General features: G+C 40.6%; 3 protein-coding genes, 2 non-coding genes and 1 pseudogene across 5 annotated transcripts; 4 read left to right on the top strand and 2 right to left on the bottom strand.

The window, feature by feature from the left end:
- The first annotated feature begins 2,644 nt into the window (after nucleotides 1-2,644).
- On the top strand, nucleotides 2,645-39,065 carry Sec23b (SEC23 homolog B, COPII component). The gene is made up of 20 exons (XM_090351938.1): nucleotides 2,645-3,185; nucleotides 5,413-5,647; nucleotides 7,521-7,578; nucleotides 9,799-9,885; nucleotides 10,952-11,188; nucleotides 11,963-12,048; nucleotides 14,078-14,222; nucleotides 14,568-14,726; nucleotides 15,247-15,362; nucleotides 17,851-17,974; nucleotides 20,379-20,459; nucleotides 25,010-25,099; nucleotides 25,891-25,997; nucleotides 28,351-28,504; nucleotides 30,194-30,271; nucleotides 33,570-33,731; nucleotides 34,949-35,035; nucleotides 37,078-37,233; nucleotides 37,646-37,711; nucleotides 38,854-39,065. The coding sequence occupies exons 2-20, from the start codon at nucleotides 5,427-5,429 to the stop codon at nucleotides 38,941-38,943; spliced, it is 2,304 nt and encodes a 767-aa protein (XP_090208064.1). The 5' UTR covers nucleotides 2,645-3,185; nucleotides 5,413-5,426; the 3' UTR covers nucleotides 38,944-39,065.
- Nucleotides 39,066-45,342: 6,277 nt separating this feature from the next.
- Nucleotides 45,343-47,026, top strand: Smim26 (small integral membrane protein 26). The gene is made up of 2 exons (XM_090351937.1): nucleotides 45,343-45,530; nucleotides 46,820-47,026. The coding sequence occupies exons 1-2, from the start codon at nucleotides 45,419-45,421 to the stop codon at nucleotides 46,975-46,977; spliced, it is 270 nt and encodes an 89-aa protein (XP_090208063.1). The 5' UTR covers nucleotides 45,343-45,418; the 3' UTR covers nucleotides 46,978-47,026.
- Nucleotides 47,027-49,802: 2,776 nt separating this feature from the next.
- Dtd1 (D-aminoacyl-tRNA deacylase 1) lies at nucleotides 49,803-215,565 on the top strand. The gene is made up of 6 exons (XM_090351936.1): nucleotides 49,803-49,937; nucleotides 56,879-56,969; nucleotides 59,045-59,280; nucleotides 73,921-74,027; nucleotides 202,457-202,623; nucleotides 211,076-215,565. Exons 1-5 carry the CDS (start codon nucleotides 49,895-49,897, stop codon nucleotides 202,607-202,609), a joined length of 630 nt encoding a protein of 209 aa, XP_090208062.1. The 5' UTR covers nucleotides 49,803-49,894; the 3' UTR covers nucleotides 202,610-202,623; nucleotides 211,076-215,565.
- On the top strand, nucleotides 59,745-59,849 carry LOC150050148 (small nucleolar RNA U13). Its single transcript, XR_016538756.1, has one exon. It is a non-coding gene; the product is annotated as a small nucleolar RNA U13 (small nucleolar RNA).
- LOC150050147 (small nucleolar RNA SNORA71) lies at nucleotides 90,804-90,937 on the bottom strand. The gene has a single exon (XR_016538791.1). It is a non-coding gene; the product is annotated as a small nucleolar RNA SNORA71 (small nucleolar RNA).
- LOC150050146 (zinc finger CCHC domain-containing protein 9 pseudogene) lies at nucleotides 106,566-107,245 on the bottom strand (annotated as a pseudogene).
- Nucleotides 215,566-245,980: the final 30,415 nt, after the last annotated feature.

Here is a 245,980-nt window from a genome sequence, read left to right as displayed (position 1 = left end):
CCTGAGGTCTGTTTCTAAAACATCTAAATTGCCCCAACATGATAAGGAAGCTCTTTGGAAATTTCAGAAACCAACAACAAAAGTCAAATACTTTAATCTGATTGTTTTAGCTATTTAAAAACTAACAAAAGCGGGCCAGGAGTTTGGCCTAGTGGTTGAGTGCTTGCCTAGCATGCACAAAGACCTGGGTTCGATTCCTAGATACCACATTTATAAAAAAGCTGGAAGTGGTGCTGTGGCTCCAATGGTAGAGTGCTGTCCTTGGGAAAGCCCAAGGACAGTGCTTAGGCCCTGAGTTCAAGCCCCAGGACTGGCCAAAAAGAAAAAATAACAAAGTATAAGATTTATATAAGCCTGAAGAAAATAAAATTGGCATGCATAGTTTCATAATCTCAACTATAGCAATGAGTGTCAAAACTTGCCAACTAGTACACATACATATAACTTATTGTACATCAACTATACTACAGTATAAAATACCCAGATCCTGAGAAATCTGAGAATCTGTGAACAAAGCTATCCCAAGCAGAAAAGTCTATGAGACTTATCTTTAGTAAACCAGTAAAAAATTATAAGTAGAAGTGTGGCTCAAGTGGAAGAGTGTCAGCTTTGAGGGGTGGGGAGAACCCAGTCAAGAGCAAAATAGGTCAGCTGGGCACCAGTGGTTCATGCCTGTAATTCCAGCTAATCAGGAGGCTGAGATCCTAGGATCTTGGATTGAAGCCAGCCCAGCCAGGAAAGTCTGTGAGACTCCAATTAATCACACACACACACACACACACACACACACACACACACACACACACACACACACACACACACACACACTGGCAGAAGTGGTGCTGTAGCTCAAGTGGCAGACCACAAGCCTTAAGCAAAAACAGTTTAGGGACAGTGTCCAGACCCAGAGTTCTAAGCCCCAGTACTAGTACTAACGAAATAAAACAAGCAGAGACATTTTAGTTTCCATTTGCTCAGAGGTTTAATTTGTTCAGGAAACAACTGCATTCCATTAACAGGAACTGGCTTAAAGAATAATCTTTGTGGCTAGGAATATGGTTAAGTGGTAGAGTGCTTACCTAGCATGCATGAAAACCCTGGGTTTGGTTCCTCAGTACTACATACAAAGAAAAAGCTGGAAGTGGAGCTGTGGCTCAAGTGGTAGGTGCTAGCCTTGACCAAACTACAGGACTTGCAGAAAGAAAGGAAGATCTTTCTTAAGCTTTGGTTAACTCAAAGGAGAACAAAGAACAAAATGGCTTCTACTTTTCCCTTTTCACAGGTTGTCTTATGCCAAGAATGATTATAGAGCTAATATGACTTTGGGACCGGGAGTTTGGCCTAGTTGTAGAGTGCTTGCCTAGCATGCACCAAGACCCGGGTTGGATTCCTCAGTACCACATACATAGGAAAAAAAAAGTTGGAAGTGGTGCTGAGGATCAAGTGGTAGAGCTCTAGCCTTGAGAAAGTCCAAGGACAGTGTTCAGACGCTTAGCTCAAGTCCAAGACTGGCAAAAAAAAAAATGTACGACTTCATGTAAATCTACCTTGTTTTTATCTCTTGGGGAAGTATTTTCTGTGACTGTTATTGTAAAAAAAAATAGTTTCTTTGGTTTTAAAATTGAATGTCAATCCTTTCTCTGTGACTCTCTTTCTTTCTTTTTGCCAGTCTGGAGGTTTGAACTCAGGGCTTGGGCACTGTCCTTGGACATTTTTGCTCAAGGTTAGTGCTCTGCCACTTGAGTAACAACATCATTTACAGCTTTTTCTGTGTATGTGGTACCGAGGAATTGAACCAGGGGCTTCGTGCATGCTAGGCAAATACTCTACCATTAAGCCATGCTCCCAGGCCCGAATGTCAACATTTTTATGAGTTTAAAAATGTGCAAATGCACATTTATATCTGAAGACATTATTTGACAATATGGATTTTTTAAAAAGAATTTTCTGTTGGTGTAAATCAGTGGTAGAAAGCCTTACCTAGATTGTGTAAAATCCCCAAGTTTTATTTCCAGCACCCTAACCACTCCACCAAAACAAAACAAAAAGCCACAAGCAATGCACACACACCTTACTGATTCAACTTAAATTTTCCTATGGAGTTCAGCCATCCTCCACTAAAGACTTCCAGAATAATCTTCCTGTGCCCCAATTTTCCCCTTCAGATAATGATCTCTTCAGAAAGAAATACATATCTCGAATCTTCAAACTTACTGTCTAAATGCATTTTCTGCTCTTCTGGAGTTACTTTTCTATTTCTGCTACTGCTTTTGTTTGCTCGTTTGTGTAAGGAGGCGTCAAGGAAAGCCTTCTGCAACGATATGAAACGTGATGTGAAACGTGAGGATTTTTGCCACTCCTAAATCTGTGGCTACAGATAATGTTCCCTGAAAAGATAAACTTCGTTAGTCTCTTAAAATGCAACAATTCCCAATTACTGTTTCCTTGATGGAGTATGACAGGGATGATCTCACAGAAACTATCTGAGTTGCCGTGCAGAAGGTGTGACAGCAAATCAGCAGGCGGAAAGCTAGTGCGCAAGCGTCACTCAGTCTCTGTCCCGCCCCTTCCCGTACGCAGACGCCTTCTTCCGGCAGCTTCAAGTTACTCCCTCCCTCGTCCCGCCTTCTTCCGGGATTACACGTCACCATTCTCGCTTCCTATGACTGAGGTACTGAGCGATACTTTCGCACCATAGTGTAGCCGGAGTCATATTGAATGAGGGCGGGCTTCTGAGGATTGCGAACTGGAGTTTAGGGAATGGTGTTACGGGAGCCTTCTTTTGGCGACACGGCTCCACTGAGTATCTCACTTCCGTTCCTTCTCTAGTGGAGCACTCTGAATGGCTCGTTCACGTCGCCGCAGAGTGACGTCATGGTGCGCTGACCAATCGGCTGAGCGCTGAGCTGGACTAGGGCAGACTTTGGGCCTCGTCGTAAGTGGGCGCGGACGGCTTTCTCGTGGTGAGAGTGGTCAGCCAGGAGAGTGCCTCGGGCCAGTGAATGGGAGGAAAAAAAGGACAGCTAAGAACCGGGACGTACAGGCCGGCCAGGTGGGCCTCTTTGGGGACGAAGGCTTTTCGTGGTTAGCAGGAAAACTACCGGGAATTGAAGACCCAGATCCTTGCTGGAAAGTGATTTCGATTTGCAAGCTCCCTGCTGGCAGAGGACTCCACACTCCAGCTGGTAGGACCCGACCTCCATTTGATAATTGAACGTTTTGCTTTGTGACTGACAGAGCTGGAACCAGAACCCAGGTTTTTAGACTGCTGTTAAGGATTAAGCTTTACTTCCTCTGGTCCACAGGTGGTCACTGTGTCATGGACAGAGATGAGTATGAAATGAGTTTTGTTGTTGTTTGCATGTTCCCACCGTATCTTTCCATATCATGGATTCATTCATTCAGCTTACTTCTTAAGGTCCCCTTATCCTTTGTAAATGTGGCGTAAGCCGCTCTGGGAAAACGTACATAAAACTTTGTAGGATTCTTAGACCCTTCGAAATCTTCTGTGGATTGTGTGCTCAAGGTTACCAACCGATGATTTAGACCAAAGGAACGGACAGGGACGTCAGGTTTTAATATGTAGAGACCCTTGGGCTACTTAATACTTTATCAGTGTTTTCAGATGGAGCAAGGGTTTAAGGATGCTTGCCGATAATTCTATTAGAACTTGTTTTTAGTCACACTTTTGTCCCCCAGGAAGCAGCAGAAGTGCTTCAGCTTTCTACTTTTGCCAGAAATAGCAAGTAGATGTTTTAGAGTTTTTGTTGTAGCAAACATTTGGACTTTTTGTAGTCTGGGTTCTGCGTAGAACAATTCATTTGCTTTTCTTGGCAATTGCCTTAAATCTGAATTACTTGCAATGTGGTGCTTCTCAAAATAACATGGAGACAATTGTTATTCAGAAATGCATGAAGTGGCATTAGAGACCATGTTATAGATTGTTTAGATTGTTGTTTGCTTTTTTTTTTTTTTTTTTTTTTTTGCCAGGCTTGGGCTTCAGCTCAGAGCCTGAGCACTGTCCTTGGGTTCTAATCCTACTAATTGAGCCACAGCACCGCTTTCAGCTTTTTCTATGTATGTGCTACCGAGGAATCTAACCTGGATCTTTGTGAATACTAGGCAAGCACTCTATCACTAGGCCAAACTTCTGGCCCCTATTTGCTTTTTTTTGAGATAGAGTCTTAAGCTATAGGTCAGGCTGAATTGGAAGTCACTGTATAGTTCAGGCTGGACTTGAGATCTTATTTAATCAGTGTGATATTTAGGCAAAATTGAATCTCTATTAAATAAACATGTTTGCACATACTTTTCATCTTTTGGGGACTTTTATTAGATTTTGAACTATTCTGCCTGGATAGCTTTAGCTTCAGGTACTGTCTCTTGAGCTTTTATAAGATCAGCTAATGTTTTATCATATTCTTTTAATTTTTGCCATCCATAAGTGCTGGAATATAGTGCTGTGGTATTTTGTGGGTCTGTTAGAAAAGCTTTCAAGCAACTGTCAGTTACTTCCTGCCAATTTGACACCTTCAGATTATGAACACAGTGAAAACCCAGCATAAGGCTATAGGCTGCAGTCTGGATCTATCTGCTTTTTCAGTAACAATTTTTGAACTATCCATTTACCTTAAAGCCTTTGGATACTTTAAAATAGTTATCTCCCACTTCGAGTCTTTTTTGTTCAAGGCTAGTGCTCTGATACTGAGCCACAGCACCCCTTCTGGTTTTTCCAGAGTAGTTTATTGGCAATAAGAGTTTCAAGGACTTTCCTGCTTGGGTTGGCTTTGAACTCCAATCCTCATATCTCAGTCTCCTGAGTAGCTCAGATTACAGGTATGAACCATTAACACCTGGCCAGTTTTGGGATTTTCAAAGGGTCTTTCCAATATTTTCAAACTCATGTATTAGATAAAATTTAGTCTGTATCTGTTTCCCCAGGGAAATCTGGATGGCTCTCACCAGAGGTATCTCCCCTCTCCCCTCTCTCTTTTTGTCTAGAGACATTTTATTGCATGTATTGTATAGGAACAGGAACATATCATACAATATTGTACACCATGTCTAGAAGCTATTCTCCAACTATCCCCTATTCCCACATTCTATAATAATGCATACATTGGCAGGTTTTCCACCTTTCTTCTATTTTTTTTTTGGTATTCTTGCTACCATTTTCTTTAATTACTGTGCTAACACCCATTTCCTACCCAAGTGAGACTGTTGGGGATCTGTTGGGCACCAGTGGCTTGCACCTGTAATCCTAGCTCCTCAGGAGGCTGAGTTCTGAGGACTGTAACAAAGGTAACTGAGTTAATCAAATTTGGAGGGTCATAGGTAAGATAGTTAACTTTTATGTATCCACAGGGTTTTGTTTTTTGAGAATTTCTTATATAAATAAAGCTTTATCTTTAGTTCTTTTTTAGATCATGGCAACTTATCTGGAGTTCATTCAGCAGAACGAAGAACGAGATGGCGTGCGTTTCAGCTGGAATGTGTGGCCTTCCAGCCGTCTTGAGGCTACAAGAATGGTTGTTCCCCTGGCTTGTCTCCTAACACCATTAAAAGAACGTGCAGACCTGCCTCCAGTGCAGTATGAACCTGTGCTTTGCAGCAGGCCAACTTGCAAGGCTATTCTCAACCCACTTTGGTATGAATTCTTTTAAAAACTGGTCAAAGACAAAAACAAAATTAATCACATATTTTTGTGATTTTTTTTTTTTGTGAAAGTCATTTAATTTGGGAATGTTGTTAAATTTAAGATAAGAAGTAGAAGCTGAGGTTCTTTGATAATGAATGTTCATAGAAATCTCCATGTCATAGCTGGGTATAGGTGGCTTCAACTTGTCATTCTAGCCTCTTAGGAGGCTGAGATTTGGAGGATTGAAATTTGAAGCCAGAGTAGTTTGTGCCTGTTACCCTGTGTACAGTGGGAAGCTTTACGTCGGTAGATAGAAGACCAGATGCTTTCCTCAGACGAATTTGAGACCCTATTTCAGAAATAACTAGTGCAAAAAAGGGATAGAGGTAGACTCAGTGGGAGAGCCCAGCTTAGAGTGAAGCTTTGAGTTGAAACCCCAGTACTGCAAAAAAAGGAGTCTCCTTGGCTTGATATGCCACATGAAATTCGAATCTTGGGATCTTATGGGGAAGGTAGAAAGGAGGATTTGGAATCCCCCTCAATTTTTTGTGCCATGTCTGGGGTTTGAACTTAGTGCCTAGTTGTTATCCCTGAGCTTTTGTGCTCAAGGCTAGCATTCTACCACCCAAGCCACAACACCACTCCTGGCTCTTTGGTGGTTAATTGGAGATAAAAGTGTTATGGTCTTTCCTGCCTGGTCTGGCTTCAGTCTGATCCTCAGCTCTCAGCCTCTTGAGTAGCCAGGATTATAGGCCTGGCCTGGCCTGGCCTGGCCTGGAAGAATTTTTTAAACAAGTATAAAGTGTTAGAAAATTTTTATACAAGGAAACATAACTTTATTTTCTTTGCTTTTACTTTTTATACCTATATTAAAAATGCTGCTGTTCTAGTTTTAAATTGATAACCACTAGTTACAAAGTTTTCCTTAAACCAGGGTTTAAACTCAGGGCCTCACACATGTTCATCGACTAACATTCAACTACTTGAGTCATGCCTACATTTTGCTGGTTGTTTTCGAAATAGGGTCTCACAAATAATTCTGCAAAGGCTGGCTTTGAACTATGATCCTGTGGACCTCCTGGTTGCTTATTTATTTTGTAAATGTAGAAAGGAGAAAAAAGTGACAGAAGCATTATATTGAAGCAAATCTCGGAAGTCTATCTACCCAGACACTTATCTTCAAGTACCAACTTTTTTTTTTTTTTTTTTTTTTGCCAGTTGTGGGGACTGAACTTAGGGCCTGAGCACTGTCCATGGGCTTTTCCTCTAGGCTAGCCTCTTGTTCCAACTTTTTAAAAACTAGGCCAAGTAAGGTAATAGTCTTAAGTGGTTTTCCCATATGTGAAATGTCTTTTTATTATTGAAATTTAGTATTTTTATATAGCTGAACCAGTAAGAAATAGTTCAGAAAGAAATTACCTTTAGTTTGTGAGAATCAGATCTTTAAAAATCTAGGAAACTAGGGGCCGGGAGTTTGGCCTAGTGGTAGAGTGCTTGCCTAGCATGCACAAAGACCCAGATTTGATTCCTCAGTACCACATACATAGAAAAGGCTGGAAGTGGTGAGAAAGCCCAAGGACAGTACACAGGCCTTGAGTTAAAGCTCCAGGATCGGCAAAACAACAACAATAATAATAATACAAAAGTCTAGGAAACTGGAGAAAGCGAAAACTGATTTACTGATTCCTCATTGCAACTGTTTGAGGGAAATTTTTGATGTATTTAATGGCCAGAGCTCTACCTGCAGAGCAGTTTTGTAAAACTATATTTGTGCCCACACTTACCAACATGCCTATGTAAGGTTTTGAACTTGAAATTTACAGTTGAATGTTTTCTGCCTGAAAAAGTGGCACCTCATTGAAATGTTTATCTTTTTTTATAGTCAGGTTGATTATCGAGCAAAGCTTTGGGCTTGTAATTTCTGTTTCCAAAGAAATCAGGTAGGTGAATTATTTCTAAAGATGTTTTATATGTTTTATTTTAGTTGTCCTAATCTGAAAAAATTGTTATTTTGAATTTATATCTATACTGGCAATCATCAGTTTGTGAACACAGGATTGAATGTTGGATATTTGTGAGTCTTCTTTTGAATGGCTTCATTATGTGAATCTTTATCATTTTCTCTAGGAGGAACATAGATTTCTCTGTAAGTTTTCTGTAGAAGTGAATTTATTATTGTAAGAAAGTAGATCTAGGGGCTGGAGTTTGGCCTAATGGTAGAGTGCTTGCCTAGCATGCATGCAGAAAATAGATCTGTTGTTCATATTTAACTTGATTTCGGTATATTTTAACTGAATGGTAAATTAACAAGATATTCTAACTAGGTTGTGAAATTGCTGAATTTTCATTTTTATCTCTTTAGGATCCAAGTATCAGTGTTGAGCTGTTTTTGATATAAAATATTAGAACTATCAAAGTAAAAGCTCACAAATGACAAAAAAGATCTTTTTACATCTTTCCCTCACTCTTCCCTCCTCACTTTTCTCTTCCTTGCTCTTTTTTTCTTTCTTTCTTTTTTTGTGTATGGGGGGGAGGGTTTTAGGGCTCGAACTCAGCCTCGGCACTGTCCTTGAGTTCTTCAGCTCAAGACTTTCACCCTATCCTTGAGCCAAGCCCCACTTCCCATTTTCTAAAGGTTAATTGGAAATAAGAGTCTCAGGTCCTTTTGTCCTTTTGTGCTAGGGGTTGGCTTTGAACCTGGTTCCTCAGATCTCAGCTTCCTGAGTAGCTAGGATTACAGGCATGAGCTACCACCGTGCCTGGATCTTTTCTTTCTTTATCCCTCGCCCCTCTCTTTTTTGTCCCTCCTGGGGTTTGAACTCAGGTCCTGGGCACTGTCCTGAGCTTATTTTGCTCTACCCCTTGAGCTACATTGGCACTTTCCTGTTTGTATGGTAGTAAGGAATTAACCCAGGGCTTCCTGCATGCCAGGCAAGCACTCTACCAGTAGGCCACATTCCCAGCCCTCTTTTTGTTTTTTTTTTCTAAAGACTTAACTTTGAACTCAGGACCTTCTGTTTACTAGGTACATACTTTCCTTCCAAGTAATCACCTCTGTGAAAAACTTTTCTTTAGGAGCTGGGACTTTGGTCTAGTAGTAGAGTACTTGCCTAGCATGCACAAAGCCCTGTGTTTGATTCTTCAGTATTACATACACAGAAAAAGCTGGAAATGGTGCTGTGGCTCAAGTGGTAGAGTTCTAGCCTTGAGAAAGCCCAATGACAGTGCCTTGGCCCTGAATTCAAGTTCCAGGACTGGCAAAAAAAAAAAAGCAAAACTTTTCTTTAAAATTTATTATGTGATACAAATGTTCTAAGACTTGATTTTGGTGTTTTTGCATAATAAATTTACCAAAATTCATTGACTTGTATATTAAAAATGAATTTTTATGATGCATAAACTTTATCTGAAGAAAATTGTAGAGAACATAGCACAATCATCCTAATAGCTATTAAGCTGTTAATAACACACATTCACATATTTGATCATAATTATGATGTATTTCATCTTCACATCTAGCATATAGTAAACCCAGTGATGAAAAGAAAAGTAATATAGGTTCAGAAACTATGAATGTTTTCTATTCAGTAATATCTCCTTGAGGTGCTAGGGTGCAGCTGAATGGTCAAATGTAAGTTTAGCAAGTGTGAAGCTCTGGGCTCAACCATAGGAAAAAAAAGATTTACCTGTATGAAGATTCAGAGTGTATATAAATCTTTTTTTTGCCAGTCCTGTGGCTTTACCTCAGGGCCTGGGAACTACTGTCCTTGGGCTTTCTCAAGGCTACTGCTCTACCATTGGAGCCACAGCATCACTTCTGGTTTTCTGCTGGTTAATTAGAGCTAAGAGTATTGCAGACATTAGTGCTGGGGGACTGGTTTTGAACTGGGAATCTCAGATCTCAGCTTCTAGAGTAGCTAGGATTACAGAAAGGTGTAAGCCACCAGCTCTGTTTCCTCCCGCCTCCAGACAAGTTCTCAACATGTAGTCCAGGCTGGCCTCAAACTTGTGATCTTCCTGTCTTAGCCTCCCTAGTCTTAAAATGGCAAGTTTTTACCTTCTACACCCAGCTTATCATTACTGTTTTTTATAAATGGAAAGTATTGTGTGTAATACCAGTGTCTTTTAGCCCTAATGAAATACTGTATTCTTCAATTCAGTTTCCTCCAGCTTATGCAGGCATATCTGAGGTGAATCAGCCTGCTGAACTGATGCCCCAGTTTTCCACAATTGAATACATTCTGCAGGTAACTTCTTTATCTTGCATTTTTAATGAAATGAACAGTGTTCATTATTGATTTTTCTCTATAGAGACTTTGAGGTCTGATTCTGTTCCTAAGAGTCTGGGAATTTAGAGTTGTGAAGGCAACAGATCCTAGAGGTGTATGTATGGTATCTTTTTACTTTTTTTTTTTTTCTGTTGCCCATTTGTATTGTGTTCTTAACTCCACTACAAGAGCTCTTTGAAACATGTATCATGTTACTTCTTTGGTCTGAAACCTTTCTAATGAAGATCATTTCCCCTTTCACTCAAAGCAAAAGACAGTCTTCAAAGCTGTACTGACCACTCTGCCTTAATTCAGCCCTATTGGTCTTGGTGACTCCTCCAGTATGCCAGGAACATGTCTGCCTGAGGGTGTTTGCCCTTAGGCTTTGGATTCCACTTTAATACTTGATCCTGCTCTCTGCCTATACTCAGGGTTGTTGCAGTCCTTCTAATCTTTACAGCTCAGAAAGTTTGCTTATTGGGGCAGGCAGGAATCTGAGTTCTTTCTGTTTATTGATATATCCTGAAATCTGGAACAATATTTGGCACTTTGTGTACATTCAAAATAGTTGAATATGTTGTTGGATTTGAAGGGTTGGCTTTGAAGAGTTTTCACATTCTGATTGTTTTAATAGAATATGAGTAATTTGCTGGGCGAGGTGGCTCATGCCTGTAATCCTAGCTACTTAGGAGGCTGAGAGCTGAGGATCAAGGTTCAAAACCAACCCGGGCATAAAAGGACCTGAGACTCTTATGTCCAGTTAACCTCTAGCAAACAGGAAAGGAGGCTTGGTGTAAGGATAGGGTGGTAGCCTTAAACTGAAGGGATTAGGAACAGCGCTCAGGCCAAGTTCAAGCCCTATGACCCCCCCCCACACACAAAAAAAGAATATGAGTCACTTAAGGACGCAAGTGGAAGTTTATATAGATCTCATCTACTAGGAGTAAACATTGATGGAGACTTACTATTTTCATACCTCACCTGCTTTGAAAATCATATACTGATCATTATGCTTTTTTATCTTTTTTTTTTTTTTTTTTTTAAGCGAGGTGCTCAGTCCCCACTGATCTTTCTCTATGTGGTTGACACATGCCTGGAGGAAGATGACCTTCAAGCACTCAAAGAGTCTCTGCAAATGTCCCTGAGTCTCCTTCCTCCAAATGCTTTGGTGGGTCTCATCACTTTTGGGAGAATGGTGCAGGTTCACGAACTAAGCTGTGAAGGAATCTCCAAAAGTTATGTCTTCCGAGGGACCAAGGATTTAACTGCAAAGCAAATCCAGGTTTGTATCTATTGTATAGAAGCAAGAGCAAAGACATTTCTTAAAAATTTCTAAGCCAGCCATGAGTTTGGCCTAATGCTTGACTAGCATGCACGAAAACCCTGGTACCATATTCGTAGAAAAAGCTGGAAGAGGTGCTTTGGCTCAAGTGGTAGAACTCTAACTTTGAGAAAGCCCAAGGACAGCACTTGGGCACTGAGTTCAAGTTCCAGGACTGGCCAAAAAAAAAAAAAAATTCCAAGCCAGGTGCTAGTAGCTCACGCCTGTAATCCTAGCTACCCAGGAGACGGAGATCTAAGGATCACCATTCAAAGCCAGCCCAGGCAGGAGAGTCTGTGAAACGCTTATCTTCAATAAACTACTCAGAAAAAAAGTCACAAGTAGTGTTGTGGCTCAAGCGGTGAAGTACTAGACGAGCACAAAGAGGCTCAGAAACAGTGCTGAGGCCCTGAGTTCAAGCCCCAACACTGCCCCCCCCCTTTGAAAAAAAATCTAGTTATTCAATTTTAGTGTTAGGGGAAATGAATCGTTTTTTTTGTTTTGTGTTGTTCTGGTTTTTTTGTTTGTTTGTTTGTTTGTTTTTTGCCATTCCTGGGCCTGAGCACTGTCCTTGAACTTTCTCAAGGCTGGCGCTCTACCACTTGAGCCGCAGCACTACTTCAGGCTTTTTCCTATATACATGGTACCAGGGTCTTCTTGCATGCCAGGCAAGCACTCTACCACTAGGCCGAACTCCTGACTGGGAAATGAATCTTTCTGGATTTTTTTTTTTAGGATATGCTGGGCCTCACCAAACCAGCCATGCCCATGCAGCAAGCAAGACCTGTTCAACCTCAGGAACACCCTTTTGTTTTCAGCAGGTAGGTGAGAGCCCGACAAATAGTATTGTTTGTGCTATAGTGGGTGGTAGCTCAGCCCTTGGGAGTAAAAGAAGAACAATATTAGTTTCTATTATTACAGGTTTCTTACTATTAAAATAAATAAACGTCCAATCAGTAATATTTTTTTTATTTTATTTATTGATTGGAGATAGTCTTTATGTATCATCAAATTGACAGTCCTGTAATTCTAGCCTCCTGAGTGCTAGGATTACAAGAATGTAGTTCCTCAGCTCATACGTTCATCTGAAAGGTTTGAATAGTATTGTACTGTCATTTCTTTCTTCTTGATTATACACATGGCTTCTTTTTTTTAAAAAAAAATGTTTTAATTTTATCTTATTGTCGGGGTGATGTACAGAGGAGTTACAGTTACATTCATCAGGTAGTGGGTACATTACTTTTTATTTATTTATTTTGCAAGGCCCTGGGCCTTGCACTCAGGGCCTGAGCACTGTCCTTGGGCTTTTTCAAGATTAGAGCTCTACCACTTGAGCCACAGTGCCACTTTTGGCTTTTTCTATGTATGCGGTACCAATGAATCGAATCTAGGTCTTTGTGCATGCTAGGCAAGCACTTTACCACTAGGCCAAACTCCTAGCCCCTACTTCTTAAACATTGTTATTCCTTCCCATGTTTTTCTACTTCTCCTACCCCTACCCCCTCCCATACACATGGTTTCTTGATCCTTAAGTAAAACTGGAAAAAACCAAGTAGACCTCTTTGGAGTACCCTCAAATAGACCGCTGAGCATATACTCACTACATTCAACACATTGAATGCCTAGGGCTGCACCATTCTAGGGTTATAGCCAAAAGTCTCAGTAAAATGCAACCTCTGATAGTATACTGAGTTTAGTCTCTTACTCTGGTAAGAAACCAGATATTTCTTTATTATTGCCAAGGATCGAGTCATGAAACTGAATTTTAAGTCCATATAAATGGACTTAAGTGAACTGGGTTCACATTAGGCATGACCTTAGGATCATGTTCCTTAAATTAAGCTAATGTCTACTTTCCTCCCTTCCTTCTTTCTACCTTCCTTCTCCCTCCCCTCCCTCCTGTCCTTTCTCTTTCTTGTTTTCTTTCTTTTTTTTGTGCTGATTCTAGGGCTTGTACTCAGGGTCTGGGCACTAGTGCTTTACCACTTGAGCCACAGCCTCACTTCCAACCTTTTTTGGTGCTTAATTGGAGATAAAAGTCTCACAGTTTCAATGTTCAAGAAATAATGTACCCATTCTAATGAATGTAACTGTAACCCCTCTGTACATCACCCCAACAATAAATAGAATTATAGACATGAGCCACTGGTGCCTGCTGAGTTTGTTCTTTATTGTAGGTTGGTCATAAGGCTTGAACTCTGGGCCTGGGTATTGTCCCTGAGCTCTTCAGCTCAAGGCTACTGCCCTACTCTTGAGCCACAGCGCCACTTATCGTTTTTCTAGTGGTTAATTGGAGATAAGAATCTTATCTTCTTTAGTGCTCAGGCTGGCTTTGAACTGTGATCCTCAGATCTCAGCCTTCTGAGTAGCTAGGATTACAGGCATGAGCCACTGTGCCCACTTTTCATGCTACTTTTAAAAGTCACTAAATATTAAGTTTTAAAATAAATTCTGCAATAAAAGTATTTTGAATTCCGGGGGCCGGGAGTTTGGCCTAGTGGTTAAAGTGCTTGCCTAGCATGCATGAAGACCCGGGTTCGATTCCTCGGTACCATATACATAGAAAAAAGCCAGAAGTGGTGCTGAGGCTCAAGTGGTAGAGCTCTAGCCTTGAGAAAGTCCAAGGACAGTGCTCAGGCCCTGAGCTCAAGCCCAGGACTGGCAAAAAAAAAAAAAAAAAAAGTATTTTGAATTCCTTGGTGTTTATACTTAGAGGTAATTTAGAAAAAAAATGTTGCGGGGTTTTTCTATTTTAATTATCCGAAGGGAAGTTGGCTATATAACATACAGGTTTGAAGACTACAGTACTTTATTATACCATGATTGATACATCTATGTAAAATTGTGCAGATTTTTGCAGCCTGTTCACAAGATTGACATGAACCTCACAGACCTTCTTGGGGAGCTGCAGAGGGACCCATGGCCAGTTACTCAAGGGAAGAGGCCTTTGCGATCCACTGGTGTTGCCTTATCCATTGCTGTTGGCTTGTTGGAGGTAAGTTTCAATTTACAGGGACCTCTCAGATTTTATAGATTTGCTCTTAGAAATTTTATTTCTTACCTCTGTTTAGAAATCTTTTGTGGCCTATATCAGTTGACTTGTGTATCAGGAAAATTAAAGCAGTGAAAGTACTCACAGACACTTTCCACTTTTTCTCACAGGGAGAGAATGAGTGCTGTGTTTTTGCATCATTTGTATTCTGCAATATCATAAGTAGTAAGCAGATAAAGAGGTGCTGGAAATACAGGAGAGTTCATTTTTTGGAGTATATTTATCCTGAAATGGAAAGTCCCCTTAGAGATGAGTTTTGTTCTTCTGAAATGCTATTTATTGTCTCAGGGCACGTTTCCAAACACAGGAGCCAGAATAATGTTATTTACTGGAGGGCCCCCAACCCAAGGACCTGGCATGGTGGTTGGAGATGAATTAAAGGTTCCTATTCGTTCCTGGCATGACATTGAGAAAGACAATGCACGGTTTATGAAAAAGGCAACCAAGGTAAGTATTCCTTCTGACTTCTAGCCATCTAGTGCCAGTTTTAGAAATCTCTGGATTAAGTAAAAGCTACTTTATTGAGGCCTTATGGTCCTGGAAACCACGATGCTCTTGTAACAATAATCTTGTATCATACTATTAAATTATTGCCCCTGTTCTCTTAGAATAGATGGCAATACAGGGCTTAAAGTTGATAGCTAAATTCTTCATTTATTAGGATATTTTAAAGAATAGGATCTTCATATTTGGTTGCATCCTTTGGTATATTAAAGCATAGTTTTGGCGCAGCTGGAAATGTGGCTTAGTGGTAGAGTACATAAACACGTGGGTTTTATTCCTTAGTACCACATAAACAGATAAAGCCAGAAGTGGCACAATGAATCAAGTGATAGAGTGCTAACTTTGCGTGAAAGAAACTCAAGCACAGTGTTCAGACCCTGAGTTCAAACCCCAAGATTGGGGGAAAGAATATACTTTGGGAATAAAGTTATTGTTTCCTAAAATTAGTTCTTCTTTTTTGCAGCACTATGAGATGCTTGCTAATCGGACAGCTGCAAATGGTCACTGCATTGATATTTATGCCTGTGCCCTTGATCAAACTGGACTTTTGGAGATGAAGTGTTGTCCAAATCTTACTGGGTATGTTGACAGTGAACCCTTGGGAAATGTGTTTTTTCTTTTCTTTTCTTTCTTTCCTTTTTTTTTTGCCTGTCCTGGGGCTTGAATTCAAGGTGTGAGTGCTGTCCTTCGGCTTTCTCAAGGCTAGTGCTCTGTCACTTGAGCACAGCACCACTTCTGGCTTTTTCTGTGTATGTGGTACCGAGGAATTGAACCCAAGGTTTCATGCATGCTAGCCAAGCAGTCTGCCACTAGGTCACGCTCTCAACCCCAAATATGAGTTATTTTAAAGAAAGAAATAAGTAATGGATCCCTAAAAGTTGATAGGCCAATTTAGGAGCTTTCATTGAGTATGTGGGAGGGAATGTGTGTCCACTTAGAGGAAAAAGCAGTGGATAGGTAGAAAGTTTCAAGGGTTCACACAAACAAGTTATATCTATGTAACTGTTTCCTTCTTAGAAACTTGTATGTAGGCCATGAAAGAAAATAGCAAACATGGAATATTTTGCTTCTAGTAGACCATAGTACTTCTTTGAGATAAGGGAGGAAAGTAGAGGCTGATTGAGCAATTAGAAAAAACTTGGCTAGGTGGACTGACCATACTTTGTGATTAATACTAATTGTCATGTTAGCCTACAGCATGTACTGATTCAGAATCTAACTTAGTATTGACCCACAAGTCCAAATGTAAAGCTGTGGTTCTCAGCATGCTCAGAGCCTAGAGCAAGAGCTTTACAAGCTCTGGGGAACTTGTCCCAGACTGGAATCAGAAGCTTTGGTATGCAGCTATGTAGGAGAGTCAGATACACATGAAAGAATAAGAGATATGAATTTCAAATTCTAATCTATTAAATGCCAAGCTGCCTATTAGAGTCACCTAGAGAACTTTAAAAAACTACTGTTTTGGGTTTTGTCTCCTCAGAAATTCGGATTTAATTAGCAGACATTTGGTCCATGCATCTGCTTTTTGTTGCTGTTATTTATGTTTTCTTTTCTTTTCTTTTTTTTTTTTTTTTTTTTTTTTTGCCAGTCCTGGGCTTGGGCTCAGGGCCTGGGCACTGTCCTTGGGTTTTTCTTTTCTTTTTTTTTTTTTTGCCAGTCCTGGGGTTGAGCTCAGGGCCTGAGCACTGTCCTTGGACTTTCTCAAGGCTAGAGCTTTACCACTTGAGCCTCAGCACCACTTCCAGCTTTTTTGTATGTATGTGGTACCGAGGAATCGAACCCGGGTCTTCATGCATGCTAGGCAAGCACTTTAACCACTAGGCCAAACTCCAGGCCCTATCCTTGGGTTTTTCTTAAGGCTAGAGCCGCAGCACCACTTCCAGCTTTTTTCTAGGTATGTGTACTGAGGAATTGAACCTTAGTCTTAGTGCATGCTAAGCGAGCACACTACCACTAGGCCAAACTCCCAGCAGCTTGTTTTCTTTTTGAGACAGGGTTTCTGCATTTACCACAGAATGACTTCAAACTTGGTGTGTTCTCTTGCCTCAGCCCCTTGAATGCTGGATTACAGATGTGTGTCCCATGCCTAGAGTAGGCATCACAAGTTGTGGGTTTTTTTTTTTTTTTTTTTTGGTGGTTCATGGGGCTTGAACTAGGCTTGGGTGCTGTCCCTAAGCTCTTCAGCTCAAGGCTACCACCCTACCCTTGAGCCAAGCCTTACTTCCCGTTTTCTAGAGGCTAATTGGATAATTGGAGATAAGAGTCTGGGGGGGGGGGTCTTTTTTGTGCCGGGGCTGGCTTTGAACTTTGATCCTCAGATCTCAGCCTCCTGAGTAGCTAGGATTACAGGCATGAGCCACCATGCCCAGCTGGCATCAGATGTTTTTAAAGTTCCTCCAGTGATTCTAACAGGAAGCAGAATATCATTCAGCATTAGCTATACCTGTGAGATCATTGGAAGTGCAGCCTTTTAACCTACTGAATCAAAACCTACATTTGGGCAAAATCCCAGTGACTTACATACATGGAACAGTTTCAGAAACATAAGCATAGAGCCCTGAACTGGGCATGAGATTCTACTTATGAATAGCTAGCTGGTACTTCTTGTCCTCATGAGGGGTAGGGTAGTGCCTGATTTTCTGGAAGCTGTGCAGGGGAGCAACCAATGTGTTTGATGGAATTAGATTCATTCTTCTCCCTCCCCCCCCCAGCACTGGCTCTGGTGTGAAGTTATGTTCATGAAATATACTAAATAAGAGCCACTCCTGCCAGGGCCGCATAGGAGTTCCTTTTTTTGCATGTGAATATGTATAATCCTATATCCTCTATAGCTCTGTGTAACTACTATAGTCACTCTGAAGCGCTTATTGGGTACTCTATTTAATATTTTGGAAATAGTTTCTTTTCTATTTATAAACTAAACATGATGTTTTCCATTTACGTTATTCAGTAGTGCCTTTTTTGGTATATTTTCAGAGTTGTTTGTTTCTTATTTGTAAATACTGAGGGAGCATCTGAATGGGCTTGCAGTCATCCTAACATCTTTTTTTTTTTTCTTCTCACATAGAGGCCACATGGTGATGGGAGATTCTTTCAACACTTCTCTCTTCAAGCAGACATTCCAAAGAATTTTTACTAAAGATTTTAATGGAGATTTCCGAATGGCATTTGGTGCTACTTTGGAAGTAAAGGTGTGATAGACTTAAAACATTAATGAAATTAATGTTGTTTTGCTGCTTTCCTTTCATTTCGGACTTTCTCATAGTCTTAGCTTGCTACACACAGGCACCTACCTAAAGGCCAGTTTTTTTAAAGGCTCCCAACATTCACCTTGTCCCTTTGCTTCTCAAGGATAACTTGTATAGTGATTAACATTCTAAACAAAGAGTTGGTGGTTCCCCTGCAGGCCCTGCTCTGCTTTGCTTTAGGACAGAGGTTGGGAGACCATGATGGGGAATTTGTTTGATGCACTATTGTAGCTTCACAGGAAGCCACGTACAGTCCGGCATCTACCCTTAATGTGCTCCCCACACTGCACCAGATCATTAGTTTTTATGTTTACTGCCTGTCTAAAGACTAACCAGAATACCCTGAAGTAGACAGCATTGTGCAGAAACTCAGCCCCTAATAGTGGACTCTTAAGTCGTTGAGAAAACATTGGGGGGAAAAAAAGAGCATTAGAAATGATAATTGGAGAATTGGAGATTAGACCAACAGGTAAACAACATTCTTAAAAGTTGTTTTATTTATTTTTTTATGAGTCCTAGGGCTCAAATTTAAGGTCTGGGCACTGTCCTTGGACACTTTCCTCAAGGCTAGCACTCTGCCACTTGAGCCACAACACCACTTCTGGCTTTTTTCTGAGTGTGTGGTACTGAGGAATTGAACATAAGGGCTTCATGCTTTCTAGGTGAGCACTCTACCACTAGGATTCACTGTTGGCGCCATTTTTTTTTTTTTAAGGTGAAGAAAAATGGACTTTCTTAGCCAGGCACAAGGACTCACACCTGTAATCCTAGCTACTCAGGAGGCGGAAATCTGAGGATCTTGGTTCAAAGCCAGCTCGGGCACTAAAGACCATGAGACGCTTATCTCCAATTACTAGAAAATGAGAAATGGGGCAGTGGCTCAAGGGGTAAGGCAGTAGCCTTGAGCTGAAGCGCTCAGGTACAGCGCCAAGGCCCAGAGTTCAAGCCCCATGACTCACCAAAAAAAAAAAAAAAAAAGAAAAGAAAAAGAAAAATGGACTTTATTGAAGTGAATTTAGATTTTAAAAAAATCTGTTGGGAAAGTGGTGCTGTGGCTCAAAGTGGTAGAGCACTAGTATTGAGTGAAAGCACTCAGGGACAGTGACCAGCCCCTGAGTTCAAGCCCCACAATTAATCAAGAAAAAAAATCTGTTAGTCTTGTCATTATGTTGGGGTTCATAAATTAAGGGTTTGGGGGGCTAGTAGTTTGGCCTAATGGTAGAGGGCTCGATTTCTCAGTACCACATACATAGAAGAAGGTGGAAGTGGTGCTATGGCTCAAGTGGTAGAACTCTAACCTTGAGAAAGCCCAAGGACTTTGCTCAGGCCCTAAGTTTAAGCCAGGACTGGCAAATTAATTAACTAATTAATTAATGAAGGGTTTTTGTTGTTGTTGTTGTTGTTTCTTCTTGTTTTTGGTGCTGGTCTGGGCCTTGAAATGAGGGTCTAGGCACTGTCCCTGACCTTTGGTGCTCAAGGCTACACTCTACTATTTGAGCCACAATTGTACTTTCAGCTTTTTTGTTGGTTAATTGGAGATGAGACTCTCACAGACGTTCCTGCCCTGACTGGCTACAAGCCAGGATCTTTAGATTTTAACCTCCTAAGTAGCTAGGATTACAGGCATGAACTGTACCCGGCACCAGTTCAAAAGTTCCATGTTTGAAAAGTGAACAGATTTGGAAGTGCCACTTTAACATGAAGGACAGATTTCAATATAATTTTAATATATAAGGCAGAGGTTAGTAGTTAGATACTGTAATCACTATGGGATTTTTCTCTTGGTAGAATAACATTAACATTTTCCTTGAAGTTTTTATTGTGACTGTCTTGAGAGCAGGGTAGATCTCTGTTTTTTTTTTCTTTTTTTTTGCCAATTCTGAACTCTAGGCCTAGATGCTGTTCCTGTGCTTCTTTTGCTCAAGGATAGTGCTCTACTATTTGAACCATGGAGCCAATACTGGCCTTTTTTTCCAGTCTTGGGGCTTGAACTTAGGGCCGGGGCACTATCCTTGGGCTTTTCTCAAGGCTAGCACTCTACTACTTAAGCCACAGCACTACTTCCAGTTTTTTTCCATGTCTGTGGTAACAAGGAATGGAACGCAGGGCTTTGTGCATGCTAAGCAAGAACTCTACCACTATGTCATACTCAGGGCCCCACATGTAGCTTTTTTTTGCGAGTAGTTTGCTGGAGATAAGAGTGTCATGGAGTATCCTTCTGGGCTGGCTTCGAACAACAGTCCTTAGATCCCAGCCTCCTAAGTAGCTAGGATTACAGGCATGAGCTACTGGTGACCAGCTAATCTTAATGATTTTTAACTTTATGCTCTTGTCCAATTTGTTTTAGACTTCCCGGGAACTGAAGATTGCAGGAGCCATCGGTCCATGTGTATCTCTTAATGTGAAAGGACCATGTGTATCAGAAAATGTAAGGAAAATTCTGTCACCTTCACTGTTCTATTGTTAGCTCATTACAGGGGCTTGAACTCAGGGCCTGAGTACACTGTCCTGGGGCTTTCTCAAGGCTTGAGCTCTACCATTTGAGCCATAGCACTACTTCTGGCTTTTTTCTATTTATGTGGTACTGAGGAATTGAACCCAGGACTCTGTGATGCTAGGCAAGCACTCTACTCTACCATTAGGCTAAACTCCCAGCCGGAGTCATTGATCTTACAATGTATCAGCTGTCATGTGTAGCCAGAAAGAGGGGACAGGATAGCCCTCACTAATAACCACAACTCTGAGGTATAGCCTCATCTATCCTTCTGTCTATATATGTGTCTGAAGGATCAGAAAGATAGAAACTGTGTGTCAGAGACTGTTGAAATCTTTCTCAGAGAAAGAGATAACATGGAAAAGCTATATCCTAAGTTTTCTTTAGTCTATAACCAGTGCATGATTTGCTACACCTCTGAGCCACAAACATTCAACAAAATGTTTTAGAATAAATCTTTTGTGTTTGGGACCCTTAGAGGTGACACCTTTGTCTCACTCTTACCTGATAATGAACCTAATACAACAGGAACCACCCAGAGTTGGTTGAGCAACTCTGCATTCTCTGGTGTCACATGGTGAGTTTATGTGAACAAAGTTCAGTCATCACTTGGGATGGTGGGCTTTGCTGGTGGCCCACATCTTCCAACTGTGTTATATCTGCGAAGGGGCCCACAGTTTTGTCTGATGAGTTCTCCCAAATGGTCCAATGATGGTTACATAATCTTGTCTTTCCCTCATTGTCTTCCTTATTAGGTAAATGAATTAGAGACAGTTTAGATAGATACTGGGCACAAGACTACCATTTGCTAGCTATATGGCCTGGGCAAAGAACTTAATAGCTCTATGTTTTAATACTATTTACCTGGCAAGTGAGGAGGCAAAGTACCTACTTTCCAACATTACTAGGAAAATTAAACAAGGTAGGTAAAAGCTAAAGCAGTTTTAACAGAGCCTGGCACACTGGAGAGGCCTGCAGGAGCTGTTGTCTTTCATGTCTTCATTTTTGTGATCACAGCTGTGCAGTGCAAGTGGATTCAGAGTGGCATAGATGACTCTCCTAACACATATGCACATTACTTTGTAAGCACAGATGTGCTTACGATGTGTTGCAGTGTGTAGTAGCCAGCACCTCTATGAAGACAGGGTGTATGTTTTAAAAGGAATAATTTTAGTTGGGGATGGGTCTTTTTTTTTTTTTTCATATAAAAAGGTGAATTTATTGGGGAAGTAGATGGTGAACTGATCAGCCAGGGGAAATAGATGGCGATGACCGGCCAGGGACACAGTGCAGACTCGGGAGCTGACACTGTGACCCCGAGCAGTGCTCATGCTGGGTTTTTAAGGGCAAAACCCATGCGGTCGAACCTGGCCACACAGGTGGCCAATGGGATAGTTACATACACAGAGGGACCATTACCAGCTCCAGACACACACAGGTAGCCAATAGGGGTACAGCCCAGTGTTTGAATTTACTCATCACCTTAGTTGGAGGGCAAATTGGGAAGATCTCCACACAAAGCAGGCCCACCCCCACCCAAGCGGATATCCCTCCTCATGGGGGGTGAGGAGGTCAAGGTGGCTGGGCTGTTTTTGACTTTCCACAATGGGGCTGGGGGGACTCTTAGGCATTCCAGATGGTGCCAGTCCCTCCTCCCCTTACCACTCCCCACTTTTCTTTTAGCCTAGTCAAATCCTTGACTAGTTTACCTTAGTACAAACAGGGTTATACCGGGTGTATAGGATCATCAGTTTCATAACTCTGATCCTTTTTTTACTAAAGACATCATTTCATTAATTACTCATGGGCCAATCAACAGTAATATTAAAATAATCACCAGTGGGCCAATAATGGCTGAGATTAGAGAAGTTGCCCAGGGGGACCAGTAGTACAATCTCTCATACTATCCTTGGGACCCCTCTCTCTCCCTTTCTCTCTCATCTAGTCACCTCTTTACAACTGCCAGGCTATCTTTTATTACTCCAATGTCCTTCACCCAAAAGCAACATTCTCCTCCAGGGCGACACTCAAACCTCTAGGAACAATATATCTAGTCCTCTTCAGCTCCCGAGTCTGCACTGTGTCCCTGGCCGCTCAGTTCACCATCTACTTCCCCAATACATTCACCTTTTTATATGAGACTGTCTCTGTGTGGTGGACTCTGGTGGGACGTGGAATCCCCACTTGGAGGGATGTGGAATCCCCTCCTCTTGACCCCATAACATTTTTGGTGCATTGGCCGGGAAAAGTCCTTAACCACAGGGAGACGCGTGGGTTCGAGTCCCACCGGTGGATGTGGAATCCCATCGGTGGCGTCAGACCCAAGAGAGTCTGTGATTATCCTCAAGGAATTCTTAACCATCTTTTTGGGGGGAAGTCGCCTGGGTAAAAGTAAAGGCCTCCGGAGGTAAGTAGAAGTCGGTTGACTGCTCTGTATTTCTGTATGTATATCTGGAAAGTACACTGTGGCCTAAGACAGATAGGAAAAAGCTGAATGCAGCAAGCTCTCTAAGGCCGGGGTGGTCAAGGGACGCCTTGACCCCCTTGTGGAGGTTCCTATCAGGAGGGATGTGGAATCCCCTCCCTGGAATTAGGTCCCAAGTGGGAGGGATGTGGAATCCTCTGAGTCTTGCCAGAAATGAAAAACTCTTGCCCCCTTGATAGCAGTTTTTGCAGGTAGGATGGCCTTAGCCAGCCGGCTGCCAGAGAAAGGAAGTCTCCACGGGGAGGCACCCCTGAGAGTTTTCAGGGCCCCAGGTGTCTTCCTCACTTTGACTGCTGCCAGGCATGCCATCAAAATTTGGGGGTACTTAAAGTCTGCTTCTGTCTTGTTTTGTGAGGTGTTTTGTGTTGTCTGGTTTTGTTTTCAAAATTGGTACCAATCCTAAATTTGGATCCTTGTGATTTTTGTGTGTGTATGTCTTTGTTATTTATTTGAACATTTCTGGGCCTGGTATGGCCGCTCCTGCGTGTCTACAGTTGTAACAAGCCCTGGAAAAATAAATTCCAGCTAAGTTGCCTTGTAAAAAGTTTTGTTTTGAACCTGGTTCTCACCTGCAAGAGTAAAATTGGCAAAGCTCTCTTGAATTTTGTGTGCTTTTAAGATCATTGTCTCAAAGGATTCACATTTAAGTGAACCTTGTATTTTGTCTCTGCATGCCACTCAACATATCAGAAAAAAAAGGTTTCGGGGCCGGGAGTTTGGCCTAGTGGTTAAAGTGCTTGCCTAGCATGCATGGAGACCCGGGTTCGATTCCTCGGTACCACATACATAGAAAAAAGCCAGAAGTGGTGCTGAGGCTCAAGTGGTAGAGCTCTAGCCTTGAGAAAGTCCAAGGACAGTGCTCAGGCCCTGAGCTCAAGCCCAGGACTGGCAAAAAACAAAAAAACAACAAAAAAACAAACAAACAAACAAAAAAAGGTTTCATGCTGCAACATTCTCCTCCATTCTCATTGAGAATTTATGTGTAGCTTGTGCATGAAAATGTTGAATTAGAAATTAGTATTTTGGACTGGGAATGTGGCTTATTGGTAAAGTGCTTGCTGAGCATTAATGAAACCCTGGGTTCAATTCCACAACCACATACACAGAAAACGCTGGAAGTGGTGCTGTGGCTCAAGTGGTAGAATGCTAGCCTGAGCAAAAGAAGCTTAGGGACAGTGCCCAGGCCCTGAGTTCAGGTCCAGGACTGGCAAAAAAGAAATGAGTATTTTAAGCGAGGTATAGATTAGTGCCCTTAGTCCCAGCTACCTGGGAATTTCAGGTGGGAGGATTACTTAAGCCCAAGTTTACGATCAGCATGAGCAACAGCAGGATCCTGCCTCTGCCTCCTGAGTACTAGGATTAGAGATGTATGCTGTTGAACCAGGCTCTGTTATACTATTTCTTTTTCTAATAATAATCATGAAAGAAGTTCATAAAACTTCCAAACTAAGTAGGTATATCTTTCCCTACCTCACTTGATTTCCTTCTGACTTGATTGTTGAATTCAGTGTTATATGTCATTTCATGTAATTTATGTTGTAATGGAAATAGTTCATAGTACCAGTATGACAAATTTAATATTCTTTTTAGTATCAGTATGACAAATTTAATTTTTTTTTGCCAGTCCTGGGCTTGAACTCAGGGCCTGAGCATTGTCTATAGGCTTTCTTGAGGCTGTAGCTCTACCACTTGAGCCACAGTACCACTTCCACCTTTTTCTATGTATGTGGTACCCAGGAATTGAATTCAGGTCTTCGTGCATTCTAGGCAAGCATTCTACCACTAAGCCACACACCCCGTCCTGACAAATTTAATTTTAAAATACTGGAACAGTTAAACTTTCTGATGCCCGCTTTCTCAGTAAAAAATATTTTCAATTTTTACATAGAGATAAATTCTAAATGACCTGCCCTGCTCAATCAGTACTTTTCATAGAGAACTAACAACAGGGTTTGAGTTTTGGTTGCCTGTATGTTTACATTACTCTTCCCACCCCTAGGAACTTGGTGTTGGTGGCACAAGTCAGTGGAAAATCTGTAGCCTAGACCCCACATCTACCCTTGGCATCTACTTTGAAGTCGTCAATCAGGTATGCTAGATTTCTTCATGTGGCTTCATATTTTAGTGTCCTGTTTGATTTATTACAGACCAGTGTTCTCTGGCGAATTTCTCCACAACTTGCTACTACTTTGGTGTTGGATTAAGCATGATGCTGGTATGGTCTTCATTTCTTCTAGAAGTTTGTTGGCATTAGATTGAAATTTACTTCTGTCCATTTATTATTGTGCTGAAAAGGTCATTAAAAAGTGTTACAACTTTTACCATTCTTTATAATATTGAATTTTTTGAATGTGTCAAGTCTTTCCCTAAAACTTTATTAAGAAAAATTCCAAATTATAAAATATTTGAATAATTTTTTAGTGAATACCTATAAACCTACAAAAACTAACATTTTACTATAGCTACTTCATCCTGTGTTTATTGGTCAACCTTATTTTTGATGCATTTCAGATCAACTTGGAATCATCAGTTTATTTCATCCCTAAACATTCTAGAACTCATCAATAACTGGAATTCAGGTTCTTCCTTACTGGTGAAGGACACTGGACACAAAGCCTCATGTTTGCTAAATATGTGCTCTATCATTGAGGCTATACTTCACATCCCAGAAGCTTATTAGTAAATCTGCTTCTTTCTTTTCTTCCCTCTCTCTTTCAGGTAGAAGTTACATATAGTGGAGTATGAACCTCTTTAATGTGTGATTTTAAATGCTTCAAACATTTTTTCCCTATAATCTTTTAGAAAAGCCTAGTACACTCTGTGACTATGTTTGGGTTGTCCCTGTGACAGTAACCATGTATGTGATCTCACTCCCTGCAGCACAATGCCCCAATTCCTCAGGGAGGCAGAGGAGCCATCCAGTTTGTCACTCAATATCAACATTCCAGCACCCAAAAACGCATTCGAGTGACCACCATTGCCCGCAAGTAAGTAGCTCATTTACTTCATCTTTTTTTTTTTTTTTTTTTTTGCTAGTCCTAGGAACTGAGCTCAGGGCCTGAGCATTTTCTTTGGGCTTTCCTCAAGGCTCCACCACTTGAGACACAGTATCATTTGTGGCTTTTCTATGTAGGTGGTGACAGAGGAATCGAACCCCGGTCTTCATGTATGCTAGGCAAGCACTTTACCACTAGGCCAAACCCCCTGCCCTCATTTACTTCATTTTGAAGTCCTGAAAGTTTATCTATGAAAAAATGTCTGACTATCTTTGAGTTGGTCTTTCTGATTTTGTTGGGTAGTTTTCACCAGTCCAGCTTGGTTCTTTAAGCATTTGTCTAAGAGGAATACCTTTTAGCAGGATACAACTCAATAAATATTGTCGTTTTTGCCAGTCCTGTGAGTTGAACTCAAGGCCTGGGCACTGTCCTTGAGCTTTCTCAAGTTTAGTGCTCTACCACTTGAACCACAGCACCACTTCCTGCTTTTTCTGTATATGTGATTATGATACCAAGGGATCAATCCCAGGGCTTCGTGCATGCTAGGTGAGCACTCTACCACTAGTCTATGCTCCTGCCCACCCCCCTCTTTTTGGTGGGTCATGGGGCTTGAACTAAGCCTGGGCATTGTCCCTGAGCTCTTCAGCTCAAGGCTACCACCCTACCACTGGGCCTGGGCCTTGTCCCTGAGCTCTTTAGCTCAAGGGTGCCCCTTGAGCCAAGCCCTACTTCCCTTTTCTAGAGGTTAATTGGAGATAAGAGTCTCAGGTCCTTTTGTGCCTGGGCTGACTTTGAACCTTGATCATCAGATCTCAGCCTCCTGAGTAGCTAGGATTACAGGCATGAGCCACCTTGCCCAGCTAACTCTAGGGTCTTTTGCATGAGATTGCTTGCCCTCTACCGTGGACTATAGCTCTAGTCCCATTTTAGCTACATTCTAGAAATTAAATTGTTTGGATACTACACAATTACTTTCTTAAGATTATTTGTACTCTTTCTCAGTACCGTAAGAAGGGTACTGCCTCTCCTCATTAACAATCTACATTATTATTCTTTACATGTCAATATAGGTCAGTATCTCACTCCCATTTGTCTTTCTCATTTTATCAGTGAATTGAGTACTTCATGTTTATGCCATACAGATTTTTTTCCTGTGACAGCCTCAGCACAGTTTTGCAAAGCTTATTTATTGTTCCTTATTTGTTGATTTATAGAGATTTTTTAATGTTGATGAAGATAATAATGGTCATGTTTATGTGTATATTTATTCTTGGTCTATCTGTTGTCTTTTACTTTTTGCTTTGTTCATGATATCTGTTAGATGTGCTCATGCTTTCTTCCATAGAGGTAATATTGGGAACTCACTTTGTGAATCTGAAACATTTACTTTTTTTTTTTAGGGTTGACATAGAAGGAAGAGTGTTATATTCAGGCTTGTCTCTTGGGTTTCTACTTTTGTATTTTGTGGATGTGGAGAAATTCTCTTTTATCATTTTTCTTTTGAGTTGATAGCCTTCAAATGTCACCATGAATAATTAAAAATGTATGCCAGCTTGGAGTGGTGGCTCACACCTGTAATCCTAGCTACTTAGGAGGCTGAGATCTGAGGATTTTGGTTCAAAGCCAGCGTGGGTACAAAGTCTATGAAACTCTTATCTCCAATGAGATAAGAAATGGGAAAAGGGAAGTGGTGCTGTGGCTCAAGGAGTAGGGCAGTAGCCTTCAGCTGAAGAGCTTAGGGCCAATGCCCAGGCCCAGAGTTCAAGTCCCACAACCGACAAAAAAAAAAGTATGCCTGGGGGCTGGGAGTTTGGCCTAGTGGTAGAGTGCTTGCCTAGCATGCACAAAGACCCGGGTTCGATTCCTTGGTACCACATACATAGCAAAAAGCCAGAAGTGGTGCTGTGGCTCAAGTGGTAGAGCCCTAGCCTTGAGAAAAATCCAGGGACAGTGCTCAGGTCCTGAGCCCAAGCCCAGGACTGGCAAAAAAAAAAAAAAAAAGTATGCGGGGCCAGGAGTTTGGCCTAGTGGTAAAGTGCTTGCCTAGCATGCATGAAGGCCTGGGTTGAATTCCTTGGTACCACATACGTAGAAAAAAGCCAGAAGTGGTGCTGAGTCTCAAGTGGTAGAGCTCTAGCCTTGAGAAAGCCCAAGGACAGTGCTCAGGCCCTGAGCTCAAGCCCAGGTCTGGCAAAAAAAACCCCAACTAATCAAACAAACAAACAAAAAACAGTACAAATATAAATTGTCCTCACAAAGAAATATGATTTATGTTTATCAAAGTGGAGATCTGGCCTTGTAGTTACTTCTGAACATATGCCCAAATTAACTCTGGAATTGTCAGTTGGGCAGACGCACAGAGCCAGCTCAGGCACATTGAAGCTGCATTTGATCAAGAGGCTGCCGCAGTCTTGATGGCACGGCTTGGAGTATTCCGGGCAGAGTCAGAGGAAGGGCCTGATGTGCTCCGGTGGTTGGACCGACAACTCATCAGATTAGTAAGTTGAAAATAATAGCATTGAGGGGCAAGGAGTTTGGCCTAAGTGGTAGAGTGCTTGCCTAGCATGCACGAAGACCTGGGTTCTATTCCTCGGTACCATATACACAGAAAAAGCCGGGAATGTACTGTGGGTCAAATGGTAGAGCTCTAGCCTAGAGAAAACCCAAGGACCATGCTTGGGTCCTGTGCTCAAGCCTAGGATTAGCCAAAACAAAAGGAAGAAAAAAAAAGATAGCATTGGATTCAGTCTTGGTCTCTGCTGTTCTTCTGAGAAAAGAAAATCTTAATAAACCTATTTACCTTATACCAAATATTGGACATTCTGAAAGTATACAAATATTATGTCCATTTGTTCAACAGCTGACAGCATAGATAGAAAGAAGTAAAATATATAGAATATTTGGTACAAATCTGTATGTGTTAACAGTTTAGTTGCATTAGTGGTTTCATGAATGCTAAGGTCCTATATTTTCTCTCAGCATCTAGGAGGTAAATTTTACAACTTGGGATCTATGCATAGTGAAAGATACCTCTGTATCAGGCCAATCCAAGCGGAGAGAGGAAGCAGAAAGCATTACAAAATGTCTTAACTTCAGGGAGAGGTTAGACTTACATGTGTGATTCTGAAGCAGAGTTGTAGCATAGGCTTGTAAGTTCATATTTAACATCATCACAGAAGGGAGATTGCTGGGAGAAAAGGCTATTATTAAAGATGAAAGACTTGCAAGCTCAAGAAAGCTGAGACAAGGTTGGTGGCAGTAGAGATGAAGGAAGAGGAAGCTTTGTAATTAGCAAGTATGATGACAGAACTGATAAAAATGTAGAAAAAGAGTATTAAATCTGAAATGGAAAAATTAGTGTTAACGTTTTTCCCCTTTTATTGCTGGTATTGGGACTTGATTTCAGGGCCTGATGATTGTCCCTTAGCTTTTTCATTCAAGGCTAGTGCTCTACCACTGGGACACAGTTCCATTTTTGACTTTTTGCTGATTAATTGGAGATAAGAATCTTAGACTTTCCTGCCCAAGCTTGCTTAGAATCAACATCCTTAGATATCAGTCTTTTGAATAGCTAAGATTATAGACCTGAGCCATTGCTACCTAGCTTTGGTGTTGACTCCTATTTCAAGTATGGGTAACTCTAAGACTCATGATGGAGGCACAAAATGGGTGAAAAGCACCTTAAGAGTGGATGAAAGTAATTATTTTTCCTGTATTATTATTATTATTAATAATATTATTTTTTAGCTTCCTAAGTCTGCTTTTAAAAAAAATAAATAAATACTGGAGAGGCCGGGAGTTTGGCCAAGTGGTAGAGTGCTTGCCTAGCATGCACAAATACCCGGGTTCGATTCCTCGGTACCACATACATAGAAAAAAGCCGGAAATGGTGCTGAGGCTCAAGTGGTAGAGCTCTAGCCTTGAGAAAGTCCAAGGACAGTGCTCAGGCTCTGAGCCCAAGCCCAAGACTGGCCAAAAAAAAATACTGGAGATTGATATTATACCACAAAGCTACGCTCCTAGTCTTGTGTTTTAACAAGAACTCCTGGTAATTTGTCTGCCTTTGCTGTCTGAGAATGTTAGTTTAAAACTCATAGGAAGAACCAGTAAGATCATAAGAGCTCTTAATCCAGGTGACACTAACTTAGATTTTTCTGTTTTTGTTTTTTCTTTATATTTTCTAACAGTGTCAGAAGTTTGGGCAATATAATAAAGATGACCCTACATCTTTTAGGTTATCGGATTCCTTTTCTTTATACCCTCAGGTAAGGAATATGTGCTTTAAAAAATAAATATAGAAGAATAAATTGTGATAGAAATAAACTTCTCTGTTCTTGGTATAAAGTGGGGACTTTTTATGTTGTGAGATACAGACTGTAGTTGATAAAGGTTACTTTGTGTGCATGTTTGTGTGTCTGTGTGTGTGAGTGCGTGCGTGTGTGTGCGTGTGTCATGGGGCTTGAACTTGGCCTGGGTACTGTCCCTGAGCTCTTCAGGTCAAGACTACTGCCCTACCCTTGAGCCAAGCCCCACTTGCTATTTTCTAGAGGTTAATTGGAGATAAGAATCTCAGGTCCTTTTGTGCCCAGGCTGACTTTGAATCTGGGTAATTTTACTCTATTTGAACCTGCATCCTCATCTGCAAATGAGGAATTGTGGGTGGCTAAGAGTACTTCATGAGCTGAGATCCATCAAGTATTAAATATTTAGCACTGTGCCAGGCACTTGTATACCTTTGCAAATGTGAGCCCATTGAACTCTGGGGCCTGGGCACTGTCCTTGAGCCCTTGAACTCAAGGCTAGCATTCTACCACTTTAAGCCCCAGCACCACTTCTGGTTTTCTGGTGGTTAATTGGAGGTAAGAGTCTCAGACTTTTGTGCCTGCATTGGCTTTGAACTGCAATCCTCAAATCTCAGTCGTCTGCTGCTGCTGCTTCTTCCTTCTTCTTCTTCTCCTTCTTCCTTCTTCTCCTTCTTCCTTCTTCTTCTTCTCCTTCTTCTTCTTCTTCTTCTTCTTCTTCTTCTTCTTCTTCTTCTTCTTCTTCCTTCTTTTTCTTCTTCCTTCTTCTTCTTCCTTCTTCTTCTTCCTTTTCTTCTTCTTCCTTCTTCTTCTTCTTCCTTCTTCTTTTTTTTTTTTTTTTTGGCTGTCCTGGGCTTGAGCTCAGGGCCTGAGCACTGTCCTTGGGCTTTCTCAAGGCTAGAGCTCTACCACTTGAGCCTCAGCACCACTTCTGGCTTTTTTCTATTTATGTGGTACCAAGGAATTGAACCTGGGTCTTCGTGCATGCTAGGCAAGCCCTCTACCACTAGGCCAAACTCCCGGCCCCTCAGTCTTCTGAATAGTTAAGGTTATAGGTGTGAGACACTGGTGCCTGATCATAAAATTCTTTTTTTTTTTTTTTTTTTTTGGGGGGGGGGGGTCATGGGGGTTGAAGTGGCCTCGGTGCTGTCCCTGAGCTCTTTAGCTCAAGGCTACCACCCTACTCTTGAGCCAACCCCACTTCTTGTTCTCTAGTGATTAATTGGAAATAAGAGTCTCAAGTCCTTTTGTGCAGGGCTGGCTTTGAACCTTGATCCTCAAATTTACAGGTGTGAGCCAGCAGTCCTGGTTAGCCATGAAATTATTGAGAGCTATTTTAGAGGTTATGGCGGGTAGCACATTTACTTGTATACCTTTGACTAAAGACCAGTCCTTCACTACTGGGGAAAGTTGTCTTCTTCCACCAACTACGCAGCTTCAGGTGGGACACATGGAGCAGTGAGTGAGGAAGAAGACATCTGCCTAGCCAGCCAGATCAGCCAAATCAACCCTGGTGATTAATGGGGTGATAGATGTTGCATCCAGATTTCTCTCACATCCAAAATTTTTTATTCAAAAGACAATGTGCAAAGCAGACTGACTTGGAACTGCTCCAGTAGTGCCCGTATATCACTCACTCATTGAGTCCCTCCAGAGTTTCCATTCCTAGAAGCCCCCAGGATTTGCCCGTCCTAAGGAACACAGTTTGGAAACCACCAGATGAGGTGGTTTCTAGGATTTTTTTCTGACAAAGCATTTAATCTCGGGAGAGATGAAGAGCCTAGTCTTGGTAGCTATATGTCCTGGACCAGAGTCTACAACTCAAATTTAGGGTGACCTTGGACAAGTTGCTTACCTCTCTACTTCAGCTTCCTCATCTAGAAACTGAAAAAGAACCTACCAGGGCTGGGAATGTGGCTTAGTGGTAGAGTGCTTGCCGAGCATGCATGAAGCCCTGTGTTCGATTCCTCAGCACCACATCAACAGTGGTAGAGTGGTAGGTAGCCTTGAACACAGAGAGGCTAATGGATAGTGCCCAGGCCCTCAGTTCAAGCCTCACTACCAAGAAAAAAAGAAAAAGAACTTACCACATAGGCTTCTTGGATGAATTATGTAATTCTTGTCATACACTTTGTGTACTGTCCATAGAATATCAGCCTTGATTATTATTTAGGAATCTATGGCAGTATTTTGAGCCTTGGTTTGCTTATAGTTTTCAGGACATCTCAAGTCTCACTCTTTAGAGTGAGCTAAAAGTCTCTTATAGTCCTTAGGGTAACAAACATACCTTTCTAGTGTAAACTATTGTTCCATTCCTTGTTCTTACCTCACGCCAGCCTGCCAGCCCTGTGTCCTGAGCTTTTATGTTTTCTTGTGTCCAAGTACTCTTCTGCCTCAGTCCTCTGGCCTTTCAGGTGTGTCGGACATTATAACTTTGGAAGTCTCTTGTTGGTTTCCCTTCCCTACCCCAGTAGTACATTTTTTTATACTGTGGCTTATAACTCAAAGTTCTAAGTGTACCTTTTTTCGCTGTGGATTAATTTATTTGATAATATATGTTCTCATTCTATATCCTAGTCCATGATTCTGGAAATACATCATGTTTCTTTTCCTTTTTCCTTTCATATGGGAGCTTTAACATACCTATAAGCTAAATTTAAAAAGGATTTCCCTCCCCCCCCCTTTTTTTTTTGACAGTCCAGGGGCCTGAACTCACAGTCTGAGCACTGTCCCTAAGCTTCTTTGCTCAAAGCTAGCACTCTACCCTCTGAGCCACACATGGTGCCACTTAAGGCTTTTTGTGTTTATGTGGTACTGAGCAATTGAACGCAGGGCTTTATGCATACTAGGTAAGCACTTTACCACTAAGCCACATTCCTAGCCTGAAGGTCTTTTGTTGTTGTTGCTTTTAAGTTCTATAAACATTTTAAAGTGGTAAAAAACACAACACAGAATCTACTTTCTTCTTGTATTTATAGTATTAAGCACATTTATGCTGTTGTACAGCAGATCTCTGGAATTTCTCATCTTACAGTTCTAAAATTCTACATTTACTAAATAACAATTCTCCATTTCCATCTCCATTGTTCCTGGGCCAGCTTTTACTATCTATTTCTGTGAGGCAAGAGGCTTTTTTTTTTCTGGCTGTGCTCTATACTATTTTAAGGCCCTTAGGAAGGAAAGGGGATTTATTTTCTGCTATCCAGGGATACAGCTATATGCATGTCTTTTTTTGTGTTTTCTTTTTCTTTTGTGAATGTAGTTCATGTTCCATCTTAGAAGGTCTCCATTTCTTCAAGTCTTTAACAACAGTCCTGATGAGTCTTCCTATTATCGACACCACTTTGCCCGTCAGGACCTGACACAGTCTCTCATTATGATCCAGCCCATTCTTTACTCCTATTCCTTCCATGGACCCCCAGAGGTAAGACTGTGTGCATGCTTTTTTGTTTGTGTATGTTAGTCCTAGTTTTGAACTTAAGGGCCTAAGTTTTTTTGTGTGTGTGTGTGTGTTATTTTCCCCTCAAAGCTAGTGATCTACCATTTGAACCACAGCTCCACCTCTGGTTTCTTGGTGTCTGTTTGGAAATGAGAGTCTCGTGGACTTTCCTGTGTGGTTGGCTTCCAACTGCCACCCTCAGGTCATAGCTGCCTTAGTAGCTACATTACAGGCATGAGCCAGCAGCACCTGACAATATGTGCACGTGCATGCTTTGTTTTCTTTTCTTTGTGTCATGGGGCCTGAACTCTGGTCCTGGGTGCTGTCCCTGAGCTCCTCAGCTCAAGGCTACCACCCTGCCCACTTGAGCCACAGCCCCACTTCCCATTTTCTAGTGATTAATTTAGTGTCCAGGCTGGCTTTGAACTGTGATCCTCAGATCTCAGCTTCCTGAGTAGCTAGGATTACAGGTGTGAGCCACCATGCCGGCTAAAATTATGCTTTTTAGAAGCATGTAAAAATAAAGGACTCAGCATGGGTGACTCACTCCTTTATTCCTAGCTACTAAGGAGTCAAAAAGTTTGAAGCCAGCCTGGGCAGATCAGTGAAAACCAGAATCAGGGCTCTGGTTCAAGTGGTATAGCACAAGCCTGGAGTGCAAAAACCAAGTGAGAACATGAGGCCCTGCGTTTAAGCACCAGAACTGACACAAGAATAAACAAACAAAGAAGTGAATAAATAAAAAGTAAACAGCTATATAGAAATAATACAAGATATATGATTCAAAATATTAATACTTGTACTAGGGTTTGAAACTTTCTTAAATGAGTACAAGTTACTTTTATTATTCAAATAAAAGTCATTGGAAAATTGTGTTAAATGCAGTTGTGTTAAATGCACTAGTGAAACAGATTTGAGAGAAAGATAGCCTAGATTCAATGCATTTCTAGCACAAACAGAATGTTCCAAATTACTTCTGGTTCCTAGATCGCAAGTTAGTGAGTGATTATTTCGAGCATGTATCTCCTGCAGTCGTGGACATTTAGAACCACTGAGCTAGGGAGCAACAAGTGGGAATATGTGATAGTGGAGCCCTAAGCTATAAACATTTATGAACACCGCTGGGTGTGGTGTTGGGTGTGAGAGTGGAGTGGTTGCCATGGGGGGGAGAGAGGAAAGACCAACACATGTCTTCCTTTTAGCCCGTGCTCCTGGACAGCAGCAGCATTCTGGCTGACAGAATTTTGCTGATGGACACTTTCTTCCAAATTGTCATCTATCTTGGTGAGGTAAGATGGTATTACTAGTTTTTTTCCTAATTGCTGTTTTGGTTTTCTTGTTATTTAATAATTAGGTTTTTGGGGTTTTATTTATTTATTGTAATGTATCGAGGGGTTACAGTTACATTAGCCAGATAGCAGGTGCATTACTTCTCACACGTTGATACCCCTTCTCATGTTTTTGTCCCCATTTCCCTCCTCCCATCCCATCCCAATCATCTTGTTATCCCCCCTTCCCTTTCCTATTTCAAATAATCAAATAAAGGTATATACAATATACCTGGTAACAAAGTTAGATACAGTAACAATATGAGATTAACCAAAGGTTTTTTATTTGTTTGTTTGTTTTGGTGTTTTGTTTGTTTGGGTTTTTAAACTGTATGTATGTTTGTTTGTTGTCTTATTTTTTGGTACTAGGGATCGAACCCAAGACATTGCACTTACTAGGCAAGCACTTTGCCGCTGAGTTACATTACAGCCCAGTTGTTTGTTTTATATCTGTCCTGGAGTTTGAATGCAGGATCTGGGTACTGCCCCTGAGTTATTTCGCACAAGCCTAGGTGCTCTACTTCTTAAGCCACAGCTCAATATTGGCTTTTTGATGATAAATTGAAGAGTCAAGGATGTTCCTGCCTGGGCTAGCTTGGAATTGTGATCCTCAGATCTCAGCCTTCTGAGTAGCTCACAGGTGTGAGCCATAAGTACCTGGAAATCTAGGTGGGTTTTTGTTGTTGTTGTTGTTTTGCCAGTCCTAGGACTTGAACTCAGGTCTTGGGCACCGTCCCTGAACTTTTTTGCTCAAGGCTACCACTCTACCACTTGAGCCACAGGGCCACTTCTGGCTTTTTCTGTTTATGTGGTACTGAGGAATTGAGCCCAGACCTTCATGCATACTAGGAAAGCACTCTATGACTGCCACCATACCAGCCTAATTTAGGGTTTTGTTTTTTTTTTTTCCTCTGCCAGTCCTGGGGCTTGAACTGGGCCTGGGCATTGTCCTTGGCCACTTTTTACTCAAGGCTAGCTCTCTGCCACTTGATCCACAAATACTACTTCTGGCTTTTTCTGTGTATGTGGTACAGAGGAATCAAACCCAGGGCTTTGTGCATGCTAGGCTAGCACTCTACTTCTAGGCCAACCTCCCTGCCCAGGGAAAAATTTTAAACTGTTACTTTATGGTTATTATTATAGTGTTGTACAGAGATGAGGGAGATTTTTCCTTTGGTTGGTGTGGCACTTGACCTCAGGACTAAGTGCTATCTGAGTTCTTTCTGCTCAAGGCTAGCACTTTCCTACTTTTAGTCACAGCTCTACTTCCAATTTTCTGGTGATTAACTGGAGGTAAGAATCTCACAGATGTTTCTGCCCTGGCTAACTTTGAACTAGGATCTTCAGATCTTAGCTTCCTGAATAGCTAGCATTATACCAGTGCCTGATGAAAAGATTTTTTAATTGAGCATCATATTCATCTTTTACAATTCTAAGTTCTTTTATCTTTAGTATAGAGTTTAGCATCCTAGAGTATGAAACATTAAAAGTGATTTCAAAAATACCATTTTTGAAAAGAGAAATTATATTTCAGAATTTCCTTGATAATTTAGAAATTTAAAAAATAATTTCACAGATATTTTTATAAATTGAAACCTTTTTCAGCATATTGACATATTGGTGGGAGCAGGGGGATGGAGAGGCATGAGTGTGGGTGTGCTTGTCCTGGAGCTTGAACTCAGGCCCTGGGCACTGTCCCTGAGCTTCTTTGCTCAAACCTAGTCTTCTACCACTTAAGCCACAATTCCATTTCTGGCTTTTGGTGGTTAATTGGAGATGAAGTCTCATGAATTTTCCTGTCTGAGACAGCTTTGAACTCCTCAGTAGCTAGGATTACAGGTGGGAGCTGCTGGTACCTAGCTGAAATTTCTTTTCTTTTTGGCACAAGAGTTTCTCACTGTAAATCAGTTTTAAGTGGTGGTGGGTTGATGATAGAAGAATGTTAGAAGCATCAATGAAGGGCCTTCAGTATTTCAACAGCAGTTGCATTTGTTTTGGTGTAGACCATAGCCCAGTGGCGGAAAGCTGGATATCAGGACATGCCTGAGTATGAAAACTTCAAGCACCTACTGCAGGCACCACTAGATGATGCTCAAGAAATTCTACAGGCACGCTTCCCAATGCCACGTTACATCAATACAGAGCATGGTGGCAGTCAGGTGGGTGGCTGAGTTCCAGCTGAACGTTGTTTGAAGATCTATCTTTATGGCTATAAATCCAAAGTGGGTACTATTCATTTTATATGGTGGCAGAGATTGATACATAGGTAATCTTCCAAGTATGACATATTTTTTTTATCTTGCCATTCTGAGAATTGAATGTGGGTTTTGCTAGGCAACTTTTCTACAGTATTGAGTTACGTCACCAGCTGACTTCGTTGTACATAAAGATGCTGACATGAAGGTATGGAATTAACAGTGGTTCAGCCAGTGGGTTTAAACTAAAGAAGTAGGTTCCCGTATAATAAAATGATTTCTCATTTAACTAAAGGAATGATATAAAAGTTTGTCTTTCTTTTTTCTAGTATAGCAATACCACTTTTGACCTTAAACTTTCATTTGTTTTCTAAAGGCTCGATTCCTTTTGTCCAAAGTGAACCCATCTCAGACACACAATAATCTGTACGCTTGGGGACAGGTAAGAAATGGACAGATATAAATGTGACTCTTTTGTTCTAAAGACAGGTTAACTTGGATATTCTACTAGGATAGCGAAAACTTTGAATACATAGTTGCAGTGGGAGTTGGGATGCTGCCTGTATAGATTCCCTTTTATAGCATATAGTATAACCTGCCAGGGTCAAATCAGAGACGAACACTGCACTGTGGCCTCCTTCATACCCATGGCCACATGACCTTGGGTCTCTCTCTCCTACTTCCTTCTGATCAAGACCACAGGGCCACTTCTGCTCATTGCTGCTTTGGCCTCCTGGTCATTTTTTTTTGGCTAATTATTCCCATCATTCATTTCTCTCTGAGATAACTTTAAAAAATTCTCTTTTCCGATTGTGTTTTTAAAAGTTAAGCTTGTTTTATTTACATGCATTGTGTACTTACTTGATTTTCTATGAAAGGAAAGATGTTGGGTGCCAGTAGCTCATGCTTATAATCCTAGCTACTTAGGAGGCAGGGATTGGGAGATCATAGTTCAGAGCCAGCCTGGTCATGAAAAATCTATGACACTTCTGTTTCTAGTTTATTCAGACAAAAGCTGATACTTTAAGCAAAAAAGCTAAGGGACAGCACTCAGACCCTGCAATCAAACACCATTATAAGTACTCCTGGGCCCAGGAGTTTGGCCTAGTGGTAGAGTGCTTGCCTAGCATGCACAAAGACCCAGGTTTGATTCTTTGGAAAAAGCCAGAAGTGGTGCTATGGCTCAATTGGGAGAGCTCTAGCCTTGAGAAAGCCCTAGGACAATGCTCAGGCCCTGAGTTCAAGACTCAGGACTGGCAATAAATACATACATACACACATACATACATACTCCAAAAAAAAAAATACAAAGTCATATTTCCATTTTTTTTTTTCTGGCCATGGTACTTGAACTCAGGACCCAGGCACTGTCCCTGAGCTCTTTTGCTGAAGGCTAGTGAGCTACAGTGCCACTTCCACTTTTCTGGTGGTTAGAGATTTAAAAAAAAATTGAAGAACAAAAAGCATATAAATTCTTTTTTATTTTTATATATCTTGGTCAGTGTTTCTCCTTTCAACAGAAGCTCATAAATTCTGACTGGCTTTTAAGGTCTCTGCCAGTAAGACATTATTGTTCAATTTCAGGAAACTGGAGCACCTATCCTAACAGATGATGTCAGCCTGCAGGTATTCATGGATCATTTGAAGAAGCTGGCTGTCTCCAGTGCCTCTTAAACTGAGGATGTGATCAGGATATTAGAGAAAACACAGTTGTGAGCAAATTGTGCTCCAAATTGTTTATAAAGGCTTAATTGCATTCCTTTTACTTTTCTGACAGATTTTAATAAATAATCAAAGGAAGTTTTGTTTATAAGTCTGAAGATAATAATTTATTTGTAGTGACTGTCCACGTCCCATTTCCTGTCCATGAAATTGTAATGTCATAGATCTTTTGGTACTTTGTAGTTGTTTACTTGCTTTTTGTAGCTTAACTTCAGAGTCTGTAAAATCATAAATAATGGAAATACTGACGATCATGCAGGAAATAAATCCTTAAGGAAAGAAAGCATTGGCTAAAATAATGTGAAAACAGATTTTATCTCCTCATGTCTCTGTGTGTGTTATGACTCTCTCAAGAGGTATTTCCTGAGGGCTTTAGCTCTCTGAAACACAGCAGTCAGGCAAGCATTGGAGCAGAAGGTCTTGTGGTTCTGTTTGTCCCTACTACGGATATACATAGCCATTCCTGAGAAAAGAAGCAAGTGGATAAACATGCAAGCTAGTGCCTATCACCCAGGCCTGAGGCCAGCCTTTCGCAACCACCAAGCCTTAGCCTGCTTCAGATCCAACAGGGTATCTCTGCCTCAGTATCTCAAATTCAAACTGCTAACTCTGTTAAAAACACAGCAATAACCACAGCCCATATTCTGCATTTAAATCAATAGTGTTTAGGAAATAAAATATGAACCTTTTTCTTAATTCTTGTTTTATGTTTTAATGTTAAGGGATCAAGGAAAAGTATAAAATATATGATACTGTTCTCAAGGAGCATGGTTTGGGGGCGCTGTGCTGTCTCACGTGCAACTTGTCTTGCCCAGGTAGACATCAAGAATGGCTGATGGCCCAGTGCCATTTGCTCATGTCTGTAATCCCATCCTGGGGCTTGAACTTGGGGCCTGGGAACTGTCCCTGAATTTCTTTTGCTCAAGGCTAGCACTCTACCATTTGAACCACAGTGCCACTTCCAGGCTTTTCTGTTTATGAACCCAGGGCTTTATGCATGCTAGGCAAGCATTCTTCCACTAAGTTACATTCCCAGCCCATGTGAGACTCTTATCACGAATAAATTACTAAAAATACGAGTATGGAGCGGTAGCTCCAGTTGTAGACTGCTAGCTTTGAGCAGAAAAGATCAGGGACAGTACCTAGACCCTACATTCTAACCCTGGAACTGGCACATAAAAAAAGGCTGATGTGGGTAAGTGGCTCCACCAGAGTGGTGACACACTTATTCTGGGCATCAAGTGAAATACTTTTTTCAGGTACTATTTTTTTCAATTAATGTAATGTACACACATATATGTATATGTATGCATACTACATGTACATACAAAATATATGTGCATATATGTATTATGTGTTTGTTTCAAAGCAAATAAACATTGTATCCTGAAGAGTTTATTACAAATAACCTCTTTTTCCCAAATCCCTAAATCTACACCTGCTCTTCAGAGATTAACTGTTCAATCTTACATGTTTTTGTTGATTAAATTTTAACCAATATCTTTCTATTTCTGTTTTCAATTGATGAAGATTTTAAGACATTCCTTCCACACTCCAGTTTTGATCAGCTATGCCTTTATTTTTATATTAAGTCTAATAAAATGTATATTCTGGCCTATAATAATAATTCTATTTTTTTGTTTCTAAGTTTATTGTGAAAACTAATAAAGAACGTATATACCGATTGACGATGTAAATATTGTTCATGTGTACAGGTGTTACTCTGTGTGTGTGTGTGTGTGTGTGTGTGTGTGTGTGTGTGTGTGTGTGTGTATGTGTAAGTTTTTATGTTGTTTGAAAGAAAACATTCCAAAAGAAAATATTCCAAGAGACAAGATCAGAATCACTTTTCCTATGTGTCATTATTTCACAAATTGACTTTGTTCCTGTTTGGAATATGACTTCCTAGTTTTGTGGGTTCTCCCCCAGATTTTCTTAGTTTTTGGATAATGTTTGAAAGACATGTTTTGTTCTTTATTTACTAGGAAATTCCAGCTTTTTTATTCTGAATGAAGTCCATTCCTTTCTCTAGAGGTCACTGACGTCCTCTTCTGATGCAGGTCAATTTTTGCTTACTACGCAACTGTCATGCAGGACTTGGTTTCGTGTGGGATTGTTATTCCATTCTGCCTTTTTTCCAGTGCAGCATTTTACTATCTCAAATGATTTTTTTTTTCTTTTTCTTTTGCCAGTCCTGGGACTTGGAACTCAGGGCCTAGGCCTCTTTGTACTCAAGGTTAGCAGTCTACCACTTGAGCCACAGTGCCCCCTCTGGCTTCTCTATGTATGTGGTATTGGGGAATCGAACTCAGGACTTCATGCATGCAAGATAAATACTCTACCATTGAGCCACCTTTCCAGCCTTCAAATGACAACTTAAAATAAGAACATGGAAAATAATTCACTGGACTTAGGCATGGCTGCAAGTCTATTTTATGTTTCTGTTTCACAACTTACTGGGTGTAAAACTCTAGGCCCACAACCACTTCCTGTCAAAACTTGGGCGCTGCTATTTTATTTACCCAACAATAACTATTCTATATTACCTTTTCTATTTATGGAATACTCATCTATGTGTTGAGAATATGGCCAATAAAACAAAAATTTGTAACTTTCTGTTCTATTTAGGTAAGACAAATGGTTTAAAAATTAGAAATAAAATAAATTAGAAGTAATTGTCAGGTGCCAGTGGCTTATACCTGTAATCCTAATTACAGGAGGCTGAGATCCGAGGATCTCTGTTCAAAGCCAGCTTGGGCATAAAAGTCTGTGAGACTTGTCCAGTTAACCACCAGAAATCCAGAAGTGGCACTGTGGCTCAAATGGTAGAGCACTAGCTTTATGCTGAAGAGCTCAGGGACAGCACCCAGCCCAGAGTTCAAGCCCTGTGACTGACAACAACAAAAATTAGAAGTAAGTTATATATTAGAAGCCAATGGATGCTGAGCACCTGTGGCTCATATTTATAATCCTAGTTCCTTAGGTCGCTGAGTTACGAGGATCACAATTTGGGGCAGGAAAGTTTGTGAGACTCATCTCTAATCAACCAAAAAAAAAAAGCTGAAGTGGCACTGTGGCTCAAGTGATAGGGACAATGCCCAATCCCAGAGTTCTAGCCCCAGGACCTGTAAAAGAAAAAAAGATAAAACAACCCAAAACCGATGAGTATGATGTAGAGAAATGATGCAGAACTTCAAGTAACTGGATGTTGTACTGTCTGGATTGAATCTGATTTTTTTTTTTTTCCAGTCCTGGGCTTAAGATCAGGGCCTGAGCACTGTCCTTAGATTTTTCTCAAGGCTAGAGCTCTACCACTTGAGCCTCAGCACCACTTCTGGCTTTTTTTCTAAGTATGTGGTACCAAGGAATTGAACCCTGGTCTTCCTGCATGCTAGGCAAGCACTCTACCACTAGGCCAAACTCCCGGCCCCACAATATCAAGTTTTTTTGTTTCAAAAGCCCATCTTACTAATCTTTGTTTTGTAGTTCTTCCCCTTCCCTGTTTCTGTGGATTATTTTCAGGGCTTTGCACATGCCAAGTAAGTAGTCCACTATGCCCTAATCCTGGTTCTTACTTTTTGTATCCTAAGAAAAAAATGGCTTATGGCCATAACAGAAAGGTAATTCAAAACAACATTGAGAGACTACCTTATACCTGCTAGAATGGATGTTATCAAAAAACCTAATAACAGATGCTGGTGGGTTTGTGGCCAGAAAAGAACACTACTACACTGTTGGTGGGAGTATAAATTTGTTTATCCTCTCTAGAAAGCAATATGGAAGTTTCTCAAGACTAAATATAGAGTTCCCCTGTGACCCAGCAATCCCACTTCTAGGCCATTTACCCAAATGACCACAAACAATAACCAGTGCAACCATGTTTGTTGCAGCATTGCAACAACAGCCAAGATAGGGAACCAACCCAGATGTCCCTCAGTAGATGAATGGCTCAAAAGACGTATATGCACAATGGGTTTTAGGCTTCTACCAGAAAGAATGGCATTGCTCCATTCATAAGGAAATAGTCCTGGAAAAATTATATTAAGTGAAGCAAACCAGACCTAAAGAAACAGGTTGTATGGTTTCCCTCATTTATAATAACTAGACTATGTCTATGATATTCTTAGCATGGGATCACAATAACCCAATTGCTAAGTGCATAGGATCATATATTATGAAATATATCAAAATGAACTCAAAGAATTGGAAATAAGAGGTTCTTATGTTCTATATGCAGTTATCCCCCCCCCCGCTGTTTTGTCTATACCCTTTGTATTGTATATAAGCTTATCTGATCTACAGAAGGGAAAGGGAGTCACAGACACATCAGGACAAAGAATGAATTAATGCAACAATAACTCAGTAGCCACTATGTTGGAAATGAACTTTACAAGCTGGGAAGGGGAGTGGGGAGTGGTAAGAGGGAGAAAATGAGGGAGGGTACTCATTACCTTAGTTGTGCAACTGTAACACCCCTATATCACCTTTACAATATCTGTCTATCTATCTATCTATCTATCTATCTATCTATCTATCTATCTATCTATCTATTTTTTTTTTTTTTTTTACCAATCCTGGGGCTCGAGCTCAGGGACTGAGCATGGTCCTTGGGCTTTCTCAAGGCTAGAGCTCTACTACTTGAGTCACAAGACTACTTCCGGCTTATATGCATGTGGTACCAAGGAATTGAACCTGGGTCTTCGCACATACTAGGTAAACACTCTACCACTAGGCCACATTCCAGGCCTTCCTTTACAATAAATTTTTAAAAAGAAAAGAAAAAGTGAAAAAGTTGCTTATTCCAAGGTGACAAAGATTATTCCTAGGTGACAAAAGGTTATTTGGGTTTTTACTTTAGCCCTTATATTTTGTTCTAGGTTTCTAATTTAGCTTTTACATTTACTCAATGATGCCATTAGAGTTAATTTTTGTAGATGTAGCATTCTCTAGGGCAGAAGATTAATGTAAGAGGAGCACTGAAGGATATCAGATAAAAATGTATTTGGAGCCACAAAGGAGCAGAGGGGGAGACTGGTATCAAATGCTTTGGAAATCTAGTTTAAGTGTGACTGAAAAGTGATGTCATTCCCCGCCTACCTTGGGCCTAGTACATCAGCCTTGCTCTCCACTGTTCACCTACTAGAATGTGAGTAGATGATGCCTTGAAGAAACATATGAATAAGAGCAGATGTCAGAATCAAAGCAGACTTTTGTTTTGATTTTGAGACTAAGTATGTTTGTATGATGAATGAAATTCATGAGTGGAAATGAGTGGGGTCAGTGCTATTAGGGTGTAGTTGATGACTAAGGCCTCAAGGAAGCCACAAAGAATGGGACCCAGAGCACAGAGGCAGAACTCATTTTGTTTTGTTTTGTTTTTCCAAGTCCTCCTGGTGCTTGAACTCAGGGTTTGAGCACTGTCTTTGGGCTTTTTCAAGGCTAGCGCTCTACCACTTGAGCCACAGCACCATTTCCGGCTTTTTTTTTGCCCCTATGTATGTGGTACTGAGCAATCGAATCCAGGTCCTTGTGCATGCTAGGCAAGCACTCTACCACTAGCTCAAACTGCAAGATCGTGGAATTAGTTTTGACCTGGAGGCACACAAAGTTCACCTATAGGAACAGGCGAAAGAAGGAAGAGAGAATCAGTATTCGTGCAAATCTGAGAGCAGAAAAAAGAATGAAATTAAGCCTTTCTTTCATCTTCTGACCTATGGCAAGACAAATATTACTAGTATGCAATTGGGAAAGTTTCTGTCCAAAGAAATTGCCTTATGTCCCTCTTCCCACATAAAGAAGTATGGCTTTGCATTGTGCTGAAGATAGTTAATTTTGTGTGTGTGTGTGTGTGTGTGTGTGTGTGTGTGTGTGTGTGTAAGAGAGAGAGATAGGGCTTGAAGTCGGCCTGTCCCTGAGCTCTTCAGCTCAAGGCTAATGCCCTACCCTGGAGCCAAGCCCCACTTCCTGTTTTGTAGAGGTTAAGTGGAGATAAAAGTCTCAGGTCTTTTTGTGCCCAGGCTGGCTTTGAACCTTGATCCTCAGATCTCAGCCTCCTGAGTAGCTAGGATTACAGACAGGCGTGAGCCACCTCACCAGGCCTAGTTAATTTTTTTAAATCCATGATAATTTTCTAGGGTAGTATAGTACAGATCTTTGTACCTTCCAAATACAAATACTTTACATAGTACATTTCATTTTTTTTTTTTTTTTAACAATCTTATTACAGGGCTAAGTATTAGTGTTTGTATTACAGCTGCTCACCCCAGGATCCATATCCTGGAGCTCAAGGTGACTACAAGTCCCAAGATGCATTGCGGGTGAAAGCAGGAAGTGACCGAAGACCCGACTTCCCATTGGGGATACCGGCTAAGACCTCTACAGGAAGACCCGCCTTTGTTTTGGGCCTTCTTGGACTGAGAAGCACAACATGGCCGCACAATCAGCCACGGTGTGGTACAGGCGGATGTCCTTTCTCTACGCGTTGGGCACTTGGTCGCTGTTGGGCTCTTTGTTTATTTTGAATGGTAAAACGTCAACAGGTGAGCGTTTCCGTTACACCGCCTTCTCTAGGTACAGGTCTTGAGAGTCTAAATGTCACTTCCCCGTGCTTAAGCCCCAAGTTTACTCTGTAAAACGAGCTGAAGTGGTTATGTAAGAGACCTTTGCGCTAAGAGATCCGCAAAGAACTAGATGCCAGGAACTCTGACATGTCGAATGGCACCTACCGAAGGCGGCTCTCCTTACTGTCATTTGGAAGAATCTGTGAAGTCCAAGGTGGGGTTTCCTTAACCAAGTGCTGCTCACCACTCTTAGCCCTCATCCTCCCTGAGGAACTAACCATCTCAGGACTAAAGAGTGCTAAAAACAAGGGCTGGGAGTTGGCCTAGTGGTAGAGTGCTTGCCTAGCATACACGAAGACCTGGATTCGATTGCTTGGTACCACATATATAGAAAAAGCTGGACTTGGTGCTGTGGCTCAAGTGGTAGAGCACTAGCCAAAAGAAAGCCTAAGGACAGTGTTCAGACCTTGAGTTCAAGCCCCAGGACTGAGAAAAAAAAATAATTAAAAGAGTGCTAAAAACAGCCAAGGGATATTAAAGTCTAATCAGCTACTGGCCATGAGAGAAAATTTCTTAGTCTTTAATTATGTGCTGAAGTCCAAGAAACCAGAAGTTGATTAGTGTAGTTACTAGGTGCTGAGTGAGGAGCCGGGGCAATGAGAAGTGTCTGCTAAATTATAGAAAAAAAAATTTTTTTTTCTCCAGTGGATGGTACTAGGTGCACAATTGTAAACATAGTAAAAAAAAAACCACTGACTTGTACCATTTAAAGGGAAATTAATTGGAAGTTAATATCTCGAGCTTTGTGTGAAATCTCGATTACACTTGCTCATGAAAAGTATAACTAGTCTGAAAATTAACATTTCCCGATATATGATCGTTAGCAGTCATGTTTTTCTTTTTCTTCGTGTGTGTGTGTGTGTGTGTGTGTGTGTGTGTGTGTGTGTGTGTGTGTGTGTGTGTGTTTGCAGTCCTGGGGCTTGAGCTCAGGGCCTGAGCACTGTCCTTGGACTTTCTCAAGGTTAGGGCTCTACCACTTGAGCTACAGCACCACTTCCGCCTTTTTCCATGTATGTGGTACCAAGGAATCGAACCTGGGTCTTCATGTATGCTAGGCAAGCACTTTACCACTAAGCCAAACTCCCAGCCTTTTTCTTTTGTGAAGAATTAACATGGTGGGAGGCATCTGTTGACTTAGTTCTTTTCCCAGACTTCAATTATTGCTTTTACTGTTAATCATTCAGGGTTTTTGTTTGTTTGTTTTTTAGGTGATGAAGTAGAGCAAAAGGATGATTCAATTGAAAAGCCCGAGCCCCGAAAAGGGTTTTATGTGGAAACGATCGTCACATATAAAGAAAATTTTGTCCCAATTACTGACAAGATCCTCAACTACTTAAAATCATGGACTGGTGGACCTCGTCAATAATTATGATTGAATTTTGATAACAAAGCTTTCAGTTCATTTCAGTTTGACAGATGACTTGATTTCTGTTTTTTGTTTGTAAAAAGTGTGTATTTAATTTAACTTTGCTATAAAGTATAATCTGTGAAGAATGCAGAGACTATTTCCTTGAAGGAAACTTTCCATAGTATTTCAGTAGGTATTTCTTTATATTTTACATGAGTAAAAGGTCAAGGTGAAGTACCACATTGAGCTTCTGTAGGCTCCTTTTCCTGAAATTAGCTCCTATAACTTTGCTTTTTTTTTTTTTTTCATGTTGGATATTAGAGCCTTACAGGGAGATTGAAATTAAATTTAGCAAAATTTCTCTGTTCATTTTGGGGCCTACAATAGCCTTTTTGGTACTATTGGATAGTGAGTCTCTCTCCCTCTCTCTCTCTCTCACCAGTCCTGGGGCTTGAACTCAGGGCCTAAGCACTGTTCTTTGGTTTTCTCAAAGCTAAAGGTTTATCACTTAAGCCACAGCACCACTTCTGGCTTTTTCTATGTATGTGGTACCAAGGAATTGATCCCAAGTCTTTGTGCATGCTAGGCAATCACTCTACCACTAAGCCAAATTCCGGGCTTGATAGTGGGTTTCTTATAAGTTAGAATAAAATTCTTGACTAGTTCCTTCACATCTCCAAGTATAGATTAAAAAGGCCAAATGTGGCTAGTGCTGGTGCTGTTTTAGAATACTAGGGACATAAAGTCAGCATGATGCTATCAGTGTCACCTGTTCCATTTAGCTGCAAGCAGCAGACTGTCACAGTTTAAATCACAGTGGTTTTTATTAAAATATGTATAATTCAGAATTAAAGCAGAGTGTAAGTGGAGGTCTTCAGAGAGTCTGACACTAGGAACTGGAATGGAGCCAGTCATTGAACTGTCTTGTTTCTTTTTTGCTACATACCAGCTGCCTTTTCTTCCCTAGACTTAGCCCTGAAAGGTACTAATTTCTAGCTATATTGCATTCAGAATGTGTTTAGCGTCTACCCTTGTGAGGGCCTCAGTTCAGCTTTTTATCAGATCCCTGCTTTGTGGTACTGATACTTCCTAATTTTTTTTTTTTTTAAAGTTAGTTGTGGGGCTTGAACTTTGGGCCTGGGCACTGTCCTTGAGCTCTTCAGCTCAAAGATAATGCTCTTCCACTTTGAGATACAGTGCCACTTCTGGTTTTTTAGTGGTTAATTGGAGATAAGAATTTCACAGACTTTGGTATTTGGGCTGGTTTTGAACCATGATTCTCAGATCTCAGCCTCATGAGTAGCGAGGATTACAGGTGTGAGCCACTACTGCCTGGCTCTCCTAAATTGTTAAGACAGTGCCATTTCTCAGTTTGTGTTTGCTTCTTATTCATTGTTACTTGAGACCCTATGAGGAAAAAATACCATGTGTCCTTCCAGGGTAGTACTGGGATTTATGTGCATCTTTTACAACTGGTGATGTTAGCTTTGGTCATTTCATAAAGGTAATTTTGAGTTCAGTATTTAAAATTCATGTGCACTGGTTTGTAGACTTTTGAGTGAATGACAGCTTCTTGCTTCTATTTTGGTGCTTTTCTACACCTATTATAGACCTTCAGGTGAAGACACTGGACTCTCTCTCTTTTCCTCTTTCCCCCTCCCTCTCTCTCTGTGTTCTCCCTTTTTCATTAGGATCTTACACTGTTCAGAGCCTGTGAGCTTCAACCATCTTTTAACTCAATTGTGAAATACCTGAGCCTTTATTTCCATTTCTTTGTGCTAAAAGTTAATTTTTAAAATCAATGATAAGTTGCTAGTGTAGTAAAGTATAGCTCTTTGTAACTTCTAAATACTTCACATAGTGTGGTTAATTTTATTTATTTATTTTTGCCCATCCTGGGGCTTGAACTCCAGGCATGGGCACTGTCCTCCCGCTTTCTCAAGGCTAGTACTCTATCACTTAAGCCATAGCACCACTTCCAATTTTTTCTGTGTATGTGGTACCGGGGAATCAAACCCAGGGCTTTGTGTATGCTAGGCAGGGGCTCTACCACTTGGTTACACTCCTGGCACTCATTTTAACAGTGTTATGACAGGGCTGAGCATTAGTGTTTTTTTGTTTTTTTGTTTTTTTTTTGTTTGTTTTGCCAGTCCTGGGTTTGGGCTCAGGGCGTGAGCACTGTCCTTGGGCTTTCTCAAGGCTAGAGCTCTACCACTTGAGCCTCAGGACCACTTCCAGCTTTTTGCTATGTATGTGGGGTATCGAGGAATTGAACCTGGGTCTTCGTGTATGCTAGGCAAGCACTCTACCACTAGGCCAAACTCCTGGCCCCCAAGCATTCGTTTTTGTATTACAGGAGGAATTAGAATTCTAGACTCATACACCTGTTTGCTCTCATGACAATTGTGAGACAAATGAATAGTACACATGGTTAAATAATTTAGCAGGAGATCTTTTTGCACTTGGTATGACTAGCTGCAGGGACAGGAAGCAAACTGAAAAACGTAGGGGAATCTGGGGACAGAGAAGAGGAAAAGGAGAAATACAGAAAGAGAACCCTGGAGAAAATTGGGATTCAGTGATGTGCGGGAGAGTAAAAATAAAAACCAGTGCAGAGATTAAGGTTGGTAAGGACAGACTCGTGTGAACAGGCTGTGGGGTAATTGGTGTGGAGTTTTTCATACTCCCAGGTTTGAACAGAGCTCTGTGGACAGGTCTGCGAGATGCGCAGGGTCCGGGTGGGCGTGGCGGATGTGAGCTGGACCAATCCAGTGGGTAGGCGTGACGGACATGGGCGGGACTTAGGGACCAGCTGGAACAGGTCGCTCGGTGCACTTCCGGGTGTGACCCGCAGAGGGCGCCGTTGACGGAGTCGCCTGTGAGTCAGGTAGCGGGACGTAGCGCGGCGCCGCCCCATTCGCTCCAAGCCGCCGCCATGAAAGCCGTGGTGCAGCGCGTCACCCGGGCCAGCGTCACAGGTCAGTCGGGCGGGGCCAGCCCCGGGAGGCGCCACCCCTGGCCCCCAGTGACCCGCGGTCCGGTCAGGGTCTTCCTCGGCGCCGACCTCGGGGTCCCCGCAGCCGGGCCGCACCGGGGCGGGAGCGTGTCCGCACGTGGCTGGACTCCCCGCTTTGAGCCGGGCATCAGTGCACCTTGTTTCCATCACCATCCTCATCGCACCATCATCATTTTATTTCGGTTATTTTTACCTGATTGTCCTGCGTGCAGGCCCCTGTTGTCCTCCGACGAACTGTTGCACTCACCACACGTCTGGAGCACTTCCGGTGTAGGGAATCCTCTCCTTTCCCTCCTCCACCCCCCTTCCCACTGCTTGATGGCCTCTGCCCCTTGCTGCAGATCCCAGTGTCTACGGAGCTCGACGCCTGGCAAACTGGGTAAAATATGTGAGTGGCTGCATCTCAGCTGAGCTAACAGTTTGTGTACAAGCACGTTAATCCTCCATGAGAGGCATAGGGTTCTCCAAGCCAGCCTTGCAGCCTTGGGTCACAACCAGTGAACTCAAGATGGCGTTATTTCTCTTACACAAATTTCTGTGAACTCCAGCCACCCAACCATCTCCTGAACATTCTAGTTCAGTTAGTTGGAACATCAAGGGCTCAGATGACTGATGTAGGTTATGTAGTCACTCTAAATATTCAGGCCATGGTACTTTGAAGTAAAAGGAATTAAACCAGATGATGTGTGTGTAGAGGTAAGTATGCATTGAGGCTTGAATTCAGAGCCTAGTTGCTGTTCCTCAGCTTCTTCTCTTAAGGCTGGCACTCTACCACTTGAGCCCCAGGGTCACTTTTGGCTTTTTGTAGATTACTTGGAGAAAAAAAGTCTTTTCTGCACAGGATGGCTTCACCTAGGATCCTCAGATCTCAGCTTCCTGAATAGGATTACAGGTGTGAGCCATCAGCTTCCAACACTTTAGTCTTTTTATTGGCAGAATTACCTTGCTTCAAGCTGGGCCATTGTAGGTAGTCCCAACTACTGGAAGGCTGAAGAAAGAGGATCCATTGAGTCTAAGGAGTTAGAAGTCAGCTGGGTCTCCATAATGAAACACACACACACATTGTTTTATTTCAAGATTTTCCAGTTTTTCGTTTCCCTCAAGCCAGTCTACACCAAATAAGTGTTTTTGACTCCATAAAGTATTAACCTTAAAACAAGACAAAACCCCTTAAAGAAACAATCAAAACCATCTATTTTGATAGGAGATTTTACTTTTTACTGCTCTGGTAACTTTGGTTTTGGAAATGGTCCTGAAATAATAACGACTAGGATAGCACTTTTATAGCATTTCAGTAAATTGGGAAGATTGCTAGGAAGGAGATGTTTTTGCTCTTTTATGTGGTCATCACAAACGGATTTAAATACTGACTTTTAGTCCCATAAAGTCTATTGCTGGTCTGGTATATTGAAAATAGGCCTTTTGTGAGATTTGCTGAATAGAGTTTGAACTATTTTTAGCTTAATGTTTAAATTTTATGCTGTCTAGTTAAACCAAACTCAGAGTGCTGAACTAGAGGTGTGGCTGAACTGGTAAAGTGCTTGTATAACAAGTTGAGAAGACTCTGAGTTCAAATCTCAGTACCTCAAAAAAAAGAAGATATGAATTGTGGGAATGTATTAGTTGTTTGGAAATTTGGGGTTGGGGAATTGTGTAATTCTCAGTATGGGAGTTGAAGTATAGTAGGATAGGATTTTCTGGTTCCTTAAAAAGTAGCTGACTTCACTGAAATGTGGTTGCATTCCGATGACATTTTACAGGGTTTTAAAGTGCCACTTTGTGTGTGTGTATCTTCAGAGCCCGTGTGCTATCCCTGAGTTTTTTGTCTACCATTTGAGCCTCAGGTCCACTTCTTAGTTTTTAGTGGTTAATTTGAGATGAGCATCTCAGACTTTCCTGCCAGGCTGGCAGAACTCAGATCTCAGCCTCCTGACTAGTTAGGACTATAGGCATGAGCCACTAGTGCCCTGCTACCACTGTTATAGTTAAGACAGAACTGAGCATCATAAGTCACACATCTTATGTGGCAGAGTCTCTTGGGATTTATCAGACACATTGCTATGTTAATCTCATTGTTTTTGTTTTGAACTGCTGGGAATTGAACCTGGGACTTCATACATGCTAGGTAAGCACTCAGATAAATCTACACAAATCCTGGCTTAAACCTTTATTAGGAAACATTTCAGGCATATCCATCTGCTTATATGGATGGAATAATACAATAACTTTCATGACTATCACTAAATTTCAGCAACTAAAATCTGGTATATGTATGTATGTATGTATGTATGTATGTATGAATTCTTGAATAGGTCTCAATGCCTGTACCATTCATTCATGGAAAAAATTCAACTGAACACTCCAACTCTGTTCTAGCCCTGTGATCTTTTCAAGTAATGAGGCTCATGTTTCTCCCCTAGGGAAACTTGGTTAATAAAGATCCCTTTGAAAATAAAATAAAATAAACCCTGTGGCTCAGCGTATAGCATCTGTGTAACATGCACAAGGCTACCACCCTACCCCTTGAGCCACAGCGCCACCTCCTATTTTTTTTTTGCCAGTCCTGGGCTTGAACTCAGGGCCTGAGCCCTGTCCTTGGACTTTTTCAAGGCCAGAGCTCTACCACTTGAGCCTCAGCATCACTTTTGGCTTTTTTCTATGTATGTGGTACCGAGGAATTGAACCTGAGTCTTTGTGCATGCTAGGCAAAGCACTCTACCACTAGGCCAAATTCCTGGCCCCAGTGTTTTTTTTTTTTAAGTTTTTAGGATGACCAAATGTAGCAATGCTACTCACTAGACACTATATTGAAAACTATACAACTTGTGGAATGAGATGGGAGAGGCAAACTGGGAGAGAGCAAGGGAAAGAGTGACTGAAAAGAAAAATGCTCTTTACTTGACTTATATAACTGTAACCTCTTTGTGCATCCTTTTTTTTTTTTGTCAGTCCTGGAGCTTGAACTCAGGGCCTGAGCATTGCCCTTGGGCTCTCCTCAAGGCTAGTGCTCTACCACTTAAGTTATAGTACCATTTTTGGCTTGTCTGTGTTTGTGGTACTGAGGAATTGAACCCAGGTCTTTATGCATACTAGGCAAGCCCTCTACCACTAGCCCAACTCCTGACCCTGTACATCACCTTTATATTATAACAATAAAACATTAAAAAAAGTTATTTAGAAAAAGTTTATTACATGAAATTTCTTAGGCATTGTTAAAAGACAAGATATAAATATTAAAAAATTAGTAGCCAAAAACAAACATGAGGTAAAATCTATAAATAAGTACAGAAGAGAAATTACTGGAATATTGAAATTCTTATCTTTGGGTATTCTTGTTTTCTTTCCATTTTCTTATGTTTTACAAGTTTTCTATAATGTATATACATTATTCTTTCCTTATTTCTTCTTTCTTTCTTTCTTTCTTTCTTTCTTTCTTTCTTTCTTTCTTTCTTTCTTTCTCCCTTCCTTCCTGCCTTCTTTTCTTTCTTTCTTTCTTTCTTTCTTTCTTTCTTTCTTTCTTTCTTTCTTTCTTTCTTTCTTTCTTTTTTTGCCTGTCATGGGACTTGAACTCTGGGCTTGGGCACTGTCCCTGAGCACTTCAGCTTAAGGCTATTCCTTGAGCCACAGGGATATTTCCAGTTTTCTGGTGAGTAATTGGAAGAGTCTCATGGACTTTTTAGTGCTGGGGTGGCTTTGAACCACAATCTTCAGATCTCAGCCTCCTGAGTACCTAGGATTACAATACATTATTTTAATGGAGCATATATATTGTTTGTTGTTGTTGTTTTTGCCAGTCAAGGGATTTGAACTCAGGGCTTTAGCACTGCCCTTGGACTTTTTCTCAAGGCTTGAGCTCTACCTTTTGAGCCACAACACCATTTCCAACTTTTTTCTATGTATGTTGTATCAAGGAATCAAACCCTAGTCTTCGTGCATGGTAGGCAAGCACTGTTACCACTAGGCCACACTCCTGGCCCTGTATATTGTTTTTTCAAAATAATCTGGGAAAAATTTAGAAAGTGTTGAGATTTTAAGAAAATTCTCATGTATTTAAAGAAGAATTTATTTAAAGCCAGAGGACTTTTTCTAAAGCAATGCACATGAGCAAACCAAGCCCAGGATAAGCCCCACTTATTTTGAGGAAAGATCACTTCCATTTCAGCTTTTCAGTCACTGACCAATAGGTTAGTAGGTCTCACATAGTCTTTAATAAGAAAAGCAGCACTGAAGAAAATCTTTATAAATTTTAGCATAACAATAACAGGAATTGAATTTCGCTGTTTATTTTTCCAGGAATAGATGGATTCTGGAGTCCCTCCTCCTCCTCTTCTTCCGCCTCCTCCTCCTCCTCTTCCTCCTCCTCCTCCTCCTCCTCCTCCTCCTCCTCCTTCTTCTTCTTCTTCTTCTTCTTCTTTTCTTTTGATGGTGCTGGGGTTTGAACTCAGAGACTTGTGTTTGTTTGCTTTGTTGGTATTCTACCACTGGAGACATGCTTTTTTTTCTGATTATTTTGGAGATGGAGTCTTGAGGATATTTTTGCCCAGACTGGCTTCAAACTACTGTTCTCCATATCTCAGCCTCCTAAATAGACAAGATTGCAGGCATGAGTCAGTAGCATCAAGCCTGGGGCTTTTTTTCCCCCTTAGCTTGTAATGTATTGCATGGTACAGTCTGTATTTCAACATGGTATAGTCCATGTTGCCTTGTATTTATAGATATTCAGCAGAAGCAAACAATAGGAAAATGTAAAAAAGACTTTTCTATTCTTGATTGGAACCTTAGCTTAGTACACAACAAAACAATAAGATAATAATAATCTAGTGAGATTGGGCAAAAAATTGGCAAAAAGAAAGTTATTAATATTGCCATTTGAGATATGAATTTAGTTTCGCCACATAATGCTAATTGTTGGCCTAAATTCTGTGGCAACAAAGTATTGTCTAAAAATAATTGGACATACTTTTTTTTTTTGTGGGTCATGGGACTTGAACTCGATCTGGGCACTGTCCCTGAGTGGTTCAGCTCAAGGCTACTGCCCTATCCCTGGGCCTGGGTACTGTTTCTGAAATCTTCAGCTCAAGGCTACTGCCCTACCCTTGAGCCAAGCCCCACTTCCTGTTTTCTAGAGGTTAATTGGAGATAAAAAGTCTCAAGTCCTTTTGTGCCCGGGCTGGCTTTGAACCTTGATCTTCAGATCTCAGCTTCCTGAGTAGCTAGGATTACAGGTGGGAGCCACTGCACTTGGCAGGACATACATTTTATTACAAATACATACATAAATGTGGGAAGTTTGTACTCAAGAGATTTTTTTTAATGAGATGCATAATTCAAACAGGTTTGGAGGCTGCCATCTGAGGATCAGCCTTCTAAGCCTGACCCTCAGGAAAGTCTGAGACTCTTAATTCTTATCTCCAACTAACTACTAGCATGAAAAGAAAAAAAAAGGTTTGGAGAGATTGGCTTAGACTGTTACCTCAGTACTACACTGAAAATAATTGCTGTTTGCTGAGGGGAAGCTTAGTACATAATTAAAATTTCTCTCTCTTTTTCATTCATTCATTCATTTATTTATTTATTTTTGTGCTGGTCCTGGGGCATGAACTCAGGCCTGAGCCGTGTCCATGAGTTTTGGCTTTTTTTTTTTTTTTTTTGGTTCGTCATGGGCTTGAACTCTGGGCCTGGGTCCTGTCCCTGAGCTCTTCAGCTCAAGGCTACTGTTGGGGTCCTTCTCGGATGTCTAGGAGCCGGGTAAGATGGCGACCGAGCCCACGAATAATCCCAGGAACACAGAGTCCGGAGACCAGACTCTCGGTGCAGATCTAGCTTCATTTTAGAAAACGCGCTCCCTAAATACAGATCCAGCGGTGGCAGCCATGTCAGCAAATAGGGACCTCCCTGAATGCGACCATCAGCCAATGGTGTCCTGAGACATGCCCCAGGAGTATCCAGGGCTCCTGCTCCAGGCGGGAGGGGCCAGGCGCCCTCTGGCTTTGGACTGCTTGGGGCACTACTGAGTGTGTACATGTTGAAGCACAGGTGGCAAGCAGCAGGGGTTTCTACACCATTAGCTAGGAGTCCCCACAGGCTCCGGCCCTACCCCTTGAGCCACAGCCCCGCGTCTTGCTTTCTAGTGATTAGTTGGAGATAAAATTCTCATGTTCGTTAGTTCTTTAGTGCTCAGGCTGGCCTTGAATGGTGATCCTCAGAGCTCAGCCTCCCGAGTAGCTAGGATTACAGATGAGAGCCATTGCTCCTGGCTGCATTTTGCTTTTTTACTCAAAGCTATTGCCCTATCACTTAAGCCATAGTGGCAGTTCTGGCTTTTGGAGATTTAGAGTCTCCTAGACTTATCTGCTCAGGATGGCTTCAGATCTCAGCCTCCTGAGTAGCTGGGATGATAATAGTGAACCACCAGTGCCTGGATTATGGTTTTTATGTATATTTGTCTTCCCTGTAGTAAGGAAAAACGTATTCGTTTTTGATGATGTGAACATTGCTCATGTGAAACTATGTTTGCTGATCTCCAAGAAAAGTAGTAATCTCCTTCCTGACAATTAGACTAGTACAGCTGAATTCTCTGCGGGAGGAAAATATTGTTCTGGTTTTACTGATTGCCAAACTTGACCTGGGGAAGTTTTAGGTATTTTAGCCAAGGTTATACAGATGAAAAGTATGGTTTTACAGTCTTGCATAATACTTTTCATTTTACATCACCCATTCATTCTAGATAAAGAGGTGATGGGACTCATCTTATTGCCTTTCATTTTTAGCTTCTTATCACCTTTATTCAAATAAGTTGTAAGAAATATGTATGATGTTGAAAACAATTCTAAGGAGACTGAAAAGCACTTTATTCCCTCTGGTTGCTTCTGAATTTTTTCTCCCTCTTTGGTTCCTTTCTAGTTGGAGGGGAGCAGATAAGTGCCATTGGACGGGGCATCTGTGTGTTACTGGGTATTTCACTGGAAGACACTCAAAAGGAACTGGAACACATGTAAGACATGGGTTTCTAAACTCTAGATCTTTGGATGGGATATGTGCACCCAGGTTCTGGGCGTGGGGCTAAAAGATTTAATGTTTCCTTACTAGGTTTTGGTCTTGCTTTGATCCATTCCTCCCTTCTATGCTCCTATTCCTCTCTTTTGGGATGGGAATGTTTATACCATTGTATGGTAGAAGATATACAATTTTCTTTTTTATTTTACAGGGACATACAGGTAAACATTCACTTTGCGTTTCAGAGTAGAAATTTGAACTTTTGACATTGGGGCTCTGGGGCCCTTTGAGCTAAAAGATGGACAGGACCCTTTGTGGGGGTCCTGGGTTGAATGTTGTGATTTAAGTAAATGTGTTTATGTGTTAAGCTTGCAAGGGATGGATTTGTGATGGTTAATTGTGGTTGTCTTTCCAGGGAGGTAGAAACCTGTCTGGACTGTGAGTGGTATCATCCTATAGGCAGGGGAGTCATATGAAATAAAAGGGAAAAGAGAAAGCCTGTTAACATAGTCTCTGTCTCCCTCCTTTCTTCCTCTTCCCTCTTCTTCCTCTGTCTTTCTCCTTCCTCCTTTTTACCTTCCCTCCTTCCCCCTCTTTCCCTTTTTGTACTCCTTCCTGGTTCCATGATGCAAGCTAGTGTGCCACACCCATTCTTCTACTGTGAATTGAAACCATGAGCAAAAATTCACGATTCTTCTCCTCCCCTCCACCCCGCCCCCAAGATAGGGACTCAGAGTTGGTACTAGATGCTTTTGCTCATTGGCTAGCTCTTAACCAACTGAACCATACCTCCATGCCCAAAAGCTCAAAGGTATTTTGTTTTGTTTTTTGGTGCCAGTCTTGGGGCTTGAACTCAGGGCCTGGGTACTATCCTTGAGTTTCTTTTGCTCAAAGCTAGCATTCAACCATTTGAGCCACAACTCCAATTCTGGAAGTCTAGTCCAAGATCAGGACTGGAACTCAGTATCTGATGATTGGCAGGTAAGACACCTGCCACCAGAACCACACCTCCAAACCCCTAATTCTTTCAGTTGGTTTACTCAGGTATTTGGACACAGTACCGATAAAACCATGGCTGTAAATATTAGACAACCTGTACTCGATGTAGCATTTAAGAGATGTGATTTGGGCCACCAGCATAGCCTAGGAGTGCTCGCCCAGCATGCATGAAGCTCTAGGTTTGATTCCTCGGTACCATATGCACAGAAAAAGCTGGAAGTGGTATTGTGGTTCAAGTGGCAGAACTCTAGCTTTGAGCAAACATTGTTGAAAGACAGTGTCCAGGCCCTGAGTTCAAGCCTCAGGACTGGCCAAAAAAAAAAAAAAGACAAACCTTGGTCTCAGAAGAATAGTAATGAGCAGTAACTGCCACAGAAGACACCACATAAAGAGTCAGAAGATGGAAATCTGTTTGCCAGCAGCATTACAGAATGGCTCTCAGGTGGTGGAATTTCAGTTTTCTTTTCTTTTTTGTCAGTTATGGGACTTCAACTCTGGGCTTGGGCATTGTCTCTGAGCTCTTCAGCTCAAGGCTACCACTCTACCCCTTGAGCCACAGCACCACTTCCAGTTTTCTGGTAGTTAATTGGCGATAAGAGTCTCACAGACTTTAGTTGCCAGGGCTGGCTTTGAACTGTGATCCTCATGTCTCAGCCTCCTGACTAGCAAGGATTATAGGTGTGAGACATTGCACCCAGCTCAGGATTTCCAGCCTTCTTGCTGATAATTTCATGGTTCTTAAATTTAACCTGTAACTACTACCTGGTTCATTTCCTTCACAGAGTGACAGTCCTTTATCATAGGGGAACTCCCTATGGGCTTGGGGAGCATGTGATGATATAATTATCTGGTGTCATTTCCCAGAACTTTCTACATATTTTATAGTACCTTTGAGTGTTCTTTCAGAATATTTTCCTAATTGTTCACATTGAATAGCCTAAAATAATGCTTTATATAGGCGATGGACCTTCATAATATCCTTACTTGCCAGGATGCCAGAGACATTTGAGAGTATAGAATATGTTGGAGGCTTTGTGATCTTTCAGGTCCATTTCACTGTTCTTTTCCCTATAGGGTCCGAAAGATTTTAAATCTGCGTGTGTTTGAGGATGAGAGTGGGAAGCACTGGTCCAAGAGTGTGATGGACAAAGAGTATGAGGTGCTGTGTGTCAGCCAGTTTACACTCCAGTGTGTCCTCAAGGGGAACAAGCCTGACTTCCACCTGGCGATGCCCACAGAGCAGGCAGAGAGTTTCTATAATAACTTCCTGGAGCAGCTCCGCAAGACCTACAGGCCAGAGCTCATCAAAGGTAGGCAAGAGGGCTGGGGTGCAGCTCAGTGCCAGAGCACTTACCTAGAATCTGTGGTGCTCTGATTTTGTTCTCTACCACTACCAAAAAAAAAAAAAAAAAAAAAAAAAAGAATGATATACAGAAGAGCAAGAATAGCCCCAGAATCTTCCAGATAAAGGGTGAAGAGAATCTACAAGTCTAGTATTTCTTTTCATGGAAAGTCATTGTTGATGCTTTGAAAGTTGTCATTGTACCTCTAATAGCCTCAGCCTTCTGTTCTTTTTTTGAAAATATTTACAAGTCCAGAAATGTGTCTCCTCTTGTGTATTGCTTTTTAGTGCCGGCCTTGGGACTTGAACTCAGGGTCTGGGTACCGACCTTGAGGCTTCCCTCCCCCACCCCCTAAGATTAGCACTTTACCCCTTGAGCCACAGCTTTACTTTCAGCTTTCTGGTGGTTAATTGGAGATAGGCGTCTAATAGATCCTTTCCTGGTTCATAAGCATGATGAGTGGGTTCTCATGCGCTTGCATGGCACCTGCCTCCCTCTAAACCTTGTTACAACTTGAGCACATTGCCCATCTGATGGGGGCAGGGAGAAGTCTTGTGAACTTTCATGCCTAGGCTGGCCTTGAACCAGTATCCTTAGATCTCAGCCTACTGAGCAGCTAGGATTACAGGTTTGAGCCACTGGTACCCAGCTGTGTTTCTTTAGTTGCTTAGTCAGCTTTGTTCAATAGAAAAACTGCTAGTGAGTAAAAAATGTCATTTTTTTTCTATTTACTTACTTTTTGTGGTGACAGTGATTAAGACCAAACAGGTACTATACCAAAGCAATACTTTCAGCCTTGTCATTTTCTAGTATTCATGTTAAACAGTAAAAAAAAGGTCTGGGAATGAAAGTTAGTGATGAAGCCCATGACATTACTGAATTTGGTCTTGAGCACCAAGAAAGAAAAAATAAAGGAAACAAGTGAAACTAATTATTATTTTTTTGTCAGTCCTGGGCCTTGAACTCAGGACCTGGGCACTGTCCTTGGGCTTTTTCAAATCTAGAGCTCTACCACTTGAGCTATAGCACCATTTCTCGCTTTTTGCTATGTATTGAACCCGGGTCTTCATGCATGCTAGGTAAGCACTCTACCACTAGGACAAACTCCTGGCTCCCAAACTAATTTTTTTTTTTTTTTTTTTTTTTGCCAGTCCTGGGCTTGGGCTCAGGGCCTGAGCACTGTCCTTAGACTTTCTCAAGGCTAGAGCTCTATCACTTGAGCCTCAGCACCACTTCCAGCTTTTTTCTATGATGTGGTACCAAGGAATGGAACCCGGGTCTTCATGCATGCTAGGCAAGCACCCTACCAGTAGGCCAAACTCCTGGCCCACCAAACTAATTTTTAAAAAAGTATTTTTCATTGTGAGGTGATATACAGCAGGGTTACCTTTACATATATTGGGTGATATTTACATTTCTTTCCTTTGCTTAATATCAGCTGTTCTGTCCTCTCTCATTCCCTCCCTCCCTCCCATCACCTTTCTTGAGTTGCTTAGTTCACTTTTATCAATGTCCAGTGCAGCTAATGGGCCCCTCTGCTGTAGTTTTTCAACTGCTTTCCACTGGTTATGGCCCTCCTTCCACCTTACCTCAGTTGTTAATGTGTATACACCATATTGGGTAAAGAATACAGAGTCATCCAAAAACAATAAGACAAATTAAGAAGAGGTTCTTTGTTTCCTTATCTTTGGAGTTCTTTTCAGTATATATATTATTTTATATACAAGAGGTTCTTGGGTATTATAATTTGGTGTTTTTCTCCCAAGACTTTTGGTCTCACTGTGTATGGGTATCTCGAATCCTGTTTACTTTGTCATTCATATCTCATTGCCCTTTAAATCTAACATCCATACATCAGGGAGAACATGCTGTTTCTCTGATCTTGGCTTACCTCACTTAACTTGATTTCCCTGCAAATGCCATTATTTAATCTTTCTAATGATTGTGTAAAATTCCATTGTATATAGGCACCACATTTTTGGGATCCATTCATCTGTCGTTGGTCATCTAGGTTGTTTCCATATCTTGGTTATTGTGTACAGGGCAGTGATAAACATGGAAGTGTAGGTATCCTTGTATCCTGGTTCATGTTGTGCATGATAGATGTCTAGGAGTGGTATGGCTTTGTCGTAGGGTATGCCTATGTTTACTTTTTTTTTTTTGGCCAGTCCTGGGCTTGAGCTCAGGGTCTGAGCACTGTCCTTGGACTTTCTGAAGGCTAGAACTCTACCACTTGAGCCTCAGCCCCACTTCCAGCTTTTTTTTTTTTCTATGTATGTGGTACCAAGGAATTGAACCCGGGTCTTTGTGCATGCTAGGCAAGCACTTTAACCACTAGGCCAAACTCCCAGCCCTATGTTTACTTTTTGTTTTGTTTTGTTTTTTGGGTCATAGGGCTTGAACTCTTGGGTGCTGTCCCTGAGCTCTTCAGTTCAAGGCTACCATCCTACCCCTGGGCCTGGGTGTTGTCCCTGAGCTTTTCAGCTCAAGGTACCACCCTACCCCTTGAGCACAGGATCACTTCTGGTTTTCTGGTGGTTAATTGGAGTTTAGTCTCATGGATCTTAGTGTCCAGGCTGGCTTTGAACTGCAATCTTCAGATCTCAGCCTCCTGAGTAGCTAGGATGACAGATGTGAGCCACCAGCGCTGCCAGCTTAAACTAATTTTTTAAAGTTAGTATTTTAAGTTAGTATTTTAAAATTGTATATTAACTGGGCATTGGTGGCTCACACCTGTAATCCCAGCTACTTAGAGGCTGAGGTTTGAGGATCATGGTTCAAAGTCAGCCTGGGTAGGAAAGTCTGTGAGACTCCTTGTCTCCAATTCACTACCAGAAAACTGGAAGTAGAGCTGTAACTCAAAGAGGTAGAGTGCGAGCCTTGAGTGAAAGAGTTCAGGGACAGAAGCTAGGCTCTGAGTTTAAGTCCAAAACTCCCCTAACATATTCTTTGCTGAACATTACAGTTTTCACTTAGGGATCGGTATGAAAGTTATGAGATAGTTTACATTCTTCTTTTTTAAGTAGGCTTTTGTAATATTTGCAAAATTCAGAGATACTTTGTATACCTTTATTGATACATCCTAATCACCCACAGTTCATAGGTTTACATCATATCTCTCTTAGAGAGGTCTATGCGCATTATAGCATCACGCAATGCTTTTACTCCCCTAAAGATCCTTTGTGCTCTGCCTGTTCATTACTCCCCCCCAAACTGTACATCCTTTGACTATCTCCATAGTTTCCTCTTTTCAGAGTGTCAGACAGTTGGAATTCTACAGAATATAGCCATTTCATGCCAGCCTCTTTCTCAGTTATATGTGTTTAAAGTTTCTCTTTTCATCCTTGCTCATATTTTTTTTGGCACTATTCAAATAATAATCCATTGTGTAGTTTACTGCTGCAACATGTCTTGATTGCTTCCAAGTTTAGGCAATTATGAATAAAGCTGTTATAAATATCCACATGAAGGGATTTTTTTGTATATATAAGTTTTTAGCTTCTTTGGGTTAAATCCAGTGAGTAAGCTGCTAGATCAAATAGTAAAAAGATATTTAGTTAAAAAGGTGTGTATATATATATATATATATATATATATATATTTTTTTTTTTTTTGGTCAGTCATAGGACTTGAACTCTGGCCTGGGTATTGTCCCTGAGCTTTTCAATTCAAGGCTACCGCTCTACTCTTTGAGCACCACTTACCATTTTCTAGTGCTTAATTGGAGATAAGAGTCTCACAGACTCTGATCATATTTCTGAAAAGTTGACATGAGTTATGCAAAGAGTTCTAATCATAATTAATTTCAAAGTCTTTTGGGAATTCAAAAGGACTACAGTTAGATCAACAGCACATAATCACTGTCACTGTCTCTCTTGACCTTAATTCTTTTACAGCTTTCAGTGGAATGAAGTACATAAAACACATCTTAGACATTTTCTGTCTTTTAGTTAATTTTAGGAATTTGGTTTCCACCTCCAAGATGGAAAGACTTCTGTGAACCCAAGGGATGTTGGAATGTAAACAAACTGCTAACTATATTTTCTTTGTTTTATAATTTTCAGAGCCACTTCAGTAGCTGTAAACTGAAGGTAGTTTAATTAGATTTAGTATTTCTTTTCACTCCCTTCTCCCATAACTGAAATTTTATTTAAAATAGGTATTTTAATCATTTTTCTCTTATTTATTGCTAAAGAGTAAATAGACAGTTACTGTCCCTTTTATTCTTTCTGCATTTCTTTCATGCCCCAGCTAGTACCCATTCAATAACAGATACAGCCACAGTTCTCCCTTCATACAGCACTGAACAGAGCATCTGTGGATGGGATTATGGACATTAATGTCTTCTTCTCCAGTTCCCATTATTTCATGGCTTGCTTGAGGGAATGAGTCCAACATTTTTTACTTGCTTTTTCCTGGCCTGAGATCAGGCCAGTTATGGTTTGTTCCTCACACACATTTATTATTATTATCAGTGAGAGTAGTTTGCTAAAATACATCAGGCAGATAAGCCCTTTCCTATTCTTGTTTTCTGCTCTACCTCCCCCAACACTGGGTTTTGTATGTACTAGGCAAATGCTTCATCCCAGCCTCATTACAAAAGCCATAACATCCTGCCTTGTTGGCCTTTTGTGCTATCCCATATTCATCCTCTCCATTGGGGGCTCTCCTTCTTTCTGTGCTGTGCCCAATGATGTCAGTGGGGGCATTTTTGCATTTCCTATAGATCTAGTAAAAGAAGAGTAGAATATTCTATGCCTACTTTGTCTTTCTTTCTTTCTTTTTTGGTCCTGGGGCTTGAACTCAGGGCCTGGGTATTGTCCTTGGACACTTTTTTCTTTCCTTTCTTTTTGGATTGGTTGTGGGGCCTGCACATTGTCTCTGAGCTCTTCAGTTTTAGGCTATGGCCCTCCCCCTTGAGCCATAGAGCCACTTCCAGTTTTCTAGTGGTTAATTGGTGATAAGAACCTCATGGACTTTAGTGCCAGGGCTGGCTTTGAACCTTGATCCTCAGATCTCAGCCTCCTGAGTAGCTAGGATTACAAGTGTGAGCCACCGTGCCTGGCTTTCCTTGGACACTTTTTTGCCAAGGTTAGTGCTCAGCCACTTGAACCGCAGCACCGCTTCCATCTTTTTTCTGTGTATGTGATACCAAGGAATCAAATCCAGGGCTTCATGCATGCTAGGCAAGCACTCCCGATCCCTAGTTAGTCCTTTATCTCAGAGTAATAATGTTAATCCAGTGTTTTAGATCTCTCTTTTTTTTTCCAAGTCCCATGACCAACAAAAACAAAAATGGTGACATCAAGAACAAAGGGTGAACCAATAAAACAGTGATACAAGACACTATGTTGGAAATGAACTTTACAACTTGGTGTTGGGGGTGTCTCTACTGTGGACTTACACTTATGCCATCTTAGCTAGAGCTGAGCTTCCCTTTTCCCTGTGTGGCAAACTATGTCCATGTTCATTTTTATTACTATCTTTTCCTGATTTCCTTAATTGATGATCTGTTGTGAAGAAAAACCTGATCATACCAGGTTTCCATTTCCCTACCTAAAATAAATGTTTGTGACTGTAGCATTGTGGAGACTTACAGCATTGTAGTTATGGTGAAGGCTCTTCCACATAGTACGTACTGTTATTTTTGTGTAATGAATGGCTCAGCCAAGGGACCTTTCCAGGCCAACAAATCATGGACTGAAAGTTCTGAAATCATGAATCCAAATAAGCATTTTCTGCTTATAAGTTGATTATCTTGGGTATTTTGTTACAGTAACAGAAAGCTGACTAACATACTTCCTTTCTGGGCTCCTTCTTCCTCCTATCAATGTTTTTCTTCATCTCTTCTCATTTATTGAGCTTTTTCTATACTTTTATTTGTGAATTAAAGTTTAGGCCAGAGTCTGTGCAGTTCAATTTGAAAAAATAGGATAATATTTTTGTAAAAAAGTTGCAGGTATTGATGAAAGAAATTTCATTATTGTTGCATTCCAAGTATATACAATAACTTGGGATGAAGTCATTCAGTAGGAAGAATAAAAAAATTCAAAGCCTAATTGATTGAGGACCTAGAAATTCAGAAATATGGACAAATTAGTTAGGGTTCTCCTTATGTTTTTCAAACCAAGGCTTTGTTGACCAGATGAATACTGTAATTAATAGAGCCTCTTAGTCATTCTTTTTTTTTTTTTGTCATGGGGCTTGAACTCTGGGCCTAGGCATTGTCCCTGAGCTCCTCAGCTCAAGGCTACCACCCTATCCTTTGAGCCACAGCCCCACTTCCAGTTTTCTAGTGGTTAATTGGAGATAAGATTCTCAGGACTTTAGTGCTGGGCTGGCTTTGAACTTTGATCCTCAGATCTTAGCCTCCTGGCTACCTAGAATTACAGGTGTGAGCCAATGCACCCAGTTTCTTAATCATTCTTTATCTGATTAAATCCTTCTGATTCATCTTCTGGTTCTGAAAGAAGAATCCTTATTGAATTGATTGCTTTTTTCTTTTTTTTTCTTTTGGCAATCCTGGGGACTGAACTCAGGGCCTGAGCACTGTCCTTGGGCTCACAGCATCACTTCTGACTTTTCTATATATGTGAGGAATTGCTAGGCAAGCACTCTACCACTAGGCCAAACTCCTGGCTCTACCTTATTGATTCTTTATCTAGTCTAGAGTTTCTCCCATTATTTGAGTTATAAGTCAAATAATTTTTCCTTTCTAATATTTTCTCTAAAATTACTTTTATTGATATTTGCTATTGTGATAAAATATCATAAAGTCAATTACAGTAGCCATTTTAAAATATAAATCAAGTGACATTTAGTATAATCATGATGTTTTACAACCAGCAGCACTATCTAGTTTCAAAACATTTTATTACCCCAAAAGGAAATTCTATACTCATTACAGTTATTCTTATTTTCTCCTGACCCTATTCTCTGGGTAACCATTAATCTTACTTTTACCTATTTTTGACATGCCATGTAAGTGGAATCATGTGATATGGCTTTTTATGACTGGCTTCTTTCCCTTAGCAGAAGTTCTTTAAGATTCCTGCTGGTGATAGCATTATTCCTTTTTATGAACATTCCATACCATGAGTGTATCACATTTTATTAATTCAGTGGATGTACATTTGGATTAATAGCCTTTTTGGCTATTGTAACTTAGTGTTTCTATGAACATTTTGTTTTTTTTTTTGCCAGTCCTGGGCTTGAGCTCAGGGCCTGAGCACTGTCCTTGGACTTTCTCAAGGCTAGAGCTCTACCACTTGAGCCTCAGCACCACTTCCTGCTTTTTTCTATTTATGTGGTACCCAGAAATCCAACCCAGGTCTTTGGGTATGCTAGGCAAACACTCGACCACTAGGCCAAACTCCCGGCCCAACATTTTTGTTTTGGAACTGGATCAGCTTCTCAAGAAGCGAGGATGACAGTGATGCATGCCTCCACATCCAGCTCTTGGTTGAAAAGGGGTCTTGTGAACTTTTCTGCCTAAGCTGGCCTTGAACTTTGGTCCTCCTGATTTCAGCCTCCTATGTTTTTGTGATTACAGTTGTGAGCGATCAGTGCCTGGCTGTATCTCTCTTTATTTAATGTTAAAATTAACTTGTGATATATTTTGCATCTCTTTTTTCTTTTGGTGGTACTAGGGGTTTAAACTTAGGGCCTGGTACCTTCTAAGCAGGAGCAGTATCATTTGAGCCATGCCTCCACTCTGGCATTTTTTCTGGATAGAGTTTCACAGTGTTGCTCTTCTCCTGGATTGTTTCCTACTCATACAAACATGCTTCTCTTATGTAGAAGTCTCTATGAGTCCCACCTTTCCTTCTAGGTCCTTCCTTGTAAATCATCCTCCCCATTTCACTGTACTCCAGATAGTGCATTCACTGTCTAAGTACCTTTTCCCCCCAACAACCTTTGCCCCATGTCTTCAGAAGTGTCCTTCACCAGAGCTCCACTGAGAAGAGTCTATCTGGTCCTCAGCTCATTGTCTCATCAATGGGATGTGACTTTTGTTGCTGCCTTCCTCCTCCTTGAATTTCCACATGGCTTTCATTCTGCTGCTTGCCTCTACCACACTGGCAGCTTCTTTTCAGTTTCCATCATATTCACTAGTTCTTTTTCTTTCCTCATCTTAGGAATGGAACCCAGAGTCTCATACATGCTGGGCAGGTGCTACCACTGAGCTAGACTCCGAGCCTTACTCTTGACTTATTCTTTTCTTTTTTTCCCCCTCTTTATCCTCCCCTAAACAACCCCAAGGTTTCATTTGTGTGTGTGTGTGTGTGTGTGTGTGTGTTTAAATTGTACATTCTGCAAATGAATGAAAGCATGCAGTATTTGCCTTTTTGACATTGGCTTATCGCTCTTGACATGATGCTCCAGCTCCATCCACTGTCCTACAAATGACATGATTTCATTCTTCATGGCTGTATTGCTCTGCTGCTTGAGAGGAGAGGAAATGTGTTCAGGGTCCTTCAGTTAATGATTACAGGGAATAGAGGACTACACAAAGTTCAGGAAGTGAGCTTCCCTTGCTCACTGACTAAGCTGCTCACTTTATTTATTTGGTCAGTCATGGGATTTGAACTCTGGACCTGGGTGTTATCCTTGAACACTTTAGCCCAAGGCTGCCACCCTACCCCTTGGGCCACAGTGCCACTTCTGGTTTTCTGGTGATTAATTGGGGATAAGAGTCTCACAACTTTTTAGTGGCTGGGCTGGCTTTCAACTGTAGATCCTCACATCTTAGCCTTCTGAGTAACTAGGATTATGGGCCTGAGCCATGTCTCCTGGCTTAAGCTTTATTTTTAAACAAGAATGGAGGTTGTTTTTTTTCTCAGTATGAATTTCCTAATCATGAGCCACCCCGGTTAAACCTTTTTTGGCCACTGTGAATGCCTGTAGGACATTTTTCAAATGGTCATGTAGAAACTTTGCATCTGTTTTCAAATGAGAAATTGGCCTGTGCTTTTTATTTTTACTATTTATGTTCAACTTCACTATTAGGATAACATTGGCCTTGCAGAATAAGTTAGAAAGCCTTTAATCTTTTCCTATGGTCTGGACCAATTCAAGTGACAGGAATTATTTAACAGAACTTGTTATTCAAACCCCGTGGGCTGAGCTTTCTTAGTTTCTGAGCACCTCTCAAATCTTTTGAGCAACTATCCTTGCCCATTGTCTCCTTCCCATTTGGACTTTCAAATATATTGGAGATAATTTTATAGACTTGATTTTTTTTTTTTTTTACTATTTAGGTCTATGAAGTGATAGCCTCTTCTGTCTCTTGTTTTCTCACTCTCTCTCTCCCTTTCCCCCTCTCCTTCTCTTCTTCTCTCTCCCTCTCTCTTGTTCTCTCTCTCTGTTTCATATGGAGGTTAATTATGTTACTCAACTAGTCTAAAATTCCTACTCAGTCCTACCTCAACCTCCTGAGCAGCTGGAACTATAGGTACAATCACCATAACCAGCTCATTGCAGTGTAGTTGTATTTTTCTTACTAGTTTTTTCTTCTTCTTTCTTCTTTTCCAAGACTGGGACTTGAACTTGGTACTGAATGCTTTTGCTCATTGGCTGGCACTCTCCCACCTGAGCTACATATCTAATTCCCCATTATTTTCATAGTTTTTACTTTTTTTTATGGGGCTTGGGGTTTGAACTCTGCCTAGGTGCTGTCCCTGAGCTTTCAGCTCAAGGCTACCATCCACCTCTGGGCTTGGGCATTGTTCCTGAGCTCTTCAGCTCAAGGCTACCAACCTACCCTTGAGCTAAGCCCTGCTTCCTATTTTCTAGAGGTTAATTGGAAATAAGAGTCTCAGGTCCTTTTGTGCTTGGGCTGGCTTTGAACCTTGATCCTCAGATCTCAGCCTCCTGAGTAGCTAGGATTACACTGCACACGGCTCATAGTTTTTACTTTTTTTTTTTTTGCCAGTCTTGGGCTTGAGCTCAGGGCCTGAGCATTGTCCTTGGACTTTCTCAAGGCTAGAGCTCTACCACTTGAGCCTCAGCACCACTTCCAGCTTTTTTCTATGTATGTGGTACCGAGGAATCGAACCCAGGTCTTCATGCATGCTAGGCAAGCACTTTAACCACTAGGCCAAACTCCCAGGCCTAGTTTCTACTTTTTAAAGTAAGTTAGTTCTGTAGTTTATTTATTCCCCTTGCTCCTTATTTCATTTTGTATTTTAGTCTTGTTCTATTTTCTAATAAGTGGTACAAAACATCAGAGATTTAATATGGTTCCTTGTCCCCTGGGTTCATTTTCAAATCCTGCTAGCTTCTACTTTGACATACATGCAGAAGTAGAGACAGGATGCCATCTCTACAGGCACTGCAGCATAGGTTTAACATCCTCTTCCTGGGACTCCTGCTTTCAGGCTGTGCTCACTACAACAGCCTCAGGGAGCAATCTTTGTAGATGGAAAGCTATTCAGTTTTTTTCATATATTTTTTATTGTATATTCATCAGATAGAAGGTGCATTACTTTACATACATTGATACCCTTTCTCATGTCTTGGTCCCCATTTCCCTCCCTCCATCCCTGCCCCTCATCTTGTTTCCCCCCCTTCCCTATCCTATTTCAAATAACCAAATAAACATATACAATTTATCAGATAACAAGGTAAAATACTGTAACAATATGAGATAATCAAGGGACAGCAAAAGAGATGAGAGATAACATAGTACATTAAGGACAACAATCACTCATTATATGGCTTTTGTTTCTATATCCTGGAGGTCCTTTCATTTAGCATCATACTATATGGCCTTAAGTATCTAGGTTTTGTTCTATTGTAAATCTCTGCTAGGAGAGCCCAAGGTTTTTACTGATTCTACTGATTATGACAAATGAGGGAAACCATTGAGCCTATGTTCCTTTTGAGTCTGGCTTAGTTCACTTAATATGATTTTTTTCTAAGTCTTTCCATTGCCTTGCAAATGGGGCAATGTCGTTCTTTCTGACAGCCGCATAGAATTCCATTGTGTATAAATACCACATCTTGTTGATCCACTCATCAACTGAGGGACATCTGGGTTGGTTCAATATCTTTGCTATGGTAAATAGTGCTGCAATGAACATCGTTGTGCTAGTGGATTTAGTATGTCCTTGTTTCTGGACGGTTGGGTAAATGCCAAGTAGTGGAATTGCTGGGTCAACAGGAGGGATCACTGCTACACTGTTGGTGGGAGTGCAAACTCGTTCAACCACTATGGAAAGCAGTATGGCAGTTCCTCAAAAGACTATTCAGTTTTTTTTTTTAAATTTTTTAACTGGCTTTGAACTCAGTGTCTCACACTTGCTAGACAGATGTGTATTACCATGAGCCACATCTTCAGCCTATAAGTCAAGGATCACTCTGGGGCTTGAACTTAGGACCTGAGAGCTATCCCTTTGCCAAGGCCCATTGACATTCTACTACTTTAGCTACAGTTTCACTTCTAGCTTCTGACTTAATCCAGGAAGCAAGAAGCCAAGCTTAGTAAGGAATTTAGCCTCCCACCTGAGGTAAAGTTTGGACTTAGGGGTTTATAATCCAAATGATTGTTTTCCACAAAGCCCCCTACTTTTAGCATTTGGTTTGGGACTGGGGTGGCTCCCTTAATGACAAGTGACTTTCTTTCCTGTGATTTCACACTTTTAGTCTTGATCACTGGGATCTGTTTCCTCTCCTTGCGTGTGTGTGTGTGTGTGTGTGTGTGTGTGTGTGTGTGTGTGTGTGTGTGTTTTTCCCAATTTTAAGGCTTGAACTCAGGACCTGAGCACTGTCCTTTGACACTTTTGCTCAAGGCTAGTGCTCTGCCATTTGAGCCACAGTGCCACTTCTGGCCTTTTCTGTGTATGTGGTACCCAGGAATCGAACCCAGGACTTCATGCATGCTAGGCAGCACTCTACCACTAGGCCAAACTCCCACCCATCTAGGAAGCAGATGACTGCTTCCTAAAGGTGATGTGTTTATTAATAGTTCAACCTCCTGTGGACCCAAGCGGAATGCTGGAGAAGGGGAGCCTAGAGTGTGGGAGAATACTCAAGATTACAGAGCTTGTGCCTCAAGATTCCTTTGTGGCCCTGAATGTAGAGTGGAAATGGACCATGGTCCTTGTGCTCACCTAGGCCTGGCCCTTGCACTTTGAGAAACAGCTGTCAGTGTCTACAGGGCCTATAACTTCCTCATGGGTTGACAGACAGGAAGCATCTTTGTTGGAAGCTTCTGGTGTCTTCTGAAAGCTCAGGAGTGCTTGCCTCTGCGTTCCAGGTCCTTTGCAACCAGACATCTGTTACTGCGTTGGAATCTTTGTTCCGGTCATGTCCTTGGTGAAGGGAATTACACTGAGGAGCACTGCTGCCTCTATGGAAGCAGCTCTGTTCTTGTGGATGGAGCTGCCTCTGATGCAAGGCTTCCTGGGCCACTCCCTATAGATTCTATGTACAAATTCATGAGTGTGATAATGTCCAAGTCTTATGGGAGCAGAGGAAATTCCTGTAGCTCAGCAGTAATCCTCACCTTGTCAGAGTCTTAATTTTGACATCCGTTTTCACTCATTTGATTTTTTTCCCATTTTCCCAGCCTATATACCACATATTGAGATTTCCAGTAGTGACCCCTCCCCTTCTTTGTTCAGGCTCTGGACAGATGATGGACATATGAGTAGAACAGAAATGCAGCCTGGATGTAAGAATGCCCCCTTAGTAGCGGAAAATCGCTTTAGGGAATGTGCTTAGGTGGGCTTTCCTTGAGCCCTAGCAGGGATCTGAAGAGCGGAGAACATGAACTTGCTTCCAGCTACACAATACATTCCTTATGCCTTTAATTCTCCCTACTTTTCTTCAATAGCTGGCTTTTTCTGGCATGTTTTTCTGTGTCATCCTCCCATTTGCCCATGTACTATGATGACCAGAAGTAGGCATCTTAGTGACTAAGACTTCAGCACATACCCACAAGCCAAATCACCTGAATGTAACTATCCCAGGATAGCTGTCCCGTTGTTGTCCTGGAACAAGCTGTGCCATGGGCCTTCTTGGAATGTGATGAAAGTCAGTTCAGACTTGTCCAGAGGGGCATGGACAGCAGCCCTTTTCAGGTACAGGGTGAATCCTGCAGCAGGCATGGGAGCTTGTCATCGAGCTGGCAGGGAGCCTTGGACAGCTGCTACTGGAGACTGGTTCATGGCTGTTGGCCCCCAGCTGGGAGATTTTTGCTTGAAACATGTGGTATAAACATGTTTGACATGAGCTTATCCTGTAGCTCTGAAACTTACATTTAAGAACAATTTGATTATATCACCGTATGAGCCCAGATGTAGTTTTGTAGATATATTTTATCTTTTATTTCAAAAAGTGTATTTATTTTTCATGGCCAGTATAATTTTTCTTGGGGAACTTCATCCTTTGATCTGGACTGGAAAAAAATGTTACCATTTTAAGACCTCTTAAAACACGTCTTGGGATTTATTGTGTGTACAAATGGAAATTCAGATAATAGCTCTGTTCTTAGCTGAAGAAAAACAGGAAAAGAAAATAAATTTCTTGTTACTTGGAATGATAAACACCGTGAAGCATGTGCTGTATATCCTGGCAACAGAAATTCAAGGTCGGAAATAATTTCTTTCCTCCTGAGTCTGCCTTCAGCCTCCCGAGGACTGCGGTGGCTGAAATTTGCTACTAATTGTAGTCATAATTTTAGCATGCAATTAAACACATGATTTCCTTCCCAGCTGATGTCTTTTTAGTGAGTGTGACATGGGTAAAACAAAAGCTCTGTTGATTTGAATGGCCACTTTAATCTGATAGGAGATCATGGAGAGTCACCATTATTGTTTGGGTATGTTCAGCTCCCCCGTGGGAGCTAGATTAATCTTGATTATAAAATAGGTGATCAGCATGGGTACTCCTAGCGTAAGGTAGTGCTGCTTACTATCTGTGGATGGAAGAAAACCACTGGTTGACATGTCCATTTTGCTAAAGCTGTTTGAGATTAGGGATCACGAGAGGGAATAAACTAGGTAGGGAGGGATGGATCAGGTGGAAATTGTGGGGTTGTGGTAGGAGCAGAGGCTCATGGAAGTCAGGTTCAGGGGTTTGTTATGTGAGGGGCTCGAGTGCATGAGGTCAGCCAAATTTCTTTTTTTTTTTTTTCATTGGCATGCTGGGATTTTATTTTATTTTTTTCATATATTTTTATTGTAATTAATAGAAGGGTTACATGATATTTGCCAGCTAGATGGTGCATTAATTCCCATACATCGGTACCCTTTCACATGTCTCGGTCCCCATTTCCCTCCCCCCCCATCAGCCAAATTTCTTAGGCCCCAGCACAGAACCTCTCCATGGATGGAGGATAAGGTACTAAAATGGCTTCCCAGAGCAGCATGCCAGTTTTACTTATATACCACACATTTGACATCTGGTCTACCCTTTGTCCCACCTCTGGTGTTTACAGGGCTTTCTTTCTTCCCAGGTGCTGTGAGGGCTTTAGCATTCTCCTCATTCTCCTTTTAAGGTCAACCATCTTGTCTTCCCCAGGCTTTTGTTTCTACTGATGCACATGTACTTTTTAAAAAGGGTAAACTCCATGGTTGCCAGCTTTTTGAATTGTTCTTTCAGATGGCAAGTTTGGTGCCTATATGCAAGTGCACATCCAGAATGATGGTCCTGTGACTATAGAACTGGAATCCCCAGCTCCCAGTGCTGCTACTTCTGACCCAAAGCAGGTAAGCCTCAAGTCAGGAGTCTGGGCCAGTGTCCTGGGTATCAACAACACGTCTTGGCTTCAGGTAAGGACTGAGTAGTCTTCAGTCTGATATGGAGGACACACATTATTCACTGTAACATCATATTTATTTTAATACCTTTCTTCTCAAGAATGAATGTTTGTGCTGTAACTCCTGCATATATAGCAAGCTGGGATCACAAGGAGAAAATGTCCTTTGCTTGGGTTCCTATTCCTAGGCTGTAGCATCCTGATGCCACTAGGTGGCAGTAGAGTAGCAGCCCTGGCTGATTCTCTCATTCATAACCATTTATTTACCTGGAATGTTTCGTCCTAAATGTGGGTTGATGAGCCACCCAAGGTTCTTTGTAAATCCTCATTGTTCTAAAAGCAATGTCTGACCTGGATTTACTGCCAACTCTTATAAGCTTTCAAAAAAAAAGGCAATTAAAACAGAGAAAGGAGGTGTGTGATAGTCTTTGCAACATATGTAGTCTTATTGTACTTAACATCCTTTATAAAGCTTAAGTTAATGGGCACACTTGGTAGAAACACATGAGCCTGGCAAGCAGAGGAGTAGGAACTGCAGAGATGTTCCTGGTCCTGTCTCCCTGCTTCCTCTCTTGCAGGATGTAGCCACATGGGGGACACATGAGAAAGATGGCTGTAACTGGTACTAAACCATGTTTTTGTTGTTCATGGGGCTTGAAATCAAGGCCTAGGTTTGGTTCCTGAGCTTTTTTTTACTCAAGGCCAGCACTCTACCACTTTGAATCCCACTTCCAGTTTCCTGGTTGTTAATTGGAGATAAAAGTCTCATAAACTAAAAAAACAACAACAAAAAAGTGTTTTGTTTTGTTTTTTTTTTTTTTTTTTTGCCTGTGTTGGCTTTGAACTACATAGCTATGCCATGTTTTTCTTTGTTTTTACCAGTCTTGGGTCTTGAACTCAGGGTCTGAGCACTCTCCTTGGGCTTTCTCAGGGTTAGTGCTCTACCACTTAAGCCACAGCACCCCTTCTGGCTTTTTCTATATATGTGGTAACAAGGAATCAAATCCAGGTCTTCATGCATGCTAGGTAAGCAGTCTTTTTTTTTCATTTTTTTATTATCGAGGTAATGTATAAAGGGCTTGCAGTTATATTTGCCAGATAGTAGGTGCATTACTTCTCACACATTGATACCCCTTCTCATGTTTTTGTCCCCATCTCCCTCCCCCATCCCCTCCCAATCATCTTGTTTCCCCCCCTTCCCTTTTCTATTTCAAATAATAGGCATATATAATATACTAGGTAACAAAGTCAGATACATAACAATATGAGATTAACCAAAGGGCAATAAAAGAGAAGAGAAATAACATAGTACATTAAGAATAACAATCAGGGGCCGGGAGTTTGGCCTAGTGGTAGCGTGCTTGCCTAGCATGCACGAAGACCCGGGTTCGATTCCTTGGTACCCCACATACAAAACAAAAAAAAAGCTGGAAGTGGTGCTGAGGCTCAAGTGGTAGAATGCTAGCCTTGAGAAGGTCCAAGGACAGTGCTCAAGCCCTGAGCCCAAGCCCAGGACTGGCAAAAAAAGAAAAAAAATAACAATCATTCAAAATAAAGCTCTTGTTTCCATATCCTAGAGATCCTTTCATTTAGTCTCATCCTATATGACCTTATGCATCTAAGTTTTAGACAAGCACTCTTACCATCAGGGCAAACTCCCAGTCCCTATTTGTTTTTGTTGGTCAAGGGGTTTGAACTCTGAGCCTGGGCATTGTCCCTGAGCTCTTCAGCTCAAAGCTACCGCCCTATCCCTTGAGCAACAGCTCCCCTCTGGTTTTCTAGTGATTAATTGGAGGTAAGAATCTCGTGTTCTTTAGTGCCCTGGCTGGCTTTGAAACTCTAGGAACATGTTTGTAGTGCTAGTCTTCAAACGTGTCTTGGAATTACTGATAACAAAAATATGTGAAAAGTCAACATGAAAATATAGGCTTTTCTTAACTTTAATGTCGTATAAACCAAAGCACATTGATTAAGACACTGATATTAATATTAATATCATTAACTACATTATAAATTTTAATTTCATTAGTTTGTGTATGTGTGTGTGTATGTGTAAGTAATGCTAGGGTTTGAACACAAGGCCGTTTGCTTGCTAGGCAGGTGCTCTACCAGTTAAGTTATGTACTCAGCAAGCCTTGTTTCATTCTAAGTATTTTTCTGGAAATGGTAGAGTAATACATTATACCTTTGGAATCCTTAACCATCTTTTAATGATTACCTTCTTGTTTAGGTTAAAGATACAAAGATGTTATCTCAGATGAGTAAATTTAGAGATAACATAATATAACATAACGTCTGTGCTTTAGTTTTAATATCATCCTGTATCCTGGACATTGCTAAGAGTAGTCTTTAGGTATTGATGAAGAATATGTGATTTGACTGTATTTACTTCGCTATGTGTATATTAAAATTTCATGTTGGGGCTGGGCACTGGTAGTTCATGCCTATAATTGTAACTTTATGAAGCTGAGACCTGGAAGATTGCGATTTGAGCCAACCTTGGAAGAAAGTCTGAGACTCCACATCCAGTTATCCAGAAAAAAATCCAGGCTGGAGGCATGGTTCAAGGGGTAGAGTACTGGCTGTAAGCAAGCAAGGTGAGCAAACATGAGTTTAAAACACAGCACCAGCTCGAACTCCTCCCCCTCCACCATAATGAAACATATCCAAGAAAGGAAAAAAACAACAAAAAAAAACTACAACCCCTGAATCAAATCCCAAATGATATTTCTTAAGAGTTGTTTTACTAGTTAGGTTATTTAAAAAATCTGTTTATTTTTAATTTTTTTTTTTTTTTTGCCAATTGTGGGGCTTGAACTCAGGGCCTAAGCATTGTCCCTGGACTTTTCTCAAGGCTAGAGCTCTACCCTTGAGCTACAGCACCACTTCCAGCTTTTTTCTATGTATGTGGTGCTGAGGAATCGAACCCAGGTCTTCGTGCATGCTAAGCAAGCACTCTACCACTAGGCCAAATTCCCGGCCCTACATCTGTTTATTTTTGAATCTTAAAGGAACTTTCTGTTAAATGCATGAATTTTTAAATTTCAGTTTTCCTGATCCTAGAAATTCATGCACATCTCTGATCTCTGGTTCTCCAGTAGGTGGCAGTGAACAGGCACAGAAGGGATCTTGGTGACTAGTTCAGGCTCTGCCTATGGTCTCTTTCTACTTTTCCCTTTCATTAGAGGGACTCCTTTTTAGAGCTGGCAGCTGCTTGGCTTGCTTTTGTGGGGATAAGAGGACAGCCAAATTTATTTTGCTGATAAATAAACATGTATTTTTTTCAAACTAGCTTTTAATTCTAAGTGTTTTATTTCCCTGTTATATTCAAACAGCTACTATTACATTACAGAATGATGGTTATTTTGGCAACTTTCTATATTATATAAAAATGGTTCCTTTGGCTATTTGTCCTAGAATATAGGCTTTTTTTTTCTTTTTTGCTAGTTCTGGGGCTTGAACTCAGGGTCTGGGCACTGTTCCTGAGCTACTTTTTGCTCAAGGCTAGCAGTCTACCACATGAACCACAGCACCACTTCTGGCTCTGTTAATGTGGTACTGAGGAGTTGAACTCAGGGCTTCATGCACATTAGGCAAGCACTCTACCACTAAGCCACATTCCTAGCCCATAGAATAGAGGCTTTCAAATCTATCAATAATGAACAGAGTGTGTGTGTGTGTGTGTGTATGTGTGTGTGTATGTGTGTATGTATGTGTGCACATTTTCTGGTGTGTAAGGCATGTTGAATATAGTTGGGAGAGAAAAACTTGTTGCCCCTCAGTTGCTGCTCCAGGGATGGATTTAGGGCAACATGAACCTGAAAGGTCAATGGCAGGGAACGAACATGGTCTATAAGAAGACTCCGGTTGGGTGGGGTGGGGGGGGGGCGAGGCTGGGAGTGTGGTTTATTGGTGGAGTGCTTGCATGCAGCCCTGTGTTCAATTCCTTGGTACCACATACACAGAAAAAGCCGAAAGTGGTGGAGTGCTAGCCTTGAGAAAGCCCAAGGACAGTGCCCAGGCCCTCAGTTCAAGCCCTAGGACTGGCAAAAACAAAACAAAACAACAAAAGACGATTTTGGGACTGTCACAGATTATCCACACTCATCTCTTCCTTTCTTCACACCTTCCCCAGCATGTAGATAGTACTTAGCAATATCTGAGTGACTAGACCTCTGTAGCTCTTCTGGCTGTCCTGGGATTCCTTGTTCTTTTTCTCAACACTGTACCTGCCCTTGCCTCCTCTTCAGTCCAAGAATAGGTGGACACAAATCTTTTTTTTTCTTTTAAATTGTGTTCTATTGTCTGGTAATGTAAAGAGGGGTTTCAGTTACATTCGTCATGTAGTGGGTACATTACTACTTCTTTAATAAAGAATTTATTAACATTAATTTTTATATCATATTTCAGGTGACGTGTTTAACGAACAAGTATTCAAGAAGGGAATCTCTATATACAATCACTGGCACTTAGATTTTAGAACATAATTAAAATTAGGCTGAGGATTTATATGTCATAGATACATATGGTACATTACTTCTTGAACACTGATACCCCATCCGATGTTTTTCTCCCAGTTTCCCTGCCCTCCCAATCATCTTATTTTTCCCCTTCCCTTCCCTATTTCAAATAAACAAATAAATGTATATACAATATACAAGGTACCAAAGTCAGATATAGTGACAACATGAGATAAATCATAAGGAGAGAAACCAAATCAAACAAGAAAAAGAGAGAGAGAGAGAGAGAGAGAGAGAGAGAGAGAGAGAGAGAGAGAGAGAGAGAGAGAGAGAGAGAGAGAATGAGAATGGGGGGGAGGGAGAGGAGAGAGAGAGAAGAGAACAAATAACCTCATACAGTAGGTTGAGATCAACAAACATAAAAATCAAGCTATTGTTTCCATGTCCTGGAGTTCATTTTGCTTATCCTTATCCTATATGGCCATATCCATGTAGCTTTTGATCTATTGTGGTCCTTTTCTAGGAGAATCCTGGATGCGTACTGCTTACTGCAAATGAGGAAACCATGGAGCCTATGTTCCTTTGTGTCTAGCTTACTTCAGATAATATGATTTTTTTTCCTCCCAAGTCTTTCCATTTCCTTATGAATGAGGCAATGCCATTCTTTCTGATGGCAGATAGAATTCCACTGGGACACAAATCTTTCTTGCTATTTTTTCAGCAATTCTTCCCAACATTTTCTCCTTGGAGGAGAAGAATCTCTACCTGTCCCAATTCCAAGAAAGACCTCACCAGCCACTGTCACATTGCCCAGATATCTACTTTATACACCTAGCATTCCCATAGTGTATGCTCCTGGGTCTTGTTCACTACGATGCCCCACAAGTATGCCTGGGTGTATCACTTGATTAGGATTGGGGCTTTGATGTGCTATGGCCATAGTCTGGGCTCTCTGTGACTTTTCTCGGTTTTAAGATGGCCAGTGACATTGCTTCTGCTGAATTTAGTTGGGTACGCCTCTAAGGTGACTGGAGGCTTCAACTAATACTTAACATGAAGAGAAGAGGAGGTTAGGGAAGGGAGAGGAAGTAAGGAGGAAGAGAGAGGAAAGACAGGGGTAAGGAGGAGGAGAGGAGAAGGGATTCTCAGTTGTTACTTTCAAACCCAGGGAGCTTTTTATTTTAAAGAGTCTTAGGTTGGCCAGGAGTTTGGCCTAGTGGTAGAGTGCTTGCCTAGCATGCACAAAGGCCTGGGTTCGATTCCTCGGTACCACATACATACAAAAAAGCCAGAGTGGTGCTGAGGCACAAGTGGTAGAGCTCTAGCTTTGAGAAAGCCCAAGGACAATGCTCAGGTCCTGAGCGCAAGCCCAGGACTGGCCAAAAAAAAAAAAAAGAGTCTTAGGTCTTTACTAATGGGCAGTAAGACTGTTGTTGGTGAAGCCTGGGCTGGTAAAGACAATCAGTAGGTTGGCTGTCATAATCAAATCTGCTGCTTTCTGGATCTGGCCACTGTAGCCTCTGTGTGTTTCTAATGGTTACATCAGTAACATAGGGTCACATATTTAGGCTATAGTATGTTATGACAGTAAGAAGAAGCTGGAAGAGCAATCTGTTCTTGCTCTGAAGGACTACTTCCAAAGGGAATAGGAAGTGGAAGTACTAGCAGAGCCACTGGGCTAGAGCACATGGAAGTGCACAGTTCTGGAAGACACAGCCTGATGGTTGCCTAGTGCATGTTCTGTGGCAAGCCAGGTTTAACAGTGGCTAGATTGTCTGTAGATTCAGGCAGACTAAGGGAAATGTGCAAGGCAGAGCATGGCATGGAGAAATGAGCTCCATTCAGCTTTACTCATTTATAGTTCTGGTAACAGGTGCAGCCCTTCAGTAATACATGCTGTGGAATCCAGGTGACAAAGGATGGACTAGGACACAGGTGGTCCTGTCACATGGTCTAGATGGGCTATTCATTGCTGCAGCTTCAGTTTGAGGGACAGAGCTAATGAGAAGCATTCTGACCAGAAGGGAGGATTCTGTTGATGCTAGCAGTTTGCATTTTCTCCTAGAAGGTTTATTTACATAGATTTTTCTTTTTAAATGCCTGAGCCCTGGATTCTAGTTTCCCAGTTTTGAGTTCATGTGGCTCAAATGAGGCTACAGTAGTTGACTTGCTGAGGAGTACATTTGTAAGTCTGGCTGCCAAATGGTACAAGGTCCTGTCACTTACTCCATTTTGTCACATCAGTTTATTGAACAAATGTTGACTTAGTCTTTTGTTGTTTATCTTGGAGTGGCTCTAAAGCCTGAAGTAGGAACCTTTCCCATTGTAGACTTTTTAGCATGCTGATGCTTAGCCTTTGTCATGGTGTATGCTGGTGATACTGACTTCAGGGACCTAACCTGCTTCACAGATTTCTTACCAGGAAAGATGGGTACCTGGCCAGACCTCTTCCCACATAGTACTCATGCCTGGTTTCCATTCCTTTCACTATGAGTGCTTTCTTGTGAGTGATGAAATCAGTGCACCCCTCTGGGGAGTGGGTTGGGTTTAGAGGGTGGGCTGGTACTTGACCTTCTTAGACCTGTTCACTGCCATGGACTGTCAGTCTGTACTTTGTCTACTCCATGCAGGTTGACTTCTTTGTAGTTGGGGACCTGCTTGTCTTGCTTTTATTTTAGCCTTTTAACTCATTTCCATTTCAATGGAAGTCTTGCCTGGGCTTGTAACTGTGTCTCTCTGCTTAAGGACCCATTTACTAATAGATCTGCCTTCATAAACCCACCATACATGCTGCTAACAAAATGACAGAAACCCAAGTTTATTCTCTTGTTGGAATTGAGATAGAAAATTTAAAACTATGATCTGCTCTTTTTCTACCTTTGCCACACAAAAACAACCACTTCTAATTATACCAAAGCAAAGCTCAGGATACTAATTATTAGTGCATTTAAAATTTAAGAGCTTTATTTGTTTGTTCTTGTGTTTGTGTTTTGGGCATATTTTTAGTTATTTTAATCTTTAATTTAATTTGTGGTTGTGTTAAAACGAACAACCAACCCCATACTTTACTGACTTGATCTGTCAAAGAGTAACAGTATCCCTTTTATTCTTAAGGGAGGGAGGAAAAGTTTGTCTTGCATGGATTTGTACATTGAACGTAGCAATGACTTCATTATATGAATTCAAGGTTTTAATTAGAAGTTCTTAGCTTCTAGGTAATTTATTAGGATCTTCATACTCGTAAGTAATTATAGGAAATTATTCTACCATCTTTCAGTGTTTTGTTGAAAACCTGTTTAAACATCCCCATTAGTAATGGGAGAGAAAAAAATACACTAAAAATGATAGATTTTTTTCCAAATTATACAATAATGATATGCTCAGTAGATAATATACTTATATACGCAGAGGTGTTTGCAAAATAGTATGGTTTGGGGCAGTTTATGTCTTTTTAAATCTAGTTAGTTTCTCAGAGAATGTGGAATGGGTGAGTAGAGTGTAAATTGGGTCAGGATTAGATGGACTGTTAGGGATTCACAAACTATCCTGAGCCACCTGTGTGTGTGTGCGTGTGTGTGTGTGTGTGCATGCATGTGTATATATATGTACTTCTTTTGATGGGACAGAGAGGATCAGAGCTTTGCACAGTCGCCAAAGGCTGAAGCAGCTGCTGGGTGGCTGAGGACTGCCATGTGTGAGGACTACAAATTCCTTCTCCATTGGGGTCAGTGAGCTCTAGCAGTGTTCCTCAGCATCTGACCTCCCAGGATACCCAGAAGTATGCAGCAGAGCTCTCAGCATGTGTGGATGTGGAGTGCAGCAGAGCAGCCTTAGGTTTCAAACCAGGTTTCTGTGTTCTCTGTAAGCACACTGACATTTCAGAACTGCTGGACTGGAGGAAATCTATTGTTGCCATTTTCATCTGCTCCAGGCATTGGTTTCTCTGGACCACCCTGCCACAGTGTATCTAAAAATACTTTGCAACCGGTATGCTGCAGCTGCCAGGAAGCAGGATGGCTGGGCTTGATTATTGAGGTCACACATGAGGCTGTTCTTCAATGCCCTGTCTCCTCAACCCTTCCTCCATACATGTCATGATGAAAGTGTCCCCAGAGCCCAGTGCCTTCTCCACACAATTACAGATGTGTCAGGGTAAAGCTGCCAGAGGAACACAGCTCAATATATTAATGACTGATGGCTGGCTGCTCTGCCAGTGACACTGAGACATGTGTAGGTGGAGTCATTTGTTTCTTAAAAGTGATGAGCAGCATGAGGACAGATCACCAGTGCCCGGCAGGAGGCAGTGGCATAGCCTCTCAAGACATTTAGTCATAAAGTAATTTATAGCGCTTTTGATTTTTGGGAACTGGACATAGAATGCCTCACCTGGACTAGAATAAAAAATGTAGGATGGTCAGTATCTTAGCTCCTGAATGGAAATTGCAATTTAATGGTATGCATGACTGTCAAGGCTTCTCTGAGCAATTGGCTAATCATTTATACTTAAACCCACATTGGACATTGTTAAGGGTTTATGTTGTGCAGTATATTATTACCTATAAAATTCTTAGTGAAAGCTTTTCTGCAGTGAATCATAGACTAGTTTCCTGAAGATTATTTTCTGTGTCTTGAGTAAAAGAAACATCATAGTTTATTTTTCCCTCATGTTCTTTTACTGAAAGAAGAGGTTTGGGCTCATGACCTCATATTTGTTAGGCAGCCACTCCATTTTTTAAGCTACTTTTTGGTTTATTTATTTTGAGATAGAGTCATGTTCTTTTTCCCCTGGGCCAACCTTGGATTATAGTCCTCCTACTTATGCCTTCCACATGGCTGGACTTACAGGCATGAGAGCCACCATACACAGCTGGTTTGTTGTGATGGGGTCTCACAGATTTTTTGGCTAACTTGGCTTTGAGCCATAATCCTAATTTTTTTTTTTTTGCAGTCCTAGGGTCTGAACTCAGAGTCTGAGTGCTGTCCTTGGACTTTCTCAAGGATAGAGCTCAACCACTTGAGTCACAGTCCCATTTCCAGCTTTTTCTATGTATGTGGTACTGAGGAATCAAACCCGGGTCTTCGTGCATGCTAGATAAGCACCCTATCACTAGGCCAAACTCCTGGCTCAGTCCTCGTAATCTTTTCACTTGAGAAGCTGGGATTGTAGGTATTTACTGTCATACCTGCCCTTCTCATTTGCATTTCTGTTAATCCACCTGAAATGAATGCCTGCCCCATTTCTACCTGTGGACATCTTCCCCGTCTTTCAAGGTCCAATTTAGGTGCTGCTTTATTCATGATGAGTTCAGTCCTACTGAGGTGAGGCCTTCTTGTTTTTGAGTTCTCACTAAATGGATGTGTGGCATAGGTTCCCTTGTGCTACTACACTTGAATAAAACCCCATATTCATTCATCTGTTAGTTTGCTTGCTTATTCATATATGTATCTATCCAACCACATAGCCAACAAATTGTCTTCTTATCCATCTGTCTACTCATTCAATCCATATAGGACCAGCACTGAGCCAGTCCTACCCTTATGGAGTTCTACGCTAGTGGGGAGACATATAGAAAACAGTGTAATGTGAAACTATGGCAATATTAAATAAAAGAGTCAAATGTACAGACTGCTGCTGGGTGGAGGCTACCTCCAGTCAAGCACCAGGAAAGACACTGAGCTGATAGGGAGGGAACCAGCCACGTGTTAACCAGAAGATGAATATGGGCCAGCAAGTGCAGACTCTAGGCCAGTGTAGCTGGAACTTGAAAGGTTGCAGGGAAGGGCAAGAAATAAGACGGCATCTATGATGTCGGCATGATAGGCTGAGGCCTCCTGGGCCAGAAAGGGCAAGTTTGGAATCTGTTGTCAGTTGGATGCAAAGTTAGTAGAATAACAAGAGATTTGATGGGCATCTGTGGAGATGACTGAGACTGGACAGGATGTGTGGCCCCATACAGGGTGGCTGCAGAGCACTGAGGAGGAGCTCCTGTAGCAAGTGAGTGAGCAAGTAGAGACTCTAGGTATGCTTTAGAGGCACTTAACCACTCTGGTGTTCTGCCTCCCACAGCAGAGCTTTTGTATAAAGGATTCACTTTTCATTTCTTTCATACTGTGGCTTGAGCATCAGGGCAGACTGTGAAGTCTAACCTCCCATGGTTCACTACAAGCAAGATCCATACTTGCCTCCAGAGCCACTGTGGAAAAAGGATTCTGTGGTTTGTGTGTCTGTGAGAAGATCAGGCATTTGATCTCATTGCTGTTGAGGGGTGTTATTTTCACCTAAGGTATGAGTGATCTTGTTTGATGGGCTTTACAAAAATTTTATGGGAGAAACCAATTTCTTTCTTTTTTAAATTTTTTATTGTAATTAATAGAAGGGTTACATTATATTCACCAGATAGAAGGTGCATTACTTCACAAACATAGATACTCTTTCTCATGTTTTGGTCCCCATTTCCCTCCCCACCCCTGCCCCTCATCTTGTTTTCCCCCCTTCCTTATCCTATTTCAAATAACCAAATAAACATATATGCAGTATATCAGATAACAAGGTAAGATACTGTAACAATATGAGATAACCAAGGGACAGCAAAAGAGATGAGAAATAACAGTACATTAAGGACAATAATCACACATTATATGGCTTTTGTTTCTATGCCAGTTCTATGCACTGTCCTTAGACACTTTTTGCTCAAGGCTAGCGCTCTGCCACTTGAGCCTCAGTGCCACTTCTGGCTTTTTCTGTGGATGTGGTACTGAGGAATCGAACCCAGGGTTTTGTGCATGCTAGGGGAGCATACTACCAGAAGGCTATGCCCCGGTCCCCAAGAAATCAATTTCTAGGGAAGCAGAGCTTCATATCAACACGAGGCTAGATGCTTCATGATTGCCCATTTTTCTCCAAAAATCTTCCTGCAAAAATCTTTAATTATAAAATCATACAAAACCCAAGAAATAATATTTTATTGTATTTGATTTATGTATACCATTTTAGTTAATATTGTCAGGGAAATTTCTAAACCCAAGCTTTAGGAGCTTGTCAGAGATAAAAAGACTTATTTTTGGAAAGATAGGTTTCCTGGTGCTCAAGGCAGTTGGAAATTGTGGGAAATGATTGTCAGAAGGAGGCAGGAGTGGAAGTGCAGGAGGAGGAAGCATCCTGCTGCCCAGTCTGGAATGTTGCCTGCTGGGAGCAGGCCGAAAGACTCACAGTGGCCACTTTCTACCAACTTTCTTCATCATCTTAGTTATATTTTTGTCAATATAAAACACCAAAGCATAACACTTCTATAAAGATTGTTCATATGAAACATACTCCTTTGACTACTTTCTATAAAATGTGAAGTAGGTTTCTTTCTATTTTTGATCATGAAAGTGAAGCCTGCAAGCCTTATTTTCTGTGTAATGGAAAGATCTAAATTTGAGGTCTTGTTTCTATTTTCTACTCTTCCTCAGGAATAGGATGCCTACATCATATCCCTGGGTGGTGGTTCCCTTCAGGGATGGCATCGATGTTTAACTGCAGAGGGCAGGCAAAGGCTATTCTTAATCATTATTAGCTCACACACTAGGGAAAAAGTATGATTTCTGTACACTTCAAAATCCAGACCAGATCTGGTCTTATGCTCTATGGATCCTCTGTCCTTTTTGTTTGTCTCTTTTTTGTTGTTTTCCAGTTTTCCATTACTATTTTTTCCATTATCATTATTTTAGAAAAGCATATGTTATCTGGAAGGTATCAATTTAGAAACACTTTTTTATTATTAGACTTTTATAGTATTCCTATGCATAAAAGGGTTTTTTTTTTTTTGTTTTTTGTTTTTTTTTTTTTTTTTTTGCCAGTCCTGGGCTTGAGCTCAAGGGCCTGAGCCCTGTTCTTGGACTTTCTCAAGGCTAGAGCTCTACCACTTGAGCCACAGCACCATTTCTGGCTTTTTCTATGTATGTGGTGCTGAGGAATTGAACCCGGATCTTCATGCATGCTAGGCAAGCACTCTTACCACTAGGCCAAACTAATAAAAGTATTTTTATACAAGAAATTCTTATCAGGGCCAGGAGTTTGGCCTAGTGGCAGAATGCTTGCCTAACATACATAAAGACCCCGGGTTCGATTCCTTGTACCACATACATAGAAGAAGCTGGAAGTGGTGCTGTGGCTCAAGTGGTAGAGCTCTAGTCTTAAGAAAACTCAAGGACGGTGCTTAGGCCCTGAGCCCAAGCCTACAACTGGAAAAAAATAGGAAAAAAAGAAAGAAAAAAATTCTTTTCTTCTATTTTTCTCATGAGGCCATAAGCTAGCATTTTGTATCATTTTTTTGTTATAATACCATACATAAAATGAGTATTTTGAAAAAAATTACAAGCCAGGTGCCGGTGGCTCATAACTGTAATCCTAGCTATACAGGAGGCTAAGATCTGAAAATTGTGGTTCCAAGTCAACCTGGGCAGGGAAGTCTGTGAGACATTTATCTCCACTAAATTACCAAAAATGCCTGAAATAGAGTTTAGGCTCTAGTGGTTAGAGCCTTAAGTAAAAGAATCTCAGGGACAGTAACCAGCTCCAGGACCAGCATCAAAAAAAATTTACAAAAAAAAAAAAATTTACAAGTTTAAGATGTAGGCAGCCACTGGTGAATGTTTATCTTCTTTCCAGACTTAATAAAATATGTTTATTGCATTTATATATAGCCATGGAAAATTCATAGCATCTCTGGCTGTATGTTATATATTGTGGCAAAAATATATAATCATTTTTTTTTATCAGTCCTGGGTGTTGAACTCAGGGCCTGAGCACTGTCCTTGGCTTTTCTCAAGGCTAGCACTCTACCACTTGAGCCACAGCACCACTTCTGACTTTTTTCTATGTATGTGGTATGGAGGAATTGAACCTGGGCCTTCGTGCATGCAAGGCAAGCACTTTACCACTAGGCCAAACTCCTAGCCCTTGTTCTATTTTTTATACTAAGTAATGTCACACTACAATGATGACATATCATGAATTTCCTTATTGATTAGTGATATCGAGCACTCTCATGTTATTGACCATTTGTAAGTATTGTTTGAAGAAATGTCTATTTGCATTTTTTCATTTTTGAGTAGAGCTATATATTTTTTTCCTTTTTTTTATTGTAATTAGTAAAAGGGTTACATGATATTTGCCAGATAGAAGGTGCATTAATTCACATACATTGATACCCTTTCACATGTCTTGGTACCCATTTCCCTCCCCCCCACACCCCCCACCCATCTTGGTTTTCCCCCCTTCCCTATCAAATTTCAAATATCCAAATACAAATAAATTCAATATATCAGATAACAAAGTGAGATACTATAACAATATAAGATAACCAAGGGACAGCAAAGGAGATGAGAGACAATATAGTACATTAAGGACAACAATCATTCATTATATGGCTTTTGTTTCAATATCCTGGAGGTCCTTTCAATTAGCTTCACATTATATGGCCTTATGTATCAAGATTTTAGAGCTATATATATATATATATATATTTTTTTTTTTTTTGCCAGTCCTGGGCTTGAGCTCAGGGCCTGAGCACTGTCCTTGGACTTTCTCAAGGCTAGAGCTCTACCACTTGAGCCTCAGCACCACTTCCGGCTTTTTCCTATGTATGTGGTACTGAGGAATCGAACCCGGGTCTTCATGCATGCTAGGCAAGCACTTTAACCACTAGGCCAAACTCCCGGCCCGAGCTATATATTTTTATTTGTTGAATTGTAAGAGTTCTTTATATATTTTGTATGTTAGCTCCTTAAATGATCTAGTTTTCTCATTCTGTGGGTTGACTTTCACTTTGTTAATTGTGTCCTTTGATCTACTTTAAAAAATAAGAGACAAGATCTTACTACCTTTTTGAAGCTGGCCCTTAGCCAGAGCAGTCTTCCTCTTGATTCAGTCCCCTGAGTAGCTTGGGTATAGACATATACCACTATTCCAGACTCAAAACTTTTGGTGAAGTTCAATTTGTCTACTTTTTTCTTTTGTTGTCTGCCCTTTTGATGTCATATCTAAGAAGTCATTGCCTGATCCAAAGTCACGGATGTTTTCTTCTAAGAGTTTTATAGCTTTAGCTTTTACTTTTAGATCTTTGATCCATTTCCAGTTAATCTTCATATATTATGTAAGCTGTGTGATACATTTCAACTTGAAGACAGATTGGAATAATGTTACTGAGAACTTTTATTTGATGGAAGTAAGTTACTGACTAGACACCATGTTTCCTTGATTTAGGTACAATATTTCCTAAAAACAAGAAGTTTGTCTCTTGAACCTGAAACATTACTATTAACATTTTATTAATATATACTCCTTATATCCCATGCCATTTACCAGTCATCTTGGTAAGGTCCTCTAGAGTGCAAAGATCTAGTACAGAATCATACCTGACATATAATGGTCTTGTGCCTTTAGTGTCCTTCCTTTAGTTCCTTAGCCTTTCCTTGACTTTCATGACTGTTACTCTTTGGAAGAGACACGACTTACCCCCTGGGCCTAGGCGTTGTCTCTGAGCTCTTCAGCTCAAGGCCCTACCCCTTGAGCCACAGGGCTACTTCCAGTTTTCTAGTGGTTAATTGGGGATAAGAGTCTCATGTTCTTTAGTGCCTGGGTTGGTTTTGGACCACAATCCTCAGATCTCAGCCTCTTGAGTAGGTAGGATTACAGGCATGAGCCACCGCACCCGGCTTAGAAGAGAAGAGACATTATTTTGAATGCTGTCTTTCAGTTTGTCAGAGGTGTGTGCGCGCGTGTGTATGTGTGTGTGTGTGTGTGTGTGTGTGTGTGTGTATGCGCGCTAATGTGCTAACCTGGGCAGTACCATATCACAAACTGTTGTGAAACATGCCTCCTTTCTTTCCTTTTTTTTTCTCTTTTGGTTGTGGGGCTTAAACTCTGGGCTTGGGTACTATCCTTGCTCTTCAGCTCAAGGCTAGTGCTCCACCACTTGAGCCACAGTGCTGCTTCCTGCTTTCTGGTGGTTAATTGGAGATAAGGGTCTCATGGACTTTTGTTCTCTGATTGGCTTTGAACTGTAATCCTCAGATCTCAGCCTCCTAAGGAGGCTGAGCTGGGATCCACGGCACCCATACTTCCTTTCTTACCCAGCAGTTCCATGTATTTTGTCGTGCATAACTAGTACATATATTTTTAACTGCAAGACTGAATCCTGTTATGTGAATAACACTGTATTTTGTGTATTTGTTCTCTTTTCGATGCATTTATGGATGACAATTTTTTGCAAGTCTGTAAGAGTTATTGAGGGGAGAAGAGAAGGCAGAAAGAGAATGACAGCTACAAATTCTTGTTATTAAAACGTCATTCTAGGCCCAGGCAAACAAACATAGGGCTGGCCCTTCCCATGTTATGTTCTGTGATGACATTGTTGTCAAAACTCTGAGCAGGCTGGAATCTCCACAATTGGACTTCACTTCTTCACATAGTGAAGTGCTGCTCCATGGTGTACTGAGCAGGTGGCAGGAAGCAGCCCCATTGATGTTTCAGTTGGTGATTCTGGTCTGCCTTCTCTGCACGTGTGCTATCAATGGCCAAGAGAGTCATGCTCAGGAAGGTCAGCACAATGGGTATCAAGCCTTCCTTGAAGGGTCCTTCAACAATCTCAGCATCTTATGAGGGAGACCTCCCAGACCTACAGTCCAGGTATTGGGCTGTAAAGAGTAGTACACCTGGGGCTGGGAGTGTGGCTTCCATAAAGCCCTGGGTACCACATAAACAGAAAAAGCTAAAATTGGTGCTGTAACTCAAGTGGTACAGTACTAGCCTTGAGGAAAAGAAGCTCAGAGATAGTGCCCAGGCCCTGGATTCAAGCCTCAGGACTGGCAGTAAAAAAAAAAAGAGTAGTATACCCCATGGAGCCTTGATGCATACGTATTCATTTCCATACTGCTCAGTAGAATGTACTCTGTAGCCTTGTGATGACAGATCTACTACATTTGGTAGTGTTATGCACTAAATATTGGGCACATGTGCAACATGTCATAGGCACTTCCTCAGAAAGCACAGCACAGAGACCAGGAAGCAGAATGACAGTGACCAGTGCTAAAGCTGGGGCTGAGGACACAAGAAGGGGCAGGATGGGAGGGAGAGAAGCTTCCAATGGATGCCTGGGGTTAAGGTGTACTCTGTTGGGAGCATACACAAAGTCCTTGAGGCAACATACTGCTTCCATATCACTTCCATGATCCCTAGCACCAGGAACCAGCAGGCACAGAAGCTGGTGAGAAGGAAGATCTGTAGGAAAGCTCTAGCATTTGGGCAGGGCAAGAATGGACTTTCCCAATGCAGGGAAATGCCTTTGGCAGTTTTTCTCCCTACACTGTCTCTGATTAGGGCATGGATAACCCACAATCACTTGCAAATGCAGGGAGGGGGGCAATTAGTTTGTTTTGCTTTTTATACTAATGTACACTTCCTTTCATGGATCTGAATTTCCTAAGCCACAAAAAGTCACTCCTCTGTGGTATTTGCTACTATTTTTAAAAATCAATGTTTCAATATACTGAAAATACAGAGAAGAATATTAGAAACACCTAGCTAAAGCAAACGTTAATATTGGTTGTAGTTGGTACTGTTGTCATCTCATTCAATAATGGACTAACGGGAGTTTTACTGGAACTTGTTCAAAGCTAGTGTCTCATGCAGAGAGAATTATTGTTAATAATGAAATTGCCTCAAAAGTATGTAGTGTTATTTTTTTTCCAAGAGAGCAATATTTTTGGAAAATAGTCAAATTTATTTTTTTAAAAAAGAAGAAAAGTAGGCCTACCTCCCAGATATGACTGTGAATAAAATACCAGGCAGGCAGAGCCAACTTTTCTTTTACATTTCTTTCATGTCTTTCTTAATAGAATTTAATAAAAGAAGACAGGAGGAGGACTCATTAAAGGTTAAGAATAATAGGCCTGAAAGAATTGCTGGGGACCTGTATAGAACCATTTCTCATTTTGGATCTCTTCCTTGGCTCCAGAGTTGGGTGAGATGAGAAGTTCGTTCAGGAGTTCATTCCCAGACTATTTTAGTACCAGGCTAGATTTGTGATAAATCAGCTCAATAATCATGCATGACATTAGGCAAATCGAGGGAAGGAGAAGGAATCAGGTCAGAGCTCAGTTTACTTTGCCAAGCCATGGGAAATGGAATTCTTTAAAGATAAGTAACTAAATTAATTCAGAACGTGAAGAGGAATGATAATGATAGGTGGCACCAGGAGTTTTTAGAAATTGTTTTCATCTGAGGAAATGGAAATGCAGGAGGACCCTGTCTCCTAGATTACCTATCTACAGGGACAGATCTGTAGATGACTCAGGATTGCAGAACCATTGGACTGCCTGCAGCTATGCCATAAGCAAAGACACAGGATCAGTTGCATCTTCCCACCAGTTCTGAGAAGGTGTTGCATTTAGACACTAGTGCCCACACATGGTAGAGATGTGGTCTCAGTAACTAGATGTGAAGTCTCCATCTTCTACCTTAGTGGATGTTTGTGGTTTGTTTATGAACACCCAGTAGTATATATTTGGGTATGATGTGGCATTTATATATATGAAGTTAGTATATATATAAATTGGATATATAATATACATATATAACCCAGTGTGGCCTCAAACTCATGATTCTTGTGTCTCAAGAGTGCTATAGTACAATGTGACATTTCAAATACATATATTCAATGTGCAATGATCAGATCAGAATAATGAGTATATACCCATCTCTTCAAGCATTCATTTATTTCTTTATGTTGGGAACATTGGGCATCCTTTCTACTAGCTGTTTGTAATTTACAATTAATTGTTATTAATTATAGCTATAGAATATTAGAAGCTCTTATTCATGTCCAATTTCCTGCTAACTCCTTCCTCCCCACTTACTTCCTAGTTACTGGTAAATATTATCCATTCTGTTTATCTCTGCCTTAAACACCTAAATGAGAACATACAGTATTTTTCTTTCTATCCCTGTTCTCTTCCAATTCTACCCACGTTGCTACAAATGATAGGCTTTCTTTCTTTGTTTTTGCTAAATGATACTTCATCATGTATAGGAACCACATTTTCCTAATCTACAGTATTTATCTGTTGCTGGATGCTTAGGTTGATTATAATCTTGTTGATTGTAAATAAACACGGGACTGCAGACATCTTGTTCCAATATACGGATTTTTTTGGGGGGGGAGCAATACTAGGTTTTGTTTTTAATGCTAAATGACATCTCTGGGAGGATTTTTCTTGGTAGTCCTGTTGATAGTGGACTACAAAGAAACTACACAAATGTATTGATGTTTCTACTACCTTGAGATCCTGTTTGCTCTGAAGTGGTGTTTGCCTGGAATGTGGATTTTGTTTTATGTACGCTACCTGGTTAGGTATAAGGACAGACTTGTGGCTTTCAGCAGTGGCTGAATTTAAGGCTTTGATAGATTATTTTCCCATAATATTTGAAGCACTACATATTTAAGGACACAAAGTAACATATCAGTGTTTTAGCATGTAGCAGAGTGGACATAGTTCAGTTACCAGTTTAGGATTCCGAATGTGGAAGTATTATTTCTGAAGGTATTTTTCTTCATTCAGTCTAGGGATACAGACAGTTTTAAGTAGTTGAAGTGTTACCATACAGAGTCTTACATGCCTCAGTGTTACTGGACAGACCAGGGCAGACATGAAGCTCCCTGCATAGGGACAAGGAGCAGGGTAGCCATACCAGATCTTTGCCATGAACTGCATGTGGCTTTGATTTGGCATTTGTTCTTCAAGAGGCTTAAAGTGTGTGTTGTTCAAAAAATAGTGTCATTTTGAACTGAAAAATAAAAGGATATTTCCTTTCTACAGATTGTATGCCCAGCCTTGCCTATGGTCCGCATCTGGAACATGTGATTTACCTTATCTGCCTTTTTTTTTTTTTTTTTTTTTGCCAATCCTGGGGCTTAAACTCAGGGTTTGGGCAGGGCTTTCTCAAGCTACACTACCACTTGAGCCACAGTACCACTTCTGTCTTTTTCTGTGAATGTGGTAGTAAGGAATTAAACCTAGGGCTTTGTGCAGGCAAGCACTCTACCACTAGGCCATACTCTTGGCCCTCATCTGCCTCTTTTTTTTTTTTTTTTTTTTTTTTTTTTTTTTTTTTTTTTGCCAGTCCTGGGCTTGAGCTCAAGGCCTGAGCACTGTCCTTGGACTTTCTCAAGGCTAGAGCTCTACCACTTGAGCCTCAGCACCACTTCCGGCTTTTTTCTATATGTGGTACCGAGGAATCGAACCCGGGTCTTCATGCATGCTAGGCAAGCACTTTAACCACTAGGCCAAACTCCCGGCCCCCTCTTTTTTTTTTTTTGAAAGAGAATTAATTGTTATTATGAAGATGTATGAACACATTCATTTTTGGGAAATGTCACCCCTTTCTTTACCCTCTCACAGTTTTCACTCCTGTCTCCTGCCTTTTTTTTTTTTTTTTTTTTTTTGGTGCTAGTCCTAGGCTTGAGCTCAGGACCTGAGCACTGTCCTTGGACTTTCTCAAGGCTAGAGCTCTACCAGTTGAGCCTCAGCACCACTTCCGGCTTTTTTCTATGTATGTGATACTGAGGAATCAAACCTGGGTCTTTGTGCATGCTAGGTAAGCACTCTACCCATAGGCCAAACTCCCGGCCCTCCTGCCTCTTTTTTAAAGGCTCATGAAGTCCCTTGAGGAATTAAAAATAGGGAAAAAGGAATAATCCAAAACTGTGAATGTCTGGGAACTCTGATTTGGCCACTGGCTGATACACATGGCCATTCTAGTTTAAAGCATATGCTCTAAGCTGTGTGAGGATGGATCCTCGTAAAGAAAAGACTTGTTAAATTATACAGACTCTGATCCCTAAAACCTACCAGGTAATATATGCTCAATGATTGTTCAATGAACAAATGATAAAACTAATAGCTATTACTGATTGAGCTGATCCTGGCCACATTGTACCACACTGTGTCCTTATGCATCAGGGCAGAGAACCAGACAAGTTTTAGATCCTTTGGGTCTATAGTTCCAGAACCCTTTAGATCTATAGTATTTTGGAGGTCTCCTGTTTTGCTCATTTGCCTTCATTTACTCTCTGCTGACATTGTTTTTCCTTAAGCTTTTTTTTAAAAAAATATATTTTTTCATATATTTTTTATTGTAACTAATAGAAGGGTTACATGATATTTGCCAGATAGATGGTGCATTAATTCCCATACATTGATACCCTTTCATATGTCTTGGTCTTGTAATTAATAGAAGGGTTACATTATATTCGCCAGATAGAAGGTGCATTACTTAACAGACATTGCTACCCCTTCTCATGTTTTTGTCCCCATTTCTCTCCCCCTCTTCCCTCCCCTCATCTTTCTTCCCCTTCCCTATCCTATCAAATAAACAAACATATATACAATATATCAGAAAACAAGGTAAGATACTGTAACAATATGAGATAACCAAGGTTCCTTTACCTTTTATTCTTTTTTTTTTTTGCCAGTCCTAGGCTAGAGCTCAGGGCTTGAGCACTATCCTTGAGCTTTCTCAAGGCTAGAGCTCTACCACTTAAGCCACAGCACCACTTCTGCCTTTTCTATGTATGTGGTACTGAGGATCGAACCCAGGTCTTCGTGCATGCCAGGCAAGCACTCTACCACTAGGTCAAACTCCTGGCCCCTTAAGCCTTTATTCTTGAAAGGAAACAAACAACTGAGGATGTTTTAAAATCTCCACTTGGGGCTTGTAGGAGCTTTGCAGGCATTAGTTCTATACCTTGATGGAAATCAGATGTCAGAAGAGGAGGACATATATGGCAATAAGCCATATGGGCCTGGTTGCATTTTAGACTCATGCCTGTAATGCTAGCTATTCAGGAGGTTGAGATCTGAGGATCACAGTTCAAAGCCAGTCCAGACATGAAAGTTAGTGAGATCTTCTTTCTAAAAACTGGAATTGGTGCTGTGACTCAAATGGTAGAGCACTAACCTTGAGATGAAGAGCTCAGGTATAGCACCCAGACCCAGAGTTCAAGTCCCACAATCGACAACAACAACAACACAATAAGGCTTAGTGGGAGGAAGTTAGTTCATTGAAGGGGATGTTCTCCTTAAGAGAAGATTGGTTTCCAGCCACTTCCTGTCTCTATCTTTGCTTCTGGCTGCTGTGAGGTGAACAGCATCTTCTGCTACCTGCTCCCCACTGTGATGTTCTGTCCCATCATAGGTCAGAAAAACAACCAGGCAGCCATGGCTCAAACATCTGAAACTGAGCCAAAATGGTCTTTACACCTCCACTTCTGGCTTCCTTTGGTTAAGTGGAAATAAGCATCTCTTACATTTGTCTACCCAGCTGGCTTCGAACCTTAATCCTTATACTTCTGGCTCCTAAGGATTATAGGCATGTGCCACTAGTACCTGGCCTCTGTTTTTAGTTTTAGGCTGGGCATGGTACCTGGAGCAGGCCTGTAACTTGGCAGGCTGAGGCAGGAGCAGCAAGAATTTGAGGCTCACTAGTAGGGCACCATCTGTAAACAAAGAAGGTTGAGTAATATAAGGCACTGATTTCATACTTAGCCAACACAAAAAAGAAAGAGAAAAAAGGCTTGAGATAGATGCTTTTTAAAGGTACTAAGAACACCAGTTCATTATTTAAAAACAACGGAATACAATAAATATATATTCAAAATTAGAGTAGTCATATTGTTATATGAAATAGCATCTTTCTAAAGAAAACATGTAGTGTGAGTCTATTTATGCACACAGTCCTCCTTTGCTGCCTTCCACTTTGTGGATCCTCTGCCTCTAATACATTCTGACAAAGAGTGAATTTATTTTTTTATTAATTTTTTAAAAGAATTTATTGACATTATTTTACATAATATTTCAAATGACATGTTTAATAAACAAGTTTTCAAGAAGGGAATCCTATTTACTTTTTATTAATTTTTTGAGGCAGGCTTCACTGTGAGGTTCAGGCTGGACTCATCCTTCTACCTCTTTCTCTAGTGCTGGGATTATGGAAATGCATTACTATGTTTACCTGGAATAAAGTTTTTCTTATTTTATGTCTTTTTTTTTTTTTGGCCATTTCTGGGGCTTGAACTCAGGGCCTGAGCACTATCCTTGGGCTTTATCAAGGCTAGTGGTCTGCCATTTGAGCCACAGCACCATTTCTGTTTTTTTCTGAATATGTGGTACCGAGGAATTGAACTCTACCACTAAGCTAAATTCCCAGTCTTTATGTCTCTTTTTGCAGTGTTTTTGTTGCTGCTGCTGTTCAGGTATTTGGGGTGTGAATTCAGGGCCTTGGATCTTTGGTGAAACATCTAAGAATAGATGTTTCAGAATAGTGCTCAGCTGGAAGTAGTGGCTCATGCCTGTAATCCTAGCTACTCAGGAGACTGAGATCTGAGGATCGAGGTTCAAAGACAGCCAGTGCCCTAAAGACCATGAGACTCTTATCTCTACTTAATCACTAGAAAAGGGGAAGTGGGGCTGTAGTTCAAGGGGTAGTATGGTAGCCTTGAGCTGAATTGCTCAGGTACAGTGCCCAGGACCCAGAATTCAAGCCCATGACCCACCGAAAAAAAAAAAAGAAGTAAAGAGCTCATATAAAGAGACCTTAGTAAGTATAAAGTTCCATTTGGCTGGAGGCCTAAGGCCTCATTTCTGTAGAACACTCTCAACTTGAGTTTGTAGATCTGCCTCAGGGATGAGGATTTCTATCTGAACTTCCATCAGTATGAAACACTAGAAATGGAAACACAAAAGAAAAAAGCTTTTTATATGGCAAAACTGTATTGGGATGCTTGAGTCTAAAAATAATAGAGTAAATTGTGGGTTTTGCTTGATGGAATTTAGAAACGAGTGGTAGAGCAGGTCACATCTGCCTGGGGACCAAATTGGCATTGGGGGTTAAAGGAGAGCAATGTTTGGGAGCCTGTGTTGGCTGACTTGCTTAAGAAATAAAGTTTTCCAATTTCCCATGCTCCTGGATTGGAAGAATCAACATCGTGAAAATGGCAATCTTGCCAAGGGCTATCTACAAATTCAACGCAGTACCCATCAATATCCCAATGTCATTCTTTAAAGAAATAGAAGAGGCAATCCAGAATTTCATATGGAATAATAAAAGACCCCGTATAGCAAAACACTTCTTAGCAAAAAGAACAGTGCAGGAGGAATTTCAATACCAAACTTTAGACTCTATTACAGAGCTATAATTATCAAAACAGCTTGGTACTGGCACAAAAACAGGCCTGAAGGCCAATGGAATAGCATTGAGGACCCAGATATTAAACCACAGATCTATGGCCACCTAATCTTTGACAAGGGAGCCAAAAAAATAGAGTGGAAGAAAGACAGCCTCTTCAAAGAGTGGTGCTGGCAGAACTGGTTAATCACCTGCAGAAAACTAAAGTTGGATCCTTTTTTGTCACCCTGCACTAGAATTAACTCCAAATGAATCAAAGACCTTGAGGTAAAAGCTGACCCTGAAAACTTTACAAGAAGGAATAGGAAATACACTAGGCCTCCTTGGCACAGGTCGAAACTTTCTTAATAAGGACCAAGAATCACAACAAATCAGAGTAAGTCTGGATAAGTGGGACTGCATTAAACTGCAGAGCTTTTGTATGGCAAAGGACATAGCTAGTAAATTAATTAAGAAGCCTACAGAATGGGAGAAGATCTTCTCCAACCATACAACAGACAAAGGCCTCATATCTAAAATATATCAACATCTCAAAAAATGGAATCACTCCAGAACTAATCTCCAAAGTAACAACCATCCCATTAAAAGATAGGCCAAAGACTTAAAGAGAGTTTTCTCTGAAGAAGAAACAAAAATGGCCTATAGACACATGAAGAAATGCTCAACATCTCTGGTCATAAAAGAAATGCAAATCAAAACAACTCTAAGATTCCACCTCACTCCAGTTAGAATGGCCAGGATCAAGAAAACTAATAACAGATGCTGGAGGGGATGTAGCCAGGAGGGATCACTACTACACTGTTGGTGGGAGTGCAAACTCATTCAACCACTATGGAAAGCAGTATGGCAGTTCCTCAAAAGACTAAACATAGAGCTCCCCTATGACCCAGCAATTCCACTATTAGGCATTTACCCAATTGTCCAGAAACAAGGACATACTAAATCCACTAGCACAACGATGTTCATTGCAGCACTCTTTACCATAGCAAAGATATTGAACCAACCCAGATGTCCCTCAGTTGATGAGTGGTTCAACAAGATGTGGTATTTGTACACAATGGAATTCTATGCAGCTGTCAGAAAGAATGACATCATCCCATTTGTTAGGGAATGGAAAAACTTAGGAAAAAATCATATTAAGTGAAGTAAGCCAGACTCAAAGGAACATAGGCTCAATGGTTTCCCTCATTTATCATAATCAGTAGAAACCTTGGGCAGAGATTTGCAATAGAGCAAAATCTTGATACATAAGGCCATATACTATGACACTAAATGAAAGGACCTCCAGGAGATAGAAACAAAAGGCATATAATGAGTGATTGTTGTCCTTAATGTATTATGTTATCTCTCATCTCTTTGGCTGTCCCTTGGTTATCTCATATTGTTACAGTATCTCATTTTGTTATCTGATATATTGGATATATTTGTATTTGGTTATTTGAAATTGGATAGGGAAGGGGGGAAAACAAGATGAGGGGTGGGGGTGGGGGGGAGGGAAATGAGGACCAAGACATGAGAAAGGGTATCAATGTATGTGAATTAATGCACCTTCTATCTGGCAAATATAATGTAACCCTTCTATTAATTACAATAAAAAATATATGAAAAAAAAAAGAAATAGCGTTTTCCCGGAATGTCTAAGGATTCCTGAAGCTTCAGGAAAGGATAGATAGTGTAGTTGATGTCTTTAGCAAGCCGCCTGTGGCTGAATACCATCTCACTTTAATAAATTAAAGAACAAGTGCATAAATTAGCTTTCTTTGTACTTAAATACTAAAGTATACTAATATATAAAAGTCATAGTTGTTTGGCTTTTGAGTGTGAAATTAGATTGCTTCCTCTATTAAAATACTTTGTGAAATCTAAGTAATTTTATTTATTAGTAACTTATAATTAATGTAAGAAGTACATAAGCTGAACAAATAGCATGCTTTTAAAAATTAGATACTAATTCATAAACTTCTAATTAGCTTTTTCTCATTGAATAATAATTCTGGTATCCTTCCCCCAAATTTCTCTTTTTTGTTGTTTTTAGAAAAGGAAAACATTAGGAAGCTAATGTATAACTTTAAAAATCAACCTTAAGTTTGAAAAATGAAGTTGTTTTATATGAAGGAAGGTGATGTAAATAGCAGACAATAGTTATTTAAAATCATATTTGAGAATGTTTTCTTTTTTATTTATATTAACCTGTCAGCTTATGAGTATAATGCATCTTGATCTTTGTCATCTCCTTCATAATTCTTTCCCATTTCTCCCAAACCCACCCATCCCTTATGTTCCATTTTTGTATATATACCTTGAATATTACGATTGCATTGGTCTCCCCTTCCTTTCTTCATTTGTCTTTCCCTTCCTCTTTTTTTTTTTTTTTTTTGCCAGTCCTGGAGACTGCATTCAGGGCCTGTGCACTGTCCTTGGGCTTTCCTCAAGGCTACCACTTGAGCCACAGCACTACTTCTGGCTTTTTTATGTATGTGATACCAAGGAATTGGTCTTCATACATGACAGGCAAGCACTCTATCACCAGGCCAAACTTCCAGCCCCTTCCCCTTTCTCTTAACCTCCCTTTTCACCCTGCCAATATATGAGAACTGTTTCTAAGTTTCATATCTATGCACTTGACATGCATACTTACCACAAGAGGGAAAAGCTTGGTTATCACCTTCAATGACTAGTTCATGGTCATATGTCATGACTAGAGCTGGGCTTTTACAGAAGGAATCTTTCAGGCTGAACTGCCTAAGATATTTTTTGAACTTTTTTTTTCTTTATGCCAGTCCTGGGGCTTGAATGCAGGGCCTGAGCACTGTCCTTGGACTTTCTCAAGGCTAGAGGTCTATCACTGCAGCCACAGCACCATTTCTGGCTTTTTTCTATGTATGTGGTACCAAGGAATCGAACCCAGATCTTCATGCATGCTAGGCAAGCACTCTACCACTAGGCCAAACTCCCAGCTTCTTTTGGAACTTTTGTAATATTTAGTGTGATCTTTTCCATCCTTAACATTGCTCAGGCCGGTAAATGGCATTCCTTCTGAAAGGTCAGTCATTCTAGAAAGTGTTCATGTTTGTGAAATTTAGTCTTAGGCACTTTGTAGAGGTGCTGTGTAGTTTCAGAGGGGGATGTGTCTGTAGGTTACCTCTTTACCCAAAGACTGGGTGGGGTAACCAGAGTCCACTAAGCTTTGCTGGCAGCTCCAGCCCAGAGCCTTGGGAGTCATTCTCACCTTTTAAAACTGTGTTAGACAGGTTTGGGGGTGGGGGGCGGGGAAGACTGGTTAAATTAATGAGAGGCTTGGGGGCTGGGAATATGGCTTAGTGGTAGAGTGCTTGCCTAGCATGCATGAAGTCCTGGATTTGATTCCTTAGTACCACATAAACAGAAAAAAAACAGTGGCACTATGGCTCAAGTGGTAGTGCTAGCTGTGAGCCTAGGCCCCAAGTTCAAGCCCTAGGATTGGCAAACAAAAATAATAACAACAAGAGAGGCTTGAATTTTATATATGTAAAACTAGAAGTTTCTTACAGTGTTTAAAAGAACCTTCTGTTTGAGCATTATTCAATGTTAGTGGTGTTATGCTGGAGAGATAACATTATTTTTGTAAAAAGTAATCTTGAGTTAGAAAATGAATATTTGTGGATTATACTTCTATATTTAATTTTAATATGCAATTTAAAATATCAAGTTATTTTGAGGAGCACTTTTGGTTGTTAGGATGTTTAGCTATGTTATAATATTCTATTTCACTTTAACTTCAATAACTATAAAACAAGGGCATGGAATTTTCAAGTCTCTAATACAGTCTAGGAAATGAGAATCCAGTGGGAATGTTTCCAATTCAGCACCCTGGTTTTCATACTGGATCGTGAACTCTTTTCAATTAATCGAGACAAATAGCTTTAATTTCTATGGGATTTATGTGAGTAATTATAATAGACTAATGAGTTAATCCATTAACAACCCACTCTAACTATTGATGCCCTAGACCAATTTGCTGTCCCAGCCTGAATTAGTTTCCTTGCTTCTTTTAGTTAGAATAGTAATGTCTGTTTATGACAAGGCTAAGTATGTTTTAATGATGGCAGTTTTTCAGAAATACCCATTTTTAGAACTTTATGTTACAGAAAACGTCAAATGCACAGGAGAGAGAAAAATATAACAAATATAATGTACTAGTCACCCTGTGCTGGTAATTACCAGCCATCATGAAAATTCACATTTGTAGGAAGTCCTTGTGGGTGGCAGGTCTATAAGCACCCATGATCCAGTTGGAGAGAAGTGTGGGCGGGACACACGGCAGGGGGACCATGTTTTAGTCTCTCGAATGAATTATTCTCTATTTGACAGGCACTTAGCTCATTTCAGTTTTTTTCCTGACATAAATAGGCAATGTGGCAGTAAACATCCTTGTACATAAATATATCATCATTTCTATTTTTTTCTTAGAAATAAGGGAAGAAGCATCTAAAAATGAAGGAATCTTTAATCTTTTTTTTTTTCTTTTTGGTAGTGCCAGGGTTTGAACTTAGGCCTTGTGCTTGCTCAGATTATTTGCTCATGGCTTGTAATCTGCCACTTGAACCTCACTTCCAGTCAGTCTTCTGCTGGTTATTTTGGAGATGGAGTCTCACAGATAGTTTTGTCTTAACTGGCTTTGGATTGTGATTGTGCAGATCCCAGCCCTCTGAGTAGCTAGGATTACAGGAACCTGCCTTCATGCCTCCATTTTAAAACTTTTATGAAAAGTTGGACTTATTTGTGAAGTATGTTCCTGAGTTCTCTGAATTGTTTCATTCATCCCTATGTCTAGCCCTCCACTATTAGCACACTATCTTGGTTACTGTTCCATGTAGTAAGCTATATAGTAACCATAGTAACATATATCAGCTATATATTAATAATAGTGTTACTATTAGTACAACTATTGTGCAGTAGGTAACTATATAGTAATTGTAATACTATATTCATATTAAGTCTAGTAATTCCTCCATCTTCTCCATTATAGGTTTGTTTAAGCCTTTTTAGGGTCTCTATATGCCGAGATTTTAAGAATTGCATTAAACCTGTGTACTAAATTTTCAAAGATTGGCTTTTACATTGAGTCTTGTAAGTTTAAATATACTATGTTTACTTTTATGAAGTTTTTGAAGTAAGGTACTGATATTTAGATTCTGCAAAGAATAAATATAAATCTAAAGCAGAAAAAAGTAGAAAAGCCATGGGACACTGGAAAAAGCATTAACAAGTAATTCCTTGAGAAAATACAATTAGATGTTAAGATTTGAGAAGACGTGCCATCTTAAATGAAGATTCAACTGCACACAGGTGGCTCATGCCTGTAATTCTGGCTATCCAGGAGCCTGGGATCTCAGAATTGGGATCAAAGCCAGCCTGAGAAGGAAAGTCTGTGTGACTTTTATCTTCAGTTCATCAACAAAAAATTGGCAGTGGAACTGTGGCGCAAGTGGTAGAGGGCCATCCTTGAAAGCTACGGGACAGAGACCAGGCCCTGAGTTCAAGCCCTAGTACCAGCACAAGGGGGAAAAAAGATTCAGAACATGTAGATTATAAGATCTCATTGTCTTGTTTGTTCAGATTGGAAAAATGAAAGATTGGTATCTTTATCAAGATTACTGAAGATACTACAAGGTAATGGGTACTTTGATATGTAATTGACAGTTTGGTATAAGAAGCTGGTAATCTGGGAGAAGATCTTCACTAACCATACAACAGACAAAGGCCTCACATCTATGATATATCTATAGCCAAAAAAATTGAATCTCTCTAAAACAAATCTTCAAAGAAACAACCATCCCATTAAAAGATGGGCCAAAGACTTAAAGAGAGACTTCTCTGAAGAAGAAATAAGAATGGCCTATAGATGCATGAAGAAATGCTCCACATCTCTGGCCGTAAAAGAAATGCATTTCAAAACAGCGCTGAGGGCCCGGGAGTTTGGCCTAGCGGTTAAAGTGCTCGCCTAGCATGCACAAAGACCCGGGTTCGATTCCTCGGTATCCCACATACACAACCAAGCCGGAAGTGGCAGAGACGAGACACAACCAAGCCGGAAGTGGCAGAGACGAGACTGCAACAAGCGACAGAGAGCGAAAGCAAGCAAGCGGAGCCCAACCGAGTGGTGGCCGGAGCGAGCGGGGCCGGAGCGAGCAGGGCCGGAGCGAGCGGGGCCAGAAAGAGAAGGGGGCCAAAAAAAAACAAACAAACAAAAAAAAACAAAACAGCGCTGAGATTTCACCTTACTCCAGTTAGAATGGCCATGATCAAGATATCTAATAACAACAGATGCTGGCAGGGATGTGGCCAGGAGGTATCACTACTACACTGTTGGTAGAAGTGTAAACTCATTCAACCACTATGGAAAGCAGTATGTTGGTTCCTCAAAAGACTAAACATAGATCTCCCCTATGACCCAGCAATTCCACTACTTGGCATTTACCCAAATGTCCAGAAACAAGGACGTACTAAAGCACAGTGATGTTCATTGCAGCACTATTTACCATAGCAAAGATATAGAACCAACCCAGATGTCCCTTAGTAGATGATTGTATCACAAAGATGTGGTATTTATACAGAATGGAATTCTATGCTGCCATCAGAAAGAAGGACATCACTCCATTTGTAAGGAAATGGAAAGACTTAGAAAAAATCATATTAAGTAAAGTAAGCCAGACTCAAAGGAACTTAGGCTCAATGGTTTCCCTCATTTGTAATAATTCGTACAAACCTAGGATTCCCCTAGCATAAGATTATAATAGCTCAAACTCTAGATACATAAGGTCATAGGATGAGGCCAAATTAATGGACTGCCAGGACATGGAAACAAGAGCTTAATTATGAGTGACTGTTGTTCTTAATGTATTATGCCTTTTCTCTTCTCTTGTGTTGCCCTTTGATTAATCTTATATTGTTATAGTATCTGACTTTGTTACCTGTTATATTATATATATATTTATTTGTTTATTTGAAATAGGGGAAAAAAGATGAGGGGAGGGGATAAGAGAGGGAAATGGGGAAAAGAAGCTGGTAAAGCCTTCTTGGAAAACAGTCAGCAGTGTTGACCAATATTGGAATCGAATATATCTTAACTGAGTAATTTAATGTGTACACACTTCCCAGGAGTACTAACATATGTGCACATGAGATTAATACAAGGATGTTGTATTGTACATCCTAGTACCAATCTCAAATCTGAGGTACTAATCAGTAGAGGGAAGATTGAACATATAAGTCTCATCCATAGTGTGGAATGTTGTCTGTCAGCTAAGAAGAATGTATTCTGACACTTCAAAGTAGATAAGAAAAAAAGAAGTCATCCTTGCCCCCACCCCCTTGGTTCCACTTGCATTTAAATAGATATACAAAAAAAACCCATCTGGTCCATTCTGACTTTGTCATATTGGTGAATGGATACAGCTGCTTCAGATAACTCAATTGTGGCTCAGGGAGGTGAAATTACTGGTAAATTAACTTTCTTTTTCTGGCTCCAATCTCACATTCGTTTTTATTGCTGTCATTGTGTATGGTGAGTGAGGTTCCAACTGCCTGGGGAAGGATCTCCTGCTCTGGCAGGTGGTCTAGTCTCTCAGTTCCCTGTCCCTTTGGTTCCTTACTTGGGTCAGAAGGGCATCATTATCCTCTTTGAGGAGTGGTATCTCCTCTGAAAAGATTTCAGTAGGCCTGATACTCTGAAGTTTTCATGATACAATTTGGATTCAGTTTTGGAGGAAAGTTCATAAAGTGTCCATAGAATAGATAACTAACTACATTAATCTGTAGTCTTGACCGAGTGAAAGACTTTTTTTTTTTTTTTTTGCCAGTCCTGAGGCTTGAACTGAGGGCTTGAGCAGTGTCCTTGGGCTTTTTCCTCAAGACTAGCACTCTGTCACTTGAGCCACAGCATCAGTTCTGGCTTTTCTATGTATGTGGGACTGAGGAATCAAACCTGGGTCTTTGTGTATGCTAGGCAAGCATTCTAGCCAGACTCCTGGTCCCAAAAGACATTTTTTTGTGTGTGTGCTGGTAACCATGACTTGAACTCAGGGCCTTATGCTGTCACCAAACTTTCTTATGACTGGTGCTCTACTACTTGAGGCATTCTTTCAGTCTGGCTTTTTTTCAGCCCCAACTGGCTTTGAACTGAAATCCTTCTGATCTCAGCCTTACATATGAGCCATTGGTACATGGATGTATAGTTTATCTAATTTAATGAATCAAATTGTTTTTCACAAAGCTTTAGTAGAGTTACTTCTGTGAGCAAAGCTCATTATCTGTATATGTTCTTTTCACTTTTTCCACTTTATTGTGAGTTACTATTTAACTTGTAAAAGAAATAACCACACAGTCACCTTCACCTCTTAGTGTGACAAGTTTTTTTTTTTTTTTTGTTGTTGTTGTTGTTTTTTTGGTTAGTTGCAGAGCTTGATCTCAGGGTCTGGGTGCTGTCCCAGAGCTCTTTTTGCTCAATGCTAGTACTCTACCACATGGAGCCGCAACATGACTTCCTGTTTTCTGGTGGTTAATTGGAGCTAAGAGTCTTGTGGGCTTTCCTGCTGGGGCTGGCTTTCAACCAGGATCCTCAGATCTCAGGCTCCTGAGTAGCTAGGACCTTCAAGTCTGTATGGCTATGGCCAGGGTGGTTGATTTGGCCAGGCTTTTAGTGCTATTTGTATATATCAGGTTAAGCATGTATTATTTCATTCTCATGATTCTGCAATCTCTGGAAGGACTTTTAGCAAGGCATATTTGGTTTGTATTTTTTTTTTGCCAGTCCTGGGCACTATCCTTGGGCATTCTCAAGGCTAGAATATTTGGGTATTTTTGCTTTACGTTTCTACGGTTTAGGGACATCCAAAATTTCTTCATAATCTGCACTTAACCCCTTTGCCCAGCGACCAACCGTGACCATTTGATCTGGATTCTTACCCTCAGGGCAATCTTTCTTAAAATGTTCCACAGAGCCACAGAGTTTGCACCCACTACATCCCTGGGGATGTAGTCCAGTGCCCATATCTTGATTTTCAAGGGCAGCTGGGCAATCTGCAACTCCATGGCCAGGTTTCCTACAGTGGAAGCATAACATTGCATTTTTCTTTGCTGCTTGTCTTTTTATTCTTCTTTCTTCCCACTGATTGTCTTTCTTTAAAGCAACTGCAATTTCTTCTCTTACTTCCTGTTTGTTGAGATTCTCTCTCCATTGTGAACCATCTGGGAGTTCTGTCTTAAGTATTCATGAATCCATTCACATCTTCATTTAAGTACTCCTTTTTCTTTTTATTCTTTTTCTGCTTGCCCTGGAGTGCATCATTTTTAAGGGACAACCTCCTGGCTTCAGGTTGTTCATGTTTTGGAAGGTTTTGGCTCCTTCCTTCTTAAGGATCCCTTTTTCATGTCCTCCCATGATGTTGCAGAGAAAGGCCTCTTGTTACTGGTGGTTCTAACTCTTGCCTACCTGGTCATGATGTCTTCAGAGGTTCCTCAGGGATCGCATGTGAAGCCTCCAGAGCAGCTGAGTCCACGGAGCAGAGCAGCCCAGCCCTCCCTTCGGAGGGAGGCGGGCTGTCTATGAGTCATATGCATTGTTTATAGTCCAGTATTTAGTTTATAAGTATATTGTATAATTTCTGAGTAAGTGAATGTATGCTACTAGGGTCACGACCCACCTCTTTTACCAGTAGTATTTAGTATTACTAAGTTTAGAGCTGCCAGTCCTATGAGGGGCAGGGTCAGAGGGTCTTGGCAGTGGTGTCCACTGTGCACTCCTGTTACTTGGGTATTACAGTAGGTTACTCCTCTGGTATTCCCGTGGAGGGACCTGTGTGTTTGTTAGTCAGCTTCCTGTCACTCTGAAAAGAATCCCTGAGATAAATAACTTACAAGAAATTGTATTTGGGCTTGTGGTTTCAGTTCATTGCTTGGTTCTGTTGTTTGGGCCTGTGGTGGCACAGTGTGTTATAATTGAGCACATGCCAGAGGTTTTGCTCATGTATGGTAGCTAAGCCCTACCTTGTAAGTATTCTTCCACCTCCCAGTAGTGCTATGGGCCAGGGACTACGCCTTGAATAGGGAACGTTTTTTTTTTTTTTTTTGCAAATGGTGATTTAGATATTCACAGAACATCATTCACAAACCTCACCAAATTATTAGTACAGACGGCTACCAACAGTCTACAAGAAGCATACAAGTCTATCTTATCGTGTACCAAGTGATTCCATAGGCCTTATACCTTGAACTTTTTAAGCTAAAATATTTTTTATGCATTGAATTTTTTAAGGCTCATTTGTCCTTCATTAAGCTTTCCTCATTGTTAGCATTTTTTTTTTCTTTGTGGGTTGTGGGGCTTGAATTTGGCCTGGGTGCTGTCCCTGACCTTTTCAGCTCAAGGTTACTGCCCTACCCCTGAGCCTGGGGGTTGCCCCTGAGCTCTTCAGCTCAAGGCTACCACCCTACCCTTGAGCCAAGCCCTATTTGCCATTTTCTAGAGGTTAGATGGAGACAAGCGTGTCAGGTCCTTTTGTGCCTGGGCTGGCTTTGAACCTTGATCCTCAGATCTCAGCCTCCTGAGTAGCTAGGATTACAGGTGTGAGCCACCGTACCGGCTAAGGAATAATTTATTAGTGTATATTCTTTGTAATATCTGAACTTCACTTTTAACTGGACATCCTATATTGTGTTAAACCTGGCCACCGTAATTATTTGAAATTCTGTGAGAAAGTTTTATCTCTTCCCTGGACATGGAATTGTAATTTTGGTTTTATCATTTTTCCTGGTGTAGTTTTCTTCCTACTTTTTGCCGTCCTTTAGCAGTTAGATGTACTTTAGTGATAGCACTTTGTCTGCTTAGGTTTCTTTTAAAAGAACATGGGAAATAGTTTTGTTTGATTCAAATTTATGTATGTTTTAATCAAAGGATTTTTTTCGTTGCATGAGCCAAAAAGCACATTAGTTTCAGCCCCTATAAATGAAAGGCAGAGTTGAAGGAAACAGATTTGTGCTGAATTTCCCAGTACAGATGATGGGAGGGGCAAGGAAGAAAGACACTGATGTTTCTTTAAGCAGCCCTGGGAGGCTAAAGCAACAGCCAGCAAATGGATTCCTTCAAACTGTCAGTGTGAGGCACTTGTGACTGCATAAGATCCCCAACTTCTAGCAGGCATGAGAGAATTCTAAGTGGATGTGGAAACGGAGGGCTGAGGTGATGCCAAAGGGATCTGTGTAGTTTGCTTTAAAAAGAAAAGCAGACCTTTTGTTTCCTGGGAGAATACCTAGCCCCTCAGATGGTGTTGCTTTTCATTAAAGCAGCAATTTTGCAGTCACCATTACCTTGGGTGTTTTGTTCTCAGCAGCTGCTACCCATCAAATCAGGGCCTGCTTTTCATCACCAGCAGGTGTTCCAAGAAGCAGACGGGATCAAAGATGGCTCAGTTCCTCCTGGAGAAGAGACTGCTGCTGTCACAGGGTCCTCACTCACCCCTCTGGAGCTGAAAGCTCACTGATAGGGTCAAGCTGAAAGGAACTGTTGCTGCTCTGCTATTTTCTTACCAGTTCATTTGTGACAGATGTGGCACTTGAAGGTGAGATCCTGCCCGGCACATAGTAGGCATTTTATTAGCTTGTTGACCCAGTCAGAGCATTGTTTCTTTGCCCTGCCACATTCAGGTAATCTTTAGCGATTGTGATATGGATTATATTAGCTCTACCTAAACTGAAAACTGTCTTTTGTGTTAATAAGTCCAATTACTTGTCATTTCCTTCTGAGCTATGGGACCTAACTCCTGCCAGATTTCACAGAGGCCTTCAGTATCTCCCCAGGGGGTCTGGTGCCCTCAAATCCCAGCATCTCTCTTTTCTCTCAGGGACTCTGCCTCAGGCTCTCTTTTTACTGACACATCTTCAGCACCTGGCACATTACTTGATCTGCAGAAGGACCTCATCAGGTACACAGAAGCAGAGAATGGTTTGTATATCCCAGGCAGGAAATGCTTATAGGTTCAATGGTACTCAGGGAAACTCATTAAAATATCTGCACATACGTTTAGTTAATAAATTTAGTCTGAGGGTGCTAATTCCCTTTTTACAAGAAAGCAAGAAGCATTGCTTTTGGCATAACTTCCTGAAGGTGTTATGTCTGTGTCTCAAACACAGACATACTCTTGAACAGAACAACATATGTTTGTCCATGTGTTTATATTTTTTAGATACCAGATGTATATAGTACCAGCTTTTATTATCTATTTTTGAATTATGTTTTAAAGCTTAACATATTCTGGGACATTGATGTAGGAATGAGGCCTGAATGCTACCTGATTATAGGACATGGTTTTGCAAGCTGTTTTGAATTTTGAATGTTCTTGAAATTCTTTTTATGGGATGCCTGTATGTCAACCATACAGATTGTAAACACTAGACCATTTCCTGACAGTTCTAGAAATCAGCAAGAAGTTATGATTTCTGTGAAGCTTTTGGAGGGAGAGTTTGAGCCAGAAGAGTGGCAGCCATACTCTAGCATTTATTCCCACCAATGAGGGGTGGAGGAGCTGAGTTATAAGTCAATGGGCATCAATTTGTCCTCTGCCATTTTGTCAGCTGACCCACACATTGACAAGTCTAGCAGAGGGCTTGGGATAGCCACTGTCACCAGAGGTTAGGGGATAGAAACTGAGCTGTCCAGGCTGCCTCTGGGCTATGCATCAGGAGCCATGGGGAATTTTCTGAATGAGGTGAGCTGAGCTCCTTTCATCCAGGCTAGAGTCTCATTACTCTTCTTTCATGAGGAAAGTCAAACACCTTTAGTTGGCCTTTTCCAAATGATTCTGTTTCTTGGCTTCTTACAGCTAAAATGCAAGGTCATTGGAAGGTTATTGTTTCAGCTTTAATGCTATTGAATTGAACATTTCTACAGCTGTGGCCTCTGTGTTTTCAGGTATTTGTTTTCCTTTGCTCTGTGAGGTGAATTTCACACTGTGTGTCTGGGAAGGGGACTCCCCAAAGCATTTGTTTTCAAGCTTCATTAACAGGGGATCTTCTATAGATGTAATCATATTTGGACACCAGTATAACAACTTGAGTTGCTGTTTGACATGGAGACTCCAGGTGTCAGAGAGCTCAGAGCCATTTATTTACAGGAGTGCAAGGGAAAGGGGTTCTCCAAGGCCACCTCCAAAGAGCCCTGGGTCATAGTGTGGAAATCACAGCTCTGGAAGGAGTCAGACATTTGTGAGCAGGATCATTATGCTGCTTTCTTTTTCAGGATCTTACCACCTCCCTTACACTAGCACCTATCTCTGACATGTCCCTCTGGACCTGTATTAAACTGGAGACTAGATATCTCTGCCTGAAAACCCATCATTTTTAGCCCTTTCTCTGCTGAGTTTCTTTTTCCATAATGTTCCAGATAGCCATTGGCTCAGACTCCTGGGATTTGTCCCTCTTCTTGGCCTCCTGTTTGTTCATATCTTGACAAAGTGAAAACAACTTTACTGGTAAGCATTGATAGAGCACTTGCTCTGTGGACCCTTTTTTTTCTTTTGTGCTTTGCTCATCTCTAACTGATATGTTAGGTGCCTCCACAGGTCAGGTGAATATGACCCATATTTTTAATCTTTTTGTGTAATCACTGAACTTGAGGCTCTTTTATGTCAGATAGGATTTATTCTAATTACTCCTGGTGAGTCTTATTTCCCTTGTGTATCATGGCTTGTTTGATATGCCTTGACTACTTTAATCACAATAGGCTCCTCTGTAATCTTTGCTGCTCCTCTTTCAGGGTGAAGATTACACAGGCTGTGTGTTGAGTGCTGTTTCCCACTGCTTCTCTGTGGAATCAGCTCATATACGCCCATGTTCTTATTCCAGGCCTGTACTTTCACTTTGTCACTTACTTGGCTGCAAATTTGTGTACTTGCTTTCTGCTCTTCTCATGCTAAGAATGGATGCATCTTCACTTCAGGATGTGAGTGCCAGCCAGAGCTGGCTGTGTGTACTGCTGATGTGTAGAGCCATTTGTTACTATGTGTGAAATTTAAGTTATTTCCATTTGACTTTTCAAGTGCTCATTCTTCATCTGCAATTAATTATGAACTCTTTAAGACAGGAACCAGAACTTAAATATCCTGACAACACCCATCACAGTGCACAGAGCAGGCAGTTAAAAAGTACTTGTTTTCCACTAGAGTTCTAAAAAAAGTCTTTATGGGATAAAGGGGCTTTGTGTCTCTGACATGAGAATAGGATCATGGTATGGCTAATTCTTCTTGCAATCTTATTGTTCAAATCCTGGGTTTGTGAAAACCTCGATCTGAACTAACCCAGGAGAACAAAAGAGCCCATGTAATGAAACCTGAGGCTTCTGTACATAAAATCAGCACCACCACCACCATCATCATCAGTATTGCCTATTAATAGAAAACCCTGAGTCTGGAGTGTTGGTAGCATTCATAATAAATTATAGCACATCATTTATTTTAGTGCTTGTCACATAGTTTAATTCTGCAGATTCTCCAGTGTGCTAGTCATGTAGTTGTGGTGACCACCTTATGGAAATGGGAGTTGAGAGATGCCTTATATTCCTTCCTCAGCACTCCTTAAGACAGTCTATACTGCATAAAGGCCCTTGAACCTGAAAGTATATGGGCTTCTTTTGACCAGTAGAACAAAGAAGGGGAACAAGAGAGGCTGCTACTTTTAACATTTTCAGTCTTAGTCAAGGTTCCCCTCTCAGTCTCTAGTATTTATTTACTTTTCTGAGACCTTGGTCTCATTACAGTTTCAATTTTGTTCTCCACCTTAACAACTCATTTAATTGAAAACATTTCAATTGAAAAACATTTGAAACATTACAGTTGTAAAGGATCTGGGGTCATATAGAGGTTTTAATTGATCCCTATATTGGACAAATAGAGCTCTTCAGCAAAGGATCTCATTTTCATTTTTTTTCTCAAGGCTTTTATTCTGTCTCCATCAGTGCAGAACAGCTTAATGTTTTTGGCCAGTTGTACTCTGAGTTATGCTACTTTTAAAACATTGACTTCATAACCTAGAGGCTGAAGCCAGAACAAGCTGGATAACTTATTCCTGTGCTATTTATTGCATAAGGCATTAGAAACAACACCAACATGGTCATCTGTTTCGCTTTTCATAGACTCTGTCATCACTTTAATTGGTTGTTGTTAGAACAGATGTTTTAAAAGGAATATTTTGGCATGACCATATTTGTGTAATTTCTGATGACTTGTAGGGCATTAGATGTACTTTTTTCTCTTTCTTTCTTTCTTTCTTTCTTTCTTTCTTTCTTTCTTTCTTTCTTTCTTTCTTTCTTTTTTTTTGGTAAAAGGAGTTGTGGAACAGAGCAGTCTTTTGAACCTCATAGACTGTGGAGGAAGATGTTTGAAGGCAGCGGTCATGAACTTGGGAAGCTTGAGTCAGCCTGCAGAAGTCTTTCCATTTACAGCCAGTAGAACCTTCAACAGCAATCACATATCTAGTCACCTTGAAAGATGTTTCTAAGGAGGCAGAAGCCAAGTTTCTGTTGTTTAAAAGTAAGCAAAATTAGATACAAAAATTTCCCACTTATTGAGAAAGAGCTTATGAGCCATTTAAGGATTTTGCCATGTCAGTACCTTTGTAAAGTGGTGAGCTATTAGTGTGACCTTGTTCTATGCCATAAGTAAGTGATGCTGTGAGTTTAAATGTCTAGTTAAGGCTCTCCGAACTTGGGTATTTATAGTAAAGCTTATGAATACTAACATAAAAAAGATTTGTTGCTGGGCACTGGTGGCTCACACCTGTAATCCTGCTTATTCAAGGGCTGAGATTTGAGGATTGTGATTTGAAACAAGCCCTGGCAGGAAAGTCTTTGAGATTCTTATCTCCAGTTAACCACCAAAAAGCCGGAAGTAGAACTGTGGATCAAGTGATAAAGCAGTAGCCTTGAGAAAAAAGGGGGCTTAATGTTTAAAAGAATCAAAATACACTTCTCAAATTACTATTTTACAGTGTTTGCAAAATAACATGACAACTCAGCATTTTTTATTTTATTTATTTTTACTTTTTTGCCAGTCCTGGCTTGAAGTCAGGGCCTGAGTACTGTCCTCGGGCTTTCTCAAAGTTAGATCTCTACCACTTGAGCCACAGAACCACTTCCAGCTTTTTTCTATGTATGGAAATCTTTGTTGCCAGAACTCATACTAAATTTTAGTTTACCTAGGTATATATTGCCCGTCGTTCATGTAGCTTATAGTACCGAGAAATCAAACCTGGGTCTTCATGCATGCTAGGCAAGCACTCTGCCACTAGGCCAAACTCCCGGCCTTTTTAACTGTATTTTTTTTGTCTTTTCTTTTTTGGTACTAGGGATTGAACTCAGGACATTGCACTTGCTAGGCAAGCGCTTTGCCACTGAGCTACATCCCAGCCCACAACTCAGCATTTTGAAGAAATTTAGGTTCAGAAAAAGCCACCAAGTTTGAAGGGATTATTTTAAGTGGTCTTTATTCTTCTATACTACTTAATTTTTTAAATTAGTATACATTAGTTATATAAGAGAAGACTTCAGCTGGGCATGGTGGCTCACACCTATAATCCTAGCTACTCAGGAGGCTGAGATCTGAGGATCAGTGTTCAAAGCCAACCTGGGCACAAAGTACCTGAGACTCTTACCTCCAATTAACCTCTAGAAAACAGGAAGTGGGGCTTGGCTCAAGGGTAGGGTGGTATCCTTGAGCTGAAGAGCTCAGGGACAGTGCCCAGGATGAGTTCAAGCCCCATGATCTACGAAATAAAGACTTCATTGTGACATTTTCCACTTATGTATACAGTATTCCAATTAGTCTAGACTTCCTAGGTTTACAAGGGTCTTGCAGCTGAGAGTTTGGCCTACTAATAGAGTGCTTGCCTAGCATGCATGAAGACCTGGATTTGATTCCCTGGTACCACATACATAGAAAAACTGGGAGTGGTTCTGTGGCTCAAGAGGTAGAGTGCTAGCCTCGAGGTTTAGCCCAAGGACAGTGTTCAGGCCTTGAGTTCCAACTCCAGGACTGGCAAAAAAAAAAGTATCTAGCTATCTAGCTGGGTTTTGCCTCATTCTTTCCATCACATGTTCTGAGAATAAGGAGCACTCTGTCACTGTTTATCAAGTTAATGAATTGCTCATGGAGTAAACTGACCAGATGTCACTTGTACCAAGGGAGTATCTTATTGATGGCATGCCATCTGGTTTGTATGGTCTTATTGCTATCTATGCATGTTAACTGATAGCTTGGCTGTATGCTTTGTCTGGATGTTCAGTCCTAAGCTAAAATTCCAAGGTTTTCTTAGATGTCGTAAGCCAGTTGAGATCAGTTATCAATTTCAAAAAAGTTTTTTTCTAGTTTGTATTCACCTAACGCCAAAATGTTTAAGCTTTTCTGGTGTGGGAAATACAGCAAATCAAAGTACATAGCAGACTATTTCTATGAATCATCTTTTATAACTCCTCTGATTTTTTTTTTTTTTTGTGGGCTATGGGGCGTGAACTCGGCCTAGGCACTGTCCCTGAGCTCTTCAGCTCAAGGCTACCCACCCTACTCTTGAGCCAAGCCCCACTTCTCATTTTCTAAAGGTTAATTGGAGATAAGAGTATCAGGTCCTTTTGTGCCAGGACTGGCTTTGAACCTTGATCCTCAGATCTCTGCCTCCTGAGTAGCTAGGATTATAGGCATGAGCCACTGCGCCCAGCACTCCTCTGATTTTTACCTTTCATTGAGGGAATGGATGGGAGGGATGTAGTTATTACCAGATTCCTGCTCTTATATAACAATCAGAAGAGACTAGAGTGATGGCATTTTTTTTGACATTTATGATTCTTGATCGTTTTAGAATTGTGTTTGACTAAAAGTTTCTTTGGAGTATTATCACACATCATTTTCAAATAACTTTTTTTTTTTTTTTGCCAGTCTTGCGGCTTGAACTCAGGGTTTGGGCACTGTCCCTGAAGTTCTTTTGCTGAAGGCTAGCCCTCTACCACTTGATCCACAGCACCACTTATGCCTTTTTCTGTCTATATGGTATTGAGGAATCAAGCCTAGAGCTTCATGCATGCTAGGCAAGCACTCTACCACTAAGCCACATTTCCAGCCCCAAGCTTTAATTCTTCAAAGGCGGTTCTTATCTAAAATGATTCTAAAACTTGACTCTTAACAGAATATAGTATTTCTAATTCTGCAAGGGAAACAAACATTGAAGTCTTTCTGCTACTAACTGCTGGGGTAATTTGGTGGCTCGGTTGGACTAGAGTATTTTACAGCCAAGCATCTCACTAAACAATGACAGTATTATCTGATTAGTTTTACTTCATTTAAAAATGCTTGTATCCCAAGTGAAATAAAACCCTATATTAAGATAGTTTTCCATTTAGAATTCACAATTTAAAAAAATTATTTGTGTTTGGCTTGTTCTAATACAAGTCATTTCAAAGTCACCTTTTCAAAAATATGGGCAATAAAAAAGAGAAAATGCCTAACTACCACATTGTATTTCTCAGGTTCATATTTTTCCTAGTAATTGCATTATACAATCTCTACATTACTATGTAGATATATATCAGAGAAACTGATAATTTTTTTTTTACCTACTTGATATGCTGATGTAAGTATACACAGGAACTGTTGTTGCAATTGAAAGACCAACCAATAATAATTTTATTGACTTGGAAGCCTGGCTGCCTTGATTTCCAGTTGCTTGCAGTGTTTAAAGTAACTGACAACCAAGATCATTACCAAAGTTTATGTTTAAAAAAAAAAAAGAAAGGGAAGAATGAGGAATGGAAAAATGCTATTTAAATTACATACAGCTTGTAGCAGTTCCATAGGGAGTGTGGTTCACTTGGGTCACTGAAAATATGGTCATTATATTGAAAGTTAAAAATAATTTTACTTGGAGAGGACTTTAAGAACAAATCCCCCAAAGCCCAAATGAACTTAAAAGTACATAAAAGGGATTTCTGGTCAGCAGGCACAATTTCAAGTGTTCCTTTGTAGAAGGTTGTTCATTCTGTGGGTTTGCCTGCACTTTGAGGCTACATGTGATCCTTTCACCCCAAATTGAGTGAGTGGTTCTGTTGACAAGGTTGATACTGTCTTCTCTGAAGAAGATGATAACCCTCCTCTGTTACCACCATTAGTGTTTACCACTTGCTCTTGAAGCCCTGTAGGGGTCTCAGAGGAGCCCTTGACTCTGGTAACTGAAATCTGCCTGCCTGTGCTCCCTAGGGTACTATGGGCAGGGCCGCCTGAGTGCCTGTCAAAGACCTCTGACTGTAGACATGTTGCTGAAGCCCCTGACCTTCAGCTCCTGAGAAGTGTGTTCTGTGGGGGCACATGGGTCTTTAAGTCAGATCACCTGTGTTGATACCTAGCAGATTACTTCCAAACCTAAATGCTCCACACCACAGTCAACTTAAATTTTTTTTTATTTTAAAGTTGATATACAGAGGGGCTACAATTATTTAAGTTATGTAACCAGTACATATCTTTTTTTTTTTTTTTTTTTTTTTTTTTTTTTTTTTTTTTTGCCAGTCCTGGGCTTGAGCTCAGGGCTTGAGCACTGTCCTTGGACTTTCTCAAGGCTAGAGCTCTACCACTTGAGCCTCAGCACCACTTCCGGCTTTTTTCTATGTATGTGGTACCGAGGAATCGAACCCGGGTCTTCATGCATGCTAGGCAAGCACTTTAACCACTAGGCCAAACTCCCGGCCCCACCAGTACATATCTTTTTGAACAGTGTCACCTGTTCCCTCATTTTCCCCCAGTTTTTTTCCTCTAGACTCCTCTCTCCTACAAGTCGTATAGTTCGTTTTCAACATGGGTATCAGTGGCTGCATTAATTCACCTTTTATCCCACCATTATTTCTCCTTCTCTTTCTTCTTTTGTTGGTCATGGAGCTTGAACTCTGGGCCTGGGTGTTGTCCTTGAGCCCTTTAGCTCAAGGCTACCACTCTACCCCCTGAGCACAACACCACTTCTGGTTTTCTGGTGGTTAATTGGAGATAAGAGTCTCATGGACTCTCATACCCGGTCTGGTTTTGAATCGATCCTCAGGTCTCAGTCTTCTGAGTAGCCACTATGCCAAGCTCTCCCACCATTTGTATACTTTGCCTTCTCCTCCCCAGATCAGATAAACTTATATATAAGACAGAAGATATAGGGGCTGGGAGTTTGGCCTAGTGGTAGAGTGCATGCCTTGCATGCACGAAGACCCTGGTTTGATTCCTTGGTACCACATACATAGAAAATCTTGAAGTGGTGCTGTGGCTCAAGTGGTAGAGCCCAAGGACAGTGCTCAAGCCCCAGGACTGGCAAAAAAAAAAAAACCCAAAAGACAGAAGATATAGAAATCAAAAGCAGTGAAAAAAGAAAAAACAAAAAACCCCCCCACAAATAGTACAATGAAAAACCTCATTTCCATTTTTTGGAATTCATTTTGATAAAGCATCATTTTGTATGGTCATATGCACATAGCTATTGAGCCCTTGTGATTCTCTCCTAAGGAAAAATCTTCCTTTGGTCTCAATAGTCAACTTTTTTTTTTTTTTTTGCAAGTCCTGGGGACTGAACTCAGGGCTTATGCATCGTCCTTGGGTTTTCCTCAAAGCTAATGCTCTGCCACTTGAGCCACAATGTCATTTCCAGCTTTTCTATGTATCAAACCTGGGTCTTCGTGTACACTAGGCAAGCACTCTACTACTAGGCCAAACTCCCAACCCCCATAGTCAACATTTTTAACCCTGTTAATGTGGGTCAAGAACTTTCACCATTTTGCCTGATAGTTCTATCCAGGATTCTCAGGAAGTTATCATCAAGAAGCTTTTGGCAGGTGACCTCAGTTTCTTGGCCTGTGGACATTTTTCTGCCATATCTCTTTTGGTATATAGGTCAGCCTTATTCATGTCAACCAATTGAGGTTGATTGGTCACCAGGAAAATCACTGGAGACCACTTGAAGGCTAGTTGCTATATACTTCCAAATGTGCCTCCCAGCTGGTAAAATTTATCCTGTCATCCTATGATAAGCTCAGTGATGAACAGAATGCTCATTGAGTATGACCATTATGTAGTGAGTTGTATTTTGGAGGGATTGTAGAAGTGACTGCCTGGTCATAATAGGGAAAGGCTTGGTTTCTGATGTGTGCATGGTGGAGGCATTTTATCCTGACTATTATCTTTAAATCAGTTGTAATACTTAATTTAGTTTTTATGAAGAAGAAAATGAGGTCACTCATTTTCTCAAATGCCAAAATCCTTCAGTGTTTTTTCATACACCTACATATTGCTTCTATACCCTTCCATATCTATTTATATTTACAAAATAGGATCACACTGTACTGTTTTATAACCTTATTTTTTCATGTATAGTATCATGGACATTTTGCATATCTTAAAATAATTTTTTCTCAAAGGTGAACATATTTGGGATTGAATTGAAGGCCTCATGTTCCCTAGGTAGGCACTCTACCACTTGAACTATAGCATTTTTACACTGATTTAGGTAAAGTCTCTCCTCCTCCTCCTCCTCCTCTTCTTCCTCCTCTTCTTCCTCCTCCTCCTCCTCTTCTTCCTCCTCCTGCTCCTCCTTCTCCTCCTCCTCCTCCTCCTCCTCCTCCTCCTCCTCCTCCTCCTCCTCCTCCTCCTCTTTCCTTTTGGTCAGACATTGGGATTCACACTTAGTACTTCATGCTTTTTTTATTGGCTAATGCTCCTCCAACTCGTGAGATAAAGTCATCTGAGCTAGCCTGGGCTTTTGATCTTCCTACTTCTGCTTCCCAGCATTGCTGGGACACTTCATTGTGCTTAGCCATGGTGCTTGCTCCAGCTGGGATAACTGGTGTGTATCACTGTGCAAAACCTTTGGTTGAGATGGTACCTCCGGTTTTCTTGCCTGGACTGGCATTGATCCCCCAAGATATCTGCTTTCCAGATAGCTAGGATTGCAGGTTTAAACCCACTAGTTTCTCTTATTAGGAACAGTGCTATGGTGAACCACACAGTGCTCTAAATGTTACTATGTTGCCCAGGCATGAATTTCAGATTTGTAATTGCTTAGGCAACATGTAACAGACATGTTTGGGGCTTTGATGCTGGGTCAGAAGCTGGCCTCTGTGGTCTTTGAATCATTCACCCCCTTTTTTTTTTGGGCCAGTCTAGGGGCTTGAACTCAGGGCCTGGGCACTGTCCTTGGACACTTTTTTATTAATGTTAGTGCTCTGCCACTTGAGCCACAAGGCCACTTCAGGCTTTTTCTGTGTATGTGGTACCGAGGAATTGAACCCAGGGCTTCATCCATGCTAGGTGAGCACTCTACCACTAGACCATGCTGTCAACCCCTCACTCACCTATTTTAAATTAATTAATTGATTTATTTTATCAGTCATGTAGCTTGAATTCTGGGCCTGAGTCCTGTTGCTGAGCTCTTCAGCTCAAGGCTAGCACTGTACCACTTGGGCCACAGCACCACTTCCAGTTTTCTGGTGGTTAATTGAAGATAAGATCTTACATGGATGCCTGGGCTGGCTTTTAACTGTGATCCTCAGATCTCAGCCTCCTGAGTAGGATTAGAGTCGCAGGCTTCATTCATCTTTAATAGATAAGAGTTTACAGGTAAGTGACCCTTCCCTACCTGAGAGTCTACATCTTACTGAATCTTTGCCAGTGTGTGATAAAAATTATAGCATGATAAAGCAATTTTAGTTTTTGGAGTACAGTTCATTAAAAGAAATGTAAACTAATTACTAACTGCCCCCAAGAAACTGGGTGGTGGTGGTTTATAGGGGTGGGTTGTAGGATATCCTGACCCAGTTACAGCTGCCAGGCAATTCAAACTGAAACCGAAGTAGCATCCCCTACAAGAAGCTATGTTCTCCACCCGATGCTGTAGCCAAGAAATTGGAAAATTGACTGTTTTATGTTTCAAACCTCATTTCTCCCAGCCTACCCGAAATCTGAAATATGAAGGTTCTGCTGAGTAGCAAAACAGGAAAGAGCCAAGAACAAGGGCACAGGATTGCTCATCCTCAGCATGATGGATTTATCTTCAGTGCTGAAGGCAGACATCCTGCCTGCCTCTGTGACATCTGCTGCTGTTAGGATTGTGCACGATCCTGGGTTGCTTCTGTGGCTGGTTAACTCAGGGTGAGCCGCTGCTAGACCGTTGGATCCTAGCCCAAGGTCTCGTGCTCCCATTCACTGGCCAACTTCTTGTTAGCCCTCTCAGTAATTCCTTGCCAGGCCCCAAAAGATCAAAATAGGACAGGAGAATAGAGCTAACATTTAACCAACTCCCAACTCTACCCACAAGCATTGGTACTAACCATGCTTTCTCCCACCAGACCCCCAGAAAAGGAAAGGAAAAGAAACAAACACTTTATATGTATCATTTTCTTAAAACTTTCTCTTATGTTTGAACTTTATGAGCAAGAAAATGTTTTCTTATTTGGAGCTTTTTTGCCTTAAGTCCTTTATAACTCATGTGGTTTGAACTTTCAGTATGTTGTTTCCAAAAGCCCAGAGAAAACACACAAACACTAAGCTTTTTCCATTGAGTAAATGATAGCATCATTTTCTGATTTTCTCTCTCTCTGTGTGTGTGTGTGTGTGTGTGTGTGTGTGTGTGTGTGTGTACACATATGTGGACTGGAGCCCTGCTGCTGAAGGACCCATGCTATCTTTTTTTTTTTTTTGGTGTCTGTTCTGGGACATAGACTCAGGGCCTGCATATTATCCTTGAGCTTCTTTTGCTCTAGGCTACCACTCTACCACTTGAGACACAGCTCAAGAGACAGCCACACTGTCACTTATGTGAATCTCAGCTATTTAGGGACTGTTTCAATGAAAAGACACTCCTACTTTCCTTTGCTGGCATTTTTCTTAGAGCAGGTGTGGGTTATATTTGTTGTTGTTTGTTTATTTTGTTTATTATTATTTTTTTGATGCTGGTACTGTTACTTGAAATCAGGATCTTGCCCTCTTGCTTGGCATTTTTGCTCAAGGCATGAGTTCTACCACTTGAGATATAGCTCTACTTATGATTTATTTATTTTTACTAGTTAGTGGAAGATAAAAGTCTTCTGGACTGTCTTTGAATCTGAATCCTCAGAGCTTAACCTCTTGAGTAGGTAGAGTTTCAGGTTTATTTTCAGGTAGGTTTTCGTGTTTGTTTGCTTGTTTTAAAATTATTTAAGAGTACTATATACAGAATATTGGGGGAATGTGGTAGAAACTGTCTAGTATGCTCCAAATGCCTGTGTCATGGAGAGCCCTATGTTCTGATAGTACATACACTAAAAATCTTCCCCCAGTGAATGCTTTTCATCAGGCTCCTGCTCCATGTCTTGGGCTTGTAAACATTGTTTAATGAATATTCTTCATTTCCCAGAGTGTTCAGAATTTTTCACAACTACTGCTTTGTTTAAGTTTCCCTCATCTCGAAGGTAAAGTGCTCTCATTTTGTGGAGAAGGACAGAGGACACAGAGGCAGAGTCAGGTGAATCCTAGATCCCGAATCCTCATTTGTTTTCTGTTTTCTAGAATATAATACAAGGCAGAAGTCAGGTGCATCTAATCTACCTATATCTTCTGCAATAATTTGAAAAACACAATTGCTTAGCAGTTGTGATTCTCTTAAATGTAATTTGAGAAACACAGTTGTTTCTTTAAAAAATTTTTACCTTTTTTTTGTGGCCAGGAAGGATCACTACTACACTGTTGGTGGGAGTGCAAAACTCGTTCAACCACTATGGAAAGCAGTATGACAGTTCCTCAAAAGACTAAACATAGAGCTCCCCTATGACCCAGCAATTCCACTACTTGGCATTTACCCAATCATCCAGAAACAAGGACAAAGATGTTCATTGCAGCACTATTCACCATAGCAAAGATGTGGAACCAACCCAGATGTTCCTCAGTTGATGAGTGGATCAACAAGATGTGGTATTTATACACAATGGAATTCTATGCTGCTGTCAGAAAGAACAACACCACTCCATTTGTAAGGAAATGGAAAGACTTAGAAAAAATCATATTAAGTGAACTAAGGCAGACTCAAAGGAACACAGGCTCAATGGTTTCCTTCATTTGTCATAATCAGTAGAAACATCGAGCTCTCCTGGCAGAGATTTACAATAGAGCAAACCTAGATACATAAGGCCATACAGTATGACACTAACTGAAAGGACTTCTAAGATATAAAAACAAAAGCCATATAATGAGTGATTGCTGTACTTAATATACTATGTTATCTCTCATCTCTTTTGCTGTCCCTTGGTTATCTCATATTGTTACAGTATTTTACCTTGTTATCTGATATAGTGTATGTATGCTTATTCGGTTAATTTGGTTACTTGAAATCAGATAGGGAAGAGGGGAAAACAAGATGGGGGGTGGGGGTGAGGGGGAAATGGGGACCAAGACATGAGAAAGGGTATCAATGTTTGTGAAATAATGCACCTTCTATCTGGTGAATATAATGTAACCCTTCTATTAATTACAATAAAAAATATATGGAAGAATTTTTTTTACCTTTTTTATTATAAAGGTGATATAAAGAGGAGTTATAGTTACATAAGTCAGGTAATGAATACATTTCTCATTTTCTCCTAGTTTTTTCCCTCTGACCGCCTTACCCCCAAGTTGTACAGTTCATTTCCAGCATAGTATGTAGTAAGTATCACTGCAGAATTAGTTCATCCTTTGTTTCACCATTTCTCTACTTCTTCCACTCTCCAAAGCAGATAAACTTACATACAAGATAAAGGGCACAGAAATTAAAAAAAAAAAAAACAGTAACAAAAGGGGGGAAAAACAGAAGAAAAAATAACTGGGAACAGTATGATAAAAAAACAAAAACAAAACCCTAAACAACTTGTTTTCAGGGCCAGGAGTTTGGCCTACTGGTAGAGTGCTTGCCTAGCATTCACAAAGACCCAGGTTCGATTCCTCAGTACCACATACATAGAAAGAACCAGAAATGGTGCTGTGGCTTAAGTGGTAGAGCTCTATCCTTGTGAAAGTCCCAGGACTGGCATAGCACACACACACACACACACACACACACACCACCACCACCACCATCAACAACAACTTGTTTTCATTGCTTGGAGTTCATTTCAATAAGCATCATTTTATATGATTGTGATCCTCTCCTAAGAATATCCTCCTTTGGTCTCAATATGTGAATGTCTAGACTGCTATTTAATTAATCAAGTTCACATATTAGTTTTTTGTCTTTTACTATCTTTTGGGTTTACTTGTAGACTTATAGGCACATTGTAATTACTGTAAATGAGGGAAACTATGTAGCCTGTTTCTTTGGGTCTGGCTTATTTAGTACAATTTTTTCCTTATGAATGCGGCAATGTCATTCTTTTTGATGGAAGCATAGAATTCCATTGTGTGTGTGTGTGTGTGTGTGTGTGTGTGTGTGTGTGCCTGTATGTGACATTTTCTTGATTTATTCATCCAATGAGGGTCATCTGGGTTGATTCCATATTTTATCTGTGGTAAACAGTGATACAGCGAACATGTTTGTGTGCTAGTGGCTTTAGTGTGGCCTGGTTTATGGTCATTTGGATAAATGCCCAGGAGTGGAATTTCTACATCATCGGGAAACTCTGTGTGTGTGTGTGTGTTTTGTGGGTCATGCGGCTTGGCCTGGGCGTTGTTCCTGAGCTCTTCAGCTCAAGGCTACTGCCTTACCTTTGAGCCAAGCCCCATTTCACGTTTTCTAGCATTAATTGGAGATAAGAGTGTCAGGTCCCTTTGTGCCTGGGCTGGCTTTGAACCTTGATCCTCAGATCTCAGCCTCCTGAGTAGCTAGGATTACAGGCATGAGCCACTGTACCTGGCTAAGCTCTGTGTTTTTTTGAGTAGCTTCAATCTGCTTTCCAGAGTGATTGAATCACAGTTGCTGCTGCTCCTGCTGCTTCCTCTCTTCCTCTTCCTCCTCCCCCTCTTCCTCCTTCTTGTTCTTCTGCCAATCCAAGGCCTTGAACTCAGGGCCTGAGCATTGTCATTGGAGCTCTACCACTTGAGCCACGGCACCACTTCTGGCTTTTTACTTTTATTTTTTATTGTATTTTTTTTGTCGGGATAATGTAGAGAGGCGTTACAGTTACATTCGTCAGATGGTAGGTACATTATTTCTCAAAACATGATATCCCTTCTCATGTTTTTATCTACCTTTTTCTCCCACCACCCGCTCCCAGTCATCTTATTTTCCCCCTTCCCTTCCCTATTTCAAATAAACAAATGTGTATACAGTATACAGATGCAGATACAGTAACCTCATGAGGTTAACCACAAGTGGAAAAAAGAAAAAAAAAAGAGAGAAAGGAATAATTTTATATAGTACATTAAGAACAGCAATCACAAGCATAAACCTCTTGTTTTTATTAACCTGGAGTTCATTTCATTTAGTCTCATCCTATATGACCTTATGCACACAGCTTTTTGAGCTATTTTGGTCCTCTGTTAGGAGAATCCTAAATGTGTACTAATCATTACAAATGAGGGAAACCATGGACCCTATGCTCCTTTGGGTCTGGCTTACTTCACTTAATAGGATTTTTTCCAAGTCTTTCTATTTCCTTACAAATGGGGTGATGCCCTTTCTGATGGCAGCATAGAATTCCATTGTGTATAAGTACCACATCTTCTTGATCCATTAATCTACTGAGGGGCATCTGGGTTGGTTCCACATCTTAGCTATGGTAAATAATGCTGCAATGAACATTGTTATGCTAGTGGCTTTAGTATGCCCTTGCTTCTGAGCATTTGGGTAAATGCCAAAGAGTGGGATTGCTGCTGGGTCATAGGGGAACTCTATGTTTAGTCTTTTGAGGAACCAACATACTGCTTTCCATAGTGGTTGAATGAGTTTACACACCCACCAACAGTGTAGTAGTGATCCCTCCTGGCCACATCCCCACCAGCATCTGTTACTAGATTTCTTGATCATGGCCATTCTAACTGATAAGAGGTGGTATCTCAAAGTTGTTTTGATTTGTATTTCTTGTATGGCCAGTGATGTGGAGCATTTCTTCATGTGTCTATAGGCCATTTTTATTTCTTCTTCAGAGAAGAGTCTCTAAGTCTTTATCCCACCTTTTAATGGAATGGTTGATTCTTTGAGGGTTTGTTTTAGAGAGATTCAATTTTTTGCTTCTGGCTTTTTTTTTTTTTTTTTTTTTTTTTTGCCAGTCCTGGGTTTGAGCTCAGGGCCTGAGCACTGTCCTTGGACTTTCTCAAGGCTAGAGCTCTACCACTTGAGCCTCAGCACCACTTCCGGCTTTTTTTTTTTATGTATGTGGTACTGAGGAATTGAACCCAGGTCTTTGCGCATGCTAGGCAAGCACTTTAACCACTAGGCCAAACTCCCGGCCCCTGCTTCTGGCTTTTTTATATGTATATGGTACCAAGGAATTGAACCCAGGTCTTCATGCATGCTAGGCAAACCCTCTACCACTAGGCCAAACTCACGGCCCCCACAGTTGCTTCTTGTAAGACAAAAATTACTTCTCAATGACTGTAAGAGTAGCTCATATCTATAATCCTGGATACTTGGTTCTCTTGTCTTTCATGGAATAAATTAAACATGGAGTTTTCCCTGAAATACTTCAGTTCTGGCCATACAGTGGTCTTATGAGTCAAAATCATAAAAGATAATCTTGAAAAGAATTTGCCTCAGGTGACAGCAAACAAGAAGGAATGGCACTGTGAGGCATCAGAGGGGTTGTTAAGGACTGTGTTTGGTTGAATAGTACCTACAGAAGGCCTAGGGCTACCTCTTTATCATCAGGTCCTAGTCTCTTAGATGGAGGGAAGTAGTGCTAATTTTACTGGTCTTCTAAGTGTAGGATTGGTCGGTAACACCTTCACTGATTAAGCAGTTTTTCAGTCTGGTAATTGCCCTTTCTTTAGACATATATCCATGCAGAGCCACTGCCTACTTTTCCCCACAGCCCACTAGTGATGTGTATCTACTATGTGAAGATATTTGCCACACATTTGGAAACACATTACAAGAACTTGTATTTTTCAAAATTCTGTTATAACTGATTTGTGCTAGAAGAGGTCTGAAAACTATACGATAAATATGCTTTTAGAATTTAGCGGATGTTATCCAAGCTGTCCAGTGAACTGTTCACCCTTGAAAAAGATAACATTTATTTGGCTCTTGATCATTATCTTCCTTCTCTCTGGTCCTGTTTAGCCTTTGTCTTACTCTTTCTTCTTCCATACCACCAATTTTCTTTCTTTTTTCTCCTGTACCACACTTTTAAGATAGAGAATTGATTTGTGTTAGAATAAGTAATTTAAGAAATGAGTCTTTTCCTTTCTACTTTGTACTTTGGCTTTCTTTAAGAATTCTCTTTCTGGAGCCAACAGTGGCTCATGCCTGTAATCCCAGCTACTCGGGAGGCTGAGATCTGAGGATCAAGATTCAAAGCCAGCTCTGGCACAAAAGAACCAATTAATCTCTAGAAAACCGAAGTGGAGCTTGGCTCAGGGGTAGAGCAGTAGCCTTGAGCTGAAGAGCTCAATGACAGTGCCCAGGCCCTAAGTCCAAGCCCCAGGACTGGCAAACAAACAAAGTACTCTGTGATGTTAAAGTCAACATTTCCTTATTATTCAGTTAAACCATTAATGAGCTACATCCTTATCCAGAGCTATGAGTGTGCTCTGGTTTGGTTTTCCCAAGTCAGTTGTAATAGCATTTCTTGATTTAAATTTTCTTTGATTGCATCTGAAAAAGCTTGTTGGCCTGACAACTGTTGCTATGGAAATACTTGTGGTTAGTACTGTTGAGCATCACCATTATCAAAAGCACCAAATACCTGTTTATTCAGGAGTGGACCATGGTTTGGTTTGGAATCACAGTAAAGTGTCTTACCCTCACCTGTTCTTTCCCATCTATCTTGTTGAATCTGGGTGGTAGAGAGAGGTCTACATACCCTTCTGGTGATTTAAATATTTCCAATGCCTTTCATTCATTTTCTAAGCAGCTTTGGAACTTGAAAGACTCCTTTTTTGAAGAATGGCTATTAACATATAGATGATTTCAAATAATGAGTCTTTCTGGTATTATTTGATGTAACACCAACCTATTGTCATGAAAGACAATAATAGATAATCTGCTTCTGAACTTCCTGAGTTAACTTGACTGTGTACAGTACTCAGCTTCTTTCTGTAGGTAGAATGTTTGAGGTGGGTGAGGGTTGGCCATTCCTCTTACCATCTCTCTGCTAGATGGAATGGAAGCTAGCAGCATCTAACCAAATTCTGCTCTACATGATTTATTAATAAGATGAGTATTAACAAGCATATGCTGGTTCTTACACCCTTTTTTGTTAGCTTGTTGAATCTCCTGTGCCCAAGGCAGATGTCACTCTATCTTCTAGAGGTAGGAACCCCACAGGGTCTATGTTAATGTCCTCAGCAGTCCTTGATTCAGGATTGGTATATTTTGTGCCACTCAGGACTACAATTTTGGACACCTTCCCTAGTATATACAGGCCATAAACTTAGATAGATTTGTATTTCTTTTCTCGCAGAGGTGAGGAATGCCGTACATATATCCCATCCACATTTTATGAATGTCATTAATCCCTCTGTTCATAAATAAAGTTTTTCTACACCATAAGATTTTCCTAGTTGGTTCTTTAATCTCCTAAATTACCCAAAACAGGCTTTAGTTTTGAATGTGCATAAAGAGTAATAGGGCTTGGATTCATTTTTATCCATTCTTTTTCTCTGAAGTCAGCAAATTAAGAGAATTGAAGTTTTAAGAATTGAAGATTTTCCACTCTGTCTCCCAGTCATTCTTTTTAGGTTTGAAGGGTGGTTAGGAATTATTTATCTGCAGTAACCAATAGTAAAGTCCTAAGTACTAAGCCATATGGAGACTTGGAATCTCAGCTGTAGGATCAGATACCAGCTAGACATACTGAGTTGTGTGTTGATTTGGACATTTTATAAAAATCAGTCAGATTCATTTACAATCTTGTTTGCTGACAAAATGTGCTATAATATAAAATCAGATAAAACCCTTCAGAGGCATTTTTTTAATGGTAAGATGTCATGTACACAAGCAATTGTTAATCGGCTTGCATGGCACATATCGTTCATGTTTGTCTAATTGAAAATTTTATGGGGTATATAAAAAGTATTTCTTAGAGGAAAGTATTTACCAAGGAAGTTTTGTAGTATAGAAATGAAGAATCATTACCTAGAAAAGGCTAAGGATAGGAATTAAAAACTATACACACAAGAAAAGAGTAAGGGACTGGAGTATAACTCAGTTCCTAGCACTGGAAGGAAAATAAAACTTCTTCAGCGAGAGTAGAGTAAACATCTTCCTCCCTCCCTCCCTCCCTCCCTCCCTCCCTCCCTCCCTCCCTCCCTCCCTCCCTCCCTCCCTCCCTCCCCTCTCCCCCCTCCCCCCTCCCCCCTCTCTCTCTTTCTCTCTCTTTCTCTCTCTCTCTCTCTCTCTCTCTCTTCTTTCTTTCTTTCTTTCTTTCTTTCTTTCTTTCTTTCTTTCTTTCTTTCTTTCTTTCTTTCTTTCTTTCTTCCAGTACTGGGGCTTGAACTCGGGGCCTGGGCACTGTCCTTGGTCACGTTTTGCTCAAGGCTAGTACTCTGCCACTTGAGCCATGGTCCCACTTCCGCCTTTTTCTGTGTATGTTTGTTCCGGAGGAATCAAACCCAGGGCTTTGTGCATGCTACCTGAGCACGCTACCACAAATCTACACACTCCCAGACCTGGAGTAAACATTTTAAATGTTGAACTGAAAAATCAACCAATTGAGAATTCTAAATCCAGTGTATTTCCCTTAAAGTAAAGAACCAAAGACTTTCTCAAATAGAGGGAACTCATAGCCAGTGAACTTATCCTTCAAGAAATATTAAAAACAGTCTTTGCTGGGCGCCATGGCTCACACCTGTAATCCTAGCTACTCAGGAGGCTTTGAACCTGAGGATCAAGATTCAAAGCCAACCCAGGCACAAAATAACCTGAAACTCTTATGTGCAGTTAACCTATAGAAAATGTGAAATGGGGCTTAGCTCAAGGGTAGCCTTGAGCTGAAGAGCTCAGGGACAATGCCCAGGGGTAGGGAGGTAGCCTTGAGCTGAAGAGCTCAGGGACAGCACTCAGGCTGAGTTCAAGTCCCATGACCCACAAAAATATAAATATATATATATATATACAAACATAAATATATATATGTATATTTATTTCTACCAAATGCTAGATCTGGGGCTTGAACTCAAGGTCTGGGCACTGTCCTGGAGCTTCATTTTTTTCATATATTTTTTATTACAATTAATAGAAGGGTTACATTATATTCACCAGATAGAAGGTGCATTATTTCACAAACATTGATACCCTTTCTCATGTCTTGGTCCCCATTTTCCTCTCCCCACCCCTGCTCCTCATCTTGTTTCCCCCCCCTTCCCTATCTTATTTCAAATAACTGAATAAGCATATATACAATATATCAGATAACAAGGTGAAATATTGTAACAATATGAGATAACCAAGGGACAGCAAAAAAGATGAGAGAACATAGTACATTAAGGACAACAATCACTCATTAAATGGCTTTTGTTTCTATATCCTGGAGGTCCTTTCATTTAGCATCATACTATATGGCCTTATGTATCTAGGTTTGCTCTATTGTAAATCCCTGCTAGTACAGCCCAAGGTTTCTACTGATTATGACAAATGAGGGAAACCATTGAGCCTATGTTCCTTTGAGTCTGGCTTAGTTCACTTAATATGATTTTTTCTAAGTCTTTCCATTTCCTTACAAATGGGGCGATGTCGTTCTTTCTGACAACAGCATAGAATTCCATTGTGTACAAATACCTCATCTTGTTGATCCACTCATCAACTGAGGAACATCTGGGTTGGTTCCATATCTTTGCTATGGTAAATAGTGCTGCAATGAACATTGTTGTGCTAGTGGATTTAGTATGTCCTTGTTTCTGGACGATTGGGTAAATGCCAAGGAGTGGCATTACTGGGTCATAGGGGAGCTCTATGTTTAGTCTTTTGAGGCACTGCCATACTGCTTTCCATAGTGGTTGGATGAGTTTGCACTCCCACCAACAGTGTAGTAGTGATCCCTCCTGACCACATTCCCGCCATCATCTGTTGTTATTAGATTTCTTGATCCTGGCCATTCTAACTGGAGTGAGGTGGAATCTTAGAGTTGTTTTGATTCACATTTCTTTTATGGCCAGAGATGTCGAGCATTTCTTCATGCGTCTATAGGCCATTCTTATTTCTTCTTCAGAGAAGACTCTCTGTTAAGTCTTTGGCCCATCTTTTAATGGGATGGTTGTTTCTTTGGAGATTAGTTTTGGAGTGATTCAATTTTTTTAGCTGTTGATATATTTTAGATATGAGGCCTTTGTCTGTTGTATGGTTAGTGAAGCTCTTCTGCCACTCTGTAGGCTTTCTAGTTAGTTTGCTAGGTATGTCATTTGGTATACAGAATGAGCTTCATTTTTTTTTTTTTTTTGCTCAAGGCTGGAAGCTTTACCACTTAAGTCACAGTCCACCTCCAGCCTTTTCTGAGTAGTTTGTTGGAGATAAGAATCTCACAGTCTTTTCCTTCTTGTGCTGGCTTTGAACTATGATCCTTATATCTCAGCCTCCTGATTAGCTAGGATTATAGACATATGCTACTAGTGCCTGGCTTTTAGACTGTTTTTGCACTAGCCTCTTCTAGCTTAAATTCCTATTTTTATCTCTCCTTGGCCTACAGGCAGCAGCTATTTTGTTTAGTGTCTGCTTGCCAGCTTTGTGGGACTTTCTCCCTGGTGAAATCAGGCTATAGCTATATGTAGCAGTCTCTTTTGTTCTTGTTCCTCCTCCCCCTTCCCCTTTCCCCTCCTCCTCCTCCCCCTCCCCCCTTCTCCCCTTTCTCTTCCTCTACCTCCTTCTCTTCCTCTTCTTTTCTGTCCTCCTTCTGTGCCTGTCTTGGGGCTTGAACTCAGGGCTAGGGCACGTCCTCAAGTTTTCTCATAGCTAGTATTGTACCTCTTGAGCCACAGCACCGCTTTCAGCCTTTTCTGTGTATATGGTACCAAGAAATTGAACCCAGGGCTTTATGCATGCTAGGGAAGCATTCTACTACTAAGCCACACTGCTGGGCCATCCAGCAGTTTCTTGCAGGCAGAGAAAATAGTCCTTTTTAGGTGTATTTGTTGGCAGAGTACAAGAGGAAGATGTTGACATTCAGTTTATCTCTGCCTTGCTATACCTTCTCTATGGTCATTGTTTTTATGGACCGAGGCAACTAACTCAGATGAGTACTGCAGGATATGCACCAGATGGTTTGAATCACCTTTCTTTAGGGTACTGACATATCTGTTAAGTCCTTTATGTTCCCATTGTGGTTTTCATAGATCTATGCCTCATACGACCATCCCTTTATTAGCCTAGCCTTCCATCTGATTGACCATGTGCCAAACTATGGCTCTTACTCATAGGTTTGTATACACTCAAACTTTAGAATTCAAATTCTTTCATCATTATAGTTGCTGGACTTAAGATAGGATTATATTTAACTTCAGCATCACAAGAGAACATCCTATCACATGTCATTAGGCTGGGATAAGATAAAAATTCAAAGTATAGTCTACTGAATATTTGTCAGTTTGTGAGTAGTATTAGAGGAGGGAGGTGAGAGACAGGGCCAGGGCACATTTGCGTTCAAGTCCAAACTGTCCTAGAAACATCAGTTTAGAATTGGAGTATCCCTGCTTCCCCAGCCCCCACCCCCCCTGAAAAAAAATAGGCTGCAGGAAGATCTTTTAATAAAGAAACAATTACTTCCAGCTATAGACAAGGGTAGACTCAGGGAAATGCAAAAGAAGAGGAAGAGCTCTGTAGTACATTTTGTTTATATGGTATAACTGCAGGTTTAGAATGATGGGGCACATGGTATTTGACAGTAAGGATGAAGACTAACTTTAGAATTTTAGAAATTTGGGAAATCTCCAGAGGTTGATTAGCTTACTACCTCCTTAAGCTTTAAGCAAGATATCACATCAGAAGGTGTTTAATCATTGCTATCTTTACTATTTGCCAGAAAGAGCCATCTAAGGCTGAGGTCTGGTTTTTATTTTTATTTATTTATTTTTGCCAGTCGTGGGCTTGAGCTCAGGGCCTGAGCACTGTCCTTGGGCTTTCTCAAGGCTAGAGCTCTATCACTTGAGCCTCAGCACCATTTCCGGCTTTTTTTATGTACATGGTACCAAGGAATCTAACCCGGGTCTGCGGGCATGCTGGGCAAGCACTCTTCCACTAGACCAAACTCATGGCCCTGGGGTCCGGTTTTAAGGAGAGAAAAACAGATAATTATCTTGCTGAATTAGTAAAACCCATGCACTGTATTTGAAGGTGAAGTTCTATCAGTACAGGGACATACTTCCCTGGTTCTCAAAAAGAGGCTTAATCACTCAGTAAATATTTTTCCCCTTACTAGATATTGTTGATTTCTGCTTGCTGTATGTGAAACTGTTTCTTTTGGGTACAGAAATGAGCAAATTTGATACAGACACTCTCTTATGAGACCCTCTCCTTAGCTAGGCATAGTGGAAGGAAAGAACATTGCAGAGAGAAAGAACAGCCAAGGCCCTGAGTGAAGACAGGGCCAGGTAGCTCTAGGACATTCACATATAATATCAGGAGTGTCTTTAGACATAATTATACTTTGGGGGCATGAACAATTACCCTTCGGATATATTGAAGGTCCCCTACCTGGAAAAACCAACTTTCTACATCAGAGAGCTGAGTGTACTTTTCATTGTCTGCTTCCATCTTATTTTCTAATATTTGGTCTTAGCTGTGAAGTGTTCACAGAAAGGTTTCTGTTTCAGGAAGATGGTGCTCAATCTAGCAGGAAATGCTGGCCTTTATTGGTCATTGAGTAGAAGTGGGGAATGAGGAGTGTGTGGGGATGAGCAGGAGGGAGAAGTATAATACCTAGTAGGTAGAGCCAGCAGGGTCGAGGGGAGGATGGCTGAATGAGAAATAAAAAATTCAGAGCCCTCTAAAAACATTACAGACCATAATGGGAATTGAAATTAGAAACATTATATGCATTTTTAATATTTCTGCTAGGAAAAGACTGTAGCCATGTTAATGTTTAATGTATGGTCTCTAATAGAAGGCTAAGCAGCTCTCGGTGGCCCCATTTCCCAGCCTTCTTCCAGAAGCAGTTGGGTTCTATTTTAAGCCTCTTTTGGAGAAATAGACCTTACCAGGAATGAGAGCCCTGAGGTCAGACACACGTTCTCTGTGAGTCAGTATATGAGTGGAAAAATGATATGCCAGCAGTTAGCGTGTAGCTCAGGGATGGAGGGAATAGTGTGAAGCTCTGTGCCCACTCTCTGTTATTTGGGTCCTATCCCCTTTTTGTGTCAATTTTGTGAGATTTCTTGGGATTATACAGTTTGGTATTTGTAGATTCTTTTACCGGGATTCTCCAGGTTTTCCTTGAACCAGTGGTATCTGTTTGGAACAGAAAACGAGAGAACAATATACATGAGTTTTTTCCCCTTTCTCTTAATTTTTAGTATCATTTGAATAGTGGTGCAACCGAGATGATAGTGTGATTCTAGGTTGTAAATTTTCCTTTGTCACTGAACAGACTTATTTGGACCAACAGTGGCATATGGAGAGGGTTAAGGAAGGTGAGGGGAGTCTTTTTTCAATAGTGTATACATATATATATATTTTTTTTTTTTTTGCCAATTCTGGGCCTTGAACTTGGCTTAGGTGCTGTCCCTGAGCTTTCTCAGGCCAGTAGTGCTCTCCCACTTGAGCCACAGTACCGCTTTCAGCTTTTTCTGTTTATGTGGTACCAAGGAGTTTGAACCCTGGGCTTTGTGCATGCTAGGCAAGTACATTACTGCTAGGCCCACTCTGGGCCCTAGTATTCTTAAGAATTGCCAATACTTGTTGACAACAATACAAATCAGAATGACTTTGAGTCAACTTTGTTACTGTTTTTAAATTATCTAGACCACTGATGTCTGATATAATTTTCTGCATGGTGAAAGTATTCTCTGTGTTGTCTAGTGCATCATTCCATAGCTTCTTGTGACTAATGAGTACTTTAAATGCAGTTAGTGAGACTGTTTTGAATTTAGCCACTTGGGGAGGGTAGCTACCATGTCGCACAGGACAGGGCTGGACATTGCTTCCCCCTCCTTGCTGCCTGTCTCTAGGATGAAATACTCTCCTCCCTATCCTGAATCGCCACTGTTTAGTGACTTTGATGCCAGGTAAGGCCAGGCTTTCCGTTGTCACTTAGCTTTTAGTATCAATGTCATGAGTAGAAATAGAAGAGAGAAGAGATATGTCCATATCAAGAATTAACTTCTTGTTTTCAACTTAAGACAATGATAAATGTATTTTATACATACTTTTTATCACAAGTGTATTCTGTACCAAAGATGTATGTATGAGTCATGCCCCAAACTATTCTTTCCCCATAGTCTAGTTTTCGGTCAGTATAATACTGACCAGTACAAGGTTTTCTGATATTATTAACATGATATCTAAGGTTTGTTTTGTTTTTCTTTTTTCTTCTTTACTTTCCCTCCCTCCCTCCCTCCCTCCCTCCCTCCCTCCCTCCCTCCCTCCTTCGCTCCCTCCTGTCCTTCATCCTTCTTTTCCTCCTTCCCTTCTTCCCTCTCTCCCAAAAAGGATTTGCTATTCTACTTCCTAAGTTCTGGGATTACAGTGTGTACTACCATGTCTATGAAGACAGGGAGCTTGATATTTGCAAATTTGATGCTTTATAAATGGTATAGGTTATGAAATAGGGTTTTTTTTTTGGCTCCTGAGAGATAAGTCTACGATATAAATGAAATTATCAGCTACAAACTGTATCTTTGCTTTTTTGGGGTATTTTCCAGTGGTAAACTAGGAAGAAAAAGAGGTCATCTCATCCTGATTTTCCCCAAAGCTAACTTGTTTCACCAAGGCTGGAACAGTCTCTCATTGGTGGATCATGTAGGAAAAGGTCACATGTTCTACCATCTTATAATCCAGTTGTCTCTGAGGTCATTGACTCAAAGGGAAAAGGGACTTACAGAGGTGAAGTCACCTAGTTGGAGTAAGGAGGAGCCACACTGGATGCTGGAAGGATGTTGTGGCTCCTAACCTGGACCCATTGCTACTGGCACCAATAGCCTAGAACATACATTTACTTTGATGAACTCACCGGTTTAGTCTTTCTGCCAAGCTGCATATGAGTTAATCACATTCTTTCTTCTTAAAATATGTCCTTGAAGGCTTCAATTTGATATAATGTCAAGTAAACTTTGAATACTTTCTGGAAACATGACATGGATATTAAGGTACCATTTCTGGCTTTAATCAGTATCCAAATAATTAAGACATGTGTTTCATAATTGGTAAATTTGGTAACAAAGTTATTGTTTGCTTAGTTTTTTTTTTAACCTTTTATTATTCTTCATTATGATGGTTTGTGGCAGACAGGAAAGGAGGCACTTTGGTTTTCGTGATTCACTTATGTCAATGAAGAGATATTGATTGTTGAATAACTTAGTATTTTCCACTAGTTCTGTTGTAATAAAAATTATGCATGCTGCATGAATCATGCTTGTTGGACATTTATTTAGTTTCTTCCTTTATCCTTAACTAAAAAGCATACCTTTAACTTCTGTGAGTCTAGGTCTGAGGTAGCACTAGCAACTGTGTGCAGCATCAGGCTCTAAAATCTTAGCCAAGAAATGGTGTTGTGTTAGAAGCTAGGGTAGGTCAAGTTTGCACTGCCCAGCTACGTGGCCCACAGCTACATGGAGCTAGGGGAATTTAACTTGGTGAACACTGAATAAAATTAAAATTTCCTTAGTTATTGTAGCCACATTTCTAGTGGCTACTGTATTGGGCAGTGCAGGGAAAAGGCATCTGTACCACATCAAGTGTTCTGTAGACAGTGTTGTGCTAGATGTTTCTGGAATGAGCTTTATCCATTCAGAAAATATTGCTGAGCTCTCTTGTCAGATCTTTTCTGATCACAAAGATAACAGGAACCAAAAAGGCCAGAGATGGTGGTTTTGGAGTCACCATCCAGGGGAGGAAGAGGTGTGAGAATCTAACCAGAAATTCCCACGTAGAAATGTTAGAACGTATATGCACTCTACTCTCTGGGTATACTACAGGGACAGATAAGATACTGTCGTCTTCCTTGGAAGAGAAGGAAGTAGTAAGGAGGGTGATTTTCAAAGGGAGAGACTGATTAGTACAACGAAATCCAGCCTAACACATGCCTTGCAGTTAGTCCCTAACCCCTCTGAGCCTCCCTTTTTCCCCACTTTAACAGTGAGGCTCTTTGTACCACTTCTGTACAGAGTAGTGGTGAAGGTTCAGGGAAAAACATTCTAAAACATACACTGCTCAGCACCCAGCATAAAATAGTCTATTATTACTCTAACATTTATGTCCATAAAATGTCCTAAAACAGCAGCTTCAGGTGGAGTTGGGAGGAAGGAGAGAAGCCTTTACTAAGAACAAGAGCATCCAGGTCAATGTGCAGCTGGCCTTACCCTCCCCTGGATGAGAAATGAGGGTGCTTCTTAGAGAAGACTCCTCTCAGGAAAATCCTTATTGTAAATGGCAGGCATTACACACTTATTTTTCTTGCTGTCATGCTATCTCGGGTGGAGGCTCCATTTTCCTCTGTGGAAAGGGCACATCTCTGCTCATGAATCTTCTTAAACAATACTTAGGAAGGATAAGGATATGACCAGAGGCTAGAGAGTTGGCATTCCCCTTCATTTTGTTTCATTTCTGTCAGGAAAAGGTGTCTTTCTTCATCGTGCTAGATTTTATCTCCTGTATCCTCTTAGCAGAGCTGGGATACTGTCCAGGAGGACACCAGGGCCTTTGGGAATGTGAGTTTTTGACATCTCCTCTCTTTGGAGAAAAGCTGCGCAATGCAGAAAGAGTAGTGAAGAGTGACTACCATGAGGTTCTTATTTAAAAACCCTCTTTACAATGGAAAATGGCCAAGTCCAAGGGAGCTTTCTCCAAAGTCACAAGTATGGTAGGCAAAGTAAAACTTTGATCTGGGTCTCTGACTGGAGTCAAGGCCTTCATTCACCTAGGTGTTTATACAGGGCCTTTCATTTTACCTAGGTGTTTCTACAGGGCCAGGTATAAGGAGGTCAGCAGGATCAATAGAGAAAGCCATAGGAGTGGAATATGGGGTTCTAGTTCGGGAAGCTGACAGATGTTGTAGGTTTGGTCTGGGGATTTTACACAGTGACAGGACAGCTTGCTGAGGGTAGAGGGGCTCCTGACAAGGAGGACTCATGAAGAGGGAAAATATGTTCTTTAACAAATGGTTTAATGACTTCCTAGTAAATGAGATGTAGCCAATACCCTACAAGGGGAAGTTAATGTCTTTAAAACACACTAAAAATGTTCTCAAAATAGGTTAGTTTCTACTAAGTCATTATGACCTTTACTAGGTAGGTCTTGATGGCACTCTTGAGTTTTTTAGGCACTTGAAATGATAGAATTTCAGCTTTAGACTTTTACCTCCTCATGTAATCTATGGGCAGATTGGTACCTATAAGAAGATGGATTGACATCTGCCAAGACCTTGGTTCTGCTGCCCTGTGCAAGCTGAATGCCTTGGAGGAGTCCTGCTATAGAGAGAACAGCATAGGGAATAGACACCAACCATTCAGGGCCTTTAAGAATTAGTACTGGACTTTGAATAGTGCTTAGAATGTGTAGCTTTTGAAAATATCCTAGTGAATGAATGTTCCACATGCTTACTTTGGTAATCCTTCAGATTGCTGACTTGTGTATCAGATAAAAAAGCATATGTAAACTGACCATCCTGAATAGGAATAGAACTTGTTTTTGGTTGGTTTAAAGTATCTTTGAGACTCACTCATTTTGCATAGTGCTATTGTCATAGCTCTGGAGGTGGACATGACATTGAATGAGTCATGATGAAGTTCAAGATCTTCCTGAAGGGATGATTAAGAATCTGAGCACTGATGTTCCAGTGGGAAGGAAGAGCTGCCTGAAGGTAGGTTTGTCACAGTGTTTGTAAGGAAGTCCAGATTAATGACAAAGGAACCTGATGATTCTGTCTGTCCTAGAGACAGACTTTCAAAAAGCTTAAAAGAATACAGTGGGAAAGTAATGAAAACTAAATGCCACATAAGGATAGAAGCATGATTGGGATTCTGAGTGGAACATTTTGCTCTTGTAGCATTGTGAATTCTAAGCTTATTCGCTGTTCTTGTTTTTGTTTGACCTCATGTATTTGTGAGTGCATGACTCTCTGAATGAAGTCTGCTTCTTCTCTGCTTGTCTGAGTTGGTGGGGCTATGACTGATAAAGCCTGAAGCCAAGATGCTATGGGAAGAGGGAATTAGCTTACTGAATATGATTCTTTTCAGGTTTCTTCCCTTAGATTTATAATAGAGAGGGCAAGTAAGGAATAAGCTGCTAGTAGCTGTGGTTTGATACTAAAGTTTTAGCAGTTTTTGGCACAGAGTTGGGAATATGGAAATCATTACCAACCAAAGAGTTTGGAACCCTTTCCTTATATTGTGGTAAAACTAAGTCAATTGTGTTTGTAGAAGAAGGTGCTGCCAGCCATATGTGTGTTCATGGTGCTAGATTGTTCTTCCCTCACTGAGGTTTATTTTGGGGGCATCGTTGCTCTTTGGTCTTTGTAAAGAGCTCTTTCGTGAATAGTATCATTGCGGCTGGAAGGCAACAATAAAATTTTAAAATAAAATCTTTCTGCTTTAGGTTTTCCTTTTGGGATAAAATTATTTTCTTTTGGATGGGAAATGTAGCTCAATAACAGCACACACACACACACACACACACACACACACACACACATTTATCTATCTATCCTTCTAGTTTCTAATCAGGTATCCTGTTCATTGGGTAGACTGCTTCTGAATTTGGGCAACTCAGAGTTTTATGGTTGACTTTAGAAGAGATAAAGGAGTACTGGACCTTTTCTATAGGTAGAGAACCCACTACTCAAAAAAAGAGAAGGATTTGATAATGACACAGGAAGTTCTTCCACATAGCTAGATTAATTAATATCTAATCTCTTAAAAATAACACAGAAAATGACTTTTTACATCTGTTCTCTGAGGCAGATCAAGTGGAGTTCATTTCCAGGCAGAAAAACATTTTGTATGAATTATACCCAAGGAAGCGGTGCAACTTAACATACTATAATTAGCCCTATCCTGGTATTTAAGCCTCTGAAAGGAAGTGCTTTGGCTGTAATTGAGTTCTTTTTAATGCCTTTAGTAGTGCATTTACATATTTTAATTGAATGTTTCAGAATTCCGTAGGTGAAGCATTTCTGTTGGCATCATATCCATCAGTTGTGGCCTGTGGAGAGCAGCAGAGCGAGGAGACTGAATGGCATTATGAACCTGGCCATGAAAGTAGTACAGAACAGAGTGACCTAGCTTGGTGTTTTTGTGCAGCTCGTAGTGTTTCACCTGCGTGTTCATCACCTTTAAGCAGTAAATGTCCTTATGAGAGAGATGCAGAGTTCAGCCAATGCTTACTCTCACTTCAAGTTTTTTTTAAACAATTTGCTAGCTGTTTTTTTTTTTTTAATACCTTATCTAAGTAGTGCTACATGAAAATAACTCTGGAGTGCTTTGGGATGGGTAATTTCTCAAGTACTCTGTATCTGGTCCTCGCCTGTACATCTAGTCTTCCTAGATGTTTCAAGCTGCGGTGATGGTGAAGTAGAGCTATTGAATCTAATGGATGCCATCTTGGCCATGTGGTATATGATAGGATATTGTTGCCATCTTGTCTTCATTGAAGAAAGCAAGAAATGATAGATATGCCTGAATTCCTAGAGGCAGTTGCTGGGACTTGGACAATAGGTTACTGGTTATGAACTCTCAAGCTCTCTGGGACCCTGTACCCTGACCTGAGCCTATTTGGACCTGGACCAGCTCAGGCATATTATGTCATGCTTTGTGACCTGTGTCCTGGCTCTTCTTCAGTCACCATGGCATCCCACTTCACTTTTCCATTGGAACTGATCTGGTTTGTTGGTATTGTTTTTGTATTCTTTCTTTCCTCTCCTGCTTTCATGGCTCAGTTTTCTGACAGTGATAAGTGTATTCTCAGGGCTGCAGGTCTTTGTGACAAGAGTCTGCCTGCATTTGCCAGTTTTCTAACAGAGACTTTCAATTTGACCTCTCAAAATGTGGTTTCTCTCTTTTCATGCTATATAACAGCGAATGTCTTGGAAATGTACTCTTTTTTAAAAAAATTGTAATTAATAGAAGGATTACAGTTATATTCGCCAGGTAGAAGGTACATTACTTCACAAACATTGATACCCCTTCTCATGTTTTTGTCCCCATTTCCCTCTTCCCACTCCCTCCCTTCATCTTGTTTTCTTTGCTTCCCTTTCCTATTTTAAATAAACAAATAATCGTATATATAATATACTAGATAACAAGGTAAGATACTGTAACAATATGAGAATAACCAAGGTATAACAAAAGAGATGAGAAATAACATAGTACACTAAGAACAACAATCACACATTATTTGGCTCTTGTTTCCATATCCTGGAGGTCCTTTAATTTAGCCTCATCCTAAATGGCCTTGTGTATCTAGGTTTTGAGCGGGAAATATACTAATTCTTTTGACCATGGGGAACTGTCCAGTAGTACCAGAACTCAAAAGGGAGGAAGGCTTGCCTATCAAAAAGACTAAATGCTTCTCAGGGTGAACTGGTCTCTGTGGAGGATGAGCCTCCAAGGTGGTTTTTTTTTATCTTTGAAAAATTATTTTTGCCATAGAAAATCATATGGTACATGATCACACACACACACACACACACACACACACACACACACACAGAATACTGCCTTCTTCCTTCTCAAGTCACCTGAGAAACAGAGTAGAGGTAAGGGGCCTCAAAGAAGGAGTAAGGTGTATTGTTTTCTGAGTGGAGCCTCAGTCCTTTTGTCTCTATCTGCTGGTCCCCAAGAAGTCGATGTCCAGGCCTGGATGGGACAGAACTTCTATAGCCCTTGCATCTGTCCCATTGGGCTGCAGGCCTCCCAGGACAGAAACTTTCCTTATGAATGAGTCTAAATGTGGATCTCAGTGCAAGAGTTACTGTACAGATCCAGCTGGTATACCTGATATTGACTGTGGGTAGGTATTAGGATATATGACCACTGCACCTGGTCAAGAGTTAGAAGAGAATCCTGCCAGCTCCCTACCTCTTGAGGTATACCTGATCCCGATTGAGATGTACTATGGACACAAAGTACATACTATATTTTAAAGACTTCATATAGAAAAGGTAAAAATAGTTCATATTCATTTTTATAAAATATTAGATCTTACTCAAATTTTACCTTTTTACTTCCTTAATATACCTACTGGAGAATATAAAACTATATGTAGAGCTCTCTTGTTATGGCATGTACCATATTCTTCTAAGACAGTGTTTGTCTAAGATGTAGATAAGGAACATTTTTGGATATTTATAATACTTTTAGAAGGCCATACAAAATTACCTATTTAAAAACTAGCCTGCTATATTTGGTCAGGCCTTTAATTAACTAACTGCTAATGTAACAGCTGAAAATGCTGTTCAGTGAGGCTGATAATGTTATCTGGTAGTCTGCAACTTCATTTATAGGTTTGTGTTAGTGTGATGTGCAATGCATTATGATGGCTAAGTTTTAAAAAGAATTGCTCAAGAGCAAGAATTCATTTTAAACACAGATGCATTTGTTTTAAACACAATGAGTGTCTTCTTAAAGTGGGAAATTCATTATTGTTTATGTAGTTTTTATAGAACTTACGCAATGGGAGTTGTACTTAACTTTTAGCTTATTATTTCTTTGCAGCTGAATGATTTGATGTTGTAGGTTATTAAGCACATCAGCATGTATACTGAATGTTATAGCAAAGATGTTCAGTTCCATCTGTTTATACTATATCTGCTATATTTATTTTATTGTCTGGATAATGTATAGAAGGGTTACAGTTACACTTGTCAGGTAGTGGGTACATTACTTCTTTAACATTGATACACCCTCCCATGTTTTTCTCCCAATTTCATTTCCCCCACCCTCTCTCAATCTTGTTTTTCCACTTCCCTTCCCTATTTCAAATAAACAAATATATGTATATACAATATACCAGGTACCAAAGTCAGATACAGTAACAACATGAGATAAACCTTAAGGAGGAAAAATAAGAGAAAAGAAATAACTTTACATAGTACTTTAAGAGCAACATTCACAAAGATAAACCTCTTGTTTCCATATCCTGGAGTTCATTTTGCTTGGCTTCATACTCTGTGGCCATACACACATAGCTTTTGAGCTATTGTGGTCTTCTGCTAGGAGAATCCTAGATGTATACTAATTATTACAATGAGAGAAACCATGTAGTTTGGCTTTGGCTTATTTCATTTAATATGATTTTTTCTAAGTCTCTCCATTTCCTTATGAATGGGGCGATATTCTTTCTGATGGCAGCATAAAATTCCATTGTGTATAAATACCACATTTTTTTCCCCTGTCGATCATGAAGCTTGAACTCTAGGCCTGGGCTCTTCAGTTCAAGGCAATGGCTCCACCACTTAACCCACTGCATCGCTTCCAGTTTTCTGATGGTTAACTGGAAATAAGAGCCCCACAGAATCTGGGCTGGATTTGGACCACAATCCTCATATATCAGCCTCCCGAATAGCTAGGATTATAGGCATGAGCCACCAGTACCTGGCAAAATTTTATTTTCTTTTTGGTGCTGGTCCTGGGACTTGAACTCAGGGCCTGGGTGCTGCTCTGGGCCTTCTTTTTTGCTCAAGGTTAGTGTAATACCATCTGAGCCACAGTACCACATCCGGTTTTATCTGTGTATATGGTACCAAGGAATTGAACCCAAGGCTTTGTGTATGCTAGACAAGCACTCTAGCACTAGGCCACACTCCTGACTCATATCACATCTTAATTCATTCATCTACTGAGGGGCATTTGGGTTGGATCCATATTTAACTATGGTAAATAATGCTGTAATGAACATGGTTGTGCTAGTACCTTTAGTAGATAAGAGGCCCTTGTCTGTTGTATGCCTAGTGAAGATCTTTCCCACTCTGTGGCTTTTCTATTTAACTTACTAGCTATATCCTTTGCCATACAGAAGCTCTGCAGTTTAATGCAGTCCCATTTGTCCACACTTTCTGTACATCTGTTTACTTTTCATGTCCGTGAATCTTTCATTAAATGCCACAATTAGTTTGACGTATTAACTAGCATATTCAAGTGTTGAAGAAGGCTTTGTCCACCAGAGTGGGAGAATGTACAATACACTTCTTCCAAATTGTACTTTCTATAGCCTTAATTTAAGTAGACTCCACATATGAAAGCAGAGAGCTGAGAAGTTCATGGGCCTTGAAGTTCACATTCAGTTCTTAGAGGTACTTGTCAATGACAACTATGAATGCTAATCACATACTTGCTTGCTTTCATTGAGTTTCCTGGCAGGTCATAATCTTTTGTAGTGCAGTGTATGGCTTTTAGTGATAGTAGCTTCTTTTTTGTGTCAAATATTGCATTTATCCCACAAATGAAAATGGCCATTTGGGAATTATTTGTTATAGTCATTGTCTCATCACAAGACAGAGAATGCTAGGGCCAGAGAATGCTAAATTCCTGTAGATTCCTTCAACTAAAAAATATAAATAAAAGAGGACATGGGCAGGGTGGCTCCCATCTGTAATCCTAGCTACTCAGGAGGCTGAGATCTGAGGATCAAGGTTCAAAACCAACCCCGGGCACAAAAGGACCTGAGACTCTTTATCTTCAGTTAACCTCTAGAAAATGGGAAGTGGGGCTTGGCTCAAGGGTGGGGTGGTAGCCTTGAGCTGAAAAGCTCAGGGACAACACCCAGGCCAAGGGGTAGGATAGTAGCTTTGAGCTGAAGAGCTTAATGACAGTGTCCAGGCCGAGTTCAGGCCCCATGACCCTCCCCATCCCCACACAAAATAGGGTAGCCTTTATGCTAAAAGCTCTGGAGAAACTAGGAATCTATGGAACATTCCTCAGTATAATGAAGGTTGTGTATGACAAACTTATAGCTAGCATTATACTAAATGACAAAAAGCTAAAGCGATTTCTTCTAAAATCAGGAATGAGACAGGTCTGCCCACTCTCTCCACTCCTCTTAAACATATTATTATGATTTCTAGCCAGAGCAATAAGGCAAGAAACAAGCATAAAGGGAATCCAAATAGGGAAGGGAGAAGTGAAACTTTCCCTCTTTGCAGAATGCATGATTCTTTACTTAAGAAACCATACAGACTTCACTCCCAAATTACTTGAGCTGATTCAAAACAAAGTAGCAGGGTATAAAATTAATTCACAAAAATCAATGGCTTTCCTGTATGCCAACAACTAGAAGAGTGAGGCAGAAATCAGGAAAGCAACTCCTGTTGCAGTAGCCTCAAAGAAAATAAAATGATTAGGAATTAACTAAGGATGTAAAGGACCTTTATGATGGAAACTTTAAAAACCTGAAATCTTTAATAAAGGAACCAAAAAAAATAACACGGAAGAAAGACAGTCTCTTTAACAAATGGTGCTGGCAGAATTGGTTAAGCACTGACAAAAAACTAAACATGGATCCTGTGTCACCCTGTACCAGGATTAATTCCAAATGGTTCAAAGTCCTTGAGGTAAAAGCAGATGCCCTCAAAAATTTACAGGGAGGAATAGGAGATACACTAGGACACATTGGCACAGGTCAAAACTTTCTAAATAAAGGTCCAGAAACAAAACAAATTAAAGAAAGTTTGGACAAATGGGACTGCATTAAACTGCAGAGCTTCTGTATGGCAAAGGACATAGCTAGCAAGTTAAATAGAAAGCCCACAAAGTGGGAGAAGATTTTCACTAGCATACAACAGACAAGGGCCTCATATCTAAAATATACCTACAGCTCAACAAAGCCATATAACATAAGCCATATAATGAATGATTGTTGTTCTTAAGGTACTATGTTATCTCTCATCTCTTTTGCTGTCCCTTGGTTATCTCATATTGTTACAGTATCTCACTTTGTTACCTGATATCTCGGATATATTTGTATTTGGTTATTTGAAATTGGATAGGGAACAGGGGAAAACAAGATGAGGGGTAGGGATTGGGGGGAGGGGAATGGGGACCAAGACATGTGAAAGGGTATCAATGTATGGGAATTAATGCACCATCTATCTGGCAAATATCATGTAACCCTTCTATTAATTACAAAAAAATATGAAAAAAAATAAAATAAAATATACCTACAGCTCAAAAAATTGAATCACTCCAAAACAAATCTTCAAAGAAACAACCATCCCATTAAAAGGTGTCCTAAAGACTTAGAGACTTCTCTGAAGAAAAAATAAAAATGGCCTATAGATACATGAAGAAATGCTCTACCTCTCTGGCCGTATAAGAAATACAAATCAAAACAGCTTTGAGATTTCACGTCACTCCAGTTAGAATGGCCATGATGAAGAAATCTAATAACGACAGATGCTGGAGGGGATGTGGCCAGGAGGGATCACTACTACATTGTTGGTGGGAGTGTAAACTCGCTCAACCACTATGGAAAGCAGTATGGCAGTTCCTCAAAAAACTAAACATAGAACTCCCCTATGACCCAGCAATGCCACTCCTTGGCATTTACCCAATCGTCCAGAAACAAGGGCATACTAAATCCACTAGCACAATGATGTTCATTGCAGCACTATTTACCATAGCAAAGATATGGAACCAACCCTGATGCCCCTCAGTGGATTAATGGCTCAAGAAGATGTGGTATTTGTTATACACAATGGAATTCTCTGATGCCAATCTATGACATCACCCCATTAATAAGGAAATGGAAAGACTTAGAAAAAATCATATTAAGTGAGGTAAGCCAGACCCAAAGAAGCATATGCTTCATGGTTTCCCTCATTTGTAATGATTAGTACACATCTAGGACTCTCCTACAGGATTACAATAGCTCAAATCTGTATACATAGGTTGTACAGGATAAGACCAAACAAAATAAATTCTAGGTTAATGAAACAAGAGGTTTATCTTTGTGATTGCTGTTCTTAATGTACTATGTGATGTTATTTCTTTTCTCTTTTTCTTTTTTCCACTTGTGGTTAATCTCATGAGATTACTATATATACACTTGTTTGTTTATTTGAAGTAGAGAAGGGAAGGGGGAAAACAAGATGACTGGGAGGGAGTGGGGAAAGGGGGACATAAACATATGAAGGGGTATCAGTGTTCGAGAAGTAATGTACCCGCTACCTGACAAATGTAACTTTCACCCCTTTATACATTATCCTGGCAATAAAATACAATAAAAAAAGGAAGTGAAAAAATAGGGTAGGAATGTGGCTTAATTGTAGAGTGCTTGCCTACCATGCATGAAGCCCTGGGTTAGATTCCTCAGTACCACACAAACAGAAAAAGCCAGAAGTAGTACTGTGGCTCAAGTGGTAGAGTGCTAGCCTTGAGTAAAAGAAGTTCAGAGACAGGGATAGTGCCCAGCCTCTGAGTTCAAGCCCAGGACTGGCAAAAACAAACAAACACTAAGTAATTTAATCTGAGATGTTTCTCCAAGACTAACAAGACCAAGGATTACTCTAGAACCATTTTCTTTATCTAGTTAACAATTCTACAGCATCTAAGCTATGTACTTTTTCACAAACTCTCTGTGTGAGATCTCGGCTTCGTGATAAGCTTACTCATGACATAATTTGTCTATTTAATGTTGTCTCTATCACAAAGAGTCCTAGTAAAAGTAGATTGAGATTCCATACATTGTTCTGAAGAGCCTTGATTTTTATCTGGTTGTATTCGGCCTCCCATTTTTTTGAGTTAAGCATATTTTGAGTTATAATGATGTCCCAGATTGGTTAATACATCACTAAAATTTAGGTATACAGCTTTACTTTTTATTCCAACAACATATGATCATTTCTCTATTGCTTTCAGAAAAATTGATACTCTGAATCAACTTTTTCTTGTGGTCATCATTCTTGGATGTCTCAACTAGTTACCTTTTTTTTTTTTCCAATCCTGGGCCTTGAACTCAGAGCCTGGGCACTGTCCTTGGGCTTTCTCAAGGTTAGTGCTCTACTACTTTAGCCACAGCACCACTTCTGGCATTTTTTGTGTATGTGGTACCGAGGAACTAAACCCAGGGGTCTGTGCATGTTAGGCAAGCACTCTACCACTAGGGCATATTTCTGGCCCCAAGTTAAGTTTTAATAATTATCCAAAATGTGTCACCAGCACACAATTATTTTGTTTTGACCACTGTTCTGACCCTAAATCTTAGATTCAGAATATGTTCAGTGTTCATGTCATCACCTCTTGAGGTTTTTATGTGTACTGCAATTTGTATAATCTTCATCTGAGATTCAGTTTTTTGTGAGGATTGTTGATCATGGACATATATATGTATCTGTGTCAGCAGTCGACACCATTGCCATCTGAGGATTTAGGTCATCTTATTTATCTCATTATCATTGGATTGTTGTATTTTCACCATAGTATGTTAACATTTTTGCAACCATCACCCCTACTGACTGTCCTCTGAGTGACCACAAGACTAGCAGAAGCATATCTATCCTGTCATGTATTCATGTGTGTCCTATATGAATGTTCCTTGTTTGTCTCTCAAAATGTATGTTATTCTTATGATTCACTTAATATAAATTGTCACCAGTGGCTCACTCCTGTAATCCTAACTACTCACGAGGCTGAGATCTGAGGATCAGGGTTCAAAGTCAGCCCAGCATGAAAGTCTGTGAGACTCTTATATCCAATTAACCACCAGAAAACTGGAAGTGGTGCTGTGGCTCAAACTGGTAGAGTGCTAGACTTGAGCTGAAGAGCTCAGGGACATTGACCAGGCCCAGACCAGACTTCAATCCCCATCACTATATATATATAGACACCCACACATGTACATACATATATGTTTATATGCATACACACTCTGTGGAGGGATTCTAAGAATTGATGAAGAGTATTCTTCTCTCTCTCTCTCTCTCTCTCTCTATATATATATATATATATACGTATATATATACATATATATACGTATATATATATATAAAGTTTATATTGCTATGAAGAGCTCCTAAAGTTAGTGAATTTCAAATCCTGTCTGAAGCTGCCTTGGCAGAGCCAGAAATGATTTAATGGGCCTTAAATGACTCACAGTCTGGATGTTTGCATTTCTGATCAAAAGCCTTTGGGCTTTAACTGTTCCCAAAACAGCCTAGTGGACAAAGTTCTTACAGACAGATCTTCTGGCCTTTAAGGCCCCAAATAAAGGGGATTTCTTTACTCTTGGGATTCCTTGTTCAGAGTTAAAATAAAAGCAGAGGTAGTGAGAGAGTGCATACATATGTATTTATGTGTAGAACTTTGATATTAAAGTGACTCAAATTTAAATTGCAAACTGTAAACTTTCTTACTTCCCTTTGATATCTCATTAGAGTGTATTATGAGAAAGCTGTATGAGACTTAATTGCTATAATAAAATGTTTTGCTCCCAAGAAAGGGCAAAAATGCATCTATTGTTGAAAATTTGTTTAAACATTTTTACACAGGGAAGTGATTCTGCTGAAGATTGGCTATTTATTTATTTATTTAGTCTCACTATGTAGACCAAGCTGGCATGGTCCTTTCCTTTTGCCCCCCCACTACTAGAACTATAGGTATATGCAACCATTTATAACTCTTAGTTAATCATTTTTCATATATTTTTATTATAATTAAAAGAAGGGTTACATTATATTCACCAAATAGAAGGTACATTTTAGCTAATCATTTTAAAGGGGAAATATGGTTCAGAAGTTTTCTGTAAGTGAAATTCTTTGATAACCTAGAAAGTAGTCAGTGTCCTTTCTGTTCTAATTGATGCTTTTATGTCCTTATCAGGGTAAATGGAATGTATTCTTGCTGCCCAGAGAAGAAGGGAAAACTTTTGTATACTAGTAGTAAAATTATAATTTAAGGAAGTTAAAATTCAACTCTCATACAAATGTGAAGTGAACAGAAACTGAAGATAGGTTTTCCTGTTTGTGGGGGAGCAGCCAGAGAACAGGGTGTAGAGGAGGCCCGAATGATGGTGGGGGGAAGTTTTGCTTCAGAAGGGATGTTAACATTATTAGCTTATTGGAATAGCAACCAAACTGCATCATTTTCATGTTCTTAGCCTTCTATCATCCAGTTTGATAGGGATAGGCCCAAATCAATAGTAAATAGTGAATCAAAGGCCAGTTTTTGCCAGATCTCTTACACTCAAAGAGCTTGGTTGTGTTTGGACCTCATTCATGAATTCTGGGTACTTTTTTCTTTTTTTCCTATTGCCAGTCCTGGGCTTGAGCTCAGGGGCTGAGGACTGTCCTTGGACTTTCTCAAGGCTAGAGCTCTACCACTTGAGCCACAGCACCACTTCTGGCTTTTTTCTATGTATGTGGTACCGAGGAATCGAACCCAGGTCTTCATGCATGCTAGGCAAGCACTTTAACCACTAGGCCAAACTCTCGTTCTAATCTTTTAATTAGTTTTTTATTTTTGTTTTTGGCAGTGGGGGGTTGAATACAGTAAAAATACATTGCACTGTTAAATTATTCCGAGCTTTCACTTTTTCTCGCACATCTGCACCAACAGTTGGGATAGGTATGGACTGTGGATCAGCAGTGATGAGGAGGCAATCTGTTCTCTGACTATCTTTCAGGGAGAAGAATGATTCCCTCTCCCCCCCCCCCCCCAGTGTCCTTGTGGTGATATCAACCTCCTGTAGTCTCCATCAGTCCAGTGACCTGTTCCCATCAGATAAAAGCCATGGGTCTGAATGCAAATTCAGCTTCAAAACACATTTTCCCCCAGCCAACTGGCCACTTCTAGGCCCCTCCTTTATGGTGGTTTCCCTGCCATCCCACCTTGAGGGTCAGGGTGCTTCATGCTAGCCTTTCATCTTTCCATGCTTTACAAGGAAGCATACAGAGGGAGTTATTCTCAGCTTTGGTTACAGAGTAAGACCCTTTGAAGAGATTATATACAATAAATACAATACCTGTGTGCCCAAGGGTATTTTTGGTCTTTGGAAAGAAACTAGCTTTTCTTTCAGAGGGTATTCCCTTCTACCATTACATAAAAATGGACTTGCTTAAAAGTTATTTTAAGAATAAATCAATGCAACCCCCTGTTGTCCTGTAAGTTTGAAAAAAATTGTTTTTCCTTCTAGCCAATTTTCATCTTCTTTAGCCTCATGTACCCATGAAGCAATTTAAAACACTGATGTACACTAGGAATAAGATTCCCCGGGAAACCTGAGGCTAGAAAACAGGAGAAGAAGCAGCTGGAGAGGACTTAACAAGCCACCCTCACATCAGGAGTTAGGGGTTAAGGCAGAAGAGGCCTGTTCAATTGTTTTGGGGCTTTTTGTTTTTATTTTAAAGGCATGGGACACCATTATAGAAAATGGACAATTTGGAACCCTTTGATCTTATTGTCATTATCATCATCTTTTTTTTTTTTTTGCCAGTCCTGGGGCTTGAACTCAGGGCCCGAGCATTGTCTTTGGCCTTTACCACTTGAGCCACAGCACTACTTCCAGCTTTTTTCTAGTTATGTGGTACTGAGGAATCGAACCCCAGTCTTTGTGCATGTTAGGCAACCACTCTACCACTAGGCCAAGCTCCGGACCTCTAAATTGTTTTTTTTAAGTTTTTTTTTTAAGCCTTCATTAGTTGTAGGGGGGAGGATATGTGGTTCATTGTGACATCTTCATACATGTATACAATGCACTCTGATCAAACTCATCCCTACCATCACTCTCCTTCATCTCTTCTGTCGTCTTAGGACAATTTCAACAAATTTCATTGTTCTGTTTTCATATGTGCATACAAACTATAGCATCATATTTGACTTTATTCTTTTAACCTCCCCAGGTTCTCTCTCTCTCTCTGTGTCTCTCTGTCTCTGTCTCTCTCTATTTCTATCTCTGTCTGCCTGAACACTGTCCTTGAGCTTTCTCAAGGCTAGCGCTCTACCATTTGAGCCACAGCACCACTTCCCGCTTCTTCTATGTATGTGGTGTACTGAAGAATTGAACCCAGGGCTTCATGTAACCCAGGGATTTGTGCACGCCTAGGGAAGCACTGTACCACTAGGCCGAATTCCTGGCCCCACCAGATATTATACCAGGTTTTTACTGTTTTAATTTCTTGTCATTCATGTTTTTGATGCATATTAATTGTACCAAGGATTTTCACTATAATATTTTGCACATGCATTTTTTATACTTTAATTAAATATACCTCTCTATCACTCTGTGCTTTCTGTGTGTATCTATGTGTACATACTCAGGTATACACATACATTGTATATACAAATATACATATGTAAATACTAAACATTCATATATGTACTCTTGCAAATGATGTAATAAAATTTTTCTTTAATTTTCTATGGTGTATGTATATATGTGTATATATACACACATGTGTGCACATAGATATAGATATACACAAATACATACATACCATATTTTATCCATTAATCAGTTCTTGTGCACCCCAGTTGATTTTATCGGTTCACTAATGGGTATGTAGGGATCTTTTTTTTTTGTCGATCAGGGGGCTTGAACTTGGCTTGGATGCTGTCCCTCAGCTCTTCAGCTCAAGGCTACTGCCCTAACCATGGGCCTGGGCATTGTCCCTGAGCCCTTCAGCTCAAGGCTACAGCCCTCCCCTTGAGTCAAGCCCCACTTCCCATTTTCTAGTGATTAATTGGAGATAAGAGTCTCAGGTCCTTTTGTGTGAGGAATCTTTCTTGTATACTGATTTATATTCTTTCAGTTATGCTCCCAATAGTAGTATGGTGGGACCACAGATAGATCTATTTTTATTTATTTTAATTTAAAACATTTTATTTTACCCCCCCTCATGCAATGATTGTGAAGTAATGCACCTTCTATCTGGTGAATATAATGTAATCCTTCTATTAATTACAATAAAAATATTTAAAAATGTAATTATAAAGGTATGTACAGAGGGGTTACAGCTGCATAAGCCTGGTGATAAGTATGTTTCTTTTTGAACAGTGTCACATTCTCTCTCATTCTCTCCAAATTTTTCCCATCTTGTCAATGGCCTCTCTCCCCCACTTCCCTTCTTTCTACCTCTTTCTCTCTCTCCTCTCCTCCCCTCTTTTCTTACTACTGTCTGGGTTTCAATCCAGAGCTTACCATTTTCTGGATTTCCAGTCCTGGGCTTGAGCTCAGGGTCTGAGCACTCCTTGGACTTTTTCAAGGCTAGAGCTCTACCACTTGAGCCTCAGTACCACTTCTGGCTTTTTTTTTTTCTATGTATGTGGTACCAAGGAATCAAACCCGGGTCTTGTGCATGCTAGACAAGCACTCTACCACTAGGTCAAACTCCCAGCCCTTTTACTAGTTTTTTTTTTTTTTTTTTTTTGCCAGTCTTGGGCTTGAGCTCAGTGCCTGAGCAATGTCCTTGGACTTTCTCAAGGCTAGAGCTCTAGCTCTTGAGCCTCAGCACCACTTCTGGCTTTTTTCTATGTATGTGGTACCAAGGAATCAAACCCGGGTCTTCATGCATGCTAGGCAAGCACTCTACCACTAGGCCAAACTCCTGGTCCTTTACTAGTTATTTTTGAGGTGGAAACCTTTGGACTTTTCGGCTGAATTTATTTCTAACCCTGGTCTTCCTGAATAGCTAGGATTACAGGTGTGAACAGCAGATTTGTTTTCTTTGTGATAGGCATTTTTGACTTGCTAAAATGGAATTGTACTGTAGCTTTATTTGAATTTCCATTATGGCAAAGGACATTGTACATTTCTTATATGCAATAGCTTATATGCAATGGTTCAATTCATTTGCCTATTTATTGATTGACCCATTTTGTGTATTAATATTTGGGGCTTTTTAAGCTCCTTGTTTATTCTGGATATTAATTCTTTGTCTATTGAATAGCTGGCAAGGATTTTCTCCTGTTTTGTGAGTTGTCTCTGGGTAATTGTTTTGATGTGCAGAAACTTTTTAATTTGTCTTATTTGTTAATATAGTCCTGCTCTTATTTGCTGAGCAATTGAAGTCCTGTATGGTCCTGTATCTTCCCCATGTAATAGTTTCAGATCTAACTTTAGATATTTGATCTATTTCAAGTTGATTATTGTGAAGGGTGAGAGGTAGGGGTTTAATTTCAGTGTCCTACTGAAATATAGAAAACCAGTTTTCCCATTTGTTGAAGAGGCCGTCTTCTCTAAATACGTGTTGTTTGGCTCCTCTGTTAAAAAGAATTACTCTAACAATGTGGTTTTATTTCCAAATCTTTTATTATATTCTGATCCTTGGTCTTGTCTGTTTTTGTGTCAAAACCATACTGTTTTGTTACCTAAGACTTTGTAGTATAATTTGAAATCTGGTATTGTGATACCTTTAATGTGGCTGTTTTTGCTTAATGTTGCTTTTATTTAGTTTTTTTTTCACATGAATTACATTCATTATAATTACACAAAGCAAATAGTGACAGAATTAAGTAGGAGAGAAACAGATATTCATTCAATTATATGTAGGAGGTTTTAGGACTCTCAACAATGACAAAAATGAACCAAGTCATAAAGTTGCTCAATGATGGCTGCTTCTCAGGTTGTCAGGTGTCTGTCTTGTGCTGCTGCTGGCTGCTCCCCTGTGCCGGTGAGAATGGACAGAGGATTCAGGCTCAAGCAGACAGATGATTTGGGTTGATGATGTCTCCAAGACACAGCCTCCCAAGGCAGAAAGCGTATGCTGGACCAGCCGCTCCCTCCACCCTAGCTGGGTGTTAGCATCGCTGAAGACCTTTATGGTACTCTGATGACTGGGTCTTTCACCTACAATTTCTCTTACTTTTCCATGATGTGGTCCAGGATTTGATAATTTTGTAAACCTTTCCAGATGACCTTGTTGGATTATGCAAATTGAAGGTCACTGTCTTCGCAAAGTAGACTTCAAATATGCTACTTCTGGGGGGAAAAATCCACATGCAATTATACTGAGCAAAGGTCTTCAAGGTGGTACTTCAAAATAGCCGCTGTAGTTATCTCCACGTAGTGATACTTTTGTGGATTTGAAGGATGAGCTTTTTGTGTCTCATTTGCATGAAATGAACACACTTCTTTTATATATATATATATATATATATATATATATATATATGATGAAATCCAAACTTGGGGATCACAAAGAAGCCAGAGGCTGTTGTTACTGAAGTCACCCTGTAATGGGACGAGCCTTCTTATGTGTGGCCTTTGATCCTTTCAGGAGGCTCTCAGGATTAGTGTTCAAGCTAGGGAAGGAATCAGGAAACTAGGACAGCTCTGAGGACCACTGTGGAAACTGTTCCATGACCCAGGTGAGAGGTGGCAGGGTGGTTCCCTTTGATCCCTGGGTACCCTCTGTTTTTCCGGCTTGCCTTGGATAGATCTGCTGACCCAATGAATGTTGCTTTTAATATGTGGAGTACTTTATACTTTCATATGCATTTTTTTTGGATTGGATTTTATTTTTCTGTGCTGAGTGACATTAGGAATTTGACGAATATTGTATTGAATCTGTAGATTGCTTTTGATAGTATGACTGTTTTCATGATATTATGTGAAACTGGAAACATGGGAGATCTTTCCATCTTCTAGTGTCTTCAACTTACTTCTTCAAGGTTTTTTGTTTGTTGCTAGTCTTGGGGCTTAAACTCAGGGCCTGAGCACTGTCCTGAGCTTCTTTTGGTCAAGGCTAGCAGTCTACCACTTGAACCATAGTACCACTTTTGGCTTTTTCTGTTTATGTGGTACTGAGGAATTGAACCCAGTGCTTCATGCATGCTAGGCAAGCACTCTACCACTGAGCCACATTCCCAGCCCACTTCTTCAAGGTTTTATAGTTACTATTATACAGGCTTTTAATTTAAACCTAGGTTATTTGACTTTTCATGTGTTGTTTTATAACCTACTGTTTTGGCCAGAAGTTTTTTTTTTAATTTTTAGAGTCCATTAAATATGGATTAATATTTTTTGCAAATAGTGATAGTTTGATTTCTTCCCCTCCCCCCCAGTTGAGTCTCTTATTTATTTCTCTTATTTCTCTGGCAAGGAATTTTTTTTTTTTTTTTGCCAGTCCTGGGCTTGAGCTCAGGGCCTGAGCACTGTCCTTGGACTTTCTCAAGGCTAGAGCTCTACCACTTGAGGCTCAGCACCACTTCCAGCTTTTTTTTCTGTGTATATGGTACCAAGGAATCGAACCTGGGTCTTCAAGCATGCTAGGCAAGCATTTTAACCACTAGGCCAAACTCCCAGCCCCTGGCAAGGAATTTTTTAAAGACACTTTTTATTGTATTTTATTATCAGTATAATGTATATAGGAGTTACAGTTACATATGTCAGGTAATGGGTACATTGCTTCTCAAACCTTGATACCCCGTCACGTTTTTGTCCCCATTTCCCTCCTCCCACTCCCTCCCAATCATCTTGTTTTGCCCCCTTCCCTTTCCTATTTCAAATAAACAAATAAACATATATAAAATATACCAGGTAACAAAGTCAGATACAGTAACATTATGAGATTAACCAAAGGGCAACAAAGGAGAAGAGAAATAACATAATACATTAAGAACAGCAATCACACAAGAGATAAAGCTCTTATTTCCATATCCTAGGGATCTTTTCATTTAGTCTCATCCTATATGACCTTATATGTCTAGGTTTTACGCTATTATAATCCTCTGCTTGGAGAGTCCTAGATGTGTACTGTTACAAATGAGGGAAATCATTGAGCCTATGTTCCTTTGGCTTACTTCACGTAATAGGATTTTTTCCAAGTCTTTCCATTTCCTTACAAATGGGGCGATGCCATTCTTTCTGATGGCAGCACAGAATTCCATTGTGTATAAGTACCGCATCTAGAAGATTTTTATTAATTTAGTCCTTGATGGTTATAGATCCAGTTAAGTGGCTTATTTCTTTTTAGTTTAATTTTATTAGGTCAGTTGCATCTAGAAATTAGTATTCTTTCCTGGTCCTCTGGTTCAATTTTATTGGTATTCATTATGATTTTTTTGTGTGTGTTTAATTTTCCTAATGTGAATCTGTTTTTCTAAATCTGTTAGTCAGATTTTGGCTAAGGGTTTATCAGTCCTGTTTATCTTCTCAAATAAGTATTTGTTTCATTTATTTTTATATAATTTTTGTCTCTGTTTTATTAATTTCTTCCTTAGTACATTTTTTAGTTTTTGTGTGTGGGGGGGGAGGGGTCATGGGACTTGAATTCAGCCTGGGTACTGTCCCTGAGCTCTTCAGCTCAAGGCTACTGCCATACCTTTGAGCCAAGCCCCATTTCCCAATTTCTAGAGGTTAGTTGGAGATAGAGTCTCAGGTCCTTTTATGCTCAGGCTTTGAACCTTGATCCTCAGATCTCAGCCTCCTGAGTAGCTAGAATTAAAGGCCTGAGCCACCATGCCCTGCTCATTTTTTAGCTTTTCTATTTTTATTTTTTGCCAGTCTTTGGGCTTGAACTTGTTGGGGCCTGACCTCCATCTCTGAGGCCTGATTCCGGCTCAGCTGCAATTAAAGGGCTTTGGCCAGGCATTTACTCCTTGCACCTCTCTTAAGGCATCTCTGTGTACGTGACTCGATTGAGCCCCCCACAGCTTTGTGGGTCTCAGCAGCGCAGGTCTTGCCTGCTTTCCTGCACCTGTCCCGCCCAGTACCTGAAAGCCCCACCCAGACCCTTAGTGGTAGCACGGTGGCCCTCTTCCTATTGGCTAGCTTCCCAGTTCCCACCTTCTCCTACCCCGACAGTATATAACTAATTGCCTGATGCTATAAAGAGAACAGCAGATCAGATCAGCAGAGATCAGCGGAGAGGTCTGATGCGCTTTCATGGTTTACACTGCTCCTGACTAAGTGTGGTTTTTTTCTTCCCTGGTAATTGGGGGAGGGCTGGGTCATCGATACTTACCATCTCGCTTGGCTCCAGGGGAATACAGGCTGGCCCTGTGTGTCCCTCCCCGTTCCTGAGTTGCTCCCCAGAGAAGCAACATGAACGCAGGGCCTGAGCACTCTCCTTGGGCTTTCTTAAGGCTAGAGCTCTACCACTTAAGCCACACACGGCTTGTGCCTTTTTCTATGTATGTGGTATGAAGGAATTGAATCCGGGTCTTCGTTCATACTAGGCAAGCACTCTTACCAGTAAGCCAAACTCCTGGCCGAGTTTTTCTAATTTTGAATTTGGCTTCTCTTTGTTTTTCTAGGTGCTTAAGGCAGATCATCAGAGTTTTAAAAATATTAGATTTAATTGAGATTTCTCTTTTGTTGATGTGGTCACTAAGTGTAAATTTTTCTCTTAACATTGCCTTTGCTTTACCCGAAAGCAAAGGATCTGGTAGGATCTGTTTTCATTAGATTTTATTAAGCTTTGGATTTCATCTCTTAGTTTCTCAGAAACCCGTCCATCGTTCAAGTGTATGTTATTTAGTCTACATGTATTGAACTATATTCTGTGGTTTCTTTTGTTGTTTAGTTCTAGTTTCATTCCATTGTTGTCTGGTATAATATAGACCATTTTCTTATATTTACTAAGGCTTAAATTGTATTGTAAAGAATGATCTATTTAGGGGACTGTTCCATGGACTAAGATGTACATTGCATAGCTGTTGGGTAAACTTTTCTGTAGATGACTGTCCAGTTAGTCTATGGTTTCATTTACTTCTGAGGTTTGTTTTTGTCGCGATGACCTAACTATTGGTGAGAGTAGGGTATCTAAGTTTCCCATTACCACTGTGTTAGAGTTTGTCTGAGTTTCTTAGTCAAGTAGTGCCTGTTCTTAGAGTTGAGTGCACCAACATTTGGCACATAGATATTAATAGTCATTATTTCCTCCTGGACTTTTCACTTTGTTATATGAAGTGATCTTCTTTGTTTCTTATGATTGATTTTTGTTTAAAGTACCTTGTCAGATAGGACTATAACTATACCCATCTCCTTTCTAGGTCCTTTTATTAGAAGAACTTTTTCTACTTTTTCACCGTAAGTATATGTTTAGATTTGTTGGTAAAATGGGCTTTTTGCTGATAACAAACAGCCAGATCCTGCCTTTAACCTAACTTGGCCATCCTATGCATTTGATTGGAGAACTGAGACCATTAATAGTGAGAGGTATGTGTAATTCTGCTCTGTTTTTGTTTGGGGGTGGTGTTAAATTACTACTATTTATCTTGTCTACTGAGACCTCTCCTTTTTCTCCTCTATTTTCATGTTTATGTTTTTCTTCCTCTTCTATGTGTAGTTTTTTTTTTATTTGAGTATCATCAGAAGTGCTGATTTAGTGGCCATGAGTTATTTTAGTTTTTTTCCATATATTTTTTATTGTAATTAATAGAAGGGTTACATTATATTCACCAGATAGAAGGTGCATTAATTCACATACATTGATACACTTTCTCATGTCTTGGTTCCCATTTCCCTCCCCTCACCCCCGCCCCTCATCTTGTTTTCCCCCTTCCCTATCCAATTTCAAATAACCAAATAAGCATATATACAATATATCAGATAACAAGGTGAAATACTGTAACAATATAAGATAACCAAGGGACAGCAAAAGAGATGAGAGATAACATAGTACATTAAGGACAACAATCACTCATTATATGCCTTTTGTTTCTATATCCTGGAGGTCCTTTCATCTAGCGTCATACTATATGGCCTTATGTATCTAGGTTTTGCTCTATTGTAAATCTCTGCTAGGAGAGCCCAAGGTTTCTACTGATTATGACAAATGAGGGAAACCATTGAGCCTATGTTCCTTTGAGTCTGGCTTACTTCACTTAATATGATTTTTTCTAAGTCTTTCCATTTCCTTACAACTGGAGTGGTGTTGTTCTTTCTGACAGCAGCATAGAATTCCATTGTGTATAAATACCACATCTTATTGATCCACTCATCAACTGAGGGGCATCTGGGTTGGTTCCACATCTTTGCTATAAAGAATAGTGCTGCAATGAACATTGTTGTGCTAGTGGATTTAGTATGTCCTTGTTTCTGGACATTTGGGTAAATGCCTAATAGTGGAATTGCTGGGTCTTAAGGGAGTTCTATGTTGTCTCTTGAGGAACTGTCATACTGCTTTCCATAGTGATTGAACGAGTTTGCACTCCCACCAACAGTGTAGCAGTGATCCCTTCTGGCTACATCCCCTCCAGCATCTGTTGTTATTAGATTTCTTGATCATGGCCATTCTAACTGTAGTGACGTGGAATCTTAGAGTTGTTTTGATTTGCATTTCTTTTATGGCCAGAGATGTCAAGCATTTCTTCATGTGTCTATAGGCCATTCTTATTTCTTCTTCTCTTTTCTTCAGAGAAAACTCTAAGTCTTTGGCCCATCTTTTAATGGGATGGTTGTTTCCTTGGAGATTAGTTTTGGAGTGATTCAATTTTTTTAGCTGTTGATATATTTTAGATATGAGGCCTTTGTCCATTGTATGGTTAGTGAAGATCTTCTCCCACTCTATAGGCTTTCTAGTTAATTTGCCAGCTATGTCCTTTGTCATACAAAAGCTTTGCAGTCTAATACAGTCCCACTTATCCAGACTTTCTCTGATTTGTTGTTTCTTGGTCCTTATTAAGAAAGTTTTGACCTGTGCCAAGCAGACCTAGGGTATCTCCTATTCTTTATTGTAAAGTTTTCAGTGTATCTGCTTTTACCTTGAGGTCTTTGATCCATTTGGAGTTAATCCTGGTGCAGGGTGACAAAGAAGGATCCAACTTTAGTTTTCTGCAGGTGCTTAACCAGTTCTGGCAGCACCACTTATTGAAGAGGCTGTCTTTCTTCCATTCTATTTTTTCGGTCCCTTATCAAAGATTAGGTGGCCATAGGTCTGTGGTTTAATATCTGGGTTCTCAGTTCTATTCCATTGGTCTTCAGGCCTGTTCTTGTGCCAGTACCAAGCTGTTTTGGTCACTGTAGCTCTGTAATAGAGTCTAAAGTTTGGTATTGAATTTCCTCCTGTGCTGTTCTTTCTGCTAAGAATTGTTTTTGCTATATGGGGTCTTTTATTATTCCATATGAAATTTTAGATTGCCTCCTCTATTTCTTTAAAGAATGACATTGGGATATTGATGGGTATTGTGTTGAATTTGTAGATAGCCCTTGGCAAGATTGCCATTTTCATGATGTTAATTCTTCCAGTCCAGGAGCATAGGAGTTTTTTCCATTTCCTCAGTTCTGCTTTAATTTTCTTTTTCAGCGTTTTAAAGTTTTAATCAGAAAGGTCCTTTACATTATTAGTTAAGCTAATTCCTAGGTACTTTATTTTCTTTGATGCTACTGCAAAAGCAGTTGCTTTCCTGATTGTTGCCTCATTCCTCTCATTGTTGTCATATAGGAAGGGAGTTGATTTTTTGAGGGTTAATTTTATACCCTGCTACTTTGCCAAAGTTTTGAATCAGCTCAAGCAGCTTGGGAGTGGAGTGTATAGCGTTCTTTAAATACAGAATCATGTCATCTGCAAAGAGGGAAAGTTTCACTTCCTCTTTCCCTATTTGGATCCCCTTTATGCTTGCTTCTTGCCTTATTGCTCTGTCTAGCAATTCTAATACTATGTTAATGAGGAGTGGAGAGTGGGCATCCTTGTCTCATTCCTGATTTTAGAGGAAATGCCTTTAGCTTTTCGCCATTAAGTATGATGCTAGCTGTGGGTTTGTCATACACAGCCTTTATTATACTGAGGAATGTTCCATGGATTCCTAGTTTCTCCAGAGCTTTTAGCATAAAGTGTTGTTGGATCTTGTCAAATGCCTTTTCTGCATCTATTGAGACAATCATGTGATTCTTGTCCTTGCCCCTGTTGATGTGTTGAATTATATTAATTGAGTTGCATATGTTGAACCAGCTTTGCATCCTGTCGTGGTTTTTAGTGCTTCTTGCCTCCTGACCTGCAGGAGGGTCAAGGAGGACATGCCCCGACTCCAATTAATTTAATTCTGCTTTGATTTTAATAATTTGCTTCCTTGTACTGGGATTAGGTTTGGTTTATTGCTCTTTTTCCAAGAGCTTAAGATGCGACATTAAATTGTTAGTTTGTGTTATTTTAGTTTTATCATTTAGTTTTGTGTAGTTTCTTGATATTTTATCAATTTTTTAATTTTTCTTTCAGTTATTAACTGATAGCTTTGCTGGGTGATCTGGACTGGCAGTGCGTTATTTTCATGCTTGAAATACATCATTGCTTTTTAAGATAGGGAGGGCACAGGTCCCATAGAGTACTATCAGTTCTCTGGGTTTTGTGTCCTCTACTGGAGTATGACAATTTCAGGTATGTCAGCAGCTTAGGGTGAGTGGAATGGTCTCTAAGCAACACTCGTAGGTCAGAAAACACTGTCACTCTCAAAGCCTAGAGTTTGCCTTGCTCATGGAATTCAGTATCTACTCTGGCTTCTCCGTAGTGGGCTTTTCCTTTTCCACTGTATCCTCTAGTGGAGAGTGTAGGACTGTTCCCTAGCCAGGGTCTACTGCATTCTTCTTTTTGTTTTGAGATAGGCACTTACGCACTGCTGAGTGAGTAGTAGTTTCACTTATCCACACTTTCAGGGTGGCACATTGGGCTCTTAACTATTTTATTTAGTCAAAAGTATTGTTGGCAATCAGATGTGTGAGAGCCTTTTATCAGTATAATGGGCTGGCCTATGAGATGGCCTTTAGTGCTGAAAATGTTCTTGAGCTGGTAAGCTTCCTGGATGTGGACTTTTTTTCCTCTGGATGGTGGAGTACAGATGTTGGTCCAAAGCTGTGTGGGATCCTGGGAAAGGCTTGTCAAAAGTGCTTATTTCCCTGACAATATTTTGCTCACAGGGTGTCTAAGCAGGTGGCTCAAGCAAGAAGCAGAACAAAACATAAATACAAAAGAAACCAAGCTCCTGACTAGGATGTTGGTGAGATGGTTCAGATCTGTGCTGTATTTCTGGCTCCCTCTGGACAAAGCTTTTTCTTTATTTCTCTTAAAGATTCAAAGTCTGGTAATTAATTTTTTTTCTCTAGATACTCTGCCTTTTTGCTATTACTCTCCACTAGCTTACTTATTACCTCTTATTGCAGAGAGTATCTGAGATTTTTTTTCTAGTTTATGGAGACATGGAGTAGTGGTGCAATTTACCATCTTAAAACAACAACAACAACAACAACAACAACGAACCAATCCACTTATTAGCTGGATGCTCATAGCTCACATCTGTAATCCTAGATATTCAAAACTTTGAGGATGGCAGTTCGAAGCTAGCCCCAGAAAGAAAGTTCAGAGACTGTTATCTTCAGTTAACCACCAGAAAACTAGAAGTGGAGCTGTGGCTCAAAGTGGTAGAGCACTATCCTTGAATGAAAAAGCTCAAGGATAGTGGCCAGGCCCTGAGCGCATGCCCTATGACTAACCAAAAACAAAATAAAACAAAACAACAACAAAAAAACCTAAAACACTTAATACAACTTTTGATCCTGGGCTGTATTAGAGAAAATTGCATAATCTGCTTATGTGTGAGGATTTGATTACTTTTGAGATATATTAGCATCCATTAGGGAAGTCCTATAAGATATTGTTCTTGGCTGGGCAGGTGGCTCTGGTGGTTCATGCCTGTAATCCTAGCTATTCAGGAAGCTGAGATCAAGATTCAAAGCCAGCCTGGGCATAAAGTCTGTGAGACTCTTATCTCCAATTAACCACTTGAAAATCCGCTGTTGCTCAAGGGTAGCCTTGTGCTGAAGAGCTCAGGGACAAAGCCTAGGCCCAGGGGTAGGGTGGTAGCCTTGAGCTGAAGAGGGGGGAGGGGGAAGGTGAAGGAAGATTCATAGGCCCATTTTCTCTTCTTTCTGTGCTTTGACTATTTGAGGGTTAAGAATGTTGAGTGAGCCAGGAGTTTGGCCGAGTGGTAGAGTGCTTGCCTAGCATGCATGAAGACCTGGGTTCATTCCTCAAATATAGAAAAAAAAGCCAGAAGTGGTGCTGAGGCTCAAGTGGTAGAGCTCTAGCCTTGAGAAAGTCCAAGGACAGTGCTCAGGCCCTGAGCTCAAACTTAGGACTGCCCCCCCCCCCAAAAAAAAAAGAATGTTGAGTGAGCCAGGTACTCATGGCTCATGCCTGTAAAAGATCCTAGCTACTGGGCCGGGAGTTTGGCCTAGTGGTTAAAGTGCTTGCCTAGCATGCATGAAGACCCGGGTTCGATTCCTTGGTACCACATATGTAGAAAAAAGCCGGAAGTGGTGCTGAGGCTCAAGTGGTAGAGCTCTAGCCTTGAGAAAGTCCAAGGACAGTGCTCAAGCCCTGAGCTCAAGCCCAGGACTGGTAAAAAAAAAAAAAAGTAGAAAAAAAAAAAAGATCCTAGCTACTGTATTGAAGCCAGCCTAGGCAAGAAATGTCAAGAAATTCTCATCTTCAGTTAACCACCAAAAATGTGAGAAATGATGCTGTGTCTCAAATGGCAGAGTACTAGCCTTGAGCAAAACTATAGCCGGGTGGGCACGGTAGCTCAAACCTATAATCCTAGCTACTCAGGAGACTGAGATCTGAGGATCAAGGTTGAAAGCCAGCCCGGGCACAAAAAGTCTATGCAACTGGTCTCTAACCACCAGAAAACTGGAAGTGGGGTTGTGGCTCAAGGGGAAGGGCAGTAGCCTTGAGCTGAGTTGCTCAGGGACAATGCCCAGGCCCAGAGTTCAATGAAGTCCAGTGTCTGGCATAAAAAACAAATGCTTAGGAACTATGCTCAGGCCCTGAATACAAGCTCCATGACATACACACTCATAAGAAAATATTGGGCTAAACTTTTTTTTAATCTTAATTATTCTTTTTGTATCATTATTCTTTAGTTTTGGGTTAAATTACAAGGAATCAGTATGATTCTTTTGGATCTAGTTTTTATGATTTATCATCTGAGTCAGATCAATGAACATACTATTACTATAGTAGGTTCCTTCTGAGCACCTTATCTACCATGCCAGAGGTTATGAAGTCCTTTAGTCTATACAGTGCAAACAGGCAGTATGCCAGCACTGTGTGAGCACCAGTCACTGAAGCTGACCCTTTTTAGTGGTTCCTTCCCATGGCCCTGGGTAGTAAGTACCTGCTTGTCCTAATCATTACACTCCTGAATGCTCACAGGGAGCGTCTGGACAGCTCTGTCCCCTCCAATGTTCTTTTCTGCCTTTGTTAGCTACTGTGATCTCCAGAACATTCAGTCCAGACACCTATATTCAGAACACTGCCTCAGTTTCCTTCTCTGTGCTGTGACTACTTAGGCTGCTAATGGCAGCCATAGAGCTTACCTTGTTGGTTTCTTAACTTTTATTGCCCTATATCTTGAAAATGGTTGTTCCTTTTTTTTTTTTTGCCAGTCCTGGGGCTTGAACTCAGGGCCTAGGCATTGTCCCTGAACTTCTATTGGAGCCAACACTCTACTACTTGAGCCCCAGTGCCACTTCTGGCTTTTTCTGTTATATGGTACTGAGGAATTGAATCCAGGGCTTCATGCATGCTGGGCAAGCCCTCTACCAGTAAGCCACATTCCCAGCCTCTTCCTTCCTTCCTTCCTTCCTTCCTTCCTTCCTTCCTTCCTTCCTTCCTTCCTTCCTCCCCCCATTTTTGTAATACTTTATATAGCTCATAAAACAGTACTTGTATAAAAATTCACATAGGGTTGCTAGAGAGCATCCAATTTCCAAAACATGTCCTGGGTTTTTGCTACATTCAGTTTTCTAAGGATGCACTCAAATAAACAGTAAAATGAAGACATTATGTGATACTGTCTTTGGTAAAACTATTCTCATTATTTTGTCTCCTCACAGTATTAACTCTAATATCCACTTTGTGCAGGGTCTGCTCTTACTAGTATGTCAGAAAGACATTAAGGCTGGATTTTCAACAAAGAAAGGTTTTCAAACTGCAATGGTAGCCCCAGGGCTCTGCCCCACTTCACAGCCTGTCCATCTGTAGAGAGGCAAACAGAGAGCTTGATGACTTCCAACCAGGAAGCTTGAGACCAATCCCCCACCTTTCAACAGGACAGGAAGTGAAACTTTAGGGAACTAGGAGTGGGCTTGCGGCCATCTCTACAGGATCCAAGTGGCCATGCTGTGGGCAGACCAGTGGCCAATTGAGCCATCACTAAATAGATTCCATTGGTTAATTATTGCTCCTGCCACTCTCTCCGTATCCCAGACTTAAAAAGAGAGATGGGTTTGAACTGACACTGAATGGGGAGAGGCATATTACTGCTAATGCCATAGATGTGACTTATTCCCTGTCAGAGTTTGTCACCATGTATACACAGCCATGTGAACTGAAGCAGGATTCTAACGAAAATGGTGTTTCTTATGCTTATTTATTATTTTTAGTTTCACATGTGAAGGTAGATTTGGTTTATGCCACCCTATCTTAGGCAAAAGTAAATGTCTCAGGACAGTGTTTTTTGTTTTGTTTTTTTAAATTAATTATAATTTTGTGTAACATTCTTCTCCCTTTACGGGCTGTTCTGGTTCACCATTTTCTTTCTAGGTCAAGGACCTCAGAGCTCCTATTGGTTTTCCTTCTCTTGAAGTCCTTTCCTTCTCCTTTGTGTGATTTTAGGTCCAAACCTTCTCCTAAGTGCCAACTCGAATCTACCTTCCTTGGCAAATCTTTCGGCAGCTCATGGATTTTCCTTTCTTAAAGCACTTAGCAACTGGCAGTCAGTGGTGTATGGCCTAGCAGTGACTCATCTTTGTTACAGACTGAAAAGACTTGGTTTTTTTAACTATTTGAGCTGGGCTCCATCTTTACACTTTTTTTTTTTTTTGCCAACTCTGGGGCTTGAAATCAGGGTCTGGGCACTGTCCCTATGCGTGCATGCATTTTCCTTCCTTCCTTCCTTCCTTTCTTTTTCTTTTTCTTTTTTCTTTTTTTTATTTTTGTCGGTTGTGAGGTTGAACTCTTTGGGCCTGGGCGCTGTCCCTAAGCTCTTCAGCCTAAGGCACAGCCCTACCCTTTGAGTCACAGCACCACGTCCAGTTTTCTGGTGGTTAATTGGAGATAAGTCTCAAAGACTTTAGTGCCTGGGCTGGCTTTGAATCTCAGTTCTCATATTTCAGCCTCCTGAGTAGCTAGGATTTAGGAGTGAGCCACTGTGTCCTCCTCCTTGTGCTTTCTTAAGAGTAGCACTCTACCACTTGAGTCACAATACCACTTCTAGCTTTTTCTGTGTATATGGTACCAGGGAATCAAACCCAGGACTTCGTGCTTGGTAGGCACTAGTCCATGCTCCTGGTCCCCATCTTTACATATTTTGTACAAACCCATAAAACTGAAGGAATTACTTGTAGAGAACTTGTCTTTGTGGCCAAATGCTGTATAGGGTGTTGGTTTGATATCACTATTCTTGTTTTAGTCCCTTTTTCCTTTGCTGTATGAAAATACTTAAGGATGATGCTTTATAAAGAGAAAAAGGTTATTTAGTTCAAAAATTTGGAGGGTGAAAGTCCAAAATTAAGTAGCCACATCTATTTGGCCTTTGCTAAGGGACTTCTTGCCATGTTATAACCTTGTGAAGGCATCACACAGAAGTATGTACAAGACCAGCTAATAGTAGGTATAGAAAAGACAGGTGACTTGGAGAGAGAGTGGGGGGTGGGAGAGAGAGAGAGAGAGAGAGAGAATATACCTAGAAAGATGAATGTACTCAATTTACTTTCACAGTTACCACTCCAATCTTATGAGACTAGACCTATGCCCTCTAGATTAACATTTATCTCTTCTGAGGATGATACCTGCAGTTACCTAATCTCTTCCTACAAGGCCCTCTCAGTTCTGTATTACTGGAGTCAAAACTATGTTCATGAACCTTTGGAGTATAAACCATAACACTGTGCATGTATGTGTGTTATGTTGTGTTGTGTTGGAGAAAAGGTAAAACATTTCACTCTATAGCCAGATATGAACAAGAGTGTCCTTGCTTTGTAGCCATCTTTCAGCCCTTGTTCAGGTGGGCTTTCATTTACTTATGGGAGCAGTTGCTCACAAGTCAGCATAGACCTTGAGATTGTTATATGAAAATAAAACCTTAGCACTTCAGACACGTACCATGCTCTTAGAAGGGTTCCTGTACTCTCTTTAGGACTGTGATAATTGGCTCACTCTGTTTGACTAGATTTTTTTTTTTTTTTGCCAGAACTGGGGCTTGAACTCGGGTCTGAGCATTGTCCTTGGGCTTTCCTCAATGCTAGCACTCTACCACTTGAGTCACAGCTCCACTTCCCGCTTTTTCTATGTATGTTGTACCAAGGAATTGAACCCTGGTTATCACGCATTCTAGGCAAGCACTTTACCACTAGGCCAAACTCTCAGCCCCTAACTAGACTTTTTTTTTTTTTTTGCCAGTCCTGGGCTTGAGCTCAGGGCCTGAGCACTGTCCTTGGACTTTCTCAAGGCTAGAGCTCTACCACTTGAGCCTCAGCACCACTTCCGGCTTTTTTCCTATGTATGTGGTACCGAGGAACCAAACCTGGGTCTTCCTGCATGCTAGGCAAGCACTTTAACCACTAGGCCAAACTCCCGGCCCCCTACCTAGACTCTTAATGACAATAACAAGTCTCATATGTTACAGATCACAAGCCTAGCAGATACTTGTTGACTGTAGGTCTCCCTTTAAGCTTGGTCATAGCCCTGTACCATCTGTTGTGGTGGAAACTAACCAGTGGCTATGCTAATAGTGAGTCCTTCCTTGCCACATTATACATCCTTCAGCTAAGGCTTCTAGCAAGGCTTTGTGGTTTGCTTATCACTAGATCCCTATATAATAGGGATCTAGTTCTCCTTGCCTTATCTGCCCTGGATCTCCATTTCCCCAAAGTTCTTTCTGATTCTTCAGCTGTGACAGGAAGGGGCTGCTGGAGATCTGCTCTGAGACTCAGGTTCACTGCTTCTGCTGGCCTCCCGTGGCCTCCTGTAGAGGCAGGCCAGCTGGGCACTTTTACAGAAGGCAGTTTGAAAGATGACTTTTTGTATGTGTGTTCTTCTGCCAACTGTTCTTTCTTTATAGTGTGTGTTCTCGTGGCCTTTCAGGACCTGTTTCAGGTGGTCTCTGACTTTGTAGTTATGTACTGAATGACAATAAAAAGCTTTATTTTTAGGCAACTGTTTCTTCCCTAAAGCTCTTTACTCTTTCTGAAATGTCCTCTTGTTAAGTCTTCCTAGGTTTCCTGTGCCTTGTTGTTTGATTAGGGAAGCTGGGTAGCTAGAAGTCATGCTTCTTTTGGAAACCATGTGTTCCACAGCATCGTGGTGCCCACAAGGTTATGGGCAGGTTGGGTTTCCCAGTGTTTCAGGTCCAGAGAAATGTGAGCAGATTCCTGGCACCAGGAAGATCTTCAGCTTGGTTACACATCCCCATTTTTATCAGATGTCCATATCTCCTGTTACTCTTCCATCTAAGCTCCAGGCTAATTCTTCTGCTTCCATCTTCCCTGGACATTCTTATCTCTAGTCTTTCTTTCATGTTTCTTCTTTAGACTGAGACTTCTTTTTGCTAAAATGGTTTTTTATTTTTTTTTACTTTTTTTTTTGTGGGTCATGGGGCTTGAACTCTGGACCTGGGTGCTGCCCCTGAGCTCTTCAGCTCAAGGCTACCACCCTGCCCCTTGAGGCACAGCTCCACTTCTAAAATGGTTTTACTTATTCCTGTGGGCTATACTTTAAACCATGAAATTGTTGTTTTTAGCAGCGCAGTACTGTTGTCTTCAGCAGTACTTTGTTTTTGAGGGCAGGGTCTGCCTGCTTTCCTTTTAGGACCTGGACCCATTGTCGAGGTAGCAGATCCCTATTAGGTGTGTCCACTGCCTTAACACAAGTGAGCTATCAAGAACCCAGAGTGGTCTGGTTTTCATCCAAAGCCAGGATTTGACTGAAAAGCCCTGTCCTCAAGCCTGTATCCCATCATTCCCTAGAAATGTGAGCCTGGAAGGCCTAACCTCTTTAAGTTTCAGTTCTTCCATCTGCCAGCTGGTGGCAATTGTGAGGCCTGCTCACCTTCTCAAAGCACTGTCAAACTCTAAGGATTAGAAAGGGTCATGTTACCTCTTTCACCCCACTTTCTTATTCTGTTCAGTTAGAAAGTTGTATAGATATGTATTTTTGGGTCAGACTGCCTCTTTGATTATATTTTGTGTGTGTGTGTGTGTGTGTGTGTGTGTGTGTGTGTGTGTGTGTGTGTGTGATGGGGCTTGAACTCTGGGTCCGGGCACTGTCCCTGAGCTCTTCAGCTCAAGGCTACCCCCCTTACCCTTGAGCCAAGCTCCACTTTCCGTTTTCTAGAGGTTAATTGGAGATGAAGAATCTCAGGTCCTTTTGTGCCCAGGCTGGCTTTGAACCTCGATCCTCAGATCTCAGCCTCCTGAGTTGCTAGGATTACAGGCGTGAGCCACCATACCCAGCCTGTTTGATTTTCTTTTTGCCAATCCTGGGGCTTGAACTCAGGTCCTGAGCACTGTCTTGGGCTTTCTCAAGGCTAGCACTTGAGCCACAGCACCACTTTTGGCTTTTTCTGTACTTGTGGTACTGAGGAGTCAAACCCAGAGCATTGTGCATGCTAGGCTAGCATTCTACCACTAGACCACACTCCCTATTTATTTTTAGTCTATCCATTTATAGGTTTATTTCCCTTAGATATGAGGCACTATTTCTTTGAGCTTTATAATTTAAAACACTTTAGCTTCCCATTGAAGCTATGTGCTGACATCAATCCATAGGATCTTTGCCAGTGAATTCTTGGGGACAGTTCTCTTTTACTACCTGAAGTTGGGATTTTTGTTTTGTTTAGAGCTGATTTTAGAACTTTTCCTTGATTCTCCTGTTCACAGTTAGGATAAACAGATTCCTCCCTCTATCATTTGCAGCATCTTAGCCCATGTGGACTGTGATGTGATTTATCTGTATTGCTTTCTTCAGTACTTCCTGTGACCAAGGCCAGAGCTGTTTAGCCACTCTAGTCACCCTCTAGGTGGAGCATAGGGAGGCTTTCTTAGGGAGACTAGGGCCCCTTCTCTTGGTGCGCTTCTTAATGGGACAACAGTTAAGACTATTAGATTGGATGGCCCATCCAAGCCCTAGAGAAGTTAAAATATTTTCCCTCAAAGCAGAACTCACTTCCTATTTTACCTAGAGTATTTGTTAAACTATGTATAACATTCATTATGTCAAAGAGAAGCTGATTGCCATCATGCCTGCCTCTCCAGCCAAACCCTAGTGTATGTCCACCAAATTCCACAAACTGTAATGTCTGGTCTTGTACCCAGGATTTTCCTGGATCCCAGGTTCTGCAGGTCTTCCTATCCTTACTTTCAGGCTCTCTTCGGCCCTTGTCTTCCAGCAGTTGCTGCACAGTACCTGGCCATGAGCTCTCCATGGCATAAGTGGACAGAAACAGATCAGAAGAAACTAAATCAAACCAAGACTAAATAAGCAGTTTAGTAAAGTTTCTATTTTGATGGAAAAGAGTTGTAAATCATTATTCAAAATGAAATTGATACTTTCTGTGGATTTAATCTATCTATAAAATGTTGACTGTTTACCAGTTGGCAAAGTTGGTGTTGCCCCCACTCTACCTCCATGACTAATTCTTTGAGCTCTGAAATTGAACATTTTCTTTTTTTTCCATATATTTTTATTGTAATTAATAGAAGGGTTACATTACATTCGCCAGATGGAAGGTGCATTACTTCACATACCTTGATACCCTTTCTCATGTCTTGGTCCCCATTTCCCTCCCCCCTGAACATTTTCTTATCATCTCGAAAGGCTAATATGTCATGTTGTAATTCACAGGCCTTATGTTCTATGGAAGCAACAGGGGCTCATTTTTGTTAATGCTTTTTCTTAAGTGAATTCCAATGCAGAGTCTTGGGTGCTCACATGTGCAAGTTAAGGGTGCATTTAGAGCCTCTCCTTGGCACTGGCTACTGTCTGGGTTTTATTCATGTCATGTTTGAGACACAAATTGAGCAATTTGGGGTTGTATCTTTCTATTGTATATTAGTTTGTGCTAAGGAAAGGCCAAACCTACTGTACTTTTGGCTTACTGAATGCTTCAAACTATTTTCTCAGGCATTTACTAAAGCTCAGCATGTTTCAGTGGCACCTTCTCCATCCATTTCAAAACCATGTGTTCTCAAGTGAATGGAACCATGTGGTTCTTTTCACTCAGTTCACCCAAATGTAGGTTCAGGATCTGAAACCAGAAGCATTTAGATTTTTCCCTTAAAAAGAAAGGTTATATAGTGTTCCCCTAATTTTCAGAAAAAGGAAATCATGTTTTAAGACTGAGAAAGAAATCTGAGCTCTAAAAATTATGATTTGTGATAATGGGATTATTGTGACCAGTTCAGTGCAGCCCATTATCCCCTCTCCCCTCACAGAGGTCAGCTTCTCCCTGTGCATCATGCTGCCTGTCAGGCCTAGATCTGCTGGGCAACTGGTCGACTCTGGAAAACCTAGAGACTCATTTAAATCTGACTGCTGAAGAAGCAGGTCTCACCTGCCTAGTTGTTTAGGACTTGTCTTAGTCTTTGCTCTGGACCATTTTTAGAAAGGAGATTTCTCAGTCTTAAAAAGTAATTTTGTAAGTTTTGATTTAAGTAAGAATAGTTCATCTTCTGTAATGAAACTATGTGTTCCTTTTTGGATTAGTGGGTGTGAGAATTATTTGTTAATTCCCTTTTTCCCCATATATGTTAATTTCCTTTGAAAGCACCAGTGTAGGGGCCAGGAACATAGCCTAGTGGTAGAGTGCTTGCCTAGCATACATGAAGCCCTGGGCTCAATTCCTCGGTACTACATACTCAGAAAAAGCTGGAAGTGGTGCTGTGACTAAAATGGCAGGGCATTAGCCTTGAGAAAAATGTGTCCAAGGACAGTGCCCAGGCCCTGAGTTCAAGCCCTGGGACTTGCAAAAAAACCTAAACCAAACCAAAACAAAAAAACACCAGTGTAGGCTTAATGTAGTCTTCTAGAACTTTAAAAATAACTGCCTCTGCATGTTGATTACAAAGCCCCTCAATTCAGGGGTGCCAGTGCAAGTGGAGAAATTAGTGTGACATTCCCCATTAAGCTGGAGAGAAAATACTGTATATGATAGTTCAGGATTAATGGTGTAAAAATAGAAAGAATAGGTGACTATAGATAGAAGACAGGACTGGTTTGGATTCAGTAGGAAACATATTTATAAGTCTCAGAAGCAGCCAAAGAAAACCAAGTGGAAAGAAGCAAAAGGCTCTTAGTTAAAGACCAGAGTTAGGATTTTCTTTACCACTCACTACCATTTATCCAGTTCTACCCTATGTTTGTTTTTTATTTTTTAAGGAGAATTACTAAAGTTTAATGTTTTATCTAATTTAATGAACAATATAACACCTTTAGTGCTTAAATAATTTATAAGTGAAAAATTGAGATGCTTAATATTCTCATTATAGATGTTGTATAATTATGTATAACTATTCTGTACTACATATCTGCACTTCTTTGATATATGATTTTCCAGTACAGGACACTTCTATTTATTCTATTAATATTACTTCCTTTTTCCAAACTGTCAAGTTTGATAACTTTTTCTTCTTTTCACAGTTTGTATTGTTCTTTTCACCTCACTGTATTACCATAGTAGTATGTTAAAATACAAACAAGAAAATTTAGTGTTGGTGGTATACATGATTAAGAGTGCAATGAATGCACCAACATATAATGTTAAATAATGAAATAACTCATTTGAAGAAATAATATACTTTTTTTCCTTAAAAAATCTGAAAAGTTAGCTGGAAGTTTGGAACTCATCCCTGTAATCCTAGCTATACAAGAAGGCTTAGATTTAAGGTTCATGGTTCAAAGCCAGCCCAGGAAGGAAAGTCTGTGAGACACATATCTTTTTTGGATTCAGAAACTGATAACATTTGAAGGTAAAAATCCCACATGGTTTGTGGGTTATCTACAACTTCTGGGACAATGACATTAGGGGGAATCACCTCCTCACCATTCTCTTCTTTTTTTTAACTTGGATATTTCTTATTTATTCATTCATTTTATTTATTTATATTTATTTTTTTAATTAAAGAATTTATTAACATTGATTTTTACATCATATTTCAAATGACGTATTTAACAAACAGGTATTCAAGAAGGGAATCTCTATGTACAATTACTGGCACTTAGATTTTAGAACATAATCAAAATTAGGCTGAGGGTTTGTATGTCACAGATACATAATAATCTATGTAATAAAACATTATGTCTATAGACTCGTAAGTTTTTATGACTATGTAGTTGTGTTTATATTTCCAATACCATGTCCATAGCATTGGGTATGCCACTTTTGAGTCCTCGCTCTTGTACTGGTACTGTTTGGATCTAATAGCCACATATTAAGGATACCATGTGCCTTTTGTTGCTTTGGTCTTGACTTGTTTCACTCAACATGATTCGCTCTAGATTCATCCACTTCCCTGCAAATGCCATTATTTTATCTTGTTTGTTGGTTATGTAGAATTCCATTGTATATATATATACCACATTTTCGGTATCCATTCATCTGCAGTAAGGCATCTGGATTGTTTTCAACACCTGGCTATTGTGAATAGTGCAGAGATAAACATAGCTGAGCAGGTGTCCTTATCACATCTTGGGTTATGATGTTCAGGGTAGATGTCTAGAAGTGGTATGGCGGGATCGTAGGGAGGGTCCCTTCTCTTCTTTTCGGCTCACTCCTTCACCTTCCTTAGGGAAAGCTTGGAAGCTCAGCTGGACCTGCAGCTGCTCATTCTCATGTCTTGTTGCTTCCAGGCACTTCAGTAAGTCTTGTAACTTTTGAAGCCCTGTCTGGTCTGTACCATTTCTCCCACCCCAACCACACACACACACACACACACACACACACACTTTACACCAGATGCTGCTGTAGTGCCTCCCTCTTGAGATCAGCTGCTGATTAAGGGCTACATGCTGTTCACTGGTAGCTCTGAGTTCCTGCTACTGGGCCAGGCTGGGTTATATGGCTCCTGAAGATTCTGAGATACTTGGCTTCCCTCCCGCCTCCCCTCCCCAGTCCTGTGACTTAAACTCAGCATCTACATACTATTCCTGAGTTTCTTTTCCTCAGGGCTAGCAATCTACCACTTGAGCCACAGTGCCACATCTGGCCTTTTCTGTTTATCTGGTACTGAGGATTTGAACCCATGGTTTCATGGATGCTAGGCAAGCACACTACCACTAAGCCACATTCCCAGCCCTGATTGACTTTTAACTCAGTTCTCCTAACTTCTCCTTTAGCTGGTCTCAACATCTACGGATTTATTTATGTATTTATTTTTTGCCTGCTGCTCTGAGTACAGGATCCTGTGGAAGGTGTGCTGCAGCTGGACCAACTGCTTTTCAGCTCTTCCTTGTGCAACAGTATGCATCTCATGGTATCATGCTCCCTCTCCATTGCCTTGAGGATCTTGTACTGCTCCTCAGAATGCTGATTCCTTTCCCTAGCCACCCTCTCCAGTATCCACAGCTGTTCCTGCTGTTCCACGTTCTGGAGATGGAGGCCCTGATTTTCTTGTATCTGGATATGAAGTTGCTCCTCCCGGTTCTTGAGCTCCTTTTGCAACTAGAAGGCCTGGGCCTGCAGCTGGTTCTAAACCTGAGATGACCCTGCTAGGAGCAGTGACAGCTCTGTCAGCTGATTTCTCAATTCTACCAGGTTGATCTCTAGGTCCAACACCTGCCTTACCTCTTGCTTTTTCTCCTCTTAGTTGGTTCATCTGCTCCAAGAGCTGCTGAACCTTCTCTTTCTACATGGAACTCTCCATCCTCAAGTCCTCTGCAAAGTTGTCTCTCCAACTTCAATGTTGTCACCAATTCTTTCATGTTGTCTAGTTGTCCAACTCTACTAATTCCACTAGTGTGTGTTGAAACTTGTGAAATTTGATCTTCATGTTGGCCTTCAGTGTCAGAAGCACTTCCAGCCTCTCCTGCCGCTTGGTGTTCTCTTCCTCTAGGTCATCATAGCTTCTAGTCTCTCTTGGAGTTGCAGCTTCATGTTACTCAGGGCTTTAATGAGCTCTAGGTTGTTCTTGTTGGTCTCATTCTGTGTGGTGGTGACTTCAGACAACGTCATCTATAGCTCTGCAACCCGCTGCTGTGAAGCCTACAGGCCGCTGGAAGGACTCTCCTGCTCTAGTTCTCTTTCATTGGCTACCTTCTGCATGTGGGCTAGGGTATATTGTAAATCGAATTTTTCTGCAAGCAACATCTGTATTGATAACTTGTGGAGTTCCAGCTCTGTTTTCAGTGATTCCTGCACACAGGCCATTTTCTTATTCTCTTTTCCCTGTTGATCCTGTGGGTCTTTCTTTTCCTACTTTAGTTGTTTGCTCTCACTGCAGAACTGTTGGTTTCATATTCTACTGGAGTTCAAGGTAAGCACCAAGTGTTGGAAGCACGTTTCCAGATCTTCTGTGTTACTGGGAACTGTGACACTCTTGACCCTGGCAGCTCTTAACAGTCCCCAGTGATGGGGAAAGCTCAAGGTCAGCATGGTCTCTGGCTGCACCCTCAGTTGAATTACAGTTCCCAGTAGTTTTTGTCATGAGATTACCTCCCTTTTTAGTTATTTTCTTTTTCCTGGGTCCTGCAGAACTACCAGGACAATTTCTCCACTGGTATTCTTGAAGTAGGTTTCTTTACTACAGTACATGTTCCACACACGTTGACTAGTGATCTCAGGTGATTCAGAAACATAATCGTGGGAAGAATGCTGCTCTGGAATAGAGTGTATGAAAATCTGTGCTGCTGCTGTCAAAGAATATATGAAATCTATACCAGCACTGAAAAATGAGTGGTAATAGGTGATAACTGAAACCAAATCTGTTAGCTGAGCAGTCAACTTAAGCAGCCACATCCAAATGATGACCAGCATATCCAGAACCCAAGTTCTAGGGCAGCCCTCTACTATTCTGGAACCTTTGTACATCTCCTTCCACTCTGGAGTAGTTGGTTAGCTTCTGGTGATTGGCTGAAGTGATTGATGAGTCTTAGACCAGGGATGTGGTGGCCAGCCCCAGGCATTTTTGCTGCTTCACCATTTGCTGGTAAGACTTACTTCTTAGGTTTATTTCTGAAAAGTATTCAGAAAGAATGGTGAACTTTGAAAGTCTGCATAACAGTGGTTTGGTGATTATTTGGGATAAAAAGCTGGAAGTCTACTATTTGGAGAGGAGTAAAGTTAATTGGTGTTCCTTTTCATATTTTTATAAGGGATGTTAGGGCTATGCTACCATAGGGTAGTGGTGTTCCTTGGCAAGAGTGACCAGCACAGGTAAGAGTGGCAATCAGAGACAACAATACTTCAAAGAACAGATAGAAGGCAGATTCTATGATTCCAGAGAATAAAAGGTAATTAGGGGAAAATGTTTATAGGTTGAAAAGACAGAAATATGTAACAAAGAGCTACCTTTAAGGCAACAGTAATTTATGTAATATATTATCAGTAACAGACTTTTGATAGTATTTAATGTGTCATGATATATGGTTATAGATTATATTGGCTTGAACCATATGACTATGATACTGTTTGACCAGTCTATTAGAAATGTAGGTCAAAGAGCCAGGTGCAGTGGGTCACTTCTGTAATCCTACCTACTCAGGAGTCTGAGATCTGAGGATCGAAGTTCAAAGCCAGCCTGAGCACTAAAGAATGTGAGACTTTTATCTCCAATTAACCACAAGAAAAGGGGAAGTGAGGCTGTGGCTCAAGGGGTAAGGTGATAGCCTTGAGGTATAGTGCTCAGGGACAGTGCCCAGGCCCAGGGGTAGGGCAGTAGCCTTGAGCTGAAGAGCTCAGAGACAGAGCCCAGGCCTAAAGTTCCAAGCCCCATGACCCACAAAAAACAAAAAAAGAAAAAGAAAAGAAATATTGGTCAACATAATATATATCCCAAAGGTTCATAAATTTCTCAAAAAATAATTGGTTTAGGGTTTCTAGAAGTATATTAGCCCATTAACTAGTACTCTCTAAGTGAAAGATAACTTACTTTATGTCTCCACTGACCCACATAAGAATCCTGAGTTAAGCAGGAAGGCACTTTGATCTTTCATTTCTCTTTGTCTTGTTTGGAGGCTAGACCAACCACATAAGTTAAGTTACCTTCTATTTGAGCAGCTAGAGCACTATAATCCTGTCCTTCCTTGGGAGGGCATGGCCTTCCAGTTTTATATTTTTTGTGTAATTTTATGTATATATGTTAACTATTATCTATTTTCATTTATCTATTTTATTTTTATCTATTTTCTAATAGACGTCTCTGTTTATGCAGTTAATAAAACTTTTTTTTCTCTCTTTCATTCTCCTTTGCTTCTTTCTCCCTTAGGAAGAATTCTTTGTAATCTTGTACACATCTAATGGCATATGTTAGATCAGTGTTTGTGGGTGGTTTCTTAAAATAATGTCATTGGAAGAATCAGCTACTTACATCTCTTGTCAGCTGGAGTGGCTAGAACCTTAACATAAAATGAGCATTGCAGGACTTCACTATGTGACATAGCTAGGGACAGAAGTGATGTAAAGAGTTAGTGTTGGTGGTTCAACCAGAACATAGACTATGAAGTGCGTTATTCTTCCATGCCAAAAGATGCTGGAGTCTTGAGTGCATTGTGAACAAGCTTTTGAATTGCACTGGTGGACCATGGGAGAAACAGGCAGCTGTCACTTCCCCACAGACTGTGCTCCATTCTCCCCACCCCCCACTAATGGTCCCTAGTGATTGCTGTGACTTCAGATTCTTGTTTTGTGGGGAAATGCAAAGCATTTTCAGTCATTGTGTCATAGTAATTTATATTGTCAGAATGGAGGCATTTAATGAAGTTGAAATCTGTTGACAATCTGATTGTTGAGGAGTGTGATATTATTAACGCCATTTATCAAAAGAAAGCCATACATACTCAGTGAAAAGCTGGAAGCAGCAAGGAATGTGCTTTTATGATTCTTTATAGAATAAGTAGGTAATGATTTTCTTTTTTTTTATAATTAATTTTTTATTGTAATTAGTAAAAGGGTTACATGATATTTGCCAGATAGAAGGTGCATTAATTCACATACATTGATACCCTTTCACATGTCTTGGTACCCATTTCCCTCCCCCCCCCCCACACCCCCCACCCGTCTTGGTTTTCCCCCCTTCCCTATCAAATTTCGGTAATGATTTTCTTTAGAGCTTGTTTTTTTTTGTTTTGTTTTTGAAGTTCGAGAGATGGAACCTAGGGCCTAATGTATGCTAGGCAAGCACTATACTACTGAACTACAGCCTGTCCCCTACATTCAGCTTTTTTGATAGAGCAGCATTTGTTTGGATGTGCTTCTTATGGCAATGCTGTCCAGATGTCTCCTGTGGTTTATAGAGAGCCTGGTCTGTCAGGCGTTAGACCAATGAAGCCTTTGCCAGGCGCAGGATGTACTAGTTGTAATTTTTATTTCTAAGCTTCTAGAGTAACTTTGAATAAGTGTACAACTTAGTATAAGTTTCCTACTTTTGACTGTTAAGGACATTTCACAATGACTTGAGCAAATCAAACATAAAAGATACTTAACGACTATAAAAGTAACTTCATTTGCTGAGACAGAGAAACAGACTTCTTCCCCAGCACAACTGAATTAACTTTGTAGGATTTTCAAGAAATATTTTTGTTTACTCTTTACACTTGTTCATTTGTTGTAGTTATATCACGAATGGATTCTCATTTGTACTCTCAACAGATTGTTTACATTATTTTTAAACATGTTTAGCATGATTTAGTTGTTTTCTGGGCCAGATTTTGTTTCTGATAACACACATTGATAAATGTGTGCTAGTGTGAGTGTGCACATTACTCCTGGATCTTGAACTTGAGGCCTAAGTGTTGTCCCTGAGCTGTTTTTGCTCCTCCGCTTAAACCACAGCTCTCATTTTAACTTTTTGGTGGTTAATTGGAGGTGAATCTCATGGACTTTCCTGCTTGGGCTGGCTTCAAACTTCAGTTTTCCTGACTTGCTAGGATTGGAAGCATGAGCCGCTGGTGTCTGGCATACTGTACTGTTTAGTCACTGTTTCAGTGTAGAGAAGAATGAAGGTGGTAAGAACAAGCTATTTGTTTTATACTGATTCTGTTGCTCTACTTTGTGTTTTTTAAGCTATTTTTCTGGAAGTGTTTATCAGGTTTATTAGATGGAGTCTTTAAGGATAGAATCATATATATCGTCTGCAAATAAGAATCATTCTAGGGGCCAGGAGTTTGGCCCAGTGGTTAAAGTGCTTGCCTAGCATGCGTGACGACCCGGGTTCGATTCCTCGGTACCACATACATAGAAAAAAGCCAGAAGTGGTGCTGAGGCTCAAGTGGTAGAGCTCTAGCCTTGAGAAAGTCCAAGGACAGTGCTCAACTTAGCTTTCCTTATTGTTCTTGCTCAGCTCTATAGATAAGAACACTATTTGAATAAAAGTGGTGAGAGTAGGCATCCTCTTCATTCTTAATTTTAAAAGAAATATTTTCAGGTTTAAAAAAGTAATTCAGTATAATATTGGCTATAGGTTTATCATAGATAGCCTTTTGTATGTTGAAATAAATTTCACTATTCAGGGCTTTTATCATAAATGTATGTTGACTTTTGTCAAAAGATTTTCAGTCCTGCCAGGTGCCTCTGGCTCATGCCTGACCACTCAGGAGGCTGATATCTGAGGATCTAGGTTTCATGCCTGGGCATGAAAGATCATGAGACTCTTATCTCCAATTAACCACCAGAAAACTGGAAAATGGCTCATGAGACCCTTATCTCCAATTAAAAACCAGAAAACTGGAAGTGGCGCTGTGGCCCAAATGGTAGAGCACTAGTCTTGAGCTGAAGAGCTCAGGGACAGTGCCCAGTCTGAGTTCAAGCCCCACAACCCACCCCCCCCCCGAAAAAAAAAAAGATTTTTCAGCTTCTATTGAAATGATCATGTGATTTTAATATCCCATATTCTGTTTCTGTGCTGTATTATATTTATTGGTTTTTGAATGTAGAACTATTTTTTCATTACTGAAATGAAACCAACTTGTTCATGGTACATAATCTTTTAATTGAATTGTTTAATTCATTTTATAAGCATTTTATTAAGAACTTTTATACCTATATTCATTAAGGAAATTGGTTTCTAGGGTTTTTGTATGTGTGTGTGTTTGTCCATATACAGTCTTGGTAGCAGGATAACAATGGATCATAGAGTGAGTTTGGTAGTGTTCTTTCCCATTCTTTTCTATTCCTTAAAAGTCTCCAGGGTGAGACCTCATTGTCATTTTTTATCTCCTTTTGCCTGTTCCCTTGGAATCGGGAATTTTAGAAATCACCTGATACTCACTCCCTCTTGCATGCTTCAACTTCTTAACCTGCTGGAAATTATGTGCAAAAGTTAGTCTGATGATGCCAGGCGAGGTGACTCATGCCTGTCTGTAATCCTAGTTACTCAGGAGGCTGAGATCTGAGGACTGAGGTTCATATCCAGCCTGGGCACTAAAGAGTACGTGAGATTCTTATCTCCAATTAAACACCAGAAAACTAGAAGTGGTACTATGGCTGAAGTGGTAGAGCCTTGAGCAAAAGAGCTCAGGAACAGTGCTCAGGCCTAGAGTTCAAATCCCATGACTGAAAAAAAAAAGGCTGATGAGGAAGAATAAAGAGTACCTGGGAGAAAAGCCTGCTTGAATTTAGGCACTTCCTCTGTGTTCAGTCTATGGTAGAACTCCAGCACCTGTACACAGGGTTGAGAGCTCAGAAAAGAAAATGCATCTAGGTAGAAGGGGAGTAGGGGGTGCAGAACTTGTATAATGATGCTTTTATTTTTTCTGTATGATTTGAAGGAAAGGATGGAAGAAGACCTTAGTTCTTTTACTATAATAATGGTTGATTTTTTAAAAAAAAAATGTAAATGGGCTCATTCTGTATAATATTGGATGCTTGGAGTTTAACTTTTTTTTAGTTAGCAAAAGAGGCCAAGATTCCATTGATAACTATTTGTTTAAAAATTCTCTTTAATATGTGATTATCACCTTACAACTCATTGCTAATTTATGTTTAGACCTAGAATGTTATTTGGGGTCTTAGTATCATATGTGTTTTTGTTTATTTTCACATTGTTCTAAAAATAAGAGTCCTCTTTCCCTCAGCCAAAGACACTTGAAAATATTCTTCCACTTGAAAATATTCTTAACTAAATGAGGAGCAGTTTGAGTACTATATAAGGTTTCCAAGGAAGAAAACTACCAGAGGTCAGCAACACAGGTAGGCCTTTCCAGCACAAGCTGGCCCTAAATAAGAGCACTTGTACTGCATGGCCTTCCACTGTTCTTTGTGTCACGGAGGGATGATCATTACATTCTTATTTGTGGCTCTTGAGAAAATAGTGATGTTGCTGCATGTATTGTTTAGCCTCTGTCTTGATATCACAAGGTTAAGTTAATTTAGTTTCCATTAGGCCCAGCTCCATGATGGCCCATTTGCTTCAACTCTAGTTCTCTTATTGGACCAGTAACATTTCCATAACATAACATTCTTCTTTTTTTTTTTTTTGGTGCCAGCTCTGGGGACTGAACTCAGGGCCTGAGCACTGTCCTTGGACTTTCCTCAAGGCTAGAGCTCTACCACTTGAGCCACAGCACCACTTCTGGCTTTTTCTATGTATGTGATACCGAGGAATCGAACCCGAGTTTTCGTGCATGCTAGGCAAGCACTCTTACCACTAGGCCAGACTCCTGGCCCCGTAACATTCTTATGTATGATGCCAGCAGAGCCTCACTTTGAACTCACCCAAGTGCTTCCTGACCTGGCTCAGGTCAGGAAGACTTTGAGACTCGACCCAACTCTGTTGGTGATATCCATCAATGTCATCTTTCCTTAGCAGTGTTTTCAATGACGTGGTCTTCCAACCTTAATTGTGCTTCACCAGATATTTAACAAAAACCCTTCTAAATGTGATCTTTCTTGTATCTTGGTGTGGGTCTGGTATGGCATTTGTATCCCTTAGAATTCAGGCAGAACTGCCTGGGTGGCCAGAGGTAGGCTCTGAGCAGCACTGAGAACCTGCCTCCTTGCTCTCTTTCCTCTGGCTCTTTCCTGGCTGTGAGGCACCACAGTGAGTTCTAGATAAGTGCATTGTACATGGTTCCTTCCATCTGGACTCTTTGTTTTGTGGGAGGAGGTTTATGTGAAGACATTGGATTGTCCTTTGATTTACTTATTAGAGGTCCCCCTAGGTTCAAGGGTATATCTGAATTTATAGATGTGGAATGGGAAGGGCTCTAGTATAGCCATTCTGCGAATAACTGATTGAATCTGAAATTTCAACATTTATCTTCATGGTTTGACCTTCCTGGTGACAGGCATTTTCTTTTCATGCTTTGTCAAGCTCATTCTTCATCTGTTTGGCCAAAAATGCTCCATCTTGATTTAATAATTGAAAATCATATAATTTATTTGTTGGCCTCTGATTCCCATGGTGGTGTTAATTCTTATCACAAAATGTATTGTACAAGTAATCTAATACCATAAATTTAGCAGTGATGGAGGAACACGGTTGCTGATGAAGGACTTTTTTTCTTACCAGGTTGCTGACATAGTTTAGCCAGTTCCTTATCAGTGTAAATGTCAGCTCTTATCACCAAAATTCAGGTGCTTTGTGTTGAACATGAAGAAACTAAAAATCCTAGAGGTGTTTCTGAGGGAAGGCCTGTTGCAAGGATTGGGAATTCAGGTCAAGAAGTTGGATGCAGTAGGGAGAGTGATCTTTGGTCTGAGACTTAGTCCTGGGGACTTAAATACAACTCCCAACATCTCTTCTTCTCCTATTCCCTCTTTTGGGAGACACCTCCACATTGTTCAGCCCGTCTTTTGCTAATCGGTGCCATGTATTAATTATTCCTTTACTCACTGTCCTGAGAAGAGAGAGAGAGATGATGTTGTCCTGAGATGTTAATTGTTCGTAGGGCATCAAAAGGGATTTTACTTGGAGCCGATACCATCTTTCCCAGAGAAGAAAGTAGAACTGGATGCTGAGGTGGAAGAGTTTACCATTTTTGCATGGAAGATTCAAGTGCCCTGATTAATTGAGAACTTCTGTTGACAATGTGGACTCCTTGGTACTGGGGTCTAGGATCAGTTAGAACAGAGTGACAATGTCACTCTTCGTAAATGGGCTGAAGTCAGTAGCACATGCAGGACCCAGGACATGGCCATTTGACATATAAGCCTTGTCAGAACACATGAGTATACAGAGAAGAGTGTCTTACTTTTGAGCTCTAGAGCCACATGTCAGCTTATGATGACACTGTGTTTTAGGAATTGGGAAGAGGGGCCTTAGCCTGTCTAGAGCTGGGATGTGAAGCTGAGGCTTTGAAAGTGATTTAAGGGGTCACAAGCATGAATATAGTCTTGATGTACAAGATGGGTGGAATGGGGAGAATTTGGAGTTCTAGAGCATAAAACAAGAGGAGGAGGGAAATTAGGAAATGAAACTGAAAAGGAAATTTGAAGCAGGTCATAGAAGACCTTCTGTATCACCCTCAGAAGCAATGACTCAGCCCTGTAGGATGGGTAACCATGGAGGGATTCTAACTAGGGACCCACATTATTTTCAAAGCCATCTTATTGAAATATTTGTAAACCATAGAGTTTCCCATGTGAAATGTATAGTTCAATGACCATATAGTATATTCACAGAGTTGTATGAACATCACCACTATCAGTTTTAGGACATTTCCATCACCACAAAATCAGTCTTGTTTTTAGCTATCATTCTTCCTTGTCCTTTTCCATCCCCATCCTTCTTAGCCCTAAGCAACTACCAACCTACTTTCTGTCTTGAGATGTCCCCATTCTGGCCATTTGCTGTAAATAGAGCCATATCCTATGTGGTCTTTCGTGACTGGCTTCTTTCTCTGAGCATAATGTGTTTAGTGTACATTCATGGTGTAGCATATATCAGTGCTTTGGTTCTTTTTATTCCATTGTGTGGATAGGCCACATTTCATTTATCCACTCATCTAGTAAGAAACATTTGTATTGTTTCACTTTATAGCTGTTGTGAAGCATGCTGTTAGGGAGTGATGTTTATAGGTCATCAGTTGACATTTTGATTACATCGCTCTGGGCTTATGTACAGTCAGGATGGATTGGAAGAGGACAGGTAAGGCAAAAAGCATTATTATGTAATTACAGATATCTCTGTGGATTTTTCTTTTTTCTTTTTTTTTTTTCTTTTTATTTTTGGCCCCTTTCTCTTTGTGGCCCCGCTCGCTCCGACCCCGCTCGCTCCGGCCCGGCTAGGCCCTCTTTCTAGCTCAGGCCCCGCTCGCTCCGGCCCCGCTCCCTCCGGCCCGCTCGTTCTGGCCCCGCTTGCTTCCGCCCGGCTCGCTCCAGCTTGCTCTTGGCCCCGCTCGCTCCGGCCCGGCCCTGCTCCTGGCTTGCTCTGGCCCGCTCGCTCCGGCCCTGCCAGCTCTCGCTTGCTCCTGGCTCTGCTCGCTCGGGCCCCTTCTCGCTCCGGCCCCTTCTCGCTCTGGCCCCGCTCGCTCCGGCCACCACTCGGTTGGGCTCTGTTCACTTCAGCTCAGCTCGCTTCCTTCGCTCTCTGTCTCTGTCGCAGTCTTGTCTCTGCCACTTTTCCGGCTTGGTTGTGTCTCGTCTCTGCCACTTCCGCCTTGGTTGTGTATGTGGGATACCGAGGAATCGAACCCGGGTCTTTGTGCATGCTAGGCAAGCACTTTAACCGCTAGGCCAAACTCCCGGGCCCTTTTTTCTTTTCTTTTTTCTTTTGCTAGTCCTGGAGCTTGAATTCAGGGCTTGGGCACTGTCCTGAGCTTCTTTTGGTCAAGACAAGCACTCTTACCACTTGAGCCACAGCACCATTTATAATTTTTTCTGTTTATGTGGTACTGAGGAATCGAACCTAGGGTTTCATGCACACTAGAAAAGCATTCTACCACTAAGCCACACTCCTGGCCAATCTGTGAATGTTTTTTTGAGACTTCTTTAGTTACAGAATTTTGTTTTATGGCCCAGGTGTGTATGTAGGAGGAATGAGGATGGGATTGGCTTCTTGTGCTACCTACTGTGCTAATGAGGCACCTTATTCCACTTTTAAACATGATATTTCTTAGGCAACTGTGGTTTATATTACCCCATTGGCTCAGTGCTACCAAAGTTTTAGATGTGCAGAAGTCCGTGGGGCCTCAGCTACAATATGATTCTGACTTCAAGTCTGGGTTGTTCTAAAAGTTTTGCAGTGTATCTCTTAAAAGATCTGCTGCTGTTTTCAGGATCAGCCCCACTTCTGATAAGGTTATTCTCAGTCCTCTGCTGTGGTGTCTGGATGTGAGAGGCTATAAGTAGAGAGAAGCAGGCTAGCCAAAGTGATTGGGTCCTAACATCAGATCTTTTTATACCTTAGAAACTCACAGAAGCACCCAGAAAGTGCCATATGAAGTTAGCAGTGCTAGTATGTTAGGAGAGAAGCCCCTGTCAGTTCTTCTGGGTCTGTCTATCAGTATGCGTATTTTGAGGTAAGAGAACCAAAGCCACACAAGACTCTGCACATCAGATATATTCTCTGTGCCTTTTTTTTTTTTAAAGGTGATGGGGTCTGGGTGCTACGGCTGAGCTCTTTTCCTCAAGGCTAGGGCTTTATCACCTTGAACCACAGCTCCATTTCCACATATATTCTCTAATTCCACTGAATTCTCCCAATTCCACTTTCTTTCAGAAGGTGCTTATTCCTGACAACATCCTGCAACATGAACTATACTCAATGACAAACATACCTCAGAGAGGATACGGCAGTTTGTTTGTATCAGAAGTATAGCTGATGTTTTTAAAATAGACTTCTCCCCATAGAAATAGAATTCTTAAGAAGTTGTAGTGGTTTGCTGCCATTTCTTTTAAGAGCAAATGATAATAATAATAAAGGTTGAATTTCTAGAAATGTTGCCTGGTTGCCTGGTAAGGTTATCTGCACATGAATCCTGAGGCTGAATAGGCTTAGCGCAGCCCATGGGAATTCTGAGCTAGGGTTTCAATTAAATTTGCAGAACTGTCATCAAAATACTTTTGAAGAGCACTTCATTTTCTCTGACAGGCTGTAGACTTGAGAATTATGAGCTTGTGATAAAGAATAGATTTTTCCCTCTTATAAGATGTTTTGCTACAGCTAGGCAGGGTGGCTCATGCTTGTAATCCTAGCTACTCAGGAGGCTGAGATCTGAGGACTATGGTTCAAAGCCAGCCAGGCACTAAAATCCATGGGACTCTTATCTCCAATTAACCACTAGAAAAAACTGGAAGTGGTGCTGTGGCTCATGGGGTAGGGCGGTAGCCTTGAGCTGAAGAGCTCAGGGACAATGCCCAGGCCCAAAGTTCAAGTCCCATGACCAACAAAAAAAATTAATCTTTTTTTTCATGATATTACTATACAAGCTCAATCTTTTTTTATATTTTTATTGTAATTAATAAAAGGGTTACATAATATTTGCCAGATAGAAGGTGCATTAATTCACATATATTGATACCCTTTCACAGGTCTTGGTCCCCATTACCCTCCCCTCTACCCCCCCCCATTTTGGTTTTCCCCCCTTCCCTATCCAATTTCAAATAACCAAATACAAATAAATCCAATATATCAGATAACAAAGTGAGATACTGTAACAATATGAGATAACCAAGGGACAGCAAAAGAGGTGAGAGATAACATAGTACATTAAGGACAACAATCATTCATTGTATGGCTTTTGTTTCAATATCCTGGAGGTCTTTTCAATTAGCTTCATATTATATGGCCTTATGTATCAAGGTTTTGCTCTATTGCAGATCTCTGCTAGTAGAGCCCAAGGTTTCTACTGATTATGACAAATGAGGGACACCATTGAGCCTAAGTTCTACAAGCTCAATCTTAAAAAAAGGAGTGAGTTTAAATAAATGTGAAAAATTTTTTTAAAGGAAGGCAATCATCAAACACCATCTTGCTCATCATTTCCTGCTCCCACTTTAAAAAAATTGTTGCTATTTCTATTATTGTGTACTATGAATTTTTTTGTGACTGTGCTTATACTGCTGTTATTCTTTTTAGCTTTGGGACATTATTTATCCCCCTACATAATTCCAGATTTTTTGTGCTCATCCTGGGGCCTGAACTTAGGTCCTAGGTGCCGTTTCTGAGCTTTTTCGCTCAAGACTACTGCTCTGCTTCCAGTTTTTTGGTGATTAGCAGGAGATAAGAGTCTCACAGACTTTCCTGTCTTGGCTACCTTTGAACTATATAAGTACTCACATCTAAGCCTCCTAAGTATTTAGGATTACAGTCATGAGTCACTTGTGCCCAGTTTTGCTATATTTTTATGGACATATATGTACATCCATAACACATACAGTTCTTCATCTTAAAGACTTAGTAATAGCTCCCCTATGACCCAGCATTTCCACTACTTGGCATTTACCCAATCATCCAGAAACAATGATATACTAAATCCAGTAGCACAACGGTGTTCATTGCAGCACTATTACCAAAGCAAAGATATGGAACCAACCCAGATGCTCCTCAGTTGCTGAGTGGATCAACAAGATATGGTATTTATACACAATGGAATTCTATGCTGCTGTCAGAAAGAATGCCATCGCCCCATTTGTAAGGAAATGGAAAGACTTAGAAAAAATCATATTAAGTGAAGTAAGCCAGACTCAAAGGAACATAGGCTCAATGGTTTCCCTCATTTGTCATAATCAGTAGAAACCTTGGGTTCTCCTAGCAGCAATTTACAATAGCACAAAACCTAGATACATAAGGCCATATAGTATGACGCTAAATGAAAGGACCTCCAGGATATCGAAACAAAAGGCATATAATGAGTGATTGTTGTCCTTAATGTACTATGTTATCTCTCATCTCTTTTGCTGTCCCTTGGTTATCTTATATTGTTACAGTATTTCACCTTGTTATCTGATATATTGTATATATGCTTATTTGGTTATTTGAAATCGGATAGGGAAGGGGGAAAACAAGATGGAGGGAAATGGGGACCAAGGCATGAGAAAGGGTATCAATGTTTGTGAAGTAATGCACCTTCTATCTGGTGAATATAATGTAACCCTTCTATTAATTACAATTAAAATATGGAAAAAAAGACTTAGTAATAAACAAGTTTGAGCAATATCCATTAATTACACTGTTGTGAGTACATGTGCACTAGTTTCAGTTGAATCTTGAGTGATTCAATGGCTACTTTTCCTTTCCTGCAACTCTTTGTTTTCCTTAAAAGTAATAATTTTTGTTATTGTTTCCCGACTTATTTGTATATGAGATTATTATTGTAAATGCATCTCATTTATTCTTGGACATCACTGCCAATTAAAACTCCAAATACTGAAAGATAGTGAGTATTTTGTTAAATGTATCTTCCTAAAGGAATATTTTTAATAAATGTGATAAGAATATAAAAATTATTACATAACATTAAAAGCTAAGCAAGAATATGTGTAATATATATGTGTAGAAAACATAAAGATCAAATGCACGCTGAAGCTCCACCTCCATCTTAAGAACTAGAACATCGCCTCTCCTTCCATTGCCTATTTCTGACCTCATATGTCTGGGATCACAGCCTTCCTGGCAAATGATTTTTCATTCTGCTTTATTCTGCTTCAAAGTGCATCTGTTATACAGTGTATCTCTAAGCAAGGTCATTTGGAATTCCTGTATAAGCACCTTATCTATTGGTCTGCTTTTGCCTGCTATACTTGATTCTTTTCTGTCAAGTGTGGTCTGTGGCATGTATTCTCAATGCCCTATGCTTTCATTTATTCAGAACTGACTTTATTCTTTCCCTAAGTATAATGAAGAGATGGAATCCTAGGGTTTTGTTTTTTTGGGGCGGGTCATGGGGCTTAAAATCAGCCTAGGCACTGTCCCTGAGCTCTTCAGCTGAAAGCTACTGCCCTAAATTTGAGCCACAGCCTTACTTCCCATTTTCTAGAGATTAATTGGAGATAAGTTTCAGTCTCAGGTCCTTTTGTGCCTGGGCTGGCTTTGAACCTTTATCCTCAGATCTCAGCCTCCTGAGTAACTAGGATTACAGGTGTGAACCACTGCTGGCTTGAAATCCTAGTTTTGATGACTATTGTTTTCTGTAGCAACACCTCATAATAATCTCTACAGAGTATTTCCTAAAGATTCTTTTTTTTGTGGGTGGGGGTCGGTCATGGCGCTTCAGCGCTGGGCTGGGATCCTGTCCCTGAGCTCTTTTGCCATGACTACCATCCTACTCCTTGAGCCACAGCCCCACTTCCTATTTTCTAATGGTTAATTGGAGATATGAGTCTCATGGTCTTTAGTGCCCAGGCTGGCTTTGAACCAAGATCTTCAGATCTCAGCCTCTAGAGTAGCTAGGATTACAGGTGTGAGCCACCTCACCACACTGCACTGCCAGCTAAAACTCCTTTTTTTAAAGGGGCATTTCAGTTGCTCCAAATCCGATAAAGATCTTCCTGCCTGCATCTTTGTGCTTAGGGGGCAGGTATTTTCCAAGATGAACTCCAAGGGTGAAATCTCTAGGTCCTAAGGTACATACTCTTAGTGCTTTGAAATGGATGTTGCCAAATTGTGTTACTCAACTCCATATTTACACTCCCTATCACCAACATGAATGCTCCTTTCTTCAAAGCCTTACAATTCTCACAAAGCCTGAAAATGGTAAATCCTTTAATCCTTGTCAATTTGATGAATGATGAATTATACCTTATTGTCTCTACTTGCATCAATTTACTTGCTAGTGAACTTGAACTTTTTTCCTAAGCTTGTTAGGCATTTGCATTTCATTTTGAGAACTTGCTTGTATTTAAGATCCAGTGAAGTTTGATTGCTTTCTGATTTGCATTTTATATTGCCCCATTTAAGAATTAGTTTTAAAATTTGTATAACTCATTTTGCTGGTTGCATTACTTAATGTAATTCCTTTTATTACTCTCTCAAGGGACTGGAATTCTTTTATAACTAATTTCCATTTGTTTTTTAGTACAGGAATTGGCATAATACTGTCTGAATGTCTTGGTTGACTCAAATTATTTGGGTCACTATCCTTTACTCTTAGCTTCTGTAGACAGAATGTCCAGGGGTTGATGAGTTTTGTTTCATACTTCTTTTCATCCACATAACTGCCACTACCAGTCATTCTTTCATTCATTCAACATTCAGTTGGGCAGTACCTTAGTGTAACCTGGTTGTGTCCTAATGTACAGTGCTATGGAAGAGAAGAAAAGAGGGTACCCTTAATGTAGATCTGTTTTCTGGTTTATTTAGAGTATTCTTGAACCTTTCATTTGTGCATATGATGTCCTTTGATAATATCTTGGCATTTTCTGAATCTTCTCTGACTCCTCTCTTTACAACTCCTGTGTTCTTTTTGCTAATCAGCATTTCCTCTGAATATGAAAAGAATTATATAAACTGATATTTCTCATACTCTTTTGGAGGGGGATAGTTAATATTTCTTAATCACTAATTTTATTATCTATAAGGCTGAGTTGGTTGATTACATCTAGTGTACTTGTTTTCTTTATTAAATTAGTTGAAGTTCTTCCTTTATTTATGTACATAACTCAAAATCATATACCTGGAGGTTTATAATAAAAAATAAACTTGCTGATTCCTTCCTGTCCCTTCTCATTTTTCCTTCATGCAATCACCTTTAACATATTTCAAGCTGTTTCTTTGGATACTTTTTGTCTTTTAAATGATAAACTATTTCCTGATTTGTTAAAGTTTGGTGTATGTTTTTTATGCTCTTTTAGATGAGGTGACATAGCACTGTTCATTCCAAGTTCTGTCTTTCTAGCATTGTTATGTCATTTTTCTTTGAATAAATGAACAGTACTTACATTGTCATGACTCTGGAATTGTTAGCCTCCACAAAGCCAAGTTATATTTTATAATTTTTGTTGTTGCTGTTCAGCCTTTTGCTTCACTTTGTCTCTGTTCTTGCAGTTTTTCCCTTTCCCAGCCCTCTGGTTCCCAGGCTTTTGTTTTTAAACTGATACCTTTCCAGTGGGAGTCCACTCTCTCGATCACTCACCCACTCCTCTTTATGTGGACAGCTCATTCTCCTGACTGCATTGGTACTCACCTTGCTGCTTCCATCCTCGGCTTCTCTCCCACATCATATCCACTGCTTTTCTGGATCCCATATTTTCTAGTTTTCTGTTTGTCGTTATTTTATACAACAGTTCCTCATTGTTCCAAATTTTTGCACTTGGCATTTGTACAATATATAAACCAACTGGGGGTGGGGAGAAAAGCCCCCTACTTTTTCTTGACTCTTGTAGTTAAGAAACATTTTGAATCACTTAAAGAACACTATTAGCTTAAAATGCTTATGAACCATTTTCTGGTATTAATTATACACTGAAATACCAAACTGAAATTGTTCAAGTGTATCTTTAAACTTCGCTGTAGTTCATGATTATTAAGCAAATATGTGCCAGCAGTGTGATAGATGCTGACTGAAGTCTGAAGTAGATTTGACTAGATAGTTGCTTACTACTTTTGCCTTCAAATAGTTGTTGGCCTTAAAACTAGTAAATGCATACAGGCCTGAAGAAGGAAAGGCAGTGGAAGGGGCAGCCCTCATCACCCACATACCATGACTGCTGCTTCTCTGTAAGTGGAAGGGAAGTGGTTACTTCTCCTCCATAACTCTTGCTTTTTTTTTTTTTTGCCAGTCCCGTGGCTTAGACTCAGGGCCTGAGCACTGTCCTTGGACTTTCTCGAGGCTAGCGCTCTACCACTTCAGCCACAGCACCACTTCTGGCTTTTTTCTGGGTATGTGGTACCGAGGAATTGAACCCAAGTTTTCATGCATGCTAGGCAAGCACTCTATCACGAGGCCATGCACCTGGCCCCATAACTCTTGCATTTTTATAATGAACTCCTATGAAAGGAAAACCCCAGGCCATAGGTGTGAGGAAGGACAGCTTTAGCACTGGTATTGTGAGAAATGCAGACAATTAATTCTTCATTCCCAGTAGGGTTAGCAAATGGAGTGTAATATAATAAAGTCCTGGCTACTAGAATGTATGGTTTGTCATGCATGTGGATTACCAGCTTTGAAAGAATTAGTATATATAGAAATGTCACAAGATTACACTTAACCTGATCAGTTGTCCTGTCAGTATATATCAGTTTTCAGTGCCTTATTTTCATGGTACATCAGTGTTCAGACATGTAAACCAATATATGATCCTGGTTGATAGAGGGCCACACAACACGTTGTACATAATGAATGATTACAGTAAAATATAATTTATTTAAGGCATACATTTAAATATTTCTTTGAAATAAGAAGATAAAACTTGGAGTAGTTTATAAAGGATAACAGAGGGTAGAGAGTGAACCAGGACAGAATGGAGAGCCTGAAGGAAGGGTGTACCAGTGACCCGTGGGTGCCCTCCCCTGACAAAACAGGGCACATCATCAAGTTGGTGCCCCTAAAAATATTGGTATCCTGACACCTGACACTTTTGGGTCTGCCCTGCTTTCAGACCCTGCATCCTGTAGTGGCCAGAAGGTGCCTTTGGCAGAAGGGAGTGAGTGCTTGAGATAGACAATCAAAGGTATTCCTCCTGGCTATTAACAAAAGCTGCGGGTGACCTTTGGACTGAGAAATAAAGAGACTCTTAACTGTCCTGCAGGGAGGTCACTTGGAAGACCTGAAGGCTGATACACTAAGACAATGCTGGGTTGATCAGAAGCTCCCATGTCCACTGGGCCCTGAAGCCTAGATCTGGGACTATGTGAGCCAGTATAGCCAAAGGACTAAACCAAAGGAGACTTAGCTAAGCAGGAATAATAGAAAGGCACCACACCCTTCTGTAGTTTTGTTTGCCTAAGAGGGCTTTTGTAAACAATGAGGAGTTATAAAATAAAATTAGCTTGCACGATTTCAGATGGGGACAGATGCCTATTTACTTTTTTTTTTAATTCCCACAAAAACCTCAAGCAGAGTTAATAATGTATGAAAATTAGGTACCATGTGTGCACTTTGCTTCATAATGTTTTTATTAAACAGCTAGTTGATTTAAAAATAACACAATGCGACAATTGACATAATGGCAGTCTCTGCAGAGTGTATGGAAACATCCTCTTTGAATGTTCTGTCAGGTTTTCCATTACAAAAGGATTTTTAAATAAAAGCTTTTAGAATTATCACGTGAAATTATATCAAGCTGCACTTTGATAAAGTATTTAACTATAAATTTTGATCGCATTGGAAAAATAGCTTAGTCAAAGAGGTGACCTATGGAATATGTCTTTGAAGATCTGTTGGAATGCCAAAGTAGGACTAACATATGTCTCATTAAAGTTTCACCAGTCATGTGCCAATTGGATTTTTGTCTTGTTTCTTCTTACCTTGTGCTTGTAAGTCTAGTTTTATGGGCTAATTGATTGGAACCTTTAATTTCTTGGGGTTGCTGGCTGGGCATGCCATTCCTTTGTTGCTTCCCGTGACTTCCCCAATGCTCCTGACATCAGCAGATCAAGATGTGTAGTAGCAGCTCAGAGCAGTAATACCTTGCCGTATTTTTTGTTGTTATTGTTGTTTTTTCTTTTGGGCAACTGCACAGGAGACATTTGATCTTTCTAACTTGTGCCATAAGACTTTCTTGGAATCTCTGCAAGGGGTTGTTTGGAACAGAACTTTTCCATCTACACTATGGTCTTTAAAAATGTAGTAACTGACTTCATGGGACTTGAGTTTTTCTTTTGTTATTTTCTTCTCTCTCTAATTAGATTTTGCTCATAGGCAGGACAGAACAGTCTGGCAGGCAATAACTTGCATTAAAATAGCTAAAAGACAAGGCCATTCTTTAACAAGAGGGGTATAGAGATTGCTGGCTTGGCAGACCCAGAAGCCCTTGTGCAGGTGAGTATTTGATCCAAGAGAATCGAGGTTAACTGGAGACCTGGCTAGAAGTCTTGCCACTTGTATACTTTTCAACCTGATGCCCTTCCCAATCTTTCCTAGCCTAATGCAGTCTTGAGAGGGCTTTCTCTTCATTCACCTCATTGCATTCAAAACAGTCTGGGAGTCGTATTTGCCTTTGACTTTACCAACCCCCAAGGGGTGAAAATTTAAGGGGTTATTGATTTCCTAAGGATGAAGATGGACTTCAGGCAGCTTAAGTTAAAATTTTGAACTTGAAATTTTATGTTTATACCCTTTGAGGGTAGAGGTGTGCTTTTTTGTAAACTTTAAGCTCAAACAGGAGAAAAGATAAATTCAGATTTGTTTTTTGTGGGAGTTATTGCATTAACAAACTCTAGGACATTTGTGAGAAGCTGTAAGTTCTCACCATCATCTCCCAAAATAGTGTTGGAGGCAACATGATCGTCGTCGCCGTTGTCGTTGTCATCATCTTTCTTTAAGCATGACTCTACCACTAGGGATTCCTAGGTACCCATTTTGCTCTGAAAGAATTCACAAAGAATTACATTTTCTAGAATGTCTTCAAAACTAAACCTACAGCTTAATGTTCAGATAGGTTGGGGTGTCCTCGGAAAAATAGGTGGGGTGAGGTGACAGCTAACCCCAGACCCTTCCTGCAGCACCATTTGAATTCTTCCAGTTTTGATTGATGTAACTACTTTCAGGGTAGCAGACCTCACCAGATGTTCCAGACAGAGGAGAATCTTTAGAATCCCAGAACCTGACACCACAAGAAGGATCAAGCTTTCCCACATATTGTTGTGATGTTTCCCGTAGCTAATTAGCATCTGTGGAAGCCTGGAGTAACTAACCTGATGATTTCTGTCATTCCTATTCTGGGTCATCCCATGTGTAAAGATGCTCCAGAAGTGATTGTGTGTGAAGAACAGAGCAGATTATAATTATTCCTTCTGTGCTTCGCATATCTCAGAGCATGGACAGATTGCAGTTGCATTGTGTTTGCCATACCCTGGGCTTGTCATTTATAGAAAAGCATATCCAAGCAGGGCACTTGCCCCAGTCACTGTTTTACTCTCTCTGTAATTTGTCTCTTGCTATCTCATCCTGGAAGCGAAGGTGCTGAAGCATGTACCACTACTAAATGGCTCTATGTGTTTTCTTCAGTGTGTGTAGGGGGGCAGGGTGAAGAAAGACAACTTTATCACTTCTCTGATAACCAAAAACCTGAGTCTCCCTTTCCTCTGAGGCTACTGCCTGGTCTGCTCTTGGACACAAAACCAGTTTTTCATCTACCAAGGTTTGCTATGAGCTACAGCTCACAAACCATGTCGGGTTTTCTTAGAGAAGGAGGATCTGGCTTCCTCCAGCACCAGTTTCCTGCCTGTCATGCTTCCTGGTTTGATATGCAACACGGCCACCTGCTTCTGTCCTGGGGCTTTGTGGTGGGTCTAATAGTAGCACCCTGATGTCTCTTATATACACAACAGACTCTTTAATTACTACCCGTGACACATCGTGTTCAGGACTTGTCCCCTCATATCCCTTCTCCCCTGGGCCTCTTGTTCTTTAGCCTTTCCAAGTCTTTGGTTTGGTTGTCCCTTGTCAGCCTACATGCCATTTCTTAAGCACTCTGCACTGCCTATTGCTTTCTGCCACTATGTGCCTGGCAGTGAGTCCCATGTCATTGACAGACGACAAGGGTCTGGGATTCTCCTAGGTCACTTGATATCAAGATTGAGATTCTAATAGTATCCTTAATATAGGTCAGTGTTCAGAACAGGGCCTATTTCATGCTAAGTATGAGTTGCCCATTTTTTCTGGTGGACAGTCAGCACTCGGGAATCAAAGAATCTTCTTGGTCCTTCTCTGGATCCTTGTTACGTATACTATGGTATGGCATGTAGCTAGTATCGAATTAATACCTTCTAAATGAAGTAAATAGATTTTGGGAAAGAGGTGTTTTGTGGTTTTCTGGGAAGGCTGTGGGGTTTGGCATCTAGAAGCCTTCAGTTTGGTCCATCTCAGTCAGGATTGCAAAAGCAAAAACAAGCCTCATAACCCCCATAAACATCTATTTTTCCATGTAGTCCAGTTTCATGTGTTAAGAGGTCTTAGCTACAAAAAATATCTAAATCACTTGAATGAGGCTCCAGCAGTAAAAATTACCTCCCCTAATAGGAAATCTGGATACATCTAGCTTAGCCCTGCTCTCAGAGGCTCTGTGTGTTTCCAAAGGAAAGTCCCCTGGAGTTGCCCTGTGCTAAAGCTCCTTGCCTTCAACCAGTGTGACTAAAGATAGGACTGAAGTTTTGTATATCAGGGAGGGAAACCTATTTCCAAAGAACTTCTGCAACTCTTTCATGTCTTGTGCATTGTGATTTATATCACATGCCATTTCACATGAAGGTCAAATGTTACCACCTTTGAAAGAGGAGTCTGCTGATGCCAACAGGGAGAGGGAAGGGCTGGAAGGTAATTATGGCTATGAAGCACATTGTGGAGTGGCTTCTCCTTGAGATGATGATGATGATGATGATACTGATGATACAACCACTACTGGATAGTAGAAACAAACAGTGCAAGTGCAAAGTAGAGGTCCTAGAAGGTAACTCGTATCTCCCCACTCCTAGTGACATACTTGTCCAGATATGGGGCTGACCTTCTCCATTATAGCCTGTTTCCACCATGCCCTTCTGAACTTAAACTTAATTTATTCATTTGTTACCTGCTTAGTCCCTCATGACATTTCAGTTTTCAGGCTCTGCAATAGAGCAATGTACCATCCATGTCCGACTATTTATTCTTTTTTGGTGGGGGGGGCAATCCCGGGACTTGAACTCAGGGCCTGGGCACTGTCCTTAGACACTTTTTTGCTCAAGATTAGTGTTCTGCTACTTGAGCCACAGCATCACTTCTGGCTTTTTCTGAGTATGTGGTACTGAGGAATCAAACCCAGGGCTTCATACATGCTAGGTAAGCACTCTACCACTAGGCTATGCGCCCAGCCAAACTAATTTATTCTTGAATCATGCAATTAGATCTCAAGCATCTTAATTAAAAAGAAAATCCCCTTATGTTCTTTGTAGTTTTAACTAGGGAATTGGCTTTTGATATTCCAATTTTCCTTTTTTTGGCCATCACTTTTATGAGAAGTGTAGGCTGACCTAGAGTATGGTCCTCCAGCTCCCAGAAAAGTCTCTGGGTCCACAGCTGCTTTTCGGAGGTTGGGATTCTTTTCAGCCTTCATTCAGAGAGCGGATAAGCTCTCCCCTGTAATATGGACACCGTCATTAGTAGACAAAAAAAGCAAGCCAAAACCTCACCAACGTACTGCACTTCACTGCAGATTATATCCTCACAGGTGCAGTCATTTATGTTCTCTTTGACACATGGTTCTTATTAAGTTGAAAACTATGAACTGTACCTGTGCCCACATAGAGTGTCAATTTCTTCTCTCTTCGTTTCTCACTCATTTCCTAAAACAGAAAAGATAAAAGAAAACCCAGCTGTTCCTTGAGATATAATTTCCACTTTCTGGCTCCATTGGATCCTCTGTTTTCTGAGAAAGGACTTAAATTTATTAGTTTGGTTCACAGTGTTCTCATAAGAAACTTTACTTGGTGGCCTGGAGCCATATGGAGTTGGGTTGTTTTACGATAAATAATGTAAGAAAATCAGCATTAGATCATTGGCAGAAATGTTGCTGTGTCTATTAAGGAATGATAGTATGTAATTTAGAAGCTTGGTTCATGGAAAGAGGGAAAGGGTTAAAGTGGAAGTTCCAATCTATGTTTCTGAAAGTTGCCAAGATGATGGCACTTTCTCCAGAGCTGAATCAGATGGGCACTTTCAAGAGCTGAGACGTCTTCTAGAAACCCACATTGCCTGAAACCATGCCCCACCCACTTCTCAGGACTTGATTTCAAGAGCATTCAAGAGCTGGAGGTGATAGCCAGGATCTCTAACAGGCTCTGGAAGAGATTGAGGTTTTGTTTGCTATTGTCAACAGTAATACTCATATTTACTGTATATTTTACCTCCAAAGAAGAGCATCTTACTTTTTGAAACAAAAATTGTCCTCCTTCAGCTTCTGAGAACATATTCATGATTGTATGTATGTTTCTATATACACATTCCAATAAATACACATATAGACAGTAATATAAACTTTTGGCAGCAGAAGGCACATTGCAGAGCACTGATTCTCAGATTTTAGACTTTATGAATCCAGAACAGAAACCCTCCCAAAAAAGAAAGAAAGACATTGAGGAGCATGATGGCTTATGTTTTTCTTAGTCCTTTTAAAGAAATTTAAATGATAGTAAATTACATATAAATTTTGCTATCTTAACCACTTTTTCATTGTGGAGTTCAGTAATGTTAGCATCACATTGTAAATTTTGGTAAGTTTTCAAGAGAAAGTGCGATAGAGAGACCTCATCTGTCCTTATTGTTTCCTGAAAGAAAGAAGACTTTAACATTAAGAAATAGCATTTGTAGGTGCAGAGATTCCTTCATCTATGGCAGAACAGCCCACAGAAAAATGTTTGTTCTACTTCAAAGAAAAATATAGCAAGGAACTCTGTGTAGGCAGAGTATAGTACTATATAGTATAGTGTATAGTACTATACACTAGTGTTCTATACACTAGTACTAGTGTATAGTACTATATATATATATATACATATATAATTGTTGTTTTTCATCTTTGCTATAGATCATTCCTACTTAAAGAGCTGGTCCATGAACTGTTCTTAGGCCCTTGTGAGACAAAAAGCTGTGTTAGGCCATGTGCCCATGACTCATGCCTGTAATCCTAAATACATTTTAAATTCTGAGAATTGAGGTTCCAAATTAGCTTGGGAAGACAGATTTCCAAGACATTTATTTCCAGTTAACCAGAAGAAAGATGCAGGTGGAGGCACAGCACAAGTGAGTGAAAAAAGCTGAGCCAGGTAGAGATGCCTGGAGTTCAAGCACAGTATTGAAATAATAAAAACAAAAAAAATTAAAAAATGCAAAAACTTTTGCTGGAATAAAGCCAGCTATTCTGGCACTGAGCCCACAGGTGGTACTTTCCATTAGGTGATTTTGTTGATGAGTAAAGCTGATTGAGATGCTGAAATAAACATCTCCATCAGTGGTCCAAGTGTCCTGGCCTTGGTCAGGAGCCTGGCACAAGGTCTGTTTTTTTCTTACAAAAGTAAAAGTTGACAATTGTGTTTGAAGCCTATGTATATTCATTTCATTCTCATTTTCCTCTCTTCTCAAGTTAACTGTGCATTGAAGTTGACAGAGACTTTCCAAGTCCATACCACCATTGCATAGCTCATAAGCAATGTATAGTGTTGGTTCTTGTAAAGAACTATATTGGATATAACTTTTTGAAGCTCATTTTTTTTTGTCAGTTGTGAGGCTTGACCTCTGGGCCTGGGCTCTGTCCCTGCATTCTTCAGCTCAAGGCTACTGCCCTACTCCTTGAGCCACAGTGCCACTTCCAGTTTTCTAGTGGTTAATTGGAGATAAGAGTCTCACAGACTTTAGTGCCTGGGCTGGCTTTGAACCAAGATCTCAGCCTCCTGAGTAGCTAGGATTAGAGGTGTGAGCCACCTCGCCCGGTGAAGCTCCAGGGGGCCAGCAGTGTAGCCTACTGGTAGCCTGCACAAAACCCTGGGTTTGAGTCCTTGGTACCACACACACAGAAAAAGTCATCAGTGGTGCTGTTGTCTTATTGGTAGACATTTGAGTTGTCTCTAGTTTTGTTTTTTTTCTAGTACAGATAACATGGCACTCTGCACAAGAGTGGAAATTTGTTTAGGGACATCATCTGAGAATAGAGTCTTTGGGTCAAAGGTACTATGACAACTTCATCACAAAATCTAATTATTCCCTAAGCAGCCTAACTGTTTACTATAGCTTTTAAGGTCAATGAAGAGTGAAAAAGATAACACCGTAAACTAGTCATTAATCACTTTGTGTTCTGGACCAAATTGAGAATCATTGATTGTTGATTGGTCTAAGATTTTTCTATAATAGAGCAGAGTCCTGGCAGATAGTGTGAGGAGACTATGGACATTGAGGAGAGGCTAATCCTTCCTTAAGTTTCCTTTATTTCATGTGATGGAGGCAATGTTTGCAGACAGTCTGTGAAGCAGATGGAGCTGGGTGTTGCTGTCTCTCAGGCTTTATTACTGATCCTTTTTGGGGGTCCAAGAAAATCCCGTGGACCAAAAATTGGCCAGTCTTCTTAGACAAACTTCTCAGTAGGCCGTTTTGGAATGGTTGTGTTATTGCTCAGAATGTGAGATGATTTAAGTTTCTTCCCACCGTCTAGTCTGTGGTTTCTTTGAACCTATTGGGGTGATAGCCAGGGAAGAAGTGAGCCCAGGTTCCATTGGGGTTAGAAGTTAGACTATGCCCCCAGCTGGTGTGTAGGAAGTCTGAGGAGGCTCCTGTGGCCAGCCACCATTAACCTGGGATGAGCCCACAACCTGGGCAAATTATTCTTCATTGTCAAGGAGCAAACTGATAACTGAGACAAGGTTCAGTATGCTTAATGTACCTTATTTCACAGTCTTCCCAGTTGTCTTAGTGAATAGTGCTTTGCATGCTTTAGAAAACTAAGTAGGAAGATAACATGGTAAGCAAAAGCTATACAGCGAGTAAAGAGAACTGTAATGGACTGAAATCAGCCCTTGCCACTTATAGAACACTGATCCTGTATGACACTAAATGAAAGGACCTCTAGGATATAGAAACAAAAGCCATATAATGAGTGATTGTTGTTCTTAATGTACTGTGTTATCTCTCATCTCTTTGGCTGTCCCTTGGTTATCTCATATTGTTACAATATTTTACCTTGTTATCTGATATATTGTATATATGCTTATTCAGTTAATTTGGTTACTTGAAATCTGACAGGGAAGAGGGGAAAACAAGATGGGGGATGGGGGTGAAGGGGAAATGGGGACCAAGACATGAGAAAGGAATCAATGTATGTGAAGTAATGCACCTTCCATCTGGCGAATGTAATGTAACCCTTCTATTAATTGTAATAAAAATATATGGGAAAAAAAAGAAAAAAAAGAATTTAGGTGTTGTGAGGTCTGTGTTTGGTATGTAATCAAGGTAGTTGAGTCACCCAGGCTTTCTCAATGGTTTCTACCTGGGAAGTAACTGATAATTCTGGAAAAGCAGGGCATGGTATGTGAGTGTATGTCTGTGTGTACACGGGCATGCACACGCACATGTTCTGGTCCTGGGGCTCTTGAATTCAGGCCTTTAACTTTTCCCCTCAAACTGGCGGTCTTCACTTGAGCCACAGCTCCACTTTTAGCTTTTCAGTGGTTAATTGAAGATAAGAGTCTCAAGGACTTCACAGATGTCAGCCTTCTACGCCATCAGTGCACAGAACTCAGTCTATTAAAATACTCTTTTTTTTCTTTTTCTTTAACCAGCTGTCAAAGCTCGAGAAGCAACAGCAGAGGAAAGAAAAGACCAGAGCCAAGGGGCCTTCTGAGTCAAGCAAAGAAAGAAACACTCCCCGAAAAGAAGACCGCAGTGCTAGCAGCGGGGCAGAGGGTGATGTGTCTTCTGAACGGGAGCCGTAAACACCAGAGCTCAGGTAAGATTTTCCCACCTGTACAACGTAACCCTCATGCATTCTGGGGGGAAAGGGGAAGCAGTAATAAATTGAGGCCAAAATGGCTGTTGAGGCTGCTGAGGCAAAATACGTTCTTTGGACAGATGTCCCTAGTGTCTTTAAATTTGCTACCTTAGTTTAAAGAGAAGCACTGCCAGATGAGATTGTGTTTCATTCACTGAGTGTAGAAGGGCGGGGCACACATAGGCTGGCATGTCTCTCATTGCATTGCTATCATGAACATATGTGGTGAAGACCCTCAATGTGTGTGATCCCACCATCTGACTCCCACATCAGCAGTCTTGCTCTCAGCCACTCCAGTGGAGGCTAAGATCCTCTGCAGCAGCCTCCTGTCATCATTTCCTGCCTTGGTCCTGCCATCATCTACTTCATCCTGCTGTATTCCTGCCAGATTCCTTTTCCTGAAACAATGCTTTAGATTTAGTTACAAGGCATATTATAGTTATGGTACCCTTGGGCATATGAGGATAACATCGATAGTCTCTTGAGTATATAGGTTTGGAGCTGAGAGAAATAGATTTAGGCACACATTTTAGTACCATCATCTCATACACTGGTCTGGTTAGATCAACAGGTTCTTTCGCTTCTGAAAGGGAGTAGAGGTTAGAAGTCCATGAGATAACCTTTAGGATGAACGTGTCCAGGTATTGAAGTATGCTAGAAATAACAGAGTACATTGGTACTCACTCAGATAAATGAACAGAGAATGAACAAACTAATAATGATGAGGTTATTGGTTCACTAATAGTTTTGGAAGGCTGGCTAGTGAATCCTCACGTTCTGCTTTTACCCTAGTCATTATTTTTTACCACAGTAACTATGAAAGGACTGTTCTTATCTCATGCACTCATATGAAGTATGAATCAGAGAAAAGCCATGTCACACTATATCTCATAAGTCACAGCCACAAGCCCACTATTAAGTTATCATGATGCTCAAGCTTAAAGCTTCTGATTATTATTCATGAGAAACCCTGGGTTAAAGTTAGGGATATAGCATTGGTGTCTGTGAAAATTCAGTAACATTGTATGATATTTCTATCACAGAAAACTTCTATTTTCACACCTTCTAAGACTTGATGATGATCTTTTTCCTGCCAGTGGTCAATTCTGTCATCACAAACATTGCTGGTAATACTGACTTATAACCTGTCACAGAAATTCTAAATTCAAGCCAGGTGCTGGTGGCTCATACCTGTAATCCTAGCTATTCAAGAGATTGAGATATGAGGACTGCAGTTCAAAGCCAGCTAGGCAAAAAAGTCCCCGTGAGACTTATATCTCCAATTAACCATTCAAAAAACAAAAGTGGAGTTATGGCTGAAAGTGGTAGAGCATTAGCCTTGGGCAAAAAAGCTCAGAGACAGCTCCCAGGACCAAGTTCACACCCCACAACTGCTCCCCCCACTCCCCAATCCTAAATCCAGAAGGGTAAATGGTACCGCATAAGGAAAGACATGGAAAGTGTCTTTAAGTTTTCCTTATGTCAAATGAAGTTATGCAAATGAAGTGAATTAGCAGTATTCCCATCCTGTTGCTTTCTGCTTCCCTGAGGTTTCTTTTCTTGAGGAAGAGAGTCAAACTTGCCTCCTTCAGCAGCTGTGCTATGATAGCAGGCAAGTGGCAGTCACAGTGCCAGGGATAAGTTCAGGAGCCTGCACCGGAAGGGTGTGCTGACCTGAAACCCAAGGTTTCTGTGCAGCTCCTACTGGGGTGTAGGTTGGAGAGATGTGTTCCACCTATGCCTCTCCCCGAAGGAAAGGTGCAGGGAGTGACATCTGTTAGGCTTAGTGAGGACAGTGAACTCTTAACTTGGTTCAACAGCAGACACCAATTAGGACCCTCCATTGTTTGCTTCTTGGGCTGAGGGCAGCTATCAGCCTTCATTCTTTTATACTTTCTTGATCCCACTGAAGTACAAGACTGTGTCTTTCCACAGTTTTTCTGATAAAAATATAGTCTTTCCTATTGTGGATCAGAGCTTTAGAAACAAGTTTAAAACAAACTTTCAGACTTCATGATGAACTCAATACATAGAAGAGGGGTAAAAACAAATTTTCATTGTCTAATGATAAATCCAGCCTTGAATATACATGTGTGTGCACATATGTGTCACATGTAGTACTCAAAATGTGCCTTGGAGCTTTGAGTTTTCAAAGCAACTTAATTCTAATTCTAGCAGATTCCTTTCTAGATAATATTATTAACCTGCTAAACAATTTTACAAATATGGGCTTTGAACTTAGGGCCTTGGCACTGTCCTTGGGCTTTCTCAAGGCTAACACTCTACCACTTGAGCCACAGCACCATTTCTGGCCTTTTCTGTGTATATGGTACCAAGGAATTGAACCCAGGGCTTCATGCGTGCTAGACAAGCACTATACCACCAGGCCATGCTCCCGACTAATTTTTTTCTTTTTAAAAAAATTTTAGTGGGGCAGGGTGGCTCATGCCTGTAATCCTAGATACTCAGGAAGCTGAGATCTGAGGATCAAGGTTCAAAGCCAGCCCAGGCACAAAAGGGCCTGAGACTTTTACCTTCAATTTACCTCTAGAAAACAGGAAGTGTGGCTTGACTCAAGGGTTGGGTGGTAGCCTTGAGCTGAAGAGCTCAGAGACAACGCTCAGGCCCAGAGTTCCCACAACCCACACAAACAAAAAATTATTGTCAGGGTAATGTGTGGAGGGGTAAAGTTACATTCATAAGGTAGTGAGTACATTATTTCTTGAACATTGTTATCTCTTCTCATACTTTTCTCCCACTTCCCCTCGCCCGCCCTCTCCTAAGTTGTAAAGTTTTTTCCAACATATTATCTTGTAAATATCGCTGTTAATATTGGTTTATCCTTTGTCCTTTGTCTCATCATCTTGTTTTTCCTTTTTCTTCCCTAATTCAAATAAACAAATGTATATACAAAACACCAGGTGCCAAAGTCAAGTTACAATAACAACAGAGGATAAACCACAAAGGAAAAAGGAACAAAAAAGAAAAGAAATAATGTCACATAGTATATTAAAAACACCAACCATGAAGATAAACCTCTTGTTTCCATATCTTGGAGTTTATTTTGCTTAACTGTAGCTAACCAGTGCTTCAAAATTTTTAATCTACTGTAGACTATCAAATTTTATTACTTTTAAAAGTCAGTGCAGGGCTAGGAATATGGCTTAGTGGTAGAGTGCTTGCCTGGCATTCATGAAGTCTTAGATTCAATTCCTTAGTACTACACAAAAAGAAAAGGCCTGAGGTGGCATTGTAGCTCAAGTGGTAGAGCCTAAAGTCAGGACAAAAAGCAATTTGGAGATTTTCATTTGCTTTAGGTTTTGCCTCAAAATAATTCTTAGAGGCTATACCATGAAAACCAGTATAGTGTGGTAACTGGAAGGCTGAGGGTTAGCATTGCTATTTATGTTTAAAAAGAAAACCAACAACAACCAACAACAACAAACAAACAAAAGCCCCCAAACAACAAAAGGAAAACACCTGATGGCTGTGTAATTAGAGGAAGAGATTGTAACTGTGAGTTACAAAAAATCTGGGAGACATGTCTATAATGTCTATAGAGAGAATATTAGTACAGGGAAAGAAGGCAAGAGATGGTAGAACGTATTATTCTCCAGAATCTCCTAGATTTAGGAGTGGCACAGATTGGGTAGCATTAATGATACTGCTAGAAGCCACCCAAAAAAGTAGTAGCCAAGAAAGTGAATGCACCAGGTGCTGTGGCTCACACCTGTAATCCTGACTATTGAGGAGGCTGAGATCTGAGGATCGAGGTTCAAAGCCAACCCCGGCATTAGAGTCCGTGAGACCCTTATCTCCAGTTAACCACTAGAAAAGTGAAAGTGGCACTGTGACTCCAGAGGTAGGGTGGCAGTCTTGAGCTGAAGAGCTTAGGCACAGCGCCTAAGCCCAGAGTTCAAGCCCCACAACTGAAAAAAAAAAAGAAAAAAGGAAAGGAAGTGAATGCAGGGGAGCGGGGAATCAGACCCAGGGGAAAGTGCTTGGGAAAGAGTTGGCAGAGGTTATGTTACGCACCTTCTGTGCAAGTCAGATTCATTGAAGTCACACCATCATTATGGGCTAGGAAGGGGAGAAGGAGAAGGCAAGGAATGAAGAGGGGTGGTGTAGTTAAACCCCTGCCTGGTAGCAGGGGGAGCCATGGGAAGGAACAAGAGGGAAGACGGAGGGGAAACAAGAGGCATGCTCTTGTTTTTGAAAAGAAGGAGCAGCAAGACATGGTTTAGGCTCAGGTTCAGGGGTGTGCTGACTACAGTCCTGCTTCTCAGCATGGTCATTTTCCCTGGTACAAAGGTGTACCTGGGTCTGTTGCGCTGATGGTGGGTTCTGAGCAGAAAAGGATCATGCCTCAGAAGCTGTGAGGAGCAGCTTCAGCAGAATGTTGGGATCATGAACTAGGAACTTTACGGTAGTAGCAGTCAGCCCCAGTTAGTTCCATAACTTCCTTCTGGGTTTCTGGGTATGATTTGCAGGGGCCTGTGATGCTAGTGGAGGAGCTGGGGAAGCTAGGTCAGACTAAATGGAAGGAAGGTGAAGAGTGTGGAGGCACTTGCCCCCTCACGTGGCCCATCTCCTCTCAGTGGGGTTACTAGTGCAGGTAGGTAGCCATACCAGCCACCAGACCACAAAGACTGCTGAGGACCCAGAGAGTGCTATTGACACCAAGGGAGGCACAGCTTCCCCATGCAGGATCTCCTTTGATGCTGTTTGGTGGCTGGTAGCTGGTGAGCAAGTTTAGATTTGTCACCCACTTGTGTAGTACTGACTGGGCTTTGGAAAGCCTTCATTTATTGATAATTTAACATAGTCATCTACTTGTAGTTATTCAAATCACAGTACACAGAGATAGAGCCTGGCATGGGATGCTGCTGTCTGGCCATGAGCAGATGCCAGGACTTAGAGGAGTCTTTCTGATCCTGCCTACTGGAACCTTCTGTAACACCCAGTCAGCCAGGGATAGGGAGGAAGTCTGCTAACATTCTGGGTTTGAAGAGTCTAAAGGAAGTGGGACTAAATGACAGCTGGCACAATATACATTTAGGACTTTTGTTGCCCCCTCCACATTGCAATTTGCCATCGCATTAGACTGCACAATCACCCCCAAATATTCAGTTATCCATAAGAGCTAAATTAAGCATGACAGACAAGAAGTGACCTTTCATCTGCTTTGCTCCACAGGAAAACAGTAACTCTGCTACCACCCACTCGCACATACAAAGGAGTAGCCATTTTCATTTGCTTTTCTTTATAAACGGAAAGAGCCCTGGAGAGCTTCACAGGCCCCAAGGGGAGCAGCTTTGCTTTTCCACAGTGATGCAAGGGAGAAAGAAAGGCAAAAGAATATAGAATGAGAAAGGCATGATCTTGGGTGTATTTTTCTTTCAAAATGAATTAAAACCTCTCAAACTTCATAGGACATTCCCAGGGCATCAACATTTCTCTATTATGGTGTAAACATTTTTTTCTCACTTTATCAAATGGACATAAAACTGCTAAAATTAACTTCTAGCCTATCTTCTGTCTTGTTCCTTCAGACCACTCACCTTGCTAGGAGGATTCAAGATTTTCTGTAAGGCTGCAATTCAGTTTTTTCCTCCTGCTGACCACCACTAAGGCACTAGGACAATCTCTCCTGAAAGACATTTCCTCTGCTTTCCATCCTGCAGACTGCAGGTTCATTTGAGTATTTACTTAACTGCTGTAATTAGGGTATGGGAGAAGCTTGCTCCAGACCAGTACCCCACATTTCTGTCCTCAAAATGTCAATACGGTGGAAGTCAAACAATGGAAGTGTTTTGGAAACTGCCATCTGTTTGCTTTTTCAGCTTGACCTTTGTCTGAATAATAAGATGTGTCCTGGAGGAGCACATTTCTTCCTAATGAGCTAGAGTAGTTGAGTGTGTGTGTGTGTGTGTGTGTGTGTGTGTGTGTGCCCTGTGAAAAGGGCACTTGATCGCTTTTTACTGTCTTCCTTCTGTATATTGTTCAATCTCTTTGATTCCCTGTGTCAATATCCTGGCCACTTCCCCAAGTCCATGTGCAGGTATTTTATGATGTAAAACTAGCTGTGCCTCTAATGTTTTCTTTTCTTTTTTTTTAATAAGCTTAAAACAGTTAAAAAAATAGGTTGTCCAGAGTTTACAGTACCCATTTTAAACTACTAAGTCCATAAACGTTAAACTGTGCCACGGTCAACCCTGGTGCAAGTGCTTAGTGCCAGCTCCTTCCCAGCTCTTCCACTTGCCCCTGCAGCATCGCTGCCACGGATTTCACAGTCCCCATTCTACCACCACCCAATACATCACTTTCTACATTTAGATATTTTATTCCACTCTACTCTTTTTTTTCTATGTAATTGCTTTTAAAGTAGAATTTTATTTTGAAATCTTGTAATTGTACATACTTGTGGGGTACATTATGACATTTCAGCACACATGGTTGGGAACATTTCAAATCCTCTCTTCCTGATACTTTGAAATATTCAGTTACTACTTGCCTATTATAGTTATCCTATCCTGCTATAGCACATCCTACCCAATGACACTGCTGTACTTGTTAACCTTTCATTTCTCCCTTCTCCATGTCCTTCCCAGGCATAAACAATTCTGTTCACATATCTTTGTTTGTTCGTTTGTTGCCAGTCCTGGCTTGAACTCAGGGTCTGAGGACTGTCCTTGTGCTTTCTCAAGGCTAGAGTTCTACCATTTGAGCCACAGCACTACTTCCGGCCTTTTCTATGTATGTGGTACCAAGGAATCAAACCCAGGTATAATGTGTCTTCAAAAAGATACTCTGTAAGTAGAGCATACTCAGTTTTAAAAGGCAGCAGGTGAAAGGTGAGCTGTGTTTCCACAGGCATCTACACCTTCTCATTCAGGCCATCACTTCACCATTGCCCAAGCAGTCTCTATTCCAAGTGTGTCTTACTTTACTATCTTCCCTTTTCTCTTTTAACTAGCATATTTTTAATATTTGAAGGAGTTTCACTGTAATATTTCCACACAGCTATATAAGGTACCTTGATCAAACTCATCTCCTGTATTACTCTTTCTTATTTATTTATTGCCAGTCCTGGCACCTGAACTCAGGGCCTGGGCACTGTCCTTGGGCTTTCGCAAGGCTAGTGCTCTGCCACGGGAGCCATAGCCCCACTTCCAGCTTTTTTCTATGTATGTGGTACCAGGGAATTGAACCCGGGTCTTCGTGATGCTAGGCAAGCACTCTACCACTAGACCAAACTCCTGGCCCATTAGTCTTTCTTATTAAACAATTTTACTGGGTTTTGTTTTTCTGTATTTGTATATCCATGTGAAATGCTTCAATTATCTTCACTCTCTTTACCCTCTCCCAGCAAACTCTCATTTCCTGTTGATTCTCCAAACAGTTCTCTATCCCATTTTACACTCATGTGATTCACTTTTTTGTTGCTTTAAATTCCACACATGAGAGAAATATGCAATATTTTTTTCGAGACAGTCTTGCTATATAACCCAAACTGATCAGGTACAGTCCTCATGCCTCAACTTCCTAAATTCTGGAATTACAGGTGTACACCACCAGGCCTTCCCCTCTCCCCCAGGTTCAGGGGCTTGAGCTTGGGGCCTGAGCACTGTCCTTGGGCTTTCTCAAGGCTAGAGCTCTACCACTTGAGCCAAAGCACCATTCCTGGCTTTTTCTATGTATGTGGTACTGAGGAATCCACCTGGGTCTTCGTGCTTGCTAGGCAGCAAGCTAGGCCAAATTCCTGGTCCCCCTGGCCTGTTTTTTTAAATGTCAATAAAGTCTATGCTGATGCTTGATTTTTCTTATTGATATTTTGCATCATATCCTGTGTCTTGCTAAGTTTCACCAGGGATTTATCCATTTTATTGATGGTTTCATTTATTTTTCTTTATCTTTAAAATTTCACTGGTTTCTGCCTCCTTTTGGATCTACTCTATATTCATTTAGTTTTTTTAAAGGCAGAAACTCAGAGTCTTGATTCAGCAGCTTTTTCTTTTCTGATTGTAAGTGCTGCATGCTATGATTCTCCCCCTAAGCACTACCTCAGGTGAGTATTATAAAATTTTATATGCTGTATTTTCATTTTCATTTACTTCAAATTCACTTACAAGTGTGGTTAGATTTTTGGTTTGTTGTCTTTTTGAGCTTGAGAATGGAGTTATAATCAGTTAAAGACTCTGATGAGAAGGTAATTATTTTATACATAGCAACATGGCAGATTTTTTTCACAGTGGAGTAAAACACTGTCATACTAGGCTGACATTTTTTGTATGAACTTGAAAGAATGTGTTCATCTACTTTTTAGTGCTTCCATGCCTATGTTGATAAAATTTGAGAGCAATTTTTAAGAGTCCTTATTAGTAATATATCTTCTCTTTGTTCTTTTTAGTGTATTACCATTGAGCAGAGCTGGATCCTGAAAATGTAAGATGTTAAGCACCATCACTGGTTTAAGAATTTGGGACTGAAACGTGAAAAGGAAGACAGAACTAAGAATTAGAAAACGGAGTAGCTGCAGGAAAACTCCCAAGGACACCTACCCTTTCTGTAGTTGCTGAGGGGGGAGGGGATGCTGTAGTGGCCGGGGTATACAGGCAGAGGACACACAGCTTTGTCTCCTCTAAAGAAAGGCTTCAGTGCTTTTCATCAGGTCTTGGGCTTTTTTTTTGGAACAGGCTGGCCCAACGTCATTTGGCATCAATTACACTAGATGTGCTCTGTGTGTCCTAACACATCCTTGCTCTCCATGTTCCTTCCAACACTGGCTTATAAAACAGGGGCCTGTATTAGGATGTGAAAATAATTACCGCAGCAGTGAATTGTGTGAGACTTTGCATCTTGTAAAATTTCTCTTTTTTCTAAAAATAAATAATAATAAAACTGCAAATCTCAACAAACCACTTTATTACCAAACAAATTCTGTGTATCTACTTAAAGATAACTTTAGAAATGGAATGTGTCTGACCCCACACTGTGTATATCCATACTTCTTTTCAACAACTATTTTTTTTTAAGTGGCCCACACAGGCTTCTGGTTCTAGGATGAGTCCATCTGTAGTAATTTGTGATTGATGACATTGTACTTGGAAATGAGAGGGCAGGAAACAGGAGTGTGGAGGGGAAGCGAATCCAACTCCAGAAACGCCAGATTGTTTTGACCAAGTATAGTTGCTAGTGTAGAGGAGAAAAAAGCCAGCTATGTTGTCCATCGGATACTCTTTCCCAGGAGCTGTGTAACTATTTACATACCTTTGGTCCAAGTCATTCTACCAAGAGGTACTTGAAAAAAGAGTCATTTCTGCCAAAGCAGTTTCTAGATAAGTTTTATTCTTTTAGTGGCATATCCATAGTCATTGTTTGTTTTTCTTTGGGTGGGGGCAAACTTGGGGCTTGAACTCAGGGCCTGCGTGCTGTCCCTGAGATTTTTGGCTCAAGGTTAGTGCTCTACCACTTGGAGCCACAGCACGACTTCTGTTTTTCTGGTAGTTAATTGAAGAATTTCATGGCCTTTCCTGCCTGGGCTGGCTTCAAACTGGAATCCTCAGATATCAGCCTCTTGATCAGCTAGGATTATAGGCATGAGCCACTGGCACCAACTCCCAGTAGTTACTTTTGACACTATGAAATATTGAGTTACATATGTACATATATGTGTGTACATATTTCTGTGTGTTTATGTACATAGTCATACTTTCTTGAAATATTTCTTGCCTAAGTATAGATAGACATCCTTAGTTGATATTTTAGTAGTGCTGATCCTCTGTCTACCCATGATCTTTATACAAACATCTGAAGCCCTCCAGTCTGACCTTGTTGTCTGCTACAAATGAGAACATGTTGGAAAGTGTGAAAAAAATTCAGTGACATCTTCAGTGCACATTTAAGTACTTGGAATACAGAGTTAGAAAGGATTTGCCAAATTGCTTTGTTCTGGACATTTAACACAATTCATGATAGTTTAGCCTCCAGATCTGGAAACATTGCATTCTGGTGGTGAACTCTTCTAGTTCTGTGGGCAGTGAGGCCTACAAAGCTAACATGTTTAAGTTACCAAAGTAGATTGTAAGAGTGAATTCAAGCTCACTTTCAAGGTACTTAAGCTGTATTTCTCTAAGCCATTGGGTTTGAGCTTACTGAACATATCTATTATATGTTTTTCTGCCACAGCATCTTGATACCAATTAATGCTTATTGAACAGCGGCAGCCTGTTCTTATAGTCTGGGGTGATGGGATTACATAGTAATAGTAATAAAGTTAATGTGCTGAATGTTTGGATAGCGGTAAGATGATAAAGGCTTTCATTGCCCATAGCTCCATTCTTGGATCTTGTTTTAAAGGGGAAGCTAACTGAAAAGTGAGCAGCAGTGTTGCAACAAAGTAGTTGAAGGAAGAATATTTCTTAATATTTAAAAGATGTAGGGGAGAGAGTCATAAATAAAATAGGAACAATGGACATAATTAGCTGCATTAACATGGATACTGGCTTTCTCACGCATACTTTCCAAGTGGACGGTGATATTGGGAAGGTTGGCCATTTGATCAGGAGGTCTAAGTCTGCTTAAGTGAGGGGAGATCATTTAGTCTAATTAGTTTAAAAGTCTTTCACACTATGCAGGAAACATGAAGAGTGTCAGAAAGTTCTCACTATTTTTGTTGCATTGAAGAAAGCATTTCCATTATCCTGAAGATCACTTCAATAAAAGGGCCAGTGTACACACCCATCACCAGCTCAAGGAAGTAGAGAAACAGTGAAAATCTAGAACTAAGCCCAGAACACCACAGTGCCATCAAAAACAAAAGATTAAGTTCCTTTTGAAGGTCATTTCCAATTGTGATTGTAGAGATAATAGCTGAAGTTAATTTTGAGTACAGTCGGCTTGCAGATTATAAAACTCAGTCTTTATATCCTCCTAACTTCCCAGACTCCTGCTTTCTGCTTATTTATAAAGTTTGCTGTTTAGTGTCCATTAAAACATCATTTGAATGAGGATGGAAGAAGAGAATCGTACCATGTATGGCATTTCTGAGAAGCCTTGGCAAATCTTGGGCTCAGTACTTTAAACAAAGCACTGTGCCCTCAGTGCTGGGAAGCAGGATCCGTTTAATCCTGCCTTTTGTGGTTTACTTTATAGGAGTCCTTGCAAGCTCTTGTGGCTACACAAAACATAGACCAAATAAAGGCATCTTCTGGGCTTGGATGCTCTGCAGTATCACCTCATGGTTGGTGGTACTAAGGAGAGCATTTAAAAAAAAAAAAAAACCAAGCTGTATCCTGACTATGGATAGGTGAAGATAGAACATAGAAACCTTGGTATTGCATTGACTTGATCATAAGGAACAAACAGCTCTACACACACCCCATTTCCTCTGACCTGCTGTCATTTTGCTAATTCTAAAACCAGAGGAATGATCTTTCTGTCACTAATTTGTCATTTTCTGCCCCTTTTCAGCCAGGCACATTCAGAACTCATTTTCATTTCACTGCTTATTTAAATCCTTTAAAAATAGAGTTAAAGAGCCAGGCTCATACCTGTAACCCTAGTTACTCAGGGGGCTGAAATACGAGGCTCAGTGTTCAAAGCCAGCCTGGACAGGAAAAATCTGTGAGACTCTGACCTCTAATTGACCACCAAAAAAGGCTGAAAGTAGAGACTGTGGCTAAGTGGTAGAGTATCGGCTATGAGTGAAAAAATGTAAAGAACAATGTCCAGACCCTGAGTTCAAGTATAGTAGTAGCATACAAAAAGTAGAGTTAAAGAATCTCCTTTGAAAAAAACATGAAGTAATATTGTAAAAAATCCTTCCCCTAATTATATTAGGAGAGGAGAGGAGTCAGTCTTCTGTTGGCAGTGCATTCTCTCCTAGGGTTCAGAGAGCAGTGTGTTCAGTATTTGGAACTTCTGGAAAATCTGCCTTAAATAGCTGTTGTGAAATTACCTGTTTGTGGTGGCATTTTAGATTTATTAACTAGTTTTTCAGTCTTCCTGAGAGTGGTTGAGCTAGAATCTCAGTCATTTAAGCAGGAAGTATACTGTCAAGGGAGTTGCAGCTAACAACCCTGCAGAGGAGGTAGTCTTGGAGCCAGGCTTAGTTCTGAGAATGAGCTTATTTGGGTGGGGAGGGTTGTTCAGAGTATGTAGGCAGAAGTAAGGTTAACCAGAAGACTCCAGTAGATATTGGAGTAGGATGAAATGGCAGGTCCTGTTGCCTCAAAGTGTGAGAGAAGGAGCACTTAGACAGCTTCCAGCAGGTTAGTAGAACTGAATTTGAGGAGAGAGGAGACATGTGAGGACAGGAACAGAAGACCTCAAGAGATGAGCAGGGATTAGACTGTGGAGATCTAGCAAGTCACAGTATACTATTAGCTTCAACATGACCCCTTCCTTATCCTCCCCAGGCTGATTTGTTCTAGTTCTTCAACAGTTTCTTGTAGAAGTGTGACTCTTGAAAACTGCCAATGTGACATGACCAAGGCTTTTAATAGAGATATCAGTTTCATGGTCTCAAGTAATCAAGAATTGATACTGATTTAGTTTGAAACCTTGCTATGAGATGACCTTGGGACAATTTTTGGGACATGTATTGTCTCTGAGATAACATTGCCTCACTTGTCAAATGGAGGCAGAACTTTTTTGTCATTTGGACTGTTGGTTGTAAGTTTAAAGGAGAGAATGCTGACTCAACAAAGTACCTCACACAGGTGCTGATTCAGTTCATGTTCCTTCAACAGGTATGTGCCCAGTATGACTGATCTATTTGTAAGTCCCTTCCTGTGGTTAGCTTACATTTAGCCTGCGGATTTACTGTTGATTTCATATAACCATTGTCTTCTGTCAGAAAAGGATCAAATAAAAAACTTCATATTTCTATTGGGTTTAGACTGTGGTCTGGTCTTTGAACTATTTCTAATGTCACATTGACTCTTCCTCCCAGCTTTGTGCTCTTTAGGCATGTTTTCCCTATCTAAGACTTGCTTACACACAATGCACTGGATGAAGTTGGTACTGTAACAAAATTGCCTTTCAAGTCAGTAGATGCATTGTTTACTTTCTCCATCAACCTACCTATCTCCTTCCCATGCTTCCTATATTTGCTGAAATCAAGCCATCTTACAGTCACAGTAGTTTGGTGATTTTTATCCAATTATTCTGTTGAAAAATACTAGTACAGCACACGGTGTTATTTGTGAACTCATTCTGCTTTCCAATAATCACTGAGTTCTTTTCTATAGGCTCCCAGCCCATCTGTTCAATCATCTATTCTAGAATGTTGTCAGGTGCCCACATCTGACTGGATTGTCAGTAGTATCTGTTATCCATCATTAAAAATGGCAGTTATTGATATTTATTGATCTTTTCTTTTCTTTCTATCTTTTGTTTTTGGTAGGACATAGGGCTTGAAATCTGGGCCTGGGTGCTGTCCCTGAGCTCTTTAGCACAAGGCTAGCGCCCTACCACTTGAGCTACAGCACCACTTCCCATGTCCTGGCGGTTAATTGAAGATAAGGGTCTCACAGACCTTGTGCCTGGGCTGGGTTTGAACCATGATCCTCAGATGCCAGCCTCCTGAGTAGGATTACAGACATGAGCCACCAGTGTGCCCAGCTTTGGCATTTGCTTTTCTAGTTCTTTTTGAATTAAAAAAAATGGTTGCCAATAGCAATTCTGTTCTATGATCATGTCTTTAAATTATTTCAGAACTTCAATTATTTTTTAAAAACTTCATAACTATATTACTTCACTGTCATTTCTTTTTAAGTTCCCTTTTGTGATGTTTATTTTTACAGTTGTTGAGTTTTCAGAAATAGATAAAAATAATTTAACTTGAAACTTCACCATGGCAGAAAAATTAGTCTAAGTCCTTTACATGTGCTAACTCTTCCTGTCCCCACAACCATTTTTTTTTTTTGCTGGTCTTGGGACCTGAACTCAGAGCCTGGGCACTGTCTTTGACACTTTTTGCTCAAGGCTAGCACTCTGCCACTTGAGCCACACACCACTTCTGTCTTTTTCTGTGTATGTTGTACTGAGGAATCAAACCCAGGGCTTCCTTCATACTAGGCAAGCACTCTACCTCTAGGCTATGCTCCTGCCCCCCCTTTTATTATTCCATAATAGAAGGAATGATAATGTCTCCAAAGCTATGAAAAAGGTGAATTCAGAAGGGTAACTTGTTCTGCAGGTGCTGCCTGTGATGGAGAGCTGACATGTTTCCTCCCTTCATTTCATTATTGAAACCAATAAAGGCTGTTTGTGTACACACACATACACACACACACACACACACACACACACACACACACGAAAGAAAATGAGCTGGTACGCTATTTTTTTTTCAAGTGTCTATTTTTCCATGTGGTAGATGTAGGTGTGAGTATTGTTGCTCAACAACAAAACAAATGGACAGTGGACCTCAAGAAGTTCTGGTTGGCTCACTGCTTCCTGAAGATGGGATGCTTCTCAGTAAGGACGGTGAGGAGATCCGGAGCCAGCAGGGTAGTGGTATGCTCTGTCTGGAGAGCGAAGGCCTTGGACATAATCAGGATCCTCCAAGGAATGGCTTCTGAATACAGTGAGATCATTTCCCTTTATAAGGGTCCTTGGTGTTTGTCCCTGCTCCTGATGGTTATCACCCCGATTGGTAAACTTGCTCTAAAAATGAGCTTACAATAACCAAAGCAATAAGCTACATTTTGGCGTCTTGACCCTAGTGGTATGGAAAAGACCAACAGGTAAAGTCTGTGGATTTCTAAGCGTATAGCAAATTTATACCAAGAGATAGGATTTATAATTCATTATAAAAAGGGGGCTTAAGGAATCACTGAAATTTTTCTTATTTAAAGATCACTTCAAACTTAACTGAAAACAGCAATAGTACCCTTATTTTCCTATTGCTAACTTTTAAACCCATTTATCATTTTTCTCTTCCTCCTTTGTATTTGTACATGTTTGTCTGAGATATTTGAGAATAAATTACGTTCAGATTTGAGGGCATATTACATTGTCTATGGCTTTTCAGTCCTAAATATCTCAGTGTGTCCTAAGCTTAGGAATCTTCTTTAATGACTACTACACAGTTGTCAACATCAATAAGCTTAATTTTATTTTCTCTGATTTTCTGTCTGTATTTTAATTTTTTCAATTAATAGTAGGAGGCTTGAGATGCTATCACAGAATGTGCAAGAAATGCAGATGTTTTTATGACCCCAGAGAAGCTGCTATTAATTCATAGAGATAGGGATGCTGCCAAGATATTTGTGGCAGATAAATTCTCCACAGGAATTCCCTAGGGGAATGCCATTGGGCTCTACTCCAGGCAGCACATTCATCAACAGCTTGGATGGAGTTGAGCTCATTGGGGACAGCTGAGGCTGTGTGGTTGAAAGGAGAGCCTTGAATGATGGCGGAACTCATAGTCCATATCTTTCCTTATGATTCAATTAAAGTCATCCAGATGAAACAGAACCTGGAAAACACATTCCAGGGAGGACATAGGTGAGGAGATTCCCAGCCTTACAAGCTACAAGTGAGTTGCAAGTTGGAAGGCAGCTGCTAAAGCTCTTGGTTCTGTCTCCAGCTGCACTGAAAGAGATCTGGTGTTTAAGAAGCCCTCAAGTCAAACACCATCAGTATAATGCTTAAAATTTGAGGCTCCCTAAAAAGGCCCACTTAGTGCATCTGCAATAGATAGGGTCTAAGAATTTTTAGAAGCATGTAAGGTGTTCTGAATTAAGAGCACTGGGGAGGGGGGGGGGTCAAGAGCTCTTAGTCTCATGTCCCATAGTCCTGTTGTCTCAGAAATGGAGAAAGAATGGGGAGTCTCATCTTCTAAAATCATTCTGGGGCCAAGCAAGCATTAGTACCTTCTGTCCGTGGCTGCTTCCTAAAGCTTCCAGCCTGCTTCTAGTCTTGGGTCTTTGAAGAACTCTTTGTGATCTTTTTGTAGCTTAAACTTTCTCAGCTATTAGAGAAGCAAAGAGACATTGTGGTTCATACTGGGAGTTAGAAAAATGTCTTGAGGGGTCCGCCACAGAGAAGGACTTCCCCACCAGAGATGCTGTATCCTTTTCAACCTTTCTCTTTTGTGTTGTCCTGCTATGAAGCATGTACTGTAACCATGCAGACTGCAGATGCCCTCTAATCATCTTCATCTCCAGGTATTCAGTAGACCAAGCAAAATGAATAACATGTGGCTTAAATTGCAGGCCAGAAAGATATTGGTTGACTGTTTTGATAAATAAATTTATTTCTCTTATTCGTTCAAGACATATTTATTTGTTTACATGTTGCCTGTGACCTTATCTCACCTGGCCCTTTGAGAAGTTTTGATAAAGCTTTACTTAAGTAATTTTTTCAAATTATATCTGAATTGAATACTAGCAGATAGATGGCTAATCCACGGACAGCTATTGTTGATGATCCAAGACATTCAATGATGTGGAAGGTCATTTGAAGATTTTGTCAGAAATACTACTTGGCTTTCTCAAGTCTGCTGCTCTGATCAAAGATTTTGTTTACTGATAGCATCCTCCAGAAAACAGAATTGCTGAATCAAGAAACTTTAATATAGAGATGAAAGTCAAGAGGCAGACATGGAGCCTGAAGCAAGTAGCTCACATCTGTAATCTTTGTTGCTCAGGAGGCTAAGATCTGAGGGGCAGGGAAGTCCATAAGACACTTATCTTCAGTTAACCACCGAAAAGCACAAAATGAAGCTTTTGTTCAAGTGGTAGAGTTCCAGCCTTAAGTGGAAAAAGCCAAAGAATAGCACCCAAATCGTGAGTTCAAGTCCCTGTATTGGTATGCATGCACACACGTGTGCATGTACACACACGCACACACACATACACGCACACAGCAAATATAAAATATTAAGGTACTGGAGACCTGCAACAGTAGGAAACCAGCCCCTGTAGCAGAAGAGGAAGGGTGACAGTCAACACTGATTCTTACTGAGATTTAAAAAATTTAGATCTAGTGTGACATTATACACAATATTTAGTTTTTGCAGTGTGATGGGTGAAAACTGGCTCCATGGTACGTGTTAGGCCAAGTGCTTTATCATGAAGCTATAGCCGCAGTCCTCCTTTGAATCAGTTATACAAGTAAAATTAGAAACTAGAACCATTGTCCAGAGGAGGCAGACTTTGGAACCGCTACAAAGTCTACAAGTCTATCATCTCACTATACAAAGCAGCTTGTAGTAGCATCATGAGTCTGTTTTGCCCATATGAATTTTTAACTATTGCAATTCCATAAATCATTTCTTAGTTTTCATTTTTAATCAGATTTTTTAAGCCATGAATTAAAAGTCCAGAATGTTCAAATTCTCTACAAAGTACAAAGTAGTATCTTTTCTGGAGATTTTCCAGTTTTATATTGGAGGGGTCAGAGCAAAAGAGGTCTTGCAAAAACAGAACCAAACATGGACTCCTTCAGTTGTCCTTTCCACTGTCTTTGGATCAGAGCCGAATCCTTGGTGACTTGTAAATGTTGCCTCACTGGCTCTTGTTTTGGGAATACTGATGGTATTACTTGGCAGTACTTTCTAGAGCCATCTTTTCTTAGGTATTAAGGCTCAGGCTGCACAGTAAATGTTTCTACAGCAGCAACACTCTCCTTGCTTACAGGGGTACTCTGAAGGTCTCTCTTTGGGTAAAGAACAGCTGTGAGATGACTGCCTGCTGCATGCATGCTTGTTTATACTGCAGCTTGCCTTTCTGGCCCTTTGTGATGTTTGAAAAAATCACCTAAACATTTAGATTCTTAAGCATTTTTATGTTGGGTAGGAATTTGGACAAAACATACAATGGGTGCTCTGTGTCTCTGTTCCTCCATGTCTAAGGATTTCCTGGGATGACTTCACTGCTGAGGTAGCTTAGTAGTTGTGGGTTAGAATCATCCACAGATTCCTTCAAGATTTGAAGTGTGGGATGGAACACCCACATATAGCTTCTTTATGAACCTAGGCTTCCTCACAGCATAGCGGCCTCTGAATAGCAGGATTTCTTACAAGGTAGTCGAGGTTTTAAGTGTCTATATTTCAACGAACATGGCAAGAGCCACATGCCCTTTTTTGATCCAACCTTGAAAATCACAGAGATTCATGTCATCTGTTGACTACAACTCCAAGCAGCTGAAAAACCTCCCACATTAAAAGAATGCAGTAAAATATCTTATTCTTGGTGAATGGAGTATTTTAGTGCCTATTTGCTACTTGATTTTTTTTTTTTTGGTGAAGTGGGGGTCACTCTTATGATGTAGCCAGGCTAGATTTGAACTCAGAGAGAGCAAGTTGGCCTCACACTTGTGATCCTCTTGTCTCTTCCCCTGGATGCTTTGAAACCATCATAGTTGTAAATGTGGAATGGTTTCATTTGCTAAGAGAAGACGGCATTAACTTAAATATAGTATTGGTTGAAGAAATCTCACCTAGATAGATGCACACAGGCCACATGTAGTGATATTTCTAACAGGACCACAGAAGCCAGAACTGTAACCTCATGGCAGTGATGGTGGCATGATGAAATACAGTGAAGGATCTGTGACTGGGCATTTGCACATCATCTTTAGCACCTGCCTATCATTTGAGTCAGTGCAATCCTGACAGGAGAGACTTAGGAAATGTCTAACTGCAGCCTATTAGGGTAAAGTAGGAAGAAGAGCTTGAGCGAATCTAATGCTTTGTCCATGATTTATAACTGTGAATGAAGTATGGCCATTGGACAGTTGCTGAGGACAATAGAGGAGCTATCAGACTGAACAAATCATGAGGTCAAGAGTAAGAAAAGGCAATTTTCAGAAGAAGATCAGAACTGAGCCTGATGGTACATGCCCATTATCCCAGCACACAGGAAGAAGAGGCAGGAGGATTGCTAGCTACTTTAAGGCTAGTGTGGGCTCCATAGTGAGTTGGAGGCCACCTTAGCTGTCGTAACAAGACTCTGTTCTCAAAAGAAAAGTAATGAGGATGAAACAAACTTGGAATGGATTGAAATAGAGAAATGACTTCTGCCAGTGGCTAACAAGAAGTAACAGAATTAAGTAGCTTCAGTTGATTGCCATTCTGTGTTACACATAGGTAAGAACATCATACTTTACCCCATAAATGTGTACAGTTAAGATTTGTCAGTTACCAATAACATTTTCATATATGTATGTGTGCCTGTACTGGGATTTGAACTTAGGGTTTGGGTGCTGTCACTTAAGAGTTTTCACTCAGGGATGGCAGTCTGACACTTCAGCCACACCTCTGCTCTGAGCTTTTCAGTGGTTAATTGGACATAATAGTCTCACAGATGTTTCTGCTCTAGTTGGCTTCGAATGATGATAATCAGATTTCAGCCTTCTGAGTAGCTAAGATTACAGCTATGAACCACTGGTGCTCAGTGCTTACAAATAATAGTAATAAAAGTAAAAATGTGTTAAAAAGATCATATGATGTCTCAGGGAAGCTATATTGGGAAACATGAAGGAGAAAGAAAGAGAAAGAGGATGGAGGGAGAGGAAGAGAAAAAAGAGGAGATGGGAGGAAAGGATCAGAGGGAGTGGAGAGAGGAGAGTAGAAGATTTGCAATTGTAGGGGCTACTAAGTCCAAACTTCAGAGGGGAAGTAAATGGCTGGAAGTTCTGATTAAAGTTGATATAAGCTACTGGGCTGGAAATAGCTGCAAGGGTCTCAAAGGTGGCAGTGTTCTATACTTCACTTTCCTCATTACTATCTGATACTCCACGCATTGGTGGTTTTTTAACATCAACTACTTATTATGTCTCCTACCTAGTTGGTCATCAGTCTGAATGGCTTTTCTCCAGTCTCACCTGAGTTCAGATACATGGCCATGGTTATCTAATTCCTGGCCTGCCATCACCTCACACACCAGAGCTTCCTCACACACCAGAGTGTCCTCACAGCATGACATTCTCTGGGGTTACTTTGAGGCTTAGACCCCTGACATCAGGCACATTTTGTCCACCATTGTCTACTGTTAAACTTTTTTTTTTTAAAGAGCCATTCCAGATTCAAGGGGATGAAGAAATAGAATCCAAAAGCAGAGTCTTGATGGGAGGGGGGGACAGCAATATCCCACTGCAAAATGGCGTGGGCTCACTGGGACCATGATTTTAATGATCCACCATTCCCTGTGATCTATTGTACAAGCATTAACAAAACACACCCTTAACAGGGAAAATAAGCCTCTTCCCACTGCAGCACTTAGCCTATCAGCTAGTGCTCTTTGGTGTCATACAATAAAAACAGATTCGAGCTAACTTAAACAAATAGTCATATTTTAAAAGGGCATCAGAAAGCTCATAGACGTGGAAGAGTGTTGCAACGAGACCTCAAAAGTGACAGAAACTGGGTAATACTGGGGACCTCTGAAGCAGGGACTGATAGGCATAGCCTTTTTAGGGAATATCATGGGAATAAATTGGTGTGTCATTTGGCCTGGGATCCAGATTCTTGGGGATCCCTAGAATGACATGGAGCACAATCCCTTTGCTTGAATGGATGGAGGTGAAAAAGTGTCTTTCATAGGACTACATAGAGAGGGAAGCATATAGGGTGTCAAAGGAAAAGCTACGTTCTTTGTTAAAAATAGGCAGAGGTGCCAAGTAGGCAAAATGCCAGCTGTCCTCTGATTTTGATCCACTCCCTGTGGGATCTTATTTGAATCTTTTAGCCTGAGAACAAATTGAAAATGAACAACACCATTCTATTTTAGTGCTTCTTTCCTTCCCTGTCCCCCCCCAGTGAAAATTGCTTTTCTCTCCTTTGTGAAAAGTATCTTAGGTTAACCCCCTCTCCGCTTTATTCCCATTAAAAATGTGTAAATACATCTCAAAATTTGTGACACATTTTTAGTCAAATAACTTACACTAAAAAGTACTGAGTATAAAAACAAGTCAATACATACACACATACAAGCTTAAATGGTCCACAAAACATTGTCATTTTCTTCTGAAGGTTTTAGAATGCCAGTCTTATACTATTAAATCTAAGTGGACAATTGAGACATGATTCTTCCACCACTGATTAAGACTGAGGTGGCTGGTATTAGGGACAACATTTGTTCAACACTTTCAGACTTCCAGGAAGTCTTTGTGACTTTCCAGCTCCAACCATCTTCTCATCTTCACTTTCATGACACCCACAGCAACTGTCTGTCTCATAGCATCAGTAGCAAAATGACCCAGCAAATATGTGGGCTTTCCAGGAAATGCATAACAATGGCAGCATCGCTGGATTTGAAAATTTTAAGACCAATTTCCAGCTTCTTCCCAAAGGATGGTGCATTTTCTGTTAGCTCATGGAACTTGCAAGCGAAGTGAGCTATGTGGCCATTGAGTCTAGGGGCATGGTCAGCACTGACATGGCCTGGAGATACAGGAGAATCACTTGAGCAATGAAGCCAACTACTCCTATTGCTGGGTCACTTTTCCTGTCACCAACACATTGCAATGATGAACGTCACTGACCAATACAGTCTGGACATGGAAGTTGACATTGGTCTTGGGAGGAGCCACACTCAAAGCTTCCTGGGACATTTCCACAGATTAAACTTCACATGTGACTAACTGGAACAAACACTGCTGGGATTAAGAACACCAGCCCTCAGAGACAGCACATATGGATATCCTGGAGGGCAGACAAAGGGTGTACCAACTGGACAATTTGATGAGTGAGTAGTAGAACACAACCTGGACCTTCAAGCAATGTGTTCCATTGGTATTGCTGTCTTTGTGAGTGACTTTGAAGCAAGGAATAATTCTGCTTGACTTGACTGTGCCATTCCTACCAGAAATGGACAAACGCTACCATATTGGAGGGGTAAGTAGGTGTGGACTTCCTGGACAATTTCTTCTTATCTCTGCTAGCTGTAGGGTGACTTGGCGAGATCCACTATTCTTATTTCACATCCAGTGTGTAAGCCAGAGGGCACGTTCATGAATCCACCCATTCTTAGAAACATTCACTACAAATCTGCTCATTGCAACAATAATTAGGACAGCATGGTTGACCTAGGATGTGCCTAGAATCACGTTTTTGTTAAAAGTCCCTGTGTCCCAGGGCCTCAATGATGGTCACAATACTGATTCTGTTTGTTTGTTTGTGGTGGTACTGGAATAAACTTGGGGCCACTTTAATCTCTTTTTTGCTTTATTATGTTTTTTAAGATAGGGTTTCACTTATTTATTTATTTATTTATTTATTTATTTATATGTATTTTTTGCTGGGCACTGGTGGCTCACACCTGTAATCCTAGCTACTCTGGAGGCTGTGATCTGAAGATTATGGTTCAAAGCCAGGCTGGCATGGAAGTTGTGAGAGTCTTATCTCTAATTAACCACCAGAAAACTGGAAGTGGCACTGTGACTCAAGTGGTAGAGTGCTAGCCTTGAGCGGAAGAGTTCAGGGACAGTGCCCAGGCCCACAGTTCAAGCCCCAACAACAACAACAATGACAACAAAACCAAACTACCCAGGGTTGGTCTGACTGTGAGCCTTGTACATAAGCCACCGACATAGCTTGAATTGCAGGTATATACCAGCACACTTGCCTTATTTGTTGAGCTGGAGTCCTAGAAACTTTCTGCTCAAAATGTCTTTAAGCTGCCATCTCCACTTTCCCAGTAGTTGAGATTTCTTAATGTATCCTCACATTGTACCTAGCCTGGTCTCAAATTTTTATACCAAAAATGATATCCACTGTATCCAAGATATAAACATACCCAAAAGAGACTTTTCACATTTCAACAGCTCTCTTCTCATTTTTGATAGTTTTTTCTTAAAAAAATCTGCTTAGAGTGTATTTTGTTGTCAGCAACCAAGCACCCTGAATAATATAAACACTTGTAGTTTCCCACTGACATTCTGTAAATGTTTAACAACAAGCTTCCTATGGGAAGGAGAGGGAGTCTTGCACTAATACCAGTAAGATAAGAGAGTTGCAGCTGCTTTGTGTTCTAGCCAGTAGCTGATTTACCATCACATTACTGATATTGGTAAAGGAAATAATATTATTTGTGTTCAAATATAACAGTTGCATGAAGGGCAAGATATTGGCACATAGGCCCATAAACACAGTTAAGAAAAATATATGGCAGAGCTGAAAGAAAGCTTATGTGTAGTTTGGCAAGGTGACTCATGCCTATAATCTTAGCTATTCAAGAAACTGAAATCTGAGGTTCATGGTTTGAAGCCAGCGCAGTCAGGAAAATCCATGAGACTCTTACTTCCATTTAACCCCTAAAATGCTAGAAATGGAGCTGTGGCACAAGTGGTAGAGCACCAAACTAGAGTGATAAAGCTATAGGCAGTGCCTAGGTCCTAAGTTCAAGACCCAGTACTGGTATCCACCGCCCCCCCAAAAAAAATCCACATGCTTGTCTGATACCAACTCTCTCACTGTTATTAACAGATATTGTCACAGATGAAGAATTTGGAGAAGTCTTTCCCTTAGGGTATTGCCTGATTTAAACAAAGAAAACCTTTCCCAAGTTTTTTTTTCTTTTTTTCTTTTTTGCCAGTCCTGGGCTTGAGCTCAGGCCCTGAGCACTGTCCTTGGACTTTCTCAAGGCTAGAGCTCTACCACTTGAGCCTCAGCACCACATCTGGCTTTTTTCTATGTATGTGGTACCAAGGAATCAAACCCAGGACTTCATGCATGCTAGGCAAGCACTTTAACTACTAGGCCAAACTCCTGGCCCCCAAGTTTGATCTCTAATTATTGCTCTTTCGTCATGGGGTGTGAGCCAACCTATCCTTGGTCCAGCATAACTTTCAATCTGTTTCTGGATTGTCCTACGAATGAGAGAGGAGGCTAGCAATAAAATGGCTCAGGGAGGGAAATTCATCTCTGGAGTGGCCCATAATTGAGTTGTCATTTTCATATTGAGTTAAAAAGCACACTGAAAGACAACAGGCATATGGTTAACAGCTAATTCATGGTCTTGGTGGAATTCTTACCAATTCAGGAATTTATGTTAAATTAAGGCATTGCCAGTTCTCTCTCTGAGGACACTATGCTCTTCCCCTTCCTCTCAAACTCCCCAGATCTGTTGCAGACAACAAATAAGGACTAAATGAGGACTTCAGTTTTATTCATCAGCCAAAAGCCCAGCTTTGCTGGTGCTGGAATCTGACCTCAGGACCCTGACTTCAGTTTTTCATCTACAGAGACCTTTCTTGTTTTACCTTCCAAGGCAATATTTTGAGCATATTATGAGAGAGAAAGGAGAGAGAGAGAGAGAGAGAGAGAGAGAGAGAGAGAGAGAGAGAGAGAGAGAGAGAGAGAGAGAGAGAGAGAGAGAGAGGGGGGGGGGGGAATATTTTTGTTAACATTGTCAGAGTTTTCTTATAAGAGCCTGGACCCAATGAGAAATTTGCTGGTACATACGTGAAAAGAAAGCAGAGAGCAAGGTGAAAGAGATGGGGAAGAGGGAAGGGTGGTGACTGCATGTATTTTAGAGAACTCAGTGTTGCTTTTCCCTTCTCCTTAGTTCTGATAACTGGGACATGTTGGGTTAGGTGATTGGACAGGACAGGTACATGATGAGTAGGTAAGTATATGCTGACCAGCTTAGGTTGAAGCATCTTTCATCTTCTGCCTCTTTAAAAGTAAACATAGGAAGTACGTTAGTTATCTTATGTTCCACTTTTGAGGCTTCTAGGAATAGGAACTTTGCTGCCAGGCTTCAGTTTGAAAAATCTTCTCCTCATAATAGGGGGGAAACTTAGGGCCAGCAACATCTAGTCCTCTCCATAACATGGCACTCACCTTGCTTTAACTAACATACCAAAGTATCAGGATGGGTAGAACTCATTCCTGAACTCCTTGATGGCTGTTCTTTTGCATGGTTGTTTTTTTTCTTCTATTTCTGTACTAGAATTCGTAGGTGACAGAGATTTGCCTTATCTCCTCACTCCACATTGACCAGTATATGAGCTATGTTTTTTTGCTATATAAAAAGCTACCACCAAACCTAGTAGCTAACAAATAGCATACATTTTTAAATGGGCTTATTGTTTTTAAGGAGAAGTTTTAGGCCTACAGAAAAATTGCACAGGAACTATAGAGAATTCCTATGTTACCCCCATCCCCATCGCTCCTGGGAGCCTCCCTTACCGTGAGCCCCCTAAACCAGAGTGGTGTTTCTGTCATCACTCATGAGCCTACATCAATATATCATCACCCAAAGCTCAGAGATAACATTCACTCCTGGTGGTGTATATTTTATAAGTATTGACAAAGAATAATGACTTGTATCTAGCAGGATAGTAATCATGCAGAATAGTTATATTATCCTAAAATTCCTCCATGCTCTAACTACTCAGCTTCTCCTTCATCCAGCCTGGTAATAGCTGATATTTGTACCATGTTCCAGAATTTGATATAGTTGAAATCCTATATGGCAAGGTCTGAGGTTGACCTATTTGAAACAAAAACAAAACAGAACAGAACAAATAAAAACTAAAGCAAAAGGACAAGGACCTAGTAACCTTGAGGCCCTGACTTTAATCCCCACTATTGAAGAGACAAATCAAAGCAAAAGGATACTTATGAATCAGGTGAAAGGCTTTGTAGTATTTGGAAAAGACAATGCCAAAAAGTCACCAACCACTTTCATTTTTCCATTCAAAGGTTTTCTGTGTCCCATCTTCACAACCCATTCTCCATCCCTTCCCTATCCTCACATTGGGCCATCTTCAAATTGGTAGTAAGAACCCAAAGATAACATAACATGTAGAAACCACTTTGAATTATTTTTGGGAATTAAGTGTTAATGTGAGTCACTTGAAACTGAAAGGAACTTTTAAAAATAATTTTAAAATTTGATCATTTTGATACATTTCAAAAATAAGTTACACACAATATTTTTAGTTGCAGTACCTTCCTAGAACAGAATGATTTAGGCTCTAATTTTAGAAACTAGAGATGTTCTCAAAATCTCACCCAGCTCTGTGGGGAAAAGATTCTGCAGACAAGATGTTCCTTCCACAGAAATGGTGATAAAGCACCAATTAGTGACTGCATAGCTAAATGGGAGTGTTTAACCTTTCAGGCTACCAACAATGTGCTTCTTAATTTGAAAATAGGGCACAAAGTATCAGCAAGTGAGGAGTAGCAATCTGACTTAACTCCCTTGCATTAGAGGTGAGAGAAGGGATCGTTTGTGCTCCATTGATTCCGCCTTTTGGAGAAGAATCCTCTGTGATCCATTGATCCTGCCTTTCGTTTAACTTCTCCAAGAAAGGACCAGATACTCTAATGAGAGGTAGCAGACACTGAAAATATCTGGAGATCAGGAGAAAACATGCTGAGAGCTTTCCCCTGGAGAAATCTACCTTCTTCTCCAGTCCCTCTGAGCACTTCATATGCACTACCCAGCAGCAAGCAAGTCATATTATCCCTTTCTGAAAATGATAGGAAAGTGTTGCAGTGAGATTCAAAAGGCTCACTTGAGGCTACAAGGGAAGCCAAATGCTCTGCTCAAAATAGAAACTGAGAGCTCTGGGAAGCTTAGACAGCTTGAGAGGGCCCTTTAATCTTTGGACCCTTCCATGGCTTTTTTAGACAATAAGCCTTTCCTTGAAAGACTTCTTTTCCTCATGAAAGGGCTGCCAACTTTCCCCCCAGAATGTTGTAAAAAGGTGACATTTAACTGAGAAAATAGAAACTCTAATTGACTTCTCCCAAAGCAGAAAACTAAGTGCTCTGTATTCCTTCTCTTGGCCAGATGTTTGTAATTTCCCCTTTGGGATTCTACCTAGGGAAGCTGAAGAAGCAAAGTAGAACAGCTCACTTGAGTTGGGTCAATGTATAAGCTCAAGATTTATTTTATTTTTAATGTTGAATGGTGGAAGCCACAGAGGTTTCGGGAAGAAGATTCTAGCTCATATATGTCAATGAACTCTGAGATGAAAGCAGTCCCAGAGTCTTCTGCGACTAATAAATAAGGACCTTGAGGTGAATTTGTGCTAGTTATCTGCTTTGGATGATGGAATTTTAGCACCGATGATGATGGGAGAAATCTTGAGATGTACTATGTAGGATGTCTTGTCTTCTTGTGTTGCAATTACCATCATGAGAAGATCATGGCCAGGAAAATTGCTAGTCCAAGGAAGAGGAGAGAGCCTGATCCACAGACCAACCAAGCCAAGCCTAGATGGCTCAATCTGTAGTCACTATGTAAACATGAAATCAAGAAGTAATTGTTGTTAATAACCACTGAGCTTTGTGGTGGTTTGTTATGCAGCACATTATTGTATAGCTGAGTGATACAGTGTTCCATGGGCAATGCTTGTAAAAGTTCTCAGCTCAGATTAATCACATATCAAGAATAAGGAAAACTGAATTTAACAAGGTTAAATTATATTTTGCATACTTTATGTTGTATTTGTGTTTATTTATTTTTTGCTGGTCCTAGGCCTTGAACTATAGGCCTGGGTGCCATCCTTGAGCTTCTTTTGCTCAAGGCTCCCACTCTACCACTCGAGCTACACCTCTATCTCTGGCTTTTTCTGTGATTAATTGGAGGTAAGAGTCTCACAGACTGTCCTGCCTGGACTGGTTTTGAGCTGCAATCTTAGCCTCCTGAGTAGCTAGGATTACAGATATGAGCCACCAGGACCCATTGTTATTTTGCATATTTTAAAGAAAAGAGCAAACACATAAAGCATGTTGAGTGTCTGGCCTGCTTGTTGATGCCTTCTTCTCAGTGGACAGTAATTTTTACTTTTTATATTGTTTTCCATGATTTCTTTACCATCTTTTCCCTAGGAAGCACATTGGCACCTATCTACCATTTAATCATAGGGCAAATTATATACCTACCAACTATATTCCACCTATATTGCCTCTCTGCCTGCCTGCCTCTCTCCCTTATCCTCTCCTCCCTCTCTCCCTTCCTCCCTCCCTCTCTCTTCCCTTCCCCCCTCTCTGTCCTTTTCCCTCTCCCCTCCCCTCCCTTGTCCTAAGGCTTGAACTCTGGGCCTGAGCACTAATTCAGAGCTTCTTTTGCTCAAGGCCAGCACTCTATGACTTCAGCCACAGTGCCACTTCTGATTTTTTGAGTAATTTATTGCAGATAAGAGTTGTATGGGCTAGGAATGTGGCTTAGTGGTGGAGTGCTTGCATGGGGCCCTGGGTTTGATTCATCAGTACCTCATAAACAAAAAATAGATAAAAGAGTTTCATGGACTTTCCTGCCTGGGCTCACTTTGAACTGTAGTCCTCAGATCAGCCTCCCAAGTAGCTAGGATTATGAGTATCAGCCATTGGTGCCTGGCTTTTTAAATTTTCTTATGTATCTACTGTTGTTCTATCCATCCAGTAATCCATCTTATTTTCTTATGCATTTCAGAGAAAGCAGTAGACATCAATATGCTTTACCCTTAGGGTGATTTTGACAAATTTGTATCCTTATCACCCCTGAAAACTTCCTTAGGCCTCTTCCCAGTCCATTTCACCCTTTCCCCACCAACGTAAACATTCCCCCCTCCACCTCCCGCCTTTCTCTTTAGATTAGTTTCACCTGATTAAAAAACATTTTAGATGGGCCAGGAGCTTGGCCTAGTTGTAGAGTGCTTGCCTAGCAGGCATCAAGACCTAGGTTCAATTCCTTGGTACCTCATACATAGAAAAAAGCCACAAGTGTTAAGGCTCAAGTGGTAGAGCTCTAGCCTTGAGAAAATCCAAAGACAGTGCTCAGGCCCCGAGCTCAAGCCCAGGACTGGCAAAAAAAAAAAAATTAGATGAACAGAATTTTATACTGTTCAGTCCTTCTATTTAGTATACTATTTTCAAGATCCATTCTTCTTGTGTAAGATTCTTCATTTATAAATCAGTCATTTAGGTAAGATTTGCTCTTAACCTTAAAATGCGGAGCTTCTCTGATGATGTATGTATGTACGTTGTGTATTAGACTCTTCTTACTGGAGGTCTATAATTTCAAGGAAGCATTGTAGAAGGAAACTCACTATACTGCAGATACTTGATTAATATTTCCATCAATCAATGACTATTGAAAAACAAATCTAAAAGTTCCACTTTATCAGTTAATTGAAGCACATGATGGACTCTTTTTGGGTTGGATTACTATAACTTTTTACCTTGCTTCTGGGGGTACACTTTCCTTTTCGGTAGACATATTTTCACAAACGTAGGCACAGGACAATACTGAGATAACGTGATAACTTAAATGCAACTGTAACGTGGGCCTGAGATCTTCTTAGCAACTGAGCTGAGTAATACGTGGGAATTCTAATTTTTAATTTTGAAATTCCTTTGGAATTTTTAAATCATTTTCTTGATTTCTTGGTCAGAACCATGTGTAAAATCCACAAATAAGACAGAAAACTCACTTTTAAACAATGCATTAAATGGACTAAGTGAACTAAATGGTGTCTGAACAGGCATCTCTCCAATTGTTTGACAGAGAACTTGACTTTTGGTTTTCAAGTCTTCCCCATCCTTGTTTAGAGTTAATAAATCTTTCAAAACAACAGAGGGCATTTACTGATAGATGTCTCATGGGCATAGTGCTTTTGATTTCCTAAGTTCAGTGAGACATAGGGGCTGACCAAGCTTTTAGAATTAATTGCATCTGACTTTCCCTGGGGATTTTTCCAGCAGAGAAATCTGAACAGGCCCCACAACAATGCATCCAAACTGACTCAGTGGCAATGACTGAAGAACTTCGCAAGTTGTCCTTTTTCAGGAGTTGGTCCAGTGGGATTGTAAGAGTCCATAAAAATGCATGGGGAAAAAAATGAAATGATAAGGATGAAAAGTAACACATTCTTCCAGGAGAGCTAAGTGCCAGTGCTTAGCTCACTCAAACACCTTTTTAGACTTAGCTTGAGCTCTTAATTAGGTTTCCTTTCTCTCTGTCTCTTCCTCCCTCCCTTTCTTTTCTTTTCTGTCTCTCTTTTCTCATTCCTCTCTTCCCTTCCTTCCTTCCTCCCTTTTTCTGTCCTTTCTTTTTCTTTGCTTTTAAAATTTGCATTTTAAAAGTTTAAGTAGTTGTATAAACGAATTTCAAATCAGTATGCAAATTTATGAGTAAAATGCATCTCCCCATCTATCCCAATAACCAGGTCATTTCTAGTTTATTTAAATTATTAGTTTATTTAAATTATTCTAGTACGTGTGTATTTATGTGAGTGTGTGTGTGTGCGCGGCGTACGTGTCTCAGATAATTAATAGACCTTTGCTGATATCTAAAGTATTAACACTTTTACCCAGGGCACCCACTTCCCAGAATTAGATGATCTGAAAAGCCAACACTAACTAGGCCATTCCTAAATATCAAAGCAACGTTCAGCCTGGCACGGTAGCTTCCTAGTGAGCTGGAACTACGTTTCCCAGAATCCCACACTTTACGTCATCGCGGAGCCGCGAGAGATTGCGCGCCTCCGAAAGCGGAAGTGACGCGGGCGCTTTTCTGAGTTGGAAGAAGGGCGCGGAGCTTGGGTCCTGGTGCTGCTCAGTTAGCAGTCCTGTTCACTCGGTCGCCTTGTGGGCGAGGGGTTGCCCCTCAACTTCCCTCCCAACTCCCGGACCTGCGTGTGGACCTCCTGGTTGGCTTCAGCTCCAGCTTGCTCCGAGGCCACTGAGCTTCCCCACTTCTGACCCAGGCCTCCTGGCCCTGCACAACTCGGCCCTCAACAGGACACGCGGCGGAAGTGCCCGGGAAAACCGCCTCGCCCCGGCCCGCCGACGCAGAAGCTTCAGTCCCTACACAGAGCCCCCTAGCCTAGGCCATTCTTCATGCTTCTGCCTCAGAGTCCTCCGTGGATAACGCTCGGGGATGCGCATTTCCTCACAAGTAGGGTTTTAGACCCCCCCCCCCGCCCAAACTCCAGGAGTTTCGCATGGCAGGTCCTGCACCACTCGTTCTTGTGTGCCCAGGAGACACGGTGACGGGCACAGAAAGCAGACTTAGTATGTGGCACCTGTGGGGAAGGCGGCACTTCAGTACATCCTCACCCATCCTCTAGGGCACACGTTTGTCTTAGCTTTAAATTGGGGACGGGGGACGGGAACGGTAAGTGGAGTTAAAATAATCACCTGTCATAGGTGTGGCCTGGTTGATCATTATCTCAGTTCTTGTTTCTGGGGAGGTTCCACCAGAGAAGTTGTTTGGGGGATCAGCACTTGAGAGGAGCCAGGAACAAGTTAGTTAACTGTTGTCTGGCGGGTGGTTTGTACAGAGTTTCATTCGTTTATGGAGCAGATCTACTTTATACATTTTACCAAATTAAGAAAAGGTTATCAGATAGGCTAGTATTTGGTGCATCCAAAAAGAAGACAATTCTACTTTAATGTCTTGGAACCATTCTGTAGCTTCATCCTAAAATAAGAGTGCCTTTACATGAACAAGGTCTTTTGGGTGAAGAAGGAGAGCATGACTTCCTTTTTTTTTTTTTTTTTTTTTTTTTTGGTCAGTCTTGGGGCTCGAACTGAGGGCCTGAGCATTGTCTTTGGGCTTTCTCAAGGCTAGAATGCTACCACTTGATCCACAGTACCACTTGTGGCTTTTTCTCTGTATGTGGTACCAAGGAACGGTACCATGACCTGTGTTTTATATTTGAAGAATATATTTGTACATGGGTGTGATGTAGTTTAGTGAATTTCCAACAAGAAAGTTGTCAGGACTTGATAAATGCAGATTGGTAGATTAAGTTGCATTATTCCCAACTTTTTAACCTTTTCCTCTTGTACATACCCTTTGCCATAGTAGCCAAGCAATGTCTACCCACTTTGATGTTTGGATTGCCATTGTGATGATCTTTGGCAATTAGATACAAATAGAGGCTTAAAAAGCGCTGATTGTTGGCGTTTCTATTTTAACTACAGCAATGTGCCTAGGGTACTTCTGGGAGAACACGTGTCATATAGCTTAGTAACTCTCCTTAACACTGTTGATAGGCAGTCTCCCGATAGGTGAGTGAACCCTAGAGTAGGCCAGGAGAATCACCCCACTGAACCCAGCCAACCTTGTGCACTCACTAATTAGTGAGCAAAATAAATGCTTATTGTTTTAAGCCCCTGAGATTGAGGCTTATGCAACTATATTGTGGCTAAGATAGCTAAGATGTTTTACTGACCCATCAAGGACAATAGGAATTAACTGTATTGGTTTTGTGGCAGTCAATTAAATTTTCACCGGGATCACCTATGTGAGGTTGCATGTGAGTCTCTTCAGTTAGATGCAACTAATATTAATTGTATTTGTTTTTAGGCCTTTACTTCTGATCAGAAATGTGGGTGACATAAAGGACAAGACACTCCCCTCCCCATCGTTGGGATGCTGTCTCTAATAACATCACATGATTTATCAGAGCTTAGGAATGGATGGATGTGTGTGTGTGGGGGGGGGGGGGTATGTGCCAGTCAAACTCAGTAAACTCATTGCTTGGGCACTGCCTGACCTGTTTTTTTTTTTTTTTTTTTTTTTGCCAGTCCTGGGCTTACTTAAGCTCAGGGCCTGAGCACTGTCCTTAGACTTTCTCAAGGATAAAGCTCTACCATTTGAGCTTCAGCACCACTTCCGACTTTTTTTTTTTCTACGTAGGTGGAACCGAGGAATTGAACCCAAGTCTTTGTGCATGGTAGGCAAGCACTCTACCACTAGGCCAAACCCCCGGCCTCTGCCTGAGCTCTTTTGCTCAAGGATAGTGCTCTACCACTTGAGCTACAGTTCCATTTCCAGTTTTTTTTCTCTTTTTTAAGTGGTTAATTGGATATGAGAGTCTACTTATATCTTTTCTGGGCTGGCTTTGAATTGTGACATTCAGATCTTAGCTTCTTGAGTAGCTAGGATTACAGGTGTGAGCCACAGAAGAATTGAGTTTTCTTTAATGAATTTTTTTGTAATTCAATGAATTAAGAGTGGGGCAGTACCCACCCATCTATCAAATAACATTTGTGATTATAACCATGTGAGGTTTGTTTTTCAGGATGGGGATGGGAAATCATACGTGACTTAATTGAAATTAAGTACAAAAAAAAATTAACTCCTAAGCTACCCTATCCACATATACACAGTTGGTTGCTTTGAAGAGCACATTTATAGAATTTTTTCATAATTCTGAAATAACTAGACAGTGCTAGTCTTAAAGCTTATGTTACAATTCCTGATTTACAGATTTTTTTTTTCCTGTTCAGATTTCTAGTTTCCATTGACAAATTGATTCTGACATTCACTCACTTTGTTCCCACTGGGAAAAAAGGAGTTATTATTTCCTAGGTTATTTTTTAAAACTCAATTCAACCTGTTTTGACACCTACAATATTGAATGTTCTTTTGCTTTACAGGGCATCAAATAGCGATTAAAGTAGAGTCTATTTAGTTTTTCAAGTATTGCTACAAAGGGAGGATATGCTCTGGTAGGACCCAGAGAGGCTGTGGGAGGATTGAAGGCAACTGAGAGAATCCCCACCTTGAATTATAAAAGCCCTAGCCAAAAATGAGGGCTAACAAGCAATGAGGCAGAAGAAGAAAATATTAGGAAAATGCAGGAAATGCCAGTTTTCCATGAGGGCATGGTTCCCTTGTATTTGGCCCTCCACTACAACCCAGTTTGAGTTAGGGTTCCCTAGAAGGAAAAGCCTATCTTTACTATTTTGTTTCTTCAAGGAAGGATTTTTTTCTCTCAAATGTCTTAAATCAAGTGTGGCTTCTTTTCATTCTTTACCTTTGTTTGGAGAGGGTCACTTTTGAATGGTCAATCTGAGAGGAACCAAGTTCCTTCATGTTCAAAACTTTCCTTGGATGCTTCACTTGCACGAGGTTTTTTTTTTTTTCCCAGTCCTGGGCTTGAGCTCAGGACCTGAGCACTGTCCTTGGACTTTCTCAAGGCTAGAGGTCTACCACTTGAGCCTCAGCACCACTTCCAGCTTTTTTCTATGTATGTGGTACCATGGAATCGAACCCGGCCTTCGTGCATGCTAGGCAAACACTCTACCACTAGGCCAAACTCCCAGCCCTCACACGAGCTTTTATGTGGAATCTTTGGAGGATGGCAATAAGGTGTGTGTGTGTGTGTATGTGTGTTGGCACACTTACTGGGCCCTTACATTGTCTTGTCCTCCAGATACACTTTTATCAGAGATAAATAAATTTTGACCTTTGTACATCACCTTTACAGTAAAAATTAATTTTTTTTACTTCCACATGCCATTTAATGATTCTCAATTTCTTTAGAAATCAGAGCAGAATGAGAGAAGCTATTCCAAAATGTTCTCACAAAAATCTTACTAGCGTGTTTTCTAAGACTACCCTTTGGGGTAAGCTCTATTTGTCAACAGGTGTATCCAGCTGTGTGTGGACTCTACTCCATGTGGTGGTGGGCAGTGAGTCTTCATGGAGAACAGTTCGGTTGAGTTGAGGCTTGAAGGAAAGACAGCATTTGAATAGAAGTACAAGACAGGATGCAAAAATCTAGAATTGGGAGTCTTGGTGGAAATTCTTAGGGAGGTTGTGTAAAATAATGTCTGGAGTGAAGGACCCTGAAGGGCTACTATAGAGAAAAGTTTAGAGAAAGATAGATACTTTCTTCACCTCTGAAATTACCCAACCTCTTCCTATCCTCCTGTTAGACAGACACAGGAGTACTCCATGCATCCCTAGGCCCACCATCTTTTCCTGTGCCACTCCCACTTCCCAAGATCTGGAACTCAGCCTGGGTGCTGTCATTGAGCACCCAGCTCTTCAGCTCAAGGCCAGTGCTCTACCACTTGAGCCACAATGCCACTTTCAGTATTCTGGTGGTTAATTGAAGATAAGCATTTCATGGACTTTAGTTCCCAGTCTGGCTTTGAACTGTGATCCTCAGATCTCAACCTTCCTTGTAGCTAGGTTTACAGGTGTGAGCTTACTGGCACCCAGCACTTCCTTTTTTTTTTTTTTTAAAACTACTTTAAAATTTTATCTTTAGTTGTATAAAGGGGTTTCTTTTCAATGTGTCAGTTTATAACTGGATATATGTGGGGTGTTTTTATTTCTAGACCTTTAGTGAAGGAAAGGTTGAAAGCCCTATTTTAGTTAGTTGGCCCTAAAATGTCACAGAATAAAACCAAACTTAAAACTTTGTTTTGAGTGACTTCCTCTTAGAAAAGGAAAGTGCTTTCCACGAATCTGTATGAATCTCCAGTATTTGGTGAAATGAATTTATGGCCAAATAGATTCTGATCTTAAGCACTGGATGTTCCTGGTGCTGGGAAACCTTCCTTGGATCAAAGCATAATTGGCTTCAGATTGCATCTTTCATTTTACTTAATCCTCAGTGCCACACAAGATAATAGGGGACATATGCTGGTCTTTCTTTTTTTTCCCCTCTTAAACTATCTTCAAGTCATTATACAAAGAGGTTTTAATTCAAACATGTCAGTTAATAAGTACAGTGCATCTTGATCAATGTCACCCTTAACTGTCCTGTATTCTCAAGCTACCTCCTGTCTTTCCTCCCATTTTCCTGACAAACTATTTCTTTCCCATCATCATTTCCAGTTTTCTCTTAAGTTGCAGCACTCATCAGGGGCTCCTTTTTGCTTCTTGTTTTTGCAGTTTTCTGGTGGCATTTGACTATTTTGAATATTCTATCCTTCTCCCCTTGTAGCTTAAAAAAAATAAAACAAAACAAAACTCTAATTATCAGATTCTTTTCTGATCATTCTACCTCTTCCTAGAGCCATTCATCCAATTTCCACTTCTTCATCTCACCAGAGGGAAAAATTATGAAGGCTTCTTGACTTATTCGTAGCCAATCCTGCTTCATGTACTTTCCATACTGGCAGGGCAGCTAACTCTCCCCAGGCCTCAGCTCAAATGCTCTTCAGTGGTTCCCAACTGACAAGGCTTTTTGTTCATATTTATTCTTTTGTTTGTATTTTGTTTGTTATTCATGGTTCTGGTACTTAAAATATGTTGAATAAATGAATGTCACCCAGCTTAACTTATTTTGCCTCTTTTCATACACCCACCCACATGCTTTAGACAAATACTGCATTTCTTTTGTATATCTCTTGGCTGTGTTCTCTCAATGACTTTGACCATTTGGTCCCTGCCATCTGCCATGGCATCATTCACAGATTATTAAAGACTGAGCATAAAAGTCCCTTCAGGAAACATTCCCTGATCCATCCTTTTCTTCCTAAACTCTCTTAGCAATGTGTGTAATTTATCAGTTACCTGTTGCTGTTAACAAATTACCCTTTAACTTGTCAGCTCAAACAACTAACACTATTATGATTACCAGAAGACACAAATTTAGGAGAGGCTTAGCTAGTTGGCTGTGTTTCAAGGTCCCTACAGAAGTTGAAAGTGTGATATTAGTCTAGCTGCAGTCACTTGAATATTTGCTTGGGGCTGGAGGATCTTTTTGCAAGCTTCTTTCACAGGAGGGTCTTCTCACAAGCCTACTTCTTACAAGCTTGTTTATCAGGAGGTTTCCGTTCTTTACCACATCGACTTCTCCACATGGCTGCCTAAGCTTCCTCTAATATGTAGTTTTCATGCAGAGTGCATGATTCAAAAGCAATTAGGAATTCTTGTGCTTTTTTTTTTTTGCCAGTCCTGAGGCATGAACTCAGGACCTGGGCATTCTCAAGGCTAGCGCTCTACCACTTAAGCCATGGTACCACTTCTGGTCTTTTCTGTATATGTGGTACCAAGGAATTGAACCTGGGTGTTCATGCATGCTAGGCAAGCATTCTACCACTAGGCGAAACTCCCAGCCCAAGCCTCATGCTTTATATGTTCTAATCTTGGGTGTTTTATACCTTTCTCCCATACTGTATTAGAAATGAAACAATACAGCCGAATCTTAAGGGAAGAAATAGGCCAAACACAAAAGAAACTTAGGCTTTACCTTTCAAATAAAGACTATACCTGTATTTTAGGGAAAAAAAAACCAAACAAGCATTATCTTTCTCATGGCCCTTGGATATATGTGTATGTTTTCTTTCAGACTACTAGGTTAAAGCTGCTTTGTAGGCATATTCACTTTTCTCTGTATATTCTTATTGTGGTAGGATATATAACATAAAATTTGACATTTCAAACATGTAAGTGTACAGTTCAGTGGCATTAAGTATATTTGTAGTGTTCTGCAAATATCACCACTGTCTGTTATTTTTTTCAGCTTCCTGTATTGAAACTATGAGCTTAACTCTCCATTTCCATCCATTTCCTCCTCCTGCTAGTGGCAACTATTATATCTTATGCTCTGTGAAGGGGTGTGCTCTAAGTACCTTATATAAATTGAATCATACAGTGTTCTATTATGTTTGGCCTAGTTCACTTATCATAGTTTCTTTAGTGTTCACCCATTTTATAGCATGTGGTAGAATATCATCATTTACTGTTAAATAGTGTTGCATTATATACTACTTTATCCATTCACCCTTTAGTGCCACTTGTGTCACATCAGAGGTGGAAACCTTCGGCTGTTGTGGACAAGCCTGCTGTGAACATGGATGCAAAACCTGTTAGAGATCTTACTTTCAATTATTTTGAGTAATACCTAGAAGTAGGAATATTTAAAGGACTCATTATGTGGTTTTCCAAGCCGTTACATTACACATGCTAACCAACAGTGTCCAGGGTTCTGATGTCTCTAAATCTTCCCTAGAACTTGTTTTCTGTGCAATTTTAGCTATGTCTAGTCCAGTGTGCACCCTGTAGGTGCTCAGTAAACATGTTAAGTAAATGTATGTACACTTGGGAGTGCTTGCAGAATTCCTAGTGAGATTAGGTGAAGAAAAGATCTCAGGAATTCTGGGAACATCCTTCTCCTCCCCCCCCACACACATTTGCCTGAAACAAGCAGCCTCTTTGTTCTCAATGTTAGGTCTTTGCTTTGTGAGTCCAGATTTTCTCAAAATCCTTCCCACACCTTGCCCTCATCATTGGAAGAGTGCCCTTTCCCTGCCATTTGACTTTGGGCGTGGCTCTGACAAGTGTTTTTGCTCTCCATGGGTGGTGATGGCAAGTGAGTGTCTGTGCTTCTGTCACCGCTCTTGGGAAGAACTCACTTGGCTGAATCACTAGTCTCAGAAACTTGTATCCTAGGAAAGTCACCAAGCCCATCTCAGGCCAGTCCAGCTGGCCCTATCTACTCTACAGTCTCAGAGAAACATTTCTTGTCATAATGCCATTGATTTTTTTTTTGGTCATTCATTTAAATGTATAGTGATTAAAAAGTTAAAATTATCTTGTTTCAATAAAAGCCATTAGTATAACTATGGGAGTTAATTTAAATTTAGTATTTTAGATTTGGCTTGTTTCTGCTTTAGAAAAAGCCCACACCAATAATAATGTAGATCATCCCAAATGCATTTTTGTGTTTTCAAAGTCAGTTTTGTTGAGACATTTTTTTTTTTTTGGTCTGTCATGGGCTTGAACTCAGGGCCTGAGCTCTTCTGCTCAAGAATAGCATTCTACCATTTTGAGTTGTAGCTCCACTACTGATTTTCTGGTGGTTAATTGGAGATAAGAGTTTCACAGACTTTCCTGCCCAGGATGGCTATGAACTGAGCTCCTCAGATCTCTGTCTCCTTAGTAGCCAGAATTATAAGCCTGAACCACTGGCACCTGGCTCAAATTCATCTTAGTGTATAGTTCTATCCTCACAATCAGGATAGAGAGATTTATTATCCCATCCCTCAAACCTTTAAAGCTCTTCTTTTCTCCATTGTAAGTAAACAAATGGTCTATCTGAAAATCACAAATTATGTGTTTCATTACTATAATTTACCATTTTTAGGTCATCCTGTGAATGGAATTATAATGTGTTTTGCTTTGACTCCTAACTTCTTTCAGCATCTCAGTGTCCGAGATTTGTCCATGTGAATCAATGGCTCATAACTTTTAATTGCCAAGTAGTATGACATTCTATAATTGTTTCACAATTTGTTTACCTAGTTTCCTCTTGATGAATGGAAGATGAAGAGCAGAAGGCCAGATTTGGATTCTCTCCAGTGTTTTGCTTTGTGAATACTGTTGCTAAAACACTCATTGCTAGACTTTCTGTGCATATTCTCTTGTGTTAGTAAATACAGATGAGTAGAACTAATGAATTGTAGAGTAAGTATGGTTTGGCTTTACACAACACTGTCACACAGTTGATGGCAGCAGCATCCTGTACTTTCACGAGCAGCACATGAAGGTTCTACATTCTTACCAACACCTGTCTTTGCCAGTCTTTTTAATGTTAGCTATTCTAATGGGGATGAAGGTACATTATTGTACAGTTGTTCCTCAATATCCTTGACAGACTAGTTCCAGGATCCCCTGCAGATAGCAAAAAAATAGAACACATACACATTAAATGTAGTCTTTTCCGTAGACTATGTACATCCTCCAACATACTTAATCTCTGTTACTATAATACCTAATATAATTTAAATGTTAGGCATATAATTGCTATACTGTATTATTTAGGGACTGGTGCCAAGTACAAAACCTATTTGTGCTCAGAATGGACACAAAGATTTTAGTTTTTGGAATATTTTGCACAGGAACATTTGTAACAGCTTTACCTGTAATTGCTCATACTTACAAGCAATCAAAATGTCTTCCAATAGGTAAATGATAAACTGTAGTAATATGATGGAGCATTATTTGGTAATTTTAAAGGGCTATAAAGATGTGAACAGACATGAAAGAACTTTAAATTGATATAGCTAAGGGAAAGAAGAAATTGGAAAAGGCTAGCTACTGTATGATTCCAACCATATGGTATTCGGAAAGGGCAAAACTATCCTTAGTGAAAAGATCAATGATTGCCAGAGGTTAGTTGGGAGGGAGGGATGAATTTAGAGTGGTAAACTTTTGTATGATACTGCAGTGGTGGATTTAGGATGTTAAATGTGTCTGTGGAGTTAAATACACTGAGGGAACCTTAATGTGAACTCTGAACTTGAATTAATTGTTAAAAGTATCAGCATTGTCTCATCAGTTAGAAAAAATACACCACATTAATTCAAGATGGTAATAAGGGGAAAGTAGGCAGAGGAGGAAAGTGTTTATGAACTTTTGTACCCATTGTTTAATTTTTTTTTCTAAGCCTAAGACTTCTAAAGAAAGAAAAGAGTAAAGTACATTGCTTTTAAGTATGAATGAAAAAAGCATAAGAAGCTAAATGTCAGTGGCTCAAGCCTATAGACTAGCTACTTGGATCAGAAGATTGCAGTTCTAAGGCCAGCCTAGACATAAAAGTTTTGAGTCCATCTCACCCAATAGTCGGCAGTGTGCCATGCACCTGTTGTCACAATTGTGGAGGAAGCACAGTGCCTGGGTACAATGTTGCACACCTGTCATTCCCACCAACATGGTGGAGTACAAGTGACAGTAACACAGCTCAGAATGGCTGTAGGCACACAGACCCTATCAAAAACAAGCCAGGTGCTGGTGGCTCATGCTCTAATTCCTAGCTACTCAGAAGACTGAGATCTGAGGATCGCAATTCAAAGCCAGTCTGGGAAGGAAAGTTCATGAAGCTCTTGTCTTCAATTAACCACCAGAAAACCAGAAGTGAAGTTGTGGCTCAAAGTTGTAGAGCACTAGCCTTGAGCAGAAAACCTCAGGGACAGTGTACAGGTCCTGATTTCAAGCCCTACAGCAGACCAATTCCCTCTCCCCCCAAAACGAAAACAAAAAATAACCCAAACACACATAAGGCCCTGAGTTCAGACCCCAGTACTATCACCAAAATAATAAGAGAGCCAAGCCCTATAGTGGCCTAAGATCACAGCTACTTGCATATGGGCCTTGTATTTGGATTAAGGTAACTGTGGTCAGAAATAAACAGCAAGCTCTTTAAAGGAAAGTAACATTTCAGATTGAAGAATATTTTTATAAGTAACATTAAGCCCAAACACACCTGAGATATAATGAGTAGAAAGAAAAATGAATACAGATAGATACAGAGTCTTCCAAGGAGTTTTGCAGTGGTGATGAAATAGGTGTTCAGCCCACCTTACTTTATTCAACTATACACTGGTATCTCATGTATGTTTTTGCATATGTTATATTGGATGACAAAATAATCCTATCATGGTGAAAACAAATGACTAGAAAAATAAGCACAAAAGGAAAACTTTACTAAAATGTTAATATATATATATATATATATGTATCAATCATTCCTATAAAGAGGTTCATTTTACCATGACCATTTATATATACAGTACATCTTGGTCAGCCATCTCTCTCATTCTCATTTTTTCCCCCATCTCCTTCCTAAACCAGACTCAGCAAGTTTCCTTGTTGTATTTTATGTACACATGTCTGAATTCATCTGACATTTCATTAGTTCCTATACCCAGACTAGCCATATTTCAACTTCCCAATATTCATTTTGTTTAAAGTACATTTTAATTATCCAAAGGAGTTTTACCATAGTATCACACACATGCTTATATCATACCTTAAGCTCTTCCTCTGGGCCTTGTGTTATCATCATCACTATGCCAGGAAAGCATTGTTGTACTGGAAGAGTTAAGAGGCAACCTGACACTACTGCTTGCCTCAGACATTTGCTGCAGAGATTCATCCTCAAGGCATTGTGGGACTGGCAGGTCACATGGTATTAACATTGGCTATATTCAGGTATAGGTGTCACATCTCAACAAATGCACATAAGATTTGTATATCTATATTAGGGTATATGTAGATATTGTTTTTATTGATTTATGTGAGTTACTAGGGTTTGAACTCAGAGCCTTGGTTCGCTAGGCAAGCACTCTGCCATTTGGGTTACAACTCAGTTCTTTTTGCCTTTAGTTTATCAGAGTCTTTACTTTTACCTAGGCCACCATCAACTATAATCACTGTACCTATGCCTCTGGCATAGCTGAGATTGCAGGATCACACTAGCATACCTGGCTTGTTTGTTTAGATGGGTTCTTACTTTTTTTGCCTAGACTGGTTTTGAAACATAATCCTTCCTGATCGCAGCTTTCTGGTAGCTAGGATTACAGATATGTGCCATCGTGCCCCTGTTTGCTGTTTAGGGACAATTTCATAGTGAAATCTGATCAATTTATTTCCTACTACATTAGATTTGTTTCTAAATTTTACATTTAAAAATTGTAAGTACAGGACTGGGAGTTTAGCCTACTGGTGAGTGCTTGCCTAGCATACATGAAGACCCCGGTTCGATTCCTCGATACCACATACATAGAAAAAAGCCAGACATGGCACTGTGGCTGAAGTGGTAGAGCTCTAGCCTTGAGAAAGTCCCAAGGACAGTGCCAGGCCCTCAGTTCAAGGCCCAGGCAAAAAAATTGTAAGTACATATTGAACTCTACTCCTTGAAAAGAAAAAAAAATTGGATGGAATGATTCAAATAGCTATGTTGATGCTAGAATATTGGTGAGCATGTGAATATTCACTAAAAACATCTTTCAAAAATATATATCCTACAAATGTAGCAGTGGTACTCAATAGACACTATATTCAGAATGACCTGTACAACTTGTAGGCAGGAAGAGGAGGGAGAAATTGGGAGAGAGTAAAGAAAGGGTCGACATTGCCCAAAAAGAAATGTACTCATTACCTGACATATGAAACGGTGACTCCTCTGTACATCACTTTAATAATAACTGTGCATAGTTATATATTGCAGCTATTACATAGCTATAGTTATTTATATATAGTTAAAAAGAACTATATAAAGACGCACACATAATAGTGTTCTATTTTTGTTCTGAGGAATTCTGAGTAATGGAAGTGGGTTCCTCCCTCAGAGGTTCTGATTAGTGATGCCTGAGAAAATGCAGATGATACCTGTACTGCTGGTCTAGAGACAAATTTTGGAACCACTGGACTAAGTTACTTTAAACTTTAATGGTGATTTAGCTTCTTTGAAGCTAAAGAATCCTATTTAATAAAGTAGTCTTATAGCTCCTTTTAAAAGAACAGAACTTGAAGCTTCTTACATTCCCTTAAAGCATTTAAGGAATGCAAAAGTCTAAAACCAAAGATTTGCTGTGATGAAATTCTTGGATCTAAATGGCAGCTAAAGGAGAATCTCGTGGGGTCATGGATCATGTCCAGCTAGAGGGTTTGTTTTCCATGGACAGCAATGTGTTTGCCAGCATAGGAGAGGCATGCAGGGCTGGGAAGTGGTAGAGCGCATGCCTAGCATGCATGAAGCCCTGAGTTCGATTTCTCAGTACCACACAAACAGAAGAAGCTGGAAGTGGTGCTGTGGCTCAAGTGGTAGAGTGCTAGCTTTCATCAAAAGAAACTCAGGGACAGTGCCCAGACCCTGAGTTCAAGCC

The sequence above is a fragment of the Megascapheus bottae genome, chromosome 18, assembly GCF_031878675.1.
Source record: "Megascapheus bottae isolate mThoBot1 chromosome 18, mThoBot2.hap1, whole genome shotgun sequence".
NCBI classification, from domain to species: Eukaryota; Metazoa; Chordata; class Mammalia; order Rodentia; family Geomyidae; genus Megascapheus; species Megascapheus bottae.
Note: the sequence above shows the minus strand (reverse complement) of the source record. Positions and strands in the feature narration are given on the sequence as shown.

Excerpts from the sequence above, each read along its gene's own strand:
- Sec23b (XM_090351938.1), top strand. The coding sequence starts at position 5,427 with ATGGCAACTTATCTGGAGTTCATTCAGCAGAACGAAGAACGAGATGGC. Across the intron at positions 7,579-9,798 it reads TCTGTTTCCAAAGAAATCAG|TTTCCTCCAGCTTATGCAGG; the intron begins GTAGGTGAATTA and ends TCTTCAATTCAG. Across the intron at positions 12,049-14,077 it reads CACCCTTTTGTTTTCAGCAG|ATTTTTGCAGCCTGTTCACA; the intron begins GTAGGTGAGAGC and ends AAAATTGTGCAG.
- Dtd1 (XM_090351936.1), top strand. The coding sequence starts at position 49,895 with ATGAAAGCCGTGGTGCAGCGCGTCACCCGGGCCAGCGTCACAG. Across the intron at positions 49,938-56,878 it reads CACCCGGGCCAGCGTCACAG|TTGGAGGGGAGCAGATAAGT; the intron begins GTCAGTCGGGCG and ends GTTCCTTTCTAG. Across the intron at positions 74,028-202,456 it reads CTACTTCTGACCCAAAGCAG|CTGTCAAAGCTCGAGAAGCA; the intron begins GTAAGCCTCAAG and ends TTCTTTAACCAG.
- Smim26 (XM_090351937.1), top strand. The coding sequence starts at position 45,419 with ATGGCCGCACAATCAGCCACGGTGTGGTACAGGCGGATGTCCTTTCTC. Across the intron at positions 45,531-46,819 it reads GAATGGTAAAACGTCAACAG|GTGATGAAGTAGAGCAAAAG; the intron begins GTGAGCGTTTCC and ends TTTGTTTTTTAG.